General features: G+C 42.1%; 5 protein-coding genes, 1 long non-coding RNA gene and 2 other non-coding genes across 22 annotated transcripts; 5 read left to right on the top strand and 3 right to left on the bottom strand.

The window, feature by feature from the left end:
• Window positions 1–9,537: 9,537 nt before the first annotated feature.
• Window positions 9,538–103,622, top strand: LOC117223779 (uncharacterized). Its single transcript, XM_033476280.2, has 7 exons — window positions 9,538–9,935; window positions 18,739–18,833; window positions 87,787–87,864; window positions 88,189–88,370; window positions 89,740–89,935; window positions 90,357–90,463; window positions 91,747–103,622. The coding sequence occupies exons 2-7, from the start codon at window positions 18,791–18,793 to the stop codon at window positions 91,870–91,872; spliced, it is 732 nt and encodes a 243-aa protein (XP_033332171.1). The 5' UTR covers window positions 9,538–9,935; window positions 18,739–18,790; the 3' UTR covers window positions 91,873–103,622.
• Window positions 23,669–74,633, bottom strand: LOC117223778 (uncharacterized). 3 transcript variants are annotated; one of them, XM_033476279.2, is made up of 7 exons: window positions 74,476–74,633; window positions 73,389–73,477; window positions 34,950–35,317; window positions 31,169–31,923; window positions 29,201–30,771; window positions 26,753–26,942; window positions 23,669–25,794 (listed from the first exon to the last, which is right to left on the bottom strand). In XM_033476279.2, exons 2-7 carry the CDS (start codon window positions 73,403–73,405, stop codon window positions 25,525–25,527), a joined length of 3,171 nt encoding a protein of 1,056 aa, XP_033332170.2. In that variant the 5' UTR covers window positions 73,406–73,477; window positions 74,476–74,633; the 3' UTR covers window positions 23,669–25,524. The 3 variants fall into 3 exon arrangements, with proteins under 3 accessions (XP_033332170.2, XP_033332169.2, XP_033332168.2); XM_033476278.2 differs by lacking the exons at window positions 73,389–73,477; window positions 74,476–74,633 and adding an exon at window positions 70,209–70,359; XM_033476277.2 differs by lacking the exons at window positions 73,389–73,477; window positions 74,476–74,633 and adding an exon at window positions 37,476–37,861.
• A 1,502-nt stretch (window positions 103,623–105,124) lies between the features above and the next one.
• On the bottom strand, window positions 105,125–105,539 carry LOC117223758 (uncharacterized). Its single transcript, XR_004491006.1, has 2 exons — window positions 105,382–105,539; window positions 105,125–105,284 (listed from the first exon to the last, which is right to left on the bottom strand). It is a non-coding gene; the product is annotated as an uncharacterized LOC117223758 (long non-coding RNA).
• A 577-nt stretch (window positions 105,540–106,116) lies between these two features.
• Window positions 106,117–114,826, top strand: Karybeta3 (karyopherin beta 3). The gene is made up of 14 exons (XM_033476251.2): window positions 106,117–106,243; window positions 107,231–107,380; window positions 107,867–108,093; window positions 108,177–108,273; window positions 108,560–109,125; window positions 109,436–109,544; window positions 109,829–110,128; window positions 110,204–110,386; window positions 110,483–110,609; window positions 110,824–111,186; window positions 111,422–111,675; window positions 111,797–112,317; window positions 112,732–112,951; window positions 113,057–114,826. Exons 1-14 carry the CDS (start codon window positions 106,133–106,135, stop codon window positions 113,150–113,152), a joined length of 3,324 nt encoding a protein of 1,107 aa, XP_033332142.1. The 5' UTR covers window positions 106,117–106,132; the 3' UTR covers window positions 113,153–114,826.
• LOC117223800 (small Cajal body-specific RNA 8) lies at window positions 108,331–108,459 on the top strand. The gene has a single exon (XR_004491016.1).
• A 1,893-nt stretch (window positions 114,827–116,719) lies between the features above and the next one.
• LOC117223767 (choline-phosphate cytidylyltransferase A) lies at window positions 116,720–125,275 on the top strand. 5 transcript variants are annotated; one of them, XR_013033702.1, is made up of 12 exons: window positions 116,720–116,877; window positions 117,321–117,474; window positions 117,938–118,146; window positions 118,853–118,996; window positions 119,691–119,798; window positions 120,268–120,376; window positions 120,459–120,575; window positions 120,768–120,919; window positions 121,000–121,221; window positions 121,290–121,457; window positions 121,665–121,896; window positions 123,469–125,275. XR_013033702.1 is itself a non-coding variant. In XM_076522989.1 (12 exons), exons 4-12 carry the CDS (start codon window positions 118,886–118,888, stop codon window positions 123,569–123,571), a joined length of 1,212 nt encoding a protein of 403 aa, XP_076379104.1. In that variant the 5' UTR covers window positions 116,720–116,877; window positions 117,321–117,474; window positions 117,938–118,146; window positions 118,853–118,885; the 3' UTR covers window positions 123,572–125,275. The 5 variants fall into 5 exon arrangements, 4 of the variants coding, with proteins under 4 accessions (XP_076379104.1, XP_076379106.1, XP_076379108.1 ...); XM_076522989.1 differs by having other exon boundaries at window positions 121,665–121,786; XM_076522990.1 differs by having other exon boundaries at window positions 116,726–116,877; window positions 117,341–117,474; window positions 121,665–121,786.
• Window positions 125,276–126,182: 907 nt separating this feature from the next.
• On the top strand, window positions 126,183–143,124 carry pbl (epithelial cell transforming 2 pebble). Of its 9 annotated transcripts, XM_033476223.2 has the most exons (19): window positions 126,183–126,506; window positions 127,757–127,948; window positions 128,035–128,169; window positions 129,241–129,451; window positions 129,544–129,679; window positions 129,766–129,975; window positions 130,099–130,245; window positions 130,358–131,632; window positions 132,057–132,191; window positions 132,250–132,499; window positions 132,854–132,981; window positions 133,049–133,445; window positions 133,515–133,955; window positions 134,033–134,187; window positions 134,301–134,386; window positions 136,352–136,444; window positions 137,151–137,325; window positions 138,616–138,734; window positions 139,801–143,124. In XM_033476223.2, the coding sequence occupies exons 3-19, from the start codon at window positions 128,103–128,105 to the stop codon at window positions 139,841–139,843; spliced, it is 4,068 nt and encodes a 1,355-aa protein (XP_033332114.2). In that variant the 5' UTR covers window positions 126,183–126,506; window positions 127,757–127,948; window positions 128,035–128,102; the 3' UTR covers window positions 139,844–143,124. The 9 variants fall into 9 exon arrangements, with proteins under 9 accessions (XP_033332114.2, XP_033332115.2, XP_033332118.2 ...); XM_033476224.2 differs by lacking the exon at window positions 127,757–127,948; XM_033476227.2 differs by having other exon boundaries at window positions 127,757–128,169; window positions 136,352–136,390.
• Window positions 143,125–157,615: 14,491 nt separating this feature from the next.
• On the bottom strand, window positions 157,616–157,687 carry TRNAD-GUC (transfer RNA aspartic acid (anticodon GUC)). The gene has a single exon. It is a non-coding gene; the product is annotated as a tRNA-Asp (tRNA).
• Window positions 157,688–243,793: the final 86,106 nt, after the last annotated feature.

Raw genomic sequence — 243,793 nt, 5'->3', positions numbered from 1 at the left:
CGAGGACACCGTGGACGGTTTGATCGGGAACGTGGGCGGGGAAAGGGGCTCAGCGTGCCCCCAGGGACAGTCCGTGTTCTCCGGGCGGGGGTACTCAGAGAGAATTCCCACGCGGTAACCTACCCCCCTTCGATGGTCGCTGCAACCTCTCCCCTCCACCCTCCGGGGACCTTTGTTTGGGGGAATTTCAGGGAAATATGGGTTAGGGAATATTTAAATTATAGCAAACGGTACTTACAGACTTAAATCCTTTCGGTCTAAGCGAATTCTAATCCTGTTGCAAAAGGTTTGCAAATAGTTGAAAGGATCACGAGGCGATTAGACAGCTTGGAAAATTCAGATTCGGTCACGAAAGATTTTTGGATTTTCAAGCTATTTCAATTTCTAGTTCGAAGTAATAGTTATTTTACGTATTAAGTTTTACATATATTAAGTTGTTCGGAAAAGAATTTCGTTCTTAAAGAAACACTTGATTCAGTACTCTATGTTAATACTTTGTTAATACTGGTTAGATACCAGAAAGATGACAATTTATAGAACCAAATAGTCCATGCATCATTGAATTTTTACTCTACATACCAAAAAATCGTCTTCCGTTTTAAATCAATTTTTTCCTCTTCAACGAAAAAGGAAATTACTATTCGAAGAAACTAATAGTTATTATTGTAGTGTTTTATTTTTTTAGAGATCTGAAATTGTATCTACAAGCTAATCGTATCTTTCTATTTGTTAGATAATTCTGCTAGAGCTAATTCTGTTTGAACGAATCAATGTGGAGATGTCAAATCCTTCAAGTCAAAACTAATCAATTATTTGTATTTATGATCCTTTACTTTAAGTGAGTACTATATTTATTAGAACAATAATTTTTATGTCTTGTTATAAGTTCATAAAGAGTTTAGCGTTTCCCTTTGTCAATCGCTTTTTTTCTCAACACCTTCGATATTTTTTTTTCCGTAATTTTCAGTGTTCTTGAGCATGTTATTAATAACTTTAACGCATCTATTGATTTTTTTTTTTGTAATTTCTAGGCCTCTGAAAAATGTTTACACTTCAAAGCTGTCGTTAATCATTTCAGATTTCCAATGATATCCCTATCGGAATCATTGAAATTTTTTAAACGAGCACTTATTATGAAACGCATTCAATTTTCAACGATTTATTTGAATTCTTGTTTTCCTGTGATTTTGCAGTCGATGCATTTGTAGGCCTTTAATGTGTCAAATAGTCACCAATATTCACAATTTTTTTCAACAATATAACGCTTTTCGAGACATGCATTCGAGAAACGCAACAACTTCCGCAGCACTGCACCACGGTGGAAAGAATTTCTGGTCTCAACATCTTATAATTGAAATAGCGTTATTTCGAATAAAAGTGGTTTTAATTTTTTTTTAAATACAACAGTGGTCAATTTCTTAAAACCATCAAGAATTATTTTTACTATATCAACTAAAACGTTGTAGAAAATGTATAACAGATATGTATGATAATATATAGAATTCGTCAGCAACGAACAGATTTTTTGGAAAACATAAATTGAGACAAAAATTGACCGAATTTATTGGAGAAATTAATATGCGTAGTTTCCTACGTACGACCTTTAACATTTTCCGCGATTTCAATTGCGTAGGTAAGGTGAGCAAAGGTGAATCGCGGCTATCGATAGTTATCGTAGCAATAGTTTAACGCAATACCAGCAAAATAAAAAAGGTTAACCTAACCCATAAATTTGGAATTATTGATTACAGTGGTTTTCCTATAAAGGCTATACACGATTTCCATAATAGTTCGATATTTGTCGAAACTTTCTTCATTGTAATAGTGGATACATGGCAAACATTACATTTTTTAAATTAATATTTGTATTGATAACGACTTTTTTGTCATGTTAACCCTCTATGGGCCGAATTTTTTTCTTAAATATAAAAAAATTTATGCAACGGAAAATCTATTATTATAAACCTATATATGCTAATTAAAAAAATATTTAACTGTTTAAACAACTTTATTATAATTGATTCAATTTGTAACTTTGAAGTACACTTGTGTGCATAAATGCTTAAGCGTGAAATTCAGAAATAAAGAATCTAATAAAGAATCTTCGGATCTATTACCGCTAATGGGTCTAATTCTAATTCCTCTTTTATTTTTATATGATTTTGTATCCATATTTTGGATATTTGATATATAAATTTGAAAATAGAAGAAAGCATAACTATTATCCTAAATACACTCGAATCTACCACAATATCCCAATGTAACCTGAAAATTACAAAACTGTATCATATACAAATAGTAACAAAATGATTATTAAAATGCAAATAAATAAATTGTTATTGATATACGAACCCAGAGCTATTATATACGCATTTTTTTTATTTAGTAAACACCGACAAAAGCACAAATAATCTCAACTGCACAAAATGGTCCCTTTGGTTTCTATCTGCAGACAACTTGGAAGGTATTCATTTTGACATTTCAGGTTGATGGTGCTGCCAACCGTCATCAATATTGTTATTGGTTATTTCAGAGGCATTATATAATTAAGACGTATACACATCGCCTTGTGAAAAAAACTGAAATTATTTGGTAAAATGTGGATATATTATATTAGCTTGTGACTTGAAAGTTACATGGGCCTATAGAGGCCTTAAGGCATGCCTCGAGGCATAATCCTCACACGAGAAGAAGGCACTTTTGTGTTTACAGTCCCCGTCTTACTAGCTGTGACAGTGGGGCCTCCTTCTCGCGTGAGGACTATACGTATTTATGTTGCATACAATTTTATTGTAACAACATAATCGTGCATAATTCATTGCATTGCAAACATTTACGAAAACTTTATTATTTTTCGAAAGTTATACTTGTATTTATATTTTTGCATAAAATAATTATTATTTTATTTTATGTTTTAGTTATTTTAAATATTATACTTAATTTACTTATAGATATTACACTTCTTATTGTTATTGCTTTATCATTTATCTGTATTGATTATTATTAGTGCAACAATAAAGATAATTCAATTTCATCTGCATGTGAATTGATTTACGTATAACGAAGACATAATCCAATTAGCAGCTTTAATGAAATGTTTTTAATAACATAAGTTTGTTAACAAATGTTTTTAATAAGCTTAAGTGATATTTCGGGAAAATACCTGTATTTTCCCTCAGGTACCCGACATTGAAGTCAGATCAGGTAGTGCTAATAGATTTTAGGGCTTCCGACTCGACCTAAGCACTACCCGATTCGAGTTCGATGACGGGGATTCAAAATTTTCGGATGTATGAATATCAGAAGCTTTCGGGTCCCAATCCGACCCGAGTTACGCTCAACCCGACCCAAGGCTTGAGTACCTAAAATTTTCGGGTACCCGCCTATCCCTAATATTTAGTGATTGATTGTTGGCGTGCGAGGATTAAATACTCGTATTATATTTCGTGAAGGTAAATCGTTATGAATTTAATCTTCGTTGAAAAGTTGATCGTCAACTGCGTGATTTAGAGAAATCTGTATCCAGAACATTATGTTAAATGTTCGTATTTAGTAAATTTTTACAAACAAATGAAATTTATTTAACTGTTTTAGAAGTATTAAAATGATAATGAAAACGTATACTGCGGTAGATACTCATGGCAACGGAACTTCATCATAATTGGAGACGACGTATCGTTGGAAATGTTATAATACGTAAGCGGCAAAGACTTAGGCAAACTCGCAACTTTAAACGCTAGTTTACAGAAAAGATACTTAAACAATGCTGCACTTTCTTATAACAGTCAGAAGTTTCATTACTATATACAGTGATTACTATAAACTACAGTAATTACTGTTACACTATTACTATTACTATTACTATTACTATTACTATTACTATTACTATTACTATTACTATTACTATTACTATTACTATTACTATTACTATTACTATTACTATTACTATTACTATTACTATTACTATTACTATTACTATTACTATTACTATTACTATTACTATTACTATTACTATTACTATTACTATTACTATTACTATTACTATTACTATTACTATTACTATTACTATTACTATTACTATTACTATTACTATTACTATTACTATTACTATTACTATTACTATTACTATTACTATTACTATTACTATTACTATTACTATTACTATTACTATTACTATTACTATTACTATTACTATTACTATTACTATTACTATTACTATTACTATTACTATTACTATTACTATTACTATTACTATTACTATTACTATTACTATTACTATTACTATTACTATTACTATTACTATTACTATTACTATTACTATTACTATTACTATTACTATTACTATTACTATTACTATTACTATTACTATTACTATTACTATTACTATTACTATTACTATTACTATTACTATTACTATTACTATTACTATTACTATTACTATTACTATTACTATTACTATTACTATTACTATTACTATTACTATTATTGCTTACTATTACTACTTACTATTACTATTACTACTATTACTATTACTATTACTATTACTATTACTACTATTACTATTACTATTACTATTACTATTACACTATTACACTAATTACTATAGTAATTACTACAGTAATTACTATATACACTAATTGACGCTCAGATTGTGCACAAAAATGAACAGTTTGGCCTTGCACCCTGTTTTTATAATTGTTGGCAATTGGTAACTATGAATTGTTCATTTTTGTGTACAATATGAGCAGCAATTGGGGAGAATTCACTGTAATTTAGTATGCGCGGACGCTGTGTGTCATCTTAATTAAATAATACTAATATATACTAATATATATAATAATAATAATATATATAAGTAATATATAATATATATATAATATATAACTAATATATATAATTATTAAATAATACTAATATAAACAGTTTAGAGTTTAGACAGTACATAAGAATCAAATATTTCCGAGAAAATTTGTGTTTGCAAATACATCTTTCTATTGCATAATAAAAACCAAATAGATGATACTAACTTCAATCTGGAAAAATATCTGTAAGGCTGGATTAATATAACAGGTACATTAAAATTTTTCTAATGTTTCTACCGTTTCCAGTTTCGTTCAATCATTCGCGACACAAGTGCACACAATCTATGTATATAGTCTCTACTGATAAATGTAATCAATCAACTGAGATACATTAGCGGTCACTGTAGATTAGCATGATAATTCAGCACCGTCCAAGCTGTGTTAATTACAACTGTTTTAAGGCGACGGAAACCAAAAAAATTTAGTCGCTGGAGTTCAATGTCCCAAAGAAAAGTAAATGGCGACAGTGTTTTAAGGTAAGTGAGTGTAACTTTCGAAGGAAGAAGTTTTATCGTGTGAAATTGCGCATCCGAAGCAAATTAAAGAAAGAAGGGTAACCAGCGGTAACCCCCATCCATTAGATCTACGTGAATGGAGTACGGTTAAGCACGTACAATAAATTACATCGCAGACTGGTCTAGAACTGAATGTTAGCTGTTCAAATGAATAAAGTAAAAATTACTTATAAACATACGAAATATATACATATTATTTGCATCGTTAGTCTTGATGTAACAATTGAAGGGTTCGCACCGATATCAGTGTTCCCGAAAAATGTGCTTTTTCCTTTCATTGCAATTTTAGAATCTATAAACATGACTGTATATGTCAATAAATTACCTTAGATCGCAATAATTGGATAAAAAACACGAAAAATGAATTAATTTTTAATGAACAAATCTTTGAAATCGAACACTTCCAAACACAATTTCTCGCCAGAAACGCCCTCATTCCTTAGAGTCCTCCAACTAATTAACTAACATTTGCAGTAAAATTGACTTTACTGTTAACAACAAAGTAAACAGATAAACGTCAATATATTCTCAGAAAATTTCATCGATCTTGTTTCATGATCAGTGGTTGATATTAAATAGTCATTATTATTTTTATTGTTTTCAAGCATTTGAGTTTTCAAATATTGATGATTAACTTCATTGTGGTTTGTCGCAGGGGTTACTGCGACGGTTTATATAAAATAATCCGAGAGAGTTTTTGGTTTTATGTAACGAGAACTTTAATACAACTTGTAACAAAAAAAGGCGATGGGGTATAGTGTGTTTTAAAATACGTAAAAGGTAAAAGGTAAGCGAGTGACGGGCGAGACAGAGATACGAACACGTCGAGAGTCGGAGGAAAACTGACTAACTAACTAACTAACTAACGTCTCCCGGTCGAGAGGTCCTCGTATTTATTGGGGAGAGCGTATTAAAATCGGTAAGGGAAGATCCTTGGGAAGGGCGAAGGCCTTTCCCGAAGATTTTCCGACCGGGATGATCCGGAACCTAAGGTCCGAAGCTGTGTCTCGTCGTTTTTACTGTTTTATGGCGGTGTGTACGCCTCGCGTCGGGAAAACCCGAAAAAGGCATCTGCACACCCCGCTTTTGGAGTACGTGGCTTTTATTATGTCTGGTCCGCCACACTATCATTATTATTTTTATTGTTTTCAAGCACTTGAGTTTTCAAATATTGATGATTAACTTCATTGTGGTAAGCTAAATTTGCCCTGGAGAACTCTAGGAGCTCACCAGAGACCTCCACAGATCGCAGAGACATCCAGATGGTCTACTAAACTGATCCCTAGACTCAACAAAAACCCCAGACACGAGTCAACCTCCACGACCGATAACCATGCATTGCAAGGGCTCTAGGGTTACTCCGAGGGGCTGTAGGTCGAGAGCTAGCTAACAAAGGGGCAGAGTCAATCCTCCAAGGAGCTCCCTGATTGGCCTGGTGGCAGAACCAAGTTACTAGTGGAACCCCCTAGCCAATCAGTCGTCTGGGGTTTCAAACTTACTTTACACTAAAATTGAATTATCTGTAATAAAACTTCTTACATATATTAACTATAACAGTCGACGATTTTATTTCGGAATACATTTGTAACGTTGTTACAAGGGTCAATAAACACTAAAATGAAATTGAAAATTATCAATATTTCTCTACTTATGATGCATAAGAATAAGTTAGTTTTAGAAAATTATCAACAAATGTTAGAAATGTTAACTTGACATATAATTTCATATCTATATCATATGTCTATAATTTACAAATAACGTTTCCATATTTATTATTAATAATTTGTTGAAAATAATTATAGATGATATAAAACCATGAAATAAAATTTAAAAAGAACATAATTTGATGTCTGGTCTGAATTTTCAGTCACCAAGTTTGTCTCCAAGATTCGAAGAGTTGAAAGGTTTCGAGCTCATTTTCAGCTATTTTCCTCGAACATTAACGAGTTGGAAAGCCTCGAACTGAGACGCAGCAACATTGTGTAAAAATATTAAACAGCACTGTAAAGTCGATACTAATTTTCTGTGTTGTAACGTTATGTAGTTCACTGGTTGACTGTAATAATTCTGTAGAGGGCGTTAGCAACCACTGGTTTCAAGCGATGTCGGTATTTCAGGACATGTGACGAAGCCCCATATCATAGTCTTAGAATCCGTACAGCAAATGCATCTTATGGGCTTTTTTGTCTCAGCATTACCGATAGTTCACGAAAAATAGGCACGTTAGCAAGAAGCGAATATCCTGTATATTTCATTTCTACTACGAGTGCTAGAAATTATTTGGACGACGGGAATATACAGGGTGTTCCACAATTATTTTAACAGCCGAAAATGAGGGGTAGCTGAGGTCATTTGAAGTAACGTTTTCCTTTGCGAAAATGCAATCTGCGGCTTTGTTTACGAGTTATTAACGGAAAACACTGACCAATGAGAGGTGACGGCGCGAAGTTCGAGAGCCCGCAGCACGAGGCTTTAACAGATGGTCGGGACGGACTCGAGCCTCGTTCGAAGTATTGAACAAATCACGAAGCAAGAACTTTCCGGATTTTCTTTTACTACGTAATAGTGACATTTTAAAGGTTATGTCAAGGTGATGTCAAGGTCATGTCAATGTCATGTCAAGGTCACATCAATGTCATGTCAAAGTCATGTCAAGGTTATATCGAGGTTATGTCAAGGTTATGTCAAGGTCAACATATGAATTGACTGCCCGGAGACATCCTTCTGTTCGTCGCCGTCGGATACATGAAGTGAATTTTACAACTAAATGGGTGAGTATCTTATTGATAATATTCTTCATATTTCTCTAACAAACATATCCCTTACAAGCTATCCCTCATTTTCGGCTGTTAAAATAATTGTGGAACACCCTGTATATATATATATAATTCATGCGGAAAATGCGAATTATTGAAATATATATATTCCAATAATTCGCATTTTCCGCATGAATTCAATTGCTAATACTGTTCCTTTTCGAGTAATCAAATTTATTCAAATTCATGCGTATTCAATTCTCAATCGTGGCCAGTCATAATTTCAATTGCAATCGAATCGGATTCATTTTGAAGAATAATTTGAAACTAATAATTAAAAACTAATTATTAAAAACTTATTATTAAACTAATTCAGATTCATTATTTTTAGGTTAATACTACGGATTATGTAACTTATTATTTATATGTAACGTTAATTGGTCACTGTACTCGCTGCAGTAGCAATAGTAGTCTTTATAGTCCTTTTAGCGATGTCGGTATTTCAGAACACGTGTCACGAAACCCCATGTGGTGTCTTGTCTACCCTGATACTTAGTCTGCAGTTGTGATTTCGAAACCAAAAAGCATGTCATAATAAAAATGAAGTATACCGAATACTTGATTCTCACTAATGAATTTAAATTTTCGTGTGACACGAAAATATATCGGGGGCTCGCTAGGTTTACTCCTACACCTCGTTTGTACAAATTCCAACCTATTAGTAAATCTGATTACGAGACATATTGCGGCTCCTTTTAACGCTGACATTCTAATATGCAAAAAATAGATACTTGTATTTAAGTTTTATATAACTGTTGCCGTATTATCGTACAAAAGTAGCACAACAAACATGAACATAGACAAAAGTAGACATAATTAGACAAAATACACAAAAGCAAAGAATAACGATGCAAACTACAACACGCCTTGCCTTCTTTTACGATTGATACATATTCATCTCTGACTTGAACCGCAGCCTTATGATCCGCACAGACATTGCATCTCATGGACTTTTCTGTCTATAGAGTTTGGACAATTCTAAGACTCTTTTATCATTTCTGTGTCGCGCCCAACGTTATCGGTAGTTCCAGAGTTCGTGCACGTTAGCACAGACTCAGGATCCGTAAGTCTGTGCCAAGTCTGCGCCGTTCTCCACGGTCGGTCACAAAGCATCGAGTCGATAATAAAACTCATACCATCGTCCGTTATCTACCATAGCGTCGGTAACGCAGGGCCGTGGCGAGACAATAGCATATAGGCAGACGAAGTTCACGTGGGAAGAAACTTCGTCAACTTTCTGCAATACCAATGGCAGATAGAATGTGTACTTGCCCCATCGGAGCAGCAACGTCGTCGAACTGTCAGGCGCAGGAGCGAATGGTGCGATCGTCCTACGGGTTGCCAGTCGGCAGGAGTTCAGTCGGTGCCAGTCCCGAAACGCGTTCACGTCTGGACATCTTGCGGGGCTCGTTCTCAAAAATGGCAACGAATATGTGCACCTGATAGAGCAGTCCATTCGCTAGCGAAATCGACTCAGTTGAAACGGCACAGGGAACACGGGGCACAATGAATGGCTGACGGGACGTCACGCGGTTTTACGAACGGCTCGTTTGAACACCGGTCGTTGCCAATCACTCGCTGGGGAATACCCGGAATCGTGGCTATCGGGCGGCGTGATTGTCGGTTCACGTTTCAATAATATATTAACGAGCCGCTAGCTTCCCGGCCGGGTTAATAGTGGTACATTGGATGTTAGGCGATTTCGATGGCACACCCGTGACCAATGCTCCCTCAGGACAAAGGTAAGCGAGACCCAGCTGTCAGCTGATTCCAATTCCAAAGGGTTTTTGCCGAAATCGACAGCGCGATTCGCCGCGCACTGTCGAATGTCTTTCTTGAATATTCCGCTAACGATGAACGAGTTACGTGGAACGCCGAACTAGCTCTCGGAGCGTTTAAAGAAACCGCTTCACACGCGATAGCGGCAATAAATCGATAAAGGTTGGCAGTAGTTGACAGTTAATATATCTTATTTATTAATGTGAATGGAACGATCTCTCGTTTAATATGTAAGACAAAGCTAAGAATTGATACAGTCGTTCGATGAGTTACGGAGAGTCGCATGCGAAAATACGTGGTTCTAGCGAACCGGTAATAAAAAATGAAACCAGACGATTGTTTATGTAATAATGACAGAGAAATTACGTTGAAATTTTCTTTCCGAAGAAAGATGATTTGAATATTTATCGATCACGCGTACTTTCGTCGGAACTATTTGACTTGTCTGACTATTGCCGAGCATTTCTACTTGCACCGTGTGCCGATCTATGGTTCCATCGATCTTGCCATCTTTTTTCTTGAAGAAATTAGATCGGATTAGTACGGAACGCGGATAATACGGTGGTATATTCATAAATAAATGCAGGGGCAAAAATTACCGGCAATGATCGGATGTAGAAGCTGAGTGCACCGATGCTCGATGAATTATCTTCATCGATTTTCTGTTGCAGTAGAAAGTTACTCTTTACACGCTTTATCAATCTTTCAGCGTAGAAGAATTTTCCGTTAGGGCATTCTTTTTTTTTAAATAAAATTGTTAACAAATAGGTTATATGCTCGGTGTTCGATGCTTGCGGATTTGATTTAATTAAAAGACTGAACCTTTGGAAATTAGAACGCCGTAATAATTTCGTCATTAAAATATCAGTTATTGCAATTGCTGATATCATTAATAAGTTATCATTTCTGAAATATTGAAATTGTAATTATCCTGGTATATCGAATGTTCCCAGCATTTGTCTATCAAATCGGTCGAAGTGTGACATGCCAGCGGAGCAATTAAATTCCGCACGGACATTGACTCAGCGATTGTGCGTTACCTCGTAGCAAGACGGGAAATGGCAATTTAAATTAATTCATCGATCAATGTACGAATCCTAACCAGCAGAAAGTAAAACCGTGAATCTGGTGCCACCGCGTTCCGACGAATTGGTATTAATTAATTGTTCAATATGTGCAACGTCTTCAATACGAAGTAATGAATTTCTGTGGTAACAGGATAGATAGGAAGCATTTTATTAAAACATAATAAGTATTGGAAATATAACATGAACGTTTAAAATTTTTGTTTATCAGAATTTTCGTGAATTATGAGATTTTAATTTGCTTACGTAACTATCGACATTCTATCTGAAACATCCCGTATGCAAATGATTTATTAACATTGAAAAAGTTTTAAAGGCTTTGGCCATCACGGCTGATACAAATAATATCACGTTTCTACATTATTTATATTAAAATAGCGGTGACACTTATTCGTAAAGGTATTCTGTCAATGATACAGGTATTTTCTTCTTTGTTACATTCTTTAGACAACGTCTGCGTCGTCACGTCTTTTCCATAAGGAAAATGTGACTGTCGAGAGGACGTCGCAATTTATGATAAACTGATATACCTTGAAAGGAAAATGAAGAATGAAATATTCAGTACGCTTAAATTGTCTACGGAAAAATTTGAGTTGAGACGTTCTTCAAGAAGCTTCGTTTTCGTGGAAATCGAATTTGGAAATTCGTCCAAAGCAACGAATATGTCTTTCCATGGTTCACTGATTCTACTTAGAACAGATATTTTACTAGTTTCGCATCTATAAAATCCATTTCTCAGAATTCAAACACATTGTAATTTTTCTTTTATTCCAAACTTTGTAAAGTGTAAGATATCCATAAGAATATGAATTACAATATTTTTTAGTTTTATATTTCCTTAATTTCATTCACAAATCATTCTCCTCTATATTTTTTAAAAGATATATTTTCTGTATACATATTTTGTATATATATATTTTTCCTATATTTTATATTTTTTTTATAATTTCTAAAATTATCCAACGATATTTTATGATTTTAAAGTAAAAGATAGATTATTTGCAACATTATTTGGTTAAAACGATGCTTCTATTTACGTTTTCGTTAGAAAGATAAACTAGACGTGGAACAATTTAAATTATCCATTTTTAATTAGCCTGAGATGAAAGTATCTAGAAGCTTCGCCACGGTGTAATGAACTTGCATGCGAAATTCACTGCGAACGCATAACAAAGTTACACTTCAGAGGGAAAGTGTGTTGTGTAACAAATAATGCGTATAATTCATTTCATATTAGAAGAAAGCCGATATTATTTTATGAAACAATAAATATATTTATTAATACGAGCTCGCATTATTAGAAAGATAACAAGACAAAAGACTAAATTCATGTTTCACGTATGCAATCTAACATGAAAAGTCTATCATACCGGTTAAAATGGCCGATTTTACGTTCCTTATTTTAAAGTTGTTGAAATTATAAAGTGAATGATTGAATAAATTTTTTAATTGAAGGATGCATTATAAGAAAATTAGCGAAAATTTAAGTAAGTTTAATTTAGTCATTTTTACAAAGCAACACACATCAATCACTTTTAGTGTTCAGTCAACGTTGTTGCTTTTAAAAATTGGCGAATAAAAAGCAATATTGAACATGCTTCTTGTATCAACGGTTTTTATTATTTTATAAAAAGATTCCTCAAAATATTATTCGCATAACTATAACAACAGATACCTAATTCGCTATTTTCTCGAAAATGAAAATCTGCAAAATTTTTCAAAATTTCCGTAAACACAAATTTCGATCGATACCAACGAAACTGGCATAAAGTTTCGAGAACGAGTTACGTGCCGGAGAACACGTAAATGGACAAATCGGGACAGGTATCTTTTAATCCTATGTCATTTTTCTCCTGTTTTCCGCACAGCTTATAATGCAACATTGTGCCAGCGTTATAAGGTATTTTAGGAATCCAAATAAAAGGCATAGATCACAACTGAATGGCCGTGTTCGATTCAATTCCCTCGTGTCGCTATCACTTATTTGTTTGCATTCAGTCACATTCGAAATTGCTCGGAATACGTCTCCCGTATTATAATCTCTAAGCTTTCAACAAAGGAACATTCTGGATTAGGTTCAATAGTTTCCTCGATGCTATACGTTGCACTTTATTCGCCCTTTTTTATGTTAAAGTATTCGTTTTTAGGACAACGGGAGGCATGAGATGTTTCTATGGTCTATTCGAAATGTTGATTGACACTTTGCCAAGGATATGAGCATTTGTATGATGTAACGATTACACAATTCTACACACCCGACGCTAATAATGTCTCGAAGGATAGCCATAGATAGCCCATTTTCCAGAAACAGTACGTGAGTGATGCACATTGTGTGAAATTTTAGCAATTCAGTTTTATTTATATTGGCTTTCTTATTGATAAACGTAGTATCAATTTACTGTTGGTAATAACATAAGTTTTTAAGAATATTTTACATTTACACACGAAATAAAGAAAGCAAAAAGTTTCATTAAAAATAATTAGCTTCAAATCCTGATCGTTAACTATTCACGATTAATGTCAGATAAATTTTGCGTAGGAAATATAAAGCCCAGGACTCGTCGTTCGCACAGGCTGTACAATAATGTGGCTTGGAAACTATGCATGCTTAATTATCTGCATAAAGTTTCATGCGAAAAGTTTGCAGAAAATTCGGAATATAGATTTGATCAAAATATTTAATATTATTTGCATAACATGAATATGTTGCGTGAGATTAATCAAGTTCGAGAATCGGTATAGTCTGGTTTGTCACTGAAGAAATTAGTCTGTCCGAATATTGTTAAATATACCTGTTTTACACTGGACGCTGATACCTATTATTTTCTATTATATTATAGCAGTCACATCAACGTCAGATCTTCATGCATTTATGATATCCATAAATTCATGAAATACAAAAACACGTCCGCATTAACAAAATTGAAAGACATTTGTGAGTATTGGAAAAAAAATTCTCTTCAATTTCGTTGGAATGGAGTAATTTATTAAAATGAAACTTTACATAAAAGCGGCACTGTGCTGGAAACGCATTCCCGGATAAATGAGACGATATTAAAATCAAATACGACAAATTTATGAACTGACTTTTCTCTTTCAAGGTACACTCAGAGATAAAATTAGCTTCATACCTTCCTTCGCAAGACATATTAATTGATTCAAACGGCATGAAATGAAGAAATAATTAATCAAAGGGGACACAATATGCAATCAAAATTTTGTTAGTGAATTACTTTCACGATATTACCTCGAAAAGTTTCGACGAATTAATTTGAAAATATAGTATTTCACGTATGCGAGGGATATAACTTTATTGCAAGATATTTTTATTCGGCGAAACCTGAAAAAATATATATATATATCTTTTTTCAGGTTTCGCCGAATAAAAATATCTTGCTTTTATCAATATTCATACATATTCGTGTGCCTGCATTTTATCTGAATATATCAGATTCCTCGCTAACAAATTGAAATTCACATTTCAATATCAAAAGTTAATAAAAAAAAAAGTAGAGAGAGATTTGAAAAAACAGAAAACATGGAAACGTAGCTGTGTTGCTACAGTCTCGATTGGTCGGATGGTTGTGTACCTGTGAAAAGACATCAGTTTCCTAGAGAATTTTCGCAGGTTCCTAGAAACCACGCGTAAACGCGGTAGAGGCACGATCAGCTGCGGAATCTCGCTGCCATGCCGATGGGAATTTCACAATTTCCGGACAGATCCAATAATTTCCTCGTTCGAGACGTGTTCGGTCGCGAGAGCGGGGAACTCGATGAACCTAACGATGATAAAATGGATTTAAATTGCACCGCGTGCGCACACCTGCACGACAAACCGTCCGAGGAAAATTGGCGAGTCCGGGTTCTTACTTTCACCTTCATAAAAACAATTACCCTTCTTTTAATTTTGTTTCTCTCTCGGTGTTACTGCAAATTTTAACACGTACTTCGATATCCTGCCGAGAGTACACCGTATTGAACAACAATATGCTTTCCTCTTGTGACGTCCAAGCAATTGAATAAAAATGTCGATTAAGGGTCCGTGTTATGTTAAAAATACATACAATGACTCCCGTTAATATTCGGACACTTCTTAAAACGGCAATAACTTTTTCAGAACTGGACTAAACGACTTGAATTTTTTTTTAAGATGATGACCATAGCTATAATGCTCTTTTTTAATTTTGCTATTGCTTAGGATGACAAAAAAAAATAAAAGCTATCGTTTTTTAACTTTTTCATCTGAGCCTATAATGAAAATTTAAAAAATGTGTTTTGTAGATCTCGGTAAGTTTTATGCATGTTGAAAATGTTGCCGATATCTATTGACCTTGGTACTAGCTGTAAACAATTAAAGATCGCAAAAATCGCAGTTTTGTCCCGATTTTTGACACTTTCGACCAATAAATGAAAAATGTACAGTTTTTACAATCTTTTAACGCTTGTAACTTGACTTTAAGTTAACTGACTACGATGAAATTTTCAGCATGCATATAACTTACCGAGATCTACAAAACGCATTTTTTAAATTTTCGTAATAAATAGGCTCGGACAAAAAAGTTAAAAAAGTTATTTTGTTTTGTCATTCCAAGTAATAGCAAAATTGTAACAAGATAGTTTAGTCATTGTCTAGTATACCAGTCCCTCTATCATCAAAAAAAAATTCAAATCGTTTATTCTAGTTTTAAAAAAGTTATTGCGTTTTTAAACGTGTCTGAATATTAATGGGAGTCACTGTATATACAATATACACCTCTATTTCAGGTTTCCATATTAAAATATAGCACTCAGGAACTAGCTGACATTTCATGATGAAAATTCGCCAATTAGAGTAGTGGATCCGGTGTGGGATCATCAATTGCCGTGACATGTTAAATTTTTTCATTTAAGAATAAATAAAATTATTCGATAAATGTAGGTTAGTTGTGCCCGAAAACAGGCCAAAGGCACAGCAATTGGTATAAATGACAGTATAAACGTTCGTTGGAGAAAATGTTCATTGAACTTGTCATCATAGTATTTCTGGCAATGAATAGTTCATTTTATATTAGATCACGCAGTTTTGAGCATAAAAAATATTTTACTTTGCGTTATAAGTAAAAGACCTGTCTCGTAATTTGTTGGACTATAATTGAAAGTACTGTTACTATTCAAACATTTATTAGGAAGCCTTGCAAAAATCGTAATTGGTTGGAGTTGCAACGAAAGGTAGAAATGGTTCATTTTCGAACATATTTGACCAACTTTCTGAACTCTGGAACATCGTACTAATTGGTTTGCATATTCGTTATTTTTCCGAATTTCGAGGAAAGAACATTTGCAGAAAGTATAGTTAAAACATTCTACAGTCGGATGGAAAAAAAAGAACAAAAACTATTTTTTTTTGCTTACTATGTTGCATCCTTAAAAGGCAGAAATCGAAACAGTGAAAATATTTCAAATAAAAGTCTATGAAGCACACTGCAAGAGTAATAATATTCATTTATTTTCAGACGATTTGCTCTGAAAAGAAGTCGCTCCGAACGGTAATGGCGAAGTTTTATCGGTCGAAAAGTTACAAGCTCGGGTTGATTGAATGGATAATCATCGTAGATGTGATTCGTGACGGTACATTTTTCTCTGGTCTAGCCATTAGCATGAATCCCTCGGAATCTCTAACTCAATCCCACTGAAATAAAACGAACAACAAGAAAATGTCATTTAAAAAATGAGACTTCGAGCTTCGTCATTTTTCATATCTTTGACTGTAACAGGAAAATGCAATGAATGTTCTAGAATCGTGCTAGAAGCATCTCCTCTAATAATTTCAATGAGTGAGATAGATCGTCTGCGTCGTTATCGAGATATTCTGTAGATATTGCAAACATAAATCTGCAGAAAAATGCACTTAAATCATGTTTTAATTTCACTGTCTGTAAAGTGATAATTTAATCAAAGTAGCAAAAACGTCAAAGCAGTATCAGAACACTAATATACTATCTTTTACTTATTAAAATTATTGAGAGGAGATATCCCTCTGGTTTCAGTTTTGAGGTTGCGTGCAGGTTCACAGTCCATTAATCAATTGTAATGACTCGATGTAGTGTAACTGCATTAATCTCATGGAAATGATGGAAATGGGCTGCGCAAGACGCTTTGAACGTAATGAAGAAAATCTGTCGGAATCTTATGAAAAAGATGCATAATAGAACGATGCTTCTGCTTGGACCGTTTTCATTAAGGATGCAAAGAACGGATTAGGATTGACAGAGCTTGGAGGATTCTGCATAATGTGTCTCGAATGTTTTAAGCACGCTTAAAAACGATCCCATGCGTTTTTATATATATATATACTGGGAGCCAACAAGTTCGGAGTGTTTGAATTATGCAGTGTGTTTCAAAAATATGGTATTCTCTGGAATATGCAGAAGGTTTCTGGACGTAAGCAGCTTAATTCTCTTTTCTATGAGGAAAAGCTGTTTTAATTAGTGCATCTGAAAAGTTACCAATGGTCATGAAATAAAATTTAAGAAAATGGTTCTAAGAAGGATACGCTATTTAAATTTATAACACTGTTACAAGACTTAATTTTATTACGATCTTTCTGTGCCCACCTTCTGTTGACATTGAAGTTCATTCATTTGCATAAAAATTAATATCTAACTGTGTGTAAATAATGGATAATTGTTGCAAATGTGTCTAGTGTTTTCGCTTCAGCTTGACCATTCCTTGACATTTCTAGTAAAAACGGGTATAGACGGCTACAATTATTGGACCAATTATTATTTTCTGATCTATCGATTATCTATCCCGAGGTATCCATTGTGGAAACAACTGTATTATAAACAGTATTAATAGGTGTGGGTAAAAGTAGAAATGATCAGCAATTGTTATTGTTATTAGAATCCATTATCATGCAGCTGAATGGCTCGGTAGATTTGATTTGTTTGTCCGATTAGTACGAGCATTTCTCTTTGATACCACGGCGATAGTTCTGCTGCAAAAGAAGCTCGACAAACGGGGATGATGGAATGGAGGGGGAGGGGGGGGAGGGGCTAGGACACGTTCATCGAAGTGTGAAATTTAAAAGTTACCATTACAGACAGCGGGCGAACGCGCGACAGTGAAACGCGGCACTGCAAACTCGAACGTTAGGTTGAAGCCCATTCAAACTCGATACTCTCTTTGGGAATAAAACCCATGAAACCGAGCGGCCGGTACCATTTTTAAGTTCGGCGAGAGCTTTAAAAGCTGTACACCGGACGAACTAGCTTTTCGAACAATTCGAATTAAACGCTGGCGTCTCTACGCAGGCCTGCTGGACGTTACCAGCAGCAATTTTCATTCGATGCATCGACGTCGATGCAAAACTGTTATATTTTTTAATCGGTATGTTCTAATATACTATAATATACTAATATAATTTTATATTATTTTATTATTATTATTATTATTATTATTATTATTATTATTATTATTATTATTATTATATATTTATGTTGATCATGTTACTGTCAGTCTTTAAATCACTATTTAAATCAATGAGTATGAGAAAAATCATTTTCTTTTGTTGAGCAACCGTGTGTCTTTATATAATTATATCATAATTATAATCACAATAAGGGCACCGGTAAGATTCAAGACAGTAATGATAACAATGACGCTAATAATAATTATCGTAGTAATAATAATGAAATTTCAGGTGGGAGAGGAAGACAGTGATCTTACCTTAGAGGATAAAGGGAAAGAGTAATATGGGAAAGGACGACAAGAGGCGCATCGCGCAACGCAGTGACGGTGAGTGTTCAACAAAATTACTGCTCGTGCTTGCTATTATGCTTGTTCGACCACAAGCGCTACATTTTCGAATATACCAATAAAGATGAAGATGAAATATACGCATTTATGAAACAATTTATGAAAAATAAAAAATAAGAAGAGGATGTTATTTTAATTAATTTATGAAATTATAATTTATAATAGTCACAAAATTCCTTCTTAAATATAGATCAAAGGTAGTCTAATTTAAGGTAGAAATTTCACAGAATATTGCTTAAGTTAATTTTCAATTTACTAAAGCCATGCAAGAAATAAAACTTTAATGAATTTTAAACCTTTTTTAATTCCCTAAAAAGATCCGTGTTTGCATATTAAAAATTACAAAGGAGGCGACGTTAAGTGATAAAGTAAAAAAGTTTTCCAATAATAAAGTAAGAAACGCTTTGGACAGATTTTGTTGAACATGATTTTTCAAACAGTAGAGAAGCTTATACAATATATTAGAATTTAGAATTTGCTGGTTCAAATGACTTTACATTGATTTCATGTATAAATAGTTAAGCATCGTTGACCAAGAATTATAATTAACACATTTGTGTCTTAAAAATTTGGGACACGTGTTTCTCGTGAAAATACAAAACCGAGCAGTAATGAATGCTCCGAAAATGCCGCATCTTTTACATTTATTTGCAGTCGAAAATTCAAGGTATAACTTCCGGGGTGCGCCGTTTAAATTCCAGTCGGCTGAATGCTCGGTCATACGTACACGCACACTGGTCAAAGAACAGAGGCCGACACCCCTAACTCGGGGTTTCTCCCTCGAATACCTTGTTACATTTTGTTCTGCAGTTTTTAAAATACTTCCCTTCCTCTCGATATCGTCGTGTATACACGTCAAGTGTAAAGCGTGAGTCACAGTAGACAATTACACAAGGGTCGGTCAAACGTGAACCGTATATGTATTGTACAACTTCACAGTCATCATGGTTACAGTTTATATATATGGACTGCTACATTTAGCACTGTGAATGAAAACGTTTTCTAGTACATACTCCGCGAAAGCATCATAAATACATCCGTAGTCTATCTATGACGGAAGAAGAATGTCGCTTCGCTAAGTGCAGCACGTTATCCGTCACTCTCGTCGACCGCAAGCAACGTATTGTAGCCGACTCGGTGTTGACTTTGAATGCAAGAAAAGTCTAACACATAAGCATCTCTTCTTTCATCTGTCGGTTTTTTTTTGGCAATAGAGGCCGAGACGACCGTGTGCTAGAGCGCCAAACAGCGGATAGACCTTTGAAAGTTCTCGAGAACAAGGGTCCAATTACATAGAAAGTTAAAGGAAGAGTAAAAACAGGAACGCTTGAGAACTGAATGCTGCGACGCTTTTTTGTCTAGACTCCGACATACATTTCCTAAACTCGTGAGCGGCGTCTTCTGCCTCGGCATCCGCGATTGTTTTTCTTTTCCTCCAATTTCTGAACCTATAGCGCTCGTCTTGCGAATCGGTGGTAAATTTCATTACATTCCCCGAAATTTCCACGAAGCCCGTTAGGCGCACAAACTGAGCTCCGTTATTGTGCTTACCAATATGTCTGGCACAGTGTGTTTAATCCCTTAATGCACAGTTTTTCTGAAAAAGGCCGACCAAAAAAAATCAATTTTTTTTCATGTAAAAAAACACAATTTAGAACGTTGTCTCGGCAAGAAAATTACAAAAATACAAAAATAATCAAAATTTGTATTGCAATTTTGGATTTTGATGACAATTGTCACTTTCTTCTGAGCCGCTTTCCGACAAATTTGCGTATTCATATTCCGATTCTGAATTGCTCATTTTTCAGTATACGTTTTACTAAAATATAACATAAAACAAAATATAATAATAACAATAATGATAATAATGATAATAATAATAACAATTTGAGAACGAGAAAACGTACCAATTGTATAAATATCCAATACACCCACACGCACAACTTTACTTTCTGTCTTCACAAAATAACTCACTGTCTATAAATATACAGTAATCTTTGCAAGTTTACAACACTTTGATAAATATTGAACTCAACTATAAAAGTAGAGAAACAAGTATTTGATATATTTCACGACTAAATCGTAAAATATATGAAACAATATCCTTTATATAAATTCATGAAAATGATACGACGAATTGTAGTCAGTCGTCACGAGTGCAGAAGTGCAAGAAGGGAGTGTTGTGTATCATAGTGGTTGCAAAACAAAACAAAGCGCATGCGCCGTGCAGCGATAAGTTTATCTTTGTAAACAGTGAGTTATTTTGTGATTACAGAAAGTAAACTTGAGTATATTGGATTTTTATACAATTGGTATGATTTCTAATTTTCAGAATATTACTATTATTATTATCATCATTGTTATTATTATTATTATTATTATTATTATTATTATATTTCATTTTACATTATATTTTAGTAAAATATATATTGAAAAATGAGCGAATCAGAATCTGAATATGAATACGCTGTCGGAAAGCGGCTCACAAGGAAGAGATAAGTCATAAGTGATAAGTAGAAAAAGGATATATTTTATACTTGAATAAGTAAGTGTTATAGCTTACAATCCCATGTAAATGATAAATATCAATAAAACGATTGTTTTCTTTTTGCTTTCACATTGTTATTTTCAATTCTCGATTGCATTCGAGCGTGAAAAATTATAGTAACATAAAGTACAACGCCGCTCGAATTATCTCGAGTGTGCACAGTTTGGCCAGTTTAGCGCGCTCGAGTTAACTCGAGCGTGCACGTTAAGGGGTTAAATGGTAAAGTGCCAAGGGATGCGAAACAACATACAATATCTTCTTTCTATCCATTGTAATTTCAAAATGTTGAGCGGATGATACAGCGAACGCGGATCAAGAGAAACATACGTGGAAGGAGCACCGAGGAGAAGAAGTGGGAAGAAGTAGCGTGAAATTCAAGTTGAACGAGTATCGCGCCAGGAGATAGAAGGAAAGACAATAGCCTTGGGAATCTTCGCTGCAGACGGTGCCTAGACGCACCTGACGCGAGTCGTCCCAAGTCGTCGATCTGTTATTGGGATTTCTGCGCGTGCAAGATCCACGGAAGAATCTGCTCGGTCACGACCTCCACTGTTGGCCGTATTATGCGACATTCTCCGCGGGAGCAAATCCAATCACATTCCGTCAAGCGTTTTAATAACAAGAGTAACGCGTAACATCAAGCCGAACCGAGCCGTGCCGTGTCGTGTCGAGGCAGGTAAAATATACAGAACGAAACGTGATTCCTAGAGCAAATCAGAAGGAAATGATTACGTACGGAATGATTGACGTACAGTGGATAGAAACCATATGTTGTATGTGCACACGGTTTTGACGTGACAATGTAACAATTATTAAATATTTCGAAGACTATCAAAGTTTTCTGTAGAAACAAGATATTTTAGGATGTTTATTGAAGGGTTTTCATAAAAGAAACAAAAGCTTCGTGTTGAATTTTCTTACGCAATGTTGATCAATTAAAGTTCTATTCAAACCGAAACTTTTACTTTCAAGAGCTTTCCTTCATTTGTTCTCGTCGGAACTATAATAATATGGAAATGTATTTTCAAGCAGTTTCGCGGTCCATATTTGAAACAAAATCTATTAAAAGGTCTTTCGATCCCTGACCTTTCGAATTATTCTTCATGTAAAATAAAAATTCTTTAATGATTAGAGTGAATTGGAAATGAGACATATAGATATTTAAAAAAATGTGTACTTCATCGACTATTATTATTATACAGTCTATTTTCTACAACACTATGCAAGGTGCAAGTTTTACATTATTTTATTTTAGTTTGACTAATTTTTTTTATGTAAAAATGTTCGTGAATGTGAAAAGAACAGTATAAACTACGCAACGATTTTTCATTTGAACGTGACGAAATTATAAGCAGTAGAACGGTGTAAGCGGAATAGAAAGGTAAGGATTAAACGTATAATATTTTTTGCAAACCATTTTATGCCAAAATCTGATTGTCCAGCTCGTTATTATCCCCTTGAATGCTCATTGTGTAGCAAGATGACAGACCGATGGTGCTTTTAAGCGGCAACAATTCGCTTGATTGGAAAGGAAACGTTTGCGAGCCCTTAACCGTTGAATGTCCTTGTTATCAGTCGGATCCATAGGTGGAGAAAGAAAATGGCACACACGCAAGGCGATGCAAATAGTGGGAGATACAGTGTGCGCGCCGAAGCGTGATGTCGATTTTCCCCAAATTTTTCTTTCAGCGACGCCGAACGATCTCTTAACTACGGAAAATGTCCACCATTTCCACAGAACTGATTAAACCTATTATGCGCGTCTCATTTCCATGCTCTTCTAATGTGAACACCTGATGAACTCCCATACAGCTCATACAAATCTAATATGGGCAGTTTGCTCGTTTTGATGAGTTTCAGTAGTAAATTGTCCGGACCAGTGCGACAATTCCGGATAAAAATCGGTGGTCAATAATTTTGCGCGAAGAAGGGAATCCAGAGCGTGGAGCACAAAAATTTGGTCATGTAATAACTCATTCGTGAAAAAAAAACTTTGAGAATTATTTAACAGAATTGCGTATGTTAAAATGAAGCAGCGAAGTGACACAATCGAAATGTAATTACACTTTGTTTGAAAACGAAACTGTCACGAAACATGTATTACATATTTATTATATATTTTCGACATATTTTTTCGGGGAAATCGAGGTTATGCTGGATATGTTCGAATTTGAATTAACTCGCGATAAATCGATACTTCACATGGATGACATTTTCCTCTCTAAACTTAACTTATTTGTTAGTAATCGGTAACAGAATTGGGCACTCGCGTTTCTGAATGTTTATTACGTATATTACACAAGTGTTTAATTATATTACAACAAGCTCATCGTCATACTCTAAGCAGACATCCATACATGCTGTTTTAAAATATCAAATAGAAAAATATGAGTTTCTTTTCTCACTAGTACAAGAATACTTTTCGCGATTGTTAAGCATAATTAATTATAAACGATGCGCCTTCTACTTAAAATACATAAAACAGATACTGCACTTGGTTTTGGCATTTCTAACCGAGATTCTTCTCTCGAAAATTTCATCTCTCCAGTTCATAATCTAAATTTCAATATAAAATTAACGAACACCGGTTTGCGATTAAAGACACCGAATTAATATCCTCATTTTTATAGTTGAAGCGTCCTATTACGTTCATCGATTTCCAATTCATTCAGATATCTTGAAGGGACGCGACATCGTTAAAAGTTTCAAAAAATCATTCTTTTTGTTAGACGTTCATTTACAGTTTCTTCGGAAAGCTTGCTAATTCGATCTAACAATGAGAGAGCTTTTCGCTCGACGTGTCGCAGGTACTCGCCGGCGGAGGTAAAATATTATTTTTAAATAACATCGCTACAGCGGACAACGCCTATCTACATATTATATCACATGTGAAAAAGCTGCAAACATACAACTCGAACGGCTACGTACAAAAAGAAAAACAGAAGAATTATCGTTAACGATTCCGTGATCGTTAAACGCGAAAGCGAGCACGCTTAATTGCACGTGCGTCCACGACGCGAACAGGTGTCGCGCTATTGTTCATTTTCTCTCTCCCCCTATCTTTTTTTTTCTTTGCCTCGCGCACCCTCGCGCCCTCTTTCTCTCTCCCTTCTACGTTTCCCCTTTATGGCCATATTTTTGCATGCCAACTGACTTGACAACGAAGCTGGCGATTGGCCAATAACGATCGGTTATTCAACTCCGATATTGGCTCCCATCGGAACACAATGTTACTTCGAAAATCTCGATAAACGAGTATGCCGCCAAATAAACACGCACAAGTACCGATAAAACAAATCGCATCCGTCGTACACACAATGGAGTCTCCGGCTCTTTACAGACGATTATTTCTTTAAGAGGTTTAACACTCCACCGTCAAAATATAGCGGTGTAGTTCGGTGTAAATTACGAACTGGAAATTCTTTCAAACGCGCAGAGTTCGCTACTGCTGATTTACCACCGAAGTTATGATATTAAATTCTTTGAATTGTCATAGTTGTCGAACCATATATTTTCTTTTATTTCTTAAAACGATGCAACATTGTCAAAGAATCGGGAAACCGCATAAAGGATATTGAAATGTCATTCGAGTGAAATTGCGAATCTATCGTTGTTTCTGTCGTTTTGGATTCGCTTGAAATATATGTGAACGCTAACGAGGTTTGTGACTTTCGTCGATTCATCATGGCAAAAGTAAAATGTACAAATCGATTCGACAAATTTTTGCAGAGCTCGCGACTAATGCGTTACGAAGTCACTTTAATCGACAGGGATTTCGCATGCGTTTACGCATTGGCCGATTCTCATTCGCGATTCTACTATTCGGTATAAATAATGATTCTTTTACGTCGACTTTTTTTAATTACTTGCTGACGTTTCGTCGAGTATCTACATCATCGACATCTCGAGAGCCAGGGTTTCTTACAAAATATTATTCTGATCGGACTGCCGTAGAATCTTTTCACCAATTTACATAGTCCCAGCATTTCTTACTGGCTTATTCCTCCGATTCCTCTAGATCTCTCTCGCTAATTTTTCTCAGCCGATTCCATCGATCCCGACCGACTCGTCCCATCAATTTCCCTTAATACCACCCGCCGACTTCGACTTCTCCTAGCAAACCTACAGACGTCTGTCTTCCTCCACCTCTTCGTAGAATTTCATCACCTGCTCCCTAGCAGCTTGAGTGACGGAGATCCTGCAAGGATTCGGATCCCAGTTGATGCCTGGACAGCCCATGGACTCGAAACAGGTGACCAAACGTTTGACGTTCGTCGGACAACACTGGACCACCGCCCAAACGCAAGGTGGAGGACTCTTCACCGGCGGTCGTCGAGTCGGCGCTGCAGGGAAGTTCGGCACCTCCATCCCCTTGCGGTGCGGATTAAAGCCCTGCGAATGAACATTTCTCCGTATTTTCAACCGTTTCGAGAAGTTGCGGCCAGCGTTTGCGTCAAGGGAGCACAGCACTCGCCGATTTGAATAGAACTTTGTTGTGCTCTATTGTGATTCAGGACAAGAATAATTTGGTAATCGCGCATTTGTAAAGCGTCCGATGAAATACGAGAAATCGTTGAAAAGTAACGGCATTGTTCCAGAATTAAATTCTTAACATTAGAACTACCAAACCCTTAACCAATGTATATTGTGGTATAATAGTGACATATGACATGATTGGATTTGCAGAAAACACCAAAACCGAAGAAGAAAATATAAACTTAACTCCTTATCGAACACGCAGAAAACATCCTAAACTTCTAATATAATCGATATTAGACAATAGAGAATAACATTTGGTTTATTTAAGTTTCCTACGAATTCTATTGCAATATTGCCTAAAGAATTTGATCTAACTCATAGAAACGTTTAGGTAATATCAGGAGTTGTAAAAGAAAAATTTAGAAACCAGACATTTTGACTAGTTTGGTAGTTCTAGCGTTAACAAATAAGTTACATAAAGATCCACGATCTACTGATAAATCGCAAAACATCTCGGAGGATGAAAACTACGCTTTGAGAATGAGAAAAAACCTACTCGCCTCCATTATGAATGTTTGCTTAATGTTTACTTCATGTTGGAATCGAAATATGAGTCGAACAAGCGTAGTTGTCAGTGGATGGAGCACGAAGTTGAGAAAATGGGAGGCGGGTAAGGATTGGAGCACGCGCGGGGATGTAACGAGAGGCCCGCATGTCTCTTTTCCTTTGCCAGGGAAGGGACTTGCGTTATCATGAAGACTGACGCGTGTAGCTTTGTGTAGGCCGTGTGGTGAATCGGTGCGGCGCTCGGTTTAAAATAATCTTTATTGCGTCGCAACAAGGGTTAGGAAGCAGACGGAATAGGTCTCACCGTGAACTCGATACTATCGCCGAAACGTGACTGTGGAATGACACCCTGCGTGGGCGCAGTCGCCGACGCTTCGGGGCGGATTATTATACTCGCAATCACCGGCAGCGAGTTCAGCCTAGCCTCTTCCTGCCGCCTCCATTGCTCTTTCGTGGCTCTAGCACGCTCCTGGCTTTCTCTGGCCTCCTTCGCTCTGCAAAGTATAACGGGCAAGCACTATCAGCTCGGACCGAAAGAGGAAGCTTATTGTGCGCGGTGCGATCAACGGGTCTGTGTCATTAATATCGCCCGTTTCGTAACACCGCGGCGCACAGTACTACCATATCCCAAAAAGTAGACAGAATTCAATTCTCATAGTATATAGCAGCGAGGAGCTGCTGCAGCAGATACGTTGTATACGTATCAGAGCATCAAACGTCGTTCGAAATCTTCAAATGTGGTGGCTGGTTAGCGAGATATAGATCGTCAAAGTTGAAGGATTTTCAAATGATAACATCTTTAATGTGTCAAGCTAAAGTTCATCCTTAAAAGAGACCATTTATTATAAAGATGAACTTTGCACGTAAGCGACGCAAAATATTTTTCAATAAAGTTTTGTGCTTCGCTCCTCAATATGTCCGAAATACTACATATAATATGAGGGTAAAGAAAAAGTTGCGATAGTCGGCGAAAAAATTTGCTCGTTGTTGCCCATTTTTAAGATATTCAAATACAAATCAACTATTATGGTTTTTTGAGGTTGCTGAATTTGAATATGTTGTGAAAAATGCAATATTTGAAATAGAAAATCAGACACTATAGACGGAAGTGTTATTTATAATATCAGTAATTTTCCGATATTTGGTTATAATTGTTTATCGTACACAAGATCTTAAATATTGTTGACGGAGAGCGTTGATAGGCGCTACTGGACACTCCAATTATAACCAAATATCGGGAAATTACTGACATTATAAATAATACTTGTGTCTATAGCGTCTGATTTTCTATTTCAAATATTGCATTTTTCACAACATATTCAAATAATTCAGCAACCTCAAAAATATAATAGTTGATTTTCATAAAATCGTGTAAATTGTGGCCAACTTTTTGGGAAAGTGGTACAACGACGAAGAGAAATCATTTTTCTCAATGTTCAATATACACGTATTTTTCACTAGAATATACTGCTATGATAGTCGAGTCTTTAACGCAATAAATAATAGTTGGGGTATAGTAATCTTGCACGCTGAGTAATTAGAGATTTATATAATTTATATATTATTTATTTAAAAATTATATTATTATTATTTATATATTATATTATTTATAAATTATTTATTTAAAAAGAAATTTATATAATTAACGATATTAAAGGATTAGCACATCGTGCTTGTTGTAGCAAAGCAACTAAAGTTACGCGGAAACGCATTGAAGTTTTGCCAATGCTTGCTAAGATGTTCTACGAAGCAATTAACTAATTAATTTGGAATTTTATGCTCGCGTTTCAGATGTACATTTATACACTTTATAGCTCGAAGGAAGATTGCAGAAACTCCTCTCTGGCACTTCCTTCCAATTATAAACTGAACTCGATAATGATGTCTGCTACTTTATGCCCTACAATTTTGTTCTCTCTATTTAGTTACAGATGATTCTGTTACCAAGCACAGAGTAATAATGGTTTCTGAACGTAACGGTGCATATAGATAAATTCGTGACTTTCTAAAGTATCAGGTTATATTTTAGCATATTATAAATTGTTATTAAACAATTATGCTTGTGAAAATGTTCGATCAACTAAAAGTTTCTTAAGCCGACTTCCAGCTTCCTACCTAATTTTGATCTTACAAAGACACGACCGAGCCTTTGAGAGCAATAATAATTGGCCTTCTTTCAAGAATTATACACTCCCATTGCATTGCTTTCGAAATTATTCCTGCCTAATATTACTTGCAACACTTGTTGTCGTCGATTACATGCAACATGCGAACTTGTATCCTCTTATCATCGAAGAAAAATGAAAAAAAAGATATCTGCGTTTAAAAATGATTTCTCTTGTCCTCCACTGTTAACCCTTTTAGAATAACTGCTAAAAGTGTTACACCTAAGCGAAAAATACTGACCCAAGTAAATGTAATCTGGTAAAGTTTCAGAAGAAGGTTATAAACACAATTATATATTAGATATTAAAAATATTATATAATATTACATATTATATTATATATTAAAAATACGAAGGAAATAAGCTTTTCTCAAATGTAGTCAGCAACGATATGTCGCTGCTCGATATATTATAAGGGTTAATTATTCATATCACACCTCGCGAAAATAACATCGAAGGTAATTCAAAATCGTGATCGTAGACCGATCACAAATTGCGACTTTCGACACCGATCTCGACTACCTTAATTTCGGACATCTTGTCCGAAATCCGGTCATCCCTTACGGTCGACCGTGTCGACCATTTACCTGTTCTCGGCCCTCTCCCTCTCAGCCTCGATCCTTCTCCTCCTCTCCATCTCCATCCTCTGTCTCTCGAGCTCCGTAGATCTCCTAGCCTCGTTCGCGACTAAATTGGACGGAACAAGACTCGTTTCCTGCCTCCCCCTATGATCCTCGAACCGTCTACGATCTCCGTTCAGCGGGCCCATATTTTCCGGAGAACTCGTTTTTCCGGGATACTCTTGCTTCCGTCTCTCGACCAACATCCGCTGCCGTTGCTCTTCGTACCATCTCGACTGTGACCTCCGAACCTCCTGCTCCCGCCTCCGAGACTCCTCCTGAAGCCTTTCCCTTTCTCGAATTCTCTCCTCTTCAGTTTTTCGAGCGGCGTTCCTCCTTCTGGCCTCGTCCGCGTAGCTCCTGGGATTGACATTCGCCGTGGCTGAGGGACCGTGGTCTCTTCTGGCGCCTCCTAAGCTGGGGTACCTAGATCGATCGTCCCCTCCGGCTTGCTCCACCTTCCTTCTGTGCATCATCCAGTCGTAAGAAGCGTTCCTCGACACTTGAACCGGCTGATTTCTCCTGATGTACTCCTGTAGTTTGCGCTCCTCGTCTAGCCGTCTCCGGTTCTCCTCCTGGGTTCGCCGATCAACGGCGCCATCAACGTTTACCGGCCGGTTGCGCTCTATGTACTCTCGTAGCTTTTGATCCCGTTCCCATTGTCCCCGGGATCCGCTCTCATTAGCGCCGGCCGGTACGTTCGACGGCTGGCTCCTATCCCTCGCTTGCTTCCTCCTCTCCTCCTCCATCTCCTGCCGCCTCTTCAGCATCCATTCCCGCCTCCTATCTTCCAGGTTGACTCTGTCCTCCTTTTGTCTTCGCCTCGCCTCTTCCTCCTGCAATTGCCTTCCCGACGAAGGAGTCGGCGGCCACGACTCTTGCCTCCTGCGGAAACCCTCCGCGCGTCTTCTCGCCTCCTCCATCATCCGATTTCTGTTCGCTTCGCTTTCAAGACGCCGTCTACGCTCGTCCTCCCGTTCCGGTCTCCTCGTCGGCGAAATTTGCGATAGCCTGCGACTCTCTTCCTGTCGTCTTTGTTCTAGCTGCTTCTCGTAATCGCTCCTGATCTTCTCGATGTCCGCATCAGTTCGATTCGCAATCTGGCCGCGTCGCTGGCTCTCTTGTTGTCGCCGTAATTCCTCCCCTTGCCGCCTTAATTCCTCCTCTTTTCTGCGGCGCTCGTAGAATTGTCTGCGTCTCTGGTTCTCCGTCTGCAGCTCGTCGCTGGACACCACGCCCTCTTCCTCGCCGAACCCCCACATGTCCCGCTTCTGGGGTTCACGGTTCTCGGACAGGTCGTTGACAGTCGGCTCTTTAACCCACAGAATCTTGCGAACTTGATTAGCTGTCCTTTGACCCGTGACCGCTTCGGCGCCCTCGAATTGGACACTTCGCTTTGCTCTAACAGAGTCCAGCTTTTCCTTGGCTTTACGCTCGTTTCGGTGAGGCATAGGGGTCAAGGTGGCAAAGTCTGTGGTCGCGCTAGACTCACCCAGATCCCCACGGACTGGTAACTTCTCCGCGTGTTTCTCGTCGTCCTGTAACCAGGAAATAGTTATATAGTGTTCCATTTAAATCAGTTCCCTTGGATATCTACGAAAATGTTGACGACACGAAGGAATGAGAGATGAATCAAAGAAAACTTTCGAGAAGCGGTTTTCGCTACTATTTTTACTCCCTGTATATTATCATGATTGTACAGTAAATTCTTCCTAGTTTGTTCCGCGTTTTTATAGTTGTTGACAATCGGTAACTATAAAAACCAGCCGCAGGGCTCGAATAATCGTAACCGCTCTTTCCGAATTGTCCATTTTCGTGTACAAGCTGAGGATCAATTGGGGAGAATTTACTGTAGTCATTTAAGATGGACCCCAAAACCAGCATTTTTACCGTGTTATCAACTTCGAACAATTTATTTTATAAGTGAATTCTTACCTGAAACTCAGCGTACAAAGTCACGTCTATGTCTCCTCTGTTCTGTTTCATCCCCTTCGTCGTCGTCTCTAATTTCTTGAGCTTGAACAGCTCATCCATCTCCTCGAACTTCTCCTCGGACAGATCATAATCCAGGTCCAGAGATATCGGGGTCACTTCCGACCACAAATCACCTTCATCATTCTTGCTTACAGAGTCTATGGATCTCTTTTGCCTGGAATCAGCTAGTCCTTCGCAACCAACTTGCAATTCTGGCACGCCACCGATGCTGAAAGGATCCGTGTTGGGAGGTGCATCTGAACTGTGATCGTCGAACGAGTTTGATTGTTTGTGCACGAGTTTTGGATTAGAAGCTTTATAATCGGTAGCTTTAGTTTTCTCGTTGCTGTGACTGGTCTTTTTCGGCACCTTGCGTTTAGCATTCATCGGTAGCTTCGACGTAGGCATCGGGTTTGGTAGTAGACGCTCTCTGAGCAGATCCAGCTTGTATATCTCCACCGAGCCAGGTCCTTGATCCTGGAACGTGTCGTCGGCTACAAAGGGATCCTCCGACTGAGACTCTTGAGGAGGTGATCTCGCAGGCACCGAGCTTTCTTCAACATTGATATTCTGATCTAGGAATTTTTGGCCGTTGTATCGGAGCAGCTGTTTATCTTGCAGCAGGGGTGAGAAGTCTTCTGCGGCGCTGTTCCTCATCCCGAAGGATAGCAACTCTTTCTCCAGGTGTTTGATAAGCTCAGATCGTTCTTGAGAATCTTGAAAATGAATATGCGCTTAGGTTGGGTTACAAATTTTGGCTATCTTCTATAATTTAAATAGTTATTAAAATCTCTTAAAATCTCTATAAATATGAAAATCTTGTGAATCTACCGCATAAATTCGAATGTCAATAATCATTTCTTTCAGTTTTCGTTATACTTCGTGGAATATCGTAAAATGGATATTTGAATTGATGTCGATAAAGAATAATATTTACTTTTAGCATGAATAGTAATATTTTCCGTTCAATTACCCAGACGCACGGCAACCAGAGATTGAAGTTTAAAGCGCTCCCTTCGAGAATTACACAATATTCTTGCATCTCGATATTTCAGCTGCATTCAGAGAGGAACATTTCAAGTTTCCAGTGGGCTTCGTAATAATAGATTGACGAAGTAATATTCCAGGCACAAGTTTCGAATCAACGTCATGAATTTAGAATCAAAAGCTACATTCAACAGTTTATTTTGCACTGCTTGAATCGCTAAACAGCTCCCATCAAAACCTATTGTACCGTTTCTAAATGCGAATGGCGATTGCAAATAAAACGCTTACACTTATTTTTGTAGATTGTACGTGTTTCTCAATTAAATGGGCATATTTAACTTTCTCAAAATTTACACTCGCCTTCGAACAATCTAACACAATTTTGTAACTAGTCTTTGAATCTATTCGATTCTTTCTTTAATGTTGACAGAAAGTAACAAGTACAGAAGGAATAACCAATAATGTGGCGAACGACCGCTTTTTATAATTATTTAGTACTTTTTAAACAAGTAAAAGCTGCGAATTTAGATAACCAAATGTACTTCTCGATTATTAAGTAATTAAGTCTCTGCAATGAATTCATAATATCATTCGCCATCATTTATATTCACGCAAATGCGCGTTGCGAAACGATTACACGTTTTGATTACAATTGATTCCATACTACTTGCGTGACGCACACTTCGCAAAAGAGAACTTCGCTTAAGGTTCTCAAATAGTGTAGAAAATTTAACAACGTTACACTCCATTCGCTTTCCTGCAGGATCCACGTAACTTAAAACGCTATTTCGAATAACTCTCGGTCAGATTTCACGCAGTTCCATATTCCTCGAACATAAAATTCTTTCCCGAAATTTCGTTGACTCGCCGCGGCCACTAACACGGAAAATGCAATTCCGTCTCATCCGAGCCTAGCCGAATCTACGTAGAAAGATAGAAACTCGCGCAAACATCCGTAGTCTAGTAATTACAACCGTAATTAATGCTGTAAATTGCAACTCGCGTGACGACCGTCCTAATTCACCGGCGAAAGACTCATTGGCGGTCCTAAGTTACCGGTGTTACGGACTCTGATCAACTTACCACGCTTATCCGTATCATTCCGTTGGAGAACCTCATTACCCGTCCCTACAGCTTCGGAATAATCGAGCTCCCACTATCCTTGATTCACAGGATAGACTGTACGGAGTAGTCGCGTTACTCCTAACACAAATGAGAAAGTAACGACCGCACATACAAAAATAGGGTGTTCCATGTTGCCGCGCGACTGAATTCGCAAAACACTGTTCGACTTTGTAGTCAGCAAAAGTAAACTGTAATCTGAGCGGCAGAACTCTGCGAACTGGTTAAATTCGATTTCGTATCACGTTTTCTTCAGATCATTTCTAAGCTCGATATTAAATTGCTCTTTGAACAAAAGCTTTCATCATAATTCTGCATCGCAGGAGTAGAATACACAAGACACGTAATTGTTATCTGTTCTTCCTTTTTTCTTTTTTTTTTGGAAGGACAAAAAAAACGAATATTTTTCTACCTTTGTTCAAAATTTGTATCGCTTTACTAGAAATGTTAGATATGATCTTGGTTTGTTTCCTCTTTGCAGGTATCGGTTTCCTTTAAAATAACGAATCTTTGAAATTATCATAAATATTCTCTGCAAGAGATCATTTTTAGATCGTTCTGTATAATAGATCAAGAAGAATTATTTATTTAATTGATAAATATAAATTTGATTAGAAATAGCTCGGATAGAATTGTACTGATAATCTTGGTACGTTATTACTAAATGAAACATAAAAACATGTAGATTATAAAAATTGGCTGATTCTGGACCTCACTGCTGGTGAAAAATGTTCACAGGATACATTGATGTGGCGTGCGACAGGGCAAAGTTGCATTCTCGAAAATGACGATTCGAAATGCGTTCCTCTAACAGCGTATATTCCCATATTTACATTAGCATTACCAACGGCTTATCACACCGTGTTATGTGTCCTCCATCGACCCTACTATATTTCCAATGACAGCAATTTCTATTGAACCGCGGTGAAAAATAGCGACACACCTAATGGTGACAATGCTTACAAACGTTAACGCGAGTAGACACAGTCCGCGATGGTCAAGCGTAAAAGGTACGCGCGGTATTTTCTAGTCGGACGGAAGGAATTTTTCAAAATCGATTTCCTCGGGCTATCGTGCCGCGTTTCGCATTATTTTATTTAGTCCTACATCTTCATCATTTTTTCGTTCGCGACGCGGATTGCACGTCAGCCTGTCCACCGGGAGACAAGCATGCGGTAGTTTTACTGAGCAAACTTGCTACTCCTACCGATTTTCACTTTGCTTCTGTCACCAATTTTCCCTGGCATCTTCCATCGATTTCCCTCTACCTCTTCTACCAATTCTCTCCGCAAACTCCTTCCGCAGGCTTCGCGTTCGCCCGGTAAATCTGAACGCCTCTCTTTCAGCAGATTGACGAGCGGATCTCGTTACCGGCATTCCGTGCAGCAAGCGTCATTCGGAACTCGAAACTGTGGTTGCGAGGCAAAACGACTGAAGTCACGATTTTCTCTATGCGAAGACACCGGATCGCCGAATCGAACAGCGAAGAGACTTTCGTGCACGTATGACTTGTGTTACTTCATGGTACAACTTCAGGAATTCGAGCGGGAGCAAAAGTTGCGCAGCAATCGGCTGCTGGCTATGCCGGCGAACCTATCTCAGAACCAATTGGTGAAACTATCGACGAACCTACCGATGCTTGTGTCCGGCGATCTCCGAGGACTGATCGTGAGATCGGACGAACCATTGCCGGCAGCACCTTGATCCTTCCAATACGAGCTGATCGAGATGCTGACCGGCTGTTTCTCCGCGGGACCGCGTCCCTTCGAATGCAGGCTGATCGAATCCTCGATCGACAGATCCTCGTCGGACTCGTTCGGAAACTTCACAAACGGCTGGTCCTCCTCCGTTCTTCTATGGAGTCCATGGCGGTGCGAGATCCAAGGGGCGTATTGATCGGGAGTGAGGCGGGAGGACTGAGGGTTGCTGGCCCCCACCACCGCCACACACACCGCTAGCCAGACCGTTGCCGGAACCACTGTCACCCCCGGCAGCATCATCCTACAATCAAACGGATATTCTTCGTTACTACTACTATTCTTCGCTCCTCTCGAGCGAGCAACGCGGCAGCGGAACCGGCTGTCGACAAGTCGAACGACACTTCTAGGAATCCCGTTTAACCCCTTTACGCTCATGCCCACGCTTTCGCCACGCTGGAGTGGCGAAGAATGCCTTCGAACCTCACATGCCGTTTTAAATTGAAGGTGAATCCACGAGGAAAAGTAATAGGGGGTGCCAGTAACGTTGGATGTAGGTCAAAGTATATAGGCATTATCGCAACTTCATGTCTAATGCGAAAGTACGATTAAGGTACACAAGTAAACCTTGGTCTGAATCTCGCTACAGTAATTGCAGCAAATGGAAGAGAACGTTTTCGAATTTCTCTGAGAATTCCCTAGAATTACTTTAATCCTTCGCCATATCTTTTTCGTCACAGTTAGAATTATCAGAACTGTTTCGATCGTAATAATTTCTTAGAAGAGAAAGCAAGTTTGACACGTTTGTTGTGTGTCAACTTTTACTTGAATACTTGAATATGATAAAAGAGCAGATTAGCAGTTCATACTTAGCAGATTGTTACTAGAAATCTCTATCACGAGGTAGGATTAGGTGTTACCGATCGTGGTGCACCTGGCACATGTTCAACTTATTAGACTATCCGTCATAAGTAACCAAACATCTAACAAGCGTGCATAGATAAATTGCGCATTAGTGCTATAATGAATTAAGCATCTTTTAGGTAGTCTTAGTTGAGCGTTGTGTCATCGCATGTCAATTACATTTGTACACTTTATACAAACGGATGCAGGTCGCTCAAATATTAACCCTTTGCACTCGCAGTCATTTTAACTGTAAAACGAAAATAGTTTTTCTGACATACAGTATATGACTTGCTTGTATCAACAGTATTCATTACGAACTACGTATTACAGCCACGAAATACACACAGTATGGGCTGCAGAAATCTACGTCCCTTACGCTCAGACGCGGCGTTGGCGGTGGTTATCTCCGCGTCGCGTCGCGTTAATACGTACAGCATCTTCTTCAGCTATTTTAAAAAGAGCTAACCCAACTACCACGGTATTTATAGCTGCAAATGTTGTTAGAAATGTATGTTATCGGTTACAAAACACATCCGAAATAATTCACTCCCTTACGAGATCGAAAACTGTTATACGTGTAATAATTCTAGTTAAACCATAAAAACAAAACGGTTTGCATAAAATGGATAAACAATTAACAAGAAAAATTTTAAAGAGAATTTATTTTTGAAATATGTATTGTTTAAACAAATAACTTTTAGGAGAATCATTCCATGTGACTTTTCACATCCTAGATATGGATTATTGCAGATTAGAAAGATTCGTATCAAATATTTTTCGCCAAGCTGTGCCATAGTTAAATTTCATTAAAATCGGCGTGCTACACTTGGAAATGCTCCCTTGTTGGTGCATTTTATATGTATAAAATTTAGTCCTGCGATTCATACAATAGTTCCACTTTCGACAGTTTTTTTTTAGATATAAATGAATTTGATAGTGTAAACATGATATCGAATTGTGATGCAACAATTTTTATTGGTGCCTTAGAGTCACCATTCGCCTGCAAAGGGTTAAAACTGTAAAGATGAACGAATGAATGTCTTTATCGAAGCACGTATAACCAAAATGCCGCAAAAAATCTGAGTAAGTATAAATTGTTATATATACAAGACAACACGTATCAGTCACTTTTAATTCCCGGTATTTTTAGCGTTGACATATGATCTTTCGATTTCTTTATAACGTAAAGATTTTTAAAACTGAGGTATTTACAAAACCGTTTCAATGATATGATAGCTTCGAGATACTCTGGAACAACATCACATAAAAGGATGTCACTGTGCGACATGGGGGAAACTCGTCAGAGAAGATCAAAATGGCGGATCAGATCTCCGGTAGATCGATCTCCGAAACTAGACACACCATGACCTTTCACTCACGTCTCCGCTATACGGAATCACGTTCGTTGTTACACACGAAAGCCTATCGATTCCGAGCCACTCGACTCCCGCTCGTAGAAACGCCAACCCCAGTTTCCCTTCCCCCTGACGCGAGCCGCTCTTATTAGATTCTGTTCCCGTAGACGAAATTCCCGACGCTTTGTGCCTCCGGCGAACCTGCTCAGCCGCTGACCCGGAGAACAGAGAAGCAACAATCGGTCCTCGACGCGTTCGAGGTGAATCGAGTGATCTTGACACACTGTCGCTGCCAAGTCGACACCGGCTAAACTTAACAACTCCCCTCCCCCGGACGGTCCCAGTGACTTCTTTGGCTTCGCTGGCGAACGCCCCCGATACACTTCCGACAGACAATCATAGTTGTTGTGTTCGCGCAACGATCTCGGACAATTTAGTCCGAGCGAACATCTATCTGGCACCGCGTTTTCGCGTGTCGGTGCTAGCTGAATTAACAGGTTGAACGCCGTGTGGGCCATCGACAAGCCGTTCTTTTTGCTTCCGCTTTTAGGCCGTTTCGTGTAGAGCAGCATGAAAATATTTCTCTGACACTGGAACAGCTAAATCCGTCGAAATGATGGATTTCGAACTGTTTGTTTACCAGTTAGTGAGATTGTAACGATGATTTGTAGCCGATTACTGGATCGATAGTTGTTGGGAGGACGGTCCTCAGCAACGATTCCAATGATCTTGAAAGATGTTAAGGTGAACGATTTAGAAAACCTTTCTGCGTATATGTAGTCTGACCTCGACCTTCTTTTCTTAAATGCACTTCCGCCTTCAGCAGACGATCGGGAACTTCCCAGATGGGATTACTTCAGAACTTGCGTCCGGTTTCTCCGCTAAGATACTCAGTTTAACTATTCATTTTAGAAAGTAAGTTGAGTGTTACCACGCAGTCTCGTAAAAAAATACAGGCACATACGGATAAATAAATAATTTCGGTGATAAATATACGTAATAGAATGAAAAAAAATAAACAGTATATAGGAAAATATATGGAAAAGTCAAAAGAAGAAAATAACATCTAACTCAGTCCTAAATTAAACCGGTAATCGTTTAAATTTATTTAACTATTACCATTTATCATTCTAAATTAATTTTAAACCACTTGAAATACCTTGTTTGTTGTATACAAGTTTTAATTTAATCTGTTCGTAAAGCGAACCACACTTTCGATTAATAGCGTACGTGATTTATTTGTTGATCTATTTTTATAAATTTGATGTATTTCTTGTACATAGTTAGTTGTTGAAATTTATAAGACTATGCACGAGCACATGTTCTATAATACTACGAAGATGTTGCGACACACTTTTTTCGAAACTGACTAATATAAGGTGAGTCACCTAATTCCGTCAACTTAAATTACCCGTGAATTGCTTGTTCTACGAAGATGTTTTTCAGAGGAAAGGTATAGAACATCCTATGGTGTTTAGTATACGTTAATTAGTTCTTTGTTATTCTGCTGTCTATCGAGATATGAATGTCACTTGACTGACCTGTTAATCAAATGCTATTGCAAGTTAAAAAATTATTAACTACATTCTATAAAAAATAAACAGGACATTCGTGAAATGTTTTCTTCTGGGTTGGTAAACGGTGATCGCTTGAAATGAAAATACAATTGTTAAGCTTAACAATCGTCCAACTTTTACGCTAATAGTAAACAATGAAATATGTCGACCGAAAAATTGTTCGCGGTACAAACACAATGGATCATCTGACCGAGAAATTATATATACAGTGGGCCATAAAAGTGTTCGTACACCTTTTAAAGCAACAAGCAATAACTTTTTTAAAACTGGACTAAATGATTTGAATTGTTTTTAGATGACAGAGGGACTAGTATACTAGACAATGACCAAAATGTCTATTTTAAATTTTGCTATTATTTGAAATGACAAACAAAAATTAAAAAACTCTCGTTTTTTAACTTTTTTGCATTCTGAAAATTTTATCGAAATCGGTTGACGTTGTTACAAGTTACAATAAATTAAAGACTTCTGTAGGAAGTCTGCGCTTTTTTAAATCTTTCAACACCTATAGCTTGACTCTCGGTTAATCGCATTCGATCAAATTTTCAGCACGCATATAAGTTACCGGAATCTGCGAAAGGCATTTTTTAAATTTTCGTTATAGGCTCAGATAAAAAGGTTAAAAAACGAGAGTATTTTATTTTCTTCTGTCATTCCAAATAATAGCATATTTTAAAAAAGACATTTTGGTCATTGTCTAGTATACTAGACCCTCTATCATCTAACAACAAATCAAGTCACTTAATCCAGTTTCATAAAAGTTATTGCGTTTTAAAAGGTGTACGAAAGAATTATTTTTATTCGAAACTAGTTTGTAAATTACTTTTGCTTTTGCAAAGATTATTAATATTTGCTATATATTTGAGGATTCTATTTTTATTAATTCTTAGAATATCAACCATATTTTTGCCCGAAATATACGAATTGAAAATTGAGAAATAATTTTCCAATTGAAAAATCAGCTACGCCGCTATGTGTGCTTCAATCGAGAGGATATGACCTTTTGAATTTTTGGTAAATTTCCCAGATTGTTTAAAGAACAATGGCTTGCTGGAAACATTTTATTTACTTTTTTTTATTGCATTTGTGCAATAACACAGCGTGCGCACACAGACTGTTTTAGTTTAAACAGAACTTTTCCCGAACGTTACGAACATATTTGCAAAAGTCCATTCATATTAGAACAGTGGAATCGGATATTGCGACTAAAGGGTCTCTGGGTGGTTTTCGGACATAATTAACTTTACATTTCTTTATTCCTTTATTATGTCTATTTTTTAATAAAAAAATTCTATTCACTAAATATAAAGTTAATTATGCTCAAAAACGAACCAAAGACACAGTTGATCACCCCACAATGATCGGCTCCACTACCCTACGTACTGAAAACTTTCGCAGCTCATACAGAAAATGAAAGAATTAAATTTTGTTATTAAACGTGTTAGTAATTATCTGCCTCTGGAACTATCTTAAACATTTTTCAAACAGCAACGTGAGAGCATGATAAAGAAAAAATTAATTTTTCTTATAACTAAAATTAAATAATTAAATTAAAAGAACTTTAACAAAAAATGTGAAATTTCATTAAAAATCCGTATGCAAAATTCGAAGGTAATCGAAAGTTGCTTAAGTTTTCAGGATCATCATAAAGGAGTGGTTTTAAGGGAAAAGCATATGAACACGAAGAGGGAATTTGGTCTTAGAGAATAATATTTTTATAATATTTCTTTATAATAGCTTTATAATATTTCTCAAATATTCATCTACACAAAAACATATGAATAAATCTTATTTTCATAAAAATTTTAATCACCAATAGGATGACACTTCGGAATTCTCACAATCGGGCTGTTTGATATTTCTACAAAGAGATCCTTATTACCCTAAACTTGATTAGGAAACATGTGCAGACAATAACTGTCAATCGATGATTAGCATCACGATCTACTGCAGATGACGGTCATCACAATTCTGACCATTAATTCGGCCTCAAGACATCATGAACTGTAGTGCTTGGACAGCTGCGGATAACATGCCTTATATACATATACAACCTTGACTTACAGACAGTATTTACTCTATCGCAGTGCTGATGTCCAGAATCTTCAGAATAACAAGCAAAAAACTATTCATATACGATGCAAAAACTCCGTCTTCAAGATTGGTAACATAAACTTCTGGACAAAAAGGATAGTAAAACGTGTGCTATCGTTACGCCATTATGCATTTAGGAATTTAAAATTCATATCAAGGCAAATTAATATGAAAACATTTTACTCTCGTTTTAACTTTCAAAGCAGCTCTAGATTTACACACTCGGAGATTCGTCAGTTCAGCTTCGCTTCCCAGCATGTGCTAGCCAGCAGACATCGCCAGAAAATTCTCCTGCAGGTACGGGAAATAAGAGACACTCGTGTGTCCGAGGTTCTTTTGATTCAAAGTTAACAGTGGGTGGATTATAGTAACGTTACTGGCAGTCGACGAAATTCACGGTTGAATTTCCATGTGCGTAGCAATCGCAAAGCGAAACTTTGGCTTCGGGCTGTCGCAAATCTTGATCCAGTAAAATAGAAATTGCAGAACTAAATATATGATGTTTCAATTTTCCTCTCTTCCATTCCCTTTACGTTTTAATCCTCAGTCGGGGTAATCGAATTTTTCTCGATCTTTTGAACTATTTTCAGAATGAAATTGAATAACAAAAAACTCAGGATTATCGTTCCCGAACAACTCAGATTACTGTAAAAACTTGAATCCGTTTCTGTAATCAAAGAGTAGTACCAAATAATACTTGATGAATTGAACAATAATTTATATGAATCATATAAAATATTCATTTTATTTATTTTCAATATTTGAACGGAACAAACTCTTTGCGTCGAAGATAAAATAGAAAATAACGCATGTCGAACAGAATAGAAAGAGCAAAGTGACAAATGGTAATAAATAAAACTCACTACGACAGTAAAAGACAAGATACAGAAATATACAATGCCTAAAGTTACAAAATCATTGCTATTATCCTAATTTGATAGATTACTTTTATAGGTTACGTAACGCACTTTATAAGATTGAGCTTTTACATGTACAAAGAAGAGAGAACTGAACACTGAAGTCACTAAAATAATTAGCTGTAACGAATTGTTGAAGACGTATTAAAACGTTATATAACAATGAATCAATTGTTCATGAAATAATGTATGAAAATTAAATATCATGAAGATTGTCAAGATTTATAGATATGAAATATTTCCACCGGTTTCAAATTTTTATCTTGATCTAACGATATGTACAGTGGCTCACAAAGGTATTCGAAAATTTCTTAAAACGGAATAACTTTCTAAAAATTAGCCAAATGATTTGATTTCTTTTTTTTTTACATACTATAGAGACTAGTTTACTACACAATGTCTAAAAATTTCAATTAGTTGAAATGAAAACAAAATAAAAAAACACATTTCCAAATTTTTATCTGCACCTAAAACGAAAATTTAAACAATACGCTTTATAGGTCTCAGTTTTTTGTGACATTTTTAGCATGCATATGGTAACAAATTGTTTTAAAAAAAAGTGACTCCTTTTGAAAAGGTGTACGAAAATTTTCGTGAGCAACTATGTACTTCATTGTAAACTGTTTTTATCTTCTCTTATGAATTAAATTAATTTTTGGTACGCTTGTACCACCAGTATCTCACTGTCCTTCGAGAAACGTTTTCGACAGGGGCCAGCAACTGGTTGAATGAACAGACAGCTAAATTCAGCTAAAGTCGGCGGTGACACAACCATTTGATTATTCAATAATACATGTAACTGTCTCTGTCTTCTGAGCCGAAGAATTCCAGCCATGTTCGGACAATCACGTGTCAGTGACTCAGTCCAATCAGAGTCTAACGTAATCGGCACCTGGATTGCCAGTGACCCACCGTAATTGCACGATAACGAGCCTAGACGACGTTGTTGCGTAGTCGTTTCGGTCATTAATAGCACAGCTAATTATATAATCTTTTCCTTTCAATCGACGGAATATTTCTCTTTAAATCTCAATCAAAACCTTGAGATATCTGCTTCCTGTTTCTTTTTAAAGTAATTCGAATTTGAAATCATTAACAGTAATCTAAATTCGAAGCGTAATTTTCGACTGCGATAGGCGTTCATTATTGTTCATACAACAATTAGTAGTATACAGTAATTAGTATACTGCGCGTTTTATGCAAATTATATCAAATGCAAAATAGAACAAGCATTTAAATAATTTAAAGATATTATATTATTGTATTACTATCGAGTTATTAAAATGATTAAAGAAATAAACGAATGTCTACGTAAATTCCTGCATTTTGCAATTAATGATAACAGTTTTTCTTTTTCACATATGTAAGTCTATAGTATATATATATATATATATATATATATATATATATATATTTTTGAACAACAATTACAACTATATACTTCATCAAACAAAAATCACAAGTCATGAACAAGTCATTATTCCACTGTATGTATGTAAGTAATGTATTAGTGCAATGCACGCGTAAGGAAAGTAAGAAGCCTTTTGCTTTCATTAGAATAAACCATCCAATAACGAAACAAATGTTTCTCTTAGGAAAAAATAAAATTTGCATAAATATCAGCCGTTTATATGTGGGAAAAAGGAAGTAACTAAAAATTATACCAAATCTTCCTCGTCGAAGAGACACGAGCCACGAATATGGCCCAGATCCAACTGGGCCAAATTGAAGCAATGATGCCTTTTAAAACCAAATCTACCTCCAAATCATTTTCCTTCTCATTAGGGAAACAAAACTTTGCCATTCTCGTTGTTTCCAGCTAATGACACTCAGAGACCACTTTACTTATCCAAAGAAGTCTGCCGAACATTAGAGAGAAGGTAGAAAATCGGAGGTGGATCCGACGGCTTTTCTAGCATTTCACCACCGCAACCCCGAGGATTGCTCTTTCAGAGAGGACTCACGCTGCAGGGGCCCTCACGAGCACGAGAGTTCGCGGCCTGCTAGACTGAAATGCAACTGCATAACTACGAATATTGAATGAGCACCTTATTAAATGGGTCGGGCTTAGGTCGGTCTAGCAGCGGAGCTGTGCGCGTAAACTTCTCGGTTTCACCGCCTAGCTGTGGTGACTCCTCCCTCTCGTAGTCTCTAATAGGGTAGAATCCCGTGTAATACCGATTCCAGTGTTCCAATACAGTGTTCCGACGACGAGCGATACCGTATAATGTTGTAAGAAATGGTCAGAATCAAATCTATGATTAACGTGTCTGCAGTTTCGGACCTGCTACATCGTGCAAGAATAACTTAAAAACCTATATGCGGAGGATCGTAAAAGCAGAGGATTCAATCTTTAAAGTGAGATCAGGTTTATGATCGGACGATTCTGATTTACGAAGTTATGCCGATTAAATGTGCCCATAATTATGAAAGTGGTCTAAGTCATATATTTCTTGTTTCGAGATATTTAATGAATCGCATTTGAATAAATTAAAAAATATTTTTACATTATGCGACATTTTAATTTATAATTTTATTAGTCTTGATTAATGGAAATTTATTATAGATATGAAATTTTGTGTGAATTTCATAGGAAAATGTTGTTTTTAAAGCTTGAATTGACTTAGACCATTTTCAAAATTAACTGAATGTCCTATAATTGACTTAAAGTAATACAAAATTGTGATTTTTATTTGAGCCGTTTATTCTGAAAGTGGTGTAAGTCCAATGTCATCGAAAGAAATTGTAAGTGGCGTTGCGTGAGGTATTTAGACAATACAAGCTCAGATTCGGCATTTCGAATTTCTTTAAAAAGAGAACTTATACCACTTTCAAAATAAACGGTCCATTTGAAACAACAACTTTAACGAAATAATTCATAAACATTTATTAATCATTTTTAAAAAGTAATCCATTTTTATCATAATTTCGAGTTTTTAAGATTTTTAAAATGTTCCTGAAAAACTGGAGGGATGTATGGTAGTAAACACATAAGATTATGTTTTTCTTCCGTTACTGGTCTAGTGGTGTTGTATAATGGAAGTAATTGAATATTTTCGTATATTTTTGGTCTTATGTTTATATAATTTCTTTAAATTGTTGACTTAGACCACTTTCATAATTAACACTAAATGAATTCCGTATAACGTTGTAATTACAACTACTATCTAAAGGTTCGTTTTTTACGATATCGTAACAATTACATTGAATAAATTTAGTTTAAAATCATGTCGTGTGAAATAAGTGATAAATTCATTTTTTTTTAATTTTGACTTAGACCATTTTCATAATTATGGGCACAAATATCGACAATTGTTCGGTGAGATGCATGCTTATTTATTAAAATAATAATTACGTAATTAAAATTATACGTAAAAAGCTTAATTTTGGATCTCCATTTTATCGATACTGTTTGTCTACACTGTCCGTTGCGTTACAACCAGACTCTACGGATATTTATTCATTTGCAGCATATTTTAATACTACCCTTCAACATCCGCCCCACATTGAATATATTTAAAAACCACTACAAGATAATACAAGTTTTTGCTTGTGGACTACCTTCAAAAATTCATATACAAAATCCGGAAACTATGTAAGTTTATACAATCCAACCCCACAACGTTCTCATCTTATCAACAACTGTTTCTCCCAGCCTGGAATATGTGTTGAATATTGTGTAACTAAAATCTGAACCGTTCCATTGATGAACCTGTTTACCACCCGGAAATAGATGCATTAATTAGTCGTTGTTAATGATACTAGTGAGGAACGATAATCATTCACCATCGAAGTTGCGGGTTGCTCAAACAGGATGTACTTGCCAGCAAGAGGCGATCAGCAGAGGTCTGACTGAAGATTGACGGCGGTCTGGACGGGAGGAAAAAGAACGTGTTGCCTAATTATCGGAAACGGCAGCGTCGTCGCCGTTAATCGGTAGGCGGGCTCGCGTCTCAACCGCTAAATGAGATTACTTATTAACGGCGGAACGATTTGCGCCGTCTGCCAGCGAATGAGTAAGGAGGGTGATGGTCTCGTTCGTTTGATGACGTAAATGTCACCGCACTCGGTGACGAGAGTGAACGAAAAACGGTGCTAATCTATTGACCTGATGAACGGAGCTGGAAAATACAGTGACGAGCAAAAGCGTATGCATGCGCTGCATGTCTCATGAAAACGAAGATCTTTAATCAATCGATCGGATTTAGGTAATCGTAATTACAAGGAGAATGTAAATAACATTATGTAGTAATTCATCGTCATTTGTATTTACAATATACGGAATATTTTGCAAAGATACAAACTTAACGCAACGTTTACAGTTTTACACTTCAATATTGTTATCGAACTGCAGTCTTAAATTAATATTTTGTCCATTTTCTCTTACCGTTTCTTAACATTTCTAGTCTACATGGCATACTGACAATCGAGCTTCATTTCAAACATTTCTTCCTTTTTTTCGAATCCAGATAAGAATTACTAACGAAACACGAATCCTCCAATTTCTATTAAATTAAACTATACTACAACGTATACCCTACTTAATTAATTGCTTTTTCAGAAACTAAGAAAGTAGTCTTGCACGCGGCGTTTATTTAATCTCGTGCCTTATAATCTCTCTTGCAACTGCGCTCTGCAGTTGCGCTCTGAGCGTTAAGAGCTCATTAATAATTTACTAGAAGGAAAAGGAATTCTATGTTCGTTGCGAGCCTTCGTTTACTTTTAGTATTAAATATTAGTAACAGAGAAGCTCGTTTTATTTTCAGAGATTCTCTATTAAACAATTTTACATACTTATGGCAAAACTAAATGAGGGAGAAACGATACTGTAAAGACATTAAAAAGGTACATTTTCATCTAACTTCATCCTGGTAAATTTTGATCTTCGACAAAATTCTGTAAATCATAGACAAGCGTCACATGAGTAAAAATTAATAAATAATTGAAACACTGGGTTGTTCAGATTGTTGGCGAGAAAAAATCATAGCCACTTAATTCAGTCCTCAAATTGAAGAGTGCTATCACTGAATCGAACCAACTTTTTTATAACTAAGCCTTGAAATGTCATTTGTCAAAATATACACTCGCCAGCAACATTAAAGCATCGGTAATTTTTGGCCGAAAAATTGTCGATCTTTAAACATTTGTAACTTCGTTACAAGTTATCATAATATCATGATTTTTTCAAGATCAATACTTGAAAGGTCCACTTTATAATACCATACTCTAATTGCTAATATCATGCACTCCCGCTACTGTCGTATCCCAAATCAGAGGGTATGTGTGATATTGAAAATATGCAAAGTTTAATGCCCTCTATTTAGTTGCAACAATTTTTTCCGAGCATACCGTTCACCGCATCGTGAAGTTCGAACCTTCCCCTTTATTCGCAATAAAATTTGCTGAACTCCGGTCGCTGCTAACCATCGAATTAAGGTCAATTCTAGAGGAATCGCTAGCAATCTCGAATCCGACGTCGCCCCATCACCTTAAGCATCGCCTGTGCCGCCGATTAATAGTCCTTCGACGGTTATCCTTCTACTCAGAAATAGGCTTATCCACAGCGGCTCGTTCTAATTATTTTGCTCGTTCGCTTGCTACTAACGCGATAACGTCGCTCAATACTCAATCCGGACGCCTGCCAGCCTGCCGCTCACCGATATTAATGTATTAATTCGTAATTGCCCCATAATTTGCATCCTGCGCGCGTCCTTCTAGCCACGCGTGACTTCCAGTCAGGCACGAGCCATTTGGGTTCGTTCATTTTAATTTCTACCATAAACCATGCTCCGATAATGACCTACAGAAATATCTTGGAAACTGTCGTACTCGAAACCTGTTCGCGTCAATTAAAAGTCGAAGTCGTTTACCATCAGTGCCACGACACGTAAGTTCGATACTTTTATCACGGACTCGAAATGGTTATTAATAGACTACGGACCTCTTGCATTTGTAGCAAAAATGGATAAGTGGAAAACAAAATTGTAAAAAACATCAGAACAATTATTTTCGATTCGTTAGAATTATTCAGAGAAATACATTTTGATCCACTTTCAACGGAGTTTTATACTTTCCCACAGTTAAATCTGAATCACGAGAAATGAAATTGTTAGACCGATGTGAACATCGTTATGTATCCATGATATTAATATAACACACTTTATGCGATCTTCGATTTATTAATTGTTGGGTTGAATGCTGCTACATTCGTTCAAATACGTCGTTTGTTGGCTTTTCGTATTTTATATAATTTTATGTGTGTCTGTGTCATTAAATAAAGCGTAATATGTTAATTGCTGTCAGAAATTATTTGGGGTAAATTTACATGAACTCCCTATTCAGTAAAAATCTGCCGAATGTTGTTTCAATATGCAGTTACATCAGTTTAGCAGATTCTTAAAAATGTTTGACAAAACAATGGCAAAGGCTAATCAGTAGTATGACGCATTGAATGACGCATTCAAGAATTTTTTTAATATAAATGCAAAACATACGAGTTCCGAACTCGGTTTAGTTATTTCTGCGTATTTTAGGAAAACTCGAAATCGTTTCAAAGCAGAAATATTGATTTCATCTGAAGTTATATGTATATCCTCCAGTTTTGCGGAGTGCTGCGAAAAAAAAATTGTTCTCTATGGTTGGAACTGCTGCAGCAGTTATATGAAACTAGAAAAACCAAAAAGACTCGAAATATGCATGAGTCTGAATATCATTCGAACTAGAATAGTGAAATAAAACAATCGCACCGTCTCAAAGGAGAATAAGTTAGTTTTAGTCCGAACAATTAAACCGTATCAATTGCATACAAATACAAAGTTTTTAAATGAGTTGGATCGAAGCATGGCCTGTAAATATCTTGCTCACTATTCGAGCAAGATTTTTCATCAGTAAAGTACGTTGAATAATTTTTCAAAATACAGTAAATTCTCCCTAATTGACCCTCAGCTTGTACACTGGAATGGACTATTTGGGAAGGGGTGGTGCGATTATTCGAACCTTGCGGCTCGTTTTTATAGTCACCGATTGTCAACAACTATAAAAACGAGCCGTCAGGCTCGAATAATCGCACCACTTCTTCCCAAATAGTCTATTCCAGTGTACAAGCTGAGGGTCAATTAGGGAGAATTTACTGTATTTTTAAACCTTTAACACTAGGTTTACAGAACCCTAAAAGCAACTACTTTATATTACTTTATACAAATAACAATAATATACTTATTCTGATTTTCTTACCAATTATTATCATAATATTTGTCCCAAGTAACAAATTTATCTAATAAATTTATCTCGTAAATGCATCTTCACAATCTGAATAATCGTAAATAAAACCATGTGAACCTGTCATTTTGACAGCACCCGTACATCTAGTGTTAAAGCTAATACTACAACGTGGTACCATGGAATCGATCCTCGAATGGCGGGTCCATCTTGACCCAGAGTTACAATCGTTCTGTCCAACTTTTAATTTTCTGCTAGCTAGTTCAAATCATTAGTTACACTAGAACCAATGAAAATATCAAAATTTATCTCAAAGAAACCGACGCTTCAACAATATATAAAGAAAAATTGGTGGACAAGGATATACATGGATCCAGTCACGACTGCATTGAGAGAGAACAGCGAGCACCTCGACTGGAGTCAATTAAAAGTTCGGATAGATAAAAGTTTCCTGGCCGACCATTGCATTAGGTGGAGCACGCTGATCGTTGGACTTTGTTTAGTGATTCGTTCCGATAAAAAGTCGCAGTAACGCCGGCCGACGCCCTTAACGCGTGAATTTATGATTGTCCTATTATTTGCGGCGGGCGCGCGTCCTCCGCGCCATGCGTGACCTCCATTTTGAAGCGAGGGACCCAGATCCGTGCATTTCAATTTCCACCTTGAATCGCGTTCTCCTGCTCACCCAAACAGATCCGCTTGTTTCTCTCCAGCTGTGTGTATTTTAGGACGGGAGAAACCCGGATACGAAATTGCATGTCGCCAAGCTGGAGCTGCGACTGAAGCTGTTGGAAGCTTACGTTAATGTGACCACCGTGTTTATGCACCCGGGCACCATTGCTTATCGTGGCCAAGAATAATTGTTCACGGACCAGTATTTCCGCGAGGAATTAATGGAATCTCGACTTCGCGACTTCGTGACTTCTCGAATTTCCACGAGTGCTCATTATTACAGATTTGCCCAGCAAACTTGAAGCTGTTGGAAGAGGCGCTGAGGAAAACTTGCGGGGGAGGGCTAGGAAGCTTCTGTAGTGTTTTACATCCCGTGATAATACCTATATCATTAACACTTGTTGGTACGGCGCATCCTTTCATTAACGAAATGTAATCTAACACATTTGAATCAAGCGAATACGAATACAAGAGGTAGGAAACAGTCTTAACCACTTGCCGTACCATTTTCTTTATAATTACAATGATCAAAACTTTTTCGATCGCAATAATTTCTTAGAGAGAAGAGAAACTTTATATTTGTTGTGTGTATTTAAATCTCCTTGAATGTTTAAATATTGGTGATAAGAGAATAGAATTTGGGGAATGGTACGGAACAACATTCATACCTAACAGCTTATTACCAGAAGTCTGCACACAAGACTGGCTCGTTAAAGTAAAAAAAAAAAAAACAGATATAACTTGGAAATCATTTCTACCTAGACAAATTTTACGTCTGTCATAGGTAGAGAGCAAATATTAATGAGAAATAAAAATGTTTCAAATTCGAGAAATGTATTATTCGGGAGATAACTGCGTGGATTGATAAAAATTGATCACTCTGTATATACTTTGCCCAGTTCTCCAGTGATCATATTATTACCGCGAGGCTGTCCTGTTGAAGAGGCTATCAATTACACAGCTCATTGCAGCTATCACGGAGAGATGCACAACGAAGGAGACCGTGAAAGTGAGAGACCGAGTGTAACAAGGCTAGGGGAAGATGGTCTTCATACTCGAGTAATTCGGTTCTCGCGCAATTCCCTCTGCGACCAGTCATTCCAATTTCCACTTATAACATTGTTAGATCGAGCGATATTCACTGCGATGCCAATCTGCATTGAAAAATGAAGATTCTGACTTTCGAGCGAACTCCACGCGAATTTCCGATCGCGTTATTTCTCCTGGATTTCGATGATTAGTGATGGATTCTTTCGCGAGAAAAAAATCAAACATTTAATTTCATATTCAGGGTTGTCTCAGTTAAAAGACGCCAGATAAATATCTCTGTTTATATTTGAAGATATTGAAAAACTTCATTAACAAAAGTTGCTCAATCCAGGGAGATCTGTAATATGACGGTAATCATATTTTTACAGCTGGAGAATTTTCAGAGATTTTAAGGTCATCACCTTCACTTTTTAAGTTATAATCATATATTTTTGTATACACACTAGTTTTTTGATGCAGCACGATATTTTTTATAAATATGTTTTCATCTATATACGTCGATAAATGATTAGTTCAACAGATATTTAGCGTTATTTTCCGATGAAAATACATTTACGAATTGTGGAAATCTTAATGTACATAGTATACACTGTTGGACACAAAAAAATCCACATTAAAAATTCATAAAATTGAAGTTAAAATATCTGTTGATCGTAACAATTTCTTGGAAGAAAAAGAAGGTTTATGTTTACCGTAGGCCTACATATATTAAGGCGTAGGCTTATTATAATTATATCATATTTATATATATTATTATATATATATTTACTTGAATGCTTAAATATTGATGAAAACAGACTTATGCCCGACTTAGAAGAAAGAAACGGAAATATAAAACTTAAAAGGTTAATACTAGAAATCTTTATCATGTGTCAGAATCGTCAATGTACGACGATGAGTTAACGAGGTGTTTATTTCATTCGAAACCTGTTGGAATCCGCGATGTGTAATTAGATATTGCCTCGGATTCTAATTTCAATAAATTAAGTCATAAAGGTCTATATTTACATGAATCTTTGAAATCTGTTCGCAATATATCTACATATAGACAGCTCATGATATTTTTGTCCGTATACAGAAAGTAGTTGAACTGATCGTGCATTTAAATGAAGCTAAAGAAAAAACGTAACGATGTGCTAAGTTTCAGTGAAAAATTACTACCATTTACATACTCGAGTAAAGAACAGATCAAGAATTTGTTTTCAAGAAGTTTCCAAGAGTAAAACTTAATAGGTGAATGAAAAGTATACAGTTTTCACCAAAAGCAACATTCTGAAAAAAGCCACTTGCAAAGAAAACAGAAGCGAAGATAAAAATTTCATTCTGTTGCACGAGAAAGTTCCAAAAGAGCCTAACCCTTTAAATTCCGTATTGTTTTCTGGCAGAAATGTGGATTCAATACTTGACGTTTTCAAAATTACCTGGGGAGAATCGTTGGCATGATTCAATGAGAATTGTTGAGGGAAATCGGAGAAGATTGATAGAAAGAGCCAAAGTAGAATTTCTGTTGGAAGGGCTATCGAGAATGAGTAGCTAGAATTGAGAGTAGCTAGATTGGAGTGGTAAAAGACGAGAAGCAGTTGCTGGAAGTTCAATCAATTATATGGAATCGATAATAATAATTTAGCTACCGCGACTAATAGCACACACTTCGGAAAATAATTTCTCCTGGAACAAGGAAAGCTTCGGCGACCATCGACCTTGATCGTGGAGCAACGTTCAGGAGCTTCCAGAACTGATGTGCTAGTCGCTACCTGTTCCCTCATTTTTGTCCAATACTAAGCTAACAATGTCTTCTACGCGTATGGACACGAGTTTGCCCTCTGCAACGGTGTCATTAATGATACTCGAGAACAGAAGGATGCATTGGCAGGGAGCAAGACTGCGAGCCAATAACCAGACATGTTGATGAAGGCCACAGGCATATCTACTGTTCTGCTGCAACATGCTAATACTCTACTTTGCATACGCTGTCTGAGTTAGCATTGTTATTGCTTGCCGCCATCCATTTTACTGATCTAACAATGACGAATGAAAGGGATTTTTAAGAAATTTCTCTAACGAAGTTCTCGATTACACCTGATAAATCGGGAAAATTCGGCGAATGTTTTAAAACAATTGGATTACTCAATTAGCTTAGCTTCTCGTTTTAGTGTACCTTTGTAGGACTTGTTTAGAGAAGCAATTACTGAAATTTTTTTAATAAGAAGATGTTAAGTATTATAATTCCAAATTTGATATATTTATTATCTAACGTTCCAAGAATGAATTCAAAATTTTTAGGTGACAATAATAATTTTTTTTCAAAATTACAGCAACAGAAGTAAAAGCATTTTAGGACAAGTTTATTAAATATCACACGAATAGAAAAGAATCAAAATGATTGAAGAACAACAAAATTTCTGCATTGATTGACTTAATTTTAGTACCAGAGACTGTATTACGGTATCTATTAATTCATTGCGATTCATCGGCTATTCCGGGCTATCCACAAATGATAATACATACTACGTGATGCACATGGAGAGGTCTCCATAATATACGAGAACGAGGCAACTATGTGGTATTATGATGTAATGATCAGCCTTTGTCATAAACTCACAGCACTCCAATTTGTACATGCGCTCCCGGTGGCGTGTTACTTTTCACACCTTCCAGCTTTACCTTTCTGAATTAAATTGTACTGCTATAGGAATATATCTTTCAATGCTAAACAGTAGAGAAAATTGGGGTAATTTCATGTGATTTGTCAACTAGATAATTTTGTAATTCTAAATCCTTACAAAGAAACAAATAGTGAAAGTTACAATTAAAGTTAAAATAACGATTTTGTTTCAAAAACAATGCAAATGAGAGGTCAGTAAAAGCAATAAATTTCTTTCCTAGTGTAACAATTAGTAAAAGATATATAATTCAATTTAATTATAGTTAATCTTAATTCTTTTCGAGGGGTGCAGTCTCTGTGCGATCAGAGTCAATGCTTGATCCGAACGACAGCCTGCTTCGAATAGATTTAAATGCTTATGCCACTGTTATAGTAAGTCAAAAATAATTATATACTTTGTCCATTGATCCACCTCGTATAATATGCACGCGATGTTCGTGTCTTGCGATTAACGTGTCTATCTTCAACGACTGGCGATTCGAAACACGTACATATGTAACATTGCCATCCAAGCGACAGCAAATCGGTCGATCGTTTGCGCAACGTGACACAAAAATCAATTGAGCAATTTAAATCTGTGTGCCTGAGGCGTGCATACAAAACATTCTGCAACACGGCTAATTACTATCGACTTTTTAACGGATAAACGTTTCGAACATGTAAAGCCACTGGTAATTGCATAGGAAAGGCTTGCCAGGCTGCGCCGACTCCGATGATTTTATCACACGTTATCAAGGACCATGCCCTGACTAATTTCATGTGTACATGAGATTTACACCAGGCTTAAACTAAGGTAAATATGATTAATATGTACGAAAGCATTTTTAATAACATGTACTACAACTACATTCTTTAAAGATTATACGTATTAATCGTTTACGTAACATAACGTAAACACGAAGCGCTTTTAAAAAATAAAACCGAGTGGTTGTATTTTGTATTAATATCTACAATGCATTATTATTAATGGTAAAAGCATTGTATTATATCAGAACGAACGTAGCAATGATGTAAATACTGTACGATATGTTCATACTAATCTAGTATTTAATTTGTGCATGAAAAGTATAGAATTAAATGTACGAAGAAAATGAAAAAGTTAACTACGTACGTTGACTCCGATTTGGCCGAGGACAGAGATAATGGTAAATTATGTTCGGATCCAGTCGCCGTGCTAACAGGTGGTCCCGTGAATTGCAGTTCAAAGAAACAGAAATCGGTCGTTTGGTGGACTACGGAATTTAAATCCGTAGCATTTCCAGAGGTTACTGACGCAATAGTGTTCATAAAAGTTTCACGTCTAAAACTACATCACGATAAATATTGTAATAATCAGTATACACGCAAATCGGAAACACATTCATTGATCAAATAGCATAACTTTTTTTAGTGAGTATTCATCCCTTTTTAAAAAATTAAACAACTCGTACATTTAAAATCTTTCTTTATCGAGTACCATTATAAAATTCTACTCAATTACTGCCTACTAGTAATTAATTACTGTTTAGAATTAACTGCCAATTTGTCACACCATGAAGAGTAGTATTCATCGAAGCTATTAACTCACAGCAAAATTGCAGTTTCAGAAAGAAAGAATTGCCCTTTGTTTTCGTAAGAAATTTTGTTCAGGCGTTCGTTAACTTAAATTGAATATCTCGATGCATTAAAGAAACTTCACTGTGACATTATATTGAAAAAATTTTAATTATATTACATTGATTAATTACATTTAAATAATATTTCACTACAAAGAAATTGTTCCTCACGTATTCCATCGCGCCCTAAAAATTTTCATTAACATCCAAATTTTCTACACGGATAATATTTCCTGTAAGTACGAGCAATTTGCATCTCATTGAATTATGATAATTACTACCAGCTAATGGCAATCAAGTCTTTGATCATAGAACGGCTGAAAATTCAAGTAATTTGTATCGTAACTTCATTACATCATATTTTCCTTTCGAAGACTCTTCTTCTGTAATAAAGTGTGCAGCATCGCGTTATCCAGGTATAGAATAATAAGAGAAAATTACTAAATCGATTTCTGTAAATTACAATACCTAAAGATGAATATACAAAGTGAACCGGAATTACAACCGAGCAGAGGATGGTTCTACGTGAAAAAATAAGAAACAAATTTGGTGCAACATTTTTTTATCCATGGCTCCGTTTTCGAGAAAATCGACTTGAAAGTTCGTGCACTTTGTAAAGGATTTAGTTGTCGTCTATTCTTCTACCGCAGGTGTCTCCAACTGAGATAGTGTTTACAAACGTTGACAATGATGGAAACATTCCCCGTTTACTCCTGTCCATTACTCAGACGAAGTCTGTCGTTTCGACAGAGAGGCAAGGGGGTATTCCGTTTACTCCGCCTTACCTGCACGCCTGTAATCCCCACTTTTCTACGACCTCCCGAAACCGATTTCTATTGGTAAGCGAGAAAACCAGCAAACTAATCGACGCGAGGAGCAAGGGGGATCGGTTGCCGGCTCCACCTAATCATATCTCTTGCTCAGCGCGTAACTTAGCCAATAATGATCAAAAAAGTCTGAAAATTGCAAGAGGCTAGGTGGAGCGGGCGACCGTTTCCCCTTGCCCCCCTGCGTTATTTAGTTTATGCGTAGTGTTGCATTTTTTCGTTTCCCGACATTACCTTCAGATTCCTAATGTTATACGTTATTAAAATATCACATGATACAACATAAATGTAAAAAAATGTGTGTACAGTACAGCACGTTTGCTGCACGATCCACTGAAAAGTTAATCAAGATGCTAATTAGTAATTAGTAATTACAAATAATCATGTGTTCATCAGAAGAATCTGAAGCTAATATTTTAGGGATAAGACAACGCTCTTACAGCTTGTAATTGTTACGTCTGTTTCACTTTGTCTCGATTGTTCTCGCTCTACCGTGGTCGCGTAAATAATACACACACACACACACACACACACACACACACACACACACAAAGCACAGGCGCACGCCTCTGATGTGCACATACCGAAAATGGTGACAAGGGAGGGGTGGGGCTAAACATGGTGGAAGTCAGGAGGCGTTGCTTGTATTCAATCAGCCGGACTCGAGTCCCTCGTTTCGTGAAAATTCAGTGTTGCGGCCAACTTGGGGCTAATAGGAAAGGATCATTTTTGCCAATAAGGAAAACGCGTTTACCTTACTTCTGTTTTAACATGGATGGGTTGGTGGAAATGAGTACTACACTTACCTCAACTGACTTCTTCTAAGCAACGGACAGTACATAGTTCGCAACAATTAATGTTTGCAAACACTATTTCGGACGGACGCAACTGTGGTAGAAGAATAGACGACAACTAAATCCTTGACAAACTGAACAAATTTGTTTCTTATTTTTTCACGTAAAATCACCCTCGCCTCGATTGTACTACGAATTCCGGCCCATCCTGTATAACCTCTTGTTTTTACAATAAAACTATGTCAAATGTTGTTTTTTCTCCAAATTGAATTTTAGTAATATTCCTAAATTCACGTAATTTTGTAATTCGCTTATTCATTTATATCACGAATGCTCCACATCCGTAGTTCAATCTTTAATAATGATGGTAAATACTTTGATAACTGAGCTTTTGTAACTATTACTTAATAAAATCTTGATTTCACATAAAAATCGAAAATAATTAATTTCTATACATAACAATTGACACTTTTGATGACGTTCTTGATGAATAATTATGCGAACACTATTCCTTAAGAACTGTAGCCTATTTATTGACTACAGAATCATTAACTCGTAACTGTTAAACCTGTTCCACTGACCTCGCGCGCAACCGAGCCTAATTTACATAAAATATGGGAATTTCATCGGTGTACACTATCGCCGTGAATAAACGGTACTTTGCGCAAGAGTCTGTCGAAACTCGTTAGAGACTACAAGGTACGTATAGCCAAATAAGCCAACAGAAGTCTCCCCAAACCAAATTAATCTTTGCTCATGCCATTCGATAGGTGTATAAAAAAAAAATTCTTTTGTCATATTTCTAATCGATACCCTTACTACAAGGATTGTTATTTGTACTTCAGTTTTGGAAATCAATCGTAAAAATTCCAATAAACCCCACAAATAGAAAATTAATTGTTTCAAATATAGTACAATAAAAATGAATCTTCAAGATAGGTCAAAAATTATTGTCATCCATATGTTATCGGCACTTAACGGGTCAACTAAAAATTATGAAAAAATCATGAATTTTCTGTTCCCCTAAAACTGGAGGTTATTGTTTTTTTTCTAAACTTTCTAGACTTCTCTGGAGTCATACGATTTTATCGTGACATTTTAAGAAAATTGGGACCACGGCAGTTTAACACGTTGACTGCCACGCGTATTTACAACAAAATCTCCTACAGGCCACCCGTGCCGCTATAGGAAGCATGCGCTGTTAATTCATGTCTGTTTCTGTTCCTGCATGAACAGTTGGAATCTTTGCCGAGTACCGAATGGTATAACTTGAAATCACCGCCCTTATTTTTTTTCAATAATGAAAAGAGATCGGATTGCCCGGAAGGAGAAGCATAAATAGAATTACATCGTCAGATTCTGATTCGGATACTGATAAATACAATCTTAGTGATAATGAATGTTATGAAGATACTATTCACGAGATTTTACGAGAATTGGTCATGGAAGAAGAAAGAAATGTTGATGATACTGAGGAAGCTACAGTTCAAATAAAAGATACGAAATGGACTGATCAGAGGCACGAGCAAATCTGAAAAAACCAACAACTTTTTGTTCAATCTGTCCTGATCAACCTCAACTTTGCAGAAAGTGTTTTAATGTTATACACTGCGAATCATTTTTTTAATAAACCATTTTTATAAGAATTCAATAGTTTCATTACCTTCTGTAAAATATTTGTCCAAATATTTTCGGAAATCCTTTGTAAGTAGTCAAATCAGCGTCACCCGAATTAGGGGTGACGCGGCCTGATGAGAACTTTTGCTGTCACCCAAATACGGATGACGCGGCAGTCAACGTGTTAATGTGAAACTTCTATGAACCAAAAATCGAGACAAATACATACATACGAGGAAGATTCGTTCGGAATTCCCAAGCATGCGTCATCGTCGCGTGTCGCCTTACCGAGAACAATCCTCCAAGTTCGCGATATAAGTAACATCTTCCGGTATGTGCGTCGGAATTCTGCCACGCGATTTCGCCTATTCTTCGTTTAATTGTTATTTCCCCTCGTTAATACTTATCCCATAGCAATGCGCGCGTCGCAGTCATTGCAATCGAGTTCAATCGAGCTCCCAGTTAAATATCCGGCATTGCACAACGCGGAGAATTCTGTTCGACACCGAGCAACGAAATTTCACGGCGATTGCCGGAAACCGAACGATCGAGGACCAGGAAAATAATCGGATTATACGACCGAGTACGTTTCCGAGTGACGGGTCAATCTTCTCGGTACAACATTGTACTCGATCCCGCCACTCTTACCGACCTCTCCAGCCAGGAGTCTCTCGAGTTGCGTCAATTACAATCGAGGAAATTTGTGATTCCCTGTGAACCTGGTTAATTCGATGCAAATCGTCAAGATAGGATGTTGGAAGATCTACTTAAAGGCCGACTTCTTATCCAGAGAGCAAAAAATCAATTTCTAGCTCTTTGCACTTCCGCAGACCCAATACCTCGAGGACTTTACACTTAAAAAGGTTCCGTCAAATTTAGAAGCTTGGAGAAGCTTCGTCAATGATCCAGTTGTTCGTGAAATTTTCAACGAGTTTTTTAAAACCTTGTGCCACAACTTCTTGTTCTTTTTAATTCAGCATTTGTGTGAATAACAAGTATTTGAAGTATTCGAATAAACATCTTAAACCGATGAACGATAGGAAAAAAGATGTTTGTACACAGTTCCGCAGCAAGTCACCTTATAATAAGCCATTGAAAAATTTCTCAATCTTTTCCTCGAAGTATAAATCTTCTTCATTCTTTATCTACTGCGTTCAATGACGAAAGTCGTAAATATAACGGAAACCTGAGAGTTAGATAAGCTAACTCTCTTTTTTTATGATCGGTCGCATCTTCATCAGTAATGTAGCCTAAACAATTCTGTGCCTTGATGCATTGAGAAATAACGGAAACGATCTTATTGTATTATTTACATTTCATATTGTTACTACGCTTCTTAACTGTTTAACGTTCATGCCCGTGACCGCGGGCAGGCTGAATCGTCCAATTTGTGCGTGTTTGTGACGTTCGCGGACATCAACGCTCTCTGCTTAGAGTTTCGTTTAGTCTCGTCGTTGATAAAGATCCGTTTTATGGTGTATCACTATCATGTATGGTATATCCTGCAGCATTCTATGACATCATGCATTGAATATGAAATGAATAAATAATAGTAATATCCCAAACTTTTGCCGCCACCTCTTCTTATTCAATTCTTTGGTATTCGATCAAATAGTGAGCATACCTTTGTTATCACAGGTTTAATATTAATGTTATAAATTCTAAACCTAAGTTCTAAACATAAATTCTAAAATTCTAAGACATTTATAATTTGTTAATGTCTCTATTGTAGTTATTTTATTATTCGTCTTCACTTCTAAATATTTTAAGATTTTTCGTACTCAAGGTCACCTAAAGATCATGGTATTACAGGTCATCGGATTCGTCCTGATCTTAATTATCATGAAATATGTAACCCTATCTAAAAAAAATGGGATAATATCAATGCTATCGTCATATGCACCCCTTTAAACAGTACAACTTTTTTCGGCATAATTTTTTCATAGTGTTATGAGTAAGGATGATATTTAGGTGTTCCCATTTAAGTGCCCCACCCTGTATATGCGCAAGATATTCGACCTATGTGTATACGTATGTATGTATGTATATATGTATGTATGTATGTACGTATGTACGTATGTACGTATGTACGTATGTACGTATGTACGTATGTACGTATGTATGTATGTATGTATGTATGTATGTATGTATGTATGTATGTATGTATGTATGTATGTATGTATGTATGTATATATGTATGTATGTATGTATGATGTATGTGTGTGTGTGTGCATACATGTATGTATGCAGATGTTTCCAGTGGTGATTCTACGTTCAAAAATAAAATGAACGATAGAACTTGGGTTTTACGATCCTGGATGGATGGAGACGACGATCCTCATGTCTTTTTTTTACATTCGATGCGATTTCTTTGTAGTCCTCGCACCACACGAGCGACTGAGAGAAGGGTTAAATCAATGTATCTATAATAACCTGCATAATTCTAGTCCATTGTCTGCACATTTACTGCATATTTTGGTACGTTTCAATATCATGAATATCTGCAGTCTATTTTCAGAGCTTGTTCTGTAACATTCATCGTCATCTTCAAAAGAAAAAAAAACACTTTTCCCAAAAATATATGATATACGTTCAATAAAAATTAAAATTCAATTCTCGCCGTAAAAAGAATCTGTCAGCTTATTAAGAACGGAACTGGATCGTTGATTAAAAGATATGATCCCTTCTCGTTCGTTGCGTGTCTCCGAAATGTTTGAGAACGCGTAACTGAATACTAGAATGGATGTCTAACTCACAAAGGTATTGTTCAAATTAAATTTGGCGTCCAGTTTAATCTACCCCGCGACGCCAGCATTACTGCTTTTACATCGGCGTCGTAACTTCCCCTCAACAAACTGGAATAATGCAGTGTCGCCCGAGTAAAATGGCGGGAATGAAGCTCGAAGGACTGAATGTTGACCAATTATCAATTAATTCGATCTTGTTACGAAGTAAGCGTGATGATAGCGGCGACTATTCAGGGGCGAGTCAGTGAATACTTTAACGGGGCTCAATATGGTGCCGCTTGTGCATCATTTTAGTATCTAACGTGCGTAACAATTGGTTCTTTGTGCTGCACTTTAAACAATTTCAGACATGGAACATTGTGAAAGTAACCGAATGGAATTTTGAACATTTAATAAATGCTAATCGATGCTCAAAATTCGTTAGAAGTCTTCCAAAATATTGATGTCGATTACGTGTTTATAACTTATTCATTCAATTCGTTCAGCTTGCTGATTTATTCGATTCACAGCTACACTGCTATGAATTACACTCACTATTTATTTGTTAACTTCATATTTGATCACCTTCATGAGATTTACAGTATGACAAATCGTGGCATTATCATAAATCAAAGTCAATTTTTAATTTATTTTATATACGGAATAAACAATTACAAACTTAGAATTCTACGAAGCTAGATACTTAAAATGGCCAGATGCTTTTGTGACCAACCACGTCTGTTCATGTAGAATTATCCCCTCGGAGCTCATGCTACGATTATCAATCTAAAACGACTATAGAAAATATATTGAGAAGGTTTGCACATCGCCGTTGCTTTAACCCTCAGAAACGTCCAATTAATGATACAAGCAACCGCTCCTAGTATAATAATCAACCAGAAATAACCAAGCACGTGGCTGACGATGATGTCTCTTCATCAGAGCTTAAGTATATACATACAGAATTCCGTCACCGTGACCTCGGTGGAAGTGTCACCATGAAGATCAGAAGACAGCTCTACCGGGTTCTACGCCGTCGGTAACGCATCTACTTTATGAGACATTAAATAATATCCCGTCCTCATGTACCGTGCCAGATTTACTTACTGTTACATTGCCAGATCCATTGCACGATCAAACTGTTCTGATTGCATTTGATCGGAAAATTCCGAGAATTGATTCTACCTTTGCTAACTAAATCTTAAACTTCAAACGCTTATATACTATTCTTAAAGAGTGAACGTAGCTCTTTCATGTCTGATATATATTTCAATAGGTTTTTAAGAAAGTATAAAAAAGTTCATACAATATCTTGGAACACATATCTATCCTTGTACACATACCATTTCCTAAAACATCTTATTTCTTTGTGAATGTTAGGTAAGTTACGTTACTGTAATTGTTTCAATCGTAAGATTATGATTAAAACATAATTGGGCGAATTGTAGAACAGGAACGAATGGAAACTACGGGAGGATATTTTGTGCAACTACTTTTCAGAAATGTGTGTGGGATAATTTATGTACACTTAATAACTCCAGTGTTAACGTAAAATATCGAATCCATAAACGAAGAAACGCTTGTTGTCGGAAATCGTTACGTTTATATTTTGTGTATTAATCGGAATGAAAGTTGACACAGAGTCGATGAAAGAAAATCAATAACGATGGCTGGGTTGTATACATTATACCTCTTCTCTAATCAGGGAGAAGAGGTATAATATTATATAATATTCCCTAATCCCTCGTATCATCAATGAATAATTCAAAGATTTAAAGATCGATTAACGTTAAGGATATCAAACAAATGAGTACCCAGAGATACGAGCAAGTATTGCATTATAAAAAAGATTATCCTCTTCCCAGGTTTTATTTAAAAGTTGCTTCAACTGTTTAGTCTTTAGCGACTATATGATCTGCTATGCTATATTCTAATGAATAATTTTATCTTCTTCAGGTATTTTATCGTTTTTAGGATTTTGTATTTTGTGAGGTTTTGTTCTGTACACTAAACAGATAAGAACACATGTGTATGCTCTCTTTCACGTTTGCTTCTCAAATTTCGGAATTTGACACTTGTAAATGAAAAATTAATTGTTCAACGTTTTTAATGAAACTTCCATCAAAACCGAAAATGCGTTTGCCACAATAATGACGAATTATGCATAAACAAACTCATGAAATTTCCTGTATCGCGCGAACGGTTATTACAAGTAAAAGCCCATGAACATGGCGAAAAACAAAGCCTCGAAAAAAGAGCCGTTATCCAAATGTAATTACCGAAGCACGTCTGGAGCTGACACTGGATGTGGCAACATACTGGACGTCAGTGGTCGTCCATTACATTGGCGGCTGACGCACGAAAAAATTGGCTGCCGCCGCAGCTATACGTCGAAATTCTAGCCGAAATTTAAATATCCCCGTTTCCAAAATTGTATCACCTACACGTTCAAAATCAAATTGACCGTGTAGGCATTAACATTAAACTTACCGATCCCTGAAAGTAACTAATGTGCGATGCCTTATAACAATGAAAATTTATTTAGACTTAAACCTTTCGCCATTTTTATTATAATGTATGCTTGGATTAATGCATTTAGTCAATTATTTCCTACGAAAGTGTCTTATTATTTCAGCAACAATAAATCAAAAAATGTGAAACCGGCCATTTCAATCGATTAGGTAGATTTAGCGTTAAACGATGGAAATCAAATTTAACCGTGGACATGTAGCTGTTTCTTTCGAAAGATAATGAATCATATTTTATTTAAAGTGTTATTTGTTACTTTGAAAATAAATAAGTGTGTTCAAGATGGTCCGAGAAAATATATTCTCTCAGTGCGAAAAATCAAATTAATGTATTGAATAATTCCTACAAGTGAATCTTTACAATCTCAACAATCACGAATTAAAAACTTTATCACCTACCGTTTTTTGACGCGTCTCACAGTTGCCGAATAAACTAAAGTTTAACTTAACCATAATAATAATTTGACGATATATTATAGTCCTACAAGTACTCAGAGAGTGTTACAGCCCCCTCAATATTATCATTTGAACCCTCCCAACTATCGTTATCACCAGCATCGTTACTCGTTTTCCCAAAAACGTCCATCACGTCTCTTCACTGTACCATGCATACTCATAGAGTTTCTTCGCCCAAAGAAGGCCATACTCGCCCTTGTCGTGCACCCACTTTCTCCACGGAAAAACCTCAACGCTCCGCTGGGCCTCGCATACCCACCGAACTTTGTCTTTTATTACTTTCCGCGACCCTTCCCATGTAAACGTCTTTTCGAGTTGCTCTTGAAACTACGCTCAAAACTAGGAAATGTTTTTCACGGCACTACTGTTCCATGAGAGATGTTTCTCAACTTCTAAAGTAAACAATCTTCGTTTCGTTAACCTTGCGTCGAGCGCAAGATAAACATTATAACATCGGCCGCAACACACCAGAGTGATTGCGAAATATAAACTTCGTAAAATTGTAACGCAATCTCTCCTAACACTGGTATTAGCAGTCGATATTATTCATTTCTCAGTAAAAGTGGGAAATTCTTCTAGATATTCTAAATTTAACGAAAATGATAAGTGGCACCTATTAGGTACAGTTGATTCACGGTAACCCAAAATGGCGCTTGATGAAAGCTATTGTTCTATGAGGAAACTTGCACTTTATTCTCTCATACTTCCCCCTTTCGAAATTAACGGAAAATGTTTCGTGGGTAACCGAATTATCAACACGAGTGCTTTGGAGCATGCTTTTAAATTTCATGAACATAGGTTTGCTTGGTTAGCAATACACAAACGTATCTTCTATCCGAAAAAGGATGGAGTTTATAAATATATAAAGAAATCGTGAATTTGGAAAAATTTTATTTAAACATATGACATCTAACGACAGAAAAGCGATTCTTCTATACTAAAATTATTTTTTAATTCGGGCACTTTCATTTCTTTATTAATATATTATTAGAAATTTCTATCTACAGTTATTTGTATGAATCTGGGAAACAATGACATATGTAACCATGAACGTCACGTACAAAGCAACAGTTGGAATCAAAAACAATGATGGTGTGCACAAAGGCGAGTCAACGGAACACGATGCGCAATGAATGACTTTTTTCACATGAATAGTATCAAAATGTCAATAGTATAATACCACGAATATCCGGTATTATATATTGCTCGAAAATACATATTTGAATCAGAGAGAAAATTTAATTATAGAAATACTACGCTCACTGTGAGGATAACATTACATAAACGTGCGGATCTATATTCGCAAAATTTCTATGAGTAAACAAATAATAACACCGATTTTTCGTTTCAATTATTAAATATACACGTGAGGGACTACTTTCTCAAGGAAACAGCTATTTACTCTTTCTTTTTTAGTATCGAGAACTTTTTCTCTATCAATTAGAATTATTTCCTATACAAATATGTTATGCGTATTTTTATGTGACGCGAACTTCGTTTTAAGGAGGTTTTAAGGTACTATACTTTATTTCTGCGTAGACTGCTCATCCAGTAAACATGAAGAATTGCTCCGAGTTTATTATTCCACGTTTTCTAGGTAGCGCAATTTCCATGCACGGCGTAACATCTCTATTTTCTTGTGATACGAATATTTTAATATTTCCTGCACTGCCGGGCAACGTGCACAATTTCGCGCAAGGATTTTTCCTATTTATAAGCTTGCCACTGTATGCTTTCATACAGAGAAAAACAAATGAACGCACGCTGCTTTTCCTTGAGCTGAAATCTTCGCGGAACGAGGTCAGACTGAAGTCCAAATCGACGTTAACACGTGTAACGGTGTCTGTTTTATATTAGCTTCGTATCAGGTTCTTGAAAATCTCATAGCAGTATCGAAAGTTGCTGCAACGTTCGACAGAATTTTCCTTAGATCCGAAGTAACTAAATTCGAATTCCATAACTAAAATGATTCCACATGTTCGCACTATTTATTACTTCTTAACATTTTCTCTGGCAATTGATCATATAATTATCACGGTGCAAACGTTTTCTGAATTCAAAACCTGGCTCGTATCTAAATAATTTTTCAACAAGCGAAATTCTGTGCTTTTTTTTCTTTTCAAATATCATGGTGCAATTTGAGGTGGCTGCAAAATGGTAATAAACGATTCGAGTACTAATACTGGTCCGTCAATCAATTAACGAAGCCGCACAATTGTGTATACAGTGACTCGCATTAATATTCGGACACCATATTGTTAAAAGAATTATTTTATTGTTTAAGATAGTATTGTTGAATGAATTGTTTTCTCATATAATAAAGCATTTCTTAAAGTAAGTAGAAACATAAATTTTGTTTATTTATTCCACGTGGTCTTTTGTATAATAAGCGATAAACAAGATTGTGACAAAATTCTACGTCGCAAAAATATTCAGACAGTGAATGTGAATTACATTAATTTCATATAAAATGAAAATCTTTTTAATAATAACATGTTTTATTGGTGTTCATAAAATTCTCATAAATTATAAATGTATAACGTTTGACAGTCTAGTGATAACTACATATAAATCTAAGTTAGGCACTTGCTGTTCATAAGATTAATCAAGAATACCACGTTAAGATTATTTTAAAAATTCTGATTAAAATGACATTTTACAAGGTTTCAATTTTATTGGTACTCTTTCGTATGCGTATTTTTACCGCGGGATAAATTTGTTTTAAGCTACGAACAGATTTTGATTTACAACAGACACGCAGTTTTAATTTTCTCTTTAATTCCAATTTTAATCTTTGAGACACAGAAAATATTGTGAGAAATATAAATATTTACATCTGCATTGCGCCTTGAAAAATATTCAAATAAATTGAAGGACAAACTATTAAATGTACCTAGAATGAAGATTAAATTATGAGAATCATGAGAATTACTTATTGAGAAAACTAATAATTCAATGAATGCTGACTACGCGTTCATTATCATCCAACTGACCGAAATAACGAATAATGGAAAGGACGTATCGGCAGCGACGAAAACGGAAGGAAAGGAAGCACGGCTCGGCTCTATCGTCCCGTAACTGACAGACGCGACGTGACCAATTCACGAAATACTTGTTTATAGAATACTAGCAAAATGTGCTCACGACACAGTTACATAGTTATAAAACTCGCTGACGGTATACGTACTAAGTCACATAAAATTCTTACAAGTTGAACAAATTATTTCTAAATGCTATTAACGCATCGGTGATTATGCAACACTTTTTAAGCATCTTAAGATACGCAAATTATCTTGAGGGAAACGGAAAAATTAACAAAGTCAAACTTTCGATTTACCTGTAATATTAGCCGGACTGTAGCTCACAGAACTTACAATTAAAAAATCATTTGTTGTAGGAATAACCGGTGTAGGAATTCTCTGTAACAGTACGAATTTTCAGCGAGCTGCACGTCGCATGAGTTTAGGACACAAATGTACAACGTAATGTCGAAAGGAAAAAAGTATAAAACTTAACACTCCTGAATAAAACTTGGACAAGACACAGGGAAATAAATGACACGTAACGTTTCTCGTACTCTGCATGTGAAAAATTCATATTTTCGTGCGATATAGCAAAGTTTTGTATACGTGGCATCGGCCGATGAAATATTGATGTGCATGGGCTCTATGCTGAACAGTTTATCGGCATTCAAAACATTTAATTAACTGAAACAGCACTCCGCGAATTAATATAATAACCGTAGAGGTTTTTTTAATATTTAAATATTTATAGAACCAAGGATTGAATACACAGAGGACAAACGATTTTGGAATATTATATGTAATTTGATTCCTGTTGAATCGGAATTCACCGTTTCACTGATTTATTTAATAAATCCATCATTATTTCAGTACAAGTTACCAACGTTAACAGTTCAATTTTATTTCTATCTATGGAGAAACAATTTCACTACTCGTTTCCCATTAATGGACCATTGTATTGTATGTATGATTTAATACCCAGGGCGACGAAGCGACCGTACTGTTCGCTTTGTATTAAGCGTACACCGCTCGGTGTCGAACGCATGTATGTGTCCACTATGAATATTATTAGCTGATCGAATAACGCGAAGGAAAACAATTGTTATCTCATGGAAACTCGGGGCTATGCGGCGGACAAATTGTTATGGCCACATGAAACAATCGTGTGTACAGTTTGTCGCAAATATTTGTAATTCAATACTGATCCTGATAAAGCGAAATGTTCAGAATGAAAAATCTGATTTTAATGGAAACTTTAAGGGAGCAAGGTTAACCCGCTATCTATTCACGTCCCTTTCGAAAGTGTTGATACACGTATTACTGCCAAGCAATAGACTTTGTTTATGTTTCGAAATTAGATCGCGTTCGTGTGATTTTCAATGTATTTCCAATGTTATTTCTGAGACGTACGTGATTACATTTTAATGCAAACACAAAAGAAATGACCATAAACCTGCACACAGTTTCGAAGAAATGACTAAAACTGAATAATTTCATTTTGGTTTTGTTTAAACATTTTTCTGCAGTCAAGCACTTACGCTTCTCTATGCGTATGGTATTTTATAAGCATTTAAAACATTGTGACATTTTAAAGGCTTTTGATATTTTGTCGTGAATTTGTTCTCGTGTAAGAAGATTATTTTATATGCACATTTTCTCATCCATTAATGTTACGTACGATTTTCACGTACAAGTCTCTCCGTTATATGTATATTCCGTTGAAAAAAATATAAACGCGTTTCATCATTTTATATTTTTAACGTAAACAGAAGATAAGCTGTGGCGGTCGATTTAAAAATAACTTCTACCCGTCCCTCAGTTCTAAACCCTTTAGCTATACCGTAATTACAATCTAGTCGTGTTTTGGAACATAATTACTTTCTGTTATCCGCGTGTAGTCCATTTTCTCAGTCAGTTTAATTCTCGTTTGAAATTCTTTTCTCTTACTCTGCTCTGCTCAGCGGTTCTGATTACTTAAGAATTCACTTTAGTATTGTTAACAGACTCTTTGGAGGAAGAGTTCGTTTGCACTCTCGACTACAACACGTACACCGGAACATGAATAAGTACAGTAATGCCGGGGCATCCACTTCGGTCTATTTACTGGCACATCTGCACTCTAAAGCTCGCAGAAAACTACCATAAAATGCAATTGTAATCCGCGCTACCTACAACTGTCGAATTGGATTTTATTAACAGGTCATTGATTCCTCAGCTAAGTTTAAAAAACAAACAAACAAATTTGTTACCATCACAATTAATTGATTGTAACTTAATTTTTACGTCACATCGTAAGATATGAATATATATTAATTGTTAGTACGTTCTGGAAATGACGATCCTTGTAAATGAGAAAAATGTCACATAACTTGATTATGCTACGTGTAAAAACGTAAAACTATTAATGTGAAGAACGTTATATATAGGTCCCATAAGCAGTAGCGTCAATTTAAATTATGAAATTTCGTTTTTAAATAAAATACAGTGCTTTGCAAGAAAATAATATGGTTTATCTCTTACTTCTAAGAACATATAGAAAATCTTTAAGTTTGATTCATTAAATACATTGCAGATTCTAACAAGTTGGAATAAATGAAATCTGGATACATCGATTTTAATGTTGCGAAAGATAGATCTCGGAAAAATATTTAATACGTATCTTTTTCTGTATCAAGAGCTGTTTTCACCATTTTAACAAGGGCGATGATCGATAAAAAGAAATATGTCAAATATTGTTCGTAGAACTACCTCTCACAGTATCAAAAACGATTTGCCCAGATTCGATACAGTCTCCCTTTCCAGACTCCGCGTCATACACTGTGTTCAACGGTAAATCTTATAAATTTCATAAACCTCATGATATTATTCATCTTTCTGTGAGAAACGTTTAATGATATTTCTAAAATAATGAAATACAATTATGTTCGAAAATGAAATGAGATCGTTAAAATACTTAAACTTTAACGCAAATATGGCACACAATCGCGTTGTCCGATTGCTTCCAAATTTTACACACATTACTTTTTCACCAAGTCCATCGAATTTAATGAATTAAGAAAAAGAAGTCTGGAAAATATTATTGTCTCCGACAGATAAGAACCACTCTATCTGTACTCTATCGATAAGAATCATTTTCATACGAATGCTGTAGTGAAAACCACGCAATATCACTCACGACAATGCGCCATTCTCCGCCTCATCCACCCTCATTTAAACGCGCGTGAGCCGGTGATGGGCCCGGCGTGCCGTCTCGTTAAGCCGACCAGGTTTCGTCGATCACGATAAATGTTGAACGATCGCATGTGCCATATCCCGTGTCGAATATATTCGTGTTCGAAAACGACGCGATGAGCCGTGGAAGCGCGGCGCGCAGAAGCAACGGAACGTCAGAATTCACTCTCGTTACTGAAGTTTCAACCTTTTCCAACGGCACTGAACACTATCCCCATAAGCCGTAAGATAGCCCTGCTGTTTTAGCGGCAATCCAATTTGCTCACGATCGATGCCGACGTCAGTCAGCCACACATTTCTGCCGGAACGGAGCCGAGCCGGCCGTAACCCTATCGCGTTCCGCGCAAAATCTTTTCGCAGAGTCTGCGAGGAATGCTCGCACACCACTACCTCCATCGGAAAGTGTTTAACACGCTGACCTGCCTGATCAACCACCATGAAAATGTCGCAAAATCGGGGAAACGTTTCCTCAAAATGTAACAAAACCTGGGCGGTCGAAACTGACGTAGTGATCGTTAAGATGCGGATTTTTATGCATTTATAGCATGTACAAATTTAAACGATACTGTACAAATAAAAGCAGTTCTAATTTAGTTTTCCTATTGTGAGTTTACAATTACAAGAACATTAAAACATCGTATCAACATATTAATACTAGTCGTACAATTGCCGGTCAAATAAACGGCTTGTCAATTTTTATTCTATAATTATTGAAACACATAAAGTGTTAATATGCGGAATATAACGCCTATATGCAATTTTTGCAAATAATATTAAAGATCAAGATGTGCATTCTTTTATCAACGAAAATTTGAGGAAGAACGGTTCGCTTTTCAATAATAACTGCCTTGAACGTTGTTTTCTTATAACCAACATTTTGGTACTTGTGTCTATCTTGTGGATAATGCCACCATTGTAAGGTATAACAACTTAGGAACGATTGCTTATATACTATACTACCTATATATATATATATATATATATAGGTAGTATAGTATATAAGCAATCGTTCCTAAGTTGTTATACCTTACAATGGTGTATAGGTTGTTATACCTTACAATATATATATATATATATATATATATATATATATATATAGAGAGAGAGAGAGAGAGAGAGAGAGAGAGAGACAAGCTGCAATTGTAAATAGTGACCTAATATATATATGTATATATTTGGTCACTATTTACAATTGCAGCTTGTCTTTAAAATACCTACCACTATATTTGTATTGTACCGGTTAGAAAAAATGTTTCTGTGACAATATAAAAGATAAGATATGAACAACTTGCAACTGGTAACTGTAAAAGAATAAGACGTGATATTTATAAATACATGGAAAATCAATATCCGATAAATGGACGATTTTTCATAATATATGGCAAGTATTCCAGACGTATATTAAGAACACAAAAAGAACCAGTCCACGTGTCCGATATGACGACCTAGTTTTGTCCAGTTACATTAGTTGTTCTTGTGCGATATTTATTTCGTAGACCGGTTCAGCGACTTGACTTCATAAAAGTGTGTTCGAAGCAGGAACCTATAACTTGGATACAAACATAAATACAGATTGCGTAGCTCATCTATGTACCCATTTCGTTTGTTTACAAACGTTTGCAAATTTATCTACGCGCATAATCTTTCAAATAAATAGTGGATGGACATATTATGCTGTATTTGTACATGGGAAAGATTGCTGCAACGTAAAACTGGTTGTAATTTGGAAACAAGGTCGTACCATCGTATCGCATAACCTCGTACACATTAAGCAACGTATACAGTTTAAGAAACTTATGGTCGTATAATCTTGGAAACGTAATCAATTTATCTGTAAATATGTATAATAATCAGGCTGCGGATTTCTATTCAGTAACAATAAGATATTTATTCTGATTTTTAACAAGTGTTATTGTAACATTTGCCGTAAGTAACATATAAACTGAATAAATAACTCATAAATGTACCTTTACGATATGAATAATCGTAAATTAAAAAATTAGTGACCCGTCATTTTTATGGATTCCGAAAATCTAGTGTTAAATGCTTCAAATGCTCTTTTATACTGTTTTCCATTTGATGTACTAATTATTCTCATAATTGCATAAAATCTGAAGTCTAATAATAATATATTTATAACAAATATTTTACTTATTTCTACTGTCTTATCTCAATGTTAATAACATGCACAAAATTGAAACCTTTCTCTTCACTCAATTATGTCAGCTTTATATAATAGATGTTAATAAAAATGATTAATTATACAAAATTGACGAGATTTGATTGAGTACATCGCCGCAGGCAGCTCTCCCCTATTAATTTACGCAATCAATACGAGAGATATTGTTGAGCAATTTCAATTTAAAATAATACGTGAGTATGTGTTTTGGAAAACATGTGTGAGATACTAGGTTGTGTAGTATAAAATGTTCGAGAAGAGAAAGACTAATTGTTCTTTTTTTTACATTAAATAAATATTTTATTAATCAAAGTATGCACCATTTGTTTGAACACGTTTTGCAATCTTTTTGTTTTCAGGTTTTCGAAAGAACATCTCGCTTTCAAAAGAAGTTGCAAATAAATATCTTGGAATTTGCAGTTGATAAAAAACCAGACATTTAGTATTACACAACCTAATAACTTTCTTGCAAAGTATTTCTTCACATAAAATTGCAAAAATTACAAAGCTCCATTCTCTTGTTACTATGGATGTCTTATCAACGCAAAACGTGATTTTCGGTATAATTGTATAGGGGCTATATCTGTTCGAATGCATAGAACATTATGACAAAAAGACTTTTATACATACACACATGTACAGTCTTTTGTCTTTACAACAAAGGCACTGTCTTTTCAATGAACCCTTGAGAAACTATGGCATTCATGAAACTGAGTACGCTACTTTAGTAGACAATAGCCAATAGTTTACAATATGTTACGAATTATAATAACATCGTAGCTGCTAAGCGCAAGAATTATCGTTCGAATTGTGGTCTCTCATTGTCAAACAAAGTTCAGATGAATATGAATAGAAAGAAGATACTGGTGCAACAGCATTATGAATGGGCATAATGCAATTTTACACCTTCTGCAGAGAAAAAAGATTGTTTCTGTAATCACTCACCTGTCGTTCGATAACATCCACGAAATTTGCCAGGTTCTTTGTTTTCTTAGCACGCAGGTCCTCCTTCAATGTAACCAGAAAACCTTCTCCTGAAGGACAGAACTAATTACTATACTGCGAACGTATCTACATTAACATTATATTCAACTGTTGCAAACAATAAGACAAGTAAGTAACAAATGTTAATATGTAAATATGTTAACGCAACATAACATACAATATATCTAGTATTAGCACATCCTTTCCTTGTAATAATGTCAATAAAAAACGTAAAGTGTCGATACTTTATTGTGCCTGCAAATGATATGCAGCATTGGAAACGTTAATGGTTTGCCATTGAAGAACAATAAGATAAAAGTAGAAAAGTATTTCGTCATAATAAACAGCAATATTCAAAGAAAGTCAAATTCAATGACGCAGTGACGTTTTCCAATTTTGATTATCTGATACCAGAACAATGTACCTTGTCTTTCAAAATTCTGATTTACATATTTACTATATGCATACAAATAAAATTTATGTTCTTTTCAAATGCTTTTATACTGTTTTCCATTTGATGTACTAATTATTCTCATAGATGCATAAAATCTGAAGTCTAATAATAATATTTATAACAAATATTTTACTTATATCTACTGTCTTATCTCAATGTTAATAACATGCACAAAATTGAAACCTTTCTCTTCACTCAATTATGTCAGCTTTATATAATAGATGTTAATAAAAATGATTAATTATACGAAATTGACGAGATTACGTTTCATAATGCATCTGTGAATTTTTCATTTAATATCAGTGCACTTTCGTGTAATCTTTCTACTGAGTAAACTGACAGAGACTACTCAAATATTGTGGCTTCCAATTTGATAGACCACTTTGTATAACGAAGTGCTAAAACATCTAGACAATACCAACACGCTACCTTTTTATCCTACATTATCGCCAAAAAGAAACTCAGTATGCCAATACCAATATTTGATTCGTTGCAAAGATATAATATATTAAAACACTAAATTTAATTGAAAATTTGATATGGATAAGAAAATTGTTTGGAAAAACTGAAGATAGCATAAATATGACCACGCACACGCTGTTTACTAGACACTGGTTGATTCCTCGAGGCAAGGACACGAGGGCCACGCGATTTCTTCAGAACTGAATCGGCGACGACACGGTCACAGATGCATCGGATCGCGGTCGACGCATCACTGGTCCGACTAACATCCTCGCGATTTATAAAGCCTCGTGTCCGCTCTCTGACTTTGCCGCGTGTCGTCCGGTTCGTTATTATTCCCCTGCCAGCCGGTTGATTCCCCTCCCAGGTCTGGAACCAACATTCTTCCACCCACCGCGTGTTACACGGCTTGCAACGCTACCGCCAGATCTTATGTATATTTTGTTCGCGCCTCCTCTTTGATCTTGCTAATCAGATTCTGCGAGAGCAGTGCGGCCGAGGGATGATTTAGGGGTGCATTGTTCGATGGAACACGGTGAATCATTGAAACAGAGAACTGAACGTACAATGTAACTGTGAGGTAAATGTAGGTACACCTCGATTGTCCGAATATCCAGTATTTGATACTTTCCACGTGTTCCGCATGCGAATTAATCAGTCTAGAATGGGGCAAGTACTACACCAGCTATTTTTTAGATCAGTGAAGGTTTATTGTAGCATTACAATTGAATACCCGTTCTATTATTCGAACATTCACGTTTCCCCAATTAATTTGGATAACCGAAGTTCTGTTACAATACGTAACATCGTTGTACAGTGGAACCTGGATTATCCATTTTCCCAATATTAAAATTATGTATCTGTTATACGAAAATAAAGATGAAACCTGGCAATGTAATTTGGTACCTGTTTCATTGTCAGAGCATAGACGTCATTCGGCTTCATCCGGATAATCGAGATCCTACCGTATCTCTATGGATACAGATTCTGATAGTAATCTTGATAATTTTTGAATAGCAGATGAATCAAATAGTAAATTATTACACTTCTTTGATTAGCTTTCCTAACTTTAAATTTATTCAAAACATTTTTCGTGAAAAAAGAATCAATGCATGAACAATTTGTGATATCATTAAACTACTTGTGACAGAAAAGATATATTATATAATAATATAGAAAGATAAATAAAAGATATATATATATATCTTATGAATAATAAATAATGAATCTTATAAATATCTTATAAATATCATATCTTATGAATAATGAATCTTATACATAATGAAAAATAAGCATGTATCTGTTGGTTTTGCCTTGATCTCTTCAAAGTCAAGAACTAATGATAATTTCAATTATCTACTCTAGTTCAAATTTTTCATTGATATACTGCAATCTTATTTCGCATGATAATAGTAAAAATATTGCATATCAATGGAACACGTGTTTTCTACATACATAGTAGTTCACTTAGCATTATAATCGAAAATATTTCTGTTCCTTTTCAGGATACGAGAACGCATTGATCCATTCATTTTTATTTATTATCCATTCATATTAAGTTTCTCAAATAGTTGATTATACAGAATAATCTTTCACATAAAAGTTTCTTAATTTAATAGCAACAAATTAATAAAATATATTTTTTCTTTCATGTTATCACTTTCACAGATTTAGATATTAAAAGACACAAAAAACGAACAATAGATGCTGAAGACAGCAGAATTTTTAATAGGAAAGTAGAAGAGTTGGGCATGTTTGCGAAAGAATTAAAAAAATTGAAAACAACTTAATCACATATGTGCGTTCCCACGATTTTAAAATAAACAAGCATTTCACTTTAGAGAAGATTTTCGCAACACCGAATCAAAAATGTAGAAACACGAATATAAGAGAATAAGTTGTCTCTACAACGGCGCTACAAAACATTTCAAAAATATTAGGATTAGAGTTTTAAGAGATAATACGAAGATTAAATTTTATTCGTCGAGAGAGAGAGAGAGAGAGAGAGAGAGAGAGAGAAAGAAGAATATATGAGAGTCATTTCATTTATCACGGCGCTTTATTCCTTTGCCACTTTTTCATCTCGCAGATTCGAGACGTCCTTTTATGAATGGCGGCACGATTCACGGTATCTAGATCATTACGATGGCGCGGTGTGGCGCGCGGCGTGGCGCAGACATTTGCACTTGTACGCCTGGTTATCTGTTTTCCGACAGAAAAGAGTTCGTTGCTGCTCGTCTGTTTCCTCCCATGCGTCATCTTGCGTGGGAAAGTTTGTTCAACAAATCTCGCCGTTGGTTATCTCAGTGCTGTCTGACTACGCTACGGTGCTCCTCCCTCGTCGCGAAACTTACTGTAACATGCAAATATTGACTGTCTCTTAAACATTAATATCGTCCCAGGAACGAAAATAAAGTCGTAAGAGTTAAAAACATCCAACTTCCTCGCTGAGTTCTTCCTTGAACAGGAACAACGGTGTTTGTAACCAGACTGTACATCAAATAAAAACGTAACGTGAGATGCGCATTCTTATATAAAACGCGTGTTTTTCATTAATGAATCTCCTTCCAATTTCCTCAGAATAACAACCACCGTCTGCAATATTTATTACCTGTTGCTTATCGCAGCTCCAAAGTTTCCTTAGATCATATTTTACTCTTTCTTGCACAGTTTAGTTGAGGAAAGAGGTGCGCCTTCTTAATTGCTCTTTTAAACAATTATCGTAGTAACATTTTACTTTACACTTTTTCGTTTGTTTGTATAATACGTATCACCAAGATCGGACAAATGATCACAAAGAAGCGTAAAATAGATCGGTAAATGATCAAAAGTGACGTAGAAAAGTCTCCTAGCGTGACGAATTCCTTAAAGTCGTCGCATTTAAATACAGGTTTCAACAAAACACGTGAAATCCATTTTTCAATGTAGAAGAACTATATAAAATAAGAAAGTTGAGAGAGAGAGAGCTGAGAGAAAATGCAAACAAATTATTGAATAATTTTAAATCTCACAGAAGACACTGTTTTCGATAAAAATATTTATTAGTATTGCTGGTGTTCCTGCTCGGCTGATGGGTCTGTTCATTATTCGCCGATTTTACTTATTGGAACCGGAGAAGCCCTATAAAAACCCCCATAAAAGCGGGACACCCGCTACATATAGAATCATCGCACTTTTCTCAATCCTCGTAGTCCGTAGTTTCTACAAATCCGGGTTTATTTATGCCCATTATATATAAGCCAACGGCAACGTAGCACACAATCGATTCGTTTCAGCGATTCTCCGCATCTCGCTTCGTTCGTATTTTGCGCCGAAGAAGAGTTACAAGTCGTAACGTACAATCATTCATTATCGCTCTCCATGCCACGAAAACCGTACGTGCTATGCTGTCCTGTTCGCTTGGTTGCACGAAATAGAAAATGTCATGCAAGCTGCAAGAGAATCGGAAAACCCCGAAACAAGTAAATTAACTAATGGATATTTCAAACCAGATAATTATTTCATGGAACTACTAACTCCATCACAAGCCATTAAGTACCTAAAGAGAACGTCAAGAAGACTTTAAAATAATGGAATTGGAGAATTGCGAAAGAATATCGCGATAGTTGAGACATTTGAAATGAATTCTTGGGAATTTGGGAAAATGAAGAACAATGTAAACAGAATTCGTGCGATACAGAAAATTTATAGAGAATTTAAGAAGAGAACTGTCGCGCAATCGTTAGATTGGTGAAGAATTTCGAAAAAGTGGAAGAACTGGAACAGAATTTCGGAAGTATTTGAACGCGCCGATAGAAAGTGCCAATAGAATGTCAAGAACGAATCCGCGCAATTGATTTATACCGATTCATTTGGAATCTAGAACAAGTCGGTTCTAGCGAGAAAAAATTCATTGACCCGCAATTAAAAGTAGTCACGCGAACAAAACTGCGATTACGTAAAAGTTGATCAATCGTTTCTCGGGTACAAATTATCGGATGAATGGAGATAGGGAAGCGCGGGGGAAGGGGTTTGGAAAGAGACGGAGAAACGCGGAGGGAACTAGAGCTAATTATCTTCCGGCAGGTAATAGTTACGTAGCTTGTAATTCGAACTTAACGGGCCGACGAATATTTTTAATGGCCGCTTGTTTTACTTCCGCTGAAGTAATTTAGACGTTCCATAGCGGCGAGACACACTATGGATGCGTGCATGCTCGAAAAATTCCCCGGTTGAAAGGTTAAATAAGCGACCCTGAGCACGTTCCTTGGTCACGGCCAATCGTAGACGCCGAGTTATTTTTAATAATTCATTCACAACCATAAACGAAACCGTGGCCCAGCACTGACTATCTGCGATCAAATTAAATCTATCATTGTACCCGATGCAATCGCGAGAAATCGGTTCAAGGTCGGCACACCATAGAAATAGAGACGAGGAAAGAAGAATGTAAACGACGAAACAATAGCGCGGTGACGCGACCGAACGATCAGTAACGTGGAGAACGGTTCGCAGACGGGTTTCTAAAGTGCAAGGTCGGCCTGACCTTGCAATTACAATTGATACTGCACCCGATTCAGTTGGCTCGACTGCACGCGGTGGTCTGATTCTCCGACTAATCGAGTGAGTATCAACTATTTGTCGCGACAGTGACTTAAGGTAGCGTCATGAACGTTATTCGATAACATGACGTTGCAACAGAACGATGTTCATTATTCATTTATAATTTTGTTCGTAACTACGCTGCGTGATTACACATTACGTGATCTATTCTTAAACGATTGTAAGGATATTAATGTCTAACTATTGTTAGTATAATCTCAGTCGATATTATCAGTCTTTTAAAACGTACAACTTTTTTTTTTTTTTTGATGAACCACATTTATGGTGTACACTTTCTACTTTCTTATAGTCAACACTGATAAACATTAAATTGTGTGATACGATAGGCATATACGAAATTGTGTACTCTTACAAATCATTGTTCCTTTATTATTTTTTAAACGAGTACTATTTATATGTGTTAAAATTAAAATTGAACATGATTTCTTTACATTTAAAAGACATAGTTAATTTATCATTAATGAACCGTTCCCCTCTTTAAAGAAGTATCTATTTCAGTGTTTTCCCGATTGTTAAAATCGCACTTCCAAAACGTAGAATAATGCATAATCGATAAGGCTAGTTCCTCGGAATATTGGAAGAAGATTATTTTTAAAAAGTATGTCAAAGGGTTTACTAGTGAATAGTCTTATAGTAATAGTCAAATAGCCTTTGTCGAAGGATTAAAAATTTCCTAACTGTATAATATTGACCCCCGTTTAGAAACCCTAAATAAACATTTGAGGGCTCAAATCACTGTAGATTTTGATCCCGCCCGTAGTGGCACAATTGTAAAGAGAATTTACTTAATGATTTTCTTGCTGACTTTTGATTGCAAAGAAAAGTGGACGTCAGTTGGATACGCTCTCGCATTTTACTTTCTCAGTGAAATGAACACGCGAATCATATTCGAAGGCCAATTGTACTCTGCTTCAAATTGCCTAATAAAACGAGGAGTGCTCACTTGTCAAGCGGTTGAAATTGAAATTGGAATAGCTGAAAGATACGGTATCATGTAAATAAGGGAAGAGATAACTGGATGTTCTCGCGCCTTGGTCTTCGCAAATACGCTTTTAAGGGGAATCGTAATATGTCTGCTTGTTGAGCGTAGGCGAAAAATATTTTCCTATTCCCGGCGGTTTAAGATGCAACACACGTTCGCTTCGTCTAGTACCTTTTCCCAGGGAAAGCCGTTCTTTAGGGACGTTTACGAGCTGCGAATCTTTTCCCAAATATGGCCGCTATAATTACGCGAGTGGAATTTATGGACGTGGGGCTCGGTGCACATCCCTAAGCGAAATTACGTCACTGCAACGTAATAGACTGCGGACGTTTATGTTCATTCTTCTGCGTTCAGAAATTAATTCTCGTCAAATAACTATGGCGGAATTCGTCTTGGCTGTCGGCATATTTCATTGAGCCAGAATAAATCAACGGAGCTGCGGAAAAGGCTTTAATATGCTATAAGTATCGCAGAAGTTGACGTTAGGTTTGTAAACACTTTTGGAACGGATGCTTTGGAAAAGATTGATGTCCAAGACTGCACAATTGTCTATTGTGCCATTCATATAATTTTATTTTAATCGTTGGCCTTTTCTCGTGACAGCACAGCGACTCAATACATTCCAAGTAGCTTTTTAATAAAAGAACAGAGAATTCTTTATGGTGCAAAAATTAGAACTACGTATACTCCATAAAACTGACCTCTGGAACTATCTTACTTTAGACAGATACCACAGTTGTTAGGTTTCAGAGAATTAATTTATACATGTATAAATCCTCACATCTTCTGCATCTAGCTTCAGCAACTAAGAATACAAAGTAAAAGATCTTGTTATGATCAACAAAATTATTTTTATTCATTTGGCTAACAGGTATTATTATTTGACGAATAAGCAAACTGGAAATATTTGCAAGTTACTTGCAAGAAGTAGAAATTGAATGAGAATATATATATATATATATATATATATATATATGTTTCTTTCTTAATAAATTTAATAACTCGAACATCATATAATATGTTTAAATTCTTCTAATGGCTTCAGAGCTTTTATGCGTTCATTTTTTTTTTTTATAAATGGATGAAATCCGGTCTAGTTATAACGATCCCGCTCGACTCTTGTTGCCCGCTGCAAGGGTGTTTACTCTCGAGCATTTATAGACTGAAAGGATATCGAGAGACCCCATTAGCGAAACTATGGCCGAGCATTAAAGGAGCAGCCAGCATATCCTCGGAGACAAGTGTGACGCAATGGATCAAGACCATCAGAAAGTTGGCATTCTTCTCGACCACCTTCTTCCTCAGCGTAAAAAGCAACGAGAAATGCTGTACGATATCTGCGACATCTCTCCAAACCGTCTGTTCTACTTCTAATTACGGGAAATCCGATTTTAATTACACGACCATGAAGCCAAGTCCTCGAAACGGAAGGAGGCGAGGTATGATAAGATTAGGAAAAATCCTTTTACCCTGCTCTAATGGACAGCAAACAGGAAAGAGGGGAGAGAGAGAAAGAGAGAGAGAGAGAGAGAGAGAGAGAGAGAGAGAGAGAGAGAGAGAGGACTGTTCCTCTGTCTACAATGGAATTACACTATCTTTCTTTCCTCCACAAGATTCATTCTGCATTCGCAAGGTTACAAATGATCGAGCGCTTACCGCATCGCGAAAGAATGATTCTGAACAGTTATGTTAAGAACTTTTGATTTTTACGATGCTATAGTTGCGCGGTCCTTGAATCCAACTGTGTCTGTCCATGGACAGAGACCTTATCCTATTCCACTTAAATTGACAGTATATAAGATCTTCGTCGCAGTTTTACTAGTGCTGCTGATATTTTTTGATAATGAAACGTCACTGAAGAACTTAAAACGTCTGCTCGTAAATCATAGCCAGCACGTGAATGCAATTATTCGTCTTGCTATCAGGATCACCATTAATAGGATATTTGATACGCGCCCGACTAGCAGTCGGCTCCTCTTCCTAGATAATTAAGCAGACGAGGATAATTGAGGGTATCGTACGATTTCAAATACATTCGGAGTAATTGCTACTACCTATGTTTCGCTGGAAAAATTCATTAAACCCTAAAAGCGGAATTCCTAATTTCTCATTTTCAGGATTAGAAACGAAAATTTGAAGATCCTAATTCCATATGTCTGTGAATAAAAAGCTAGCATTGTACCAAAAAGCCAGATTATTTAATCATTTAAGCGGTTCATGTATTTGTGATACCCACTGCACTTATTTCAAAGCTCACCGTTTGTTCGGAAATCCTACCTCCTGATAAAATTAGAAACTCGTTAGAACAAGTCGCTCTGGAATGCGGTGTGCCGCTGCCGTGAGCATAAGCCGCGGAGAAAAGTTAACAATCATCTTTAACATGTTCGCGGTAACCGGCGCACATGTGCGGATAAGATACTGCCCGCAGCTATACAATAACTACTGTTCACGGCTAGAAAATTCCTCTCCGGCGGTTTTCCCATCATGTAAACCATGGCAAGGAAAAGACGTTGTATTCATTCATCAATTAAAACTAGCGTCGTCGCCTGATTCTCGGTATCGAGGTCGACCTAACGACCCTAGCTGGGAAATACGTACACAAGAAAACGCGTTTTTACGGAATCGCGTAATCAACTCTCCATTAATAAAACCGAGTTTAGCAATTTATGCGACTGGCACTTCATTGTGTTAACCCAAGAACTTTGCGAGGCTGTTTGCTAAGCTAACATTTGATTGCTACCATTAGTGAAGATAACTTACTTCCGTAAGGCAGCTTCGTATCTGTGTTCGACTAACTTCCGAAAGCATCTTTTTGTAAATGCATTAGTTCGAATAATTAGAGCTGTTTTCTTAGTCATTCGATAATAGCGGACAGTGTTTTTCTGGTATGCCTATTTACTTTCGTAAAAGTAGGAATACTACAGAAATATAAATGAATAATATGTATGTACAATTTTTGTTAATATCGTGAATAATTTATTAAGTTATTGTGTTGATGGACAATCTTCGGACTAACCTTTAGAAAGCTTTTACCCATATTTACAGATGCAGATATTACGGGTATTCTTATCAAACTAATTACAAGAACAAATGCGTAAAATATTATCATCGAATCCACAAAATGGGAAAGAATGTTTTTGCTCTGCATCTGTGCAAGAAACAAGCATGAAAAGTTCGATATTTTTGAATCGCCCAGTACATGTTATTTCTACCTTTATCTACCTGAGCATCCAATAATTCGCTTTTCCCTTCGTCTTCTTTTTTCCCCGTTGAACGCTCCAGCGTAGCGTTTGTAGGCTGCACGCAATAAATTTGTTTCTCTGCAGTTCCTGGCATGTTCCCCGTTCCCTTTTTATGTAACATTATAATTACTTTCCTCCGCACGCCTCCAGTAATCCGCCCCTTGCCCATACTTTTCGCACTATCGCGTTTACTATAGCATCGCCTTCATTGTAGATCCAAACCTCATTCGGTATCCCGCCCACTTCTATAGACCCTTACCTCTGCAGTTTCTTTATTTGCCTTTCTGTTTCCCCGTCTGTAAGCTTCTGTTCTACGAGGTTTACTTATACTCTTACCACCCCGGTCTCCCCCCCAACAAGAATCCCGAACCGTCCAATAAGTTCATAAAGTACTTACAATAAGATCTTACCGTTCCTCCATTTTTATTATGTTACCCGGCTCTTTTCCTCTCCTCTTACTTACATATCTTCTTATTTATCCCTCCGATCCCACACTTCTCTTATACCCTACTGTTCGTCCTCTCACTCGTGCTCTCTCTGTTGACGTCGTGTCGCAAAGTTTCTTGAATTATGTACTCCGTGTCAGATATTGCTGCGTGCACAATTCGCCAGTTTCCCACTTTTTCCACGATTCCCGTATATGTATTCGTCCTCTTCTTACTACGCGTTCTCTAACTCGCTGAAACTTTCGCCCGATACCCTTATTCTTCGTCCTTATTCCTTCTCGTTCCAATGATTCTTTCATTTGTGATCTTAAGCTGTTCCCGTTTTCCTTTCATATCCTCATTCTCAGCCATTTTCTGCCTTATGCTGTCTTTGAATCTTTCCGTATTCTCTGCATCCTGTCATATTATTTCTTTTCTTCCTTCCTCCCATCTGCTGTCACAATAACATTCATTGTATAGCGTGAGAAATTGAAACCGCTGTTTTTGTTTGACATTGTTTCGAGATGTATTTGTAAATTGTCGTTCATCGCGCACCTAATTAACAACTGCAGGACTGTACGTAGAGTCAAATTATTCTGTCTCTGTTGCAAGAAGCGAGAGATACTTAGATATTTTCTTCTTTTTTGGACAATTTTAATATAGGTCAAAAGAAGCTCTTCAAGCATTTTAATCTTTCTACCATTTCAAATTTCAGTTGCTCATTTTGTCATAAATCCATAAAATCTGCAGCTTTATGATTGCATTCAACTTTTCGAAATCAATACACCTAATTCTTTGTGTAGACGACTTTATTGTAGAAAAGAAGAAGCCTTCCTACTTTTATTTCTACGCGACTACTGTCCTTTAAATCGGCGGTGGCAATTTTTATCTTACATAAATGTTAGCAATCTGATCACTTATTCTTTAGACCTGGAAATTGTGCTCTAATTTACAAAAATTTTCCAATTAGAATGTCTACTTGTTGTTTTGATTCTGACGTTATTTAGCTGATGAGTACTTTAAAATGTTAAGAGTAATGCAGGAAAGCATTTGTGATTTCATTGAGATAAAACTACCATCTCTTGTTTCAAAGATGAACGCAACATCATTAAAAGTAATCGTAAATAGTTCGAATACTGAAAGAAGTGTGATTTCTCTTTAAATAAATAGTAGAATCTTCGTAATATAGCGAATTAACTTCTATACCTAATGTTTAAAATGTCTTTAACATATTTGAGACGTCTGCCACATAATTAATCCGTCTTTTTAAAATTAACAGACAAACCGTTTACAGCTATAACTCTAACCTTCATCGATCAAATGTGTCTAAAACTCAACATACCATAATCTATCGATTTCCTTTTACAAATGGTTGGTGATCCGATTCCATTCTGTTGTCTAGACAGAACTTCTCTATCTTCTCCAAGCTCCGCTGTATTGATTAGGACATAGTCAATCACAGTTGCTCCTCTTCTTCCTACAAAGTATACTGCCCTTCATCTCCGGTTAACGCTTCAACAGAATAGCATATTTCACTCAAGGAGTCTCGCCTTGCTGCCGAGCTCACTCGCATAAGCTTCTATCGTCATCTAAATTCTATCACGTAGTCTTAAACTTCTTCGTAACATATTCGTTACATCAAGTTGTTAATTTATATGCCATAATATCTTAATTTCTTAAATTCTTAAATTCATAATATCTTGAGTTTCAAAATTCATCGTTTCAAAATTCTTCAAATTCACAGATTCTTAACTTTTTAAATTCCTAGTTCCTTAATTTCTGAAATTTATAATTTCCTGATTTCTTAAATTCATAGTTTCTCAATTCTTCGAATTATCAGTTTCTTAATTTTTTAAATTTCTAATTTCTTAATTCCCGCAATTCACTATTATAGTTCCCTAATTTTTTTTTGAATTCATAATTTCTGAATTCTTTAAACCGATATTTTCTCAATTCTCTAACTCTAAGTCCATAATTTCTGGATTTCTTACGTTCACAATCTCTTCATTCTATGAATTCATATTTTCACTTTTTAAACTCATAGTCTCTTAATTCTTTGAATTAATATTTCAATTTTTAAAGTTCATGTTTTAATCGTGTGTGGTAATTTGCGGAACAGTTCCCTAGGTAGAGTGAAACGATACAAAAGGAACGCACAAATGTGTAGCACAAAGCTTCATTTTATGGTGGCGGCGTGCTTCAAGCTCCTAAAAGACTTTTAATATTTAAATTTCATAATTCATTACATTTTTGTTTTTATAAAACGTGTGTAACAATTCTTTGAGCAACTCTGTTTCAAACGCGTAATTAATTACGTGAGGTACAAACAATTCGAGAACGTTCGTTCGTTTTGACGCCGTGTGAACATACATACAGTGGCGAGATAAATTATTCGTACACCTTTTAAAACGCTGTAACATTTTTACCGATCAAACTTTCAGCATGCATATATGTTACCGAGATCTACAAAATGCATTTTTTAAATTTTCATTATAGATTCTGATAAAAAAGATAGAAAACGTGACTTTTTTTATTTATTTTGTCATTTCAAGTACTAGCAAAATTAGAAAAAAAGCACTTTAGTCATTGCCTAATATATAATACTAGTCTTCGTGAATATTACACAATAATTGCAACTAATAATGTGCTTTCAATTCGGCCAATATATTATTGATATTCGTGTAATTAATGTTTCGAATTACAATTAATTATAACGAATGCTGCAGAGTTGGTTTAAATACAAATTCGGAACAAGTTCGATGGAGCATTACCTTCCTGCATTCAATTTATTTTATCGTTCAATTTATTTTATGTTACGTCGTAACACCTGTTGTGCCCCGAAAGTGAAAGTAATTATTTAAAGTGCTAAGTTCTGCTCAATATGCCACTACCTAGACGAATTAACGATATTAACTTTGTTTCGATCACAATATATTACTTATTCCATAAGCTCGTTCAAGACCACTTATTAAAAAATTGTGTGAAGATTGATCGGTCATTGTCACAGAAAATCGAAATGATTACTATGAGTACTAAAACAATCCTATAACATTACAGCTGTGCTAATCACAGATTTTTATTACATTTCATTTGTTTGGTACATATAGTTTCCAAGGCCACACATCCTACAACGTTTGTTATAAGGCGAAGTATGAGCCTTCTTCTATGATACTGCGCATGAATGATAAAATTCTATCAGCAAAACCATTAAGATTGCAAGGCTTTGAAAACATCGATGATTTCAAGACCAACCTAGTCGAATGAGTTATTCTCGACCTTGTACTCTATTTTAGGTCCAAGTAACACGTACACGAAATGATTCATGATTTCGTAATTTTAATTCATCTGAAGATTTCCAGGTAACCGTGTAACGTCATTAACCATACTCTTTCTTTGTACATACAATCGAAACATGTGGCCAACGGAACGGTTTCTAAAGAAACGTTGCATAGCGCATGATCCAATTTCACTTTCAGCGTTCCGGAATAATGGGACCATATTTATTCGTCAGAGATGTAATCATCCGAAGGCCTATGTCACAATCAATGCGTTTTGAAACGTTGACTGTGCATGATGAACAACGAAAGTATTTAAAACTAGACAAAAATTGAAGCAGTAATATTCCAAGATGTGGAGAAATTATTTCAACCATTGACTTACTTTTGTTAACAACTAAACATTTATTACAACAAAATCTTAATGTAGAAATCATCTTTAAACTCTTACACTATGCCAACGAGTCAGACTCGTAATAAACATTTCATATATAATCCGTTACATATGAATGTTATTTATTTCCTCAAAATCAAACAAAAAATTTGATTCTGCCGTGATCATAGTCTAAGAATGAAACTAAATAGAGACACACAAGAAACAGAAACTGTCATAGAATTGTAACAAAATTGAACAATTTGTCAAAGATTGTAGTCGAAAGAACAAATTCATTTAAGAAATATTTTATGTAGAATCTTCGCTAACCGTGTTCACACATATCAGAGAACAACCTCTCGTTCGTTGAACATTGTAATAACGTTTCATTACATTGCTGTGTTTGTTAACAATACATTCCATTTAAAATACGTATCTCCGTCGTCATGTTTCTTCAATTAATAATGTAAGAAGTAGTTAAAAGATAATGGCTCGCTAACACCTAAACATCCACCGTACTTAATGAATAATTCGCTTGTTGCAGCGGGCACAAATCTCGTGGGAAAATTTACACAAAGCGTCCGGAAGATCGTTCAGGATGTGAAGGACGAGGGAACATCAAGTAAGCTTTCGTTCAACTAAAAATAAATTATCTTTTACGTTTTACAATTTTTTATAAGAATAACATGGACCTTATCTAAATAAGTTTGTGCTGGAACAAAATTGTTTGTACTATTTTACATTTGTTCTTCTATGTCATGGTATCAATAATAATGATGCTTGATTGGTAAATAATACTACAGAGTTTCTGTACTTTCATACAGATTGGTATGAAGAATGTAATGACACTTGGAACACATTTAACTATTTAATACCAATCAAGCATCTATAATTCGTTTGCAATTATCTCAACTTGAATAATTGCTGTAATTATTGTTTCATCCAGGTGGGCAAACCAAGGAAGAGGTAATTGAAACGAACAAAAGGTTAAGAATTGTTAGGATACGCTTAGAGGGTAGCTACGAGATCGCGAAACGTGCTCTCGTTGAACTTATGTGCAAATACACAGACAGCAAGCAAGTTCGCAATGTGTTTCAACGCTACAACCTTCTGAAAGTTATGATCAAGGTACTTAATTGCACAATTAAAACGTTATAGTTATAGTTCACTCGACAGTTCTCCTCTTATTAGCACATACTTATTGCGAGACTCGTCCTTTAGAAAACAAAACAAGAAGTAATACATTCGTTAAGATCCTATAAACTTCCACCTAAATTTTTCGGTCAGACGAATGATTACAATTACGTTTTTATCTTTCTGGTAATTCCTATATCTTTTTAAATTTGTATACTGCACAGTAGATAAAAAAGGTGGAATATTGTAAACATTACTTGCTTAAATAATGACTTATGTCTCGAAAAATGGTCAAAACTTTTTAATTGATCTCAATACCTAATTCTGTTCGAAATTATAATTTCTTGATATGGATTTCGAAGAACGCTGTATTATACAGAATCAATCCACTTTAAATGCTCCTTCCATTCTCTCATTTACTCTTTCTTACCTTCATCCTCATTTTTTTCTTCGTGTACTTTCGAAGAACATCAGCCCTCCTTCATTTTCAAATATTCTTTTAAAGGAAAATTCATGAACGACTTGGCTATTAACTCTTCTTTTTCAAAAAACTTACACTACAGTTTCTGGTCTAAATGATTTATAAAAAGAAAGTGTTGTTTGAATGTACTTCAATAGAATCATACGATAACTATAATTTTCATAACAGTGTGTTCAAGGATCACGAGTGTATGACCGTGATCTATTTTAATTCTGACGCAAAATATTTGCCGTTAATTCCAAGGTAATTTATTTCGTTGCTGAAACATTAAAATAATGCGTAGAGGTGGGCTGTTAGCGAATTATTGATCGAGGCACGTATAATTGGCTATCGTTTTTCGAAATTGTGGCCATGACCAACAGTATCATACATGCGAATTCAAACCCTATTTTGGTGACGCCATGGAGGAGATTACGCCCAAGGGGCTTACGTGCCTAACGAACCCATTAATTGCTGCGACGGGTCTAGAGGTTCATGATACGTCAATCATTATTGAGTATCGAGTTCGCAATGCTAGAGGCGTATAAATGTTTGCCAAAACCCATGAACTAATTAATCAATTTCTATGAGTTATAATGCGAAAGCACAGCCTGTCGAAACTTCATAAAAAATATCGGTTTTAAAAGTAAACCTTCTTTCAACAAATACCAAGCATGAAACTTAAGCGATCATTTAAGATTAACCTATTCAAGATCTTTCCTTTGGAACGTTCTCAAAGAAGGAAGTTCTACCTGAGCTTCACTTCTAAATATTCTTTACCAGCAAAATCTTCGAAAAGCTTTTTTAGTTCAGGCTATGCCATGGATTAAATCCTTTTCGTCTTCCCTCTGAATAACCATTATTCTTTGATACAACAACTTTGACACACTTTGACTTTTTCAGGACGTGATTAAGTTAGAGACTCAATACTGGACACTGGTCGACATTCCGAAGCAGGAGAAACAGGAAACAGTGCCCGCGTTTGTCCTCCGCGCGTGCTCCATCATGGAGAAGACTCACAAAAGCGGCGAGGGTGTGAAAACCACTGCTCGATTGGCAGAAGAAACGGAGAACAAACAACGCATCGAGAGACTCGAAAGTGAGCAGAAACTATAGCAACTAAGACGGCTTTTCTCGTACACAGAAATCAGAACTCTGTCGTCGCAGAAGCAGATGGAACGGCAGAAAATTTGTATATTTTAATCTTCGTGGTATTTGCAAGCAAGAGTCGAACTGAACGGAAACTTTTTATTTAAAATCTTCTTTCCATATTTTATAAGAGCATTTGTGCCAGTCGTTCTAATAGTTTAGCATTGGACTAGAAACAATATTTATCATGAATGCATAAAAATCCAAGGTCGAGTCAGATGAAAATATCAATTAACTGTTTTCATCAATTACTCGGTGTTTGGAAGCGGAAAGGAGATCTTCCCCGAATAATTTCAACGAACGCTTATTGAAACGGTGTTCCATATTGATGTAAGGATTAATGCGTGCGTATTTATGTGAACATGAAACAGGTATGACGACGGCGCAGATCGAGGCGGAGAACACGCAGCTGACTAATGACCTCTATAGACTGTTGAAGAGATACACGGGCCTCAGAAATCTGATTCGAGATCTAAAGGTACTTACGTTATTTATCCTTTCGGTCGCGCAACAATCCTCAAGACCCGATAAACCGATAAACGTGCTACGAAGACTTCTTTCCTCTAAGAGGAATCCGGCGGGACAGTTAAGCATGCTTTTCGCATTTTTATTGCCACACGCTCATCCAAAGATTTCGCTCTTGTTTCCACTTTCTTCAATATTGCGGCTGATTTAGTAGAAAAGACTACTGGATTCGAAAGATTAGCGTTCACTTCAGCGATCGGAGAACCCGTCAAAATGATGCTCGACTCTTTCTGATTTATAACGATGGGAAACATTTTCAGAACTGCTACATGTATCTTAGACACCGCAAAAATGAAATAAAGAAATGATCTCCTTAACATAAAAATTAAATACTTTTAATTTTACTGTTCGCACACACTTTAAAGCGTGAAATATTGATAAAAATTTAAATTGAACGGTTGTGTTCGCTATTTGTGTAGGGGAAAAGTGTGGAGTATTGATAAAAATGGTAAAGTGAAGAGCATTCCAGCCGTGAAATAATAAAAGCACTTTTAATTGTGAACTTCAGAGTAGGTACTTATAGGTACCCGGAGCTGGATGATACATACGTACACGTACATACATGTGCATTTCACTTTCGAAGAGGATAATTGTGTTACCTGAAGCTAGAAGCATTTTTATGCATTATCATGCTGCTGAAAAGGAATAAATTGCCTTATTCAATGATAATATTTATAGTTTCTCCATATTGCGTGAATCATTGCGTATCAGAGGGATATTGTTAATTAGATTATACTAATTAATTAGAAAACTCTCATTTGCATGCAAATTGTATAGTATCGGATATTGTAGCTTAATATTTCGGGTCACCTACTTTCAATTTGTTTTAAAAATCTGTGTATACAGCTTGTTGGCAAATACTAAAATCAATACTAATAATTTCTCATTTATGCTCGAAGTATAAAAATATTCACCGGGCAATGATGTTACAATGTTATTGAACGTAGTAGAAAATTTTGAATATTGACATAAACAAACTGCAGATATTAACCGTTTATTAGAGAAATAACAAAATAAATTATTAGAGAATTAAAATTGTTTATTAGAGAATTAACAAAATAACCTTCTACGCCACTTTGATCTCTTGTAATTACAGCAGAGAATTTTGCGCGATTATCCTACAATTTTATCAAGATTTATGTACAACATCCTTTGCTATTAGTCTATAATTAACACTCGCTGTTCGGATAATTAACATGTTCTCGTAATTAATGCAAGTTTACGTTCACCCCACAGGAGGAGTACAACAGTTCAAAAGTGTATCCAATCTTCCCACGTTACCCCATATTGAAGGACATGATAAAGGACATCATGCGCAACTCAAACTATATGGAGGTGTGCCACGAGGTAGACCAAGCATAGCAGCCGGACCCCCTCCACCGTTCGCCACGCATGACCATGTAATATTTTGCCTCGGCGAAATATGATCAGTGTGGCCGTCGGTGAAGGGGGTGAACCAAACAATAGGAGCCCGAACGCCTCTCCTCACGGATATCCAAATACATAGGCTGACTAGCACTTTGACTGCCATGTCGTCCAACTGCGGATCACGCAGAGTTTGGTCCAGACCTAAGCATTAATCTTCGCGACAAGATAATAAGAGATTAAAACTTGGCTAACGCACGGGAGACTCGAATTCTTCATTTCTTCTTGTTAACCCTTGTATGCCCAACGAACCGAAATCCTTGCGAGGTCCTTGAGACAAAACGACCTCATACATTGTATCTAAGGTTCTGTGCGAGATTAAATTCAAGTTAACCCATTGCACCGAGCTATCTCCTTCAACTTGAATATCACTTTTGAACGGACACGAAAGATTGCTGGTGATTATTATCTTTAAATAGCTCCAACGTTATGACATTTTATATATTTTTTGAAGCGTTGCTTAGGTTCACTTGCTGGTGATCGAAAGTGTTGAAATACTAGTTCGCATGTTTTTGGTGTATTTATTTATTTACTTACAAAAATTGTAGCGGTATAGTCCCAGATGGACCCCCTCCCTGGGCATTCAAGGGTTAATCATTGCGATAACGTTACGTATTCGACAACCGGATGGCAGTCAAACGTTAAATCGACTCGGACCTAATTTCTACGAAGCGATTCATTTCAAATCTACGTGCTACGTTTGTACTGCAGGTTTTATGCAATTATAGCGATCCATTGAAAATTTCTAAGTCGAAAAGACATTTGCGTTCCACAAACGTTCTGGTAAGTTGGTCTGTGAAGATCTATATTTGCATAAAGATCCACAGTCCGGTTATACTGTAACTTGAGAGAGAGAGAGAGAGAGAGAGAGAGAGAGAGAGAGAGAGAATGTGTGATTAGAATGTAACCAGGACATTTATAATTAAGAAACAGTAATTCTAATTGTTTATAACTAAGGAGAGGGTTTTTTAGAACTCCCTTTTGTGTTGGAGCGAAGCCAATAATATTTAAAACTGATAGTTAGTCATTTGGTAATTCTGTTATTTGGTGATTCGATATTTGTTCGGATTTCTAGCATGCTCATAGCGTAATAATCGCTACGATTAATTTTGTCTTTCCATTTTCGCAGCCTTACGAAAAGTTTGGCGTTCGAACTATGTTCATAGTTTGGAAAATGATTTAACCCTCAGCATATGAAGAAAAACGCTACCTGACATTTCTCTGCGCGTCTTATTATCAACTCCGTTGAATAAAAATAGTTTTAAATAATACTTTACAAAAATGATATTTATCGACCGTTTTACCTGAAATCGCTAAGAGTTAAGAAACATTTTTGACTTTTGACATGCGAAAGAAAAATCATTTTTGCACAATGTATTCAAGTTTCATCAACTCTTAGGTGCAGATTTTGGTTCCTATACTGTGAAACCGTCGCAAAACGGAAATACCAAGTAACAGAAGTCAGCGCCAACATAAAGGAGACCCGATCGATCACCTTAGTTTCTGATCTCGATCAGAATAGCCGCTTGCACGTTGAAACACAAAACACAAAGCTGTACCGGTGCGGACCGCACGGTATCCTTAAGGCAGCTAACGTTGTTCGTAAAAGGAAGGTAACATCCGAGTATATTAGAGTCGTAATTTTAACGTGTGCGTTGGTGTAAAAATATGTGTGTGCATGTGTGAAGATGAAACTGTATTGCGAGTACATACGTCTGTACCTTTCGTTCGAAGATGGACCCTGTCGTAACAGAGATGACGACTCGAGTAATTGAACATCGAAACTTTTTCTGCTATGGTTAAAGTTTGGATGAGCAGAATGTGTTGCTAGAATTGAACGTGACACTCTGTATACAATAGTATCTTATTTCACAAACGTTCACAGAAAATAAATACACTTATTGTTTATTGTACGCATTTATAAAAACAATGTGAAATATGAAACATTAGGAAGATTAAAAGCATTTATTATAAGGTCAACTATACTGATTTGCAGAAAGATGTCTACTGCGGAAGAACATAAATTGGATGTACCTAGTCTACAACGTTGAAATCTTTACGCATAATGTTCGTAACAGATGATCTTTTAATGCGAAATGTAAAGGTATCAGAAGCTACGTCGTTTTGTTACGACGGAGCACGTTTTTCACGTGATTAGATAAAACGATATTCTTCTTCCTAGTATTCGTCGCCATTGGTATTGTCAGTTAGTGAAGTATTATACATGTCTCTCTCGCAAATTACGTCTTTTATACGACCGAACAGACTTTGCTTCAATTGTCCTGCAGACTATTTGACGTGGTATCGTTATACGGTTGATTATTAATGTATACATAGGTAACCCAAAAGTATGAGACACCATTTAGAACATATATATTACTCCCACGAGTACGAATCGGAAACTGTTTTATCACTATAAGTGTATCAGAGTTCGTTTTTAAGATTTTCACGATTGGAAATATCTCAGGTGTAAAAACTGATAAAAGATGTTTCAATATGTTGTTGCATCAGGAATGTTCGCGTTCTGAATGGCCCTACTGTTTTGGGACACCTTGTATATATCTACGTATATGTGTATGTGTGCGTATAACTTCTATAATATAATGCACGTCGATGTTGTTGGACGTAAGTTTTCTAATGGAGAAAGTTTACTTCCACAGTGGCCCTGTTATACGGTTGTACCACTATAAGAACAGTACAGGTTTTGGGGAAGATGCATCCTTGTTACAGACACAGATCTGTCATTAACCCTTTAAAACAAACATTATATTTCCCATATGTTTCAGAATTTGTTGAACCTCTTTTATACAGCAAAAGTGATGATATCATTTGAATGTACAAAATCTTAGCATGTACGCAAATGTACTACTACGACTATTTTCACTAAGTTCGACTAGTTTAACTAACACGACATATAATTAAGTCACTGGAATACGAAACAAATTTGATGTGCAGGGAGCAGTTTGTTAAAGACGCCTGCGAAGCTTCAGTTCTTATTCAATCACGCTGAGGATTGACAATAGCAACGTTTTCTTGATGTGCTTGACTGAAAGAAGATCGAGAAACTAATGTTTGACGAAAGAGAAACGTGTTCATTGAAATCTGTCTCTTCTTTCTGAAAACAGCGTTTACTTTATAGTTTCATTATAGTATACATGTGTGTATATCCTGGCGAAAGCAGCGTTCTTTCTGATCCTTAATGTGAATGAATAGTATGTGGCAGCAGTATAGAATACTAAAGTAGATGTGGAAAGACGTACTTAAAATAATGTAAGTGTTACTCGGAAGTGACAGACATATCGTCATTATCATGTTTACATACGTACAGCGAGTATAAAGACACAATCGTATACATTTAGTAACACATATCCATGTGTACGTACGTACTCGTAATATACGATTATGTAATTTCAATGAGCAAATCATTACTCGTCAATTTTGTGAGCAAGTTTTAATCCTAAAAACGTAGAAGCTTTCCTGCGATCAAATTTTGCTTATAAAAACAATATTATGTTTTATCAAGGAACTAGTTTTCTTCATCAACAAAGTACAAACAGCAGTAAGATCCACATCCTAATGGTAAATCATTATTCCTAGAGACAGAAATTATTTATGACTCGTCCGAATGAAATTTATGATCGTTAACGCGATCATAAGCATAACGTGTGCATCAATAATTGTAAAACTAAATTTGCACTTTTCGTCTGTAATGTACGTACGTATACAAACAGATCATACTACATTGTCTCTTCTAAAATAGAAAAATATGTCGCTTATACCCATGAGTCACATCGAATTGTTTCGATTTATATTGATCGCATCTTGCAAAACTAATACGATTGTTAACTAATACGAGTTATATTACATTCCTTTGTTTTTTATATAATAAATTTCACGTAAAAGGTAACTCTTCAGGAAATTAAGAAATTATTTTCATATTTTTTATGTAAACAAAGGTATCTCGATTTATTTAATTTCTATGTTGAATTTTTCAATTCCATTCAATCTGTTCTCAAGTATAACGGATACGCCACCTTATTTTGGAAAATTTTGCAAGATCATGAAAAGTATTGAAACGATTCTAGCAATGTCATATTTACGTTGCAACAGGAATTTCCGCTAAATACGATGCATCACTGTGGATTTTACACGAGATGAATAACCAATGTTCGAGTGATTTCGAAAATCGAATATTTTCTCGCGAGAATATTTATTTTGTTACACGCTATTGTGATATCGGCTTTCATTTCGAACAAAACACACAACAGCCTTTAAGAGTCTATTCCGCGTTTTACCATTAAGGACTTAATCGTAATTATAAACGAAGAGAATGTAAATACTAAGTAAAGAAGATAATCCGCGTAAATAATATGTAAGACAAAATGGCTGACAGCTCGAAATCAAAATTCAATATGTAACGCATGACACACATTGAAGACTTGCAGGAGGGTTCACTGTCAATCTCTGGTCCCCTTTCAATGTGTGACAGGGCATAGTAACCCACACCACAAACGTACACTGATCCTATGTATGTAATGTCATTGTTAGACTACAATCTAAACAGCAAATTAAACCTACGATCCCGGTGCCTGGATTTTTTTCAATTCAACACTTCATAAACCTCTAAACAGTTCCAACAGAGTCTTCAAATTCTTAACAAAACATGAATATATTTGAGATTTGTCCAGTTTCACTATTTTAACTTAAGTCTACATCGTGACAATTAATTTTGGGATAGTTTTCCACACGAAATAAAACAATTCAATGGAAAAATTTAAGATCAAAATTTAATAGAAAAATTTCATGGACCTCTAATTTTATGAAGTCTTAATCGGGTGATTTAAAACTGTTGGACTTTATCTACAAGAATTTTTGATAAATAAGGTATAGGCTAATAAGTTACAGACGATTGACGAAATATGAAGAATGTCATGGGCACGATTAACAAAATTGAGCGCTAATTGTAAGATATAAGAGGAATCTAATTTCCGAAGTTAGATTCAGAGGTAAATTTTAAAAAATTTGATAAACAAGGAAAATGCAAATAAGTACAATCAAATCCAGGCACCGTAATCTATGTGATCAGGGGTTGAATAGTGGCGCTATAATACAATTTCGTAGACATGCCGATAAATACCCACATAAATGCTGGGTACAGGCATACATAGAAACCGGAAACAAAGAAAATTTTGTCGTAGGACATATACAATACCTAAATCGAGAAAGTACTCATACCCTAATGATATACAAAATCGTAATTTTGACATATTTGAAAATTAACATTTTATGAAAAAAAGAAATATTTTTTTACACGTATTCTTAGTTGCAAAGTAATATATTCATAGTCTGTATTTCAAATCAAGAGAGAGATTCACTACAAGGCTTAGGCTAATTTGCGGTGTTACCATAATATCACTATTGATTGTTATATTATTAACTATATCTTTATCATAGTTTTAGAATCGTTGTTTTGAAACGAAATTTATAAAATGAACTTCATATCAATTATAATTTTCGGGTTAAGACAAAAATGTTTTCATAATAAATTTACAGAGAAAAACACCAAGCAAACTTTGGATCGATAAAGTGATTGAAAATGAGAAAACGCTGGTCTCTTCTTTCGAAATGCAGATTATAGTGACAAAAAAAAATTAATCTTTACGAAATCACTATTTCTGGTGGGCTGAGGACATATAAAATTCGTGAAAATTGTATATTTTACAGATTTCTTTATCAAAACTCAAAGAATTTAAAATTTTTGCTCCTTGGATCACGTTTTGCTCCCAAGATCAAAATTTGTCAGTAAGAACAATTCATGACGTGTCAATGTTCATTGGAATTAATCATACAAAATCAAGCAAACAAATCATCAAAAAATTTTTTGTCTGCATCCAGCAAGTCTACACTGAAACAATTGCTTATACTGACTGTTTAGGATAGTGCTTTCGACGTGGATCTTTTCTAGATGTTAGTTCGTGACGTATCACATTTGAAACAAGCACGACACAATGAACGACACTACAATTTAAACAAAGTGCACTTTATGATCTATCAACACTTTCTGATTTTGTTATTGGTTATAAAAAGATATTTTATGCCGTAATTTTATTGCGAATAAAAATTTGTGTGCCAATAAATAATTCACCATTTTCGTAAGGTAATAACAATGATATATCTCCCACTTAAAAATAGTGAATTATTTACGGATACATTCGATATATTAAAAAATTCAGAAATAATCAAACTTTCGCGATCGAATCAAAAACAACGCTAATCAACATCTAAAGATCAAAATTGAGCGAAATACAGGATCAAATTTCTGTCCAAAAAAATATTAATTCCCTGATATCGATTTAACATATTATATTTATATCATTAATGGACTGCGGACATGTTTGCAAAAGATTACTAAAAAATATCAACTTTTCTTTCTATAACATTATCAATAGATACGTGATTATAAACAGGAAGTCAAAATCTTATTTCTTTTGTTATGAAACATTCTGTATGCATCAGTATATTTTCTCAAAATTTTTATCTTACAGAACTTTGAAATGACAAAATTTTATAAATGCAGAATTTTCCGCAGTTCGATTATTAACAAGACCAAAATCAACTCAAAGATTGCTGAAATCTATACAAATTACGAGTTTTTTTTTCCTATAAGTCGACTGATCAAGCTCTATTTACACTAAACTGAGTTCGCACAATTCGTTGCAGATTGGTAGAAACGTGTCAAAGAAGGAACTTCAATTCATAGACTCCAAACTATATAAAGTGCTGAGTGATGTGAAATTAGAGTAACACAGGTGATACCAATTAGAAAATTCAGTTTACACATATAGAAATACGTATGCCTGGTAATGCTTTGGTAAAAGTGGTAATCCTTTCTCAATTTTTTTCCAATCGAGAACGATTTGTGCATGAACTCGGTGCACAAAAAAGATATTTATAATCACAGTTGATATTTTTTAATACAAACAGTACATACTTAGACCAATTATCGTATTATCGTAAGGCAACGCTAAGGTATATAATGTAACAGAAACGTACATGTAGCGAATGAGTAAAACTCTACTCATATGCAATGTCTTTGAATTGATGAATATAATATCAAGCGTGCTCGCCTTTTCCATGAAACTAGGAGAGTGCCAAATAGATTTTGAGAGTTTTTACATTGTGTGCCCGGCGCGAGATTACTGCGTTCTACAGAGTGCATATATCTGTAAGTGTTTCCATAAGATTTTTATATAGAGTGTTGTACAGAATATTAGGAACTGTCTCGTTTCATTAGAGCGATCATCGTTTGTGTTTCAAGGTTTTATTGTACAAAAATAATACGAATTATGTTCATGTGTGAGAAGAGATTTCAATACTCTTGATTAAATTAATCAATTAATAAATCTTGAATTTACAATGATCATAAATAGCGTACAATTTGGTCAAAGTTAAATAATAGTTTCTGTGAGATATGAATTCTAGGTTGCCAGAGAATTATGAACTGATCAAATTGACAGATACGCATGAAATCGAAACGATACGATTGCTTTAATGAGATAGGGACTAACTAGTGTCTAAGAACAACCATAATTATAATAAACGTATACAGGTGTCAGATACGAGAGATCTATCTAATGTGTTTAAATGGTGTGTGTATATGCTACGCGTAAAATAGTCGTGACAATTGTTCTATTCAAATGCGTAATATAAATGGTGCTTTGGTTTCTCGAGGAACATCGTTAGGGTGAACCTTAGAAACACGATATTACTCTGTGTATAAGCATAAATTTGATAACTGTAGAGAATATTTCCTAACAGACAGTACAACCTAGTATAAAGAGCCCCTGTACAAAACATTGAATTGAAAATCTAGTAATTTTTCTTCTTTCTGTTAAGTTTTCTTGCATTGAAAAATTGATATCACATTGCAATCTAACGAAATAAAATTCATATCCTTCATAATCCTACCTCACTATCGCTATCTGATAATAGCTTAATTTTGTTGGTGTTCATATTAAACCTCATTTAAAATATGTTAATGTTCCTTATGTTTAATTTATATTCATCGTCAGTTACAAATGTGAGGTTGGAGTTTATGATTAATGAAAGAAATTAAAATATATTTAAAAATGAAATTAAAATCTATATTACACTATTTACTTTGCTAATTTAGGATTCTTTCAATTGAAATAATTATCAAAAATGTTTGAATGAGAAGAGACTATAAAAAGGATATCTTTATTTATACGTTTTTAATCAAATCTTCCGTACAGAAATATTTTCCTCTGGGTTATAGTGTTTATGCCCAAACACCGGGTAAACATACTCACAGCGTGTGTTTCTTCGCGCGTGCTAAACTAGGTATAGCGACAGTCTGATAGCGTAAACGAATTTGTACGGACAAGTCGAAAAAAATGTCAATTCGCTCGCAGATGCATTTTTATAAATATCGGCCGAATTATTGAACATTTGTACACTCATCGACGACGAGACCGAAAAACTTCTGCATTGCTCGTTGCACGGAGATCAATTAAGAAATCAAAGGACCATTAACCGCTGATTCTCTAAGTGTACAATAATAACATTACTTGGCCGTTATTTACATATTCACGGTTCCCGGTGTGAACCGGAACTTCGGATCCCGTCACTTCTCGATGACGTTGCTAAAGAAACAGTCGACCAATCTATGTGTCCAGAGCCACTGATCCGTACGCTTTGTGGCACGTATCTAACCGATTTTCTTCTATAAGTCAGCTTTAGAATGTTAAGCTTTGGGCATGTATCCGATAAATTACATAGATGTAAATTTCTACGAGAAAAAAAGTATATATATATATATATATATATATATATATATATATATATATATACATAACATATATATTTTGACAGAAACTTCTTAAGGAAGTTTCGCGGTGTACCGGTGAATATCCTCCGCTTTTATTTTAATAAACCAACAACATGGTTTAACTCACTGCACTTTTTCCTTCATCTAATATTAGTCGAGAAGTTCGCTAGATTCTTTATTAGTCTAATAAATAAATTACGATATCTTCGTGATATTTTCTGAATAATGCACGTCGAAATGTTTTGGATGCACTTCACCGAGCGCTTCCAAAACTGGTCGAGTAAAAAATTGCAAAACCGAACGTAGAATTTTCTAATTTCATAACGTTTTTCTTTGTGTATTGTTTGATTCCATGGTGTTTGAAGTAGATTTTTTAGTAACCGAAGCATCGTCATAAACCAAGTGTCATTTAGCTGTACCCTGAACTGCGAACTTTATGCAATCATAGCAAACGTTATATGAAAGAAAGAATACCGAACAAAGTTTTAATTTTCTTCGCACGTAAAGGAAATTCGAAATATTTTTCTTGCATTAAAATCCGTGTAAATTAACATATAAGAAGCTGAGATTGCATAAATCCTCACTGTCTAACCGTGAACTTCAGTGCTGTCCACAATTTGTGCTTACCAAACGTCGTGTAGATTTAGGATGCAAAGGATGATGTTACACAAAATGCACGTATAAAATTAGATAAACGTAAAGCTTACCTCATTTACACTCATAAGTAATTGCGAACATAAAATTGATCACTGAATTTATAAGAACATTACGAACTACGTAATGTCTTTAACGGTGTACAGAAATATTTTTAATAACCACAATCCTCCAATTTTATTCTTCCTTACAATACAGCAAAACTTGTAAAGCTCCGATAATTTCAAATTGAATAAATGATCTATAATCGCATCTTAAATCTACAGCAGTCGTAAGAGAGGTAGAAATTACATTCTCAGATGTTTTCTTTCGCGTAGACGGTGATCGATATTATTGTAGTTAATTATGGTAATTTAGAAGACAAAAGCAAAATGGAAAAGTCCTGAAACGAAACTTGGACAGCACTGACACATTAATACTCGAAATTTGGATCGTAGATAACATTGAACGTGTAGTATTTGTAATATGTGTGTAGTCACGTACGATAGTAAGAAAAGTAAAATAGCCCTCGACAAAGCGATAGGAAACAATATCCTGACTATTTCGTAATCAGTCGATGTTTTCGATGTCTTAATAACCGCTTGATCAGGGAGATAGAATTTGAACAGATGAACTATCGGGGCACCATTTTTTTATTTTTTACGTGACCTAGCCGTGAAAAGTTTTGTGTAATACAACTTTTCTAAAGGGCGACTGAATTTTCCCTAAATCATATAATATAGAATAGCTAGTGAGATCAAGGCCCCTAAGCCTTCAATCCATTAACACATTCAAATACTTTTATTTAAACTTCCTGTCGTCAGTATTTACGAATAAATATTGAAATGGTGTCATCGTACTAAGACTCTGTACGTTAATAGGTATTCATTATTATTATTTGTTCCATTTGCAAACGATATCATACAAGTTGTAAGCTACACAAAAAGTAGTGACAGTCAATAATTTCATCCTCATAAGCAGAGAAGGCAAATTAGCTCACCATTTACATACGATAGTTTCATTAGAACATCTTACACGAATTCTTTGTAGATTCGGGATGAAAGAATTATTTAATAATTATAAATTCCTCCAAGAAAGATTCAGAGGCGTAAGGCGTGTTCAAATAGCCTCGCAAAATGTCGAAGCTTCGAAAAGAAATTGACGTACGAAAAAAAGGAAAGGGGATAGACTGGTCAAATTTTAAATTGTATATGAAAACAAGTACTTATAATTTTAGGAAGAAGTAGTTTGGAGGGAAAGATATGGAGTAAGGACAACGATGTTCGAAGCGAGAAAGAGAAATACGCGATTGATGACAGAAAAAGATATAAAAGCAGAGAGTAGAAGATCTATGTGAAATGTGAAATTATTATATCAATTATGTAGTAAAAGGATAAGAAAAGTGAATATAAAATCATTAGCTTCGTTTTGTCCAACAACAATCATGATAGTGTTTGATTCTGAGTCTTTTGACTTCTACGAGCACCATTTTGAACACGCCTAATGTAAGGGACAAGGGGCGACTACCATCGCTGCTAGTCGAACAACTAATTTGTAGTTTTGTATCGATAATTAACAGAAATGAATGTATGTTAGCAAACGAGGCGAATGTGTGTTTGTAATTGCGTTCCTAAACCAACTGGCTACCACGTATATGTACCAAGAGTAACGCGTCTGTGTATGAACCGGTGTTCAAATAGTAAACAGTTAGCAATTATAGATCATGCTAGATTAGTGAAATCTAAACGTGTGTTAGATGTTATATAGTGTTGTGACATGTAGTATTTACACTTTGCTGTTTACGGTAATTCTGTGTCCGATGATGGAGAATAGGGAGTACTTAGGCATGATGTCAGGTGACAGTGTTCCCTTCCAATAGCCACCAATGCTTAAGATGTCGAACGGACGTTTCATTGTTTGGCGTCACGTTTTTTTTTGTCTTGTCAGCTAAGTCCGTAGCATGATGCGTATGCGGATGTTATTTTAAGAAGATCGGCAATGCTCGCTTATAGGGAGGGAACGCGGTAATTAGTTACAAAATGTAGATTCGACTGTGTCGATTTCAATGAAACTGTACTGTGCTACGATGTATGTTTGATGTGGAACTTCAATTTTATCTAATACGTCTGTGTTACCGCTACAAACACTTTCCATAACTATTGGTTGTTAAGCTTTGTTAATAAAATTGTTTGAAATTTGAAACGAATCTCGATTATAATTTTATTGAGAATGCCAATCGAAATTCCCCCTTCTAAAAAAAAACTTTCGACACGTTCAGCGTCATTTTCGTTCTTTAGATTTATCTAATATTAAACTGGCAAGAATTTATTATAATAATTATTATATTATTATTATAATTTCATTATATTTGTTTATTCATCGGTGCTCATTTGACATCGAAATGTAAAATTGCATTCATAATTATATTAAAAAGTTGCACCCGTTCTTAGACATTGGAACCAATATCCAATATTTTTATATGCACTTTAGCTAACGATATAAACATGTACATAGTTTGAAAAATTGCTCGAAAAATTGCATTGCTATAGTTTTCTAAGATCATTAAATTAAGATCTAATTGATAAAAGAGAAATTAAATTTTAATATGTGGATATATTTTATTTATATTTTGCGATAGACATTTCAGTGAGTTGTTGCACACCGTTCTACGCATTTTCGGCATCAATTGGATATGTATCTCTTGGAGATAACGATCATTTACAGCATAGCTTTTTCTTATCTCATGGCACAGACACAAGTCTGTGGCACAGGCTTAAATGTAGACTTAGGATCCATACAAGCATTGCATCTTATAGAATTTTTTATTATACACTTATGATTCAAAGTTCAAAGAGATATTACATTTTATGGACTTTTCTGTCTTGGATTTGTGGGATCCTCAGGACTGCTCAAAACAGTCAGGTCTCTCTTACCATTTCGATGTCGCGCCCAACATTACCGATAATTCACGAATTCGAGACACAGACAGCAAAAACAAGCATTAAAGGCTTAGGGTAGTCACGTGACTTTACGGATTCAGCAGGTCGATATCTGCTGTACAGATTTCGTTACATAAATGATATTATCTAGAAATGTGTAGCTGCTTGATAAATACGAGATGGAACCACCGGCGTTTTCTATTAGTCAGTGCTTTCTGCTATGACTCCCTCTTGTTTCTCACTTTGAAAGAATCGGAGCCTTCTGCTCTGATTCGTTTTGGTTCTTGTGAATCGGAGACTTCTTCTTTGATCCACTTTTGATCCGCAATAATTACTCAGCATTTGCGTGCGCGTTAGTAAATCATACAGCACGTTTTATGCATTATTTCAGAATTTTCGTATTTTTTTTAAAGTCCCCAGCCTCTCATAAAAGTCACTAGACGTCTCAAAAAGTTTTTTTGGATATTTCTCGAAAAGGATAAGTGAGCAATTAATAAACTTAGCAAAACCAATTGATGAGCAATTATAGGCAATTAAGGAGCAATTTGTATACAAATTTAATTGCAATTTCAAATAATGTATAGAGTTAAAGCATTCTGGTCGCGTATATGGATATGGGCAACTGCTTGTAACTGCTCGTCATCCCCATGCATCCGAAAAACCAAACTAGAGGAGTACTTGCATGTATAGAAAAGTTGCATATACAGACATATACTACCGATACGCGAATAGGCATTCGATACAATCATAATCCAAGCTTGCATCCAGGTTTAGGTTTAGGTTTAGGTTAGATTTATTGAAGTGATAGGGAAATCATTTTTCCCTTTTACACTGTTATCCGTACATGGTTGGCAGCATATGCTCTCTTCTTATATCATATCACATTATCACTTAATGTACCTTACGACTAGACGCTCTTATAAATCTCTCTGTACAACATAGTAACAGAATATAAGTTAGTATAATTTAGTTTTTGAGGTTCACAATCTATTGGAAATCTGTATTATAACGCAAGCTTGCAACTACCTCCGATTCCACGTTGACAATCTTTCTACTTAGGCGCCATCTTATAAACACCAGTGCAACTAAACTTGTCAAATTTTTGCTGTTATTGACCTACTCCTACACGCTTTTCTTAATTCTTAAGATGACGCGCAGATCTCCACCATTTTACTATGCATCCAATCTGCAGTGGATCCTGTCCTGAGTAGTAAATCGCCAGCCAATCAGAGCAAAGAAAATATCTGTATCGATCAACGCTTACAGATCAAGCTGCGGCCTGAAGGTGTGTAGAAGTAGAACCCATTATTGCATATGTACCTAAATGTCTTTAATATGTATACGATTTGTAAACACGGCTATTAGGGACCAGCCGTTCTTGGAATTTCTACTCAAAGAAGTTTCGAAGGTGTTAGAGATTTTACTCGAAATCTGCTCCGAGTGGCGGAGAGGAAATCTCACAAATGGGATTGGACGATTCCAACGAATTGCCAGTGGAATCCATTGGCATCATCCAATCATATTTGTAGAGTCTCCCCTCCACCACTTTACAGCACATTGCTATTTTTACTATAAATTTAAATAAAGTAATTTCTCTTATAAATTTACATAAATTAATTTCTCTCAAGGCACCCAAATGCCACGCATATATCGGACGGCGATGGATAATTTTCCTAGTCCTATTTTCCTGAAAGAACTACCATATAACACTATCATTATCTAGGAATATTTCCATGGTTTATCTTGGTAACATAAATTGACGATCAACTCTCAGAGTATGCGCCGTAGCTTCATTCGTTCGGCGACAATGGCGGCAGACCTTGATCAGTTTCAACAGCTTTTAAACACACTTCTTAGCACAGATAACGATGCCAGAACACAAGCAGAGGTACGTACATGTTTTCTAATTTTTACATATATATTTTCCATGTATTAATGTTTTTAACAACATATGTATCATGAAATGAAATACTTCAATCCCCGAGCACGTTGCCAACGTGTTGTCAGAACTCGCATGTGAGTAGCATTCACCGATTAATCATGCTGAATTATATTTGTAACTTCTCAGTTGGTTTGTAGAATATTGGTGTGCATTGTTACACAACCGAATCTATGGCAAAAATAATGGACAAAAAAAGAAGAATACTGACAAGTGTTTAGAACAACTTAATAAAATCCAAAATGGTGTCGTGCAGAAGCATGTACCCCGCCAACCTTTTATTAAGCTACATTACAGCTGCAATTTAACTTTCATATAAATTTCTTGAAAATTTGATGTGCAATACATGTCTTTTTTAATCTTCTCATTAATGACGATGAAAGTCAATTTTTATTTCCGTTACATATTACTTAAAACGTAACATGAGTTCTTGTTAAGACTTATAATTTGTGTATTCGCTTTCCCGCCTACACGCAGCCGTTTTCGGCTCAATTTCCGGCATTCCTGAACGTGCTTTGGATACTAGAGGAAGTTCATTTATTCACACGAGAACTTTAATGCTCAGTTATAGTCAGTCACTTGATATTTTTATAATTAATATTTTTGTTGTCCATTTTATATATTGTAATTATTTCGTGATTTAAAACGAAACAACGCAATACTGGATTGTCCTTCAATATGAAACATCATGTACACAGTTTCTGTTGCAGATTCATTTCTATGTGTAACCAACATGTTTTATGAATGCTTTAAATAAATTTTAAATGATTTTATTTCTTTTATGTTTTTAAACTTTCAACATTGCATTATATATTAATTCCAGTTATTGATAATTTGGAAATGCTTCATTCAGTAAAAAATATCTTAGGTATTAATTATGAACGTAAGATTAATTGACTTATTGTAAACAAGTAATTGTAAATTAACACATTTTAGGAGGCATATAATAATCTACCAGTGGAAAGTAAGGTGACATTTCTTTTAACATCATTGTGCAATGCCACCCTTATGGAAGAGATGCGAGCTATGGCTGCTGTATTATTACGTCGACTGTTTTCATCTGAGTTCATGGATTTTTATCCAAAAGTAATTACATAATACTTTTATCTATTCTACAAATATTCATATATATTGAACATTTATAAACAAAAATTAAGATAGCTTCTTCAAACTCAGATATTAATTGAATTTAGATATTAATTACTTTTTATGTCATTATATAACAGAAGTATGGTGAGATTATTACTTTTTAATAGATATAGAAGACTGAAGACTAAAATAATTTCAAATCATATAATGCATTCTGAAGTTTATGCCAACAACTATTGCCAATGAGAATCTGGTCTTTCTAGCTTCTGAATGACAAATCATTATCAACTTTTTTAATATATGCTATCAACTTTTTATCAAATTCTTGTATTAATCATAATTTGTATAAACTATTACGTTTCGTGTAACTATATTAAGAATTTTATCAAATACAAATTTTAGGAATTTAAGATAAAGAAAAAAATATTTACGCTAATTATATGTTGTTTGATAATTTAAGTAATTTTTATTATTATGTCTTAGATTCCACCAGAAGCACAAGTTCAGTTGAAAGAACAAATTCTATTATCTGTTCAGAATGAACAAACAGAAACTATTCGACGTAAAGTATGTGAGGTTGCAGCTGAAGTTGCCCGAAATTTAATTGATGAAGATGGTAATAATCAGTGGCCAGAATTTTTGCAGTTCCTATTCCAATGTTCTAATAGTCCTTTGCCGGCACTGAAAGAAAGTGCTCTTCGAATGTTCATGTAAGTTTGCAATAGACTCCTATTCTCGAAAATCAATTTGCCCCTATATTTGAATTATTAGACAAATATATTTCTCTATACAGATCCGTCCCAGGCGTTTTTGGAAATCAACAAGCAAATTATCTCGATCTTATTAAACAAATGTTACAGCAGTCTGTCATGGATTCTACAAATTACGAGGTAATTCTGATTAAAATCTTTAGGAGATCCATTATGATACATTCTTAGTATTTCATATGGAAGATTGATACGCGAGACTGTGTTAGTTAGGCTTCACGTTACTGAATCTTCCTATATAAATAATTGCCTTCTGATGACTGTAATTTGTGAAGTTTTAATTTACAGACAGATACGGGGCATACAAGAAATATTGTTTCACATATTTGTCAAACCTTTTGTTTTGTTCATATAAAATGTTTACAAAATGTAAACACGATTGTAATAAATAATAAATTCTGTTATCTAGGTCAGATTTCAAGCTGTAAGAGCAATTGGAGCCTTTATCATTTTGCATGATAAAGAAGTCAATATACAGAAACACTTCTCAGAATTGCTACCTGCGGTTGTACAAGTAACTGCTCAATCAGTAGAAAAGCAAACAGATGATGCTCTCTTAAAAGTTCTAATCGATTTGGCAGGGTCAACTCCTAAATTTCTCAGATTACAATTAGAAAACATAATGGAAATGTGTATGAAAATATTTTCTAATGAAGAAATGCCAGACTCTTGGAGACAATTGGCATTAGAAGTGTTAGTAACATTATCAGAAACTGCTCCTGCAATGGTACGCAAAGTAGGTGGAAAGTATATAATATCTTTAGTACCATTAGTACTAAAAATGATGACAGATATAGAAGAAGATAAAAACTGGAGTTTTGCTGATGAAATTGTTGAGGATGATAATGACAGCAACACTGTTGTTGCTGAAAGTGCTTTAGACAGATTAGCATGCGGTTTAGGTGGTAAAACAATGCTGCCACAAATTGTACAGAATATACCTGCAATGTTGAGTAATAGTGATTGGAGATATAGGTATTTACTTTTTATTACCATACTTTTGTTATTTTGTAGTTGTAGTTATCACAGATATGTCAGCATTTACATGAATTGTGCATATAATTGCGTTAAATCTGTGATAGAGTAACCTATGAAATTATCCTTTGTTTCTGCCCATCGTTCTGATAGGTAGATATTTGAGGTTTTTGTAGGATGTTCTTCCCAGAGAGTTGACAATAGCTTAATAATGCTATTGTCATAGTTTTTGAACAAACATCACCGTTTTATTATTTTACAATCATATAATTGACGAAACCATATGATAACACTGAACGTTTGTTCTTAGACATGCTGCTCTTATGGCAATCTCTGCGGTAGGAGAAGGTTGTCATAAACAAATGGAAGCGATATTACCTCAAATCATGGATGGTGTCATTCAATATTTACAAGATCCTGTAAGTTGGACCATAACTATAATATAAATATAAAATCCATGAATAGAGTCAGCAGTTATGTTTTACACACGAACGTAATAGCGTTACATTCATGGTAGAATAAAACATAAGCATGGTATTTGTCTTACATTGTCGTTCTGACAATGTTTGCACTAAAATATTGGCTTTTGAGTTCTTGAGAGTTGACTATTTTTAAATAGTCATAGTCATAGAACGTACAAAATTTATATTAAACTATTATGTATTATTAGAGTCTTTTATCTGCTACATTAAGCTTTTTTCAGCATCCTCGTGTAAGATATGCTGCTTGCAATGCAGTAGGTCAAATGTCAGCTGATTTTGCACCAATATTTGAAAAGAAATTCCACAATAAAGTTATTCCCGGATTGCTAATGGTTTTGGATGATAATGCCAATCCAAGGGTTCAAGCTCATGCAGGTGCGGCTCTTGTGAATTTCAGTGAAGATTGTCCAAAACACATATTAACACCATATTTGGATGCTATTATGGCTAAATTAGAATCAATACTAACCGCTAAATTCCAAGAATTAGTCGAAAAAGGAACGAAACTTGTTCTTGAACAAGTATGTATATCAATTACATTTAACAAATTACATTGAATGTTATAACCAATGTAATCAAATTTATTTTTACAAAAGGTTGTTACGACCATCGCGTCGGTAGCTGATACTTGTGAAGAACAATTTGTAACATATTATGATAGATTAATGCCATGCTTAAAATACATCATACAAAATGCAAATCAGCCAGAACACAAAATGCTTCGGGGCAAAACTATTGAATGCGTGAGTCTCATAGGACTTGCAGTAGGACCGGAAAAGGTAATACATGGCAATAATTTATAATTATTTTTAACAGTGCAAAATTAGCGATACGTTTGAATATTCAAAGAAATTAATATTTTTGCGATCATGTAGTTTATTGCAGATGCCAGTGAAGTTATGGACATGTTATTAAAAACACATTCAGAAGGAGACCTTCCAGATGACGATCCACAAACTAGTTATTTGATATCTGCTTGGGCTCGAATTTGCAAAATTCTTGGTAATTTATTCCATTTTCATGTCAAACCAATCAGTTATAATTCTATTTAGAAAATATACGATTTTTCTTACATAAGAAAAGACAATTTTCATGTTACTGTACATGTGTACTTTTTTTTTCAAATAGGGTTAGAAAAGTTTCGAAAATATACGTCTACTTACACGAAAGTCACATTATTATCAGAAAATTCAAAATAATATTTTAACTTCTTTAGGTAAACAGTTCGAACAATATTTACCACTGGTAATGGGTCCAGTTTTACGTACAGCAGCAATGAAACCTGAGGTTGCTCTACTCGATAACGAGGACATGGAAGGTATAGAAGATTTGGATTGGGAATTTGTATCCCTTGGAGAACAACAAAACTTCGGAATTAAAACAGCTGGACTGGAAGATAAGGCTTCTGCCTGTGAAATGTTAGTTTGTTACGCACGAGAGTTGAAAGAAGGTTTTGCAGATTATGCCGAAGAAGTAGTGCGACTAATGGTTCCTATGTTGAAGTTCTACTTCCATGATGGTGTTAGAACAGCAGCCGCTGCGAGTTTGCCATACCTTCTCGATTGTGCAAAGATAAAAGGTTGCATAACAAAATTTTTGTAGTTTTATATATTAACCGTTTGAATACCGTGCAACACGGTTGCGCTATTCTCATTTCACGCTGAAAACTATCACTGTATCAGTAAATAATGTTCGATTGTTGGTGCACTCGGATTCTACCACAGAATAAATCAAAGTTTTATCTCCAAGGTATTCAAACGGTTAAAGTAGAAACAATACATTGATATACTTGAATACTTACAAGTATATTACAGGGCCGCAATACCTTGAAGGAATGTGGGCATACATTTGTCCAGACCTCTTAAAAGCAATTGACACAGAACCAGAATCTGAAGTCCTGCTGGAATTATTATATTCTTTAGCTAAATGTATCGAAACCCTCGGTACAGGTTGTTTAGGAGCGCAACCTATGGCTGAACTTTTACGTATATTAGATAAATTACTTAACAAACATTTTGAAAGAGCAGTGGCTAGATTGGAAAAACGTAAAGATGAAGATTACGATGAGGTAAAATATATGAAATTATGATTTAATGCTTGTCTACTTACATTTCGCAAATATTTATGAATCAATGCAATATAATTTCATCATAATTGTATTTAAATATAAATTTTCGTGACTATATTAGGTGGTAGAAGAACAACTCGCCGATGAAGACGATGAAGATGTATATACACTCAGTAAAATAGCAGACATTTTACATGCTTTATTTATGACTCACAAATCAACATTCTTCCCATTTTTCGATCAAATTTGTGGACATTTTGTAAAATTATTGAGTCCCGAAAGACCTTGGTCAGATCACCAATGGGCTTTGTGTGTTTTTGATGATGTAATCGAATTTGGTGGACCCGAGTGTGCAAAATATCAAGAATATTTCCTTCGACCGATGATACAATATGTGTCAGATAAATCAGCAGAAGTTAGACAAGCTGCAGCTTATGGTTGCGGAGTTTTGGGTCAATATGGAGGAGAAGCATTTGCTCAAGCATGTGCAGAAGCCCTACCTAGGTTAATGGAAGTTATAAGTGATCAAGAATCCAGATCTATAGAAAATGTTAACCCTACTGAAAATGCTATTTCTGCAGTCACAAAAATCCTCAAGTATAATCACAAAGCAATTAACGTTGATGAAATACTTCCACATTGGTAAGTTATCCATTCCTTCATATTATAGTTTTCTAAAAAAAATTCTTAAAAATGCTATCAAGTTTAGCAAGAAGAATATAAAGAATATTATATTTTTTTATTGTAAATTACACAGAATTAATGTAATCAAATAAGAATCTATAAATTTTGTTCTTATATGTTTCTCAAATTTAAAAAACTTTTCTTTATTAGAAACTATTTTTAGAAAAGATAACAAGTTAAAATAGCATACTCAACTATTGCTGAATATTTTGTATATTCGACTGGTTTCTGATCGGTTGTTGGGATTGAAATGTAGTCAAAAGATTTTAGAGCATTTTAGAAATGAAAGTCATTTTCGAGAACTTAGTATGGATGTGTGTTGTGTCAATAATTTCCCTTAATAAATATTGTATTTTTATTATTTAAATATAGGCTCTCTTGGTTACCAGTAGTAGAAGACGAAGATGAAGCTCCCCACGTATATGGGTATCTTTGCGATTTAATCGAAGCAAATCATGTAGCAGTTTTAGGTCCAAATAATGCAAATCTACCTCGACTAATAAGTTTCTTTGCTGAAGCACTTCACAAGGATGCAGTACCTTCAGACAATCCTGTTATGGGCAGAATTCTTAGTATCGTTAGACAAATACAGGTATGTTACGTTAAGACTAATAGAATTATTTGCATCAATCGTTCTTGTATTATAAATTATAATTTATACTGTATAACACATATACGTATTGTTTGTTTGTTTTAGAACAACGAGTCTATGTTCCAAGCATGCATAAATGCATTAACAGCAGATCAGCAACAAGCATTATACGAAGCACTTAGTGCACAGCCTACTAATTAGCCATTTGTTTTTTATCCCTGAACTTAAACGCCTTAATATAAAAGAGAAACACATTTGCTTTAATAAAGCTTATCGTGAAAATCACAAGACTTTAGGTAGCTACATTATACCTATGGAACATTTACTCCAGCCTAATTATAAAAAGAGACACTACTGTATGTAATAATTTGACACGACGCGTATATTTGTTAATTCTATTTCACTAATAAGTACAATAATTTTCCCGTTTTTTATTAATCGGAATTGCAAATTAATGACTTGAAACTTACGTCATCACCGCTTAATCAGGTGTGATACGTTGCGCATAAGTCTAGGAGTGTAAACATAATTAAAACGTATAAGCGAGTTCGCATTGACGAAAAATTTTTGAACCAATTTTCCACTTGCATCATTCGTAACAGCGATACAATAACCAGATGTACATATGTGAATTTATTTCCAACGCAGCAAAATTAATACAACATTATATTTCCCGCCATTGACAGCCGAACGATGCTAAATTTTTTTTATACAGCTTTGTAAATTGCATAGTATTTTTAAATATAAATGATAGCTTTGTTCCGCGAATATTTGAATTTTGTTCTTTTGTCACTGCGATCTCTGATTCGTCCCAATTATTTGCATTCTGAAACTGTTCATTCGGCAGAATAACGAAACTGCAAAAAATGAAAAATAGATTGGAAAGATACCAACTCATTGCCATCGATTAATGGCAAAACATATTGTGATTTAGGTATTTTATTATTAAATTTAGGTACAGTAAATGTTATTTAATAATAATATCGATAATATTACAGTGTTGAAGTTAGTTGGAGCCGTATACGAATGCCTTTTAAATGAAACGTAATGAACTTCGAAAGATTTTGTCTCAAATGATATCGTAATACATGGTATATTATTTTATACCACCTCTTGAAGAACACTTTTTCGAATTGAAATTAAAGGGGACATTAGTAATTTCAGTTCAATGAAATTTTATTTGATTTTGTAATTTTACAGCTACTTTATATTAACTTATTACGCTTATTTAGCTGTAATTTTGCACCTGTTCTGTTATTACGGCATATGCAGATGAAAAAAGATGATGCTGGGCATTACGTTTCTTCAACATTATTGTATAACAACAATATAAATTGTAAAGACATCAATGTTACAAATGAAATGACTGAGAGGAATAGCGAAATTATAACTTCCTGTTCTTGTTGCTATTTATTTATACAATATTTACTATTGCATACATATTTGCAATGGAAAATATACATCATATAAAATTTGCGGCTAGTTGCAACATAAAATCCCTCAAAAAAAATTTTTTATTATGACATATGTAAGGGAATAGAAATAATGCTCGGACATTTATTTGTATATATATATATCAAAGTATATAAATATTAAATAAATACATAAAGTTAAATTACATATATGTAATTATCATTGATGAATGATAGATACTGTCTCAATTATTTCATAAAGATCTACACACATGTGAAAAATACAATGTGCAGGTGTAAACAACTTAACTACTTAGTAATCAATGAAGAATTTTTTATGTGATAAGCAGTGACAAAATATGTCGACGCAAAATCAACATAAAAAAGTAAATTTATAATACTTATAATTATATAAAGATTATTTTAAAGTTATCACTAATTAAAATAAATCTCAGCTTTTTAACTGATTGTTTTATTTCACCTTTAATAACGAAATTTATTTATTTATAATAAAATATTTACAGGTTAATTAGGACTAAAAGATAGTCCAAGAGTATCGTAACATTAAATTACAATGTTTAATTGTGTATATCTACCTACTAAAATTGAAAATAGTATTTTACTTTTTTAGTAAGAAATCGTAAAGTGACTTTCATTTGATGAATAAGTTGCTCACATCATTTCCTTTTCCATGTTACATTACAAATGTAAATATAAATTCGTATTATTGCAAGATATTGAATAATGCATGCTTTTAAGTAATTTCCATGGATCGTATTTCAGCTACATATTTAAATGTCAAGTAATTTCCTTACACTAAATACAGGGTGTAAGAAGAAAAGAGGTGATTTTATAAATAAAAGTAATTTCAAAGTACACAATTTTTATCGTTTAAAACTTAGGTTATGAAGAAGTTGATTTTGAAAATTTATTAATTATGCTTATATGTATTTGTAATTTGAATAAAAAGAAACTGCAAATAACAAACAGATACGTTTGAGCAGAAGCTATAGTTTTATGGTATACGATGGTGGTTATATGATAGACGTTCATTAAAAAAAAGAGAATTTAACGGAAAAATTTGTGGTGCATTTCTTTTTTATTTCTTTACGACCAACCATCTGTTTCCCATGTATGTATGTACATATTCCATTATTTTTGCAGCACCCAATACATCTACAAGTACCTATTGAGGTTAGATAGATCGTAATACTGATGTACTTTCATGTAATTCATGATTTATTTATTTTTATGACTACATGCTCTCGCATGTCACATCTATACTGAGCAATTTTCTCCCTTCGTATCATTTTATGAGTGATAGGTCAGTTGAATAGTATGGTGAAATTATATACAAGTTCTTTTTATTGTTCACACTCCCTTATCAAGTAGACACAACATAGATTGCATCATTTCAGTATGTATGTTATATACATATAGCAGTTTCTGAATTAATGTAAAAAAAGAGGAAACTACTTATATATGTACATAAATATGTACAGATTAGGTGTGTTCAAATATGACAAGCAAGAGTAGACATAAATATTATGTTTTAGGTAAACTACATAAATAAATGTATCATACATAAATTTTCTGTAAAATTTTTCAGAAAACATTACTTTCTGTATTAAAATGGTCAATCTTAGAGCTACACTGTATGCAAATTTTAATCTACATTAATCTTGATTTACTTCGTAAGTAAATGCGATGCTAGAAATGTCGCAACAATAATTAACGTTGCCTTTATAAACATTGAATTATATGATAAAACTGTAAGTACATACACTGATTTTACAATTTATTTTAAAATAGAATAATAATATACATACATATGAATAGAGCATTACGTTCATAATAAATATGTTAACTATATTTTATCTTCGTACATACATATTTTAGATTAAATATTTTTACCGATGCGATGTATAAATACAGCAGAGATAGATAAATGAAAGCAGCGAAACTTATCACACATACCATGAAAATTTCCTTAAAAATTTACATAACTCATTACTTACATAAACATTTCGTGATTACGATTATTTTAATAGTATTATCACTTCAAGTAATTATAACTTTTCAAATCTGTACAAATAGGATTTCAAATGTTCAATAATTGATTGTTTTACTGTAAAGGAAGTATTCATGATAATATTTTCTTTTTATCTGCAGATTCTTTAACTGTATAACAGCAAATTAAAGAAAATAATTTTATTATGTATTATTTCTTTCTAATTAAATGTTCGTATACATATATATGGACATACTTATGCGCATGTGATATTACATACAAATAATGTGACGCATGACGCCTCTGATCATCCGATATTACGTCATCGTTCTCCCCCTCTTTCATAACTGACGGGCGGTCATTCTATCGTGAAACTCCTTTGTATCTACGTGTTCGTGCACTTCAAGCTCATTTCATACAATCAAGTGACATTGTGTTAAATTGATTTTTAGTATACATCGACGGTTAAAAAGCATACTTGGTGTACCTGTTATTTTTTAAATGTACGTTACCTCAAATAGTGAGAAAGTTTAAATTGTATTAATTCTTTTCCCTACAGCGCCTTCTAGGCGGCAATTTTAAAATTGATTTTTTGTGTTGATAAGTTAGTATTATGCTATGACAACATTATTGTCACACACTTTCCATATTTTTAACTTAATAATTTCCATACAATATTGATTATAAGTAATAGTGATCAAAACAAATGGTTTCAATTAAGAACTAATTTAGATTCATATATAACTATTAATATGATTAAGTCTGTCTATTTTCATAAATTTATTATGCGACTTCTACTTTACGGCAAGGATTCGTAAGGAATCGTGTTTGATAGAATTGAGATTTCCTTACTTTTATTTTTACTATTTGTAAAAAAAAGCTAGATTTAAATAAAGTTGTACGGTTTCTTGCCCTCAATCGTAATTGGCATACTCTTTTAATGCAGAATACGTACACATCATACAGGTATACTTTGCACTTTATTACCTGGGATTCACGGTGCTGTTATTCGGCCCTGGCTGTGTATTGAAGCGCGTGCAGTGTGCAGAATATCCACGACAAGTGTCGTGGCGGGTGTCTGCTGGCTCAGCTGTTAAATAGTATGTACTAGTAATGTTAAATGTGAAATATTTGTTGGACTTTATACGAACTTTCTCTAGAATTCTTGCCATCAAAGTGTTTCACAAAAATTCATCAAAGTTCGAGTTCGATAAACTTCTAACGGGAACACACTTCGATTTTTCGTCATAGCCTATTACTTGTTCATGCAGTAGTTACGCGTAACAAAATAAGGGCGTGAAAACGTTTGTGTCGTTCAAGTGATTTTTGAAAAAATGAAATGGAAATTCTTTTAATGACAGACAGTACATACAACAGACTATCGAAAGCCAGATCATCAAGTCACTTAGCTTCTCACGTTTTTTCGCTTCATTATACATACTATTGTTACGTTCTAGATATTGTGTTTGTAGCCACGCGTTTTTCGTTACATTTTGATTCGTGTATGCATTCATGTTATTTAAATTTTTTAATGTATTTCTAACATCTGAATTATTTGTGCAGGATGGATGAATATTTTTGAATTTCGTTAAAAAAACCAATGCACAATAACAGTAAATATAACTGATTTATAAAAATATTGGCATTCCCGTAAATGGTTCTAACAGATTGAACACCTATTCACGAACACTTTATAATTACAATGATTTGTATATTTAATGCCATACGATGAAGTTAATTCATAATCTTAAAATAATTTATGAGATAATCAGGTAAATTTTTTCAGTTTCTGTACATATCATTAAATATAGTTCGTCAAATGATGTTAAGAAATATTTAAATAAAGAAATAATATTTCTAAACATATATTAAACTTTAAACAATATCCGTTTTGCTACTATCAATTCTAATTATATACTAAATAGTATTTATAGATTTTTTTGTTGTACGAAGTATTTTGTAAATATTTTTAGTTTTTCTATTTTTAAATTAACCTATCTTTCATGCATACTGTATTCATATGTTACTTTCTTTATAATTGTTATAGGTATAAATCAAGTCCTTTTTAGTTTGAGACATTTATGATTTTATATTTCAGCGTATACACTCAAAAGGTATTTGGTCACTTGATCAATAATCAATGAAATCGACTTCTTTATCAAAAGAAAGTGTAAACGTATACATAAAATTTTATCTAGTTAAAGTTAATGCATACATCTAAGAACAGGAATAGTAGGACCACATTCATGTTAAAAGAGATTTTAATCTTTTAGTTCAATTTCTTTTATAAATTATATATGCTATAAATAATCAAAACATTTTTGAGTGTAGTATATTATAATACATAATTTTTTATTTCTTATCATATAGTTTATCTAGCATTGAAAATTATTCAAATTAGAAGCTTTTTTATATCTTCCATGAAATAATTATGTTAAACAGTTGATGTTAATAATATCTATTTGTATTATTTAATAGGATTTATATGGCAAGAAATTGAAACAATAGAAGATGTCTAGAAAACGTGCTAGAGAAGAAACTATGTTAAATTCTACGTCATACACAAATAGTCAAAACGGAGAGAGTGCATCTTGTTCTACAGAAGACTCCCAAATTTATCCTGTAAGTATATTTTAACATTTTAAATATTTATTTATTTCTTATTTGTAATTTAATTTAAAAAATAACTTAATTTCATGTTACTACATTTACATTATTAATTGTCTTGTATATGTATTATTGTGTTTTGTTATTAACATATGTTAGCAGATTGTATTATGTTATAGAAATTAATTAAATTTCTGATTTTTATTTTGATAATATTAATCTACATTTGTTATATTTATAATCTAAATCTATATCATTATAATATCTTGTTTTCTAATGTAGTCACATCAATCGATACAAAGTTTATATGTAGGTCAAAATTTATCTCTAATCATATAGAGATAATTTGTTTTGAATGTCAAAGTCACAATATGGAAGCGAGTGCTTTTAATGATAATGACATAATACGATGCAAGATCATTGGCTTATCTATTTGATATAATACTGTGGACAAATCATTGTGTGATTAATCTTATTTTAATGTCTAACACAAATAACTACATATTAATAAAACATCTAATAACCACCTAATATATCTTGTGATGTATTTTGGAAAAGATGTTCTATTATGTATAATTAGGAATTATTCTTTTTTTAAAAGAATAAGAATTTTTTGTCTACGAAACATTAAGGAAATAACTATAGAAACAATTTGGTATAAAAACATACAAATGTTTATAAAGTACTTTTTTTTTAATAATCTTAACAGTTGGTGACAATGACTTGGGGGACCAACAGGACATCAAATAATGAATCAGATCAAGTTTCACAGAAAAAATATGGTAGTGAAATTTCTGTTTGCTACAAAGAACTTCCAGTGAGTTTAATTTTTTTTTTTAATAATTTTAGTAATTTTGAATACAATATATTATTAAAGTTATATTTATTTATTTTCTTATTAAAGATCAATGGATCTATTTCAATTGTACTATGTTGAATACGTAAATCTTAAAAAATTAATAAATGTAATAATGATTCTGATGAATTATTAATGTTTATTAACACATTCATTGTCATTAGAAACTTTAGGCTTTCCATAGTATTTTAAGAAATGAGGTAAAGTTAAATTTAATTATATTTGCACTTTTACTTTTCTATTTTCTAAGTTTTACTTTCATATGGACATTGTGGATCATTAATTAGTCAGGTGTTTTCTTATTTACATACCTGATTTACCTATACTGAAGATATGATTGATTAAGTAATTGATTACTTAATCAATCATATCTTCAGTATAGGTATTGTAAAGTTTATTATTTTTTTATTGTAATTATAATTTATTTCAGTCTATCTGCATGGAAGCTCCATTCAGCGATGAACCTGAAGCAATTGCTGAAAGAGGTGTATGTGACTATAATATTCGCATTACATTGAAAATGGCAAAAAGTGGTAAAGGTTAGTTTAAATGGTTGTCAGATGAGCAGAAGCTTCAGGGCTTTATTTGAAATATCGGTAAGTAACATAATCTTTATTTTAGCTCCTAGGAAAGTCAGGGTATATGCAGATGGTATTTATGATCTATTTCATCAAGGACACGCACGACAACTCTTACAAGCAAAAAATATTTTCCCAAATGTTTACCTTATTGTTGGAGGTGAGTGCAATGAATATAATTTCACTATAGTGCTTGAAATATAGAAGTAGCATAGATTATAAAGCATATACTTTAAATGAGGTGCAATATCACAGAATGCAAAGGATTGTAGAATACATGTTTTTGATTTTGCAATGAAGATGAAAGTAAATGAACAGAAAAAAATACGACATAAATTTTACGGTTTTACAGTTTGTAATGATGAGCTTACCCATAGTAAGAAAGGTAGAACTGTGATGACTGATATTGAAAGGTATGATGCAGTAAGGCATTGTCGATATGTAGATGAAGTAGTTAGAGATGCTCCATGGGAGTTGGATGATGAGTTTCTAAAAAGACATAAGGTATAATTGACCATGTGACTAATTTTCATTATTAAAAATAGAAATATGAATTGTTAATAGCATGGTAATCAATATTGCAGATCGATTTTGTTGCACATGATGATATACCCTACATGACGGATGATAGTACAGATGTGTATGCTGCATTGAAAGCAAAAGGTATGTTTGTAGCTACACAAAGAACAGAAGGAGTATCAACATCAGATATTGTAGCCAGAATAGTTAAGGATTATGATATTTATGTAAGAAGAAATCTTGCACGAGGTTACAGTGCCAAAGAACTGAATGTTTCTTTTCTCAATGTATGTAATAAATGCTGTAATGTAGAATGCAGTTATATCATTTTATGCTAAATAGTTTCTAATTGTAGGAAAAGAAATTTCGGTTGCAGAATAAATTTGATGATTTAAAAGATAAGGGAAAACGTGTTATGGAAAACATTGGTGAAAAACGTATGGATATGATTAGTAAATGGGAAGAAAAGTCTCGAGATTTTATTGATGCTTTTCTGCTATTATTTGGCAGAGAAGGCAGATTGGTAGGTATTTTGTACTCACTATTATGGTATGTCAAAATATAGATTCACAATGTTTATTAAACAACCTATTAATATTAGTCATTGCATTTTTCAAACTAAATCGATAATTATGAACTTAAATTTTTAAAATCTGTTCGTGGAATTTTATTGTATTGCATTGTATTGTTATGTATATACCATTATAACATAATTTTTTGTTATCCACAGTCGACAATTTGGAATGAAAGTAAAGGTCGTTTGATGCAAGCACTATCTCCTCCTGCAAGTCCAAAAAGGGATGGCAGTCCTAATAGCAGTAATAGCAGCAATAATGAAGAAGATCAAACAAGGTACATCTCAGCATTCAAGTCAATTGATTAATATGCAACACTACTTCATTCTGTACCGCTTCCATACGAAAACCTTCAATACTTCACACCATCCACTTGCAGCATGTTATGTTAGTATACTATCCTATGTTGTTAAATTAATGAGATTAATAGTAAGTAATAATATGCAATTTCTTTGATGCTTGTTACTAATACTGCTAAAATCGTTAGAAGAAATTTGAACAATTCATTAAGAAAAAAGAAATAATTTTTGATAATTAGGGATACAATTCATGTTACACATTTAAAAGCACTGATAATTATACTTCAGAAAAGCGTGTTCAAAGTTTCTTCATTTTTCGATTTAATTTAAACATTGTATCTTACAAAATTTGTATGTGAATACACTATAAATATAAAATATGATAATATATATATACACCAAAATTATTGTACAAGCGGGATATGAGAGGTTCCTGAGGTCATTTCAAGCAACATTTTTTTTAGCAAAAATGCAATTCGCGGCTTTATTTACCAGTTATTAACGAAGAACAGTGATGAATGATTAGCGAGCTTGGCAGCTGAATGGTGGTCGTACCAGTGAGCCGAACCCGGTTTCGCTTCGGGGCGCGACAGTAGGAGGGGGCTATGCTCAGGCTCCGTGCTGAACGGATTTTAACGAATAATTCGCAAAGCTATTTTATTGATAAATCACTCCGTTACAGAACATAAAGGATTTGTTTGTTTCAGAAATGTGAAAAATATTATTAATAAGAAACTCACCCATTTAGTTGTAAATTCACTTCATGCTCGGAAATATGTGCAGGAGGATAGTGCATTGACCTCGCGCAATGTATGATGAACTGCACAGCTGATTTGTGTTCCACGGTGATGAACAGAAGGATGTGTTCGGGCAGGCTATTCTAACGTCCACTTTCATTGCACTATCACTGAACACTGATCACTTATTCAATAATAATTATGGACTAACTTTCCTGATTTAATATGTGTGTCCAAAAAGTGCCGATTTATGAGACATGTCACCGTCGTACACAGATCAGCTGTGCAGTTCATCATACATTGCATGAGGTTAATGCACTATCCTTCTGCACATATTTCCGAGCATGAGATGGATTTACAACTAAATGGGTGAGTTTCTTATTAATAATATTTTTCACATTTCTGAAACAAACAAATTCTTCACATTTTGTAACGGGATTATTTATCAATAAAATAGCTTTCCGAATTATTCGTTGAATTCTGTTCGGTCACGGAATTATTTAAATTAAAATATTATTTTCGTACTTCGACGTATATAATTTATTGTTAATCTTCACTGTACACATCACATACAAATTTCATATGGCACATATGAGGTGCGATATTATCATATTTTATACTTACGGTGTATGTATTCACGTTTTGTAACATATTTTGTAACATACATATTGTATATGTATATGTACATATACATAACAAAATTTAAATATGACTTTCTGACGCGTAATAATCAGTGTTTTTAATTGTGTAATATGAACTGTATCCCCAATTATCAAAAATTATTTCTCTTTTTGCTAATAAAAAAAAACCATAATGATCTTACGACCTTAATGAATTGTTTAAATTTATTTATATATGTATATACACATATCTATTGTTTGTAAAAATATGACTGTGTCTAATATACTTATTTTATTTTACAGTCCACCACCAAAAAAGACTGGCCGTTTTGAATTTTCAGGAAATAGTTATTACTTAAGTGATGACTATAGCGATGACGAAGAAGAAAATTTGCGCTCTAAATGATAATACGTTTTCTCACATTAGTCTTCTGACCAAAAAATAATATGCAATTTCTTTAAAAATGTTTAGAGATATTTTCATATAGCTAAGTGAACTGCTAATATGAACTACAATGCTATGCTTCATAGGCTTTTGTATAGCATGATTTCATACTGTTCACAACATACAACTACCTGTTACGACATAGAATTTTAACCAGATTATGGAATATAATATACAGATTATGTATTACAGATCTACATTATTATGTTTAAATGTTATATATTATTTAAATCTTCTGTTGCAACTATCTCAAAAATTGTTCAGTATCGCGACATGCATTCTTAACTCGTAAGTTCCTACCTTTAAAACAATTTTATTTCATACTCTTTTAAGAAGTCAAACAGTGTATTATTTTATACAAAGGAGTACGTTCATGGTTTAAATGTCCAATTAATATTTTTTAATCATTTTCAATTCATTGTTAATTTTATGACACTTTTTTACTAATTACCTCGTAATTTATTACTTACATAATGTTACGTACTTACAGTCAATATTTTTACTGTAACATGTATTAAATTACATTTCAATTTTCACGCAAATGTCGATATATTTATTTTACGATCGTCTAATAGGCGTAAGATATTAGATTCGTTTGATGTTTATATGAAGGTAGTACCAATGAAATCATTTATTTCTTAAGAAAGATTTATATTTATAACCTATTGATACCATTAAAAATACAAAAGTACGAAGAAAACAAAAGCTTAACAACTGTCAAATGTGAATTTTATTTTAACATATGGAAGTGTTTACAAAGAGAAATAGTAGTAGATAAAATCAAATATATAAATTTTAGAAGTAATTATTTTTATTATTATTATTATTATAAGAAATGCTATACTACTAAATTATATTATTTAAAATTTTGTAATTTAGATATAGTTACTAAAATGTGTACGGAGATTATTCATATTATTACATAACTTTATATGTAGTAAGATTTATACAAACTAAAGTTGATCAAATTTAAGATGCGTGCAATCACATTGTTTAATTTAAGTAAATGTTGCAACTGTATGGATTGCGTTTTAATAATGGTGCTTTTATTTGAAGATGTTTGAATATAACCCTGGGATGGTACAACAATAGTTTGATAAAATTCTTGTGTGAAAATAAAATATGGTTTTAACTTACAAATAAAGTTCTTGACAAAATTATTATTTATTCTTAGTTTCGGTATGTAGTGTACGGAATAATAGTGTATGTATTTTTTATGTAAATTAATTGGTCTATTATTAATGTATAATTCCAGGGCAAATGTATAAAGTTATGTACTTCAGCATAAAACTGAAGTTGAACAAATGTGAAAAATTTGTAATGCAAAATAGAAATACAATTGTAAAAATTTGTAGACTTCTGTTCTGAATTTGACACTTTTAATTTATGTACAGCATGTAACTCTTTAAAGCATGCAGGGTAAATTTCTACAATACGTTATTTCTTTATTTAACAAATTAGTATTGAATAAATTTATAGCATGTATCTAATAATGTTCCATGAAAATAGTATTTTCGACATTCTTTTTATTGTCTCTCCATGTAATAGTAATTAGACACGCACAGTTTTGCGAGTGACGAAACAAATGTATTTGATTTTAAAATATTGTTTCTGTGAAATACCAGGTTTGAAACAAAACAAAATTAAATTTCAGATTTTTAAGCATTCATGTGTACATACTATGTGTAATTACCAGTCATGTTTGGTTAAAAATAGACACATTATTTATGCATTAGCTACATTGTCCATGTTATTTATATGAGAGAATAAAAAGTAATAGAAGTTCAATAAAATATCACGAATTGTTTACAATTTAATTTGGATTGTACCAATCTGTTGCATATTCAATACAACAAATATAAATTTATGTATTTATGAAACACATGTGTAAAATCATAGTTTATATATTTATAATCTTTAAATATATATTTAAGTACATGAGTGTTTGCTTTATTATAAGTATTTATTAATGTTTTCATTTACCAAAAATTAATTGTATTTTTAACTGCGAACATTTATAATATACACATTTCATTAAAATTTGACATGTTTCAGTAATGGTTCAATTATATTCTTGCTTTAAGTATACCTTCATACTTAAATGTAGAATTTTATATTTGATATTTTCATGAATATTATCATGCATTACGTATTTAATGACACATTTGTGAACATAACAATGAAAATATTATTAACTACTCATTGGTAGAATGACATCCGTGTTATTAAATTGTAACATACATAATACATGTAAAATGAATATTAATATGTAAAATCTCAGAGGATACGATAGTGTACGCCCGGTTTTTTGATGCGCTATGTGGTAACTTATAAATTGCAGAGATCTGATTTCTGACGTTTGACACGTCTGATCGTCTAATTTCACATTTGCAGACTTTTGAACCGAGCATTGTTCCACGTGACTATGGTTTCGATCATATAAAAATCTGTATGTGTACATACGGATCTTAAGTCTGTGTTAATTGTACATAGCAGAGTTCTGTTGGCAGTATGTATATGATATACAAGTGGCAGTAGTGGCACCATGTTTTTGGCGATAACTTCATGTTTATGTGAGTATGTAGTAAGTAGTAACGGCGCGTACAAGATCTGAAAATCGTTTGTTGATCGTCCAACTATTTAAAGTCATTTAACATTAATAAAATACGATCTTTCAACTTAGACTGTTACGCATTTATATCAGTCTCAAAATTCTATTGCAAAATGTAGTTACTATATTGCTCTGTTTTAATTGCAATCAAAATTTACAAGTCTCTTTGTGAACGATAAAGCAAGTTGTTCGTACTAATCTGAAGTGAGTGGAATTTGTTTAGTGTGCGCGCGTTATATTTACAAGGAAAGAAGCAGAATTTCAGCGATCTGTGAACAATGGCAAGTGGGTAGAGAAGTATAAAAGAAAACGTCGAAGATAAGTAGAGACAAGCGCGGTGTCGCTATTACTGATAATTGCGTCTATGTGCAATGCTATGACGTTGTGTTGAGCACAGTCGAGCAGGAAAACAGAATGGATCACAAGTCTGTCATATTTGTGATGGATTTTAAATAAACATTGATGGTAGAAAGTGTTGTTTAGTGCCAATATTGGAGCATATATACAGTCGTATTGTTATTGATGGACGTTGAAGTCTATTTTATCGAAGTTATAACAAAAACGATCTTGTTAACTGTTTACAATAATAATATATCAATTATTTGCAATTATTTCAATATAAATAATGAAATTCTAAGATCTGAATAATAAATTAATAACAAATTTAAATATATTATATCCATTTATATAGGGTATACATTTTTAGATTTTGTGCTACGTGAGAAATATTGTAAACTATAATTAAAAATCATTTAGTTTATAACGTTCAATCTAAAATACTTATTGCAATATTGAAGTATACCTTTAAATTTTAATGCAGAATAAAGAAAAATATTGAAAGTGAATATTATATTACTTTGTGAACATTCATAATTCATTGTTTTGCGCTGGAGTCTAATAAAAAACGGAGAAAATGAAGAAAAAAGATTGGTTTTATACCTCATTCAAATTTAAGCGAACCGAAAGCTAAATTTTGATCACGTCACATAAATAATGATGCGACTGTGAACAGATGCGTGTATACGCGCTTGTATATGCAACACGTATATGTTCAGATATGTGCAACTATATACGTATATATGTACAGTTTTGTCTTCCAATCGTCTCGCAATTCAGCAGGCGCGATGCAACATTAAGGAAGTCAGAGAAAGATTGTGTTTATTCTAATTGGTTACCGATTCGCTATTACAATAGTGCTGCCCTCACGGCCATAAACAAAAAGAGGTAGTGGTGAGCGAGCGAGAGGGCACACGTGCGCACTGCGCACAAATATATGTGATCGAACAGACTACGGACTTAGGAATTTCTAATTCCGTGAAACAAACGGACCTGCAACATAAGATAACTTGTCTTGCTCTTATTGTTCATGTTTTTTTCAATAACAAAAGCCTGCAATACAAAACGAAAATATTATAAAAGGCGCGTATTAAGTTTCGTTTAACTTAATTTATGTATACACTATCTGTCCGGCTTCATACATGAAAGTTTGCTTTGGTTCTGTCTTCCTCATTCATCAGTTTTTCTCTTTCTTGAAGGATTGCGCGCGATTGTATGCGCGTTGAAATAGTAGGGGTAAAAACCGTGACGCTGGAGAGATCGCCTAGCCGAGCGCGACATTGGAGAGGCAATGTTGTACTTGATAGGTTTCTCGCGTAATGTGGGATCTATGAAAAAGATTCACGTGGGGGACCTGTTCAGGATTCGAACTCTGATATCGTCTGTACGAGGCAAGAGTACTATATAGTGTGCCATCGAAGCTCCACTGTTCTTTCTTATTTTTCCGGGTCTTTTCTTTGGCTGTATTCGCCCATAGGAGGCGCTCGGAATAATCAGTGCGAAGAAGAGCGTACAAGTGAAACGATGTTGTAACTAACGGCCAAAATGGAAGAGCAAAGCGTTCACAGCAGTATCAGTGATATAAATAGTGAAGAGGCAGTTAGAAGTGAGCGTAAGTTCGTCAATATTATCGATTTTAATATCACACTTGTCGGGCTAGTGTTCATTATTAGTTGATACGTATAAGTTAGCCAACAGGATGAACTAACCCTACCTCACTCTTTATCAAAACTCACGCGACAATACTCGTGCCTTATATCTGTCACCTACCCTGATCCATATATAAATTAAGATTTAATATCCGTTACCTTCACCATGTATTCTCGTATTATGTTTTGAACTTTACGCGGGAGGAATATCAACGGTTCCTTATAAATACGGCCTTGACTTATTCTCCAAAATTACGTCAGAAATGAATAATTGGTCACTTTGAAACACATTTATATACTTTTTTGCAGACTACTGTAGTCTCATTTCGTGTTTTCACGAAATTTTTAATGTTTATATTAGCGTTATTTAAAGATTAATAATAATATTATGTAAAATATTGTTTTTCTTTATTTTCTGTACTTAGGATTTTATTGTACTTATAATCGAGTGAATAATGTGTTATTTTATATATTTAGGGTCTATATATCTTTGTCTTGTTTTAACTTAGTCATTATTTATGAGGTACTTAAAATATAGGAGTAAAGGGTATAAGAGGGTTGTTTGGTATCTACTGTGACATGTAAGATTAGATATCCAGTGATAGCTATTTATTGTAGTCATTGTTTGTGAATTTGAAAGGACTGACCCTATTGTTACTTCAAAATTAGTCATTCCTTATCATTTTAATAATGATTTAGAATTAACAGATGTTACACCAAATGTTATTATTACTATAAAATATATTTAATGACTTTTATAACTTGTTATTAGTTGCAATATAATTAGTTCTAATATAAATTATTTGGTTTTATATATAAATATATATTTTATATTTGAAGATTTTGTAAAAAATTTAAAGTACTCCATATTAATTTGAAACAATTAAACTTATTTTTTAAAAAGCATTTAATTAAAATTGAATTAATTTAATGATATAATTGATAAAAAAAGGTATTTTGTTTATTAAGAAATTTATTACAATAATAATGGTAATTTGTAATAATATTCAACTTGAATATTTTTTATTTGACAGCTGTAATTATTCCACGTAAAAAGCGAATATGCTTAATTGGTGCAGCTGGAGATGATCCTGCACTTGGTGCTGCTGCTCAGCAGTTTAGTGTACCTGTCCTTAAATCAGAAACTGGTTTAGAATATGTAGAAGATACAACATATTGTACTTATTTTATATTAAAACAGTTTGAGGGACCTGAATATGATGCTCTCCATAAAAGTGCTCATAGGTTTGTCATAATTTGCTTCATATATTTCCTAATTTGTAAAAAATTCATCAAAAGAATCTGACTTTTGGTTGTTTTAATTAATCAAATTTTAGAATATTGGGACCGACGGCGCTTCTGCAATTGGCAGAAAGAAAGGACACATTACCTAGTATTAACAGACCTATGTATACACAAGCTATGGTAGGCATGGTGGTAGTATTTACTGGATTTAGGAAAAAGGATGAATTGGTTAGTGTTAAGTTTTAAATTTGTATTTATTATACCATAAAATATAAATACAAAATAATTTTATGATATTATCCTTCCCTTTACAGACTAAATTGATCAACATGATCCATAACATGGGTGGAAGTATTAGAAAAGAAATGGGTGCAAAAGTGACACATCTCATTGCTAATTGTTGCGGTGGAGATAAGTATAGATATGCTGTCACATTTCGGGTACCAGTAATGTCTATGGATTGGGTGACAGCTTTATGGAATGCCAAAAACGATATTTTCATTTATGGAAATAGTGAAGAACTGGTAATATTACCATCTACAATAATTATGATATATTTGTTTTGATTATTTTATATATTCCTCATTTTTAAAAATGTTTACTAGTGTATCTTTATATGTTATTCTAAAAACTGGTTTATTATGCAGATCACTACTTATAAGCTGAAGCCATTTTTTGGTGCAAAAGTATGTTTCTTTGGTTTCCCCGAAGAAGAAAAACGTCACATGTGTGAAGTTTTGCAACAACAAGGTGGTGAATCTACTGAAATTGACGATCCAAATTGTACACATGTGGTAAGTTACAAGTAAAATATTTCTTATCTAACGTATATTATTTTCAGTGTGTAACACGAACTTTTACATTTAATAGACAAATACTTAATGTATAAATGATCATATTCTTTAGGTAACAGATGTAGGAAGTGGTGAATACAAGAAACGCAACAATGCTTTTGACATGCTATCATACACTAAAAATCCTAATTACATTCCACGCTATTACACAAAAACAAAACCATTTTCCTTTACCTTTTACAATCCATATACTAATACTATCCCTAACACAAAAACAGTAAATTTATCACATACCTGCAATATTAATTACGCGAAAATGCCAACAAAATTGAACACTAAATATTTCTTGCATCGTTTGTCTTCTTCTTTGCCACAGTCTCTAGACTACAAAGAAAGTAAATTTAATTATTCCAATTCAGATAATATTAGTCAAGACTCGGCTATTTGTATGGATGATAATTTCTGTGATGGTACAAATTTACCAGATGAGTCTTATATGTCTGAATTTTCTATTCCACGAGCAGATTCAGGCATTGATATGTCTTCAACAAAGAACTCTTACAACAAAACTCAAGCAAGAGGTTTAATTGTATCAGAACAAACTAATTTTCCTGCAATACTTACGACATTGGATTCTATATTTTTATCTTCATTAGCTAACAACGCAAAGAAGCCAGAAGATACTATATCTGATATTTCATGTGATAATACTGGTAATGAAAATGTAGAGGATGAATTGAGGCCTCATAACTTCCAATCTTCTACACTCTGTAAAAAAAGAATTATTCCATATGCAAATAATCACCATTTTGATACCAAGTCACAATTGTTGAAATCTTGCAAAAATGCACAGTATTCGCAGAGCTCTCTTTTTCTTAATAGAAAAATTATAACTCCTAGACGGTATATTAAATGGCGAAAAGTAAAGTCTTGCGTTGCAATTCATAAAATTGATTCTCCAGACAAAATTAAATTTAAAAGAATTTATTCTCACCCTAATTTATTTAGACGATTTGACGCGGAACTTAATGATTCTCTTTTACATAACCCTCTAACACCAATGACAAAGAAAAAAAGTTTTTTGAATACACGTAAATTGAGTTCATCTATGTTGTCAAAGCTTAGCCATATAAATTTGCCATTATTTAAACAGTATGTAGTTAGTCCTTCCAAAAAGACTCTAGAAACTCATCCGAGACAGAAATATACTCCCTTGCCAAGTCCTCTCCCTGTACTTGCAAAGGTAGCAAAGTTATCAAGTACTGAATATGGTTTGAGAAGTACGTTTACATCTTGCGGAAAATATTTGAATCTTTCTTCTAAAACTTGTGATTCAGAAGATGATTATGTAAAATGTGAACAATCAGAGGACACACAATTATTCTCGGTACTTTCACTTTTTTAATGGGACTTGTAGGTGTAGAGAAATTATAAAACTTAGGATTTGAAAGGGAAATAGAGGGTATTTATTGATAAATGTTTTTGTTACATGTAGTTTATACATATTTATTGGTTTAGCATAGTAAACTGTTCTATTTTTGTGATGTCATCTTTGTGTCGTGCTAAACTGCATATTTGCAGATGTTACCGTGATATGTGACAGTAATCTAATATCCTCATATTATTATTGCACATAATATTTCGTTCTTCACAAATATTATTGCTCTATTTTATGATGTGTATTGTATTACTCTAATTATTCTGTTAGACTACTGGTATAAAAGAAACTAAAAAGTGACTGTATCTGTTATGTGTATCAGTGTCTAAAAAGCTGTAAATTATTGAAAAATTATAAATTACTCATATTTTAGGTTGTGGATGAATCAAATGTGAATGCATTACCGGATTTGGCTTCTGTAAGAGCTCATATCGTAAAAGCTGAATGGTTTTGGACATCTGTGCAAAATGAGGGTGCGGCTGATGAAAAGGAATATTTATTTGAAGATGTAAGTGTATTCAGATTATTAAATAAATTTAGTGTTTAATAGTTGATTTTATGTTCAGTATTTGGAATCTGTTCTATCGCCAACGATATCATCTAGACGTGATAGCCAACAAACAACTACTCCAAGCACAGCATCTACAAGACGAAAACGTAAACGACTAGCAGAAACTTTGTCTAGTTTGGTTCAAAACGGAGCAGATTCACCAGCTCTACATAAAAGGCGATCCAGCATTAGTGATGCCGGTCTTTTGAGTGTTAGTGGAAGCTTTCTTGATTGCACAGCAAGCCCAGATAAGCCATTACTTGATGGTTAGTTCTTTGGCTTTTAAGTAAATTTCGCTTCTATTATTTCATTTTTAAAATGTAATATTTCCAAAATATCATTTCTTACAATTACTGACTGTCATACACAAACTAATTTAACATAATCAACTTAATCTTTTTAACTGTCGAAATATACATCTTCCCTTTTTTTGTGGTTCATTTATTTTGCTTAGTGGATTGGTATATTTTTTTTAATTACTTACTTTTTATCAATATTATTATACTAACAATGTATATAATCAAAATTATTAAGTTTAATCCTGCTAACAATTGGTAAATATTTATATGAACCATATCAAGGGGAAGATAACGTAAATTTGAATTATTGATAACTACCAGATATTCCAGAAGTGGAAGCTGTGAATACTGATAGCTCTAGAAAAAATTTATCACCTCGTCATCAAGTTTTCTTAGAGTTAGTGCAAACTGAGTCGAATTATGTTGGCATTCTCAGTACAATTATGACGGTAAGTGTATCTTCATCATGTCTTATGTTAGAATGCACAGTAAATTGATATATTCAACTCTTTTTAGTTGTTCAAATCACCATTAGAAGATCTCATAGATACAAGTGGCGAGTTGTTAAACGGTACAGAAGCTAAAATTATATTTGGTAATTTTCCACCTATTTATGACGTTCATAAAAAGATGTTAGAAGAATTAAGATATAGTGCAACACACTGGATGGAGGACATTAGTATAGGCAATATATTTCTAAAGTTTGCACCAGACCTAGTCAAGGCATATCCACCGTATGTCAACTTCTTCGAAAATACAAAGGAAATGCTCGACCAATGTGATCAAAATAAACCGCGATTTCATGCCTTTTTGAAGGTTTGTCAGACAAAACCTGAATGTGGCCGACAAAGTTTGAAGGAGTTGTTGATTAAACCAGTACAAAGGTTACCCAGTATTAGTCTATTATTAAATGGTAAGTACTTTAATTATTATTAGATACTTAATTATAATCTTATTCTAATGCTTCTATGATTTACTACAGATATCCTTAAACATACAAATAAAAATAATCCAGATCATAGCGCATTGGAGTTATCAATTAGCAGTATTAAGGAAGTCATGACGTACATAAATGAAGATAAAAGAAAAACCGAAGGTCAATTAGTTATGTTCGACATTTTTAATGAAATTGATAATTGTCCGCCGCATTTAGTTTCCTCACATCGATCATTTATTGGTAAATGCGATGTGATGGAACTTAGTGAAGGTTTGAGTGGGCGTGGTGATCATTTAGTCTTATTTCTGTTCACTGATACACTCGAGATATGTAAAAAAAGATCAAAAGCCTTCAATTCATTAAAAAGTCCTAATACAGCAAACGGATTGCATGCAACCAAATTAAGTCAAGGAAAACCATATAAACATATTAAAATGTTATCACTCAGTACAATAAAAAAAGTTGTGGACATACGAGAAACTGACGGTATGCTAATCTGAAATTTTGAATTCTTTTTACATGAAATATTACGTATAGTATGCACTAAATAGTTACGTTTGCAGAATGTCATAAAGTATTTGCCTTAATGGTGAGAAGTAATCAGGAGTTAAAAGAAAAGCTATTTTCATTTACGATTACTGATGAAGAAGTAAATAAAACAAATTATTTACGGACTTTGTGTAGGCAAATGGCGAATACAGTATGTAAAGCTGATGCGGTATGTTTAACATTTTTTCCAAATATTTCAATTTTATTTAATCTTTGTCATTGTAGCAATGTTATCTAATTATACTTATATGTTAATTACAACATAATTATTTTTATGTTTAGGACACGTTCCTGATAAGTCTTGATTCGCATCAACTTGAAATTGACACAAGTGATGTAGCATTAGGAACTTTAAGTAAAGCATTTAAGTAAGTAGTCCAAACTAAATCTGAATTTGCTGTACAGTTTTAATTTTGTAAGTGATTTTATTCCTCACACAACTGTAAGTACATTTTCTACCACAAATGTGTTTTTTGAATATTGGATAATTTATATTCTATGTTTTCATTGATAAAATTAAATTGTATTACATATTATGAATATAATACTTACAGTTTTGTAGAGACACGTTCAAAAAATTATATATCTATCTCTAGTTAGAAAGATCTTCGCTATATGCAAGAAAAATGAATAGTACTTAATATTTCTACTCTAATGAGGACCATATCTTAAGTGTTACAGGAATGTTTATAATTAACCTTACATATAAGATATTCTTTGGTAAACTAATCTATTTGCAGTTTTTGATTGGTAATATAATTAGTAGTTTATATTAATAAATTTTGATTCTTGATTTAATTAGACATTTTGAAAAATTAATACAGTATATCCGTAATATAAACAATTTTTACCTAAAAAGATGCTTTTATTGAATAATTTTTTAGTAAATAATCCATGTAAATTTGCAGATTTTCTTTTAAATTTATAATATCAAGAACTTTGTTTTCTGAAGAACTGTTTCAGACAGCTTGTAGCTCTTAAACGATGGTCTTTGCTAGGCTAGTTTAGTTTATAATATAAGGTGTTCTACAATTATTTTAACAGCCGAAAATGAGGGCTAGCTGAGGTCATTTGAAATAACTTTTTCCTTTGCGAAAATGCAATCTGCGACTTTGTTTACGAGTTATTAACGAAAAATACTGACCAATGAGAGGTGATGGCGCGAAGTTCGAGAGCCCGCAGCACGAGGCGTCATTTCCTCAGGTGGCCGAACGACGAACGACAAGAGCCCACGGTCGAGGCCTGGATTTTTTTGGCAGTGAAACGTCGACTGCCGAACGAACGCGTCGAATAAACGATTATCCGCGAACGCGTCTCAGTCATCTTTCTCTAATAAACAAATCCTTTACGTCCCTTAACGCGATTATTTATTATTAAATCAGCTATGCAAATTATTCGTTGAATTCTGTTCGGACACGGAATTATTTAAATTAAAATATCATTTACGAACTTTGTTAATCTTCACTGTACACCTTGCATAAAAATTTGATATGGTACACATGAGGTGTCATGCACACCAGAAAATTAAAACGGCTGTCACGGTTAAACTACATACTATTTCGTGTCCGAAAAATTAGTAAATATTCTTCAGACGTTCTAAAATAAAGGTGAACAGCGTTTTTCTTAAAAATATCACTGTTACGTAGTAAAAGAAATCTGGAAAGTTCACGCTTCGTGACTTGTTCAATACTTCGAACGCGACTCGAGTCCGTCCCGACCTTCTGTCAAAGCCTCGTGCTGCGGGCTCTAGAACTTCGCGCCATCACCTCTCATTGGTCAGTGTTTTTCGTTAATAACTCGTAAACAAAGTCGCAGATTGCATTTTCGCAAAGGAAAAAGTTACTTCAAATGACCTCAGCTACCCCTCATTTTCGGCTGTTAAAGTAATTGTAGAACACCCTATATAATCGCATTATTGCTAAGTTCTACTAAATTATAGGTATATTCTTCAGTTATATTTATTATTTCGATTACGTATGTTACTTTGATGACAGAAATGTAGAATCAATTTTTTTATCGAAAATTTTCTCGGATTGTTTAGCATGTTAGTCCTTCATTTTTATGTACACGTGAATAAATTTGACCAACATTGTAATAATGATGGCAATTTGTCAAACAAACCTTAAGTGTAACATGCTTAACCGAATAAGATTGCATTAGGAATAAAGTTATTGCACTTTTAATATAGATAGTACATTGTATACATAGAACATATATTTTTATGAACAGTATACACAATTAAGAAGGGAAAAGTTATTTGATGCTCTAAACTGTTTTTCTCCTGTATTGCATGTTAACAAAAAATAATGGGGCGACGACTCGTTTGGTTGCAGGAGCCTATTTCATAATTTTTACCTGGAGTATATGGACCCGTATGTGTTCCTACTCAATAGCATGTGTGAAACCACGTTACATGTCCCACTACCGTCAGTTTTCGCACCAGGCTGATTATCTTTTTTTTATTTGCTTTGATCCTTTGCTCCTTGCTTGTATAAAAAATGATCCAGTTGTATTTTTGAAAATCAAAGTTTATATTGTTAAACAGTTTCACAAATGAATAATTTGACCAGTTCAAGCGTAATATAGATTATATCAGCCTGTCACAGATTATTAACATTTTATGATAAGAATCTTTAAAGTTATGTTGAGTCAGACATTAATACAATTTACAAATTTATTTATATGCTTTTAGTTCACAGACGATAAAGTGTATATTAAACAATTTTTTTAGTTCAGCTCTATTTACACGTTTTTACATATCTGTAATATAGATTAGCACTTGTGAAGATCTTTTTGATAGTCCAGCATGTAAACATTTATTAGTCTATGATTTGGCTTCTGCATGTTATGTTAAAATTAACAATATATTAGAATATAATATTTACTTGAACTGGTTTTTAAAGGTTTGGGGTTTTTTTTTATTTTACGTTTGCTAATTCCTTTGGTTACTGGAAAGTTTATTTCCCCTCTACTTAGTGTACAAGGTCATGAAGTAATTACATCATGAAGAATTGTTACATTCTTATAGATCTACAAATGCAACAAAGTTTTTGTGGGGAATAAAGTTTCGGTCAAGCATTAATTTTTTTGATCAATAAATGAAATAAATTTGTAACAAATATTTTTCTTCAGGTTTGCGTCTCGTACAAGGATGAAAGTCGGCAGAGCGTTTAGTTTTAACAAAACTCCAAGTAAACTGAAAAGAGCAATGTCAACAATGATGTCACCATTTGGATCAACGAATAGTCTGACTCCTGCAAGTCAACAGCTAGCACAGATGCGGCTTGCTAGTTGCAACAATATTAACGTTAGTTAACTGTTTATTATGCATGTTGTTTGCTGATCTATACGCTTACGCTTTCTTTCAAATATCTCCTTGCTTACTTTCGTTTCACGACGGGAGAATGTTATTTCTTGAATATAGTTTTTTAATATGCGTTTTCTACCATAGTAGAAACCGCGCGCGCGCTTTAATGCATGGCTGCAAAACTATTCGTGCTTTTAATTATTGACATCTGTTTCCTTGCATATATTGGCAGTATAACATTATATAAATATTTGATACATTGTATTCTTGCATATTTTCCAATATTTTAATGGATTAACATGTTTCTTTCTTTTTATTACATAAAAGCATCGCACAAATGCCAGTCAAAAGATTAATTTATTGTATATACGTACATTATAATATATTATTTCCTTATGATCATTTTAATACATTGCTGGATTTTTTTATTTCATGAGTTTACATTGATTCATCCATAGTGTATGTCTTTTTTGCCACATTTGTTTTGGTACATGGTCAATTATAAATCTCATGCTTATGACAATACAATGTTAATGGATAAATTTTCATTCTTTACCACGTAAGTATGTTGTAGCTCCCTATTTTATTGGATGAGTATTAACTTATGAAATGATGAACGAATCAAAAACATATTGTAAATGCTATCCTTTTAACGTCTTCTCTCGTGAAAGGGAGTAGAGAGGAGGATTGCTAGAGATCTACTTTTCAACAGACAAAATTCGTTTTAGGAACGTGATGTCACGCAGTGTTTCGACTGGATCAAAATACTTCGCGTCACAATTTAGATACAGAATTCTATATTTCTATACCCTGTTAATGAACAAAGCAATATCCCTAGCATGGATTCTACGAGTGTTAAAATTGTATATTTTTACGAAGTTAACTTTGCTTTTACAGAGGCACATTTATAGCACCAGATATTTACTTTCCTCGTTCTTTTCTTTTTCTGTTTCTATTATAGCTTTATCTAGCAAAAAGCTCAATTAGGCTGGATCCCATTTTGTTGTTTTCTTATTTCCTCTTTTTTTTTGTAAAATATATTTGCACTTAAAAAAACTACGTACACAAGCATTTTTCATTACACCTTTTTAATCGCATGTTCTTTCAATTATTTTTTTGTTTGTGCTTTTTTTAATTAGTTAAATTTAAATGTTAATTGGATCTTATTTGTTTGTTATACATTTCTTGTTTTAATCATTGTGGATTTGTTGTTTCTTTTTAAATTGCTTTAGGTATTTTTTTAAAACTGTGTACATGATAATAGGATAAATAGATCATATATCTTTCCAGGAGCTGGGTAATGGTGGTTCAGGCTCGCCATCTAGAGATGATGTTCTAGTAGCACCCATGTCGGTTCAGCCGACACGAAAGGCCAAATGCAGTTCCCTCAGTATGGCTTCGTTAAGAAGGTTGTAATTAGTATGTCAAAAGCAATGCAATTTTTTCTCTCACTGCTATTGCATAACCACATTTGGTCATCTTGCCCATTGTTATTGTGCCTTAAATTTCTTTCATTTTATGTTTATTCGTATTTTAAAACACAATAATTAAGAGATCCATATACGTAAATATTCTTTGCACAGTGATATAAGCATATCAGTATACAGATGCATAAAATCATTTGATTTTCAGTAATTCTAAAGACTGGATTGAAATTTCTAGTTATATGTATATTTCAAATAATGTAAAGTAATTATTACTAAATAGACTGTAAATGTGTTGCAGAAATTTATTAGTTCATTTGGAGAGACTCAAATGAAGACTTATGAATAACATGTCGTAATTTATGTTATGGATTAAAATACTCATATTTGGTCAGGAATAGCCTTCCATATTCATTGTAAAACTTGCATTTTTTTCAAGTACAGTGTTCACTGTTATTTACTTTTGATCATATCTAATGACATTCTCTGGTGTCGAGCTTCGTGTGTATATACATTTTTGAAATAGAAACAAAATTGATGTGTAATGTTTTTTGCGGTTTATATTGTACAATACAATAGTTTGCAATAACTTTTCTCTTAGGATCATGATTACTCTTAAGTATCCAATTAGTGTTTTCAACCATTGTAGAAACGATACTAACAATGGTGACTATTAGCATTACTTACATGGTCATAATAACAACTAATTTAATATGTAGCTTAACTAATACATATTTATTTAACGATTTTAGGTTTTCATTCTATGCAGTTTGTATTCCTAAACTGAACGTCCTCGCTTGTTACATTCTTTTGGTTTGACGCAATACAATACTTGTATTTAGTGTTTTCTGTCAATATTTGTTTTATATTTAAATCTCTTCACCAACTCGATTTACATTTTTTAGATAAATTTTACTTCAGAATACTATGTAAAACATGCCATCGAATTGGAATGTGTTTAGTATTTGTTTATGATAAAAGAGTTGGTGTAGTTTTTTTGTGTTCCATATATTTCCATAGTCATTTTGACTTTGCTTTGTTTATCCTCCAGAAATTGTTCAGACGAAGTCATGCAGGACAAATCCGATCTTTGAACTACAGGGCTTAAGTAATACGCAAGTATGTTGTACCTATTTCTTTGGTGTCAGTGAATGGTTTGTGTGAGACATTAGAGAGGCTTGGATATGTTGATGGGAAGATAGAAAATATTTGTGCAAACAACAGATGAAAGATAAATATCTGTTAATTTTCTAAAACTGACGTTCAATTTTCTACTTGCCTTGTGCCAACAGAACCATGTGTGTTTTATAGAGAAAATGTACATTGCCATTTATGCTTTAAGAAGCTACAATTATATTATGTATATTAACGACCTACTGTATGTAATACTCTACCCGTCGTTAATTTTTATACATATGTAACATTCGAATAATTCAAACTCTTGTCTCAGGGAGACAAATGGAATTGGATTTACAATAAGGCAAAGAACATTACATTTCCAGTGCTGTAATACATACGCCGTTTATACAAACTGAAAGTATACATCTATATGTACATACATATACAATACATGTGTATGTATACACATACATTTTTGTGCCATTGTATCTAATTTGATAGATATATTTAGAGTTTATTACAGTGTCTGAAGATAATTCATGGTTTTTTGAAGTGAAAAGAAACGTGTGAAAACTTATGAAATTAACATTAATTGTATATTTCTTATTTAAAAGTTTATATAGTTGCCATGTTTATTATAATTTCGATTTCTCAGTGTGAGCTACAACATGAAATTATGGCTGCATCATCTTGTTTATATTTTCATTATTAAAGATAATTATTTTTCGAAATTGTTCAGAATCTGATGCCATAAAAAATTATTGTGAGTGTAGTATGCTCACTTCTTTTATGATACAATGTACATGCATAAGAATAAGATTTGTGAAGAGATGATAACAAGAAGATAAGAAGAAGACAGATTTTGAACATGTGAATGTCTCAATACTTGTTTCTTTTACATATTAAGCTATTCAATATCTAATAATTGCAAAAAGCCATAGTTTACTAGCATTACATTATTGTTAATGTTTTTTTTTAGATATTCAATTATACGCTTATAGTAATTGCTGACTTTTTAAAGATATACATACATTAAGATACGTAATTTGTCATTTACACTACAAGCTATTTTGATGTCTACTCTTTTAGGATGTAAATGTTTATATTCTTATTATATGTGAAATATGTTACATTAATCTAACTCTCCGTCTGAAATAATCATATAACTGTTTATACGCTGTTTTGAATCATATTAAACGTACATATGATGTTTTAAAGTTTCTTTGAGCATTCAAGTGTCGAGTATTGTGAACGTTTTTTGAAATTTATGCTACATGATATAAAGAAATATTGCTCTTTTCGTTGTTATAATCATATAGATGTAAAATAATTGTTTTTGAGAAATATATTACTTTACATGCAGGGTGGATGAAAAATTGTAGTACAACCGGTCAGGGGATGATTCTACGTGAAAAAAATAAGAAGTATATATGATATACTATTTTTTCATGCAAGGCTTCGTTTTCGAGAAAATAGTTAGATTCTATCTATAGTATGCAAAAATATATTTGTATATATTCCAGCTCAGTGAGCAGTCTGTTAAGCAAACATATCACAACATTTCAAAGGTTGAGGAAGAAATATCATTACTTAGTATTTTCAACATCAATTACAAAATGCCTACACAGTTTCTTATTTTGGTTGTAAATATAATCTTTTGAAAACACATTTTTTCCTACAATTTTTCCTACATTGTACATCATTTACTAATGATAATATCAATAATTGTAGTATGACAATATTTCTTTTTATTTTTCCGTTTTCTTTCACGAGGTTTGAATTTCTAATAAATTAGGATAGGAAGACAATATAATTAATTTGTGCCAGAATCAAATAGACCATAAATTTCTAGTTATTAAATTTTCTTTATCTTCGATATGATAGTTTACATTTTAAAAATTGCGCGTAAAACTGTGATTGGAAATTTCGATAACAGAAATTTAAGAAGAGACTTTGACAAAATGAAAACTATGAACTAAACAAATTAAGATACAAAGTTTCCAGATATTTTAGAGGAACGTATCATTTTGTAAATAAAGAAACGAAATACCTAAAATTATTTCTGCACAAGTAGTGTTATCAATCAATAGTAGCGATAATTAAATCTCGTCGGGAATATATATGTAACATTTTAATTTCTTACACACACACAGAATTGAAATAATTTTTTTATAAAACGTAAACGTCAATTATATTTAAGAAGTCCTTGTGGATATAACAGAGAACTATATTCCTTGCAATTTTTACCTCTATTAGCTTTAAAATAAATTGTTGAGGAATTTAAAATAGTATCTACATTTCATTGAGAGAAAGTGTATATCTATGTATATTGAAAGGTTGCAAGGAAAGCGAAAGAAAATTTGTTAACTCTTTACAAGGATTAACTACTTACGTTCTTGCCTTTTTAATATGTACGTACAGAATCGATCTAAAACATTGTGCCTTTGCACGGAAAGGACCACTAAAAACTAAAATCTTCTAAATGTACCGGCGTGAATGAAAGAGAATCACTTGAAGTGCGTTCTTGCGCGAAATCACGGAGGCTCTGGCAGCACTTCGTACTTCAACTTTTAATTTATACTAATCTTTAAGAGCTCATATGTCACACAATTTCCATGCAGCGGTTTGCTGACGAAACTAACACCAATCTCTAGCACGATGTATGGATATAGACAAAATAAACAAAAATACATTACAATACGAAAGAATTTTAGTTTCATAATAATATTATCATTAAAACAATTATCATGAAATTGTTTAATTTTGACTAATCAATTATACCTTCTTCGAATTATCTTTAAAACCTTTGTACAACATTTGAACATTTTCTCGAACGTTTCGATATTTTGAACATTTTTTAATTTTATTATTAATTATTTTTTAATTTCTATTTTAGCATACTGACATATTTTGTTACATCCATTACGTCGTGGTAGATTTTATAATCTGTTAGAAACAGTGACGGTAAAAAAATGTCTTGAAGAATACGGGTCGTGAAACTTCCGCACATTGTTGGACTTGAGTTTTATATAATCGCGGTAGCTGACATTTTCTTCATTAACGATAAGTACGGAGAAGATTCTGTTTAGCTCCAGAACACTGTACATATTGCCGATAAATATCATGTAAGTGTAGTGTAGCGTAGGTAATGTTTTATACTATACGCGTAAGAATAATGTAATTCGCACATAGTCGTTACTATTTATATGATATTGTAATTGATTGTATAAATTTACTCTTTATTATGTAAACAGAAGATCAGTGCCGCTTTTTTTCTCCCTACACTTCAGCTTCATGTGATATTAACACTTTTTCAAAAATACCACTAAAACATCGTACGATGATTGGTGATTTCGGTCACCCAAAGAATGTTTTGAGTTCTTCAGAATATTCCAAAGTTTACCAAAAAATCAAGAACTTCGAGTTTCAGGAGACATTGTTGAAGAGATTGCGATTGTTAACGGCACAGCTATTTTAGACTAAAATAACCAACTAATATGCTTAATTAAATATAACGGAGTAATAAATAAACTAATTAAATGGGACATTAAATGCGAATAAATGTTACGGAGACGAAGGTTGTAAACCATAAACTATATACATTTGTTACTACATCGGACGTGCTTCAGCGAACAATTGCCATCTTGGCTTCCTTACCCTAGCGTTACTCTATTCCAGTGCCTTTAGCAAATCAGCCACCAAATGGGAGAACCGGATAACTAATGGCAGGGATTATGCGATTCTTGGCAAAGAAATTCGCCATGCGATAAAATATTTTATAGGGTAAGGAGGGAGGGTTGGATCGAATATAAAATGTCTCATGATATCGCATTATGCCAAAATATATTTGTATTCACAGATTTATGTTATAATAATCGCTTTGTCAATTATGGAGATAGACTGGAATAATGAACTGAATTTTTCGATAACAGACGTGATAGAAATGAAGTTTGTTTCATTCATCACTGCTGCTTAATCAACATTGTATGATACATTGATTATAAAATTTGTAGTAGAAAGTTGTAAAATTCATTCTCTTTAGGACAGATTTGATTGAAATTCAGAAGTAAATAACTAGAACATAGAGAAGTATGTAATCTTTTATATGTACAGATGTGGCACCGTCACTTGCTTAATCATTTCAGTTACATTTGTGTATCTATGCGAAATTGTGGATAAGCTTTTATTATCTCATATGTATCCAATATTGTAAAGTAAAATTGATTAAAAAATTTACCAAGCAAATCACTAAAATCTCTTTTCTCAACTGCAACAGAATACAATAATATAAATCCATAAAAAATTGCAATCTTAATGGGTTAATAAATATCCATCAATGTTTCAATACTCTTTCACATTTCTCGTATATTTGGCAACAGTACAGAATTACTTGTACGTACGATCGCGTCTTGCGCACGGTCAAACGCGGCGAGAAATTTTTACATTCGAAATTTGCTCAAGAGAGCTTTCGTCCATTTTATTGCATTTTCGGCTTTGAAGCCAGATGGAGTGGCATTGATGCGACAGGATCTCCATAGTGCAGTTGCAATAACCGAGACAACCATCAACGAAATGTCGACCGTTCGTCAACCGCAATACGCATCAACCTCGTTACCACTGTGCGGGACATTCTTGGCGTCACGACAGCGGCCGCGTATCCGGTGACTAAATCAGTTACTCTTGCTGTCCGCGTTTCCTGCTCGGATATTCCTGTTCGGTATGGACGTACGAATATCTCTACACACTCTCAGCGAGTTTGATTCGTGAGATTGGTTTCTCAATTTCCGCTATTTGCTTCTCCATTCCGGTTCACTTTCATAATTTAATTTACCGATGCCGTCCTCTAGCTGATCGACTAGATTCTAGATTGCAGATAAATAATTTGTTCCTCTTCCCAATTCCTAAATAGTGCTTTATAAATAATGCAAAATCTTCGTTTTTTCTAGCCTCGAATTCCTTGCTGTAACAATTTCGCGTTCAGTTTCTGTGTAATTCTGTCTAATTTGTTTCACCCTTGGTTGACTTGTTTCAGTCAATTTTTATGCAACATTTCAATGGCATCATTTGAACTACTCGTCTAAATAATTTAAGAAGCAGCGTATTTATATGAATGCAATAAGTCAGTGAGTGAGTCTAGAAAAAATACTCTTAATCGTCACAAGTATAATTTCTAAGTTCCTTTTTCTCTGTTTATCTACCGAATAGTAAATTATTCTTCGAGAGATCAGTGTGCGCCAGGTATAAATTCGCGATAAATTTTGAAACCGCGGACATTTTACGCAGAAGTTTCCGGCTTTCCCCGGGGAACGACGAAACAATTTTCCTCTCTTTCGTTCGATGAAATGGGCACGTATCTGCATCGATCAAACGTGAAAACTTGTAATTGGTTCGTGCTACGACGAAAAAGAAAGATGAAAGAAAAGGAAACTAGGAAAGGAGAAAGACTGCAAGTAACGCGATAAAAAGAAGTTGGAACGGATAAAAAGATGGACAGTGGGAAATAAGAGAACGCGTCTCGAATTGAATCCTTAATTAAAGTCGCTGTCAACCGTGACGAAGCTATCAATTTCGGTGAAATTTTAATAAACGTTCCTCGTTAGAAGAAAAGGTTGCACTCTTATAATTCGAGCAGCGGACCGTCTTGAAACGTCAATCGGTAAATACGTATAAATTTCAACTGAACTGGCCACCTTTAAAATGAGAAATAAAAAAAGTTTTATGTATCGACAACTGTTCACCCTTAATATCAATTTTATACATTTTTCACCGATTCCAAATAAATAGTATATTCCGCAAAGAACGAATTTACATTACGTTGATATTTTATCACAAACTTTTTACAGACAAATTGAAAATTTGTCTTGTGAAAAGAATCTGAAATTAAAAATAAAAGTAAAAGTTTTTACCTTCTTACGATTGTAGTTTGATGCATTTGTTTAAAATATAAGATCATGAATGAAACTTAATTGATGAAATGAAACGTTCAAACTGGAACGAGATGACATCATGTGTAATTACTTCTAAGAAGGACCTCACCGTCCTTTTATGTTTGCATAATGTTTGCATATGTCTCACGAATTTATCTGCTTGAAATTCTACGGGCTGTTTATCTTCCCACAAAGTTTCATCGAAACTCATATGCACCAGATCGTGCAGCCTCCTTCTAAGTTCTACCAAACTGAAAATTACAATTTCCTGCGAAAGTAAGCGTAGAAATGCCCAAGAACGAAGATAGGTAGCGTTCCAGGCGTTTTACGCGACAGTATAATATACGCGGCTTGTTTACCGTTCACAACAAATATTTTGCATTAATCATTTCTGTTGTGCTATACGTTTAATTAATTTTGGAAGCAAGTTGAACAAGCTTCCCGGTGTATTGTGTACATTTCAGATCCCAAGTGATGAAGTTCTGGAGTTATGCGGTCGCTGCCACTAAAACTAACAGCATTTGCGGCGACATTTATTAACTGTAGACCGCCGATAAATTATGCTATTTCCAAAATTCGTTTGCCGTTGTACCACTTCTATTGCCATGATCTATCGTCACGTAGTCGTTTTAAGAATTGACTTAATTACACGTCAGGCAATACCAGTTGCTCCATTTTCTGTATGCAACGGATTCTCAACTTGTTAATTGCGCGTTGGTAGTTGCACAGCAATGTAGTGAAACAAATATCCATTACTTGATCACTAAATCCATCTCATAAATTGTCTGCGGTACGCGCATTTTGTAATTATTAATTGAAAAGACGTGTAATGTGTTGGTTTTACATATTCGCTGAACAACAGCTGCGATCGCTTAAATTATTGCAAGAGTAATTACAGGGTATAGACGGATAAGATGGTCAAGTGTGACACCAAAATAAATGTAATCTTTGTTCACATCATTTGATAGGTCTGTCGAAGAAAATCGTCCCAGCCAAGTTTCAAATTGGCACCCTTCGTGCTACATAAGTATGCACGATTGGAGAAGAAATATACACGCGGCTTTCACCGGGACATTTATCAGGATTAAGTTACCTGATTTCTGATTGTAACGTCATTCTGAATAGGTTTACGGAATGCGTTGGCCCTATGTAACCGCGGAAGGATGAAAGGGAAGGAAACACGTTAACAGAACGGTTAGTAGCGAAACCGTGGAACTGACATCGATTTTCGCCGGGGTTAGAGTTTTGAAGGCCACGGTTGCGATGGAGGCTGCGGTATTCAATTCCCTCTCATTCATTCCTCTCGTTTCTTTCCATTCTCGTTCACCCCCACAGTTTCTCGCGTTTCTTCCATCGTCCGCTTCCATTTTCCTTTCCCCTGGATGTTGAACTATGTCAACATAAAGTCTCGTTCAATCTTTCCTTCTTTCTTCTCGCCGATCTTTTCTATTGTTACAGAGATGATGAAAAGGTTCGTTTTTTAATGAAACTGTGGGACGGTCTATTATCGAAGAAATATTGGCCGAGCGTAAAACTTCTGTTTGTTCGGGTTACAGAGGTACGGGTTCAAATTATTCTAAGATTGGAAGTTTTCATCTTAGGTGAAATCATCACTGGACCACATAGAATGTTTCCATCAGCTTTGCAAAAGTGTCTCCATTGGTTTTCCTTGCGTGCAAAAGTTTGTTATCCTTACAAAGGTCCATGGGAAATGATTCAATAAATTCTGATATCGTTATGTTATATTAACACCAGTTGAACCGTTATCCATTTTGCTGAAAGTAAAGAATATACAGGGTTCCCCGGAAAGAATCATCCGATTTGAAAAATTTATATTTTAAAAAATTACACACAGAAAATTATAATTCAAACACGAATATAACGGGAAAATGTGCGAGTTTTACTTTTTACCCCATTGGCACTTGGAGGTTCGGAATTTTCTTAACACGGAACTACCAAACCGTTAGATTGGTCGCAGTTCATCCGATAATATGGTTCTATACAGTTGGCCTCCGAGATCACCCGACCTAACCCCATGCGATTTCTTCCTTTGGGGATTTGTGAAGGATCTTGTCTTTGTACCACCTTTACCTACAAGTGTAAATGAACTGAAAAAACGCATTTGTGATGCTGTACAAACAATTACCAGAGATACATTACACCGTGTTTGGCAAGAACTTTCATATCGCAATGATATCATACGTGTAACGAAAGGAAGTCATATTGAACACTTGTAAACAAAAACTCACACATTTTCCCGTTATATTCGTCTTCGAATTATAATTTTCTGTGTGTAATTTTTTAAAATATAAATTTTTGAAATCGGTTGATTCTTTCCGGGGAACCTTGTATATTAAAATACAAATTTATAGAAACAGTGTCTAGAAATGGAAAATTGATGAGTGTTTACCTGGAGAAATGTACGAAATTCATTGCAACTATTCTAATGAATTAATCATGGTTTCCCTTTTAATCGAGATTTCCGAAGTATTATTTGTTTGGTTTGATTTAGAAAACCAATATGAAACTGTACATTCATTAATGTTCCCCTCTACAAAAGCTACACCGATATTACGGGTCGCAAAATGACAGAGTTTCTGTTCGCATACAAGGTAATCAGGATTCATTGTGACGTGACGAGGGGTATACTGAAAAATATGCATCAGAAATGGGAACCAAAAGATAAAGTTTATCTTGTCGTGTTTACACGATCTTCTTGGGTGCTAAGAACATTTTTATTAATTTCGTGGCAGCCACGATTAGATCCAGTCAAATCTTTACGTATCAATGATTTCTTACACATTTCTATGCCTGTTTCTGTTTAGAGATCAATGTCGGCTTTCTTACTGGACACGGTACGAATGGCCAACGATGCGAATTGGCTACCAGACAATTAGTGAGCAACGTTAATCTTCTTACTGGACATGATACAAATGGCTAACGATTTCAACTGGCTACCAGAAAATTAGAATTTAAATAGAACATTTGTAACTCCGGTTGGAAATGGTCCATCCGTGGGTTAAACGATGTATGGCAGCAGCCACGTTCCGTTTTTCAGGGGGCGAATACGTGCGTGCACGTTACCTTCGCGCCAATACCCGTGCGTAAATTGTCTTTCTTGCCCGGCCGTGTACACGTAACCTTTCCTATAACAGCATTAAAGCTGTAACCGTTAACAGCATTATTGCTGCAACGTTCTAATTTAGGCGGCAACTTTCATGTAATTATTCAGGCATCCCTTTCAACGGCGGATCGTGGACCGCCTTTATCGACGAATATTTACCAATGTATTTACTGCGAGCACGCGTCAACAGCAACATCCGCGCGCCGAGGCACAAAAGCGGGCCGGGACCGACTTTAATGAAGTTTGCAATGGCATTTATGGACAAAGGATTGTGGTCCGAAACTGGACCGCACATTTCCAGCCCGCCGACCTCTATCTAATCCTAAATCGGTTAGGGAACCGGGTAATTCCTGCTGACGAACTTCTTCTATTTTCGGGCCGGGCCCGAGTTCCTTTTGCTCGCGGCGCGTCGGCGCGACTGCCCGGCTATTAAATCGTCGCCGCGTCGACGACCAACATTGAATTTTTCAATTACCTCGCCCGTATTATCGATAATCGAAGCAGCTGTTCTCTTAATTAAGTGTCACAAGATTATGGAACCCGTTGGCGAACCGGCTGGATGTGAACAAATAGTTGCTGCGACTTTCGAGCCAATTAAAAACTATATCTGTGCTGCGAGTTCTTAACACTGATTCTTCTTGCTGGCAATGTTTCATTGCTTTCCTTTTACGGTATAATATCCTGTATTCGTACAATCGATCTGAGTAATGATGACAGGATAGTAGTAATTCAAGTTAGTAATATTAAGAAACAACCGTTTCCCCTTAAAATACATTTCAGATGATAACAAGATTTCGATGAACATCTTAGCGAAGAATTAAAATTAATGTATGAGGTCCTTGTAAATATATGAGAAGGAAAGATAAAGGATTTATGAAGTATGTTACGAGACTGCGGATTACCTGTACATATTTATGGCAGAGATGAATAAATGGAACACAATGTAGTGGAAACATTGGAAAAATTTAATAGCACTGTTATGTTATTTTCAAATTTCTATATTTCAAATCTATCTGCTACAACTTAGATAGGCCATCTTTATTTTGCATATAAATTCACAGTCTGTTGATTTTGAATTGTTTTCAATTCGATCTCCTGATACATCCCGTATTCTAGAAAATAAATCATTTTTATAGGAAAGATAAAGAGAAATTCATAAAAGAATTGTTTTCCAAAGGACTTCACTTCTTTTATACTTTATTGTTTTAAATAAATTTACATTTACCGTTACAAATACTTATTGTAATAATTGCCCTGATTTGTAAAAATTGTAGATAAATATCACGACAATAGTGCAAAAAATATTTTAAACTATGGATTTTTCTGGCATGGAAGAGCTTGATTTTAGGGAACACAGTCTATCTCGCCCTTTCTTCCCGATCCTTTGTATAAATAAGGAATGCTACGGTTTCATGCTGTCGACTGTTATTTATTACAAGCCGAAACTTATTACAACCCCTCACGTTCGCCCATTCAGGGAATAATGTATCGGTTGTAAATGCCTCGGGGGAGTATTTCCATTCCCCGGAGTCTCAAAATCGATCTTTCTACAACATTTCCTTAGAAAAGTATAATATTTAAATTCATTTACATTGAAAACGCGTATGTTGGCAGTAATTGCGCGAAAATGCAATTTTTCGAAATATTTGTTTCACGCGAAAACGTACGTAGGATCTCTCTGATATTGAGCAAATCAATCTCTTTGAAATTTCGATCGTGCATATAAAATATTGACCTCGTTTTATCCTCTATACTGAAATTGTGGCAATATCTGAAATAGTTTTTTTACCGTCTGATAAAATTTTTATGGTAAAATCGACATTTTCTCTGTCCAAGATTGCCATTTAGCCAAAATTTATTTTTCGTTTCGTGTCGAACAACCATAACCATATTATTACCACATTATATAAATACCACACGTAACACGCAATAACTTCACTAACGTAAAACATAATGTTGTAAAAGTTTTACGGAAAGCAATAAAATTTTGGAGGATTTTAAAAGGACAAATCGTTCATTGTTAGAATTAAAACTATTACTTCTTCATTTTGTGAAATTATGTAAAGATATAAGAAAAATAAGATAAATGAGAATAAATAAAGTCTTGAATAGGTGATTTGCAATAATTACGGAAACAATAATTTATCGAGCTTACCAGGGAAGTTGTCGTTTATCAATGTACAAAAGTATAGTTTTTTCGTCTATCTTTAACAACAATGAAAGAACGAAGAGCAAAAGTGAAATTACGATTTTGTTCAACGCTATACGTTCCCATAAAATAGATAAATTCTTCCGTTTTCGGCAAGTTTGGTTTACCCGATATCTTCCAGTGTGATAGGACGAGACTTGGATCAGATTTGCATGAGATGGACAACTATACCAATTGATACAGAAACCGATAGCAGAGGGAACTACGTGCCAGATCGATTTTTAGTCCTCTGAGACCGCAGTACCTGTTCTGCCTTAACGGAAGTGACTGAGAATATAGTCGAGTCTTAATTTATTCCGCTACAAACAAGACATGTCAAATTTGTAACGTGACAGTTTATACGATGCGTAAACTGTACTGGCAAGTTCCGTTGATAGGATCAGGTAATCCATTTAGCTGAGAAACGCCCAGGAGAAGAATCCTTTGAGGTCAGATGTGTCAAACAAACTTTCGAACACCTTAACTCACGTCAGTCTATACCATCAATTTGACACATCCTTTCCGTATCAATCGCGTACTTTGCACATTGCGACGTTACTTATTGTAAACTCAAGTGAAAGAAGTTTAAAATCTAATGAAAACTTGTTTCACTTCAGTTTTTTGTTTCCAAAGTAGGAATTTACAATTGTATTTCTTTCTCCGTGTATGATATTAGTTTTTGTTGAATTTTACTTGAAGTAAGTCCGAACCATGAGAGGCGCGTATATAAATTGTATATTAATAGCTTAATAAGTTAATAAATAAGTAAGAATACAGTGTATTTATAGAGATGTTTATTCCTCAAAACTCCTTGCTTTGTCTTCCCCATTCTAAAACTTTTCATTATTTCTCTAATTCATTAATTAAGGAGGTGCTAAAAAAATTTTTATAGCAGATTTTAGTGTGAACAGGTAATGAGAAGATCTGACTTATGGCTCTCAAAGTTTTAATGAAATTATCCATTTAGCTAACAACTTTATATTCCCTCACATTTACTGGTCTGTAATGAATCGTTCGAGACTTCTTCTTGTAAGAGTTCCTTAAGTTACAATATCTCTTGTAGTGATTTTAGTTAACAATGCAAAGTTCCATTTAGTGTTTAAATTTCGCGGCTGTCTTCGAAATTTCCGAAAAATATCATCAAACCGAAGAATAGAATGTAATCTTGCAGATCAATGAGATAAACAGGTACATAAATTCACATGTGAAAAGTTATTTAAGTACCTAAATTCTGTTATCTGATCACTGATTTCCTTTTCTATTTTTACACGGGATTATTGTCAGCAGTATTTCTGCTGTAAAAAACTGATTTTACACAACAATGCATTTTCTATTTTTTGGTCTAGCACTTTATGGTGGCTTTACGTGCAGCATTGTTGTTTCAGAAAACAGTTTCAATTAATATTGAAAATTTTCACTGTGTTTTCACTAGAAGTTTACAGACTTGATTTGAAGCATAAGTTTGTTAGGATTTATAAAAACACATAAATTACCATTCAGAATCTCTCAAATTTCTACATTCTATCGTTATGTCCTATTCGTTGATCAACTATTTCTTCCAAAAATCTACCACCCATTAGTTTTTTCCGCAGTAGTTCTATTCTAAAAAAAAAAATACGGGAAATTTGCACGGTATTTAATATCGCCCATAAAAATAATGAAAAAAGAAACAGATGTGTGTTAGTTTCTACCTGCAGTGGTTTTTTCTGTGGTTCGCCGAAAGTATCGGAGGGTTGGTTTCGGGACGCAAAAACAATAAAAAGAGTCGTATAACGGTATGTTCGATATGACCTTGTTTTCGAGTTACCTACAATACCTGTAATCTTCATATGCAATACTTCTCGCGCATCGCGATAGAACCGCATACCCTATTGTTCCAGGATTCTCGTAAATCTGGATAAACGGACGATACGGAGAATAATTCTAACAAGATCAGCTTGTTTACATGCGTCTATAAAAGCAGAATATTAAATACCCTGGATGTATATATGTACAGTTGCGTCGTTAAATATTCTCTATTTTTATCAATTCGCGAACTGTGCGAATGAGAAACGCAAAAACACACTTTACTGGCAATTTCCACGACGCAAAAAGAGAACTTTTGACGTTCTCGTCATGGCTATATGCCCACACACCTCCTGCTGAAACTCGATCACCTACGAACACCATGGAATAAGAGGAAAGAGAGAAAAGTATGGGTTTTGCACAGTAGAATCACAATTTTCAAGCAAAAAATATATTCAACCAATACTTATGGAAAATAAATTGTAATTAAGATCACACACACATGATTTCGCAATTTTTATTGTCAGTCTTCTCTTCAAAATTTCTTTTATCAGAGACCGCTTGAGTCCACTATTTCTGTTATAAAAATTTTCAAGTGTTCTTGCGGGTTTAACCATAAATAACCATAAATAAAGTATTACTATAAATGTAAATAAAGAAAATAGAAAATAAATAGAATCCAAAATTTGAACACATGTTAGATTTCTTGTTTGTTTTTATGTTGTGCAATTAGAATTTAGGCCTTTCCTAGATTACGAGTTTCTGTTGCTTTTGTGACTCACTATTAAATCATAAATACATATGTACATGAGAACACTAACAAAAGTAGGGAAATTTTCAAAATATTCTAATTTTGCCTTTAATCATTTATGTTTAAGACAGTTCTTCGACATGCCATTTTCGTCAGAGTATATCGTTTATACTGTTTACCATGTATTTCGTTATATTGTTCATTATTTTTTTGACATAGAAGTAACTGTATAAATTTTTACCAAAATTTTAAAGTATCCATGTAATATTTGTGTCATTGCAGTATACTTTTTTATAAACATGAATTTGTGGTGCATTGATTAATCGATAAATATGCCTTTTTGTATCACTCATAGCAATCTATTTTTATATGTTACCGGTAGAGTGGGCGATCCAGATTGTTTGCCAATACTGATTAATTGCAAACAGGTACACACGATAGAATCAGAATGTAAATGTATGTTTATTATTCATGCTCACAGGGAATAAGGTTTATAATTATCCTCATATGAAAAACTTGGGTTAATAACACCGTGAGTAATTTGTATAATATGTGTTGTTTCGGTTCACGTCCGAAATTATTATCTTGGAAATGTTCTAATTTGCATAAAATCTTATTTTTGTAAACTATACTAAATAAACTATAGTGTAAACTTATAATTCTAGTTAATTACCAAGAACTACATTAGAAGTAAACAAATTAAAATTGAATAAATTATTTAATTATTAAATAAGAAGTGAAAAAGATAATCCTCCCCGAAAGGGAATCGAACCCCGGTCTCCCGCGTGACAGGCGGGAATACTAACCATTTCTTTTTTTTTTATAACATACGTTTCGTATGCCAATAAAATATACATAAAAAGCGAGCTAACAAAAAAAGGTATAACAAAGATGTCCTTATAAAAACGTACAAAAATAAGGAAAACGTGGAGTGTAAAAGTTACATATAATATAGACTAATGACTCTTAACCTGGAGTGCGCGTGGTCTGGTCTGTTATATTATTGTCGCACTTATTGCTAGGCGATGTCAAGTATTATAAATTGAGATTTGGCCTGTCGTTTGGTATATTACATATAGAAAAATGGCGAGAAAAACTGTATCGGATCGATCTTATGTAATTAGGGGGAAGCAGAGGAATGGGAATAGGGAGGTGAAGGAGAGGAGGATTAGAGAAGCTAATTTACATGTATTCATGTTGAAAACATAATTAAGAAGAAAAGAAAAGAAAAAAGAAAAAATAATATTCTCCCCGACGGGGAATAGAACCCCGGTCTCCCGCGTGACAGGCGGGGATACTAACCACTTTTTTTTTTTAAACAATGCGTTTATTGTGCCAACAAAAATACAATATATACAAAAGATACAATAAACTCAAACGCAGAAAAAAAAGTGTAACAATAATCTAGAATTTATAGTCTAAACTAAAGGCTCGGAAATCCGAGCACGCACGGTTTAATCTTATAATTATATATGTATACTGCACTTATTGCAACTTTTAACACTTATGACTAAGTTTGGTTTACTAAATTATTAATATGTGTAATATGTACAGAAAGGCACGAGTAAGGAAAAACTGTACAATCTTTGGTTTTATGGGGTTGGTTTGAGGGAAGTTATTAATTAATACCTGTTCCATCGCGAAGGAACAAACACGTGGAGTCTTTGCGACCGGGTTTACGACACGGACGTGACCATAGTTGGGCTGCAGTCAAGGACACTTTCACAACCATTTGGCGTCCAGATTGTCCGGATGCCATCTGGACATGGCATAAAATCACAAGGCAGACGTTTTTTCTTTCTTTTTGCTCATCGTAAATAAGCCGTTTTCCTTGACAGCCATAAGGTCCCATAAACCCGGAATTTCCGAAGGGTCAGCCGACGTCGAGCGCGCGACGGGGCCCGCTACCTGAGTTGACCTGACGGAATTTCCGGGGGATGAACCAGGGTCGCAGAGATTCCACGACCCAGCGACTAGCGTTCCTACCCCCTCCATGACAAGTTCCGACGAGGAACTACCCATATAAATAGTCGAGCAAACCCGAAAAACGGTCTATTGCAATTCTCCCGGTACACGCGAGCAGTCATCCCGCGAGCAATCATTCACAAGGCACAAGCCCTCAGTCTTCAAATCACGCAACAGCACGCGCAACCACTAATCCGAAACTTGAATCCTATAGCCCAAAATTAATTTGGCGGGCAATCAATCGGCGACTTAAGAACATACGCGTCCACCGTGCAATCCGGGCCTTACAACCCCGGAAGGGTTCATTTCAACGCCCGCGCGTTTCCTACGTCTACGAGTCAATTCAATACCTATGACTATGCTTATAATCTAAGTGAGTGCACTTATTGCAGTTAATTCATGTGCTTATGCTACGTTATTGTTGATACTATCTATTATCGCATTTATAATTCTAATAACAGTCATGGTTAGTTTATTGCGCGTTTTTGCTATTTGCGAGAGGTATCGGTTGTACTTCTTATTACTAAAAAAAAGCATATAATACAAAACTAATATTAAGGTTATGATGAGATCGAATCATATATAATAACAAAAATATATTCTCCCCGACGGGGAATCGAACCCCGGTCTCCCGCGTGACAGGCGGGGATACTAACCACTTTTTTTTTGTAACAAGCGTTTATTGTGCCAAAATTACATTCAATATTTACATGGGGTACAATAAACTTAAACGCTAAAAAAAGTATAACAAGTAAAAGGTATAATTTATAAACTAAAGGCCCAGACGTTCGGGCACGCACGGTTTAAACTTATGTTCACTATTATGGCACTTATTGCAGCTCTTATATACTTTGGTTAAGTTTGGTTTACTTAATTGCTAACGGTTGTATTTTTGTACAGAAAGGCACGGATAGGAAAAAAACTGTACAATCTTTGGTTTTATAGGTAGGGGTGGGGGGAAAGTTATTAGTTAATATCTATGTCTATACTTATATGCTAATTAAATATAGTTATTTGTTAATTGCGAATGCTTACTCTACCTTGTAAATACTATACATTATTGCCCTTATGTCTATTTGCACGATGTTCGATTTTGGTATATCTAGGGATTATGTGTAGCTTATGTTTATATTAATGCTAAGTTCTTATTATTAGAGTAGTAATAGATAAGGATATAATACAGAAATAATATTAATAGTATAGCAAAATGCACTTACGAATAATAATACACAAGTAGTAAACTAGATGAAATAACATAATAGTTAAATCAGATTTGGTAGGCAATTATAAAATTAAAAATTAAAAATAAAAAATAAAAATAAAAAATAATTCTCCCCGACGGGGAGTCGAACCCCGGTCTCCCGCGTGACAGGCGGGGATACTGACCGCTTTTTTTTTTTTTTTGTAACAAGCGTTTATTGTGCCAAAATTACATACAATATTTACATGGGGTACAATAAACTTAAACGCTAAAAAAAAGTATAACAAGTAAAAGGTATAATTTATAAACTAAAGGCCCAGACGTTCGGGCACGCACGGTTTAAACTTATGTTCACTATTATGGCACTTATTGCAGCTCTTATATACTTTGGCTAAGATTGGTGTACTTAATTGCTAACGATTGTATTTTTGTACAGAAAGGCACGGATAGGAAAAAAACTGTACAATCTTTGGTTTTATAGGTAGGGGTGGGGGGGAAGTTATTAGTTAATATCTATGTCTATACTTATATGCTAATTAAATATAGTTATTTGTTAATTGCGAATGTTTACTCTACCTTGTAAATACTATACATTATTGCCCTTATGTCTATTTGCACGATGTTTGAATTTTGTTATATCTAGGGATTATGTGTAGCTTATGTTTATATTAATGCTAAGTTCTTATTATTAAAGTAGTAATAGATAAGGATATAATATAGAAATAATATTAATTATAAAATTAAAAATAAAAAATAAAAAATAAAAATAAAAAATAAAAATAAAAAATAAAATATAAAAAATAATTCTCCCCGACGGGGAGTCGAACCCCGGTCTCCCGCGTGACAGGCGGGGATACTGACCGCTATACTATCGAGGAGGCGGACACTTGGAAAATTTTGTTTGTTGCATATTAGTATCGGGGGATTTTAATCAGGTATAGATGCGCCGGATTTATGTTAGGTGTTGTTATAGCCACCAATATGTGTTGGTGTCCTGACGATGTTTGTCCCTTAGGTCTATTGTGGATAATTTATAATTGAAACGTATGTTTGGGTCGTCCATCTTGATGTTTTTGTTGTACTTGATGTGTTTGTCGAATGTTCTTCTGTAGGCGTGGTAAATTATTGGTACGTTGTTCGAATTTTGTATGTAGCCCTCACTGTCCAAATAGATGAAGGATTCAGGGGGGATGTAGCCAGTTTTCATTGTTTCGGTGAAATACATTGGGTTTGGATATGTGGAGGCAAAAATGAGGCTGTTGGAGTTTATGTTGCGAGTGTTGGCCCAATGGTTCCTGATTAGTTTGAGGATGAACAGGTCTATTCTGATGAGTTTGGCGTCCTCGTAAAGTTTGTGGTTTTTGATCTTCTTTGTGAAGTTGGATTCGGGTGTCCGGTATTTATTGAGGCAGGCTCTCAGGCATCTCCGCTCGAAGATCCGTAATTTTTCCATGGTTCCAGCGCTGATGTTGAACCAGATGGGGCAGCCGTATGTTAGGATCGGTCGTATGAATAATTTGTAGCAGAGGGTTTTTACCGTTTTATTGAGGTCTTTCGAATAAAATAATCTTTTGAGGGAGAGAAATGCTTTTTGTGCTTTGTTAATTTGTGTTTCTATGTGTTGATTGAAGTTTAGTTTGAAATCTAGATGTATGCCTAGATAGCGCACAATCTCTTTGTGAGGGATTTTGACGTTTGGATTGTGTTTGTCAAGGATGTGAAAGTTTTTGTGATGTTTTCGTACATCATGATTGGCGTCGGAGATTTTTGAGATATACGGCCTGAAGAGAATTGTTTCGCATTTATTAATGTTTAGTTTTAGTTTCCATGTGTGGAAATAATCTTGAATTTTATTAAACGTTTCCTGTAGTTCGGTTTGTATTTTTGATACTTTGTTGTCGCGTGTGTAGACTAGGATATCGTCCGCAAAGGCAATCGTCCCTTTAGAGTTGTCGCTATCTAGGCCATACATTTGTAATAGGTCGCTAATGAATATATTAAACAAGACAGGAGAGTTTACTGTGCCTTGTTGCAGGCCGTTAACGATATTGAAGCTTTTGCTTGATTTGTATTGACCGTTTATTGCATAAAATTTTTTATCGTGCAGCATGCTCCAGATGATTTTAATTAGATGTATGGGAAATTCTTTCTTTAGTAGTTTAAAGAAAAGTCCGTCCAGCCAGACAGTGTCAAAGGCTTTCTCTAAATCTATGAGCACGGCTCCTATGCAGTCGCCTGCATTTTTGGCCCAGCAGATATCGGAGGTGAATTTGGTAATTGCATGGATGGTGGAGTGTTTGTGACGGAAGCCAAATTGGGATTCTGGGATGATGTTTCTGGAGTTGCAGAAGTTAACGATCGCGTCATTTACAATTGTTTCGAATACTTTACTGATATTAGGGAGGAGACTGATTGGACGGTAGCTATTAGGGTCGCTACTGTCTTTGCCTTTCTTTTTAATTGTAATTAATTTGGCTGTTTTCCAGGTTGCGGGGAAGTGGTGAGAATTCAGGCAATTGTTGAAGATTATGCTATAGTGATATATGTATGGTCTAGGCAGGTGTTTTAGAGCTATGTTTGGTATACCATCAAAGCTCGAGGATTTTTTGTTGTTCAGATTGCGGAATGTTTTCTCTAGTTGGATGTGGGAAGTGAAGTAGTTGGGAGGGATGTGTGTGGCTTTCGGGTTGCTGGCTTTGTTGTCGTCCGTGAATGTGCATATGGTTTTATCATTTTCTCTGTCCTGTTGAATGTCTGATCGTAGTGCGTCTATTTTGTTGTGTATAATATTGGATAATTGTGTTTTGCCGATGTGGCTATTTTGGGAGTGGACTGACTCAAAATGTGCTCCTATAACATCTAGTTTGTTTTGGATGTCTGTTATTAAGATGGTGTTTGTGTTTGTGTCTTTTACGAGGAGATTGATATCAAGATTTGCTTTTTCAAGAATGGCAGTCTTTGACGAAGGGATTCGGAGTGTGTCGATGTCATTGCTATCTTTGTAGCGGAATATACTATTGATTGAAGGGAAAAGTTCTTCTTGTTGACGGAGAGAGATTTTTCTAATTTTATTTTCCCAGTGATTGCTTACTGCCTCTTGAAAAGCTTTCTTGATCTTATATCTAATTGTTTTTAATTTTCTCTGCAGGGCTTCTATTATTGGGTCGTTTGTTGGGGTATAATTACGGAGGTTTTTTAATCTGTTAATTTGTGTGATGAGTTTGCTTTTTTGTGTTCTGAGTCGTTTGATCTCTGGTGTGATGTATTTGTCTGTTGAATTGAAATTATTGTCAGTTTGTGGTACAGCTACGTCTATTGCTTTTAGGATGTTGGTGTTGAGTTTGTCAATATAGTCTTCTATTTCTTTCATGGAAAGGTTTTTATTATCGGGGATGTCTGTGTCGTCGTTCTCGATTAGAAACGTCTTGTATTTTAGCCAGTCAGCTTTGTTGTAGTTGTATTTTATGATTGGGGTTATTTCGTCGAATATGAAATGACTAGTTGAAGGGATGGATATAATCATTTTAGAGGCTCTATGGTCGCTATCGTACTTAAATGAGTGTAAGAGGTTGGGACCGGGTGTTTTATGGAATTTAATTCTATTATCCGCTAGACAAAGGTCTATAAACGCACCGCTTTTCGGAAAAGAAGGTACTGCGGTACTGTGTAGGGTCGTTTTGTATGTAATTTGGTTTTCGAGGAGCCATTTGTTTAATGAAATTCCTCGTGCGTTGTTGATGGGGTTTCCCCATGAATGGTGTTTGGCGTTAAGGTCGCCGGCTAGCAGGTAGAAAGTTGGCTTTGTATAATTCTAATGAGTCGAAAAGGGCTCTGAGTTCTAGCATGAATTCTTTTTTACAATTGCTGGTGGCATAGCTCGCTATGAGATATAGCTTGCAATTGTTTTGAAATTTAATTTCTATTGCAGTGGATTCTAGACAAGTACTGTTTTTGACACTGTTTAGCTGGATATTTTTGAATTTTACATCTTTTCGGATTAATATTCCTGTACCTCCTGCTTGTTTAGAATTTATTCTGTCGCGCCTGACAAAGTTGTAGTCTTTGAAGTTGACTTTATGAATCGGATTTAATTTTGTTTCTGAGAGTAAGACTATGTCTGGTTTGTGCTTTTTTAGGCAATCCAGGAGAGTGACTCTTCGTTCATTGGTTATGATGGAGTTTACATTTATTTGGATTATGTGTAGTTCGTTTACGATTAATTTGTTGGCTATATTTATGCGGGTGTCGGGAGCCATTGGATTAAAGTTCTATTTCTAAGGCGTTAGCTATAATGTTTATTTTGGTCTCGTTGGACATGATACTCTCTCTAAGGGAGGAGAGTTGGGAGCTTATGGTGGCAGTGATTATTGCCTTGATTTCTTCTAGAAACGAGGGTTTGTGTGTTTCGTTTATAGGTGGCTGTTTCGTTACTGTTTGATTAAACTGTCTTGGTTGTAAGGTTATCTCGGGTCGGTTTGCGGTTACAGAACTATAGGATATGTGGCTTTTTACCGTATTATTATAAGATTTTATTTTCTTGAGGGTTTCTGCTTCTGATTGTAGTTTACGTTCTTCGATTTTTTGTTTTATTTCTTTTAGTTTAGGGCATCCTCTGTACGAGGCGGGGTGTCCAAATTGCTTGCAATTGATGCAATAGGGTTTGGACTCTTCGATCTGTGCGTTAAAATCGGTGTTCGATCGCGGGCATTCTCCTGGATCGTGTGGCGTGTTGCATTTTACGCATCTATAATTAAGGTTGCAGTTTGATGCAACGTGGCCGATGCGTTGGCATCTTTTGCATTGGATGCGTTCTTTTTTTATTAATTTCTCCCAAGATATTATGGAGTGCAATACTGTTTTTATATTTTTTAAATTGTTTACTACGCTGTTTTGCGATATTTGCACGATATAGATGGGAAGACTTCTCCCTTCTTTTAATGAACGTTGCGTGTGGAATTTTTTGACCGATTTGAAATCTATGTTATCGATGTTTTTATTTTTGAGGTCTTCGAGGACTACATCTGTGTCAAAATCGCCTTCTAGGTTTTTTAGGAGAATTGAAATTGATTTTTCATGTTTGGGGGTGTATGTGAAATATTCAATATTGTTTATTTTTAGTGTGTTACAAGCTTGTTTGTAATTTTCTTGGCTGGAGGTGTGTATTATATGTTTCGCGTCGTTAATTTTTTTTATGCTGAAGTTTTGTTCGACCTTTTTCATTATATTTAATGTTGTTTTTACCGTGTTATTGTATACAATTATTGGGGGAGATTTTGAAGCTTTTTGTTTTTGGCAAGATACGGCTGCCTCATTTCCAAACCTGGGTTTTTTTGGTGTTGGGAGTGGGTCCTGGGTTGACTGCGACGCCGTTGTTTCGGCCTTTATGGCTTTACCTGCTGGCTGAGGGGTTGGTAGAGATGGTGTTGGCGGAACGTTTCTCCTCTTGACCGTGGAAACTTTCGTCGCATGGTCAATTTTGGATGGTGTTTCGCTTCGTGGGACAGTTGTGGGTTCCCTGAAGATTTTTTTTCTCCGTTCCTCCTCCAACTGTTGAGATAATTTTTCGATCGTGTCGTTTAGATTGTTTATCATTTTGATTAGATCTTCATAGGAGGGTTTGTCGTTTGATGGAGTTGGTTTCGCTTTTGTCTTTGCCATTGTTGCGGGCGTCACTTCACTGTCGCTGCACTTTCTTTTACTGACGTTCAGGTTCGGCTTGTGATCAAGCCGTTTCACATTGTTGCCCGATTTCGATAATCTGTTCACTTGCACTAATATTTCACTTTCGTCGAGCGGCGCTGCCTTCTTTTTTATGGCTTTTATTATTTCATCTATTTTGTTGTTTTCCAATTTTGGTTGAGTGTGGCTGGAGCCAGCGGCCCCTTGTGCGTCTTCTTCACTTTCTATTTTATGTTATGTATTGTATTGTATTTTTAATAATAACAATAATTTGCACGCACTGAATCTAGGCACTTTTCGCGTGAAGGCAACTGTACGTCTCTGCAATTTTGTCTATGTTGCGCGGAGGTATCCTCGGAGTACCTGAGGAGCGGTCGTAAGGGTACGTCCGACTCCTTCGAGGGTTGGCGAGCGAATGGGATACTAACCACTATACTATCGAGGAAGGGACGCTGTTTTAACATTTATTATTTCTATGTGTATTTGTTTATATTAATTGCGGAACCACCAATACTTTTTTGGGTCTTCCCTTACAATGATTTTCCTGTCGTATTTAGTTAACTTATACCTAAAGCGGATTTCCGGGTCGTCAAAGTTGATGTTGCTGTCGTAAAGTATTCTTTTGTCGTATGTTTTTCTATTGAAATGGTATATAATCGGTTGTTTGTATTTGTCTTGTATGAGTCCGTTGCTGTCGAAGTGTATGAACGATTCCGGAGGTGTGTATCCTGTACGTCTGGTTGTTTCATGGTATTGTGGGTAGGGATAGGCTGACGGGTATATGTGACTGTTTTCTTGTATATTTGGTATGTTTGCCCAATGGTTACGGATGAGTTTAAGTGTGAAAATGTCTATTCTGGGTATTTTTGCCATTTCATAGAGTCGGTGGTTGCTGTATAGTTTTTTGTACTTAGATTCGGGGGTTCTGTATTTATTTAGGCATGCTCTTATGCATTTTCTTTCCAGCAGTCTGATTTTTTCCATTGTGCTTGCGCTTATGTTGAACCATATTGGTGCACCGTATGTTAAAATTGGTCGTATTAGGAGTTTGTAGCACAGGATTTTGGTTGTTGTGTCCAGGTCTTTGTAATAGAGGAGTCTTTTGTTTGATAGGAAGGCTTTTTGTGCTTTGTCTACTTGTATCTCTACGTGGTTCGTGTAATTTAATTTAAAATCTAGGTGTACGCCTAGATAGCGAACCACATTCTTGTGAGGGATTTTCATCGATGCGTTATTGGAGTAGTAAAGGTGAAAATTTTTTGAGTGTTTTCTTACGTTAAAATTGGCGTCGGAAATTGTGGAAATATACGGCCGAAAGAGTATTGTTTCGCATTTTTTGATGCTTATTTTGAGTTTCCATGTGTGGAAGTAGTCCTGAATTTTGTTAAATGTTTCTTGTAACTGTTTTTGTATTATCGTGGGTTTATTGTCGTTAATGTATATTAACAAGTCATCTGCAAAGGCTACTGCTTTTTTGTGTGGTTCGCTATTTAGGCCGAACATTTGTAAAAGATCGCTTATGTATATGCTAAACAGGATGGGGGAATTGACTGTACCTTGCTGTAGGCCGTTTCTTATATAAAATAATTTCGCGGATGTGTTGGCCCCTTCTGTTACAAGGAAAGATTTTCCGTGCAACATGTTCCAGACCATTTTAATTAGATGGGGGGGGGGGGAACTTTTTCTTTAACATCTTAAAGAATAGTCCATCCAGCCAGACCGTATCAAAAGCTTTTTCGAGGTCGATGAGTACCGCCCCGACGCAGTCACCTGCGTTTCTTGCCCAACATATATCTGAGGTAAATTTCGTTATCGCGTGGATAGTGGAGTGTTTAAATCTGAAGCCAAATTGTGTATCTGAGATGATGAAATTATCGGTGCAGAATTTGGTGATTGCATTGTTTATGGTGGTTTCGAATATCTTACTTATGTTGGGCAAGAGACTGATGGGTCGGTAGTTGGTCGGCTCGGCACCATCCCTATCTTTTTTCCTTAGAGCCACCACTTTCGCTGTTTTCCAGACTGTAGGGAAGTATGCGCGGTTTAGGCAATTGTTAAATAAAACTGTGTAGTAAAAAATGTACTGCCCGGGTAGTTTTTTGAGGACTACGTTTGGTATGTTGTCGAAACTGGATGATTTTTTGCTGTTTAGGTTTTTGAATGTGTTTCGTAGTTCGCAGTAGGAGGTGAAGTAATTTTTTGGTACTATGTCAGTGTTCGGGTTTGATGCTGTGTTTTCGTCATGAAATATGCATACTGTTTTGTCATTACGTGCGTCTTCGTCGAGTTCGGTTTGTATTTTTTGTACTTTCTGTTGGATTATGTTTGTTAGTTCTTGTTTACCCATGTGCGAGTTCTGTGTTTGGGCTGCTTCGAAGTGTGCCCCTAGTACGTTTAGTTTGTCTTGTGTATCAGTGATTAGAAGGTTGTTGTGCTCGTCTAATTGTACGTTGTTTGGATCTATATTGGCGTTTGTTAATATATTTGTATTCGTGATGGGGATCTTTAGGATGTCTATGTTGTTTTGGCATTTCGATCGAAAGATATTGTTGATGGATGGGAAGAGTTCATTGGGTTTTCGTATGGATATTTGCGAGATTCTGTGTTTCCAGTAATTGTTTGTCGAATTTTGAAAGGCTTTTTTGATCTCGTATCTTGTGATTTTCAGTTGTTCTTTTAGTGCCGCTATAAGGATGTCGTGCGCATCTGTGTAATTTGTGACTCTTGTTAGTCTGTTTAACCGTGTTAGTAAGCGACTTTTTTGTTTTCTTAGATTTCTTATTTCCGTTGTGATGTATCTGTCTGTCGATTCATAGTTAGTGTTGATTCGTGGTACTGCTGTGTCTATTGCGTGTGTGATGTTTGTGTTGAGTTGTTCTATGTATTTGTCGATTTCGTCTGTTGTAAGATTTCTATTATTCTGTATGTCTATATTATCGTTCTGTTTTAGGTGTGTTGAGAATTCTGTCCAGTCTGCTTTATGATAATTATATTTTATACTGGGGGTTGCTTCGTCTATTTCGAGGTAATCATGAGTTCGTATTGATATTATCATGTTTACTGCTCTATGGTCGCTGTCATATTCGGTAGAGTCGAGTCTTTCGTGTGCGGGTGTGTCGTGGAATAGTATTCTGTTGTCTGCTATGCAGATGTCGATGAAGGCTCCGCTTTTTGGATAGGACGGAGTTAGTGTGTGTAGCATGGAAATTCTGTAATTTATCTGGTTTCGCGATATCCAGTTCAAAAGCGCTACCCCCCTGTGTGTAATCACCTCCCCCACGCGGAGTGTTTGGCATTTAAATCGCGCGCGCGCGCGCCCGCGAGCAGATAAAAGTTGTTGTTTTTGTTTAGTTCTAATTTCTCGAATAAATCATGCAGTTCCGACATAAATTCTTTTTTACAACTACTGGTTGCGTATCCTGCGATTATAAATAGATTATTATTATTTTGGAGCTTTAATTTTATTGTGGTGGCTTCGAAGGTGGTACTCTCTGCTCTACCTCGCTGTATGGACTTAAATTTAATATTTTGTCTTATTAGGATGCCAGTTCCCCCAGCCTGTTTAGCATTGATCCTATCGTTTCTTACCAGAGTATAATTCCTAAACCTAACTACGTGTCTTGGGCTTAGTTTTGTTTCACAAAGAAGGACCACATCCGGATCATTGGACGCTAGATACTCTGCAAGAGATGCTCTTCTTTCGTAGGATATTAGCGAATTTACATTCGTTTCGGTGATTTTAAGCTTATTGCATCGAATTTTCTCTGCAGTGTTTTGTCGTGTGTTATTGCTATTGAGGAGGTTGAATGTTATATTTCGAGGTCAAGTGCTTCGGCGATTACGTTTATTTTCGTGCTATTTGACTCTAGATGTTCGAAAAATCTGGCCATTTGTCTGGTTATGATGTTTTCTATTATTTTTTTTATATGATCAAATGTTGGGTTTTGCTCGATGTGGGTTACGTTGACTGTTTTTTGTGGATCGGGGGTGGGTTGGCGCGACGAGCTGCTTTCTTTGAAGTGTGAGCTGAATGATACACCGGGTTTAATGAATCTATTTGTTGTTTCTTGAATTTTTTCTTTTTTTTCCTTTATGGCTAGTTTTTTCTCTTCGATTTTCTGCTTGAATTCTTTTATTTTCGGGCATCCTCTGTACGAGGCTGGATGTCCGAAGCTTTTGCAGTTTATGCAATAGGGCCCTAAAAGGTTCGGACTGCCCGTCCCCTCGGCGGGGCGTGGGCACTCACCCGGGTTGTGCGGCACGTTGCACTTGACACAACGGTAATCTAAGTTACAGTTAGAGGCCACGTGTCCTATTCTCTGGCATCTTTTGCATTGGATGCGGTCCTTCTTTATGATTTTTTCCCATTTGACGGCGTTGTAAAGGACTGTTTGTATTTGTCTTAAGTTATTTATATTGCTGTCCGGCGAGAGTTGAACTATAAATATAGGTAAGACGCGCTTTTCTTCCGCGGCGCGTTTCGTTATAAATTTTTTAACTGCAACGAATTGCAGTTGTTCGGTCTGTTTTGCTCTAAGAGCTTCTAACACTTCTTGCGTTTCGAAGTGTCCTTCTAAATTTTTTAACAAAACCGTTATGTTCTTTTCGGATTTTGGGGTGTATGTGAAGAATTTTATGTTGTTCTGTTTGATAGTTGTGCATGCTATTTTATGGTTCTCTATTGTGTATGTTTGGAGTATTTGTTTGTTGTTGTTTATTCGTTTAATGTGAAAGTCGCTAATTTTTTGTTTTAATAGGTTTACTATTTCTTTGTTTGTGTCTGTGTGCAAAATGATTGGTGGGGGTTTCTGTCTAATGCTATTGTCTGTGTTGTTTGTGTCTGTGAGTGTCTTTGGATTTCCGAATTGCGTTTTTTGTGTTTTTGTACCTGCCCTTTGAGTGCGATCGGTCGGTCCGCGCGAGGCCGTGTGGATGCTGCCACCCGTTGCCGCGCATGTTGCACTTGACGCCTTCATAGGGGTGCGATGAGGTGGGCCCGGCTGAGTGGCGGCACTGCTGGGTCCTGGTCGGTGTCGGCTGTCGGCCGTATTTGCCGCCTCTGCTGCTTGCTTGCCTCTCCTTGAGGCCACCCTCGTCCAATTGTCCTTCTCGGGTATCTCCGTGAGGTCTTCGCAGGCGATTTCCATTTTTTCTGACCCGTCTGTCTCTACCTGGGTCCGTAGTGGTGTCGGCATGGAAATTTTTTCCAGCTGTTTCGTTAGTTTTTCCACTAACATGGTGAGGTTTCTATTTTCTTTTATTAGTTCTTCGTATGATGGATTTCCTGTAGTTTTACTGTCTTCTTTTTGAATTTTTTTTTGATTGATTTACTTCATATTTGTATTAGGTGTTGTGATGCGTCCTCTTTCTAATCTTCTTGGCACTATTGTAGGCGATGGATTCAGCCTTTTTGTTTGTTTTTTTCCTTTTATAATGTCTTTAATTTGTTGATTACGTATTAATTTACTTATATCTGCGTAATCGTGGTTAGCAATTAAATTTAAGATTGCATTTTTCTTCACATTATCCGTGGGATCACTTCTAACTGGGGTCCGTGCACATTCTGTCACATGTTCCTCCGCTGGTGGAACCCCTTTTGGGGTTATTAAACTATTGGCACTCACTTTTTTTATTTGCTTTGTATACTATTGCATACAATTTCCACTATGCTTTTTGCTGGGTATGCCGTATATTTCGTGTATTCACTGTAGCGCGTCGTTGCTTGTAGCGTCCTTCGGCTGTCTTTTTGACCTGCTCGAGGGGCACGTCCTACTCCTACGACGGTCGGAGTCGAACTGGGATACTAACCACTATACTATCGAGGACGGATTGCATGTTACAGTTTTTTAAATACTAGTTAACTAACAATATTGTTTAAATCAAGCCACCAATATTTTTGTGTGTCGTTTCTATGTTTGTCTTTTAAATCGTGTTGCGTGAGCTTATAGCGAAATCTTATATTTGGATCGTCGAAATTTATTTCGCTATTGTATGTAATTTTTTTATTGTAGTTCTTTCTGTTGAAATGATAAATTATCGGTTGTCCATACTTGTTTTGTATAAGGCCTGCATTGTCTAGATATATAAAGGATTCTGGTGGTGTATATCCTGTTAGTCTGGCTTTTTCAAAGTATAGTGGGTTGGGATAGGTAGAGCTGTATACAGGGTGTCCCACAATTATTTTCACAGCCGAAAATGAGGGGTAGCTGAGGTCATTTGAAGTAACTTTTTCCTTTGCGAAAATGCAATCCACGGCTTTGTTTACGAGTTATTAACGAAAAACACTGGTCAATGAGAGGTGACGGTGCGAGAGAGAGAGAGTCCGCAAGAGAGTCCGCAGCACGAGGCTTTGACAGATGGTCGGAATGGACTCGAGCCGCGTTCGAAGTATTGAACAAATCAAGAAGTGAGAACTTTCGGGATTTTTTTTTACTACGTAACAGTGATATTTTAAAAAAAAACGCTGTTCACCTTTACTTTAGAACGTCTGAAGAATATTTACTAATTTCTCGGACTCGAAATAATATGTAGTTTAACCGTGACAGCCGTTTTAATTTTCTGGTGTGCATGACACCTTATGTGTACCATATGAAATTTTTATGCAAGGTGTACAGTGAAGATTAACAAAGTTCGTAAATGATATTTTAATTTAAATAATTCCGTGTACGAACAGAATTCAACGAATGATTCGCAAAGCTGATTTAATAATAAATAATCGCGTTAAGGTACGTAAAGGATTTGTTTTTTAGAAAAATATGAAAAATATTATCGATAAGAAACTCACCCATTTAGTTGAGGATGCATTTGCTGACTCGTACGTACTGACCTCGTACAACGAACAGCTGATCCCAGGTCAATGACCGCAACATTCGAGGGATACTGTCGGCGGAACCTCTGGTATGGTTATTTGCGAAGTTCACTTACACTGCACTGTCACCAAACACTGATCAGTTATTTAATCACTGATAATCCGAATCACTTGTGGATATTTAAGAAAGATCACTGAGACTCGTTCGCGGATAATCGTTTATTCGACGCGTTCGTTCGGAAGTCGACGTTTCACTGCCGAAAAATTCGGGCCCTGACTGTGGGTCCTTGTTGTTCGTCGTTCGGCCGTCCGAGGAAATGACACTCGATACCACTTTCTTCGCACGGCCATTAATTACGTTCTAAGAGCGCAGGGTGACAGCGGGTCGAACACAGTTTACGTCTCGGCATATCTTGTTTATTTCATTTGGCGGTACCCTGCGCTTCGAAGAAAATGGTATCGGGGGTTATTTCCTCGGACGGCCGAAAGACGAACGACAAGGGCCCACGGTCGAGGCCTCGATTTTTTGGCAGTGAAACGTCGACTGCCGAACGAACACGTCGAATAAACGATTATCCGCGAACGTGTCGTATAAACGATTATCTGCAAACGCGTCTCAGTCATCTTTCGTAATATCCACAAATGTTTCGGATTATCAGTGATTAATTAAGTGATCAGTGTTTGGTGACAGTGCAGTGAAAGATCAGCTGTACGTTGTACAAGGTCAGTGCCCTTCGACATCGTGAATTTCAGCCAGCAAATGCATCCTCAACTAAATGGGTGAGTTTCTTACTGATAATATTTTTCATATCTCTCTAATAAACAAATCCTTTACGTCCCTTATTTATTATTAAATCAGCTTTGCAAATCATTCGTTAATCTTCACTGTACACTTTGCATAAAAATTTCATATGGTACACACGAGGTGTCATGCACACCAGAAAATTAAAACGGCTGTCACGGTTAAACTACATATTATTTCGGGTCCGAAAAATTAGTAAATATTCTTCAGACGTTCCAAAGTAAAGGAGAACAGCGTTTTTCTTAAAAATATCACTGTTATGTAGTAAAAAAAATCCGGAAAGTTCTCGTCTTGTGACTTGTTCAATACTTCGAACGCGGCTCGAGTCCGTCCCGACCTTCTGTCAAAGCCTCGTGCTGCGGACTCTCTCGCGGACCCTCTCTCTCGCACCGTCACCTCTCATTGGCCAGTGTTTTTCGTTAATAACTCGTAAACAAAGCCGTGGATTGCATTTTCGCAAAGGAAAAAGTTACTTCAAATGACCTCAGCTACCCCTCATTTTCGGCTGTGAAAATAATTGTGGGACACCCTGTATAAGGTTATTGTTTGTGATGTTTCGTATGTTCGCCGAATGGTTTCTGATTAATTTTAAGATGAAGAGGTCTATGCGAATGATTCTAGCTTTCTGTAGTAGTTTATAGTTGCTGACTCTTTTCGTGTAATTTGATTCCGGTGTTCTATAAGTGTTGAGGCAGGCTCTGAGACACTTGCGTTCGAATACCCGTATCTTCTCCATTGTACTGGCGCTGATATTAAACCATATTGGGACACCGTATGTTATAATTGGGCGTACCAATAATTTGTAGCATAGTATTTTGACGTTTGTATTTAGATCTTTTGAATAGAAGATACGTTTATTCGCCGCAAATGCCTTTTGTGCTTTCTCTATCTGAATATTTGCATGGTCGTTGAAGTTTAATTTGAAATCTAAGTGTACGCCTAACTAACGAACGACCTGTTTGTGTGAGATTTTATTGTTACTGTCGCTGCCATCGTGTAATTGAAAATGTTTACTGTGCGCTCGTACGTCATTGTTTGCGTCTGAAATCATTGAAATGTATGGTCTAAATAGTATTGTCTCGCATTTGTTGATATTTAGTTTTAGTTTCCATGTGTAGAAATAATCTTGAATCTTGTTAAATAAATCCTGTAGCTGTATTTTTATTCTGGATGGTTTATTGTCAGTGATGTATACTAAGAGATCGTCTGCGTATGCAATGGCACTTTTCTGGTTGTCGTTATTCAGGTCGTACATGTTTAACAGATCACTGATATATAGGCTAAACAGGATAGGGGAATTGACAGTACCTTGTTGAAGACCGTTCTGTACAGTGAAAACTTTGGAGGAGATGTTACCGCCTTCGGTGACATAAAACTGTTTCCCATGTACCATGTTCCATATTATTTTCACGAGATATATTGGGAAATTCCTTTTCATTAGTTTGAAGAAAAGACCATCCAGCCAAACTGTATTGAATGCTTTTTCTAAATCTAAAAGTACTACACCGACGCAGTCTCCGGCATTTCTCGCCCAGCAAATTTCCGGTATTAACCAGTTTCCGGTATTAAGCTGTTGCTTGTGCAGAATGAATCTATTGCTTTATTTATTGTCACTTCGAAGATTTTGCTGATATTGGGCAGGAGACTGATTGGTCGGTAACTAGACGGGTCGCTACTATTTTTTCCTTTCTTTTTTATTGCTATTAATTTTGCAATTTTCCAGGCTGTCGGGAAATATGCTCTGTTTAGGCAATTGTAGAATATTATACTGTAATTGTGGATATATAGTGGAGGTAGATGTTTTAAAACTATGTTCGGGATATTGTCGAAGCTAGATGATTTTTTACTGTTTAATTTTTTCAGCACGGACACGAGTTCGTAGACTGAGGTGAAGAAATTGGGTGGGATTGTCTTTGGGTTTGGATTTTCGGCTTTATTTGTGTCCGAAAATGTGCATACCGTTCTGTCGTTACGTCTGTCGTCGTCTATCTCGGCTTTTAATGTGTTTATTTTCTGTTCAATTATGTTTGATAGTTGTGTTTTGCCCATGTGGTTATTCTGTGTGTGCGCCTTTTCAAAATGTGCGCCTAAGATGTTTAGTTTGTCGTCTATGTTTAGGATTTGTAGATTGCCGTCATCGTCGGTTTGTATGGCGTTCTGGTTTATGTCAGCGTTCGTTATGATTTCTGTATTGGAGCTGTGAATCTGTAGTGTGTCTATGCTATTTGTTTCTTTCGGGCGAAAAATTGTGTTTACTGTTGGGAATAGATCTTTTGGTTTGTGTATTGTGATGTTTGAAATTTTGTTTTTCCAGTAATCGCTCACCGAATTATGAAAGGACCTCTTGATTTCGTGTCTTACTTTTTTCAAAGTGTATTTCAGTCTCGATATTTGTGTGTCATTTGCGGGGGTGTAATTGTTGATTGCGGATAGTCTGTTTAGTCTTGTTATTAGCGTGCTTTTTACCCGTCTTAGATTTTTTATAGTCGGTGTTATGTACCTGTCGGTGGAATTGTAGTCGTCTGTGATGCGAGGTACTGTACGGTCTATAGCGGTGTTGATGTTTGCATTTAATTTTTCTATGTGCTTGTTGATTTCGTCATTTGTTAGGTTTCTCGTGTTTGGTATCTCAGTGTCGTCTATATTCAACAGATTGGTTTTGAACTCGTGCCAGTCGGTTTTGGAGAAGTTGTATTTAATGGTTGGGTTTGGTTGGTCTATTTCCATGGGTTCGTCGGTGTTAAGGGAAATTATCATCTCAACGGCTCTATGGTCGCTGTCGTATTCGAATGATTCTAATCTACCGGCTGAGGGGAGGTTGTGGAATTTGATCCTACTGTCTGCTAGGCAGATGTCAATAAATGCGCTACTTGTTAGAAAAGATGGGACTGCGGTGTTAAGTAGAGATATTCTGTATTGGATTTGGTTTTGGTGTAGCCAATTTTTTAGAGTGATTCCTCTTTTATTGTCTATGGGGTTGTGCCATTCGGTATGTTTTGCATTTAGGTCTCCGGCTAATAGGAAATAATTGTTAGTATTATGCAGGTTTAATCTTTCGAATACGAGTTTGAGCTCTGCAATAAACTCTTTCTTGCAGCTACTGGTGGCATAGGCTGCTATTAAAAATAGATTATTGCTCTGGATTTTTAGCTGTGCTATGGTTGTTTCTAGGGTTGTGCGTTCGAAATAGTTTGGCTGGATGCGCTTGAATTTCATGTTTTTTTTTTATTAAAATTCCTATTCCCCCAGCCTGTTTAGCATTTGGTCTGTCGTTTCTAAGGAATGAATAATTTTTAAAATTAACCCGGTGTCTATGGTTTAATTTTGTTTCGCACAGAAAGACCACATCCGGGTCGTGTACTTTGAGAAATTCTGTGAGAGATGCTCTTCTCTCGTTTGATATTAGTGAATTGACATTTATTTCTATTATTTTTAGTGTGTGGTGATATGTTTTTCCCGTAGGGGTTTGTTGAGTGGTACTATTGTTGTTGAAGGCGTTGAATTCTATTTAAATTTCTATATCTAATGCTTGTGCTATGATGTCGATTCTGTCACTGTTAGATTGAATCTGTGTTAAAAGGCGTGTGATTTGTGTGTTTACTGCGACTTCTATGATTTCTTTTATTTTGTTCGCGGATGGGACTTTGTGTAGGATGGTTTATGGGTGTGTGTGAGGGTGGATGTGTTTGTGTTGTGTGCTCTGGGGGGATTGTTTTCTTTGCTAATGCGGCGCTATATGATATGCCTGACTTTACAAAGTTTGTTTGAATTTTCTGTTTCCTATTTTGTTCTAATTTGATGGCTTCTTTCCTCGCTTCTATTTTTACTTTTAATTCTTTCAGTTTCGGGCAGCCTCTGTAGGAAGCTGGGTGCCCGAAATTTTTACAATTTACACAATACGGCGGGGTCTTCGCCGATTCGGAATGCGACGCAGAGGAGCTAGTACACTCGCCGGGGTTGTGATCGTTCTCGTATTTCACGCAGCGGTAACTCAAGTTACAGTTAGAGGCCACGTGGCCAATTCTTTGGCATCTCTTACACTGGATGAGGTCTTTCTTTATTATTTTTTCCTATTTCACACACGTGTGTAAAATGGTTTTTATTTGGTGTAGGTTGTTAAGTTTGCTGCTTGCGGATAACTGAACCAGGAAAATGGGCAAGATTCTACCTTCGTCCGAGGCTCTTTTCGTCGAGAATCTTTTTGCAGATAAGAATGTTAGGTTCTCTATGTTTTTATTTTTTAACGCTTCTAATATTTCGGTTGAGTCGAAGTTACCCTCTATATTTTTTAATAATACCGTGATATTTCTTTCAGTTTTGGGCGTATAGGTAAAGAATTGTGCTTGCCGTTGTTTTAACATTTCGCAGGCTATTTTATAATTGTCTAATGTATGTGTCTGTAGAATGTGTTTGTTGTTATTAATCCTTCTTATGTTAAAGTCTTTTATTTTTTTTTGAAAGTACGTCTATTATGTCTTTTACCGTGTTTGTATGTAATGTGATTGGGGGCGGTTTTTGGGTGAAAGTTGATTCGCGTTGTATGGTGTCATCGAGGTTCCGTAAATTTCGCTTTCCTTTACCTGCTGCGTTCGTTGTGTTCGATGCGCTCATAGGGGTGCCTGTTGGTATCTCGGTGTGTTGAGACGTCGTTGTCTGCCTGTGGTGCTGCGGAGGGCATGACTGAGCGGGAGCACTGCTGGGTCCTTGCCGGCGTACATAGTCCGCCGTATTTGCCGCCTCCGTTGCTTGAATTCCTCTTCTCGAATTCGTTACCCTCGCCCAGCTGTTTTTTTCCGGTGTCTCTGTATAGTCCTCGGTGGCGATTTCCATTTCCTCTGTCCCAACTTTCTCTACCTGAGACATTGGCTACAACGTGGCACTTGTTTCAAGCTGCTTCGTTAGCTTCTCGACTAATATGCTGAGGTTTTTATTTTGTTCTATTAATTCCTCGTATGAGGGGTTTTCGGTCGTTCTGCTGATTTGCTTTTGAGTTTTCTTTTGGTTGTTGGTCTTCATGTTTGCACTAGTTGTTACGACGCTGTCTTTTTTTATTTTTCTTGGGATTATTGTAGGCGGTGGGTTCAGCCTTTTTGTCTGTTTTTTACCTTTTATGATGTCTTTAATTTGCCGATTCAGTATTATGTTATTTAGTTTTGGGTAGTCCTGATTTGTTATTAAATTTAGAATAGCATTTTTTTTGCGTTCTCCGTGAAAACCACTTTTTATTGGTGACTGAACACTTTCTGTCACATTTTCTTCTGTAGGTGATGCCCCATTTGGGGTTTTCACACTTCTGGCACTCACTTTTTAATAATATTCACGTACACTGTTGTATGCAATTTGCACAATGATCCTTGTTGAGTATGCCGTCTACCCAGCGTATTCACTGCAGCGCTTCGTTGCTTCTAGCGTCCTTCGACTGTCTTTTTGACCTGCTCGCGGGGCACGTCCTACTCCTACGACGGTCAGAGTCGAACTTGGGGATACTAACCACTATACTATTGAGGATTTCCATGTCTAGTTTTTTTTATATAAAAGCTGCTTTCAAATTATTTATTATAATTTGATTATAATTTGTTGCAATCTATGTGTCCGTTATTGCTTGCAAAATCAAAGTGAAGAGTCAACATAGAATACAGGGTGTTTGACAATTATTTTAACAGCCGAAAATGAGGGGTAGTTGAGGTCATTTGAAGTAACTTTTTCCTTTGCGAAAATGCAATCCGCGGCTTATTAACGAAAAACACTGATCAATGAGAGGCGATGGCGCGAATCACAACGTGGTCGATCGACCGAGCGCCACGTGCTCTTATCGCTGAGTTTGATAGCTGAAGGGGGGACGTTTAGGAAATAGTTATTGCCTATAATTGGCTGCAACTTTTTGACAGGGATCCTACAGGCCTGAAATTAGTTCCAACTACAAGAAACTCTGTTTCAAAAGTGTAAAGGAATTGATATCTTTATTCTTATATGATCTTTATTCATTTTCAAAGCAAGTATTATGTAATCGAATGGAGCAAATACACCATAGTTGATTGTTGAAATTTTTTAGCCTCGAACAAAAATTAATCTATAGTTTACTTAGTACTAAGATACTAAGATATCGGTTTACATTTTCGTCGGTTCCGTCAGCGGGTAACGACGGTGATGTAAACTGTATATAGTAGATACCGCGATACATCATAACCGGTACCATTAGATATACATCGTGCCCTGACTGTTTGGTGATCTCAGCGTCGCGTATACAATGTGAAACGCGACAAATAAAACGTCTCTGATTGGTGGATAAGACGAACCCAAGAAGGGTATAAAAGAAGCGTTTTTTCTTACCGGATTCTTAGTAGAGTTTGGTCGCTCGATCGTTTTCGCCCATATACCTTCTCTCAATAAAGGAATAAAATAAAGTCCTTTTAAGCAAAGAATTAGAATCATATTCATTTTTTCATTCCATAATCCCAACAGGTTATGGGCCCAGGCAACGTTTTTTTTAATTAACTTTGTTAAGTGTTTTAGAACAATGGAAGGTGCGGGTATAAAACGAAACATTAAAGTGTTCGATGGTGAACGTTACAGTGTTTGGAAATTCCGTGTACGTGCTGTGCTGGCAGAATTAAACATTATACACGTAAGCGACGATGAACCACCACAGGATAAAACGGAGAAGTGGGATAAAGTAGACCGAACTGTTAAAGGCATAATTACAGAGTATCTGGCAGACTCGTTACTATGTTTCGTGAAACCAGAAATCAATGCGAGAGAAATCTTCAAGAATTTGGACAATTTGTACGAGCGAAAAAGTCTCGCCACTCAACTGGCTCTGCGGAAGAAATTACTGAGCTTGAAATTGCAAAGTGATACCCAATTGATGAGACACTTCACGACATTTGACGACCTAATCACTGAATTGAAAGCAGCTGGAGGAAAATTAGAAGAGATAGATGTAATTTCTCATTTATTACTAACACTTCCATCATCTTATGATGGAGTGATAACAGCTATTGAAACTTTAGCTGAAGACAACTTAAGTATTGCATTCGTAAAAAACAGACTATTGGATCATGAGGTGAAATTGTTAAATGAGAATTCCGATACGAGTGTAAAGATTCTCCAGGCAATTAAACAAAAAAATAATGAAAGGAGATTCACAAATCAAGACTTTCCTATGAAAACAAAAAAATATGGAAATTTTAAAATACGCAATAAAACATCTACGAACATGAAGACAAAAGCAACACATGCGACAAAATGTTACCAGTGTGGAAAAAAAGGGACATACAAAGAAGGATTGTTACTACCACAAGAGAGCCATGGACTATAAAAATAGCGAAAACAGGAGAACATTACAAACAGTGCAGTATGTGCAGCAAAATACAAATGCTGCAAATACAGATGGATTTGCGTTCATGGCAGGACATGTGGAATGCAGTAAAGATGGAAGAGAATGGATTCAATTTTTATTGGATTCAGGAGCGTCCGACCATATTATCAATAGAAAGGACTTGGCAACACGTTTCGAGGGGCTGAAGACACCTACCAGGATATCGGTGGCAAAATCTGGAGAGTACATCACGGCAACAAAAAGGGGCACACTAAACGTAATCAGTGACACAGGAGTCGCAGGAGAATTGAAGGACGTCCTATATTCGCCGGAAGTACCATATAATTTGCTCCCTGTATCGAAGATGCAAAGTATGGGTAATACGATTGTATTTGATAAACAAGGTGTACAGATTTTTAAATCCGGTAAGGTGATCATCAGGGGTAAGTCCTCGAACAATCTTGTTACAATAGATTTTAAAATAATGCATGAACAAATGTACAGTATTATAAAAGGTGATTTTAAACTATGGCATGAGCGTTTAGGACATATTGGAAAAGGTAAATTCCTAGAGTTAAGAAATAAAGGAATGATTAGCGATGTAGAATTGGTAAATAAAATAATACCAAATAATAACTTATGCGAAGCTTGCATTAATGGGAAACAAGCACGATTGCCATTTAAAAAGAAAAAGGATAAAAATCATATAAAAAGACCTTTGTTAATAGTACATTCGGACGTGTGCGGTCCAATCACTCCTTCCACAATAAATAACAAAAATTATTTTGCAACATTCATAGATGAGTACACTCATTATTGTGTTACATATTTAATGGAACACAAATCAGAACTTTTTAATGTTTTTAAAGATTATGTTGCAAAATGTAAATCTCATTTTAATCTGAGGCTGGTTAATTTGTACTGTGATAACGGTAGAGAATATCTATCGAATGAGATGAAGAACTATTGTATAGATAAGGGTATAAGTTATCACTTGACTGTTCCACGAACCCCACAATTAAATGGTGTAGCAGAAAGAATGAACAGGACGATCACAGAAAAGGCCCGAGCGATGATAGCCGGTGCAAGTTTAGATAAGAGTTTTTGGGGTGACGCCGTTCTTACTGCTACATATTTAATAAATAAATCTCCAACGAGGGGATTGAAACAAAATAAAACACCGTTTGAATTATGGCATGGTAAAAAAACCACAAATAGAGTATTTAAGAATATTTGGTTCTACAGTATATGTGCATGATAAAACTAGTAAATCCAAATTTGACGAAAAGTCATGGAAAGGAATACTAGTAGGCTATGAAACAAACGGGTATAGAGTGTGGGACGTGAAAAAAAAGGAAAAGTATTTCGTTGTCAGAGATGCAATATTTGACGAAGTTAATTTCCTAAAGTCAAGGCCGGTAGTGAATATTAAAGAGATTAGTTGTGAAAAATCTCAAAATAAAATTAAAATTTCTGACGTAATGTCAAATTCAATAAAGGAATTAAAGAAATCTGATAATGAGAAATCAGATAGTTCAAGTTCGGAAAATATCAAAATAAAATTGAAATTTCTGACGTAATGTCAAATTCAATAAAGGAATTAAAGAAATCTGATAATGGCAAATCAGATAGTTCAAGTTCGGAAAATATCGAAAGTAAAACTGATGTTTCTGACGTAAAGTCAAAATCAGTGGGTGAATCTAGTAAGTCTGTTGATGGGAAAACAGATAAACTAGAGAGCATAAATCCGAACAGAATCAATGAAAAATTCCATGATGGTAATATGGAAATGACAGTAGATAGATCTTCTTCTCATAACAATACAAATACAGATAGTAAAATTAGCAATAAAAGAATGTTATCAGAACCAAGAAGGAGTGATAGGATTAAAAGGAAACCGCACATTTCATATGATGAGGAGGACATGCCGATTGATTATATGATGTGTGCACAATCGGTAGTTTGTGAAACTCCTGCATCATATCAGGAAATAAATAACAGAAATGATAGGGAACAATGGGAACAAGCTATTAGAGAAGAAATTAATTCTCTTATGCTAAATAAAACTTGGACATTAGTACCAAGGTCTAGCAATAGAAATATAGTAGATCGTAAATGGGTATTTACGATAAAAGATGATGAATTTGGAAATCCATTAAGATATAAAGCTCGGTTGGTTGCAAAAGGGTTTAGCCAAAAGTATTTAGTAGATTATAATGAAACCTTAGCTCCGGTTGCAAGGATTTCAAGTTTCAGATTTATAATTGCTTATGCTAATCAATATAATCTATTAATCCATCATATGGATGTAAAAACCGCGTTTTTAAACGGTATATTAAAAGAGGAAATTTATATGAGAGTACCTGAGGGAATTGAAAGCAAACAGAATCAAGTTTGTAAATTAAATAAAGCTTTATATGGATTAAAACAAGCAGCAAGATGTTGGTTTGAAGAATTCGAAAAAGCTCTTAAAGAAATAGATTTTCAGAATTCCCCAGTTGATCACTGTATTTATGTTTTAGATAAAGGAGATATTTCTAAAAATATCTATGTAGTTTTATATGTCGATGATTTGGTAATTACGACAGCGAATATCGTAACAATGAATAACTTCAAAGATTACTTAATGAACAGGTTTTCAATGCTGGACCTTGGTCAAATTAAATTGTTTCTTGGTATTAGAATTGAAAAGACTGGAGAAAATATAACTCTAGACCAAAGTACTTATATTAGAAAAGTATTAAAGAAATTTAATATGGACTATTGTAAACCCATAAATACTCCACTTGAAAGTAAGCTTAATTATGAAGCCCTGAATTCAGACGAACAATATGAGGCACCTTGTCGAAATGTTATTGGTTGATTGATGTATATTATGATCTGCACACGACCTGATCTATGTGTAGCTGTGAGAATTTTGAGCAGATACACAAATAAAAGGAATAAGGAATTATGGATATGTCTTAAAAGAGTTTTAAGATATTTGAAAGGCACGGCAGACATCAAGCTAACGTACACAAGAGGTACATATGATAACATCTTGACAGGGTATGCGGATTCAGATTGGGGTTGAGACAATATGGGATATAGGATATGGGATCCGGGATATGGGATATGGGATCCCGGATATGAGATCCGGGATATGGGATATGGGATATGGGATATGCGATATGGGATTCGGGATATGGGATATGGGATATGGGATCCGGGATATGGGATATGGGATATGGGATATGGGATATGGGATATGAGATGTGGGATCCGGGATATGGGATATGGGATATGGGACATGGGACCAGGGATCCCGGATATGGGGATATGAGATATGGGATCCGGGATCCGGGATATGGGATATGGGATCCGGGATATGGGATATGGGATCCGGGATATGGGATCCGGGATATGGGATATGGTATTCGGGATATGGGATATGGGATATGGGATATGGGATCCGGGATCCGGGATATGGGATATGGCAGGTCGGGCAGATTCGGGCAGATATGGGCAGATTCGGGCAGATTCGGGCAGGTCGGGCAGAATCGGGCAGATATGGGCAGATTCGGGCAGATTCGGGCAGATTCGGGCAGATTCGGGCAGGTCGGGCAGATATGGGCAGGTTGGGCAGGTCGGGCAGATTCTGGCAGATAGGGGCAGATATGGGCAGATATGGGCAGGTTCGGGCATATTCGGGCAGATATGCGCAGGTTCGGGCATATTCGGGCAGATTCGGGCAGATTCGGGCAGGTCGGGCAGATTCGGGCAGATAGGGTCAGATTCGGGCAGGTCGGGCAGGATCGGGCAGGTTCGGGCAGGTTCGGGCAGGTTCGGGCAGGTCGGGCAGGTCGGGCAGATTCGGGCAGATTCGGGCAGGTCGGGCAGGTTCGGGCAGATTCGGGCAGGTCGGGCAGATTCGGGCAGGTTCGGGCAGATTCGGGCAGGTCGGGCAGATTCGGGCAGATTCGGGCAGGTCGGGCAGGATCGGGCAGGTTCGGCCAGGTTCGGGCAGATTCGGGCAGATTCGGGCAGATTCGGGCAGGTCGGGCAGATTCGGGCAGATAGGGTCAGATTCGGGCAGGGCGGGCAGGATAAGGCAGGTTCGGGCAGGTTCGGGCAGGTTCGGGCAGATTCGGGCAGATCGGGCAGATTCGGGCAGATTCGGGCAGGTCGGGCAGATTCGGGCAGATGCGGGCAGATTCGGGCAGGTCGGGCAGGTCGGGCAGATGCGGGCAGGTCGGGCAGATATGGGCAGGTCGGGCAGATTCGGGCAGATTCGGGCAGATTCGGGCAGGACGGGCAGGTCGGGCAGATTCGGGCAGATTCGGGCAGGTCGGGCAGATTCGGGCAGGTCGGGCAGATATGGGCAGATATGGGCAGATATGGGCAGATATGGGCAGATTCGGGCAGATAGGGGCAGATATCGGCAGGTCGGGCAGATTCGGGCAGATAGGGGCAGATTCGGGCAGGTCGGGCAGGTTGGGAAGATTCGGGCAGGTCGGGCGGATATGGGCAGATATGGGCAGATTCGGGCAGATAGGGGCAGATATGGGCAGGTCGGGCAGATTCGGGCAGATGCGGGCAGATTCGGGCAGGTCGGGCAGGTCGGGCATGTTCGGGCAGGTCGGGCAGATGCGGGCAGGTCGGGCAGATTCGGGCAGGTCGGGCAGATTCGGGCAGGTTCGTGCAGATTCGGGCAGGTCGGGCAGATAGGGTCAGATTCGGGCAGGTCGGGCAGGTCGGGCAGATTCGGGCAGATTCGGGCAGGTCGGGCAGATTCGGGCAGATTCGGGCAGGTCGGGCATGTCGAGCAGATTCGGGCAGGTCGGGCAGATTCGGGCAGATTCGGGCAGGTCGGGCAGATAGGGGCAGATTCGGGCAGGTCGGGCAGATTCGGGCAGATATGGGCAGATATGGGCAGATATGGGCAGATTCGGGCAGATAGGGGCAGATATCGGCAGGTCGGGCAGATTCGGGCAGATAGGGGCAGATTCGGGCAGGTCGGGCAGATAGGGGCAGATTCGGGCAGATATGCGCAGGTTCGGGCAGATTCGGGCAGATAGGGGCAGATATGGACAGGTTCGGGCAGATATGCGCAGATTCGGGCAGGTCGGGCAGGTCGGGCAGGTTCGGGCAGGTTCGGGCATAGTCGGCAGATAGGGGCAGATTCGGGCAGATATGCGCAGGTTCGGACAGATATGCGCAGGTTCGGGCATATTCGGGCAGATAGGGGCAGATTCGGGAAGATTCGGGCAGATAGGGGCAGATTCGGGCAGGTCGGGCAGGATCGGGCAGGTTCGGGCAGGTTCGGGCAGGTCGGGCAGATGCGGGCAGATTCGGGCAGATTCGGGCAGGTCGGCCAGATTCGGGCAGGTCGGGCAGATTCGGGCAGGTTCGTGCAGATTCGGGCAGGTCGGGCAGATAGGGGCAGATTCGGGCAGGTCGGGCAGGTCGGGCAGATGCGGGCAGATTCGGGCAGGTCGGGCAGGTCGGGCAGGTCGGGCAGATTCGGGCAGATTCGGGCAGGTCGGGCAGATTCGGGCAGGTCGGGCAGATATGGGCAGATATGGGCAGATTCGGGCAGATAGGGGCAGATAGGGTCAGATTCGGGCAGGTCGGGCAGGTCGGGCAGATTCGGGCAGATTCGGGCAGGTCGGGCAGATTCGGGCAGATTCGGGCAGGTCGGGCTGGTCGAGCAGATTCGGGCAGGTCGGGCAGATTCGGGCAAGTCGGGCAGGTCGGGCAGATTCGGGCAGGTCGGGCAGATTCGGGCAAGTCGGGCAGGTCGGGCAGATTCGGGCAGGTCGGGCAGATTCGGGCAGATTCGGGCAAGTCGGGCAGGTCGGGCAGATTCGGGCAGGTCGGGCAGGTCGGGCAGATTCGGGCAGATTCGGGCAGATTCGGGCAAGTCGGGCAGATATGCGCAGGTTCGGGCATATTCGGGCAGATTCGGGCAAGTCGGGCAGATAGGGTCAGATTCGGGCAGGTCGGGCAGGATCGGGCAGGTTCGGGCAGGTTCGGGCAGATTCGGGCAGGTCGGGCAGGTCGGGCAGATTCGGGCAGATTCGGGCAGGTCGGGCAGGTTCGGGCAGATTCGGGCAGGTCGGGCAGATTCGGGCAGGTTCGGGCAGATTCGGGCAGGTCGGGCAGATTCGGGCAGATTCGGGCAGGTCGGGCAGGATCGGGCAGGTTCGGCCAGGTTCGGGCAGATTCGGGCAGATTCGGGCAGATTCGGGCAGGTCGGGCAGATTCGGGCAGATAGGGTCAGATTCGGGCAGGTCGGGCAGGATAAGGCAGGTTCGGGCAGGTTCGGGCAGGTTCGGGCAGATTCGGGCAGATCGGGCAGATTCGGGCAGATTCGGGCAGGTCGGGCAGATTCGGGCAGATGCGGGCAGATTCGGGCAGGTCGGGCAGGTCGGGCAGATGCGGGCAGGTCGGGCAGATATGGGCAGGTCGGGCAGATTCGGGCAGATTCGGGCAGATTCGGGCAGGACGGGCAGGTCGGGCAGATTCGGGCAGATTCGGGCAGGTCGGGCAGATTCGGGCAGGTCGGGCAGATATGGGCAGATATGGGCAGATATGGGCAGATATGGGCAGATTCGGGCAGATAGGGGCAGATATCGGCAGGTCGGGCAGATTCGGGCAGATAGGGGCAGATTCGGGCAGGTCGGGCAGGTTGGGAAGATTCGGGCAGGTCGGGCGGATATGGGCAGATATGGGCAGATTCGGGCAGATAGGGGCAGATATGGGCAGGTCGGGCAGATTCGGGCAGATGCGGGCAGATTCGGGCAGGTCGGGCAGGTCGGGCATGTTCGGGCAGGTCGGGCAGATGCGGGCAGGACGGGCAGATTCGGGCAGGTCGGGCAGATTCGGGCAGGTTCGGGCAGATTCGGGCAGGTCGGGCAGATTCGGGCAGATTCGGGCAGGTCGGGCAGGATCGGGCAGGTTCGGCCAGGTTCGGGCAGATTCGGGCAGATTCGGGCAGATTCGGGCAGGTCGGGCAGATTCGGGCAGATAGGGTCAGATTCGGGCAGGTCGGGCAGGATAAGGCAGGTTCGGGCAGGTTCGGGCAGGTTCGGGCAGATTCGGGCAGATCGGGCAGATTCGGGCAGATTCGGGCAGGTCGGGCAGATTCGGGCAGATGCGGGCAGATTCGGGCAGGTCGGGCAGGTCGGGCAGATGCGGGCAGGTCGGGCAGATATGGGCAGGTCGGGCAGATTCGGGCAGATTCGGGCAGATTCGGGCAGGACGGGCAGGTCGGGCAGATTCGGGCAGATTCGGGCAGGTCGGGCAGATTCGGGCAGGTCGGGCAGATATGGGCAGATATGGGCAGATATGGGCAGATATGGGCAGATTCGGGCAGATAGGGGCAGATATCGGCAGGTCGGGCAGATTCGGGCAGATAGGGGCAGATTCGGGCAGGTCGGGCAGGTTGGGAAGATTCGGGCAGGTCGGGCGGATATGGGCAGATATGGGCAGATTCGGGCAGATAGGGGCAGATATGGGCAGGTCGGGCAGATTCGGGCAGATGCGGGCAGATTCGGGCAGGTCGGGCAGGTCGGGCATGTTCGGGCAGGTCGGGCAGATGCGGGCAGGACGGGCAGATTCGGGCAGGTCGGGCAGATTCGGGCAGGTTCGTGCAGATTCGGGCAGGTCGGGCAGATAGGGTCAGATTCGGGCAGGTCGGGCAGGTCGGGCAGATTCGGGCAGATTCGGGCAGGTCGGGCAGATTCGGGCAGATGCGGGCAGATTCGGGCAGGTCGGGCAGGTCGGGCAGATGCGGGCAGGTCGGGCAGATTCGGGCAGATTCGGGCAGGTCGGGCAGATAGGGGCAGATTCGGGCAGGTCGGGCAGATTCGGGCAGATTCGGGCAGATATGGGCAGATATGGGCAGATATGGGCAGATTCGGGCAGATAGGGGCAGGTCGGGCAGATTCGGGCAGGTCGGGCAGATATGGGCAGATATGGGCAGATTCGGGCAGATAGGGGCAGATAGGGTCAGATTCGGGCAGGTCGGGCAGGTCGGGCAGATTCGGGCAGATTCGGGCAGGTCGGGCAGATTCGGGCAGATTCGGGCAGGTCGGGCTGGTCGAGCAGATTCGGGCAGGTCGGGCAGATTCGGGCAAGTCGGGCAGGTCGGGCAGTTTCGGGCAGGTCGGGCAGATTCGGGCAAGTCGGGCAGGTCGGGCAGATTCGGGCAGGTCGGGCAGATTCGGGCAGATTCGGGCAAGTCGGGCAGGTCGGGCAGATTCGGGCAGGTCGGGCAGGTCGGGCAGATTCGGGCAGATTCGGGCAGATTCGGGCAGGTCGGGCAGATTCGGGCAGATTCGGGCAGGTCGGGCAGATTCGGGCAAGTCGGGCAGGTCGGGCAGATTCGGGCAGGTCGGGCAGATTCGGGCAGATTCGGGCAAGTCGGGCAGATTCGGGCAGGTCGGGCAGGTCGGGCAGATTCGGGCAGGTCGGGCAGATTCGGGCAGGTCGGGCAGGTCGGGCAGATTCGGGCAGATTCGGGCAGATTCGGGCAGATTCGGGCAGATTCGGGCAGGTCGGGCAGATTCGGGCAGGTCGGGCAGGTCGGGCAGATTCGGGCAGATTCGGGCAGGTCGGGCAGATTCGGGCAGATTCGGGCAGTTTCGGGCAGGTCGGGCAGATTCGGGCAGATTCGGGCAAGTCGGGCAGATTAGGGCAGATTCGGGCAAGTCGGGCAGGTCGGGCAGATTCGGGCAGATTCGGGCAGGTCGGGCAGATTCGGGCAGGTCGGGCAGGTCGGGCAGATTCGGGCAGATCGGGCAGATTCGGGCAGGTCGGGCAGATTCGGGCAAGTCGGGCAGGTCGGGCAGATTCGGGCAGATTCGGGCAGGTCGGGCAGATTCGGGCAGATTCGGGCAGATTCGGGCAGATTCGGGCAGGTCGGGCAGATTCGGGCAGATTCGGGCAGATTCGGGCAGATTCGGGCAAGTCGGGCAGGTCGGGCAGGTCGGGCAGATTCGGGAAGGTGGGGCAGATTCGGGCAGGTCGGGCAGGTTCGGGCAGATTCGGGCAGGTCGGGCAGATTCGGGCAGGTTCGGGCATATTCGGGCAGATATGCGCAGGTTCGGGCATATTCGGGCAGATTCGGGCAAGTCGGGCAGGTCGGGCAGGTCGGGCAGATTCGGGCAGATTCGGGCAGGTCGGGCAGGTTCGGGCAGATTCGGGCAGGTCGGGCAGATTCGGGCAGGTCGGGCAGGTCGGGCAGATGCGGGCAGGTCGGGCAGATATGGGCAGGTCGGGCAGATTCGGGCAGATAGGGGCAGATATGGACAGGTTCGGGCCGATATGGGCAGATATGGGCAGATTCGGGCAGATAGGGGCAGATATCGGCAGGTCGGGCTGATTCGGGCAGATTCGGGCAGGTTGGGCAGATTCGGGCAGATTCGAGCAGATCGGGCAGGTCGGGCAGATTCGGGCTGATTCGGGCAGGTCGGGCAGGTCGGGCAGATTCGGGCAGATTCGGGCAGGTCGGGCAGATTCGGGCAAGTCGGGCAGGTCGGGCAGATTCGGGCAGGTCGGGCAGATTCGGGCAGATTCGGGCAGGTCGGGCAGATTCGGGCAGATTCTGGCAGGTCGGGCAGATTCGGGCAAGTCGGGCAGGTCGGGCAGATTCGGGCAGGTCGGGCAGATTCGGGCAGATTCGGGCAGGTCGGGCAGATTCGGGCAGATTCGGGCAGGTCGTGCAGATTCGGGCAGGTCGGGCAGGTCGGGCAGATTCGGGCAGATTCGGGCAGGTCGGGCAGATTCGGGCAGATTCGGGCAGGTCGGGCAGGTCGGGCAGATTCGGGCAGATATGTGCAGATATGTGCAGATAGGAGCAGATATGGGCAGATTCGGGCAGATTCTGGTAGATAGGGGCAGATTCGGGCATGTTCGGGCAGATTCGGGCAGATTCGGGCAGATCGGGCAGATTCGGGCAGGTCGGGCAGATTCGGGCAGGTCGGGCAGATTCGGGCAGGTCGGGCAGGTTCGGGCAGATTCGGGCAGGTCGGGCAGATTCGGGCAGATTCGGGCAGATTCGGGCAGGTCGGGCAGATTCGGGCAGGTCGGGCAGGTCGGGCAGATTCGGGCAGATTCGGGCAGGTCGGGCAGATTCGGGCAGGTCGGGCAGATTCGGGCAGGTCGGGCAGATTCGGGCAGGTCGGGCAGGTCGAGCAGATTCGGGCAGGTCGGGCAGATTCGGGCAGATTCGGGCAGGTCGGGCAGATAGGGGCAGATTCGGGCAGGTCGGGCAGGTTCGGGCAGATTCGGGCAGGTCGGGCAGATTCGGGCAGGTCGGGCAGATAGGGTCAGATTCGGGCAGGTCGGGCAGGTCGGGCATATTCGGGCAGATATGCGCAGGTTCGGGCATATTCGGGCAGATTCGGGCAGATTCGGGCAGGTCGGGCAGATTCGGGCAGATAGGGTCAGATTCGGGCAGGTCGGGCAGGATCGGGCAGGTTCGGGCAGGTTCGGGCAGAATCGAGCAGGTCGGGCAGGTCGGGCAGATTCGAGCAGATTCGGGCAGATATGTGCAGATAGGAGCAGATATGGGCAGATTCGGGCAGATCGGGCAGATTCGGGCAGGTCGGGCAGATTCGGGCAGGTCGGGCAGATTCGGGCAGATTCGGGCAAGTCGGGCAGGTCGGGCAGATTCGGGCAGATTCGGGCAGGTCGGGCAGATTCGGGCAGGTCGGGCAGATTCGGGCAGATTCGGGCAGGTCGGGCAGATTCGGGCAGGTCGGGCAGATTCGGGCAGATTCGGGCAGATCGGGCAGATTCGGGCAGGTCGGGCAGATTCGGGCAGGTCGGGCAGATTCGGGCAGATTCGGGCAGGTCGGGCAGGTCGAGCAGATTCGGGCAGGTCGGGCAGATTCGGGCAGATTCGGGCAGGTCGGGCAGATAGGGGCAGATTCGGGCAGGTCGGGCAGGTCGGGCAGATTCGGGCAGATTCGGGCAGGTCGGGCAGATTCGGGCAGATTCGGGCAGGTCGGGCAGATTCGGGCAGATTCGGGCAAGTCGGGCAGATTCGGGCAGGTCGGGCAGGTCGGGCAGATTCGGGCAGATTCGGGCAGGTCGGGCAGATTCGGGCAGATTCGGGCAGGTCGGGCAGGTCGGGCAGGTCGGGCAGGTCGGGCAGATTCGGGCAGGTCGGGCAGGTCGGGCAGGTCGGGCAGATTCGGGCAGATTCGGGCAAGTCGGGCAGATTCGGGCAAGTCGGGCAGATTCGGGCAGGTCGGGCAGGTCGGGCAGATTCGGGCAGATTCGGGCAGGTCGGGCAGATTCGGGCAGATTCGGGCAGGTCGGGCAGGTCGGGCAGGTCGGGCAGATTCGGGCAGGTCGGGCAGGTCGGGCAGGTCGGGCAGATTCGGGCAGATTCGGGCAGATTCGGGCAGGTCGGGCAGATTCGAGCAGATTCGGGCAGATATGTGCAGATAGGAGCAGATATGGGCAGATTCGGGCAGATTCTGGTAGATAGGGGCAGATTCGGGCAGATTCGGGCAAGTCGGGCAGGTCGGGCAGATTCGGGCAGATTCGGGCAGGTCGGGCAGATTCGAGCAGATTCGGGCAGGTCGGGCAGATTCGGGCAGGTCGGGCAGGTTCGGGCAGATTCGGGCAGATTCGGGCAGATTCGGGCAGATTCGGGCAGGTCGGGCAGATTCGGGCAGATAGGGTCAGATTCGGGCAGGTCGGGCAGGATCGGGCAGGTTCGGGCAGGTTCGGGCAGAATCGAGCAGGTCGGGCAGGTCGGGCAGATTCGAGCAGATTCGGGCAGATATGTGCAGATAGGAGCGGATATGGGCAGATTCGGGCAGATCGGGCAGATTCGGGCAGGTCGGGCAGATTCGGGCAGGTCGGGCAGGTTCGGGCAGATTCGGGCAGGTCGGGCAGATTCGGGCAGATTCGGGCAAGTCGGGCAGGTCGGGCAAGTCGGGCAGGTCGGGCAGATTCGGGCAGGTCGGGCAGATTCGGGCAGATTCGAGCAGATTCGGGCAGATATGTGCAGATAGGAGCAGATATGGGCAGATTCGGGCAGATTCTGGTAGATAGGGGCAGATTCGTGCAGATTCGGGCAGGTCGGGCAGGTCGGGCAGATTCGGGCAGATTCGGGCAGGTCGGGCAGATTCGGGCAGATTCGGGCAGGTCGGGCAGGTCGGGCAGGTCGGGCAGATTCGGGCAGGTCGGGCAGATTCGGGCAGATTCGGGCAGGTCGGGCAGATAGGGGCAGATTCAGGCAGGTCGGGCAGGTCGGGCAGATTCGGGCAGGTCGGGCAGATTCGGGCAGATTCGGGCAGGTCGGGCAGGTCGGGCAGGTCGGGCAGATTCGGGCAGATTCGGGCAGATAGGGGCAGATTCGGGCAGATAGGGGCAGATTCGGACATGTTCGGGCAGATATGGGCAGGTTGGGCAGGTCGGGCAGATTCTGGCAGATAGGGGCAGATATGGGCAGATATGGTCAGGTTCGAGCATATTCGGGCAGATATGCGCAGGTTCGGGCATATTCGGGCAGATTCGGGCAGATTCGGGCAGGTCGGGCAGATTCGGGCAGATAGGGTCAGATTCGGGCAGGTCGGGCAGGATCGGGCAGGTTCGGGCAGGTTCGGGCAGAATCGAGCAGGTCGGGCAGGTCGGGCAGATTCGAGCAGATTCGGGCAGATATGGGCAGATTCGGGCAGATCGGGCAGATTCGGGCAGGTCGGGCAGATTCGGGCAGGTCGGGCAGATTCGGGCAGATTCGGGCAAGTCGGGCAGGTCGGGCAGATTCGGGCAGATTCGGGCAGGTCGGGCAGATTCGGGCAGATTCGGGCAGATTCGGGCAAGTCGGGCAGATTCGGGCAAGTCGGGCAGGTCGGGCAGATTCGGGCAGGTCGGGCAGATTCGGGCAGATTCGGGCAAGTCGGGCAGGTCGGGCAGATTCGGGCAAGTCGGGCAGGTCGGGCAGATTCGGGCAGGTCGGGCAGGTCGGGCAGACTCGGGCAGGTCGGGCAGATATGTGCAGATAGGAGCAGATATGGGCAGATTCGGGCAGATTCTGGTAGATAGGGGCAGATTCGGGCAGATTCGGGCAAGTCGGGCAGATTCGGGCAGGTCGGGCAGATTCGGGCAGATTCGGGCAGGTCGGGCAGATTCGGGCAGGTCGGGCAGGTTCGGGCAGATTCGGGCAGATTCGGGCAGATTCGGGCAGGTCGGGCAGATTCGGGCAGGTAGGGTCAGATTCGGGCAGGTCGGGCAGGATCGGGCAGGTTCGGGCAGGTTCGGGCAGAATCGAGCAGGTCGGGCAGGTCGGGCAGATTCGAGCAGATTCGGGCAGATATGTGCAGATAGGAGCGGATATGGGCAGATTCGGGCAGATCGGGCAGATTCGGGCAGGTCGGGCAGATTCGGGCAGGTCGGGCAGGTTCGGGCAGATTCGGGCAGGTCGGGCAGATTCGGGCAGGTCGGGCAGGTCGGGCAGATTCGGGCAGATTCGGGCAGATTCGGGCAGATCGGGCAGATTCGGGCAGGTCGGGCAGGTCGGGCAGATTCGGGCAGATTTGGGCAGGTCGGGCAGATTCGGGCAGATTCGGGCAGGTCGGGCAGGTCGGGCAGATTCGGGCAGGTCGGGCAGGTCGGGCAGATTCGGGCAGGTCGGGCAGGTCGGGCAGGTCGGGCAGATTCGGGCAGGTCGGGCAGGTCGGGCAGATTCGGGCAGATTCGGGCAGATCGGGCAGATTCGGGCAGGTCGGGCAGATTCGGGCAGGTCGGGCAGGTCGGGCAGATTCGGGCAGATTCGGGCAGGTCGGGCAGATTCGGGCAGGTCGGGCAGATTCGGGCAGGTCGGGCAGGTCGAGCAGATTCGGGCAGGTCGGGCAGATTCGGGCAGATTCGGGCAGGTCGGGCAGATAGGGGCAGATTCGGGCAGGTCGGGCAGGTTCGGGCAGATTCGGGCAGGTCGGGCAGATTCGGGCAGGTCGGGCAGATAGGGTCAGATTCGGGCAGGTCGGGCAGGTCGGGCATATTCGGGCAGATATGCGCAGGTTCGGGCATATTCGGGCAGATTCGGGCAGATTCGGGCAGGTCGGGCAGATTCGGGCAGATAGGGTCAGATTCGGGCAGGTCGGGCAGGATCGGGCAGGTTCGGGCAGGTTCGGGCAGAATCGAGCAGGTCGGGCAGGTCGGGCAGATTCGAGCAGATTCGGGCAGATATGTGCAGATAGGAGCAGATATGGGCAGATTCGGGCAGATCGGGCAGATTCGGGCAGGTCGGCAGATTCGGGCAGGTCGGGCAGATTCGGGCAGATTCGGGCAAGTCGGGCAGGTCGGGCAGATTCGGGCAGATTCGGGCAGATTCGGGCAGATTCGGGCAGGTCGGGCAGATTCGGGCAGGTCGGGCAGATTCGGGCAGATTCGGGCAGGTCGGGCAGATTCGGGCAGGTCGGGCAGATTCGGGCAGATTCGGGCAGATCGGGCAGATTCGGGCAGATTCGGGCAGGTCGGGCAGATTCGGGCAGGTCGGGCAGATTCGGGCAGATTCGGGCAGGTCGGGCAGGTCGAGCAGATTCGGGCAGGTCGGGCAGATTCGGGCAGATTCGGGCAGGTCGGGCAGATAGGGGCAGATTCGGGCAGGTCGGGCAGGTCGGGCAGATTCGGGCAGATTCGGGCAGGTCGGGCAGATTCGGGCAGATTCGGGCAGGTCGGGCAGGTCGGGCAGGTCGGGCAGATTCGGGCAGATTCGGGCAAGTCGGGCAGATTCGGGCAGGTCGGGCAGGTCGGGCAGATTCGGGCAGATTCGGGCAGGTCGGGCAGATTCGGGCAGATTCGGGCAGGTCGGGCAGGTCGGGCAGGTCGGGCAGGTCGGGCAGATTCGGGCAGGTCGGGCAGGTCGGGCAGGTCGGGCAGATTCGGGCAGATTCGGGCAAGTCGGGCAGATTCGGGCAAGTCGGGCAGATTCGGGCAGGTCGGGCAGGTCGGGCAGATTCGGGCAGATTCGGGCAGGTCGGGCAGATTCGGGCAGATTCGGGCAGGTCGGGCAGGTCGGGCAGGTCGGGCAGATTCGGGCAGGTCGGGCAGGTCGGGCAGGTCGGGCAGATTCGGGCAGATTCGGGCAGATTCGGGCAGGTCGGGCAGATTCGAGCAGATTCGGGCAGATATGTGCAGATAGGAGCAGATATGGGCAGATTCGGGCAGATCCTGGTAGATAGGGGCAGATTCGGGCAGATTCGGGCAAGTCGGGCAGGTCGGGCAGATTCGGGCAGATTCGGGCAGGTCGGGCAGATTCGGGCAGATTCGGGCAGGTCGGGCAGATTCGGGCAGGTCGGGCAGGTTCGGGCAGATTCGGGCAGATTCGGGCAGATTCGGGCAGGTCGGGCAGATTCGGGCAGATAGGGTCAGATTCGGGCAGGTCGGGCAGGATCGGGCAGGTTCGGGCAGGTTCGGGCAGAATCGAGCAGGTCGGGCAGGTCGGGCAGATTCGAGCAGATTCGGGCAGATATGTGCAGATAGGAGCGGATATGGGCAGATTCGGGCAGATCGGGCAGATTCGGGCAGGTCGGGCAGGTTCGGGCAGATTCGGGCAGATTCGAGCAGATTCGGGCAGATATGTGCAGATAGGAGCAGATATGGGCAGATTCGGGCAGATTCTGGTAGATAGGGGCAGATTCGTGCAGATTCGGGCAGGTCGGGCAGATTCGGGCAGATTCGGGCAAGTCGGGCAGATTCGGGCAGGTCGGGCAGGTCGTGCAGATTCGGGCAGATTCGGGCAAGTCGGGCAGATTCGGGCAAGTCGGGCAGGTCGGGCAGATTCGGGCAGGTCGGGCAGATTCGGGCAGATTCGGGCAAGTCGGGCAGGTCGGGCAGATTCGGGCAAGTCGGGCAGGTCGGGCAGATTCGGGCAGGTCGGGCAGGTCGGGCAGACTCGGGCAGGTCGGGCAGATTCGAGCAGATTCGGGCAGATTCGGGCAGATTCTGGTAGATAGGGGCAGATTCGGGCAGATTCGGGCAAGTCGGGCAGGTCGGGCAGATTCGGGCAGATTCGGGCAGGTCGGGCAGATTCGGGCAGATTCGGGCAGGTCGGGCAGATTCGTGCAGATTCGGGCATGTTCGGGCAGATTCGGGCAGATCGGGCAGATTCGGGCAGGTTGGGCAGATTCGGGCAGGTCGGGCAGATTCGGGCAGGTCGGGCAGGTCGGGCAGATTCGGGCAGATTCGGGCAGGTCGGGCAGATTCGGGCAGGTCGGGCAGATTCGGGCAGGTCGGGCAGATTCGGGCAGGTCGGGCAGATTCGGGCAGGTCGGGCAGATTCGGGCAGATTCGGGCAGATTCGGGCAGGTCGGGCAGGTCGGGCAGGTCGGGCAGATTCGGGCAGGTCGGGCAGGTCGGGCAGGTCGGGCAGATTCGGGCAGGTCGGGCAGGTCGGGCAGGTCGGGCAGGTCGGGCAGGTCGGGCAGATTCGGGCAGGTCGGGCAGATTCGGGCAGATTCGGGCAAGTCGGGCAGATTCGGGCAAGTCGGGCAGGTCGGGCAGATTCGGGCAGATTCGGGCAGGTCGGGCAGATAGGGGCAGATTCGGGCAGGTCGGGCAGGTCGGGCAGATTCGGGCAGATTCGGGCAGGTCGGGCAGATTCGGGCAGATTCGGGCAGGTCGGGCAGGTCGGGCAGGTCGGGCAGATTCGGGCAGATTCGGGCAAGTCGGGCAGATTCGGGCAGGTCGGGCAGGTCGGGCAGATTCGGGCAGATTCGGGCAGGTCGGGCAGATTCGGGCAGATTCGGGCAGGTCGGGCAGGTCGGGCAGGTCGGGCAGGTCGGGCAGATTCGGGCAGGTCGGGCAGGTCGGGCAGGTCGGGCAGATTCGGGCAGATTCGGGCAAGTCGGGCAGATTCGGGCAAGTCGGGCAGATTCGGGCAGGTCGGGCAGGTCGGGCAGATTCGGGCAGATTCGGGCAGGTCGGGCAGATTCGGGCAGATTCGGGCAGGTCGGGCAGGTCGGGCAGGTCGGGCAGATTCGGGCAGGTCGGGCAGGTCGGGCAGGTCGGGCAGATTCGGGCAGATTCGGGCAGATTCGGGCAGGTCGGGCAGATTCGAGCAGATTCGGGCAGATATGTGCAGATAGGAGCAGATATGGGCAGATTCGGGCAGATTCTGGTAGATAGGGGCAGATTCGGGCAGATTCGGGCAAGTCGGGCAGGTCGGGCAGATTCGGGCAGATTCGGGCAGGTCGGGCAGATTCGGGCAGATTCGGGCAGGTCGGGCAGATTCGGGCAGGTCGGGCAGGTTCGGGCAGATTCGGGCAGATTCGGGCAGATTCGGGCAGGTCGGGCAGATTCGGGCAGATAGGGTCAGATTCGGGCAGGTCGGGCAGGATCGGGCAGGTTCGGGCAGGTTCGGGCAGAATCGAGCAGGTCGGGCAGGTCGGGCAGATTCGAGCAGATTCGGGCAGATATGTGCAGATAGGAGCGGATATGGGCAGATTCGGGCAGATCGGGCAGATTCGGGCAGGTCGGGCAGGTTCGGGCAGATTCGGGCAGATTCGAGCAGATTCGGGCAGATATGTGCAGATAGGAGCAGATATGGGCAGATTCGGGCAGATTCTGGTAGATAGGGGCAGATTCGGGCAGATTCGGGCAAGTCGGGCAGATTCGGGCAGGTCGGGCAGGTCGTGCAGATTCGGGCAGATTCGGGCAAGTCGGGCAGATTCGGGCAAGTCGGGCAGGTCGGGCAGATTCGGGCAGGTCGGGCAGATTCGGGCAGATTCGGGCAAGTCGGGCAGGTCGGGCAGATTCGGGCAAGTCGGGCAGGTCGGGCAGATTCGGGCAGGTCGGGCAGGTCGGGCAGACTCGGGCAGGTCGGGCAGATTCGAGCAGATTCGGGCAGATTCGGGCAGATTCTGGTAGATAGGGGCAGATTCGGGCAGATTCGGGCAAGTCGGGCAGGTCGGGCAGATTCGGGCAGATTCGGGCAGGTCGGGCAGATTCGGGCAGATTCGGGCAGGTCGGGCAGATTCGTGCAGATTCGGGCATGTTCGGGCAGATTCGGGCAGATCGGGCAGATTCGGGCAGGTTGGGCAGATTCGGGCAGGTCGGGCAGATTCGGGCAGGTCGGGCAGGTCGGGCAGATTCGGGCAGATTCGGGCAGGTCGGGCAGATTCGGGCAGGTCGGGCAGATTCGGGCAGGTCGGGCAGATTCGGGCAGGTCGGGCAGATTCGGGCAGGTCGGGCAGATTCGGGCAGATTCGGGCAGATTCGGGCAGGTCGGGCAGGTCGGGCAGGTCGGGCAGATTCGGGCAGGTCGGGCAGGTCGGGCAGGTCGGGCAGATTCGGGCAGGTCGGGCAGGTCGGGCAGGTCGGGCAGGTCGGGCAGATTCGGGCAGATTCGGGCAGATTCGGGCAGGTCGGGCAGATTCGGGCAGATTCGGGCAAGTCGGGCAGATTCGGGCAAGTCGGGCAGGTCGGGCAGATTCGGGCAGGTCGGGCAGATTCGGGCAGATTCGGGCAAGTCGGGCAGGTCGGGCAGATTCGGGCAAGTCGGGCAGGTCGGGCAGATTCGGGCAGGTCGGGCAGGTCGGGCAGACTCGGGCAGGTCGGGCAGATTCGAGCAGATTCGGGCAGATTCGGGCAGATTCTGGTAGATAGGGGCAGATTCGGGCAGATTCGGGCAAGTCGGGCAGGTCGGGCAGATTCGGGCAGATTCGGGCAGGTCGGGCAGATTCGGGCAGATTCGGGCAGGTCGGGCAGATTCGGGCAGGTCGGGCAGATTCGGGCAGGTCGGGCAGATTCGGGCAGATTCGGGCAAGTCGGGCAGATTCGGGCAGATTCGGGCAGGTCGGGAAGGTCGGGCAGATTCGGGCAGGTCGGGCAGGTCGGGCAGATTCGGGCAGGTCGGGCAGGTTGAGCAGATTCGGGCAGGTCGGGCAGATTCGGGCAGATTCGGGCAGATCGGGCAGATAGGGGCAGATTCGGGCAGGTCGGGCAGGTCGGGCAGATTCGGGCAGATTCGGGCAGGTCGGGCAGATTCGGGCAGATTCGGGCAGGTCGGGCAGATTCGGGCAGGTTTGGGCAGATTCGGGCAGGTCGGGCAGATTCGGGCAGATTCGGGCAAGTCGGGCAGGTCGGGCAAGTCGGGCAGGTCGGGCAGATTCGGGCAGGTCGGGCAGATTCGGGCAGATTCGAGCAGATTCGGGCAGATATGTGCAGATAGGAGCAGATATGGGCAGATTCGGGCAGATTCTGGTAGATAGGGGCAGATTCGTGCAGATTCGGGCATGTTCGGGCAGATTCGGGCAGATCGGGCAGATTCGGGCAGGTTGGGCAGATTCGGGCAGGTCGGGCAGATTCGGGCAGGTCGGGCAGGTCGGGCAGATTCGGGCAGATTCGGGCAGATTCGGGCAGATTCGGGCAGATTCGGGCAGATCGGGCAGATTCGGGCAGGTCGGGCAGGTCGGGCAGACTCGGGCAGGTCGGGCAGATTCGAGCAGATTCGGGCAGATTCGGGCAGATTCTGGTAGATAGGGGCAGATTCGGGCAGATTCGGGCAAGTCGGGCAGGTCGGGCAGATTCGGGCAGATTCGGGCAGGTCGGGCAGATTCGGGCAGATTCGGGCAGGTCGGGCAGATTCGGGCAGATCGGGCAGATAGGGGCAGATTCGGGCAGGTCGGGCAGGTCGGGCAGATTCGGGCAGATTCGGGCAGGTCGGGCAGATTCGGGCAGATTCGGGCAGGTCGGGCAGATTCGGGCAGGTTTGGGCAGATTCGGGCAGGTCGGGCAGATTCGGGCAGATTCGGGCAAGTCGGGCAGGTCGGGCAAGTCGGGCAGGTCGGGCAGATTCGGGCAGGTCGGGCAGATTCGGGCAGGTCGGGCAGGATCGGGCAGGTTCGGGCAGGTTCGGGCAGAATCGAGCAGGTCGGGCAGATTCGGGCAGATTCGGGCAAGTCGGGCAGGTCGGGCAAGTCGGGCAGGTCGGGCAGATTCGGGCAGGTCGGGCAGATTCGGGCAGATTCGGGCAGGTCGGGCAGATTCGGGCAGATTCGGGCAGGTCGGGCAGATTCGGGCAGATCGGGCAGATAGGGGCAGATTCGGGCAGGTCGGGCAGGTCGGGCAGATTCGGGCAGATTCGGGCAGGTCGGGCAGATTCGGGCAGATTCGGGCAGGTCGGGCAGATTCGGGCAGGTTTGGGCAGATTCGGGCAGGTCGGGCAGATTCGGGCAGATTCGGGCAAGTCGGGCAGGTCGGGCAAGTCGGGCAGGTCGGGCAGATTCGGGCAGGTCGGGCAGATTCGGGCAGATTCGAGCAGATTCGGGCAGATATGTGCAGATAGGAGCAGATATGGGCAGATTCGGGCAGATTCTGGTAGATAGGGGCAGATTCGTGCAGATTCGGGCATGTTCGGGCAGATTCGGGCAGATCGGGCAGATTCGGGCAGGTTGGGCAGATTCGGGCAGGTCGGGCAGATTCGGGCAGGTCGGGCAGGTCGGGCAGATTCGGGCAGATTCGGGCAGATTCGGGCAGATTCGGGCAGATTCGGGCAGATCGGGCAGATTCGGGCAGGTCGGGCAGGTCGGGCAGACTCGGGCAGGTCGGGCAGATTCGAGCAGATTCGGGCAGATTCGGGCAGATTCTGGTAGATAGGGGCAGATTCGGGCAGATTCGGGCAAGTCGGGCAGGTCGGGCAGATTCGGGCAGGTCGGGCAGATTCGGGCAGATTCGGGCAGGTCGGGCAGATTCGGGCAGGTCGGGCAGATTCGGGCAGATTCGGGCAGGTCGGGCAGATTCGGGCAGATTCGGGCAAGTCGGGCAGATTCGGGCAGATTCGGGCAGGTCGGGAAGGTCGGGCAGATTCGGGCAGGTCGGGCAGGTCGGGCAGATTCGGGCAGGTCGGGCAGGTCGAGCAGATTCGGGCAGGTCGGGCAGATTCGGGCAGATTCGGGCAGATCGGGCAGATAGGGGCAGATTCGGGCAGGTCGGGCAGGTCGGGCAGATTCGGGCAGATTCGGGCAGGTCGGGCAGATTCGGGCAGATTCGGGCAGGTCGGGCAGATTCGGGCAGGTTTGGGCAGATTCGGGCAGGTCGGGCAGATTCGGGCAGATTCGGGCAAGTCGGGCAGGTCGGGCAAGTCGGGCAGGTCGGGCAGATTCGGGCAGGTCGGGCAGATTCGGGCAGATTCGAGCAGATTCGGGCAGATATGTGCAGATAGGAGCAGATATGGGCAGATTCGGGCAGATTCTGGTAGATAGGGGCAGATTCGTGCAGATTCGGGCATGTTCGGGCAGATTCGGGCAGATCGGGCAGATTCGGGCAGGTTGGGCAGATTCGGGCAGGTCGGGCAGATTCGGGCAGGGCGGGCAGGTCGGGCAGATTCGGGCAGATTCGGGCAGATTCGGGCAGATTCGGGCAGATCGGGCAGATTCGGGCAGGTCGGGCAGATTCGGGCAGGTCGGGCAGATTCGGGCAGATTCGGGCAAGTCGGGCAGATTCGGGCAAGTCGGGCAGATTCGGGCAGGTCGGGCAGGTCGGGCAGATTCGGGCAGATTCGGGCAGGTCGGGCAGGTCGGGCAGATTCGGGCAGGTCGGGCAGATTCGGGCAGATCGGGCAGATAGGGGCAGATTCGGGCAAGTCGGGCAGATTCGGGCAGGTCGGGCAGGTCGGGCAGATTCGGGCAGATTCGGGCAGATTCGGGCAAGTCGGGCAGATTCGGGCAGGTTTGGGCAGATTCGGGCAGGTCGGGCAGATTCGGGCAGATTCGGGCAAGTCGGGCAGGTCGGGCAAGTCGGGCAGGTCGGGCAGATTCGGGCAGGTCGGGCAGATTCGGGCAGATTCGAGCAGATTCGGGCAGATATGTGCAGATAGGAGCAGATATGGGCAGATTCGGGCAGATTCTGGTAGATAGGGGCAGATTCGTGCAGATTCGGGCATGTTCGGGCAGATTCGGGCAGATCGGGCAGATTCGGGCAGGTTGGGCAGATTCGGGCAGGTCGGGCAGATTCGGGCAGGTCGGGCAGGTCGGGCAGATTCGGGCAGATTCGGGCAGATTCGGGCAGATTCGGGCAGATTCGGGCAGATCGGGCAGATTCGGGCAGGTCGGGCAGATTCGGGCAGGTCGGGCAGATTCGGGCAGATTCGGGCAAGTCGGGCAGATTCGGGCAGATTCGGGCAAGTCGGGCAGATTCGGGCAGATTCGGGCAGGTCGGGCAGATTCGGGCAGATTCGGGCAAGTCGGGCAGGTCGGGCAGATTCGGGCAAGTCGGGCAGGTCGGGCAGATTCGGGCAGGTCGGGCAGGTCGGGCAGACTCGGGCAGGTCGGGCAGGTCGGGCAGATTCGAGCAGATTCGGGCAGATATGTGCAGATAGGAGCAGATATGGGCAGATTCGGGCAGATTCTGGTAGATAGGGGCAGATTCGGGCAGATTCGGTCAAGACGGGCAGGTCGGGCAGATTCGGGCAGATTCGGGCAGGTCGGGCAGATTCGGGCAGATTCGGGCAGGTCGGGCAGATTCGGGCAGGTCGGGCAGGTCGGGCAGATTCGGGCAGGTCGGGCAGGTCGGGCAGATTCGGGCAGGTCGGGCAGGTCGGGCAGGTCGGGCAGATTCGGGCAGGTCGGGCAGGTCGGGCAGATTCGGGCAGATTCGGGCAGATTCGGGCAGATCGGGCAGATTCGGGCAGGTCGGGCAGATTCGGGCAGGTCGGGCAGATTCGGGCAGATTCGGGCAAGTCGGGCAGATTCGGGCAGATTAGGGCAGGTCGGGCAGATTCGGGCAGATTCGGGCAAGTCGGGCAGGTCGGGCAGATTCGGGCAGATTCGGGCAGGTCGGGCAGATTCGGGCAGATTCGGGCAGGTCGGGCAGATTCGGGCAGATTCGGGCAGGTCGGGCAGATTCGGGCAGATTCGGGCAGGTCGGGCAGGTCGGGCAGATTCGGGCAGGTCGGGCAGATTCGGGCAGATTCGGGCAGATTCGGGCAAGTCGGGCAGGTCGGGCAGATTCGGGCAGATTCGGGCAGGTCGGGCAGATTCGGGCAGATTCGGGCAGGTCGGGCAGATTCGGGCAGATCGGGCAGAAAGGGGCAGATTCGGGCAGGTCGGGCAGGTCGGGCAGATTCGGGCAGATTCGGGCAGGTCGGGCAGATTCGGGCAGATTCGGGCAGGTCGGGCAGATTCGGGCAGGTTTGGGCAGATTCGGGCAGGTCGGGCAGATTCGGGCAGATTCGGGCAAGTCGGGCAGGTCGGGCAAGTCGGGCAGGTCGGGCAGATTCGGGCAGGTCGGGCAGATTCGGGCAGGTCGGGCAGGATCGGGCAGGTTCGGGCAGGTTCGGGCAGAATCGAGCAGGTCGGGCAGATTCGGGCAGATTCGGGCAAGTCGGGCAGGTCGGGCAAGTCGGGCAGGTCGGGCAGATTCGGGCAGGTCGGGCAGATTCGGGCAGATTCGGGCAGGTCGGGCAGATTCGGGCAGATTCGGGCAGGTCGGGCAGATTCGGGCAGATCGGGCAGATAGGGGCAGATTCGGGCAGGTCGGGCAGGTCGGGCAGATTCGGGCAGATTCGGGCAGGTCGGGCAGATTCGGGCAGATTCGGGCAGGTCGGGCAGATTCGGGCAGGTTTGGGCAGATTCGGGCAGGTCGGGCAGATTCGGGCAGATTCGGGCAAGTCGGGCAGGTCGGGCAAGTCGGGCAGGTCGGGCAGATTCGGGCAGGTCGGGCAGATTCGGGCAGATTCGAGCAGATTCGGGCAGATATGTGCAGATAGGAGCAGATATGGGCAGATTCGGGCAGATTCGGGCAGGTCGGGCAGGTCGGGCAGACTCGGGCAGGTCGGGCAGATTCGAGCAGATTCGGGCAGATTCGGGCAGATTCTGGTAGATAGGGGCAGATTCGGGCAGATTCGGGCAAGTCGGGCAGGTCGGGCAGATTCGGGCAGATTCGGGCAGGTCGGGCAGATTCGGGCAGATTCGGGCAGGTCGGGCAGATTCGGGCAGGTCGGGCAGATTCGGGCAGATTCGGGCAGGTCGGGCAGATTCGGGCAGATTCGGGCAAGTCGGGCAGATTCGGGCAGATTCGGGCAGGTCGGGCAGGTCGGGCAGATTCGGGCAGGTCGGGCAGATTCGGGCAGATTCGGGCAGATCGGGCAGATAGGGGCAGATTCGGGCAGGTCGGGCAGGTCGGGCAGATTCGGGCAGATTCGGGCAGGTCGGGCAGATTCGGGCAGATTCGGGCAGGTCGGGCAGATTCGGGCAGGTTTGGGCAGATTCGGGCAGGTCGGGCAGATTCGGGCAGATTCGGGCAAGTCGGGCAGGTCGGGCAAGTCGGGCAGGTCGGGCAGATTCGGGCAGGTCGGGCAGATTCGGGCAGATTCGAGCAGATTCGGGCAGATATGTGCAGATAGGAGCAGATATGGGCAGATTCGGGCAGATTCTGGTAGATAGGGGCAGATTCGTGCAGATTCGGGCATGTTCGGGCAGATTCGGGCAGATCGGGCAGATTCGGGCAGGTTGGGCAGATTCGGGCAGGTCGGGCAGATTCGGGCAGGGCGGGCAGGTCGGGCAGATTCGGGCAGATTCGGGCAGATTCGGGCAGATTCGGGCAGATCGGGCAGATTCGGGCAGGTCGGGCAGATTCGGGCAGGTCGGGCAGATTCGGGCAGATTCGGGCAAGTCGGGCAGATTCGGGCAAGTCGGGCAGATTCGGGCAGGTCGGGCAGGTCGGGCAGATTCGGGCAGATTCGGGCAGGTCGGGCAGGTCGGGCAGATTCGGGCAGGTCGGGCAGATTCGGGCAGATCGGGCAGATAGGGGCAGATTCGGGCAAGTCGGGCAGATTCGGGCAGGTCGGGCAGGTCGGGCAGATTCGGGCAGATTCGGGCAGATTCGGGCAAGTCGGGCAGATTCGGGCAGGTTTGGGCAGATTCGGGCAGGTCGGGCAGATTCGGGCAGATTCGGGCAAGTCGGGCAGGTCGGGCAAGTCGGGCAGGTCGGGCAGATTCGGGCAGGTCAGGCAGATTCGGGCAGATTCGAGCAGATTCGGGCAGATATGTGCAGATAGGAGCAGATATGGGCAGATTCGGGCAGATTCTGGTAGATAGGGGCAGATTCGTGCAGATTCGGGCATGTTCGGGCAGATTCGGGCAGATCGGGCAGATTCGGGCAGGTTGGGCAGATTCGGGCAGGTCGGGCAGATTCGGGCAGGTCGGGCAGGTCGGGCAGATTCGGGCAGATTCGGGCAGATTCGGGCAGATTCGGGCAGATTCGGGCAGATCGGGCAGATTCGGGCAGGTCGGGCAGATTCGGGCAGGTCGGGCAGATTCGGGCAGATTCGGGCAAGTCGGGCAGATTCGGGCAGATTCGGGCAAGTCGGGCAGATTCGGGCAGAATCGGGCAGGTCGGGCAGATTCGGGCAGATTCGGGCAAGTCGGGCAGGTCGGGCAGATTCGGGCAAGTCGGGCATGTCGGGCAGATTCGGGCAGGTCGGGCAGGTCGGGCAGACTCGGGCAGGTCGGGCAGGTCGGGCAGATTCGAGCAGATTCGGGCAGATATGTGCAGATAGGAGCAGATATGGGCAGATTCGGGCAGATTCTGGTAGATAGGGGCAGATTCGGGCAGATTCGGTCAAGACGGGCAGGTCGGGCAGATTCGGGCAGATTCGGGCAGGTCGGGCAGATTCGGGCAGATTCGGGCAGGTCGGGCAGATTCGGGCAGGTCGGGCAGGTCGGGCAGATTCGGGCAGGTCGGGCAGGTCGGGCAGATTCGGGCAGGTCGGGCAGGTCGGGCAGATTCGGGCAGGTCGGGCAGGTCGGGCAGGTCGGGCAGATTCGGGCAGGTCGGGCAGGTCGGGCAGATTCGGGCAGATTCGGGCAGATTCGGGCAGATCGGGCAGATTCGGGCAGGTCGGGCAGATTCGGGCAGGTCGGGCAGATTCGGGCAGATTCGGGCAAGTCGGGCAGATTCGGGCAGATTAGGGCAGGTCGGGCAGATTCGGGCAGATTCGGGCAAGTCGGGCAGGTCGGGCAGATTCGGGCAGATTCGGGCAGGTCGGGCAGATTCGGGCAGATTCGGGCAGGTCGGGCAGATTCGGGCAGATTCGGGCAGGTCGGGCAGGTCGGGCAGATTCGGGCAGGTCGGGCAGATTCGGGCAGATTCGGGCAGATATGGACAGATAGGGGCAGATATGGGCAGATTCGGGCAGATTCGGGCAGATAGGGGCAGATTCGTGCAGATTCGGGCAGGTCGGGCAGATTCGGGCAGATTCGGGCAGATTCGGGCAGATTCGTGCAGATCCGGGCAGATTCGGGCAGGTCGGGCAGGTCGGGCAGATTCGGGCAGGTTGGGCAGGTTCGGGCAGATTCGGGCATATTCGGGCAGATTCGGGCAGATTCGGGCAGATTCGGGCAGGTTCGGGCAGATTCGTGCAGATTCGGGCAGATATGGGCAGATATGGGCAGATTCGGGCAGATAGGGGCAGATATCGGCAGGTCGGGCAGATTCGGGCAGATAGGGGCTGATTCGGGCAGATTCGGGCAGATTCGGGCAGGTCGGGCAGATTCGGGCAGATTCGGGCAGGTCGGGCAGGTCGAGCAAATTCGGGCAGGTCGGGCAGATTCGGGCAGATTCGGGCAGATCGGGCAGATAGGGGCAGATTCGGGCAGGTCGGGCAGGTCGGGCACATTCGGGCAGATTCGGGCAGGTCGGGCAGATTCGGGCAGATTCGGGCAGATTCGGGCAGGTCGGGCAGATTCGGGCAGGTTTGGGCAGATTCGGGCAGGTCGGGCAGATTCGGGCAGATTCGGGCAAGTCGGGCAGGTCGGGCAAGTCGGGCAGGTCGGGCAGATTCGGGCAGGTCGGGCAGATTCGGGCAGATTCGAGCAGATTCGGGCAGATATGTGCAGATAGGAGCAGATATGGGCAGATTCGGGCAGATTCTGGTAGATAGGGGCAGATTCGTGCAGATTCGGGCATGTTCGGGCAGATTCGGGCAGATCGGGCAGATTCGGGCAGGTTGGGCAGATTCGGGCAGGTCGGGCAGATTCGGGCAGGTCGGGCAGATTCGGGCAGGTCGGGCAGATTCGGGCAGATTCGGGCAAGTCGGGCAGATTCGGGCAAGTCGGGCAGATTCGGGCAGATTCGGGCAGATTCGGGCAGATTCGGGCAGATTCGGGCAGATCGGGCAGATTCGGGCAGGTCGGGCAGATTCGGGCAGGTCGGGCAGATTCGGGCAGATTCGGGCAAGTCGGGCAGATTCGGGCAAGTCGGGCAGATTCGGGCAGGTCGGGCAGGTCGGGCAGATTCGGGCAGATTCGGGCAGGTCGGGCAGGTCGGGCAGATTCGGGCAGGTCGGGCAGATTCGGGCAGATCGGGCAGATAGGGGCAGATTCGGGCAAGTCGGGCAGATTCGGGCAGGTCGGGCAGGTCGGGCAGATTCGGGCAGATTCGGGCAGATTCGGGCAAGTCGGGCAGATTCGGGCAGGTTTGGGCAGATTCGGGCAGGTCGGGCAGATTCGGGCAGATTCGGGCAAGTCGGGCAGGTCGGGCAAGTCGGGCAGGTCGGGCAGATTCGGGCAGGTCGGGCAGATTCGGGCAGATTCGAGCAGATTCGGGCAGATATGTGCAGATAGGAGCAGATATGGGCAGATTCGGGCAGATTCTGGTAGATAGGGGCAGATTCGTGCAGATTCGGGCATGTTCGGGCAGATTCGGGCAGATCGGGCAGATTCGGGCAGGTTGGGCAGATTCGGGCAGGTCGGGCAGATTCGGGCAGGTCGGGCAGGTCGGGCAGATTCGGGCAGATTCGGGCAGATTCGGGCAGATTCGGGCAGATTCGGGCAGATCGGGCAGATTCGGGCAGGTCGGGCAGATTCGGGCAGGTCGGGCAGATTCGGGCAGATTCGGGCAAGTCGGGCAGATTCGGGCAAGTCGGGCAGATTCGGGCAGATTCGGGCAGGTCGGGCAGATTCGGGCAGATTCGGGCAAGTCGGGCAGGTCGGGCAGATTCGGGCAAGTCGGGCAGGTCGGGCAGATTCGGGCAGGTCGGGCAGGTCGGGCAGACTCGGGCAGGTCGGGCAGGTCGGGCAGATTCGAGCAGATTCGGGCAGATATGTGCAGATAGGAGCAGATATGGGCAGATTCGGGCAGATTCTGGTAGATAGGGGCAGATTCGGGCAGATTCGGTCAAGACGGGCAGGTCGGGCAGATTCGGGCAGATTCGGGCAGATTCGGGCAGATTCGGGCAGATTCGGGCAGATCGGGCAGATTCGGGCAGGTCGGGCAGATTCGGGCAGGTCGGGCAGATTCGGGCAGATTCGGGCAAGTCGGGCAGATTCGGGCAGATTCGGGCAAGTCGGGCAGATTCGGGCAGAATCGGGCAGGTCGGGCAGATTCGGGCAGATTCGGGCAAGTCGGGCAGGTCGGGCAGATTCGGGCAAGTCGGGCAGGTCGGGCAGATTCGGGCAGGTCGGGCAGGTCGGGCAGACTCGGGCAGGTCGGGCAGGTCGGGCAGATTCGAGCAGATTCGGGCAGATATGTGCAGATAGGAGCAGATATGGGCAGATTCGGGCAGATTCTGGTAGATAGGGGCAGATTCGGGCAGATTCGGTCAAGACGGGCAGGTCGGGCAGATTCGGGCAGATTCGGGCAGGTCGGGCAGATTCGGGCAGATTCGGGCAGGTCGGGCAGATTCGGGCAGGTCGGGCAGGTCGGGCAGATTCGGGCAGGTCGGGCAGGTCGGGCAGATTCGGGCAGGTCGGGCAGGTCGGGCAGGTCGGGCAGATTCGGGCAGGTCGGGCAGGTCGGGCAGATTCGGGCAGATTCGGGCAGATTCGGGCAGATCGGGCAGATTCGGGCAGGTCGGGCAGATTCGGGCAGGTCGGGCAGATTCGGGCAGATTCGGGCAAGTCGGGCAGATTCGGGCAGATTAGGGCAGATTAGGGCAGGTCGGGCAGATTCGGGCAGATTCGGGCAAGTCGGGCAGGTCGGGCAGATTCGGGCAGATTCGGGCAGGTCGGGCAGATTCGGGCAGATTCGGGCAGGTCGGGCAGATTCGGGCAGATTCGGGCAGGTCGGGAAGGTCGGGCAGATTCGGGCAGGTCGGGCAGGTCGGGCAGATTCGGGCAGGTCGGGCAGATTCGGGCAGATTCGGGCAGATATGGACAGATAGGGGCAGATATGGGCAGATTCGGGCAGATTCGGGCAGATAGGGGCAGATTCGTGCAGATTCGGGCAGGTCGGGCAGATTCGGGCAGATTCGGGCAGATTCGGGCAGATTCGTGCAGATCCGGGCAGATTCGGGCAGGTCGGGCAGGTCGGGCAGATTCGGGCAGGTTGGGCAGGTTCGGGCAGATTCGGGCATATTCGGGCAGATTCGGGCAGATTCGGGCAGATTCGGGCAGGTTCGGGCAGATTCGTGCAGATTCGGGCAGATATGGGCAGATATGGGCAGATATGGGCAGATTCGGGCAGATAGGGGCAGATATCGGCAGGTCGGGCAGATTCGGGCAGATAGGGGCAGATTCGGGCAGATTCGGGCAGATTCGGGCAGGTCGGGCAGATTCGGGCAGATTCGGGCAGGTCGGGCAGGTCGAGCAAATTCGGGCAGGTCGGGCAGATTCGGGCAGATTCGGGCAGATCGGGCAGATAGGGGCAGATTCGGGCAGGTCGGGCAGGTCGGGCACATTCGGGCAGATTCGGGCAGGTCGGGCAGATTCGGGCAGATTCGGGCAGATTCGGGCAGGTCGGGCAGATTCGGGCAGGTTTGGGCAGATTCGGGCAGGTCGGGCAGATTCGGGCAGATTCGGGCAAGTCGGGCAGGTCGGGCAAGTCGGGCAGGTCGGGCAGATTCGGGCAGGTCGGGCAGATTCGGGCAGATTCGAGCAGATTCGGGCAGATATGTGCAGATAGGAGCAGATATGGGCAGATTCGGGCAGATTCTGGTAGATAGGGGCAGATTCGTGCAGATTCGGGCATGTTCGGGCAGATTCGGGCAGATCGGGCAGATTCGGGCAGGTTGGGCAGATTCGGGCAGGTCGGGCAGATTCGGGCAGGTCGGGCAGGTCGGGCAGATTCGGGCAGGTCGGGCAGATTCGGGCAGGTCGGGCAGATAGGGTCAGATTCGGGCAGGTCGGGCAGATTCGGGCAGGTCGGGCAGATTCGGGCAGATTCGGGCAAGTCGGGCAGATTCGGGCAAGTCGGGCAGATTCGGGCAGATTCGGGCAGATTCGGGCAGATTCGGGCAGATTCGGGCAGATCGGGCAGATTCGGGCAGGTCGGGCAGATTCGGGCAGGTCGGGCAGATTCGGGCAGATTCGGGCAAGTCGGGCAGATTCGGGCAAGTCGGGCAGATTCGGGCAGGTCGGGCAGGTCGGGCAGATTCGGGCAGATTCGGGCAGGTCGGGCAGATTCGGGCAGGTTTGGGCAGATTCGGGCAGGTCGGGCAGATTCGGGCAGATTCGGGCAAGTCGGGCAGGTCGGGCAAGTCGGGCAGGTCGGGCAGATTCGGGCAGGTCGGGCAGATTCGGGCAGATTCGAGCAGATTCGGGCAGATATGTGCAGATAGGAGCAGATATGGGCAGATTCGGGCAGATTCTGGTAGATAGGGGCAGATTCGTGCAGATTCGGGCATGTTCGGGCAGATTCGGGCAGATCGGGCAGATTCGGGCAGGTTGGGCAGATTCGGGCAGGTCGGGCAGATTCGGGCAGGTCGGGCAGGTCGGGCAGATTCGGGCAGATTCGGGCAGATTCGGGCAGATTCGGGCAGATTCGGGCAGATCGGGCAGATTCGGGCAGGTCGGGCAGATTCGGGCAGGTCGGGCAGATTCGGGCAGATTCGGGCAAGTCGGGCAGATTCGGGCAGATTCGGGCAAGTCGGGCAGATTCGGGCAGATTCGGGCAGGTCGGGCAGATTCGGGCAGATTCGGGCAAGTCGGGCAGGTCGGGCAGATTCGGGCAAGTCGGGCAGGTCGGGCAGATTCGGGCAGGTCGGGCAGGTCGGGCAGACTCGGGCAGGTCGGGCAGGTCGGGCAGATTCGAGCAGATTCGGGCAGATATGTGCAGATAGGAGCAGATATGGGCAGATTCGGGCAGATTCTGGTAGATAGGGGCAGATTCGGGCAGATTCGGTCAAGACGGGCAGGTCGGGCAGATTCGGGCAGATTCGGGCAGGTCGGGCAGATTCGGGCAGATTCGGGCAGGTCGGGCAGATTCGGGCAGGTCGGGCAGGTCGGGCAGATTCGGGCAGGTCGGGCAGGTCGGGCAGATTCGGGCAGGTCGGGCAGGTCGGGCAGGTCGGGCAGATTCGGGCAGGTCGGGCAGGTCGGGCAGATTCGGGCAGATTCGGGCAGATTCGGGCAGATCGGGCAGATTCGGGCAGGTCGGGCAGATTCGGGCAGATTCGGGCAAGTCGGGCAGATTCGGGCAGATTAGGGCAGGTCGGGCAGATTCGGGCAGATTCGGGCAAGTCGGGCAGGTCGGGCAGATTCGGGCAGATTCGGGCAGGTCGGGCAGATTCGGGCAGATTCGGGCAAGTCGGGCAGATTCGGGCAGATTCGGGCAGGTCGGGAAGGTCGGGCAGATTCGGGCAGGTCGGGCAGGTCGGGCAGATTCGGGCAGGTCGGGCAGATTCGGGCAGATTCGGGCAGATATGGACAGATAGGGGCAGATATGGGCAGATTCGGGCAGATTCGGGCAGATAGGGGCAGATTCGTGCAGATTCGGGCAGGTCGGGCAGATTCGGGCAGATTCGGGCAGATTCGGGCAAGTCGGGCAGATTCGGGCAGGTCGGGCAGGTCGGCCAGATTCGGGCAGATTCGGGCAGGTCGGGCAGATTCGGGCAGATTCGGGCAAGTCGGGCAGATTCGGGCAAGTCGGGCAGATTCGGGCAGGACGGGCAGGTCGGCCAGATTCGGGCAGATTCGGGCAGATTCGGGCAGGTCGGGCAGATTCGGGCAGGTTGGGCAGGTTCGGGCAGATTCGGGCATATTCGGGCAGATTCGGGCAGATTCGGGCAGATTCGGGCAGGTTCGGGCAGATTCGTGCAGATTCGGGCAGATATGGGCAGATATGGGCAGATATGGGCAGATTCGGGCAGATAGGGGCAGATATCGGCAGGTCGGGCAGATTCGGGCAGATAGGGGCAGATTCGGGCAGATTCGGGCAGATTCGGGCAGGTCGGGCAGATTCGGGCAGATTCGGGCAGGTCGGGCAGGTCGAGCAAATTCGGGCAGGTCGGGCAGATTCGGGCAGATTCGGGCAGATCGGGCAGATAGGGGCAGATTCGGGCAGGTCGGGCAGGTCGGGCACATTCGGGCAGATTCGGGCAGGTCGGGCAGATTCGGGCAGATTCGGGCAGATTCGGGCAGGTCGGGCAGATTCGGGCAGGTTTGGGCAGATTCGGGCAGGTCGGGCAGATTCGGGCAGATTCGGGCAAGTCGGGCAGGTCGGGCAAGTCGGGCAGGTCGGGCAGATTCGGGCAGGTCGGGCAGATTCGGGCAGATTCGAGCAGATTCGGGCAGATATGTGCAGATAGGAGCAGATATGGGCAGATTCGGGCAGATTCTGGTAGATAGGGGCAGATTCGTGCAGATTCGGGCATGTTCGGGCAGATTCGGGCAGATCGGGCAGATTCGGGCAGGTTGGGCAGATTCGGGCAGGTCGGGCAGATTCGGGCAGGTCGGGCAGATTCGGGCAGGTCGGGCAGATTCGGGCAGGTCGGGCAGATAGGGTCAGATTCGGGCAGGTCGGGCAGATTCGGGCAGGTCGGGCAGATTCGGGCAGATTCGGGCAAGTCGGGCAGATTCGGGCAAGTCGGGCAGATTCGGGCAGGTCGGGCAGGTCGGGCAGATTCGGGCAGGTCGGGCAGATTCGGGCAGATTCGGGCAGATATGGACAGATAGGGGCAGATATGGGCAGATTCGGGCAGATTCGGGCAGATAGGGGCAGATTCGTGCAGATTCGGGCAGGTCGGGCAGATTCGGGCAGATTCGGGCAGATTCGGGCAGATTCGTGCAGATCCGGGCAGATTCGGGCAGGTCGGGCAGGTCGGGCAGATTCGGGCAGGTTGGGCAGGTTCGGGCAGATTCGGGCATATTCGGGCAGATTCGGGCAGATTCGGGCAGATTCGGGCAGGTTCGGGCAGATTCGTGCAGATTCGGGCAGATATGGGCAGATATGGGCAGATATGGGCAGATTCGGGCAGATAGGGGCAGATATCGGCAGGTCGGGCAGATTCGGGCAGATAGGGGCAGATTCGGGCAGATTCGGGCAGATTCGGGCAGGTCGGGCAAAAGAAATTCGGGCAGATTCGGGCAGGTCGGGCAGGTCGAGCAAATTCGGGCAGGTCGGGCAGATTCGGGCAGATTCGGGCAGATCGGGCAGATAGGGGCAGATTCGGGCAGGTCGGGCAGGTCGGGCACATTCGGGCAGATTCGGGCAGGTCGGGCAGATTCGGGCAGATTCGGGCAGATTCGGGCAGGTCGGGCAGATTCGGGCAGGTTTGGGCAGATTCGGGCAGGTCGGGCAGATTCGGGCAGATTCGGGCAAGTCGGGCAGGTCGGGCAAGTCGGGCAGGTCGGGCAGATTCGGGCAGGTCGGGCAGATTCGGGCAGATTCGAGCAGATTCGGGCAGATATGTGCAGATAGGAGCAGATATGGGCAGATTCGGGCAGATTCTGGTAGATAGGGGCAGATTCGTGCAGATTCGGGCATGTTCGGGCAGATTCGGGCAGATCGGGCAGATTCGGGCAGGTTGGGCAGATTCGGGCAGGTCGGGCAGATTCGGGCAGGTCGGGCAGATTCGGGCAGGTCGGGCAGATTCGGGCAGGTCGGGCAGATAGGGTCAGATTCGGGCAGGTCGGGCAGATTCGGGCAGGTCGGGCAGATTCGGGCAGATTCGGGCAAGTCGGGCAGATTCGGGCAAGTCGGGCAGATTCGGGCAGATTCGGGCAGGTCGGGCAGATTCGGGCAGATTCGGGCAGATCGGGCAGATAGGGGCAGATTCGGGCAGGTCGGGCAGGTCGGGCAGATTCGGGCAGATTCGGGCAGGTCGGGCAGATTCGGGCAGATTCGGGCAGGTCGGGCAGATTCGGGCAGGTTTGGGCAGATTCGGGCAGGTCGGGCAGATTCGGGCAGATTCGGGCAAGTCGGGCAGGTCGGGCAAGTCGCGCAGGTCGGGCAGATTCGGGCAGGTCGGGCAGATTCGGGCAGATTCGAGCAGATTCGGGCAGATATGTGCAGATAGGAGCAGATATGGGCAGATTCGGGCAGATTCTGGTAGATAGGGGCAGATTCGTGCAGATTCGGGCATGTTCGGGCAGATTCGGGCAGATCGGGCAGATTCGGGCAGATTCTGCTAGATAGGGGCAGATTCGTGCAGATTCGGGCATGTTCGGGCAGATTCGGGCAGATCGGGCAGATTCGGGCAGGTTGGGCAGATTCGGGCAGGTCGGGCAGATTCGGGCAGGTCGGGCAGGTCGGGCAGATTCGGGCAGATTCGGGCAGATTCGGGCAGATTCGGGCAGATTCGGGCAGATTCGGGCAGATCGGGCAGATTCGGGCAGGTCGGGCAGATTCGGGCAGGTCGGGCAGATTCGGGCAGATTCGGGCAAGTCGGGCAGATTCGGGCAAGTCGGGCAGATTCGGGCAGGTCGGGCAGGTCGGCCAGATTCGGGCAGATTCGGGCAGGTCGGGCAGATTCGGGCAGATTCGGGCAAGTCGGGCAGATTCGGGCAAGTCGGGCAGATTCGGGCAGATTCGGGCAGATTCGGGCAGGTCGGGCAGATTCGGGCAAGTCGGGCAGGTCGGGCAGATACGGGCAGGTCGGGCAGGTCGGGCAGACTCGGGCAGGTCGGGCAGGTCGGGCAGATTCGAGCAGATTCGGGCAGATATGTGCAGATAGGAGCAGATATGGGCAGATTCGGGCAGATTCTGGTAGATAGGGGCAGATTCGGGCAGATTCGGGCAAGTCGGGCAGGTCGGGCAGATTCGGGCAGATTCGGGCAGGTCGGGCAAGTCGGGCAGGTCGGGCAGATTCGGGCAGATTCGAGCAGATTCGGGCAGATATGTGCAGATAGGAGCAGATATGGGCAGATTCGGGCAGATTCTGGTAGATAGGGGCAAGTCGGGCAGATTCGGGCAGATTCGGGCAAGTCGGGCAGGTCGGGCAGATTCGGGCAGATTCGGGCAGGTCGGGCAGATTCGGGCAGATTCGGGCAGGTCGGGCAGATTCGGGCAGGTCGGCCAGGTCGGGCAGATATGTGCAGATAGGAGCAGATATGGGCAGATTCGGGCAGATTCTGGTAGATAGGGGCAGATTCGTGCAGATTCGGGCATGTTCGGGCAGATTCGGGCAGATCGGGCAGATTCGGGCAGGTTGGGCAGATTCGGGCAGGTCGGGCAGATTCGAGCAGATTCGGGCAGATATGTGCAGATAGGAGCAGATATGGGCAGATTCGGGCAGATTCTGGCAGATTCGGGCGGATAAGGGCAGGTCGGGCAGATTCGGGCAGGTTCGGGCAGATTCGGGCAGGTCGGACAGATTCGGGCAGATTCGGGCAGATTCGGGCAGGTCGGGCATCTCGGGCAGGTCGGGCAGATTCGGGCAGATTCGGGCAGATTCGGGCAGGTCGGGCAGGTCGGGCAGATTCGGGCAGGTTCGTGCAGATTCGGCCAGGTCGGGCAGATTCGGGCAGATATGGGCAGATTCGGGCAGATTCGGGCAGATAGGGGCAGATTCGTGCAGATTCGGGCAGATTCGGGCAGGTCGGGCAGATTCGGGCAGGTCGGGCAGATTCGAGCAGATTCGGGCAGATATGTGCAGATAGGAGCAGATATGGGCAGATTCGGGCAGGTCGGGCAGATTCGGGCAGATTCGGGCAGATTCGGGCAGATTCGGGCAGGTCGGGCAGATTCGGGCAGGTCGGGCAGGTCGGGCATGTTCGGGCAGGTCGGGCAGATGCGGGCAGGTCGGGCAGATTCGGGCAGGTTCGTGCAGATTCGGGCAGATTCGTGCAGATTCGGGCAGATTCGGGCAGATTCGGGCAGATTCGGGCAGGTCAGGTCGGGCATGTTCGGGCAGGTCGGGCAGATACGGGCAGATTCGGGCAGGTCGGGCAGATTCGGGCAGGTTCGTGCAGATTCGGGCAGGTCGGGCAGATAGGGTCAGATTCGGGCAGATTCGGGCAGGTCGGGCAGATAGTGGCAGATTCGGGCAGGTCGGGCAGGTCGGGCAGATTCGGGCAGGTCGGGCAGATTCGGGCAGATTCGGGCAGGGTCGGGCAGATTCGGGCAGGTCGGGCAGATTCGAGCAGATTCGGGCAGATATGTGCAGATAGGAGCAGATATGGGCAGATTCGGGCAGGTCGGGCAGATTCGGGCAGATTCGGGCAGATTCGGGCAGATTCGGCAGATTCGGGCAGATTCGGGCAGGTCGGGCAGATTCGGGCAGTCGGGCAGGTCGGGCATGTTCGGGCAGGGTCGGGCAGATTCGGGCAGATTCGGGCAGATCGGGCAGATAGGGGCAGATTCGGGCAGGTCGGGCAGGTCGTGCAGATTCGGGCAGATTCGGGCAGGTCGGGCAGATTCGGGCAGATTCGGCAGGTCGGGCAGATTCGAGCAGATTCGGGCAGATATGTGCAGATAGGAGCAGATATGGGCAGATTCGGGCAGATTCTGGCAGATTCGGCGGATAAGGGCAGGTCGGGCAGATTCGGGCAGGTTCGGGCAGATTCGGGCAGGTCGGGACAGATTCGGGCAGATTCGGGCAGATTCGGGCAGGTCGGGCATCTCGGGCAGGTCGGGCAGATTCGGGCAGATTCGGGCAGGATTCGGGCAGGTCGGGCAGATTCGGGCAGGTCGGGCAGATTCGAGCAGATTCGGGCAGATATGTGCAGATAGGAGCAGATATGGGCAGCTTCGGGCAGGTCGGGCAGATTCGGGCAGATTCGGGCAGATTCGGGCAGATTCGGGCAGGTCGGGCAGATTCGGGCAGGTCGGGCAGGTCGGGCATATTCGGGCAGGTCGGGCAGATGCGGGCAGGTCGGGCATGATTCGGGCAGGTCGGGCAGATTCGGGCAGGTTCGTGCAGATTCGGGCAGTTTCGGGCAGATTCGGGCAGATTCGGGCAGGTCGGGCAGATTCGCGGCAGGTCGGGCAGGTCGGGCATGTTCGGGCAGGTCGGGCAGATGCGGGCAGGTCGGCAGATTCGGGCAGGTCGGGCAGATTCGGCAGGTTCGTGCAGATTCGGGCAGGTCGGGCAGATAGGGTCAGATTCGGGCAGATTCGGGCAGGTCGGGCAGATAGTGGCAGATTCGGCAGGTCGGGCAGGTCGGGCAGATTCGGGCAGGTCGGCAGATTCGGGCAGATTCGGGCAGGTCGGGCAGATTCGGGCAGGTCGGCGGGGCAGATTCGAGCAGATTCGGGCAGATATGTGCAGATAGGAGCAGATATGGGCAGATTCGGCAGGTCGGGCAGATTCGGGCAGATTCGGGCAGATTCGGGCAGATTCGGGCAGATTCGGGCAGGTCGGGCAGATTCGGGCAGGTCGGGCAGGTCGGGCATGTTCGGGCAGGTCGGGCAGATGCGGGCAGGTCGGGCAGATTCGGGCAGGTCGGGCAGATTCGGGCAGGTTCGTGCAGATTCGGTCAGGTCGGGCAGATAGGGTCAGATTCGGGCAGGTCGGGCAGGTCGGGCAGATTCGGGCAGATTCGGGCAGGTCGGGCAGATAGGGGCAGATTCGGGCAGGTCGGGCAGGTCGGGCAGATTCGGGCAGATTCGGGCAGGTCGGGCAGATTCGGGCAGATTCGGGCAGGTCGGGCAGATTCGGGCAGATTCGGGCAGATTCGGGCAAGTCGGGCAGGTCGGGCAGATTCGGGCAGATTCGGGCAGATTCGGGCAGGTCGGGCAGATTCGGGCAGGTCGGGCAGATAGGGTCAGATTCGGGCAGATTCGGGCAGATTCGGGCAGGTCGGGCAGATTCGGGCAGATTCGGGCAGGTCGGGCAGGTCGAGCAGATTCGGGCAGGTCGGGCAGGTCGGGCAGATTCGGGCAGATTCGGGCAGATATGGACAGATAGGGGCAGATATGGGCAGATTCGGGCAGATTCGGGCAGATAGGGGCAGATTCGTGCAGATTCGGGCAGGTCGGGCAGATTCGGGCAGATTCGGGCAGATTCGGGCAGATTCGTGCAGATCCGGGCAGATTCGGGCAGGTCGGGCAGGTCGGGCAGATTCGGGCAGATTCGGGCAGATTCGGGCAGATTCGGGCAGATCGGGCAGATTCGGGCAGGTCGGGCAGATTCGGGCAGGTCGGGCAGGTCGGACAGGTCGGGCAGATTCGGGCAGGTCGGGCAGGTCGGGCAGGTCGGGCAGGTCGGGCAGATTCGGGCAGATTCGGGCAGATTCGGGCAGGTCGGGCAGATTCGGGCAGATTCGGGCAAGTCGGGCAGATTCGGGCAGATTCGGGCAGGTCGGGCAGATTCGGGCAGATTCGGGCAAGTCGGGCAGGTCGGGCAGATTCGGGCAAGTCGGGCAGGTCGGGCAGATTCGGGCAGGTCGGGCAGGTCGGGCAGACTCGGGCAGGTCGGGCAGGTCGGGCAGATTCGAGCAGATTCGGGCAGATATGTGCAGATAGGAGCAGATATGGGCAGATTCGGGCAGATTCTGGTAGATAGGGGCAGATTCGGGCAGATTCGGTCAAGACGGGCAGGTCGGGCAGATTCGGGCAGATTCGGGCAGGTCGGGCAGATTCGGGCAGGTCGGGCAGATTCGTGCAGATTCGGGCAGGTCGGGCAGATTCGGGCAGATTCGGGCAGGTCGGGCAGATTCGGGCAGGTCGGGCAGATTCGGGCAGATTCGGGCAGGTCGGGCAGATTCGGGCAGATTCGGGCAGGTCGGGCAGATTCGGGCAGGTCGGGCAGGTCGGGCAGGTCGGGCAGATTCGGGCAGGTCGGGCAGGTCGGGCAGATTCGGGCAGATTCGGGCAGATTCGGGCAGATCGGGCAGATTCGGGCAGGTCGGGCAGATTCGGGCAGGTCGGGCAGATTCGGGCAGATTCGGGCAAGTCGGGCAGATTCGGGCAGATTAGGGCAAGTCGGGCAGATTCGGGCAGATTAGGGCAAGTCGGGCAGGTCGGGCAGGTCGGGCAGATTCGGGCAGATTTGGGCAGGTCGGGCAGATTCGGGCAGATTCGGGCAGGTCGGGCAGATTCGGGCAGGTCGGGCAGATTCGGGCAGATTCGGGCAGGTCGGGCAGATTCGGGCAGATTCGGGCAGATTCGGGCAGATATGCGCAAGTTCGGGCAGATGCGGGCAGATTCGGGCAGGTCGGGCAGGTCGGGCAGGTCGGGCAGATTCGGGCAGATTCGGGCAGGTCGGGCAGATTCGGGCAGATTCGGGCAGGTCGGGCAGGTCGGGCAGGTTCGGGCAGGTTCGGGCAGGTCGGGCAGGTCGGGCAGGTCGGGCAGATTCGGGCAGATTCGGGCAGGTCGGGCAGATTCGGGCAGGTCGGGCAGATAGGGTCAGATTCGGGCAGGTCGGGCAGGTCGGGCAGATTCGGGCAGATTCGGGCAGGTCGGGCAGGTCGAGCAGATTCGGGCAGGTCGGGCAGGTCGGGCAGATTCGGGCAGGTCGGGCAGATTCGGGCAGATTCGGGCAGGTCGGGCAGGTCGGGCAGGTTCGGGCAGGTCGGGCAGGTCGGGCAGGTCGGGCAGATTCGGGCAGATTCGGGCAGGTCGGGCAAGTCGGGCAGGTCGGGCAGATTCGGGCAGATTCGAGCAGATTCGGGCAGATATGTGCAGATAGGAGCAGATATGGGCAGATTCGGGCAGATTCTGGTAGATAGGGGCAGATTCGTGCAGATTCGGGCATGTTCGGGCAGATTCGGGCAGGTCGGGCAGATTCGGGCAGATTCGGGCAGGTCGGGCAGGTCGGGCAGATTCGGGCAGATTCGGGCAGATTCGGGCAGATTCTGGTAGATAGGGGCAGATTCGTGCAGATTCGGGAATGTTCGGGCAGATTCGGGCAGATCGGGCAGATTCGGGCAGGTTGGGCAGATTCGGGCAGGTCGGGCAGATTCGGGCAGGTCGGGCAGGTTCGGGCAGATTCGGGCAGGTCGGGCAGGTCGGGCAGATTCGGGCAGATTCGGGCAGGTCGGGCAGGTCGGGCAGATTCGGGCAGGTCGGGCAGGTCGGGCAGATTCGGGCAAGTCGGGCAGATTCGGGCAGATTCGGGCAAGTCGGGCAGGTCGGGCAGATTCGGGCAGATTCGGGCAGGTCGGGCAGATTCGGGCAGATCGGGCAGATTCGGGCCTGTCGGGCAGATTCGGGCAGGTCGGGCAGATTCGGGCAGATTCGGGCAAGTCGGACAGGTCGGGCAAGTTCGGGCAGGTCGGGCAGATTCGGGCAGATTCGGGCAGGTCGGGCAGATTCGGGCAGATTCGGCAGGTCGGGCAGGTCGGGCAGATAGGAGCAGATATGGGCAGATTCGGGCAGATTCTGGTAGATAGGGGCAGATTCGGGCATGTTCGGGCAGATTCGGGCAGATCGGGCAGATTCGGGCAGGTCGGGCAGATTCGGGCAGGTCGGGCATGTCGGGCAGATCGGGCAGATTCGGGCAGGTCGGGCAGATTCGGGCAGGTCGGGCAGGTCGGGCAGATTCGGGCAGATTCGGGCAGGTCGGGCAGATTCGGGTAGGTTCGTGCAGATTCGTGCAGATTCGGGCAGATATGGGCAGATTCGGGCAGCTTCAGGCAGATATGGGCAGATTCGGGCAGATATGGGCAGATTCGGGCAGATAGGGGCAGATAGGGGCAGATATGGGCAGATATGGGCAGATTCGGGCAGGTCGGGCAGGTTCGGGCAGATTCGGGCAGATTCGGGCAGATTCGGGCAGGTCGGGCAGGTTCGGGCAGATTCGGGCAGATTCGGGCAGATCGGGCAGATTCGGGCAGGTTCGGGCAGATTCGGGCAGGTCGGACAGATTCGGGCAGATTCGGGCAGATTCGGGCAGGTCGGGCAGATTCGGGCAGATTCGGGCAGATTCGGGCAGATTCGGGCAGATCGGGCAGATTCGGGCAGGTTCGGGCAGATTCGGGCAGGTCGGACAGATTCGGGCAGATTCGGGCAGATTCGGGCAGGTCGGGCATCTCGGGCAGGTCGGGCAGATTCGGGCAGATTCGGGCAGATTCGGGCAGGTCGGGCATCTCGGGCAGGTCGGGCAGATTCGGGCAGATTCGGGCAGATTCGGGCAGGTCGGGCAGGTCGGGCAGATTCGGGCAGGTTCGTGCAGATTCGGCCAGGTCGGGCAGATTCGGGCAGATATGGGCAGATTCGGGCAGATTCGGGCAGATAGGGGCAGATTCGTGCAGATTCGGGCAGATTCGGGCAGGTCGGGCAGATTCGGGCAGGTCGGGCAGATTCGAGCAGATTCGGGCAGATATGTGCAGATAGGAGCAGATATGGGCAGATTCGGGCAGATTCTGGCAGATTCGGGCAGATAGGGGCAGATTCGGGCAGGTCGGGCAGGTCGGGCAGATTCGGGCAGGTCGGGCAGATTCGGGCAGATTCGGGCAGGTCGGGCAGATTCGGGCAGGTCGGGCAGATTCGAGCAGATTCGGGCAGATATGTGCAGATAGGAGCAGATATGGGCAGATTCGGGCAGGTCGGGCAGATTCGGGCAGATTCGGGCAGATTCGGGCAGATTCGGGCAGATTCGGGCAGGTCGGGCAGATTCGGGCAGGTCGGGCAGGTCGGGCATGTTCGGGCAGGTCGGGCAGATGCGGGCAGGTCGGGCAGATTCGGGCAGGTCGGGCAGATTCGGTCAGGTCGGGCAGATAGGGTCAGATTCGGGCAGGTCGGGCAGGTCGGGCAGATTCGGGCAGATTCGGGCAGGTCGGGCAGATAGGGGCAGATTCGGGCAGGTCGGGCAGGTCGGGCAGATTCGGGCAGATTCGGGCAGGTCGGGCAGATAGGGGCAGATTCGGGCAGGTCGGGCAGGTCGGGCAGATTCGGGCAGATTCGGGCAGGTCGGGCAGATTCGAGCAGATTCGGGCAGATATGTGCAGATAGGAGCAGATATGGGCAGATTCGGGCAGGTCGGGCAGATTCGTGCAGATTCGGGCAGATTCGGGCAGGTCGGGCAGGTCGGGCAGATTCGGGCAGGTTGGGCAGGTTCGGGCAGATTCGGGCATATTCGGGCATATTCGGGCAGATTCGGGCAGATTCGGGCAGGTTCGGGCAGATTCGTGCAGATTCGGGCAGATATGGGCAGATATGGGCAGATATGGGCAGATTCGGGCAGATAGGGGCAGATATCGGCAGGTCGGGCAGATTCGGGCAGATATGCGCAAGTTCGGGCAGATGCGGGCAGATTCGGGCAGGTCGGGCAGGTCGGGCAGGTCGGGCAGATTCGGGCAGATTCGGGCAGGTCGGGCAGATTCGGGCAGATTCGGGCAGGTCGGGCAGATTCGGGCAGATCGGGCAGATTCGGGCCTGTCGGGCAGATTCGGGCAGGTCGGGCAGATTCGGGCAGATTCGGGCAAGTCGGACAGGTCGGGCAAGTTCGGGCAGGTCGGGCAGATTCGGGCAGATTCGGGCAGGTCGGGCAGATTCGGGCAGATTCGGCAGGTCGGGCAGGTCGGGCAGATAGGAGCAGATATGGGCAGATTCGGGCAGATTCTGGTAGATAGGGGCAGATTCGGGCATGTTCGGGCAGATTCGGGCAGATCGGGCAGATTCGGGCAGGTCGGGCAGATTCGGGCAGGTCGGGCATGTCGGGCAGATCGGGCAGATTCGGGCAGGTCGGGCAGATTCGGGCAGGTCGGGCAGGTCGGGCAGATTCGGGCAGATTCGGGCAGGTCGGGCAGATTCGGGTAGGTTCGTGCAGATTCGTGCAGATTCGGGCAGATATGGGCAGATTCGGGCAGCTTCAGGCAGATATGGGCAGATTCGGGCAGATATGGGCAGATTCGGGCAGATAGGGGCAGATAGGGGCAGATATGGGCAGATATGGGCAGATTCGGGCAGGTCGGGCAGGTTCGGGCAGATTCGGGCAGATTCGGGCAGATTCGGGCAAGTCGGGCAGGTCGGGCAGATTCTGGCAGGTCGGGCAGATTCGGGCAGGTCGGGCAGATTCGAGCAGATTCGGGCAGATATGTGCAGATTCGGGCAGGTCGGGCAGGTCGGGCAGATTCGGGCAGATTCGGGCAGGTCGGGCAGATTCGGGCAGATTCGGGCAGGTCGGGCAGATTCGAGCAGATTCGGGCAGATATGTGCAGATATGTGCAGATAGGAGCAGATATGGGCAGATTCGGGCAGATTCTGGTAGATAGGGGCAGATTCGGGCATGTTCGGGCAGATTCGGGCAGATCGGGCAGATTCGGGCAGGTCGGGCAGATTCGGGCAGGTCGGGCAGGTTCGGGCAGGTCGGGCAGATTCGGGCAGGTCGGCCAGGTCGGGCAGATATGTGCAGATAGGAGCAGATATGGGCAGATTCGGGCAGATTCTGGTAGATAGGGGCAGATTCGTGCAGATTCGGGCATGTTCGGGCAGATTCGGGCAGATCGGGCAGATTCGGGCAGGTTGGGCAGATTCGGGCAGGTCGGGCAGATTCGGGCAAGTCGGGCAGGTCGGGCAGATTCGGGCAGATTCGGGCAGGTCGGGCAGGTCGGGCAGATTCGGGCAGATTCGGGCAGATTCTGGTAGATAGGGGCAGATTCGTGCAGATTCGGGAATGTTCGGGCAGATTCGGGCAGATCGGGCAGATTCGGGCAGGTTGGGCAGATTCGGGCAGGTCGGGCAGATTCGGGCAGGTCGGGCAGGTTCGGGCAGATTCGTGCAGGTCGGGCAGGTCGGGCAGATTCGGGCAGGTCGGGCAGGTCGGGCAGATTCGGGCAGATTCGGGCAGGTCGGGCAGGTCGGGCAGATTCGGGCAAGTCGGGCAGATTCGGGCAGATTCGGGCAAGTCGGGCTGGTCGGGCAGATTCGGGCAGATTCGGGCAGGTCGGGCAGGTCGGGCAGATTCGGGCAGATTCGGGCAGGTCGGGCAGATTCGGGCAGATTCGGGCAGGTCGGGCAGGTCGGGCAGATTCGCGCAGAATCGGGCAGATATGTGCAGATAGGAGCAGATATGGGCAGATTCGGGCAGATTCTGGTAGATAGGGGCAGATTCGTGCAGATTCGGGCATGTTCGGGCAGATTCGGGCAGATCGGGCAGATTCGGGCAGGTTGGGCAGATTCGGGCAGGTCGGTCAGGTTCGGGCAGATTCGGGCAGGTCGGGCAGATTCGGGCAGGTCGGGCAGATTCGGGCAGATTCGGGCAAGTCGGGCAGGTCGGGCAGATTCGGGCAGGTCGGGCAGATTCGGGCAGATTCGGGCAGATTCGGGCAGGTCGGGCAGGTCGGGCAGATTCGGGCAGATTCGGGCAGGTCGGGCAGATTCGGGCAGGTCGGGCAGGTCGGGCAGATTCGGGCAGATTCGGGCAAGTCGGGCAGATTCGGGCAGATTCGGGCAGGTCGGGCAGATTCGGGCAGATTCGGGCAAGTCGGGCAGATTCGGGCAGGCCGGGCAGATTCGGGCAGATTCGGGCAAGTCGGGAAGGTCGGGCAGATTCGGGCAGATTCGGGCAGGTCGGGCAGATTCGGGCAGATTCGGGCAGGTCGGGCAGATTCGGGCAGATTCGGGCAGGTCGGGCAGGTCGGGCAGATTCGAGCACATTCGGGCAGATATGTGCAGATAGGAGCAGATATGGGCAGATTCGGGCAGATTCGGGCAGATTCGGGCAGATCGGGCAGATTCGGGCAGGTCGGGCAGATTCGGGCAGGTCGGGCAGATTCGGGCAGATTCGGGCAAGTCGGGCAGGTCGGGCAGATTCGGGCAGGTCGGGCAGATTCGGGCAGATTCGGGCAAGTCGGGCAGGTCGTGCAGATTCGGGCAAGTCGGGCAGGTCGGGCAGATTCGGGCAGGTCGGGCTGGTCGGGCAGATTCTGGCAGATTCGGGCAGGTCGGGCAGGTCGGGCAGATTCGAGCAGATTCGGGCAGATATGTGCAGATAGGAGCAGATATGGGCAGATTCGGGCAGATTCTGGTAGATAGGGGCAGATTCGTGCAGATTCGGGCATGTTCGGGCAGATTCGGGCAGATCGGGCAGATTCGGGCAGGTTGGGCAGATTCGGGCAGGTCGGGCAGGTTCGGGCAGATTCGGGCAAGTCGGGCAGATTCGGGCAGATTCGGGCAAGTCGGGCAGATTCGGGCAAGTCGGGCAGGTCGGGCAGATTCGGGCATATTCGGGCAGATAGGGGCAGATTCGGGCAGATAGGGGCAGATTCGGGCAGATATGCGCAGGTTCGGGCAGATTCGGGCAGATAGGGGCAGATACGGACAGGTTCGGGCATATTCGGGCAGGTCGGGCAGGTCGGGCAGATTCGGGCAGATTCGGGCAGGTCGGGCAGGTTCGGGCATATTCGGGCAGATAGGGGCAGATTCGGGCAGATATGCGCAGGTTCGGGCATATTCGGGCAGATAGGGGCAGATTCGGGCAGATATGCGCAGGTTCGGGCATATTCGGGCAGATAGGGGCAGATTCGGGCAGATATGCGCAGGTTCGGGCAGATTCGGGCAGATAGGGGCAGATATGGACAGGTTCGGGGAGATATGCGCAGGTTCGGGCAGAGTCGGGCAGATAGGGGCAGATATGGACAGGTTCGGGGAGATATGCGCAGGTTCGGGCAGATTCGGGCAGGTCGGGCAGGTCGGGCAGGTTCGGGCAGGTTCGGGCATATTCGGACAGATAGGGGCAGATTCGGGCAGATATGCGCAGGTTCGGGCATATTCGGGCAGATAGGGGCAGATTCGGGCAGATATGCGCAGGTTCGGGCAGATATGCGCAGGTTCGGGCATATTCGGGCAGATAGGGGCAGATTCGGGCAGATATGCGCAGGTTCGGGCAGATTCGGGCAGATAGGGGCAGATATGGACAGGTTCGGGGAGATATGCGCAGGTTCGGGCAGATTCGGGCAGGTCGGGCAGGTCGGGCAGGTACGGGCAAGTTCGGGCATATTCGGGCAGATAGGGGCAGATTCGGGCAGATATGCGCAGGTTCGGGCAGATATGCGCAGGTTCGGGCATATTCGGGCAGATAGGGGCAGATTCGGGCAGATATGCGCAGGTTCGGGCAGATATGCGCAGGTTCGGGCATATTCGGGCAGATAGGGGCAGATTCGGGCAGATATGCGCTGGTTCGGGCAGATTCGGGCAGATAGGTGCAGATATGGACAGGTTCGGGCATATTCGGGCAGATTCGGGCAGGTCGGGGAGATTAGGGCAGATTCGGGCAGGTCGGGCAGGTTCGGGCATATTCGGGCAGATAGGGGCAGATTCGAGCAGATATGCGCAGGTTCGGGCAGATATGCGCAGTTTCGGGCATATTCGGGCAGATAGGGGCAGATTCGGGCAGATATGCGCAGGTTCGGGCAGATTCGGGCAGATAGGGGCAGATATGGACAGGTTCGGGCATATTCGGGCAGATTCGGGCAGGTCGGGCAGATTCGGGCAGATTCGGGCAGGTTCGGGCATATTCGGGCAGATAGGGGCAGATTCGGGCAGATACGCGCAGGTTCGGGCAGATATGCGCAGGTTCGGGCAGATTCGGGCAGATAGGGGCAGATATGGACAGGTTCGGGTATATTCGGGCAGATTCGGGCAGGTCGGGCAGATTCGGGCAGATTCGGGCAGGTCGTGCAGGTCGGTCAGGTTCGGGCATATTCGGGCAGATAGGGGCAGATTCGGGCAGATATGCGCAGGTTCGGGCAGATATGAGCAGGTTCGGGCATATTCGGGCAGATAGGGGCAGATTCGGGCAGATATGCGCAGGTACGGGCATATTCGGGCAGATAGGGGCAGATTCGGGCAGATATGCGCAGGTTCGGGCATATTCGGGCAGATAGGGGCAGATTCGGGCAGATATGCGCAGGTTCGGGCAGATTCGGGCAGATAGGGGCAGATACGGACAGGTTCGGGCATATTCGGGCAGGTCGGGCAGGTCGGGCAGATTCGGGCAGATTCGGGCAGGTCGGGCAGGTTCGGGCATATTCGGGCAGATAGGGGCAGATTCGGGCAGATATGCGCAGGTTCGGGCAGATATGCGCAGGTTCGGGCATATTCGGGCAGATAGGGGCAGATTCGGGCAGATATGCGCAGGTTCGGGCATATTCGGGCAGATAGGGGCAGATTCGGGCAGATATGCGCAGGTTCGGGCAGATTCGGGCAGATAGGGGCAGATATGGACAGGTTCGGGGAGATATGCGCAGGTTCGGGCAGAGTCGGGCAGATAGGGGCAGATATGGACAGGTTCGGGGAGATATGCACAGGTTCGGGCAGATTCGGGCAGGTCGGGCAGGTCGGGCAGGTTCGGGCAGGTTCGGGCATATTCGGACAGATAGGGGCAGATTCGGGCAGATATGCGCAGGTTCGGGCATATTCGGGCAGATAGGGGCAGATTCGGGCAGATATGCGCAGATATGGACAGGTTCGGGGAGATATGCGCAGGTTCGGGCAGATTCGGGCAGGTCGGGCAGGTCGGGCAGGTACGGGCAAGTTCGGGCATATTCGGGCAGATAGGGGCAGATTCGGGCAGATATGCGCAGGTTCGGGCAGATATGCGCAGGTTCGGGCATATTCGGGCAGATAGGGGCAGATTCGGGCAGATATGCGCAGGTTCGGGCAGATATGCGCAGGTTCGGGCATATTCGGGCAGATAGGGGCAGATTCGGGCAGATATGCGCTGGTTCGGGCAGATTCGGGCAGATAGGTGCAGATATGGACAGGTTCGGGCATATTCGGGCAGATTCGGGCAGGTCGGGGAGATTAGGGCAGATTCGGGCAGGTCGGGCAGGTCGGGCAGGTTCGGGCATATTCGGGCAGATAGGGGCAGATTCGGGCAGATATGCGCAGGTTCGGGCAGATTCGGGCAGATAGGTGCAGATATGGACAGGTTCGGGCATATTCGGGCAGATTCGGGCAGGTCGGGCAGATTAGGGCAGATTCGGGCAGGTCGGGCAGGTCGGGCAGGTTCGGGCATATTCGGGCAGATAGGGGCAGGTCGGGCAGGTCGGGCAGGTTCGGGCATATTCGGGCAGATAGGGGCAGATTCGGGCAGATATGCGCAGGTTCGGGCAGATATGCGCAGGTTCGGGCATATTCGGGCAGATAGGGGCAGATTCGGGCAGATATGCGCAGGTTCGGGCAGATTCGGGCAGATAGGGGCAGATATGGACAGGTTCGGGCAGATATGCGCAGGTTCGGCCATATTCGGGCAGATAGGGGCAGATTCGGGCAGATTCGGGCAGATAGGGGCAGATATGGACAGGTTCGGGCATATTCGGGCAGATTCGGGCAGGTCGGGCAGTTTCGGGCAGATTCGGGCAGGTCGGTCAGGCCGGCAGGTCGGGCAGGTTCGGGCATATTCGGGCAGATAGGGGCAGATTCGGGCAGATATGCGCAGGTTCGGGCAGAAATGCGCAGGTTCGGGCATATTCGGGCAGATAGGGGCAGATTCGGGCAGATATGCGCAGGTTCGGGCAGATTCGGGCAGATAGGAGCAGATATGGACAGGTTCGGGCAGATATGCGCAGGTTCGGGCATATTCGGGCAGATAGGGGCAGATTCGGGCAGATATGCGCAGGTTCGGGCAGATTCGGGCAGATAGGAGCAGATATGGACAGGTTCGGGCAGATATGCGCAGGTTCGGGCATATTCGGGCAGATAGGGGCAGATTCGGGCAGATATGCGCAGGTTCGGGCAGATTCGGGCAGATAGGGGCAGATATGGACAGGTTCGGGCAGATATGCGCAGGTTCGGGCATATTCGGGCAGATAGGGGCAGATTCGGGCAGATATGCGCAGGTTCGGGCAGATTCGGGCAGGTCGGGTAGGTCGGGCAGGTTCGGGCAGGTTCGGGCATATTCGGGCAGATAGGGGCAGATTCGGGCAGATATGCGCAGGTTCGGGCAGATATGCGCAGGTTCGGGCATATTCGGGCAGATAGGGACAGATTCGGGCAGATATGCGCAGGTTCGGGCAGATTCGGGCAGGTCGGGCAGGTCGGGCAGGTCGGGCAGGTTCGGGCAGGTTCGGGCATATTCGGGCAGATAGGGGCAGATTCGGGCAGATATGCGCAGGTTCGGGCAGATTCGGGCAGATAGGGGCAGATATGGACAGGTTCGGGCATATTCGGGCAGATTCGGGCAGGTCGGGCATATTCGGGCAGATAGGGGCAGATTCGGGCAGATATGCGCAGGTTCGGGCAGATTCGGGCAGTTCGGGCAGGTCGGGCAGGTTCGGGCATATTCGGGCAGATAGGGGCAGATTCGGGCAGATATGCGCAGGTTCGGGCAGATTCGGGCAGATAGGGGCAGATATGGACAGGTTCGGGCATATTCGGGCAGATTCGGGCAGGTCGGGCAGATTCGGGCAGATTCGGGCAGGTCGGGCAGGTCGGGCAGGTTTGGGCATATTCGGGCAGATAGGGGCAGATTCGGGCAGATATGCGCAGGTTCGGGCAGATATGCGCAGGTTCGGGCATATTCGGGCAGATAGGGGCAGATTCGGGCAGATATGCGCAGGTTCGGGCAGATTCGGGCAGATAGGGGCAGATATGGACAGGTTCGGGCAGATATGCGCAGGTTCGGGCATATTCGGGCAGATAGGGGCAGATTCGGGCAGATATGCGCAGGTTCGGGCAGATTCGGGCAGATAGGGGCAGATATGGACAGGTTCGGGCAGATATGCGCAGGCTCGGGCATATTCGGGCAGATAGGGGCAGATTCGGGCAGATATGCGCAGGTTCGGGCAGATTCGGACACATAGGGGCAGATATGGACAGGTTCGGGGAGATATGCGCAGGTTCGGGCAGATTCGGGCAGGTCGGGCAGGTTCGGGCAGGTTCGGGCATATTCGGGCAGATATGCGCAGGTTCGGGCATATTCGGGCAGATAGGGGCAGATTCGGGCAGATATGCGCAGGTTCGGGCAGATTCGGGCAGGTCGGGCAGGTCGGGCAGGTTCGGGCAGGTTCGGGCATATTCGGGCAGATAGGGGCAGATTCGGGCAGATATGCGCAGGTTCGGGCAGATTCGGGCAGATAGGGGCAGATATGGACAGGTTCGGGCATATTCGGGCAGATTCGGGCAGGTCGGGCAGATTCGGGCAGATTCGGGCAGGTCGGGCAGGTCGGGCAGGTTTGGGCATATTCGGGCAGATAGGGGCAGATTCGGGCAGATATGCGCAGGTTCGGGCAGATATGCGCAGGTTCGGGCATATTCGGGCAGATAGGGGCAGATTCGGGCAGATATGCGCAGGTTCGGGCAGATTCGGGCAGATAGGGGCAGATATGGACAGGTTCGGGCAGATATGCGCAGGTTCGGGCATATTCGGGCAGATAGGGGCAGATTCGGGCAGATATGCGCAGGTTCGGGCAGATTCGGGCAGATAGGGGCAGATATGGACAGGTTCGGGGAGATATGCGCAGGTTCGGGCAGATTCGGGCAGGTCGGGCAGATTCGGGCAGATTCGGGCAGATTCGGGCAGGTCGGGCAGGTCGGGCAGGTTTGGGCATATTCGGGCAGATAGGGGCAGATTCGGGCAGATATGCGCAGGTTCGGGCAGATATGCGCAGGTTCGGGCAGATTCGGGCAGGTCGGGCAGGTCGGGCAGGTTCGGGCAGGTTCGGGCATATTCGGGCAGATAGGGGCAGATTCGGGCAGATATGCGCAGGTTCGGGCATATTCGGGCAGATAGGGGCAGATTCGGGCAGATATGCGCAGGTTCGGGCAGATATGCGCAGGTTCGGGCATATTCGGGCAGATATGCGCAAGTTCGGGCAGATATGCGCAGGTTCGGGCATATTCGGGCAGATAGGGGCAGATTCGGGCAGATATGCGCAAGTTCGGGCAGATTCGGGCAGATAGGGGCAGATATGGACAGGTTCGGGCATATTCGGGCAGATAGGGGCAGATTCGGGCAGATATGCGCAGGTTCGGGCAGATTCGGGCAGGTCGGGCAGGTCGGGCAGGTTCGGGCATATTCGGGCAGATAGGGGCAGATTCGGGCAGATATGCGCAGGTTCGGGCAGATTCGGGCAGATAGGGGCAGATATGGACAGGTTCGGGCAGATATGCGCAGGTTCGGGCAGATTCGGGCAGGTTTGGCAGGTCGAGCAGGTTCGGGCAGGTTCGGGCATATTCGGGCAGATAGGGGCAGATTCGGGCAGATATGCGCAGGTTCGGGCAGATATGCGCATGTTCGGGCATATTCGGGCAGATATGCGCAGGTTCGGGCAGATATGCGCAGGTTCGGGCATATTCGGGCAGATAGGGTCAGATTCGGGCAGATATGCGCAGGTTCGGGCAGATTCGGGCAGATAGGGGCAGATATGGACAGGTTCGGGCATATTCGGGCAGATAGGGGCAGATTCGGGCAGATATGCGCAGGTTCGGGCAGATTCGGGCAGGTCGGGCAGGTCGGGCAGGTTCGGGCATATTCGGGCAGATAGGGGCAGATTCGGGCAGATATGGACAGGTTCGGGCAGATTCGGGCAGATAGGGGCAGATATGGACAGGTTCGGGCATATTCGGGCAGATTCGGGCAGGTCGGGCAGATTCGGGCAGATTCGGGCAGGTCGGGCAGGTCGGGCAGGTTTGGGCATATTCGGGCAGGTAGGGGCAGATTCGGGCAGATATGCGCAGGTTCTGGCAGATATGCGCAGGTTCGGGCATATTCGGGCAGATAGGGGCAGATTCGGGCAGATGTGCGCAGGTTCGGGCAGATTCGGGCAGATAGGGGCAGATATGGACAGGTTCGGGCAGATATGCGCAGGTTCGGGCATATTCGGGCAGATAGGGGCAGATTCGGGCAGATATGCGCAGGTTCGGGCATATTCGGGCAGATAGGGGCAGATTCGGGCAGATATGCGCAGGTTCGGGCAGATTCGGGCAGATAGGGGCAGATATGGACAGGTTCGGGCAGATATGCGCAGGCTCGGGCATATTCGGGCAGATAGGGGCAGATTCGGGCAGATATGCGCAGGTTCGGGCATATTCGGGCAGATAGGGGCAGATTCGGGCAGATATGCGCAGGTTCGGGCATATTCGGGCAGATAGGGGCAGATTCGGGCAGATATGCGCAGGTTCGGGCCGATTCGGGCAGATAGGGGCAGATATGGACAGGTTCGGGCATATTCGGGCAGATAGGGGCAGATTCGGGCAGATATGCGCAGGTTCGGGCAGATTCGGGCAGATAGGGGCAGATATGGACAGGTTCGGGCATATTCGGGCAGATAGGGGCAGATTCGGGCAGATATGCGCAGGTTCGGGCAGATTCGGGCAGGTCGGGCAGGTCGGGCAGGTTCGGGCAGGTTCGGGCATATTCGGGCAGATAGGGGCAGATTCGGGCAGATATGCGCAGGTTCGGGCAGATATGCGCATGTTCGGGCATATTCGGGCAGATATGCGCAGGTTCGGGCAGATATGCGCAGGTTCGGGCATATTCGGGCAGATAGGGGCAGATTCGGGCAGATATGCGCAGGTTCGGGCAGATTCGGGCAGATAGGGGCAGATATGGACAGGTTCGGGCATATTCGGGCAGATAGGGGCAGATTCGGGCAGATATGCGCAGGTTCGGGCAGATTCGGGCAGATAGGGGCAGATATGGACAGGTTCGGGCAGATATGCGCAGGTTCGGGCATATTCGGGCAGATAGGGGCAGATTCGGGCAGATATGCGCAGGTTCGGGCAGATTCGGGCAGATAGGGACAGATATGGACAGGTTCGGGGAGATATGCGCAGGTTCGGGCAGATTCGGGCAGGTCGGGCAGGTCGGGCAGGTTCGGGCATATTCGGGCAGATAGGGGCAGATTCGGGCAGATATGCGCAGGTTCGGGCATATTCGGGCAGATAGGGGCAGATTCGGGCAGATATGCGCAGGTTCGGGCAGATTCGGGCAGGTCGGGCAGGTCGGGCAGGTTCGGGCAGGTTCGGGCATATTCGGGCAGATAGGGGCAGATTCGGGCAGATATGCGCAGGTTCGGGCATATTCGGGCAGATAGGGGCAGATTCGGGCAGATATGCGCAGGTTCGGGAATATTCGGGCAGATAGGGGCAGATATGGACAGGTGCGGGCAGATATGCGCAGGTTCGGGCATATTCGGGCAGATAGGGGCAGATTCGGGCAGATATGCGCAGGTTCGGGCATATTCGGGCAGATATGAGCAGGTTCGGGCAGATATGTGCAGGTTCGGGCATATTCGGGCAGATAGGGGCAGATTCGGGCAGATATGCGCAGGTTCGGGCAGATTCGGGCAGATAGGGGCAGATATGGACAGGTTCGGGCATATTCGGGCAGATAGGGGCAGATTAGGGCAGATATGCGCAGGTTCGGGCAGATTCGGGCAGGTCGGGCAGGTCGGGCAGGTTCGGGCATATTCGGGCAGATAGGGGCAGATATGGACAGGTTCGGGCATATTCGGGCAGATTCGGGCAGGTCGGGCAGATTCGGGCAGATTCGGGCAGGTCGGGCAGGTCGGGCAGGTTCGGGCATATTCGGGCAGATAGGGGCAGATTCGGGCAGATATGCGCAGGTTCGGGCAGATATGCGAGGGTTGGGCATATTCGGGCAGATAGGGGCAGATTCGGGCAGATATGCGCAGGTTCGGGCAGATATGCGAGGGTTGGGCATATTCTGGCAGATAGGGGCAGATTCGGGCAGATATGCGCAGGTTCGGGCAGATTCGGGCAGATAGGGGCAGATATGGACAGGTTCGGGCAGATATGCGCAGGTTCGGGCAGATTCGGGCAGGTCGGGCAGGTCGGGCAGGTTCGGGCAGGTTCGGGCATATTCGGGCAGATAGGGGCAGATTCGGGCAGATATGCGCAGGTTCGGGCAGATATGCGCAGGTTCGGGCATATTCGGGCAGATATGCGCAGGTTCGGGCATATTCGGGCAGATATGCGCAGGTTCGGGCAGATATGCGCAGGTTCGGGCATATTCGGGCAGATAGGTGCAGATTCGGGCAGATATGCGCAAGTTCGGGCAGATTCGGGCAGATAGGGGCAGATATGGACAGGTTCGGGCATATTCGGGCAGATAGGGGCAGATTCGGGCAGATATGCGCAGGTTCGGGCAGATTCGGGCAGGTCGGGCAGGTCGGGCAGGTTCGGTCATATTCGGGCAGATAGGGGCAGATTCGGGCAGATATGCGCAGGTTCGGGCAGATTCGGGCAGATAGGGGCAGATATGGACAGGTTCGGGCAGATATGCGCAGGCTCGGGCATATTCGGGCAGATAGGGGCAGATTCGGGCAGATATGCGCAGGTTCGGGCAGATTCGGGCAGATAGGGGCAGATATGGACAGGTTCGGGGAGATATGCGCAGGTTCGGGCAGATTCGGGCAGGTCGGGCAGGTCGGGCAGGTTCGGGCAGGTTCGGGCAGGTTCGGGCATATTCGGGCAGATTCGGGCAGATTCGGGCAGATATGCGCAGATTCGGGCAGATAGGGGCAGATATGGACAGGTTCGGGCAGATTCGGTCAGATTCGGGCAGGTCGGGCAGGTCGGGCAGGTTCGGGCATATTCGGGCAGATAGGGGCAGATTCGGGCAGATATGCGCAGGTTCGGGCAGATATGCGCAGGTTCGGGCATATTCGGGCAGATAGGGGCAGATTCGGGCAGATATGCGCAGGTTCGGGCAGATATGCGCAGGTTCGGGCATATTCGGGCAGATAGGGGCAGATTCGGGCAGATATGCGCAGGTTCGGGCAGATTCGGGCAGATAGGGGCAGATATGGACAGGTTCGGGCAGATATGCGCAGGTTCGGACATATTCGGAAAGATTCGGGCAGGTCGGGCAGGTCGGGCAGGTTCGGGCAGGTTCGGGCATATTCGGGCAGATAGGGGCAGATTCGGGCAGATATGCGCAGGTTCGGGCAGATATGCGCAGGTTCGGGCAGATTCGGGCAGATAGGGGCAGATATGGACAGGTTCGGCAGATTCGGGCAGATTCGGGCAGGTCGGGCAGGTCGGGCAGGTTCGGGCATATTCGGGCAGATAGGGGCAGATTCGGGCAGATATGCGCAGGTTCGGGCAGATATGCGCAGGTTCGGGCATATTCGGGCAGATAGGGGCAGATTCGGGCAGATATGCGCAGGTTCGGGCAGATTCGGGCAGATAGGGGCAGATATGGACAGGTTCGGGCAGGTATGCGCAGGTTCGGGCATATTCGGGCAGATTCGGGCAGGTCGGGCAGGTCGGGCAGGTTCGGGCAGGTTCGGGCATATTCGGGGCAGATAGGGGCAGATTCGGGCAGATATGCGCAGGTTCGGGCAGATATGCGCAGGTTCGGGCAGATATGCGCAGGTTCGGGCATATTCGGGCAGATATGCGCAGGTTCGGGCAGATATGTGCAGGTTCGGGCATATTCGGGCAGATAGGGACAGATTCGGGCAGATATGCGCAGGTTCGGGCAGATTCGGGCAGATAGGGGCAGATATGGACAGGTTCGGGCATATTCGGGCAGATAGGGGCAGATTCGGGCAGATATGCGCAGGTTCAAGCAGATTCGGGCAGGTCGGGCAGGTCGGGCAGGTTCGGGCATATTCGGGCAGATAGGGGCAGATTCTGGCAGATATGCGTAGGTTCGGGCAGATTCGGGCAGATAGGGGCAGATATGGACAGGTTCGGGCATATTCGGGCAGATTCGGCGGCAGGTCGGGCAGATTCGGGCAGATTCGGGCAGGTCGGGCAGGTCGGGCAGGTTTGGGCATATTCGGGCAGATAGGGGCAGATTCGGGCAGATATGCGCAGGTTCGGGCAGATATGCGCAGGTTCGGGCATATTCGGGCAGATAGGGGCAGATTCGGGCAGATATGCACAGGTTCGGGGCATATTCGGGCAGATAGGGGCAGATTCGGGCAGATATGCGCAGGTTCGGGCAGATTCGGGCAGATAGGGGCAGATATGGACAGGTTCGGGCAGATATGCGCAGGTTCGGGCATATTCGGGCAGATAGGGGCAGATTCGGGCAGATATGCGCAGGTTCGGCAGATTCGGGCAGATAGGGGCAGGTATGGACAGGTTCGGGGAGATATGCGCAGGTTCGGGCAGATTCGGGCAGGTCGGGCAGGTCGGCAGGTTCGGGCAGGTTCGGGCATATTCGGGCAGATAGGGGCAGATTCGGGCAGATAGGGGCAGATATGGACAGGTTCGGGCAGATATGCGCAGGTTCGGGCAGATTCGGGCAGGTCGGGCAGGTCGGGGCAGGTTCGGGCAGGTTCGGGCATATTCGGGCAGATAGGGGCAGATTCGGGCAGATTCGGGCAGATTTGCGCAGGTTCGGGCAGATTCGGGCAGGTCGGGCAGGTCGGGCAGGTTCGGGCAGGTTCGGGCATATTCGGGTAGATAGGGTCAAATTCGGGCAGATATGCGCAGGTTCGGGCAGATATGCGCAGGTTCGGGTATATTCGGGCAGATAGGGGCAGATTCGGGCAGATATGCGCAGGTTCGGGCATATTCGGGCAGATAGGGGCAGATTCGGGCAGATATGCGCAGGTTCGGGCAGTTTCGGGCAGATAGGGGTAGATATGGACAGGTTCGGGCAGGTCGGGCAGATTCGGGCAGATTCGGGCAGGTCGGGCAGGTCGGGCAGGTTCGGGCAGATTCGGGCAGGTCGGGCAGGTCGGGCAGGTTCGGGCAGGGTCGGGCATATTCGGGCAGATAGGGGCAGATTCGGGCAGATACGCGCAGGTTCGGGCAGATATGCGCAGGTTCGGGCATATTCGGGCAGATATGCGCAGGTTCGGGCATATTCGGGCAGATATGCGCAGGTTCGGGCAGATTCGGGCAGATAGGGGGCAGATTCGGGCAGATATGCGCAGGTTCGGGCAGATTCGGGCAGATATGCGCAGGTTCGGGCAGATATGCGCAGGTTCGGGCAGATATGCGCAGGTTCGGGCAGATATGCGCAGGTTCGGGCATATTCGGGCAGATATGCGCAGGTTCGGGCAGATATGTGCAGGTTCGGGCATATTCGGGCAGATAGGGACAGATTCGGGCAGATATGCGCAGGTTCGGGCAGATTCGGGCAGATAGGGGCAGATATGGACAGGTTCGGGCATATTCGGGCAGATAGGGGCAGATTCGGGCAGATATGCGCAGGTTCAAGCAGATTCGGGCAGGTCGGGCAGGTCGGGCAGGTTCGGGCATATTCGGCAGATAGGGGCAGATTCTGGCAGATATGCGTAGGTTCGGGCAGATTCGGGCAGATAGGGGCAGATATGGACAGGTTCGGGCATATTCGGGCAGATTCGGGCAGGTCGGGCAGATTCGGGCAGATTCGGGCAGGTCGGGCAGGTCGGGCAGGTTTGGGCATATTCGGGCAGATAGGGGCAGATTCGGGGCAGATATGCGCAGGTTCGGGCAGATATGCGCAGGTTCGGGCATATTCGGGCAGATAGGGGCAGATTCGGGCAGATATGCACAGGTTCGGGCATATTCGGGCAGATAGGGGCAGATTCGGGCAGATATGCGCAGGTTCGGGCAGATTCGGGCAGATAGGGGCAGATATGGACAGGTTCGGGCAGATATGCGCAGGTTCGGGCATATTCGGGCAGATAGGGGCAGATTCGGGCAGATATGCGCAGGTTCGGGCAGATTCGGGCAGATAGGGGCAGGTATGGACAGGTTCGGGGAGATATGCGCAGGTTCGGGCAGATTCGGGCAGGTCGGCAGGTCGGGCAGGTTCGGGCAGGGTTCGGGCATATTCGGGCAGATAGGGGCAGATTCGGGCAGATAGGGGCAGATATGGACAGGTTCGGGCAGATTCGGGCAGGTCGGGCAGGTCGGGCAGGTTCGGGCATATTCGGGCAGATAGGGGGCAGATTCGGCAGATTCGGGCAGATATGCGCAGGTTCGGGCAGATTCGGGCAGGTCGGGGCAGGTCGGGCAGGTTCGGGCAGGTTCGGGCATATTCGGGTAGATAGGGTCAAATTCGGGCAGATATGCGCAGGTTCGGGCAGATATGCGCAGGTTCGGGTATATTCGGGCAGATAGGGGCAGATTCGGGCAGATATGCGCAGGTTCGGGCATATTCGGGCAGATAGGGGCAGATTCGGGCAGATATGCGCAGGTTCGGGCAGTTTCGGGCAGATAGGGGTAGATATGGACAGGTTCGGGCAGGTCGGGCAGATTCGGGCAGATTCGGGCAGGTCGGGCAGGTCGGGCAGGTCGGGGCAGGGTCGGGCATATTCGGGCAGATAGGGGCAGATTCGGGCAGATACGGCGCAGGTTCGGGCAGATATGCGCAGGTTCGGGCATATTCGGGCAGATATGCGCAGGTTCGGGCAGATTCGGGCAGATAGGGGCAGATTCGGGCAGATATGCGCAGGTTCGGGCAGATTCGGGCAGATAGGGGCAGATATGGACAGGTTCGGGGAGATATGCGCAGGTTCGGGCAGATTCGGGCAGGTCGGGCAGGTCGGGCAGGTTCGGGCAGGTTCGGGCAGGTTCGGGCATATTCGGGCAGATTCGGGCAGATTCGGGCAGATATGCGCAGATTCGGGCAGATTCGGGCAGATAGGGGCAGATATGGACAGGTTCGGGCAGATTCGGGCAGATTCGGGCAGGTCGGGCAGGTCGGGCAGGTTCGGGCATATTCGGGCAGATAGGGGCAGATTCGGGCAGATATGCGCAGGTTCGGGCAGATATGCGCAGGTTCGGGCATATTCGGGCAGATAGGGGCAGATTCGGGCAGATATGCGCAGGTTCGGGCAGATATGCGCAGGTTCGGGCATATTCGGGCAGATAGGGGCAGATTCGGGCAGATATGCGCAGGTTCGGGCAGATTCGGGCAGATAGGGGCAGATATGGACAGGTTCGGGCAGATATGCGCAGGTTCGGACATATTCGGGCAGATTCGGGCAGGTCGGGCAGGTCGGGCAGGTTCGGGCAGGTTCGGGCATATTCGGGCAGATAGGGGCAGATTCGGGCAGATATGCGCAGGTTCGGGCAGATATGCGCAGGTTCGGGCAGATTCGGGCAGATAGGGGCAGATATGGACAGGTTCGGGCAGATTCGGGCAGATTCGGGCAGGTCGGGCAGGTCGGGCAGGTTCGGGCATATTCGGGCAGATAGGGGCAGATTCGGGCAGATATGCGCAGGTTCGGGCAGATATGCGCAGGTTCGGGCATATTCGGGCAGATAGGGCAGATTCGGGCAGATATGCGCAGGTTCGGGCAGATTCGGGCAGATAGGGGCAGATATGGACAGGTTCGGGCAGGTATGCGCAGGTTCGGGCATATTCGGGCAGATTCGGGCAGGTCGGGCAGGTCCGGGCAGGTTCGGGCAGGTTCGGGCATATTCGGGCAGATAGGGGCAGATTCGGGCAGATATGCGCAGGTTCGGGCAGATATGCGCAGGTTCGGGCAGATATGCGCAGGTTCGGGCATATTCGGGCAGATATGCGCAGGTTCGGGCAGATATGTGCAGGTTCGGGCATATTCGGGCAGATAGGGACAGATTCGGGCAGATATGCGCAGGTTCGGGCAGATTCGGGCAGATAGGGGCAGATATGGACAGGTTCGGGCATATTCGGGCAGATAGGGGCAGATTCGGGCAGATATGCGCAGGTTCAAGCAGATTCGGGGCAGGTCGGGCAGGTCGGGCAGGTTCGGGCATATTCGGGCAGATAGGGGCAGATTCTGGCAGATATGCGTAGGTTCGGGCAGATTCGGGCAGATAGGGGCAGATATGGACAGGTTCGGGCATATTCGGGCAGATTCGGGCAGGTCGGGCAGATTCGGGCAGATTCGGGCAGGTCGGGCAGGTCGGGCAGGTTTGGGCATATTCGGGCAGATAGGGGCAGATTCGGCAGATATGCGCAGGTTCGGGCAGATATGCGCAGGTTCGGGCATATTCGGGCAGATAGGGGCAGATTCGGGCAGATATGCACAGGTTCGGGCATATTCGGGCAGATAGGGGCAGATTCGGGCAGATATGCGCAGGTTCGGGCAGATTCGGGCAGATAGGGGCAGATATGGACAGGTTCGGGCAGATATGCGCAGGTTCGGGCATATTCGGGCAGATAGGGGCAGATTCGGGCAGATATGCGCAGGTTCGGGCAGGTTCGGGCATATTCGGGCAGATAGGGGCAAGATTCGGGCAGATAGGGGCAGATATGGACAGGTTCGGGGAGATATGCGCAGGTTCGGGCAGATTCGGGCAGATAGGGACAGATATGGACAGGTTCGGGCAGATATGCGCAGGTTCGGGCAGATTCGGGCAGGTCGGGCAGGTCGGGCTTATTCGGGCAGATAGGGGCAGATTCGGGCAGATTCGGGCAGATATGCGCAGGTTCGGGCAGATTCGGGCAGGTCGGGCAGGTCGGGCAGGTTTCGGGCAGGTTCGGGCATATTCGGGTAGATAGGGTCAAATTCGGGCAGATATGCGCAGGTTCGGGCAGATATGCGCAGGTTCGGGTATATTCGGGCAGATAGGGGCAGATTCGGGCAGATATGCGCAGGTTCGGGCATATTCGGGCAGATAGGGGCAGATTCGGGCAGATATGCGCAGGTTCGGGCAGTTTCGGGCAGATAGGGGTAGATATGGACAGGTTCGGGCAGGTCGGGCAGATTCGGGCAGATTCGGGCAGGTCGGGCAGGTCGGGCAGGTTCGGGCAGATTCGGGCAGGTCGGGCAGGTCGGGCAGGTTCGGGCAGGGTCGGGCATATTCGGGCAGATAGGGGCAGATTCGGGCAGATATGCGCAGGTTCGGGCAGATATGCGCAGGTTCGGGCATATTCGGGCAGATATGCGCAGGTTCGGGCAGATTCGGGCAGATAGGGGCAGATTCGGGCAGATATGCGCAGGTTCGGGCAGATTCGGGCAGATATGCGCAGGTTCGGGCAGATATGCGCAGGTTCGGGCATATTCGGGCAGATAGGGGCAGATTCGGGCAGATATGCGCAGGTTCTGGCAGATTCGGGCAGATAGGGGCAGATATGGACAGTTCGGGCAGGTTCGGGCAGATTCGGGCAGGTCGGGCAGATTCGGGCAGATTCGGGCAGGTCGGGCAGATTCGGGCAGGTCGGGCAGATTCGGGTAGATTCGGGCAGGTCGGGCAGGTCGGCAGATTCGGGCAGATATGCGCAGGTTCGGGCATATTCGGGCAGATAGGGGCAGAATCGGGCAGATATGCGCAGGTTCGGGCATATTCGGGCAGATAGGGGCAGATTCGGGCAGATATGCGCAGGTTCGGGCAGATTCGGGCAGGTCGGGTAGGTCGGGCAGGTTCGGGCATATTCGGGCAGATAGGGGCAGATTCGGGCAGATATGCGCAGGTTCGGGCAGATTCGGGCAGATAGGGGCAGATATGGACAGGTTCGGGCATATTCGGGCAGATTCGGGCAGTCGGGCAGATTCGGGAAAATTCGGGCAGGTCGGGCAGGTCGGCAGGTTCGGGGCATATTCGGGCAGATAGGGGCAGATATGGACAGGTTCGGGCAGATATGCGCAGGTTCGGGCATATTCGGGTAGATAGGGGCAGATTCGGGCAGATATGCGCAGGTTCGGGCAGATTCGGGCAGATAGGGGCAGATATGGACAGGTTCGGGCAGATATGCGCAGGTTCGGGCAGATATGCGCAGGTTCGGGCATATTCGGGCAGATAGGGGCAGATTCGGGCAGATATGCGCAGGTTCGGGCAGATTCGGGGCAGATAGGGGCAGATATGGACAGGTTCGGGCATATTCGGGCAGATAGGGGCAGATTCGGGCAGATATGCGCAGGTTCGGGCAGATTCGGGCAGGTCGGGCAGGTCGGGCAGGTTCGGGCATATTCGGGCAGATAGGGGCAGATATGGACAGGTTCGGGCATATTCGGGCAGATTCGGGCAGGTCGGGCAGATTCGGGCAGATTCGGGCAGGTCGGGCAGGTCGGGCAGGTTCGGGCATATTCGGGCAGATAGGGGCAGATTCGGGCAAGTCGGGCTGGTCGGGCAGATTCGGGCAGGTTCGGGCATATTCGGGCAGATAGGGGCAGATTCGGGCAGATATGCGCAGGTTCGGGCAGATTCGGGCAGATAGGGGCAGATATGGACAGGTTCGGGCAGATATGCGCAGGTTCGGGCATATTCGGGCAGATAGGGGCAGATTCGGGCAGATATGCGCAGGTTCGGGCAGATTCGGGCAGATAGGGGCAGATATGGACAGGTTCGGGCATATTCGGGCAGGTCGGGCAGGTCGGGCAGATTCGGGCAGATTCGGGCAGGTCGGGCAGGTTCGGGCATATTCGGGCAGATAGGGGCAGATTCGGGCAGATATGCGCAGGTTCGGGCAGATATGCGCAGGTTCGGGCATATTCGGGCAGATAGGGGCAGATTCGGGCAGATATGCGCAGGTTCGGGCATATTCGGGCAGATAGGGGCAGATTCGGGCAGATATGCGCAGGTTCGGGCAGATTCGGGCAGATAGGGGCAGATATGGACAGGTTCGGGGAGATATGCGCAGGTTCGGGCAGATTCGGGCAGATAGGGGCAGATATGGACAGGTTCGGGGAGATATGCGCAGGTTCGGGCAGATTCGGGCAGGTCGGGCAGGTCGGGCAGGTCGGGCAGGTTCGGGCAGGTTCGGGCATATTCGGACAGATAGGGGCAGATTCGGGCAGATATGCGCAGGTTCGGGCATATTCGGGCAGATAGGGGCAGATTCGGGCAGATATGCGCAGGTTCGGGCAGATATGCGCAGGTTCGGGCATATTCGGGCAGATAGGGGCAGATTCGGGCAGATATGCGCAGGTTCGGGCAGATAGGGGCAGATTCGGGCAGATATGCGCAGGTTCGGGCAGATATGCGCAGGTTCGGGCATATTCGGGCAGATAGGGGCAGATTCGGGCAGATATGCGCAGGTTCGGGCAGATTCGGGCAGGTCGGGCAGGTTCGGGCAGGTTCGGGCATATTCGGGCAGATAGGGGCAGATTCGGGCAGATATGCGCAGGTTCGGGCAGATTCGGGCAGATAGGGGCAGATATGGACAGGTTCGGGCATATTCGGGCAGATTCGGGCAGGTCGGGCAGATTCGGGCAGATTCGGGCAGGTCGGGCAGGTCGGGCAGGTTCGGGCATATTCGGGCAGATAGGGGCAGATTCGGGCAGATATGCGCAGGTTCGGGCAGATATGCGCAGGTTCGGGCATATTCGGGCAGATAGGGGCAGATTCGGGCAGATATGCGCAGGTTCGGGCAGATATGCGCAGGTTCGGCATATTCGGGCAGATAGGGGCAGATTCGGGCAGATATGCGCAGGTTCGGGCATATTCGGGCAGATAGGGGCAGATTCGGGCAGATATGCGCAGGTTCGGGCATATTCGGGCAGATAGGGGCAGATTCGGGCAGATATGCGCAGGTTAGGGCAGATTCGGGCAGATAGGGGCAGATATGGACAGGTTCGGGGAGATATGCGCAGGTTCGGGCAGATTCGGGCAGGTCGGGCAGGTCGGGCAGGTTCGGGCAGGTTCGGGCATATTCGGGCAGATTCGGGCAGATAGGGGCAGATATGGACAGGTTCGGGCAGATATGCGCAGGTTCGGGCATATTCGGGCAGATAGGGGCAGATTCGGGCAGATATGCGCAGGTTCGGGCAGATTCGGGCAGATAGGGGCAGATATGGACAGGTTCGGGGAGATATGCGCAGGTTCGGGCAGCTCGGGCAGGTCGGGCAGGTTCGGGCAGGTTCGGGCATATTCGGGCAGATAGGGCAGATTCGAGCAGATATGCGCAGGTTCGGGCAGATATGCGCAGTTTCGGGCATATTCGGGCAGATAGGGGCAGATTCGGGCAGATATGCGCAGGTTCGGGCAGATTCGGGCAGATAGGGGCAGATATGGACAGGTTCGGGCATATTCGGGCAGATTCGGGCAGGTCGGGCAGATTCGGGCAGATTCGGGCAGGTTCGGGCATATTCGGGCAGATAGGGGCAGATTCGGGCAGATACGCGCAGGTTCGGGCAGATATGCGCAGGTTCGGGCAGATTCGGGCAGATAGGGGCAGATATGGACAGGTTCGGGTATATTCGGGCAGATTCGGGCAGGTCGGGCAGATTCGGGCAGATTCGGGCAGGTCGTGCAGGTCGGTCAGGTTCGGGCATATTCGGGCAGATAGGGGCAAATTCGGGCAGATATGCGCAGGTTCGGGCAGATATGAGCAGGTTCGGGCATATTCGGGCAGATAGGGGCAGATTCGGGCAGATATGCGCAGGTTCGGGCATATTCGGGCAGATAGGGGCAGATTCGGGCAGATATGCGCAGGTTCGGGCATATTCGGGCAGATAGGGGCAGATTCGGGCAGATATGCGCAGGTTCGGGCAGATTCGGGCAGATAGGGGCAGATATGGACAGGTTCGGGCATATTCGGGCAGGTCGGGCAGGTCGGGCAGATTCGGGCAGATTCGGGCAGGTCGGGCAGATTCGGGCAGATTCGGGCAGGTCGGGCAGGTCTCGGGCATATTCGCGCAGGTCGGGCAGGTCGGGCAGATTCGGGCAGGTCGGGCAGGTTCGGGCATATTCGGGCAGATAGGGGCAGATTCGGACAGATAGGGGCAGATTCGGGCAGATATGCGCAGGTTCGGGCATATTCGGGCAGATAGGGGCAGATTCGGGCAGATATGCGCAGGTTCGGGCATATTCGGGCAGATAGGGGCAGATTCGGGCAGATATGCGCAGGTTCGGGCAGATTCGGGCAGATAGGGGCAGATATGGACAGGTTCGGGGAGATATGCGCAGGTTCGGGCAGATTCGGGCAGGTCGGGCAGGTCGGGCAGGTACGGGCAAGTTCGGGCATATTCGGGCAGATAGGGGGCAGATTCGGGCAGATATGCGCAGGTTCGGGCAGATATGCGCAGGTTCGGGCATATTCGGGCAGATAGGGGCAGATTCGGGCAGATATGCGCAGGTTCGGGCAGATATGCGCAGGGTTTCGCGGCATATTCGGGCAGATAGGGGCAGATTCGGGCAGATATGCGCAGGTTCGGGCAGATATGCGCAGGTTCGGGCATATTCGGCAGATAGGGGCAGATTCGGGCAGATATGCGCAGGTTCGGGCAGATTCGGGCAGATAGGGGCAGATATGGACAGGTTCGGGCAGATATGCGCAGGTTCGGCCATATTCGGGCAGATAGGGGCAGATTCGGGCAGATTCGGGCAGATAGGGGCAGATATGGACAGGTTCGGGCATATTCGGGCAGATTCGGGCAGGTCGGGCAGTTTCGGGCAGATTCGGGCAGGTCGGTCAGGCCGGCAGGTCGGGCAGGTTCGGGCATATTCGGGCAGATTCGGGCAGATAGGGGCAGATATGGACAGGTTCGGGCAGATATGCGCAGGTTCGGGCATATTCGGGCAGATAGGGGCAGATTCGGGCAGATATGCGCAGGTTCGGTCAGATTCGGGCAGGTCGGGTAGGTCGGGCAGGTTCGGGCAGGTTCGGGCATATTCGGGCAGATAGGGGCAGATTCGGGCAGATATGCGCAGGTTCGGGCAGATATGCGCAGGTTCGGGCATATTCGGGCAGATAGGGGCAGATTCGGGCAGATATGCGCAGGTTCGGGCAGATTCGGGCAGATAGGGGCAGATATGGACAGGTTCGGGCATATTCGGGCAGATTCGGGCAGGTCGGGCAGATTCGGGCAGATTCGGACAGGTCGGGCAGGTCGGGCAGGTTCGGGCATATTCGGGCAGATAGGGGCAGATTCGGGCAGATATGCGCAGGTTCGGGCAGATATGCGCAGGTTCGGGCATATTCGGGCAGATAGGGGCAGATTCGGGCAGATATGCGCAGGTTCGGGCAGATTCGGGCAGATAGGGGCAGATATGGACAGGTTCGGGGAGATATGCGCAGGTCGGGCAGGTCGGGGCAGATTCGGGCAGATTCGGGCAGGTCGGGCAGATTCGGGCAGATTCGGGCAGGTCGGGCAGGTTCGGGCATATTCGCGCAGGTCGGGCAGATTCGGGCAGGTCGGGCAGGTTCGGGCATATTCGGGCAGATAGGGGCAGATTCGGGCAGATATGCGCAGGTTCGGGAGATATGCGCAGGTTCGGGCAGATAGGGGCAGATTCGGGCAGATATGCGCAGGTTCGGGCAGATATGCGCAGGTTCGGGCATATTCGGGCAGATAGGGGCAGATAGGGGCAGATTCGGGCAGATAGGGGCAGATTCGGGCAGATATGCGCAGGTTCGGGCAGATTCGGGCAGATAGGGGCAGATATGGACAGGTTCGGGGAGATATGCGCAGGTCGGGCAGGTCGGGCAGATTCGGGCAGATTCGGTCAGGTTCGGGCAGATTCGGGCAGATAGGGGCAGATATGGACAGGTTCGGGCATATTCGGGCAGATTCGGGCAGGTCGGGCAGGTTCGGGGCATATTCGGG

This window comes from Megalopta genalis, chromosome 6, assembly GCF_051020955.1.
Source record: "Megalopta genalis isolate 19385.01 chromosome 6, iyMegGena1_principal, whole genome shotgun sequence".
Lineage (NCBI taxonomy): Eukaryota > Metazoa > Arthropoda > Insecta > Hymenoptera > Halictidae > Megalopta > Megalopta genalis.
This window is presented reverse-complemented; position numbering and strand designations above follow the sequence as displayed.

Coding starts and splice junctions, on each gene's coding strand:
- LOC117223767 (XM_076522991.1), top strand. CDS start 118,886: ATGTCTAGAAAACGTGCTAGAGAAGAAACTATGTTAAATTCTACGTCA. Junction 119,799..120,267: donor TTTGCTACAAAGAACTTCCA/GTGAGTTTAATT, acceptor AATTTATTTCAG/TCTATCTGCATGGAAGCTCC. Junction 121,222..121,289: donor TGAATGTTTCTTTTCTCAAT/GTATGTAATAAA, acceptor TTCTAATTGTAG/GAAAAGAAATTTCGGTTGCA.
- pbl (XM_033476224.2), top strand. CDS start 128,103: ATGGAAGAGCAAAGCGTTCACAGCAGTATCAGTGATATAAATAGTGAA. Junction 131,633..132,056: donor AGGACACACAATTATTCTCG/GTACTTTCACTT, acceptor CTCATATTTTAG/GTTGTGGATGAATCAAATGT. Junction 137,326..138,615: donor CTAGTTGCAACAATATTAAC/GTTAGTTAACTG, acceptor ATATCTTTCCAG/GAGCTGGGTAATGGTGGTTC.
- LOC117223779 (XM_033476280.2), top strand. CDS start 18,791: ATGGGAAAGGACGACAAGAGGCGCATCGCGCAACGCAGTGACG. Junction 87,865..88,188: donor GAAGGACGAGGGAACATCAA/GTAAGCTTTCGT, acceptor TGTTTCATCCAG/GTGGGCAAACCAAGGAAGAG. Junction 88,371..89,739: donor TTCTGAAAGTTATGATCAAG/GTACTTAATTGC, acceptor TGACTTTTTCAG/GACGTGATTAAGTTAGAGAC.
- LOC117223778 (XM_033476277.2), bottom strand. CDS start 37,846: ATGCTGCTCTACACGAAACGGCCTAAAAGCGGAAGCAAAAAGAACGGC. Junction 31,924..34,949: donor ATCGCCGGACACAAGCATCG/GTAGGTTCGTCG, acceptor TTCATTTTCAAG/ATTCTCAAGAACGATCTGAG. Junction 30,772..31,168: donor CTTTGTACGCTGAGTTTCAG/GTAAGAATTCAC, acceptor TCCTGGTTACAG/GACGACGAGAAACACGCGGA.
- Karybeta3 (XM_033476251.2), top strand. CDS start 106,133: ATGCGCCGTAGCTTCATTCGTTCGGCGACAATGGCGGCAGACCTTGAT. Junction 106,244..107,230: donor ATGCCAGAACACAAGCAGAG/GTACGTACATGT, acceptor AACACATTTTAG/GAGGCATATAATAATCTACC. Junction 109,545..109,828: donor TTCAATATTTACAAGATCCT/GTAAGTTGGACC, acceptor AGCTTTTTTCAG/CATCCTCGTGTAAGATATGC.